Source organism: Molothrus aeneus, chromosome 4, assembly GCF_037042795.1.
Source record: "Molothrus aeneus isolate 106 chromosome 4, BPBGC_Maene_1.0, whole genome shotgun sequence".
NCBI classification, from domain to species: domain Eukaryota; kingdom Metazoa; phylum Chordata; class Aves; order Passeriformes; family Icteridae; genus Molothrus; species Molothrus aeneus.
In genome coordinates this window covers 54,801,090-55,027,866 of record NC_089649.1, presented here as the reverse complement: position 1 = coordinate 55,027,866, position 226,777 = coordinate 54,801,090, and the positions used below count along the sequence as shown (strand labels likewise).

General features: G+C 38.1%; 3 protein-coding genes across 4 annotated transcripts; 2 read left to right on the top strand and 1 right to left on the bottom strand.

The window, feature by feature from the left end:
* Positions 1 to 14,948: 14,948 nt before the first annotated feature.
* Positions 14,949 to 21,575, bottom strand: CCKAR (cholecystokinin A receptor). Its single transcript, XM_066549175.1, has 5 exons — positions 21,452 to 21,575; positions 20,457 to 20,708; positions 18,076 to 18,337; positions 16,373 to 16,500; positions 14,949 to 15,751 (listed from the first exon to the last, which is right to left on the bottom strand). The coding sequence occupies exons 1-5, from the start codon at positions 21,573 to 21,575 to the stop codon at positions 15,225 to 15,227; spliced, it is 1,293 nt and encodes a 430-aa protein (XP_066405272.1). The 3' UTR covers positions 14,949 to 15,224.
* A 17,530-nt stretch (positions 21,576 to 39,105) lies between these two features.
* TBC1D19 (TBC1 domain family member 19) lies at positions 39,106 to 88,070 on the top strand. The gene is made up of 21 exons (XM_066548525.1): positions 39,106 to 39,232; positions 49,126 to 49,198; positions 49,962 to 50,007; positions 51,742 to 51,817; positions 57,690 to 57,764; positions 58,741 to 58,804; positions 59,749 to 59,795; positions 61,335 to 61,445; positions 62,263 to 62,335; positions 63,160 to 63,198; positions 65,698 to 65,810; positions 69,470 to 69,544; positions 70,024 to 70,086; positions 77,579 to 77,663; positions 79,902 to 79,946; positions 81,133 to 81,165; positions 83,538 to 83,647; positions 84,862 to 84,953; positions 85,690 to 85,805; positions 86,634 to 86,704; positions 87,684 to 88,070. Exons 1-21 carry the CDS (start codon positions 39,134 to 39,136, stop codon positions 87,756 to 87,758), a joined length of 1,581 nt encoding a protein of 526 aa, XP_066404622.1. The 5' UTR covers positions 39,106 to 39,133; the 3' UTR covers positions 87,759 to 88,070.
* Positions 88,071 to 104,317: 16,247 nt separating this feature from the next.
* Positions 104,318 to 168,777, top strand: STIM2 (stromal interaction molecule 2). 2 transcript variants are annotated; one of them, XM_066548524.1, is made up of 13 exons: positions 104,395 to 104,495; positions 140,291 to 140,421; positions 150,695 to 150,809; positions 157,727 to 157,838; positions 158,496 to 158,611; positions 159,823 to 160,000; positions 160,899 to 161,076; positions 161,662 to 161,829; positions 162,024 to 162,124; positions 162,370 to 162,608; positions 166,054 to 166,255; positions 166,529 to 166,677; positions 167,068 to 167,213. In XM_066548524.1, the coding sequence occupies exons 2-13, from the start codon at positions 140,359 to 140,361 to the stop codon at positions 167,103 to 167,105; spliced, it is 1,659 nt and encodes a 552-aa protein (XP_066404621.1). In that variant the 5' UTR covers positions 104,395 to 104,495; positions 140,291 to 140,358; the 3' UTR covers positions 167,106 to 167,213. The 2 variants fall into 2 exon arrangements, with proteins under 2 accessions (XP_066404620.1, XP_066404621.1); XM_066548523.1 differs by lacking the exon at positions 166,529 to 166,677 and having other exon boundaries at positions 104,318 to 104,495; positions 167,068 to 168,777.
* The last annotated feature ends 58,000 nt before the right edge of the window (positions 168,778 to 226,777 follow it).

Below are 226,777 nucleotides of genomic sequence, written 5' to 3'. Positions count from 1 at the left end.
CTAGTAAAATCAGTGCCACTGTCCTCCTGAAATGTGCTTGTATTCTACCACAGGCCTTCACACTCGTTACTCTGTACTGCAGAACGTGTTCCTGTGACGTAGTCGCAGTGCTGGTTCCTAGCACTAGTGAATGCTGCCTCACCTCATCTCCATTTCAGTGACCAAGGGCAGGATTCATTGTGGCCTTATCTCTGTTTTAAACTGTTTACTGGCATTTACTTGCAAATCTGTTTACCTTTGTGTGTGCAAAATTTTGGGTTATTGTGTCGTGGCAGGAATCGTTTCACAGTGTTTTTGTTAGAAGCACATAAATATCTTACAGTACAGCTTAGTTCAAGAGCCACAGATTTTCATCACTAATTAGACTGAGAATTAAAATAAGCAAGATACATATATCAGATTTAGAGGGTATTCAAGAAACCATGATAGACACACAGCAGGCAAACCAGAACAAGCTTTTTAACCTTCGAAGACTATTTAAAATAGCTTTTCAGAACTTGACACGTGCTTTTATACTCATTATTTTAAATTTTTTTACATATAAATGCAATACTTTTTATATTCAGTTTCTTTACATGCGGTAATTTTGCCCAATAGATATAATGTCCCTTGACTTGTAAAGATTTATCCTAATATCTGCTGTTCTACGCACTACAGCCAAGTGGGTGAAAAAAGAGCCTATTCTGCTTACAGTACCATTTTAAACCACATTTTTTCATTTGGCTTGTGGCTCTCTTGTTGCCAGTAGTTATTCTGTAGTACAGAAATGGTCTTCCAGGTCCTTACTGTTGTTAATACGTCCAGTTGTTCAGATATATTATCTTCCTGAACTTTTTTTCTGTGGGGTGATAATTGTTACATATATTGGCCTTGTGAGCTGTTAACAATTTTCATGATATTAACAATATCTCAAGATTTTGATAAAACTACTTATAAAATGTTTCACTATGAAACTCTTATAACTGTTCAAGTCTAGCTGTTAAGTCTGCTGTTAATTCTATATACATAGAAATTGAGTCTGTGTTCAGAATGTTGTTATAGTTCCAACTATAGGAAGAAGAAGCAAAGTGAGTGCTCTAATTTAGCTATGCCTTTTCTTGTTTTCTGTTGCTTGGAACTGTGTTTCAGAATTCAACACTAGAGTAGTCTTTAATAATCTGCTGCTGATGTTTTTCCTAATTATTTGCCCCAAGGGCATCCCACAACTATGTTAATAATGGTATTCTGTACTTGTTTTCATTGCACAGACTTAAAAAATCAGAATGGTTACCTGAAAAGACATTAACTCAAGACATAAATTGATGAATTCCCCATACAGAAAATATTAATGCCTAGTGAATTAAATTATCTATTGGAAGTAAGCTACCCACTTGTGGATTAAATGACTCCATAGAGATGTCCATCTTGAAACTAAAATGCTCTTCAATTATTAACCATATTATTTACTTTCTTTCAAAAGCAGCTGTGTTTATGAGTACTGAACAAATGTGTATACTTTCCTGTGCCAGACTTTTGACTTTGTTTTCAAGCACTGTACTGTGGGATTGAGTGGCAGCTTTGTTAGAAAAAGAAGTATATTAGGGTTTCTACTTAACCCTTTTAGGACTGAACAATTTCTTCCCTTTAGAAGCTGTAAAATAAATGAGCTGTTCTAACTTCGTAAACATTCTGTCTGTGTTCAGCACTGCATTTGCCCCATCTGGAGGTGCTATGCTAATGTCATTTTTAAAAATCCTGTAGCATGTGTATACATTCAGTCTTAAAAGGGTTATTTTTACAAACTGTGCACCTGTAAAGTTTCTTAGCAATAAAGGTAGAAAAACGAGCAAGTTTTTACCATAATTTTGTAGAATTAATTGCTCAGTTCCATATTTCATCAAGAAAATCCCTGCAATATGGGCAGTTTTGAGGATTAAATAAAAGTGAAATGTAAACCACATAAAAGTGTTCTTGTCAAGTGTACTCTGTGTGTGTATGTGCATAAACTGTCGGGTTTCATTTCTTCTACAAGGCTAAAGATAAAATGCCATGTTACTGTTGCTGTGACAAACACAACTGAACATCTGTATGATGATACAAAAGTACTTATGGTTTGAACAGGTGTTGAAACTTGCCACATTTTGTTGTTGTTTTTTTTTTTAATGTTGACCAAGCAATATGGGTTTGGTTTTTGTTTGTTTCATTTGTTTTGGGTTTTTTTCCCCCCAAATGAACAGTGAGGCCATCTATGGAACCAGAACAGCACAAAAGAAGACCAGCCCTGGGAGTGAAAATCATCAGTACTTGTGAGGCTGTGCGCACTGGACTCCACTTAAATGGGATATGGAATGTCCACCCAAAAATCTAAATCGGTTTCATTTTTGCTTGTATTATTGCTGAAGTTAGATAAGAAACTGTTTTTTAATAATGTGTAAAAAAAAGTTTCACTTTTTTATATAATTTATTAAATAAGAAAAAATGAACTGTGTTTAATTGTTTAACTTTAGCAACTTCATTTTTGCAACTAGTGCACCTGACTCCTTTTAATCTTATTCTTAGTTGCAGAATGTCTGACATTTCGTTCAGTTGGTTGATAGCTAGAGCCAGAAATTCAGCAAATTAACTTATTTCTTGTTTGGACAGAATAGTAGTGCTGTCAGGCACAGCTAGAAATGATGCACTCTCAGTTTGCAAGCACAAGTGACACAGTCACTTCAAGAAAGTTTTTTAGATGGGAAGTGGACATGGCAGAGAGAGAATATAGAATAGCAGAAGCCTGCAAGTACTAACTAGTGTTGTTTTAAACTAATTGAAGAACTACAAGTTTACCTGTAAGAGTGAGAAGGGGTTAAAAGTGGTTCTTCAATAGGAGAGCCAAGAACAATGACAAAAACAAAAAAATCACTGGCTTTAAAGAAGGATTACAGATGCTTTTATTGAGACATCTGCAAGGTGTTTGCCATTAAGATGCATAAAATAGTCAGAGACTCAACAGTTGTAGACCTTCTGTTTTTTGAAACAGAGACATTATGGACATTATTCTCAAAATTATTTCCAAGACCCTTCAGTCTTTTTCTGAAATGGTAAGTTATTCTTCTGGAACAGAGTAGAAATTAGATCTGAGGTTTTTGCAAAGAGAATGGTCACTTGCTAAACTTTAATGTTGGTGTCATTGGGAGAAACTGCATGGGATGGTCTTAGATGAACAACTATGGATAGAAAAAAAATCTCTTCAGCCAAGCCTTGGCAATTAGCTAAATCAGTAATCTCAATAATAGATCCTAGTAGGATTCAGAGAAGATTAAAAGGAGAGTGGTGTGAGGGCTAGAGGAAATGATTCATTTAGTGTTCACAGGTAATATGTCCCATTTCAGAACATTCAGAGCTACTGAACTTGGTCGAGTCGTTGGCTTTTCATGGTGCACAGTTAAGATTGGAGTTGCATGCTCCTGAGCAGGGTGGAAAAAACTGAGTGTCTCTGTAAAGGGTATTTTTTTCTGATATCCAGTAGTACAAGCTGAGTGTTAGATCAAAAGCATGAGGAGTTACAGCCTATATTACTTAAAAATACTTCTGTTTTGAATGTAGACTTTAATGACCTATGCTAAAGTGAGAGAAGTTGAGAAGTCTTGATTCTTTGTGGGAGCAAACTTGCAAGTTAACTAGTGTCTGAGAAAGATCTGATTAAATCTTTTGAATTTGACATCTTTCAGGTTCTGCTACTTCGAGTATGGAAAGGGATGGTTAAAAGTTGGATATTGTCTGTTCTGTGTGCTCATGCCTTTGTATTCTAGTCTCAGTTCCCTTATTTTTCATGTGTACTTTTCCACATCCTTAATTATGTTTCAATTTTTCTCAGAATGCGTAAATCTTGCTGCATAATTTAGGAGAGGAGTTGGTTTTAAGTAAGGTGAACTCCAGCTTTTGAGACTACACACTGCCATCTCTTGCTGCTGTTTCTACTGCTGGACTGTGGTGTGTGGAGAAAGAAATGTTTGTTTTTTAAGCTGGTTGTAGATACGTGGAGAGGAAGGATCTACAGACCTGGCCCTAAAGATCTACAGGTTTTTAGTTGAGGGGGGCACAGTTTAGAACCATGTAAAGTTGTAAATTCTTTTAATTTAGAAACCCTTTACTTTTTATTTATCTTTTAATTGTATTTTCTGTCATGTTGCCCCCTCATCTATGTTCACTTAAACCTTCAGTCTTCTCTCTTCTTCTGTTCACTGGTAAAAGTTTATTTCCACTTCTGTGAATCCCAGTGGGTGTGTTCACAGGCAGCTGGGGCCCTGTGCTATTGCAGCTACTTCTGTGCCCAACCTCCATTTCATCTTTCTGCTTTAGCTTCTCCTGAGTGACTTGGCCTGGAAACCTTTGGCATTTACAACTAACAGCAGCTGCATTCATATGATCACTGCTATACCAGTACATGACAACATTTAAGTAAATTGCCACCTATTGGCCATCAAAATAAGGATTTTGATACAGAAGCTGCAGACCATATGATCAGAATCCTTCCAAGAGCTTCATAGTTCTGTTTGGAGAATAACCTCACCAGTTACATAAAACATAGAAGCACAGATCTATACATACTGTTTTCTGTCTTGAAATTACCAGTTTTAATAGCTAGCTGGTGACAAACAAAAGCTTAGTTCTTAAAATCTCCAAGGGAGTTTTGGAGACTTGTTTTTTGGTTTTTTTAATGAGACAGTTTGTTCTAGTGTTTCTTCTTGATTTTGATAATTCTAATAAAATTGTACATGATCTTTTAAAATCCAGCCAAGGTATCTGCTGTGAAATGGGATGTGATCCTGAGATCCACGTTGGTGGTGTCACTATGCATATAAAATGTGACAGCAGTGCCTTCCAACTTCAGTGGTCTCTGTCCAAGTATCTGTATGATACTTCTGTATGTGCAGCGTAATTGCAGAGTTTAGTTCAGGGCTAAATACTTCCTTATCTGCATAAGCTCGTCTTGTGCAACACCATGTAGATACACAACATACAAAAAACCAGACACAAAATAGTTGGTTTGTATCTTGTTAGCCCTATTTTACTTTGTTGCTGTTTGTTCTCTCTTAGGTGTGCTTCAAACTCCATTTTAGTTCTTTCACTGCCAACAGTTTTTCTTTGTGGAAATTGGGAAGGGCAGTGGAAGATTCATAGTGATTGAATTTACTGCCTTAAAAATGTGATTGGAACTTTTCCAAAAAGGTGAGCGAGTTAGATTTTAACACGAAGGAAATCATTAGGTTAGGAAGTAGCATGTCTGATTTTTAGTGTCCTCATCTTAGGCCTAAGGCAAAGTGTTTCTATGCTTTGCCTTTGAAAGAAAGAATTTTAAATTTCTTGCACTGTTTAGCGTAGTTCTGGGCAATTCCTTGTTTGCCAGAATGAGAAAAGCATTTCAGTGTACAGACAGAGCAACTGCAGAGTTGCATCTTGGTGTCAGTGCAGTTTCTAACACAGCACCTGCTGCTTTTAGGAGAGGAAGTGAGTGGTCCTGTTGTTCTTTACCCTGGTTCTGCTTTCTTAGGAGCTGCAGCCTGGTCATTTCCAGCATTGTGGTGAGCTGTGATTGCTGAGGTGGCACAGGCTGGCAGTCTGCAGGAATGCACAGCAGGATGCTTTATGAAACCATAAACAGAAAAGGTGTTAAATCTTGTATTGACCAAATAGCACAACATTCTCAGCAAAGGAGAGGTTTGGTTTAATTTTCTGCGTGAAAATGTCTTGTGGCTCTGCTGTGGAGATTACTCACCAGTTACTACAAATTTCAGAAGAGAAATCTGAGAAAATTAAACTTCTTGAAGGACCTGACATGTATTAATCTTTCTTTGGGGTTTTGTAGCTTCCTTTTGAGTCCTGCTGCTGCTCCATTCTGCTTTTTGTTAAAAAAGGGGGGAAATGGTAAAAAAAAAAAAAAAAAAAAGTCTGGTCAAGATAGTTATTTCGGATGCAAAGCTGGGATGCATCTTACTGAAATAATATTTCTCTAGGGATTTCCCTTGTTTTTTCAATAAAGAATAGTTCATAGATGTTGATAAAGCATCAGACCAGAGAGGATGTAAAGTCTGTCTTCCATCTTAACCATTTAGTGAGTCCATCTTGCCTGGAATGGAGCCAACTGAGGTTTAAATCCCTTTTCTGAGGCAGAAAAGACTAAAATCTGATTCTCACCTTAAATCAGAATTTCTGTCTTGGGTAATAAGAGCTTTCTTCCTGCCAAAAAAAAAAAAAATACTAACTCTGACTGGCTTATCTCTATCAAAAAATTTTCTATTGGGTAGTTTAATAGGAAAGCTCCTGAAGAACTCTCACTTCACCTAATTTCCCAGCTGAAGTTGAACTGTGAAGTTATTCAAGGAATGAATTACATTCCTGAGATGGAGAAATATGAATTATTTAGTGTGCACAAATGAAAAGTCATGTTAACAGAGGATGCTGAAGAACCATTACCTTTAGCACTTGCAAGTCCTCAATAAGGATCTGGACGTGGCAGACCTTAAGCAAAAATGCAAGGGTTAAGAGTGTATTTGTGACTAAGGGAAAATGGGGACTGATGAGCTTCAGGCTGTAGCTGCTGCCTGGAAAAGCCCTGCTCTGGGAACTGTGGCATGAGGAATATGCCAGTGGTGTGCTGGGTTTCTGCTTGGTAAGGCACCTCAGTCAGTCACCCTGGTCATGACCTGAGCTCTTGAATGGAGACATGCAGGAATCTCAGCTTGGAGGCAGAGCTAAAAGTTCATTAGAAAAGTGAAAGAACTGTTTCCTTGTAAATGATCCAAATGCTCCACTGCCTTGCTACAGCACTAAACCTATTCTGCTTGCTCAAAATGACATGAAAAATAATAATGAAAACGCCCGAACTTTGACTGATCCAATGGACTCTGTTTCTGTGGCCTTCCATCCCCACCCTCACCACAGATGGGTGTTTGGGGTCAAAATTAAGTCCTGATGGACACACTCAGAGTTGGATTCTGGGCAGATGTATTTGTGACTAGTGTGGAAAAACACTTGCAAACAAATGCACAATTTCTTCTTGGACACCCAGAGAAAAGGGCAGTTGTGTTTCATGGATGTAGTAGTTTACACTTGTGTTAGAATCTGCAAATGTAAGCCCAAGATTGTTTGCAGAGCTGCTTTTTGGGAACAAGCAGGGTTACATGGCACTGACCTAGTCTGAGTTTGAAGTAGAAGTAGCTAATAAATGTGTAAAAGGTTTCCAGATCATCATCAGTACCTCAGGTATCTGCACCTTTATTTACACCATTTCTTGCAAGATAGAGCTGTTCCTTTCTGAACATATCTGCTGCAGGTGTAAACTACCTCATCCACTCACCCACACCTAAAGACTTCAAATGTCTGCATTTTAGGCTAATTTCCTCTCCAACACAGATGCTATCTATGTACTCAGTGGCCTCCTGCTTCATCAGGTGCTAAAAATTTTAATCCCCTCTTGCCTTGCTGCCCAAACCTTCACCCTCCTTAATGATGCATAAGTATGTGTTGTCACTCCTTCCTTGAAATTTATTGCAGACAGAGAAATCTGGAAAATGTATTTGTCTCCCCTTATTTTCAGTGTCTCCCATGGACTGCTCCTACCAGGTAATTGGTCATCACATCTTACTTCACCCCACAGAAAGAGCTGAAGGGTCCAAATGCAAGAAACCAAAAAGTGCAAGATGGTCCAACAGTTGTGAATGGTAAGTTGTCAGGGCATACGTGGAAATCCTGACATATTAATAAAATTAACCTTTTAAATTTGATGAAGCTGAACACAATGCATCAGGAGAAGCAATCAAAAATTGCTTTAGTTTCCTGGATACGAAGAAACAGTAATTTTGTTGGTGATCTGTGTGTGAGATACTCCCCAAGGAAAAGGGGAATTGCTGGAATTAGAGCACAGTTATAAGAGGTGAAAGAGGAAGATTCATGTTAAAGCTGTGAAACAAAGTAGAAGGACATCCAGCCAGATGTGAAAATTTGCAGTATTAAAAATGGAAATTCAAAAAAAAAAGGTGGTGTAAATTTACTTGATGTTGTAAGTAAAAAGCAGGTGTTCCCAAGTGTCCCTCCTTCAAAGCCCTCCCGCCTGATACCCACGATAGCTGCTCACACAGGTGGGGAGACTCTCACAGACACAGCAAAGTGCTCAAAAGCACTTGCACAAATAACCTTCCTCCTGAGAGGACCAAGGACAAATGTAAGCAAATAACAATTCTTGGCACACAAGGAGAGCCTGAAGTTGCACAGATGGCTACATTTGAGCCCACAAGCACATGGAAATAATATCAAAGTCTTCAGTTTGTTTTATGTGTTAGTAGATTAGAAAACATTATTCAAACTACATTTGGAGGAAGCACAGGCACAACATGAATCAGTTATAAAGTTGCATTTTGGTAAGTTTATATTAATTTAGAAATGTTACTTTTGGTACAGTTAGGAGAATAATTGAACCCTCGAGGCACTGCAGCCTAAGCAGACACATGGGTTTGAAAATTATTATCTAGCAAAGCCAGGTGGTAGCACCGAGATGCACCACAGACTGCTGCTGTCAGTCCTCAAAATGAGGACACAGGAGGTCTGTGGTGAAAAAGAGCTTTAGAAAAGTGAGCTGGGGTGAGGCAGGAGAGGCAATACCTGCTGCTTTCCAGTGAAATGCTGGTTAGTTACTGGTAACTGTTAAATGCAAACACCACAGTTTGGGGAGGGGTTTGGTTGTGGGGTTTTTTTGTTTCTTTTTAAAATAATCCTTTGCTTCATTAGATAGTTGTTTCTCTACTTACTGCAACTGGTTTTTAGGGTTTGTGAAGCCTTTGTCGCTCCTACTCTGTCTGATGGAGTGTCATGTTCCTGGAGGCTGCCTCTCACCATGGCAGTGGCAGCAGAGGTGAGCTCTGTGTTGGCTGCTGGACAAGAAGTGGAGGAACAACTCCTGAATTAATTTCAGTGCCATACCTGTACTGTTCTTTTTCCTTTTTGCATGTGGCAGGACCATCTTTTGGGATGCCGACAGGAAAAACAACTCCAAAGACAGAGTGTCTTGGGTGACATTGCCATCCTCATATTCCTTTTCAGTAACAGCAAGCCAGCCTCAGCAACACTGCCAGATGTCCCCCCAGGGATATGGGCTGAGATTTGAGCCAGGTGAGAGCAGGAGCATCTCTGGTTGCTCCACACCTACCTTCCTGAGGATCCTGAGGATCTCAGGTGTTAGAAGGACCATAGCAGGTTTCTAGGAGTCAATGCAAAGTTCCCAGGTGGCTGCAAAGTTCTCTCTTGGGCATTGTTATCTGTTTAAAAAGTTTCCCCTCTGGTTTCACCTCTGTGTGTCATTCTTCACTTGGTCAGGGATGAGGCCTCTTAGCAGTTGCTAAATATTCTCAGAACAAGGCCCTGAGCCAACATCCATTCAATAATAATTAAAGAATTGTCTCTGACAGCAAGCAAAGTGCATGAGTAGCCTCCTTCCTGTGAATTTAGGTTCTGTACATGTGACTTTTCTTCATGCCTGTTTTGTAACTCTGGTGTTTGTTTGACTTTCACAGGATACATGCAGTGATTTTTGTCTACTATTTTAAATCAGACTTTGTATATAAGTTGCATTTCTTCATTGTATCAGGAAATATTTTTTAAATTTTTAATAACTGTCAAAATAGCAGGACATCAATTAACTCATGTTTACCCCATAGGGGATGATTCCTACTTGATGTTTACTACCAGCTGATGCTAATGAATATGCTTTGTTCTTGTCTCACTTTACAGTGGAACAACTGACATCTTGCTAGCTCAAAATCAGCTTTTTGGACACAACTGGGAGTGGAAGCCAAGAAAACTCTTCATGAAATAGTTATCTGTGAAGATGCAGACAAATAGCTCCTAGCAGGGATGAATTGCTATTAGGCAGCAAAACAGGAGTTTTACAATTCATGAAGATTTCCTTTACATTTTTTTTCTTTAGGAGGTACCCAAGGCAGCCTAGCAAGCATTACAGAAGGAAAAAAATAAAAATGGCTAATTCTAGAAGCTGAGGTTTTTATACACATTGAGAGAGAAATTCTGGCATGTTAAAGGCACACATTACTGTGCTGTACTGGGAGAAGAGCTGGGTGCATGCTAGATGGATTGTGCATAAAGGCTGAGGCTGTTTAATTGAAATTAATAATGCATATAGAAAAAATGACTGGAAAACAGTGGCCAGAGGGTGAGCAAACTGCTGACCTACATGCACATCTGAGTGAAGTGATATTTGGTTGGTCTATGTTATATTTAAAGTGAAGAACAAAACATTTTACAGACAAATAAAACCCAACCAAAAGTCCAAACCTTCATTTTATACTCTCTACCACTCTGTCTCTGATGCTGTAATAAAAAGGCTACAGCCTCTCCTCTCACATAATCCTTTACCAAATTCAAAACCATTAGGTTTTATCTCTATATACTTTCCTTTTGAGGATAAGCATCTTTTACCACCAGAAACCCTCAGTTTAGCTCAACATCCATTTCAGTATTGACTGATACTGAAGTTCTCTATTCCAGGTCAGAAGAGCACTGTGATGAGCCATGGTGGCTGTGCTGGGGTTGCATTGCCATGAGCCATGGTGGCTGTGCTGGGGTTGCATTGCCATGAGCCATGGTGGCTGTGCTGGGGTTGAGTTGTGATGAGCCATGGTGGCTGTGCTGGGGTTGAGTTGTGATGAGCCATGGTGGCTGTGCTGGGGTTCCATTTTCATGAGCCATGGTGGCTGTGCTGGGGTTGCATTGCCATGAGCCATGGTGGCTGTGCTGGGGTTCCATTTTCATGAGCCATGGTGGCTGTGCTGGGGTTCCATTTTCATGAGCCATGGTGGCTGTGCTGGGGTTGAGTTGTGATGAGCCATGGTGGCTCTGCTGGGGTCACTGTGATGAGCCATGGTGGCTGTGCTGGGGTTGAGTTGTGATGAGCCATGGTGGCTGTGCTGGGGTTCCATTTTCATGAGCCATGGTGGCTGTGCTGGGGTTGCATTGCCATGAGCCATGGTGGCTGTGCTGGGGTTCCATTTTCATGAGCCATGATGGCTGTGCTGGGGTTGAGTTGTGATGAGCCATGGTGGCTGTGCTGGGGTTGAGTTGTGATGAGCCATGGTAGCTGTGCTGGGGTTGAGTTGTGATGAGCCATGGTGGCTGTGCTGGGGTCACTGTGATGAGCCATGGTGGCTGTGCTGGGGTTGAGTTGTGATGAGCCATGGTGGCTGTGCTGGGGTTCCATTTTCATGAGCCATGGTGGCTGTGCTGGGGTTCCATTTTCATGAGCCATGGTGGCTGTGCTGGGGTTGCATTGCCATGAGCCATGGTGGCTGTGCTGGGGTTCCATTTTCATGAGCCATGGTGGCTGTGCTGGGGTTGCATTGCCATGAGCCATGGTGGCTGTGCTGGGGTTGCATTGCCATGAGCCATGGTGGCTGTGCTGGGGTTGCATTGCCATGAGCCATGGTGGCTGTGCTGGGGTTCCATTTTCATGAGCCATGGTGGCTGTGCTGGGGTTGCATTGCCATGAGCCATGGTGGCTGTGCTGGGGTTGTGCCATCCTTGAGCTCAGAGGCAGGAGGAACAGGAGGGGATGCAGGAGAAGGTGGGATCACAGACAGGCTGTCCATTTTGCCAAGAAGGGCTTGGTGGTATTGGAGAAGAGCCCATGACTTGTATAAGGGGTGTAAACATTTAGTGGCTGGAGTTCCAAATCCACACACAGCTTTCCATTAAGAGCATTAAGGTATTTTTTCTTGGCAATAGTGAAATACCTTTCCTTTGGCTCCTCACTAAGTCCTGTATTTAACAGTATTGTAAGGCATCAGTATTAAAGCATGCCCTAATAATAGAGGTTGCAAGTAACAGTGACAGAATTATCAAAGGAGGATCTGGGTGTAATTAATGCTCCACTTTTGTTTCTGAACTAGCACATCCTGCTGGTCAGAGAGCCGGTGTTCCAGAGCTGCTGTGTGAGCTCAGCCTTAGGAGTGTAGGGGGTTGCAGAGCTACTGTGTTGTGGGCAGGATGTATTGCTTGGAGAAATGTGCTCCAGGAGTCTGTCAGCCAGAGATGATAGGGGAAATGAAGATGAGAGTGCTTTCTGGGAAAGTAAATCTGGGAAGGGAAATAAACCTATCAAAGAGAAAAAAATCATCTAGCAATTGGTGGTGCAGGGAAAGTGACCTAGAGACTGAAAAGCATGCAGGAGAAAAATCAGATGGTGTCATGCAGCTGAAAGAGATAAGAGAAAGACAGACAGAGGGGGGGGAAAGCCCTGGGAGTTGGGAGAAAGGGAAAGAAGATAAAAACTTCCGAGATTTATGGACGTTATGCACCTGGAAATTCATTGGTTTGCCATTTGTCTGCTACATCTGGAAAACAGTTTGATTTTAGCAGGATACTGCTTGAAGTAGGATGGGATTTTTCTCCACAACCCCTGTAAACTACTGCTAAAATGAGAAGATTTCATAGGCTGTTTTTATTTTGGTATGCCATATTCATTACAGAAGATACCTTTTCAGTGACATCAGCATCTGAATTAAAGGTACTGGGAGAATGTAATGATCTGTTAACAATGAAAGGGAAACATTTGGACCCAGGAACGACTTCTGCAACACACAGATCAGGAAAAATGGCATTAAGATGCAGAAGGGCTGAAATTTCCTGTGCTAGGAGACCAGGGCAGAAAAATACAAAATGACTGGATTGCTATATTGCATTTTAAAAGCTAATTCCTAATTCTTGCTGGAATTTGGCACAAGGCTTGTGGCTTAGGGAGCTTGATCAAAAGAAATATTGTGTTGATATAACAAGAAAATAGGTGCAGAGGGGGCAATGGAGGGGGACGAGTGACGCACACACAGATGGGCCTTGGAGAAATGACACATTTCAGCCCTTCCCTGATTGTCTCCCAGCCACCACTCCATCAGGATCTTCCCCTGCCTTCCGCGTTTCATCACCTCCAAATTGTGCTCCCTGACAGTTACAAGAAGGGAATCAATCAGAAACTCTGCTCCTCTCAGCTGCAGCTACTGGAGGCCGTGGGGGGCTGAGATCTGATTAAGGCATTGTTGAAAATAGCTTTTGGCTTTCATCTGAAACCACCATCCTCAGACTCAATCAGTGAGAGCAGGTGAACTGTGCATGTCCTGTTATGTCACTCAGGTGACATAACAGCTACTGGAGAAGCTGCATTTACAAAAAGGAATTTGCTTTTGAAAGAGCACACAGAGCTGTGGTATGGGCTGTCCTGCAATACATCACATAGACAGCAACAGTCACATCCAGTATATTATTAACATGTGGAGGCTTTTCTTGCTTAAACAACAATTTTTAAACTATTGCCTATAATCGATGCAGGCTTTCAAATGGTATAAAATACTTCACAAGTATGTTTGCTGCTGTCACTGTTCCACATAAATTCCAAAGCAGCTAAGCTTGTTCCTTCAGTTTCAGCACACAGGACGGGTTTGTAGAGGGTCTCAACACGTATCTGTAAGTGAAGTAAGATTTTCATTTTATTGCTATGAATTAAATCCCATAATTTAATTTGTTGGGTATTTGAAAAGGTCAGATCGATGTCAGTGGTCTCAGCACTGTTCCAGGAGCAGTGCTACTTTATTAAGTAGGCAGGCAAAACGTTGTTTCTATGGATTGTGCCTAAATAGTGTTTAGAAATTTTTTCTTAATTTCCTGTCTGTGGACAAGCTGGATGGAAAAAAAAATAATAGCTGAAGTTGCATCCTAAGTTGTTAGGGTAAACCATTTCAGGCAATAACTGAGTGCAGAACATGGATCTGGGTCCTGGAACTCAGAGTATATTTCTAATTTAAAATCATTCTGTAAAGAGATCAGATTTTCCTGATTAAAAACCTTGAGAGGGCTTATATTTAATATCCACATCTACATTCCACTCTGTGCTCAAATTTAATCTCTGTCTAATAACAAGGGTTTATAATGATATTGATTCTGCTAGAAGATAGAAACATCTCCAACAGGATATTTTCACAAACCAAAATAAGTGATGTAACTTCTCCATCTGAGTTCCACAGAGCAAAGGACAGGACCTGAACACCCACACTCACCTGTGTGCTGCACAGGAAAGAGACTGGAATCTTGCTCAACAAAGCACCAATAATTACATCATTCAAAGCTGCTCTACTCCATGTTGAATCTGTTTATGTGTAGTTGGAGAAAAGAACTGCTCCAAAGTTTAGAAGAACTGTTTTCTGACCAAGCCTTTCAGCCTTTGCTCATTGTATCTGCCCTTTCTGCCATTCTGCACCCAGTGCCTTTATTTCCATGTTGGCAGTGCCAAGCCTGAAGTGGCTGTGAATGAATTTGTGAAATGTGACTGCTGTGGGCACCAGCCTGTGCCTCCAGTCCTGCCTCCTCTGTAAAACACCTCTTTGCTTTATCCCAAGCATTTATCCCTGTGCTTCCCACTGTGGAAATTTCCACACAGGCCTTTGTGGCTCATCTTAGACCCCATCACTTGCATATGTGGCTGCTTTCAGCACAGAAGAAAGCCATTTCTTTGTCCTTGTTCTATGGGGTTTATATAAGTGAAAAATACATTAAATTATGCTAATTTATGCTGTTGCCTGAGCAAAGAAAGCACTCCACCCACAAAGCCAAGGATATTTATTTTAAATTTATTTTTAAAAAAATTATTTTACTTAAAAGCATTAATTTCACATGGACAAGCCCATTCTCACCACCCCAGAATTCCTGTGAGAGTGGCACCAAAATGATCTCAACATGTATTAGCTCAGCTAAAATAATGTGAAAAGGTACTACAAATATAACAGAAAGATTTTTGCTTATGAGGCATAGCTAGTGAAGTGAAGACTGCATTACATATATTCACGTTTGAGGAGAATTTATTTGCATCTTGGAAATATCTTGAGATACTCAGAGCTGCATCTGAAAACTGAGCAAAGCTGTTGATGTAGAGGACACCAATTTTTGCAGTGGAATTTATTACAAATAGAGCAACTTCTAAGGCTTTTCATAAAGTCCTTTATCTTCAGAGCTCTCTTCCTCCTTTGTACTTTTGAAGGGAAAGTGATTTAACACTCATACAGTGATAGCATCAATTTCCCATAAAATTCTTGCTGTGTTTACTGCCAGCTGAAGCGTTTCATTAACTCAGGACTAAATGGCGTTCAGCCGATGCCACAGTCACATTCCAAGAGCAGACATTTCACCACTCCCTGCCTCCCTGGTGCAGCTCAGGGGGGTGCAGATGCAGCCATGTGTGTGTAGGAACATTTGGAGAGGGAAGCCCTCGTTGTTTTGCCCTCCTCCTCATCAGCAGCCTCTCCCCGTGTGGCGGGGGGCGTTTGCGGGGCGCAGCAGGTGAAGGTGGCCAGGAAGGCCATGCGGAAGCGCTTGTTCATGAAGCAGTAAATGATGGGGTTCACGCAGGCAGAGGTGTAGGACAGCAGGTGGATGAAGGAGATGGGAGCCCCCGAGAGACGTCGGTCGGCGGAAGCCGTGTCGAAGGCGCGCCAGGCGTTGACACTGAAGATTGGAGTCCAGCAAATGAAAAACAAAACCACTATCACCATCAGCATACGGATGACAAGTTTCTTGGCCATTAAGTTGGCAGAAGAGCTGTTGCTTCTCACTCTCTCTATTTTGTTGTGGCTCATAGTAGAGAGCTGTTGCAATGGCATTTTCCTTTTCCTTTTGGTTTTGTTGAGGTAACATCCATCTCCATCCTCATATTTGGCGCTGCAGGTACTTATTCTTCTTTCTGTACATATAAAGTGCTGTTTAAATAGTTGGCAAAATACCTCTGAACAGTCAGCCAAATAAAAAATAAAGAACGCAGGCTAAATCTAAATAAACAACATAATTCATAGCTGAGCAACTGTTGCAAAGAAAGCACTGGCCTGCTTCTGAGTCAGGCATGTTACCAGCTGCTCCAAATCCACTGTCTCCCAATATTCTCACATCTTACCTCTATACAAACTGATGCAAAAAGGTGTAAGAATGTTGCTTAGTCCAGTATGGACAGAAGATAGTTTTCAAGGTTATATGTTTCTACTTTAATTTGACAATTTTCATTGTGACATTTATTGACAAAAATGGTCCTCATCCATAGCCAGAAAAAACCCTTGGTATTTCTATAAAAACAAATTAGAAATTTAATGTATTCTGCCCAGAATCTTTGCAAACAAGCCATAGGTAAGGTTTATTTGCAAACAGCAGTGTAACTGTACTCAAGAAATGCAGCTGGCAAGTTCATGACATAACTGACCATAACAATGACTTTTGCAACTAGAAAGATTTCCTTTTACTGGCCTCAAAATGACTGCTCGTATCTTCAACTGTAACTTTAAAAAGCCCACCCCAAACCAAATTGTTTTGTTACCTCGTGAAGATTTTCTCTGGCTGGCATCAAATTTTATTCCTCTGTAGAGTTCCAAAGAAATTAGACCATATGCAATCATCATTATAATCCCAGGAATAAGAAAGAGTGTGAGGAGCAGGAAAGTGTACCTAAGGAATCAAAAGACACACTGAGAATAGGGAGTGGCAAAAAACCAGAAAAAGTCCTTTTTATACAACTGAGAATTGGGGAACACAGGATTTCAAGATTTTTTGAATTTTTTCATGTCAATTTTGACACCTCAGAAATTTGAAGCTTCCTACTTCTTCTCCTGCTTCCCTCAGAAAGGTACAGCAGGAAAAAGACTACAATGGCTGAAAACTGTCTTTCATCCCACCTATGCAGCCCAGAGGAGATGGGCACTCCCACAGCAGTTAAAGGGGGCAGAAGTTCTCTCTGCCCATGAGTGGGGCTCCCTGCTGTAACCAGATGAGCATCGGTTTTGGTCAATGTAAAATTGCCTTGCAGAAGCTAAATGAGCACCTGCTGATTCTTAAAGGGGTTCTTGGTACATTAAAAACATTTTAATGGTTGGACTCAATGATCTTAGAGGTCTTTTCCAATGCAAATTACTCTATTATTGTGCTTCAGAGAGAGCTGACTTCCAGAGGGCCTTGGCACATGTGGGCAGAAACAGAGCAGCCACAACCTGCGTCTTCATCCCAGGAGCCATGAAGAGCTCCTGAGGAGGGACTCCAGGACTGGCAATCTCTTTGGTAAAGGAAGCAGCTTTTATGTGGTTTCACATAGGCTACTCTCCTAGTCAGCTTCTCTGATGTGGTGACAAGCTGGGGAAATAATGATGTTTAAATGCATCCATGAGCCTGTGCCTCTCCTGATCCCTGTGGCTTTGGTGCAAACTCAGTAACACAGTTGGGAATCTGTAAGGAGACCACAGAGAAAAGAATTTTGTCCTGTACCCTTCCTCCTCATGCTGACAAATACCTGAGACTACTACTGAAAGCATGAACACAGTTACTCTCTTTGTGGATATACCATACCAAAATGGTGCAGACTTTAATCTTTTTCCCAGCTCCAGCTGACCTTCAATGTCAAAAAAAAAAATCTTACACTTTCTCAGTGCCAGTCAGTGTTTAGTCAACGTGCAAGGACATCATGTCTAGGTACTATTGCTGTTTGATAGTGCTGCTGTTTACCCTGCCTGGATGTGTAGGACTGGGAGATTGTCTCTCCCCACTTCTCTCTGCCCTTATTCTCCATAAGCAACCAAAAGGATTCTCAAATAAGACATTTGCAGCTTCATATTCTACTTCTCTGCTATGGAGAACTTTCAAACGAATTAACAGGCAAGGCAGAACACAGAGGGGTGTGTCTGCATTTCTCAAAAATTAATCAAGGATTTCTCTGAGAACGTTGAAGTTTATGTGTAAATGAGTGAAAGCAGTATTGCTACTACAAGTGACAGATGCTTTCTTTACAATGACAGCTGGGGCTTAGCAGACCATGGTGTGAGAATCATTGCCATGTTGGGCAGTCTTTCCTATGACAAGGAAAAAGTCATTCAAATGTCAGAATGTGAGCAGCTTAAAAATGTTGGGGTTTTCTTACATCTTAAATAAGAATGATAGAGTGTAAACCTTTGCTGAAGGTTAATACTTGATTTTCCATAGGCTTATTGCTACCAGCAGATAATTGCACATTTGCTACCAGCCAGTTGTTCTTACCAAGACTGCTGAATGACATCGTTTGGCCAGAGGAGCCGGCACATATTGGCTGTGGTGTTGTTGTACTTGGTGAAAGGTACCAGCTTGCTGTAGATTGGGTATGGTGACATGATAATAAAGGACACACACCAGGTCGCAGCAATCACTCTCAGGGCATGAGATTTTGTCTGCCAGACCCTGGACTGCAGTGGTTTGCAAATGGCACTGTATCTCTCCAAAGATATGGCAACCAGGTTGAAGGTAGAGACACTTACGGAGACACCTATGCATATAAAATAAAGAAAAAGGTTATCCTCTTGTTTTAAAGGTTACGTTATGTTCAAATGGTCCTGCTTGCTTGCTGTATGCATACAAAAAATTAAAAATATAGCAAACTATTTATAAGCAAAAGATTTATAAACACCAGTCTGATGAAGCCAGTGAAGAATGTGTGGGCAGTGGGTCTGGCTCTCCAGACTGCTCCAGACTTATAGTCCTGCTCTGTGCTTCTCTTGCTCCAAAAGTCCAAGAAAAAAATACACACTCTGTCAAATCATAAAATTCTGGTAACAGAGAAAGAAGACAATTTTATTCTTAATTATTCTCTTCACTACAGTGGTTTGTTCACTAATTGCACTGAAATTCAAACACAGCATTTGAAATCAGTTAATTACTCTCTTAACACAGACGTTCACAGTCCCTTTTTTATTGTTTTAATTTTTTTGAGTGTCCTGCTTGACTTGTGATCTGATTTTCTCATTCAAGAGAGTTAAATCTATTACAACTTTTTAATTAGATGCTAATGAAGTTACAAACAAGGAGAAATGAAGTCATGAAGCAGAATCTTTGTCCTACGAGTATCCTTAATTTCTTCTGTTCATATTTTATAAAATATATTGTTGTTGTCTGTGTTTCTGTCATTGAGGTGCCCAAGTTCACCATTGTAAAATTATCAATATTTTGTCTTAATTTGCCACAAATTTTTCTTTCGGTGAATGACCTTTTATTTGTCTTTGTGAATCTATGTCAGACTATAAAATGCCAATATTGTTACAGTTTATTTTACAGAAATCATCTGTAATTGAAAATTTGTCTTTCTATATCTTAAAATGAAAACCTGAGCATATTTGATGCAATGGTTGTCAGTGTCTGTTTGTCAAGTGATGCCTCTGTTACCTGGACATTTAGTGGGAAATCTTCTCTTTCTGACTCTTAAAACAGCTTCATAATAAGAAACTTTATGCTGGTCTATTCCACCAGCATATTTTTTAATAAAGTTTTGGGGTTTTTTTTAATAAAGTAATTTTTTAATAAAGTAATTTTTTAATTTTGGATTTTTTTAATAAAGTAATTTACACTGTGTGCAATAAGAGGAAGATGACAATGCTTCAGTAATGTTTTAGGGTATTTTTCCAGCAATTCATTGTAATTGTTTAAACATGGCCTTTAGTTTTATTGGTTTTATCTACAAAAAGATGTTGATTTCCCATTCGTACACTTTATGTTTGTACTTTCACATTACATCAAAGTTCTCAAGGGCATGGGTTGAAAGGGGACCTGAGGTTTCAGTGATCAACTAAGAGTCTCCCAAAGCAGCAAAAACTTTACATAATGCATAATGTTCTCCTTTTTTCCTTTCTCTTTTTCTTTTACTTTTTCTTTTTCTTTGGTTGGTTTTGTTTTGTTTTGTTTGTTTGGAGTTTTTTTGGTTAAGAAACAAGCAAATGCAGAGGGAATATTAAAGTGAGACAAAAAAATCACCTACACATACATAACTCAGACATTTTGAAACTCCTAGATCCTGGCTCCACAACCAAAATGAGTATGGCAGGGCACACAAAAGTGATGCTTATTAAAGTCAGCCTCTAAAATCTATATCTGTGTTTTATGGTCTTCTGGGGAGCTCTGATCACACCTGGTCTGTCCGCAAAGAGTACTTGCTCCAACCTACAGCTCTGCAAATGACACCTGCTTTGGCCTATTTCTCTTTTCTTTTTAATGTATCACTGCTGCCAAAAATCTGTGGGTAAAATCTGCCCTTACTGAGGGTGTACAAGCCTATCATTTCTGGTGGGTGACCTGGACACTGATAAGAATCTTGTCAGTGATGGCTAAGCAAGTGCATGTGCTGGGTTCCTCATTAAACTTTGATCATGCAACATCTTCACATCCAGCAAAACATTTCTGTATGTCATTAAAGTTAAGTGTGTGTGCCTCTGTGTTTTGCTGGATCAGACCAAGGACACCAAAACCCTGAAGATTTGCACCACAAAGTTGTTTCTTTGTAAAACTGGTAACTTGAATGGTGGATGGAAACAATCAGCCTCTTATAGATCTTTAAATACCTTCTCACCTGTCTCATTAGTCAGTCTTCAAAATAAGTACAAACTTCCCAGACTTACCCATGAAATAAGTGGCAGTTTTGCAAACAGCACTTCCAAAAATAAAATCTTTTAGCAGGTTGGGAATGAGGGTGAAAGGCATGCAGAAAAGGCAGAGCATCAGGTCGCTGACTGCTAGTGACAGCAGAAAGGTGTTGGTGACTGTTCTCATCCGCTTGTTTCTTATCAGCACCGTAATCACCAGAATGTTCCCCAAAATGCTGAGCAGAAATATCAAGCAATACAGCAGAATCCGTATTATCTGATGCAAATCTGAAAATTGTCACAAAAAAAGATCAGTTACACAGTATTCAACTCAGATTAATATTATATATTTCAACCTTTAATCAGAAAGTAAAAGCCTTTCTGTAGTCAGTTTTATGAAGGTTTATGCCTTTACACCAACACAAAATCAGTGAAACTGCTGAAATTCTTAAATGCATTCTGATCTACCTAAATTGCATGGCATTAATCTACAATATAAGCAATACAATGTACATTTGGAGAGTCCAATAAAACTTAAAGCATGTGCTTCTCATGCTGCTGACTGTGCACCACTTACTCACCATGAGAGATCCTATTTTATGCACAAGTAAGAAAAGATCAAGCAATCAAAAGACATTTTAATATATGGATTTTTTTTCAGCTTCAGAGTGCTATGATTTCATATTAAATCACTTTCATAGATGGTGTCAGATCTGATCACTCCATTGTTATTGAATTGAATAAAAATCATGCTACTCCAAGTTCTTAGCAGAGATGTTTGCATTTTGTGCTCCAAAGTGCTACTGTTTTAGTGTTCCATTATATCCAAATTTTTTCCTAGTTCAATTTTGAACTCGGAAAACCAGCACATACTAAATTTTTTGCTGCCTGTTTCTCATACTAACTTAAAAGCAAGCAGTTGATTTCCCACTCTCTCAAGAAAATGACTTGCATAGCTCTTTCTTTCTATAGTCTCTCTGCATCCAGCTAGAACTAAAACTGCCTGGAAAAAATCAATTTTCCATACATACCTTTAGAAGGATAAGGTCCATCATCCACACAGAAAAAAGTGTCATTTTCCAAGATGATATCGCAGAGGAAATCAGTAATGTTGGTACCATTCCCAAGGAAGCTACTGGCATCAACTATTTCCATTCTTCAGTATCCACAAGTTAGCTCTGATGGAGAAGGTGGGCTTGTGACTATCTGCCCATGCTTTCAGTAAACAAGTGGCTTCTGAATGAAGTCTTCAGAAGAAATGCAAGAGAGGCAGCTGTGCAAGGAAGCTGTTCTGACTCTCCAGCAGGAGCACCCAGCACACAGAGTCCTGTTCTGGCTGAACACGATTTATTCCAGAGGCACACACGGGAAAGCAAAGCGTGCGCACACACACACTCACACGTATGCACACACTCACACACTCACACACACACAGACACATCCCCCTGGGTACTTTTTAGATCCACCCTCTTCTGTTACTGCTCTACTGTTGGGATTATAAACAGGCTAGAAAAAGATTACAGCATTAACCCCTTGCAAGATTGCTTCTACTCGTGTCTCTGCGTTATTTCTCAGAGGCAGCCTCTTAGGTCACAGCCTATAAATGAGACCCAGTGAGTGAGGAGAGTGATAAATCTGACTCTCAACATTTAAAATGGTAAGAGTTGCTTAACAAAAGGGCAGAGAAGAGAAAAACATAGTGAAGATTTTGCATTCCTTACATGGAAATTATTCTTGTCTTCATATTTTTCAGAGTAAACTGAAGATAGGGTAGACTCAGAAAAATAAAAGCAGCTACATTTATCTCAATTGGCAAAGTGCTAGTTTCATGTGAAAGTGCTGTACGTGCCTGATCCAAACCCCAGCAAGTCAATAGAAAAACTCACCAATTTCACTTAGTAGATCAAATCTTATGAAAGTATATTAGAATTGTCAGTTAATATAAGCAGAAGTCTATACATTTCCTCTGTGCAAGAACTTATGACTTGACAAACTTGATAAACCTGATAAATCGTGCCACATTAGTTACACACCAGTGGAAAACAAAGATCTTTATGGCTTAGAAATTCTGCTTTTTTAATAAATATCATCCTCAGTGTTTTTTTCACTAAATCATGGGCTTTTACTTTCCAGTATATAGCTTGTTTATGGCCAGAAATGCAAATTAATATTAGAAATTAATCTCTACTATAACTGAATGAAAAACTAATTTCACATTTTAAATCCCTTTTACTTAAGAGCAGTAACAGATTCTTTATAACAAATCCTGACCCCTCAAAGCTGATGCACATGGACTGGAAAGCCTGGCTTTCTCTTCTGATCTTGCCAGTTTTGCTTTATAGTACAAATAATGGGAATAGGTATGTAGGAAACTAGATTGAAAAGTTAGATTGAAAGCTCTAACTTGTCAATTATCCTTTGTACCTCTGGGAGTCCTGGATGCAGCTGGCCATCGGTGGCCCACACCACAGCGTGGTCCCACTGACCACCTTGCTCTCAGGCTGTGAGAGCCTGGCCAGGGCTGTGATTAGCATTGGGAAGCTGGTGCAGGTCTCTCCTATCAGTCTCAAAGATATGTGACAGGGTGAAGGACCAGCTTCCACAGGACAGCAGGAGCCCCTCACTGAGCCCCAGCCCAAGGCATGGGCCCACTTCAGAGTCAAGACATGCTTGCTAAGCACATCAAGATGGGTGAAGCCAGGAGGCTTCACAGAGTCTGCAAAAAGGCAAACTGAACCAGGCTGCACTGGCCACAGCTCACCCTGTGTGCTGTGCAGGCAGCAAAGGGGCTGGATCACTGCGGTAGGAGACAGCAGGTGCAGCTTGAAGAGCTGAGGGATGAGCCATGACCAAGTCCAGAAGGTACTAATTTAAACCAAAAGCAAGAGCAGAATGTGTGAGGGAATGATAATCTGTGCAAATCCCAGCAACTGTGGAGTTTGTGTTTAAAACTAACTGGATCCCCTTGTTCACATTCTCAGGACTACCAATGTATAAGGTGCAGCTTTCCTCTACAAATTTGTCCAGAGATTTTTATCTGTTATTAGAGTCCTCATCAGTTTTCCTTTGAACACCAGGCTTCCAGACTGGCTCACAATTCCAAGGGTTTAGTTCCCCTGGAGTCCTTTTTAAACATTGGCATCACATTTACACAATTTTTTTCCCCTGGCAACAACGTAGTTCTAAACAATAGATTGCACATTATCGTTAATAATTTTACTATTTCCTTTAGAAGTTCTGGATGAATACCATCTGGTCCTGGGCTGAGCTCGATTCAGCATCTGCTAGTTAAATTGCCAGAGTAAATGAGGAAGAATTTGCTATGAACTCTTGACTTCATATTGGAATGAATTTCTGCATGAAACATATCGAGATCAAAGAGTTTTGTTTTTCTAAGCTTTTATTTTGCATAGATTTACTCAAATGTACAGCCAATAGTCCTCATGTTTGAACAGTTCGGAGTTGCCTTTATAATATCATTTCTCTCCACTACATTTAGCTAACTGCTTGACAGATCACTCTCCATGCAGATCAGTATCATCTCATTGTCTCCCTGCAAGTTTCAGGAGAGACAAAAAAGGAGGCTTTAACAAAATGCTTGCTCATTACAGATGTAATTTTATAATTTAGGAGAAACAAAAACCCGAGTGTCTGACCACTTGTACTTAATCATGCATTATTTGGGATGTTGAAAGTTTTAGGCAAGAATTTCTCCGGAGCTGGCTGTTTTATTAGCAACATTGATTTATTAATAAAATTGTTTTTCAATTAAGAAATAATTTAGGTATCTTAATATGACTGTGTTGATAGTTTGGACAAAAGTATACCAAAATATTTTTTCCTGTATTTGAAAGGAGCTTGCTAATCTGTGACAATAAAAGAATCTGCCTCTTTTAATTCTAGTCTTAATCCTTTTCTCCCCTGTAATGTCATATGCTGAACACACTGCCCTTGCAGCCAAAACAGCTGGTGTGCTCTGCCATTTCCTGCTATCTGTATGTATCTTTTCTCATCCAAAACCAAACCACATCAATTTACAGTTATCTCATTCTTTTTTCCTGAAGAATATTCTGTTCTATTCTTTCATTAATTTGATAAAGATCTTAAATAGAAAATTCACTTGTAAAATTGTGAATTTGGAAAAGCATATCTTATCTGGTGTCAAATTTACAAATAGGTTTTGGTTTATCTTAGGTTAGACCTTACCAGGACCTTGTCAGGTCTTTTTTGTCCTGACAAGTGAAATTAAATAAAAAAAGTAGAAAAAACATATATGAAAAGTCATGGTCTAGTTCTGTTCGGATCATACTGATCCAAACTAAATAATATAAGGATGAAATTTGCTTCTGAGCACCTTGTTGTACTATCAGTGATTTCTGAAAAACCATTCACCAGCCATAGATGGGATCAAAGGCAAACAAGGTGCTCCTGCTGCCCCTGCAGTGCTTCTGCAAAGGTCACATATTACATGGCATGTTGCTTAATTAATCTCTGGAAGACTCCACAGGTCTTCAATGATGAAATTCTTCTATTTAGGTCATGTTATTATCAAGACACATCTCAAGGTATCTTTTAAATTGTTTGGGGGTGACCACTTTTCATTGTTTTGAAGTGCAAAGTCATAGTGTTTGAACCTCCTGAAGATTTGCAGTACCATCTACCTGACCTGCCTGTGAGATGCAGTGCAGCTGGTCCTGATGCCTTCATGGGCATCCAGGCAGCCTGTCCCACCACCTTGCTCAGAAGAGAGGAAATGAGACCTCCCAGGTGATGGCTGTGAGTTCTGTACAGTGTTCAAGGCTCTCTGATGAATGGCATAAATAAAGCATATTGTCTCTGTAAATCCTCAGGTCCAGTTTCATAATAATGGTAAAGATTCTATGGGCTTCCAGGGTGCAAAAGGGATTTCTGCTCCAGAAATTTCTATGCAAGTTCTGTATACAATTTAGGGAAAGTGCTTCAAAGAAATATGTGTAAATCATTTGTCCAGTGTAACATAAGTTCTCATAACAATCCTTCTGATGCCCTGTGATATTACTGAAGTCTGGGATGAGTCATGGTCCACTCATTTTGCCCAAATGGTTCACCTTGCATGCTGCTACTCATGTTGGCACTTCTCAGACCATCACTGAGCTCAGCTGCATCTCCTCTCCCCTCACATCTGGCCCTCTAACTATTAAAAATTGAGGGCAGAATTTACATCAATGCTCTCTGAACAATTGAAGCTGATCCTTTTCCTTTTTGTGTCTTATCATAACAGATTCATAAGTGCTATGAAGAATGAATGCACACCCATGAAAGAGGAACATAGATATTTTTAAAAGGTGTTTGTTTCTTTTGCAGGCTACACATGATATTGTACAACCCTTTTTGTCCTTTCACCCTGTGAACGTTAATTTGCTAGGAAAACACAGTTCAGGATTTAAGCTAGACATGCAAGCAAATAGCCCTGCATACCCTTATGCTGTGGGTATATTATGTGCTAGAACTCCACACCAAGTAAACTGCATCAACCCATGGCCCAGGAGAACTCTTTTTCTGGGTTATATTAGCACCATCAAACGTTGGTACCATTAATGTTCTCCTTTGAGCAAACCTTCACATATTAGACCAACCTCAGTCAAAGTCAAAATCCATCACATATTCTAAGGTACTGGTCATCTAAGACTTTTCCAAGGTACAGTCATTACATGGTTTCTAAAAAACAGATAAAAGATCAGGGATTGCCACCAGAAACAACCCCAATAGGTTATACCATCAGCAACAAAATGGTACAACTGTTCTTGACAGTACTCAACTCCCTAACAAAGCTCAAAACAGCAACAGGCTGCTAAATAAAGCCCCACCTGTCACAACTGAGAACTGCAGTCTTTGATGTTAAGATTTCAGTTAGGCACATAACAAAGAGTCACAGCTATTTTACCACAAGAGATTTTCATTAGCATATCTCACAGAGGTATATTAATGAAATCAGTTATGTTAACTGCAGCTCCTACGAGTTTCAATTTAAAGATGAAAAAATAAAGCAAGTATTTGGCACAGGCCACTCCATGGGAGACTGGAAGAGTTGGGAAAAGCAAGGAAGTCTCTTCAGACTGCTGCTGTCTGACACTTTGCTCTCAAAAGAAGCCACTCTATCCTCATGACGTTAAGATCAAATTGATTTCCACATTTCCACAGAATTAGATAAAGAGATGTTAGTTTCACAACACCAACTAAGTAATTTAGAGAGTGGCTGTGCAATTAGCAGGGAGGAAATGGAGAAGGTCAGCTGATGTATTATTGGGTGAATTGGTACCAGCATGTCTGAAGCCAGGGCTTCAGTTTGTGTGTCTTACTATGTACAGAGAGAAATTACTTTGTGTTCCATAGCATTTCATCTAACATCAACATTTTTAGAGGAGTATCAGCGTCTGTTGATAATAAATTCCCTTGAGGTAATAATACTGAGTTTTGTTCACTGACATGTGAGTTCCCAAGAGTCATCTAATCCTTGTTTTAAGGGAGTCCAAGATATGGGAATCAAGAGAGGCATTGTCTCTATTAGACAAATACTGAAAATTACACTTACATAAAATGAATAAATTTAATCAGCAATAGTCACTCTTTAAAGTTTCAGTTTTTTACAGGAAACATAAACTTCCTATGAGCAGTCATCTGATTTGACATAAATTTGCACAAGTCTGTACAAGAAATAGAACATACAATTTATTATATTTTGATGAATTCTCTGTTATTCAGTACCAAAGAGGGTCACATAGCCTCAGATTTTAAAGAGTAACTAACTGGCTAAACCTCTTCTCAACAACTGATATCTGAGTATGAATTTTTGTCATTTGAAACAATTAAAACCATGAAGTGAGGGTAGAGAGCAAAAATTTTAGAAGATATTGCAAAATGTCTCTCCACTAGAAGAGCTATCTATCATTACTACTGGTACAACATAGACAGAAACAGTACTCCATAAAACCCTGTCAGCAGAGCCCACAAGGAAACAACACTCCTTGAAAGTATGTAACCAATAGAAAAGCAAAAGACTGTGGGATGTCTAGAATTCTGCTGGTTTCCCATTGTCATGATTTTGCATGGAAGGGTAGACAGCAAGATGACAGGTTGTCCCCTTTAAATTATGGGCTTATATAATGAAAGTAAGATTTTAAATTAGGCTCATGGCCTGTGTTCTGTTGTTCACAATTAAGTATTTTATTGTTTGACTCTTGTTCTCTTACTGTGATAATCTCCAGGCCAGTTTTTTCAGTTCAATGGAACTCTGCTAGCTGGTACTTTGGACTAATTATTGAATACAATAAGAGGAGGTACAGGGAGACCTTCAGGAGCAAAGACAATTTACCCCAGCTGAAGTTTTCTTCCAGGTCTTCATTTCTGGCATGTCTAGCTTTATTTGTAAATGACCTAAATGCTCTTTGCATTTTGGACTTCTTTGATTGGTATAATGCCATCCAATAACTGTATGTAGAAAGTTGTCAGTTATCATTTTCTGAGAAACTAGGGGAGGCAGATCAAGTCCATACTGACAAAAACTACTTTAATTTATTTCAATTGTTGTGCTAAGCAATCCTGGAAGTATTTGATAGCAATTTCAAAACACTATTAAAATACTGAAACACTGAAAATAATATTTTCCAGAGTTTCAGCACAGACGAGCTGTTAAATTATGGTATTGTTTGCCTTACTTGCCAGGCTTTTTTCTATATAATCCTTAAGAAAATATACTCTGAGGAACAATTGCTGTAGTTAATTTGGACTATTTGCTCATGTTTATATGGCATTACATAGTGCAGGGAGTTAATGTGACTGAAAGTATGTAAGTTTTAAATTAATTTTCATTGTTTAGTCTTTGCTTACATTACAAAACTGTTTTACATCTGCCAAGAAGTCTCAACTCTCAAAAGAAGGGAGAAACAAAACTCCAAAGACAAACTCAGCTCTGAATTCTCTACATTCACTTTTTGACAGAGTCAGATTCAGTCAGGCTGCTGTCGTGTGTCCAAATATCCAGGGTTTATAAATTAAGCATATCAGAAGTTGGATCTCTTGGATGTAATCCTTGTATATAGAGAAGTTATGTGTCACACTCTTGATTTTTTTTAATGAACATTTGAAAATTTGCAGTATATTAACTGCAATTAACTGGGTGATTTTTTTCTAATATTTTTGTGTGTGTGCCTGAAGTCATTATCTCATATTTGCAATTTCATGACATTCTGGTTTGGCCCTTTCCAGAACCAACTGCACTGGTGCTCTGTACAGAAAAAGGAGTGCAAAAGAATCACAGATCATACTCACATTCTGGCTACTGTGTCTCTTCTTGGATACCTTACCTCTTCATAATGCTCTCCTTTCATTCTAATGCATTCATTCTGCAATCCTACAATGTGGGAAAAATGAATAAATTGAAGTAAGAAAGGTATTTCTGATGAGATAATGACAAAAGATCAGTAACATTTTGTCTTTTGTTTTTACAAGCTTTGCTGAGTCAAGTTCCTGGAGCAAGTAAAAGGTTTTTAAAATATTCTAAGCAATATGCTAGTTAAATACTCCCAGTTTACACTGTCACCCACTCTGGTTTTAAACCCAGTGGTACTTAAAGCATAATCCTGATCAAACCATAATCTAACAGTGATTTTATCTCTTTAATTTCAATTTACATTTCTGTTAGAAAGTTAGAATTGTCAGCTGTGATTGTATACTTTGTAGAGACAGACCTCCCCAAAGTCTTCACTTAATCCTCAGTGACTGCTCATGGAAGTTATTAGGAGCCAAATAGGAATGCTCTGGCAAAAAAAAAAAAAAAAAATCATTATTTCATTAGCTGTTTAACTGAGCCATTTCATACCAGAATATCTTTTTCACAAGACCTTATAACGAGAAGGCTAAAAATTTAAAATTGGATTCTGGGAGAAATATTAAAATAAATTCTAAAAAATCAGATCATTATATAAATTGGTAAATAAGTTTTCATCTTCTGTTTCAAGAGGAGTAGATGGTAGGTCACATACAATATTATCCAACCTAAAATAATAGGAAACTTTTATTCCTGTAGTCTGAAGTGTTACTAAATAGTCAAGGCCTTACAAATTTAACACTGTTTGAGAAGAAACTGGCAGTACAAATTGATAGTTTTTGATGAAATCCGGCTTAATTATCAAGAAGGCAATACCTTTCATTTCCCTTAATAGTATAGGGGAATGAGAAAAAACCCCAGGATTCTTCCTTGCTTACACTTTTCCCATCACCCTGACATGGTGGCTTATTTAGTTAGTGACATGATAACAACTTCTTCTGCTCCTTCTTCAGTGCATCCTCATGAGTGGTTTTTTACTTATTGCTCATCCTATTTGTGCATAGTTTTCTTCTGCTTTAGGCCAACTTAACCAAAACTGAATTTCAACATGGCACCTTCAGTCTGGGGTGTTCATCCCTTAGACAACCCAACTGATCTGGGTTCACACCCTCAACTGGTGTTATTTCCAGTTCTAAGGAGGAAATAAATGGTTAAGTCTCAAAGACTTGTGCCTCTTGGATAAGATTATGAAAGCTAGTAGTATCTATTTTATATATTTGTCCCATCCATATTCTGGCTGCAAACCCCACAGATATATCCAGGAACAGAAAAACAGCCCTACATTTTAAAAGTAGCTTCCTTAAAAGAGTCAGTGTCATGAAGTTGTGTCAGAGGAGCTTTAAGTTGGATATCAGGAAGAGGTTCCTCACCCAGAGGGAGGCCGGGCACTGGAACAGGCTCCCCAGGGAAGTGGCAGAGCACCAGCCTGGCAGAGTTCAAGGAAGCGTTTGGACAATGTTCTCAGGCACAAGGTGTGACTGCTGGGGATTGTGCTGTGCAGGGTCTGGAGCTGGAGCTGATGATCCTGAGGTCCCTTCCAACTCAGGATATTCTATGATTCTGTGATGATCTCATGCTGTTATCTCCCTGCATGCCAATACATCTGTGGGGGCCGAGCTCACCTATTACACCTTCGATCTAAAATTTTATTATGCTGGTTTTGTTATTAGCCTAATTTTGCCAAAATGAGAAGCCCTTCTGCTGTTGAACAACTCCAATATGGAATTTTAATTCCATATTTTAGGTTGATGCTATACATTATCCAGCAGGAATCCACCCAGCTCTACTCTCTATGAGTGCAAGCCTGAATTCAGTTTCAGACAAAGACCAGGAAATACATGTCTTTATTTAAGCTCAGAGCACATTTTATCCCATCTACTCTGGAAAATGTGTCCTTTGCTTAACAGTGGGTAGGCATGTTGGGTACAGGGGTCCTTCCTATGAAGAACAAAAGTGATCAATGATAAATTGTATTGCTTATATGACTGCTTGCTCATATTAATGACTGATAGTCTCAGATAGGCTGTACAGTTTTTGGTTTGTAAGTTTCATACCTTGTCTCTTTACTTTTTTTTTTTTTTTGCAATAAATGAATTTTATTTCAACCCTTCCTGAGCCCTTTAGCACATTCACTTTTGTGAATGTTTTCTAATATTCCTTCCTGGTCTTTCTGGAAACATGCTGCAATATAGATTATAAGATTCAAGCCTGTATCCTGTAATTAACAAAATAATACAATTTTTTAGGTACTACCTCTGTCCTTTTTTTGATTTAGCAAATTTGTTGTGCATTTGAAAGATTTCTTTACAGACCTCTAAACAGTGATGCAAAACAGGAAACCTAACCGCAGTTTTATATTTAAAATTTTTGGTTTCAATGTGCAGAGCTTCATCTGAAATCAAATCATTTGGGTTTGTTTGCGCTCCCTAGAGCTGTGTATAATATTTTGGTGTCATTTTCCCTTTAAGCAGATCCCTATATTAATTTGTATGTTTTGGGTTAGTGAAAGCAGGGTAGTCTGCCACTCAACGGCTCTGAATCCAGCCTTCAGAGCTGTGCTTCACATATGTGTGCTATTCCATCCCACTGTTCAACTCTTTTTTGGGTGAATTTTTGAGCATGTTGTTATAATGAACTTATTTCCACAGTAAAAGTTTGATCATCTAGTTGTGCTTCATATATGCACAACAATTCCTGTAACAGGCAGTATTAGTGATCAATGTTTCAGATAATTTTCTGCAATAATGTATTCCTAAATACAAACAGAGAAACAGCAGAAACTTAGAAATTAGGGCTCAGTTTTACATTTTGACTTAATCTGCTTTGAACTAATACAGGACAACTGCAACTGTTTCACCATAGGATTCTTTAGGCCCCCACTATGGCCCGGGATGTGTCAGAGAAGATTCTTTTCCATAGTTGGTGATGATATTTAATCAGTGCCCGGTGCTCCCTTTCGGTGATACACGGCATTTATTTGTCCATGCAGGGAAAGGAAAGCAACATCACTGAAGAAAAAACTATGAGAAACTTAGGAAGGTTTGCCTGCTATCTTCTGCTCATTCAACATTTCCGTTTTGCTGCACTTCCAGCTGTCTTTTCAACAGAGCAGACATCAAGTTAAGGAAGTGGAAATCAAGGTAAAGGATACGTGAAAAATCCTTGTAATGGAAGTAAAAATCTCCCTGACCAAAACTAGATTGTTTTATTGAACAGTTACAGTAGCTGGTGAACCACAACCATTACAAAAACCCTTCAGGAGTTTCTAGTTCCTTTTGGTTTATTCTTCACTTGTGTTTTTCTATCTGAAAAATTATCAAACAAGGAAATGAAACAATGGAACAATCCTTCACATTTAAAAAAAAGAGAGAGAAAAGAGAAAGGATTGATCAACTTTGTCATCAAATCTTAATCAGAAGAATAAAACGCACTCAAGAAGAGATCCTTGTTCTGCCAGCTGAAGTTTATGATTACCTCTTAATGATTAAGGAGAAGGCAGCAATGATCTAGACACTACATAATGTATCCAAGGTGGTCTGCTGGCTGTTGAAGACTTGCACCAGGCACTGATTTGACTGTGTGGTAAATTGTATATATTCCAGGCAATGAACAGACGTATAACAGACTACCTTAAAACATTTATTACATTTTCCACAAAGAAGAAATTCCCCTACTGCAAAAAGTAGGATATAGCATCAACAAGCTATTTCAGTGGAGTAATGCTCACTATTGTGTAACAAATAAACAGATAATGAGAGGGTTTGATATTTTTCAAAAGTAGATATTAAAAGATCACCACGCATATGTTTTTAGATATTTTCATAGCATCATAGGAAGGTTTGGGTTGGAAGGAACCCTAGAGATCATCTAGTTTCAATCCCCCCCTCCAAGGGCAGGGATGCCACCCACTAGATCAGATTGTTCCTGTTTTCAAAAAGAGCATACTTCTTGTGAGAGACAGGACCCAAATCCTGCTTGTATTTACATCACATAGACTCACTGGAGTCAATGGGTTTAAAAAGAACATAGACCCTCACCCTAGCACACCCACACACCAGTAAACTCTGACATGGAGATGTTAACTAAGAATCCACTGAGACAGTTCCTTTTACTGCTTTTCTTCCTTATAGATCAACTGTTTATATTAAACCTTAAAAGCAATAGCTAAAGTAAGCTGCTATTTGTGACCTGAGAAAATGTTTGTTCATGAATGCTGAATCATGTCTTTTAAGAGGTTTGGCTAAGTACAATAGTTGTGTACTTTTTCCAACAGACTTGCTCTCAGGTGAATATGCAATTTAAAGAAACAAAATATACATGCCATGTGTGAAGTGCATAAACTACCCAGTGTATAAACTGTATTTGTGATTCAGTATGTGTTTCCCTTCAGTGTGTACCTACATGGACTCCATTTCTGCCTTAGGTCCAAGAAATCCTACATTGGCATAATTACATCTTCATGCATGGCAAGTGCACACATGGGATTTTACCAACCAGAAAATACAGAATATTACTGCTAAAACCCATGTCACTTGACTAATAATACAACACATCAAACATGGACTAAATCTAATGACACTAGAAAAACTAGGGACTGTGTGCATGTTAGTTTTGTTACATATCTGATAACTCACAGCTCCAGCTATTACTCAGAAATGCCTCAAAAAAGTACCACTAATAGATATTATCACCTGAAATGCATGGTCCTCTCTAGTGAGGCTTACACTATCTAAAGCCAAGGTTTGGTAGGAAATTACCTAAAATCAAGAACTGGAGTTAACATGAAACTCCTAAGACTAGACTGATAATCCTTGACATCACTGGTAGTCAAAGTCCAGCTCTCAAGTTCAGCCACATATTAGAGAAAAGATATTAATTCCCATGGACAGCATTCTGCAATAAGAGATGTTTTCTGCTCTGATAAGTGAAGATACACCATCTAAACTTCCTACATTCTTCAGATTGCATCAGTGGTATTGGGGCAAGAAAAAAAATCTCATTACTCCACAGGAACTGATTATTTTGAAGAAAATATTGAAACTTGTCAAAATACACACTGTCACTTTTTGGTAATTTGAATAAAGTTTGAAAGTCAGAAGGGTGAGTCACTGACAGATCTTTCTTCTTTTGTCATACATCTGTTATCAGCTCCAAACAATATATCATGATTCAGACTGCAGAGGGAAACCAGTGGATATTATGAAGAGGAGCTTGCAGGTTTGGTCCATAATGGAGATTAAAGTTTAATATACATTTGTCTAATATAAAGAGTGAGCACACTGAATAAAAGACTGAATATGATGTTCTCTGAAAGTACCTGCTTGGATTAGGAATCCATTGGAACTTGACACTTTAGTTCACAGGTGAAGTTCTGATAATGGCTTGAAATGGAGAACTGGGGTAATGGATTTTAAGCACTCATGAATTAAAATGGTTCCAAGAAAAGAAAGCAGAAATGAAATTTTGGACAGGAGTAGCTCTTTAGATGAAAAAAAAAAAAACACTAACCAAAAAACTACACAAAAAATCCACTTGTCATTTCTCACAGCAACAAAATGAAAGGTGAAGGTGGGATCAGGGCAGTGTGAGTGTTGTGAATGGCTTAGGCAGAGTGTCTTAGGAGCAGCTGACTGGAAGTGCTGGGATTTTGTTGACTGCTGGGATTTTGTGATTGGGACTGTTGGGATTTTATTGACCTTGCTGGGATTTTTTTGTTTTCCCTCACCCATTATCTGTCATACAACACCACTGCCTCCTTTGGTGATACCTGCAGACAGCCTAGGTCAATATTAGGTCAATTACCATATTACATGGAAAAAGCCAAGCTGGCTGACTGTAATTTTTACTTTCTGTTTCCAGATTCTCAGTGCTTTCCAGACCTGTTGTGGCAGATTAATAAAAGACACTTGGGATACCAGTATCAATACAGTTAAGTGAAGTAACTTGACACAAAACACAGTAAACTAAGGTATAATGCTGTAGAGCACTGCAGTGGAATGGAGAAGGAATACCAAGAGGAGACAATTGGTGTTCAAGGGTGTAAGACTGAGACACTGAGAAGGACAGACCAACAACCCAAAATAAAACATGATGACATCTACACCAGACCTCCTAATAAAACCAACAAGCTGCCTCTGGTATGTGGTACTGGACATCATAAAACCACTCTATGCTGACTGTACTGCAGTTGCTTATGTGCAATTTAAAAGTAAATCATTATGAAAAAGCTGTAATTGTCAAAAACTTATCACAGGAACCAGTTAAACCATTTGTGTGAAACCAGGGGATAGGCTAAAGCATAAGTTGGGATTTCTGCCAATGCCTGTTATTTAAGTGATATTTTCTAATAAATTTCTGTATTTCTCAAGCTGCTATGCAGTCCACTCCTTGTAAGGAAACAAAAAAGAAGCACACACTTAAGCATGAGATTTCTTAACTAGATATGGCAGGGATACACAAGAAGCTGTTAACAGCCCTTGGTAAGATTCTGTAGATTATCTCTTCATATCGCCCTACTTTTAAGCTTGGATTGGCATTTACAAGAAGTAAGTTTTCCTACCCATACTGGAGATGTAACTGACCAAAGGGAAATGCAATGGAGGGAAACCAGGCTGGAAACAGCCTAAAAAACCAAGGAATGAAGATCAACACATGTACATAGACAAAGGGTTATAAAGGGGAACCTTGGAGCAGAGGTAGTCAGGGGCAGGAAATTACTCCTCTGCAGCTGACCTTAGTTTTTTATCCCATTTTTTTTGACCTATAGGGATCAGGGTGGTTTTTGCAGACCTGCAAAGTCTTATGCATTGCACATGAAACTCACCTGTGATGTATGATTTGCCCACACTCCCCAGCAGCAGGGGAACACACACTTCCAATCACCAAGGTGCTCTGGCTTCTGTCCCACTCCGTGACCTGCCCTGGGGCCAAACGTGGTGTCTGCAGATCACATGGGAAGCAGCCAGAGACTGTGCTGTGCTACCAGCAGGAATTACCCAGCCCCTGAGTCCTCACCTATCAAACTGCCCTGACAAATAACACACTCACCAAACACAACATTTGCCTCCCATCCCTGTGGCAGTCCACAGGTTTGCTCACAAACTGGAAAGGAAAACGCTGCCAAGGACTGTACCAGGCAAGGAGGGAGGGCTCTCTCTCCCACTTGCAGCTGAAATGTGAAACTCTGGACTTCAGCTATTGACCTGCAGAGTTCATGGTCACACTGCAGGTTTCTGCATGTGCTTTCCTTAGCAGGTGGAGTTCCCACACAAACAAAGGATCCTCAATTAAAAAAACCAAAAAAAGCCCAAAAAAAACCCAAACAAACCAAAATGAGGCGAGGTACTCTCTGTATGGAACATTTTGCAGACTTTTTTCATGAACTAGCACAGAAAGTTATTACACTTTGTATGCTTGTTCAGTTGGGAATGTAGATAAAAATATCATTAACTCTCTCAATACATAGGGAAAAAAAATGTGTTCACTGTTGCCCCTAACATTATATATGCATGTAAAAAAAGAAGCAACAGAACACTTGATGTAAATCAGAATAGATATTCAAGGCACAGGTAGGCAACTGGGTTCATTTCTCTGTGCTCTCTATGAACTGAGAAGCAACCTCTCCTCAGTATTTTGATTAGCATAAGTGACTGTTTTAGGTTTCTCTACAATTCATTAAAGAACTCCATCTCTGACCTTCTGTTACTATTCTTTCCTTTTTAAACTTCATTTTATCCAGAAATGCTCACAAATAAATGAAAACTGCAGACAAATGAGTTCAGGTGCACTTTTTATACCTATTATATGCAGTAGTTTTTTCTATTGACGTAACTGATGACATCTATCATTTCCTCATATCTGTCATTCACAATAATGAAAAACTTACTCTTGATGTTTCAGCATCTTGAAACATTCTTTGTTTTACAGAGGTCATCCTCAGAGCTGAAAATGGGTTTTAAAGCTTTATAGGTCAACAATCAGCTTTTCCTCTATTAGCTTATTTCTTAATCCTTCTGGGACTTTAATAATGGGTATTTTGATGTAGTAAATTAGTTTCTTAAGTAAAAACTTGATGACACGTAGGAATAGATTTTCCCAGAGAGGCTAAATGGATGCAAGTCCCTCGCAGGTACATCAGGCTGGGATGAGCACACAGTGCCACACACCTGCCCAGTGAGGCTCCAGTGAGGGCTGTGCCGCTACCGAGCCTGAACGAGTGCCTCACCACGCCAAGCAGATGAGGAAAAATGCAACAAAACTTTGCATCAATACGGGCTGTTGTAAATGAGAAGCTTGACTAGGCCAATATTCAAGCAGTAATCAATTTATTAATTAATATGGTAAAGTATGAGCAATACAGCGCTGGGTACAGTGGGGGAAGTTTTCCCTCCAACTGCACACCGATAGTTGAGGCTTACAGGTGTTTATAGGGGTACTCATCGGCTTTCTCAGCAGTTTCTATTCCCAATTTTTACTCATCAGCAGTTTCTATTCCCAATTTTTACATCACAATTCTATACACTATTGTGATTTAGTTTTTCTCAGAAGGTATCCCAGAAAAGGAGTATCCCCAGATGGTGGGGGTCCAGCTTCTGAAAGAAGAAAGAAGTCTCCCAGCTGGTGAGGTCCAGATTCCAGATGTGGGTCCACCTTTTGATTGCAAGGACTGTAAATCTCATAACAGTGATGTCCAGCTTGCCCTGGTTGAAACTATTAATCCTTGAGTTGATGTTCATCTTCCTTTTTCAAGCCGCTTTTCACTGTTTGGCAAGGCGTGAGATAAGCATGTTTTCTTTTTATATATTCTAAAACTATAGTTTCAAAGATCCTTACTACAAGCAATATTCTAAAATTATACTTCAAAAGGTTATTATTGCAAAAATCTTTCAGGCTTAGCTACAAGCAGAAAGTTCCTGTCAAAAAGCAACATCCTGAAAGCTTTAATTCAAATGCTCTTAAATCAACTTAAGACTTATAAAGGTTAATTGCGAACAAAGGATAGGTTCAAAGGCCTTCTTCCATGCTTTACTTTCCTCAGTTATTATTAGAATTCATCTTTATAACTGTCCCATGGTCGGTTTCCACACATATTACAATCACAAATACACACGTTGCCTGTGTGTACCTGACACGAAACACAGCTTTGTATTTCACACGGGCTGGCTTGTATCCCTCGAGCAGCACACAGAAAGGTGTCCTGGGGCTGGACAAACCTGTCCATGAGAAGGCATCATCAGCCCAGGACCCCAGGCACCGCAGCAGCTGAACCGCTGCACTGGGACCAGGACCCGCCATCTCCTTCCCGTCTGTGAAAAACGCCAATCACTTGTTTTTAAAATTTTAAAAGTTTAATGATAATAAAATGGTTATAAAAATAGCAATATAATTAGAGTAATAATAATTTGGACAATTTGGATTAGGACAATATGAGACAAGAGAAACAAAGAGTTATGGATGTCCGGGTACCTTTTTCTGGGCAGCATAAGCCCGAAAAAGGACACCCCTCAACAGAGGATTAACCCTTAAAAGGAATAACCTGTTGCATATTCATACATCTCATACATGATGCATAAATTCCATTCAAATACAGGATTCTGTCAGGTCATTGTCAGCTTCTTCCTCTGAATCCTAACTGGCGTTATCATGGCTGAGCGAAGCGGGAAGAAGTGAATTTCGCCTGATAAGAGGGCAATAAATTCTCTTTCTCTGAAAGATTTAGGTGTCCTGTGGCTGCTATATTGCTGCGAGTCCTTTCTTTAAAAAAATATCTTACCTAGCATAGTTTCTATTTTAACATTTTGTTATAACCTAAAACTATATTTAACACACTACTTAAGAAAATTAATACAGCACAACTTTCTAACACATATTATATTCATTTAAATATTTGCGAAAAGCCAATCATAAAATATGCATTTTTTACACCTTCCTTCCTTCCTTCCTTCCTTCCTTCCTTCCTTCCTTCCTTCCTTCCTTCCTTCCTTCCTTCCTTCCTTCCTTCCTTCCTTCCTTCCTTCCTTCCTTCCTTCCTTCCCTCCCTTCCCTCCCCTCCCCTCCCCTCCCCTCCCCTTCCCCTCTTTCTCTCTCTTCTGTGCTTATATAGGAGGCCTGGACAATAAAATTTCCAGTAATTTTCTAATAAAACTTTGTGATTGTTTGCGGACCCTCTGACTTATGTCGTTCCTTTCGCACCTACGGCCCCTGGGCCTTTCCTTCCCGCTCAGGGCGGAACCTTTCCGTGCGGCGCCGCTTCCCGGCCGGGCGCAGCGGCAGGCGGGCGCCGCTGCCGCCGTTGCCCGGTAACGCGGCGGTGCGGCGGCGAAGGCGGCCCGGCCGCGCAGGGCCCGCCATGCTGGACCCGGACCGCGGGCTGTCCCTGACCATCGCCAGGGTCGTGCAGCGCCTGCAGGGCTCCAGCCTGCACTCCCAGCTGGAGCGACAGGCCCGGGTGAGCCCTGACCTGCCGCTGTGCCCTCATGCACGCCTCCCTTCCGCGCTGCCCCTCCCCGGCGCTTTGTTCCCGGCCGCCGCCCCCGGCCCGGGTGTTCTCCTCACGGGCAGGGAGTCCGGGCCCCTGGCGCCCCTCGTCCCTTCCCTCTTTTCCTTCTTATCCCGCTCCTCTCCCTCCTCGGCGGGGCCGGAGAGCGGCGTGTTTGGTTTCTAGAGCCGTGTTTGTTGTGTTTTCTCTTGGGACCCAAGGATTTCGCAGTGAATATGAAGACTATCCATCTGAAATCTCGCTGCTTCAAATATAGGTCCTGAAACGAATTGCTTTTTTAATCTTTAATTTGGAGAGCTTTAAAGTCCACCCACCCTCCCCCGCTCCCCTAGTGTCCCTGAGAAAATGAGGATTTGGTGAAAGGAAGTGAAAATAAATGAAAAAAAAATACGGATGGAAGTAAATTTTAGTAGCTGGGATAACAGTTGCCCTTTTTTATATTTAATAACTTATCTGCACTTGGAGACAGATTTTCATATTGCAGCTGAATTTAATTTAGGATGTTTCAGATTAAAGTTGCGTCAATTTTCATGATAATAATAACCTAGTCATGGTGCAACAAATATTGTGCATTACTGAAATATTTTGGATTGGGTTTTTTAAAATCTTGTGCTTTTGGTTTTGGGCTTTTTTTTCAAACACTGCTTAAAATTATACAGGTTGGGGATTTTTTTTTTGGGAGGTTTTTTGGGGTTTTTGTTTGTTTGTGGGGTTTTTTGTGTTGGGTTGGTTGGGTTGGGTTTTTTTTTTGTTTTTTTTAGGATATCATGTCCATTATTTGTCCATTAGTTTTGTTGCATTTTTAAATGAAACATGATTTTCCTCTTTGAATGTCCCTGAAGCTTTCTGTAGCAAGTGACATCACTGTCACACTGCCTGTCTTTTGTTTGTTTTGTATTTAAATGTACTGTTTTGGTCTCTAAGTGCTTTTATTAATATGTGTCTGCCTTGCTTCTGTTGACAGGTCTTTCTAAATATTTGAATAAGCCAATGTACATGACTTGAAGGGGGCTGGAATTATGAAGCAGTGTAGAGGCTGGGTTCTGCTAAATGTTGGGAAATTAAGTATCCTAAAAAACCTGACATGAGGAGTGCAGAGTCACATCTTGTCCTCAAAACGGGCGGTGAACAGGGCTCTGTTCTAACCACTCTCTTCCTGTTTCTAACAAACCTGAAAGCACTCCCTTCCACAGGGTTCTTTATCCCTGTCTCTGGCAGGGCCAGGTTTCACGGTCACTTGATTCTTTGCAGGGGTTTTTTGAGACAGGAGGCAGCTTGGTGTCCTCAGGACTTGGCTGGGTGTTTAGAAGGTGCTAAACTGGCTGGGTGGCTTGGTTTGGTGGAGCCATTTTGTGCAGAGAACGTGAGCACTGCCCTCCCAAGGGGGGGTTTGGAGTCTGATAGGGCAGTGAGGTGCCCAAATCCCTGCTGGATATGAGAATGTATCTGCTATGATGGCTTTCAGAGCACTGTTGTACAGATTTCTTGGAGAAGAAAGAGAAGTGTTTGTATAGGTCATGATCATTCTAGTCATATCCAGTGCTAAAGGGAAAGAGAAAAATACAGCAACAAATATTCAAGCTGATTCTTAGAGTTGTGTGTGAAGGGTTTATAATAGCAGGTTAAAGCAGAGCCGTAGTTTAGTGTAGTGATCTGAAACTTTATATGTACATCAACAATGGGATTTCTCAATCAAATGAATTATCTCTAGGAGATTGTAGTTTCAATTAGTAGGGCCAAATGTACACTGTGTTTGCCAGGAATCTGGGTGTTCTTGATAGAGCAGCCTTTCTTATTGACCTTGCAGGCATTTATGCTCTTCCATGTACAGAAGAGTTGCTTTGTTTGTAAAGCTTGGGCAGTCACGTTCGTGCTGCACCGTGCAAGGGCCCCTCAGTCAGAGGCTGGTCTCCTGTTCTGCCCTGGGCAGCTGTACAGAATTCTGGAAGTTTCTGCATTGTGCTTCACTCTGTATTAAGCTGATGCTTGATATTCCTCCCATTACACGGGGTATTGCTGGAGCTGCACTGTCAAATAGGAGGAAATCTCAGCTGCTGCTGTGCATCACTCCTGAAATCCAGTTTGTTGGTAGGATGTGATGGAGTTTTTTGTCTGCTGGTTAACAATGCTTGGTCTGCACAAGTTGTGATTTTGAAGGGTGGTCCCTTTTTTAGGGGATTTTAAACTATTTTGGGAGATGCATACTGTGTTTTAGGAAGTCTTTGGAATCAGTGCATCAAAGTGAAACTTGTTTTGGATATTTATACTGCAGCTGTACTTCACAAATATTCTTCATCTCTTAGTGTAGAAAATGATGATGATGATATTTGTTCCTCAAAAATACTTACTGTCTGAAAACACTACAGTCAAAATGGATCTTAAGGTCCATTATAATAATCCCTGAAATTTTGAGAGAACATGTAGTCTCACAAACAGGATTTTAGTTATTAGAAAAGCTATATTTTGTACATTTGTCTCTTATTTTCTAGGAAGGAGAGCACAGAATGAACAGTTTCATTGATGAGTTAATAGAATTTTGGGGAAAACACAGTATCCTGACATTATTTGTGAGTGGTGAGAGAGTAGCCCTGTGGTTATGAACTGATCAAACCAGTGCTTTGCTTGGCTGTCACTGGGAGCCTGAGCTGGTGTCAAGGGCTGTGATACACAATCTCTTTGAAATAACTTTGGCATGGGCATCAAATGATTTGCTGTCAGAGCCTGACTTCTGGGGATACCAAGATAATCACATTTTTATCCCAAGGATTAGAGTAGAGGTAGTGTCATGTAAGTGATGAATGAATAAATATATAAATGTTGATTTTTGTAGGTTGATTTTTGATATATTGATATATTACTGCAGTTAAGGAGAGAGATTAATGTGGGTAACAGTTCTAATGTACCTATCACTTTAGAATTTCTTCTGAGCATACTTTGTAGTGTGTTTGAAAGGAAAGAGTAGCAGTGACAAAGAGCCAAAATATTGGGTAGTAACTTTTCAACAGGTAGAATTGCTGCTGGTGTTAGTGGGGAGCAGAGGAGAAACCTCATTTTCTGGTCACAACTTCACTGTGCAAGTTTGTCATCAAATTTGCTTGTTTTTATCTTAATTTTTCTCTTCCCTTTCTGAATTGTAAATGTTTTTAATGTAGAGATTAGAGATGTTCAGAAAAACTAAAACATGGACATCTCAAGGACAAAATGCAGTTTTAAAATAAATTATTTTGTGAAATCTTGCTAAAATTCTGCTCTAGGGAAAATCTGTGTCAGTGAACAGACAATAAAAATGAAACTGTTCAGAGACATGAAAAAGTGCTACCTTTTTAGCACATTTTCATTTGCAGCCAATTCAGAAACTTCATTTTTCATGATCTTTGAAAACCTTTGAGTTGGGCTTTATTAATCAGTTGAGATTAATCAGTCTTAATTTTTGTCCCATGCAAACCTCTAATAGAAATCAGTCTAACTCAGAGTTGCCCAGAACCTCTAGTGACCAGGGCAAATTATGAAGTTTAAAAAATACCCAAAAAAACCAACCAACAGACAAAAGCTTCGGTAGTTTATTCCTAAAGAACTTTTCTAAAACAAGAGATGACAATAAAATGAAAGGTTCTAAATGAAAGATAAAGGTTCTAAATTATGTTTTAAATGGAACAAGAAAGACTCACAGTGCAAGGAGTCCCCCCCGCCATTTTCTGCATGAATGTTCTCAGATGTTTCTTGTAGGTATGGCTGGACTGGGACAACCTGAGGGGACTGATAACAAAGCATGATAAGGGCTGTTACAGTAGGCTAAAAGGGGTAATGTAAGTGTAAAAATCAGGCCTGATACCCATCCCACCCCACTGTAGCAATTCAGTTTGGGAGTGAGAATACATTGGTGGAGGTGCCTGAAGGTACGAAGAAGGTGGAGAGGAGATGTCCTGGTCAGAAACACTGTCCAGAGGAGAGGAGTCTGCCACTGTTCTTGGACCAGACCTGTGGTAGAACCAGAAGGCTTTAAAGACAGTTTGAACAGAGAGAGGTAAGGGTCTTTAGAAGATTTCAGCTGGGGCAAAGGAGGAGGAGACTTTATTTGGGAGTGCTAGGAACATTGGAGCTGGAGTAGTGCCTAACTCTGCTTCTAAAGAAAGTGGAGGTAAATAAGCTTAGAATAATTTATTATAATTTATGGTTTGCAAAATGTCCCAGCATATTGTTTTCATGATATTTTTTGCCAGTTAAAAAAAAAAAGAAATTGATACCAATCTCAACTTATATAAAAGATCAAATTCAGAAGGAGAATGTTTCTATGCAATGCAGCATTTATTTAATAAAAGTTAGCAAACAAATGTAGGCTCATGAGTCATCATGGAAAAGTAATGGTTCATTTTCATGCATTGTATTTAGCAAAGGATTTACTATGCTTGCTGATAGAGCTTGTGCCTTTGGTTTAAGTGGCTCAGCAGTAATATTTGCATTATAGTGAATTTTAAATTGAATGCAGTTGAGTATGTGTTGATCAGATGATGGAGTTCAGAAGCAATGCAAGCTTGACTGGCTGAGTAGTCCTTTTTTAGTAATGTGATTTCTGGATTTTGCCTTGTGTATGTATTTTATTTTCAGCACTAATTTTATATTCAAAACGTAGAAAATTTATTAAACATTAAAATTAAAATATATTATTAAAATATATCTGTATTTCTTGTACCACAGCATAACATTTGAAGCTGTTTACTTCCATATGAAGCTGATTGGAGCTCTCTGTATCTGCTAGGTTATTTTTACTTGTATAAGAAAGTTCACAAAATTTTTCCCTTATTATAGTTCGTGTAGAAATGTAGAAGGGTTGGAAAATTGTCATTATAATCAGGGTTTCACACTCACTAAAATTTGTTTAGTTAGGCTCAGAATGAGTCTTCTTTCTGTTACAGAAATGTATAACCAAAACTAATCTTTCCCTTAAAGTTGCAGGGGTTGAAGTTTTTAGTGAGTGTTTATGTTGAAATTGTGGTGGTTGTGCTTGAAGTGGATTTTACCAAGTCAGCTTGGTCCTTATAAAGTCCAGTTATGGTAGAATGAAGTACATAAGGAATGGTGGATATTTATTAGCTTTCATTGAATTTACTTCTTCTAAAGATGGGTTATATTTGGGGATTCTGTTTTATTGTAATTTGGGAAATAATAGCAATAAAACCGAAAAACATTGTGCACTTGTGCAGAAACATACTGAACAGTAATAAATGCTTTGAGAGAGTACATGTTTATCTAAACAAAAAGGCTTTGAACAGAAATTATGGTAGATAGCCTGTAAAAATATTAGGATTGTGTAAAGTTATTTGCAGACTGTTTGCAACAGGATAAAAATATGTGTTCACCTGATGCAATTCCACATTTCAGTATAGTTGGATCACTTCTCTGCAGTGTTTATTCTTGCTGAGAAAAGAAATAGTTTAACACAGGAGTTATGCTGGAACACTTTGTTCTGTCAAGCCTCCTCTTAGTAGTATGTTGCTGGTCCTCTAGTTATTTTCCTGTACTTCTTTGAGTGCTGTGATTGATGGATCATCTCTTGCATGATCAGTGCTGCTCCAGTCATGATCACTGAATGCCACTTTCAAATTTAGATGCTAATTTGTAAATAGGTTGAGCTCTGTGTTCAGTTCCTCTGTGACTCAATTTCCTATTTCCACCAATTTTATTATTTTACTGTTGTGCTATCCTTTTGCTTCCTTTCAGCCACAGCAGTGTTGAGTGTCTGGATTTTCTTCCATCTTGGCATCCAGGTACAGAGAGTACATTTAGGGTATCACTTCTGATGGTGACTGCACAGATCCCAGCAGGATACCTTGCCAAAATCAAAGATGCACACACAAGATTGTTAGTGGTACCTTAGGCACTGGCAAATTTCGCAAAATTTTAGAAGTCCCCCAAGTCTGGGTGTGTACAGCTGAAGAATTGGGGGTGCCAAGAAATGCTGTAATGATAGCTTGTTTTATGAAGGAATGTGGAAGGGACAGATGTGTCTTGATTCACAGGAGGCTGACCAAGACTGGAGAGGACCATAGACATCCCACACCTGGACCTCAGTGCCATATCAATAAGATTATGCACAATACTAGTTTTACAGGGAAAAGTTGATAGGCATTAACATTTATTAGCAATGATTTGTTATTTCTTGCTGAAATGTTTGACTTTCAGGACTCTATATTGCCCTGACTCAGTCTCTGAATATTTGGCTTTTTCCCTATTCTAGCTGTCGCCCTTTGCTTTCATGGATTGTTCCCCTATATTGCTCACTCTCTATTACCCTGCATGTTATAGTCTCCTTATAATAACAGATAGTATTTTTCTCATAGAAGTAAGATATCCTTTCATCAAGATGTGTGTGTTGAAATTGGTAGTTCTACCTGGGTGTTTGCTGTTTATTGATCATGCAGGGAATTAATTCAGTTCATGAGTACAAATCTCATCAATGTGGGTTTTTCTCCCAGTAAATCTTAGGCAGGCATTTTTAGCTATGTAAAGTTGTAGTAATGCTTTTTTATATAAATAAAATTTTGTCAACATATTTTTTTATTCTACAGGGAATAAAATCACAGGGAAAAAATGCAAATGAGACTTAGTGTGTTGCATCAAGCAGTTTAAAACAAACCAAGCCTACCTAAAATATAAATACCTAAATGTGTTTTCCAACATGGTCCAACACAGAAATAAGTGAGATCAGCTAATACAAAGGAAAAGCAAGATTATGTGGACACCTGGACTAGTAATTTTGGAATATCAGCTCTGCTAAGTCCCCTTGATTCCTCAATTTAATTCCCATAAACACCCATATGAATTCTAAAGAGGTACCATACAGCAACACAGTTCTGAAGAGAGTTCCTTTAACTTACCAAAATGAGTATTTTCCCTTGTTGTGTTACACAGAGCTGGAATATGGTCTGTGTTAGAGCTGGCTGCAGCTGCCAGCTGAACTGTTTGCCACATTCTCAAGTATCTAATTTCTGATTTGAAAACTGATCAGCAATCCTAAGTTTCTGTGGCTCTCTTGTTCTGCTTATCACTTAGGAATGTGTTGATTGTAGTACACAAGTAAACAAGAGGGAAAGTGTAAATGGGAGGAGGCTTTTGCAACTGAACTCTGAATTGGTAAAAGTGGAGACAAAAGTGCCCCCAAATTTTGGGGGTGGTGGGGGGGAATTTTCACATTTTTTATGTGAAAATTTGTCTCAGTACAGCTTTTTTCAGTGAAGAGAAGAAAAAGGACACAGGAAGGATGTGAAACATCTAAAAATAGATATTGTGATAAGTTAAAGATGAGCCTGAGAATATTGGCTGCATCAGGGCTAGGAATAATGAAATAATATCTGGCTGAATACATGGGCATGAAGAGGTGAAGGTAACCAGTGCAGGTTGATGCACTGATGTAATCCTTAGGAAAAATTTTCCCCCAGCATGCTGTCCTGTTTCCTTTTTGACTGCCTTTCTGCTGCATACAGGAGTCTCTGGATTTGATGTTCTGCAGCTGGGGAACAGGTTCTCTTGGGAACAGCAGTTTACAAGAAAGACCTCTGTTGTTCTTTTGGCCTGACAGGGAAAATGGGAAGTACTCTGTGGACTGAACTCCTTAATGCCTTCTAATGTGATATGCTGTATCAATTTCCAGAATTTCCAGGAATCTCCAAAAAAACCCCTGTTGTTGTCAATAGGAGTATCAGATACTCCTTAATAAGCCAAGAGCTCACAGGTGTGTGAAAAGCAGAGAATTAAAACACCGTTCTGATTACACTTACGTAATTTCTTGTACTGTTTCCAGTGTCAAGATAATTAATCCATTTTATAGCAGATTGTACAGGAGCTTTCTTTTCTTTGTGTGATTTATCATCTGTAATAAGTTCTATTTGTGAGGGGATTTTTTTGCATATCTAAAAAGTATGCCAGACCTGACACTCCATGGACCTTGAGATTAGAATTAGCCATATTTAATTCAAAGACAAAGCTGAACATTTACAAAAGGGTGCACAAAAACTTCTGAGGAACAGTATGGCAAAATCTGCCCTGCTTGATGTGTGTTACTTTTTAAAAAATTTCTTCAGTAAACACACAAAACCACTGCCTTGCAGCAGAGAAAACCTTCAGCCTGACAAATGTCCAAAAAGGACATAGGACTTCCCATCAAAGTAGCTTCAAAAGGAATTCTTCATGAAATCCTCCTTGAGGTTTTTGTTTAAAAGGATATTTTGTGAGCTGCCCAAGAACACGCATAAAAATCTTTGTTTCCCAGATATTAGTAACCATCCTTTGCTAGCTTTTACTGTTGTGCTGGATGGAATATGTGTTTGTCATTTGACATGAGTTATGCAACTCACCACACCTTCTGGTCTGTGCTTCTGATGACCTCTCTTTCTCAGAAGCATGCTGAGAAATAGTCTCTTTGCTATTGCACTTAATAAACTAAATATAAATGCCTCCCTTACCTGTAATGGCAAGGGGACTTGAAATGCTGATGCTGTTATTCTCTCCATTATTGTCCATTCCTCTTTTCATGTGGGGAAAATGGAAAGGTTTTCTTAAAATTCTGCATTGTGAATTCACCTAGACCAGCTTTTCCAGTGCAGAAACACCCTTTTCCATGTATAAACTGTAAGGCAAAGTACAAGATTTTGGAGTTTTAGTTGTGTGCTGTGGACTTAAAGCATGCCATGCTGTCAGCAGTGCTGTTAGGGCTGGAAGACTGCCCAAGTTGGTGAAAGATTATTTTTAATTAAATAAAAATTAAAATTCTATTGCAGCAGGAAAGCTTGCTGCAATAGAATTAGCAGTTGATATGCCTAGAGCACATTGCTGAGTAGCTTTTGGTAAGAGATGTCTCACATTTCTGTGTAGATGATATGGCCATATGCTTCTAACATATGCCTGGAGCTGTCATGGCTGTGGACACACAGATCTTCTGGTGTTATTTTCAAGTTAGCATGCAGCATTGCTTTTTTTTCTCTAAACCTTTAGCTTTATTATCTGATCTTAATCAGCTATTGCCATGTACCATGCATAGGAAAATATGTCGTAGAAGGCACTTCACAGAAACTTCTGAGTTTCTGCTTGTTGTCCTTTGGGACCTTTGTGATGTGTTGGTTTTCTCCTCTTGGTCTAGCTGCAGAAGAAGGAGATGCTGTAGCAGCTGGTCCTGCTGTTGCTGAAAGATGTGCAGCACCTTTCAGTCTTTGTGGTTGTGTCATGGTATGGTTGTAAAGCTGGTTAGTGTTGGTTAGTGCTGGTTTAATGCTGGTTAGTGCTGGTTGGTGCTGGTTGGTGTGTTGAGTGCCTCTTTCATTGCAAGAGGCCGTATATACCCAGCAGTCATATCTGCAGTGGGGAGTGTTCGGTGCACACTCAGTTTTTTGGTTTGAAAATGGCATTTCTTACCTGAAAGAGGTGAACTGTGGGAGGTTAAGTGAAAAATTATGGAATGTTTTCAGTTTTATTTCTTTCAGGTGAAATACAGGGATTGGCTTCTAGTTTTTTCCATGTGTGCCTTATGACCAATTCCTTAATGTGTATAGTCTAGCATTTGGGCTAAGTATGGGGGGTATTTGCTCAGATTATTAAACATGTATGTTTATATGTGTTCATTGCATATTCTACTCCTTTTTTCTCTCTTCTTCCCCACATAACACCTTTTAGCATTGATGAAAAAGGTGAAGACATTGAGTGAGAGAAAAGTTAACGGATATTTTTGACTACTATTGCTCAAGGAAGGAGTTTGCTTTGGGTGTGACCCTAAGCATGTTTGTTACTTACTTTATAACTTGAATAATGTAATTTTTCTTTAGTTCTTGATGCTTATTTATTTTTCATATTAGGTTAGCCTACACAAACCAGAAATTAAGCTGGAATCTCTAAAAGAGGATATTAAGGATTTTCTGAAGACATCAGGTTTGTAATACTTCATTGATATATTTGTGAATAGGATAGATGTATGTAGGAACATATGTGATATAAGTGATGAAAACAGTGCTTTGTGGAGCTTGGTGTCTTGTCACTGACAGTAGCCAGAAGCAGACATTAAATGATTCCAGATTATTAAATCAGATAAAGAAAATCTAAAAGGGAAAGTGCTGTTGGATTCCATCTGCATTTTGAAAAACGTACTATGCAAAGTGCTTTTATCATTTTATAAGATACTGGTGATTTTTTTTAAAGTTCTGAGTGAGTTGAGAGTTCAGTCACTTCTGAAAATGGAAATTAACTTCCATGGAGATACTCTTGAAAATTTTACCTTTAGTTAAATTTCCAAGTTGCATTGAAAGTTGTAGGCTGTGTTACTATAATGTGAGGATTTTATGATAAATGATCTCAGATTTATAATCATCAGGAACACTGTCTCTATTAATATTAATTGTTGGTTTTATAAAATGATGGCTTTAAGAAATAGAATGTAAGATTTTTAACCAAAACTATATTGTAATTATTTGAACAGCAGATGGAAGTAAAGGATATTAGGTCTCTATAGAGGTTTCAACTTGCAGTTTTCCTGTCTTAATTAGATTAAGGTTTCTTTGTCTCCTCTTGTCTCTCTGGTAGGTAGACATGAACTGAGACCAGACATAAAACTCCAGTGACTGCAAAGCAACCTCTGATTGAGGTTCCATTAGTATTAATTCCTAAAGTTGTCTTCTCGTTGTTTTTTTTTTAACAGGTTGGGAAAAGAAACTTCAGAATGCTGTTTATAGTGAACTCAATGTGTGAGTTTATTAAGTATTTTCACTTAATGAGTTCTGCTCACATGATTTACTTTTGATCCATTTGTTTATAGAGGTGTATGGTGTGTTACTGTAATCTGCAATATCTGTCATAGCAAGGGTACCTGCTTAGTTTCTGTTTTTAAAGTGCCATTATTTCTTTTTCATCCTAGTGAATATACTGCAACCAAGTGCATTTTAAAGAATAAATGAAATAAATATCATTACATTTTGTAGTTACTTTAGTATTTTCCTTTTGGCTTTACTTCCAAAGGTACCATGGGTCATAATATAATTATGTAAATGAGGTAGTTGCTGCAAATGAGTTGTAATTGAGGTATTGGTCACAGCATTGCACGTATTTTTTGTATTAATTATTTTTTAAAATCTTTAAGATACTGGATCTCTAGGTTTCTCAGGTCAGTGCTCATCATGCTTGGGATATGGTTATAAATGCAGTCAAATCAGCCAAGTTTCCTTTTTATTATTGTTCAGCAAACTTTGGGTTAGACTTCTGGGAAACATAATTTTTCTTTCCATTCTGGCACAATGGAAAGGTGAATTTCATAACAGATATAGCCATGAATGCAACTATAAAATAAGAAATGTGTATGCAAATCTGTTTGTGCTAATGTAAGTAAGCTTGTTAGAGTTACCAGTTTAGCCCAATGTATATTTAGTAGTATGAGGGACTTAATTCTGCTTCTGTCTGTTAGCAAGGATTCATCTTCATTGTATCTTTCCAGGGAAAAAATATTTACCTGTCTCTAGGGCTAATGCACGGAAATAAGCAGCAAAATAATGAAATTTGCCCTTGAAAATTGAAATTAACTGTGAACACCATGGTTTCATGAGCATTGTGGAAAAGCCAAGAAACAGCATTTCTGAAATCTGTTGATATTGATTCTATTTTACACATTGGAACAGAATAGTTCATAACAAATTTGCAGCCAGTACAGGAATGATCTTATCTGTTAAAAATGGGAAGAAATTTGGGGAGGATTTCCCAAAAACATATGATAGGAACTGACTGAATGCATTCAAACAAATGAAAATTCAGGCTTACTATTGGAGAAGCTATGTGAAAATTTTGTTTCCTGAAAGACATTTGAGACACTTAAAATTAAGCTGGATGTAATGTTTGACAAAAACTCATTGGAAATAACCTATGCTACTGAAAGATAAATTGGTGATTTGGTTTAGTTTTTAATTTTTATGAGTGGATATTCAGCTTTGCTTAAGTCAATACCTCACTTAAACTTCTAATTACTTTGGACATGTACATGTTCACTACTGATTTTTAAAGGGAGAACCTCAAAAAAAATATTGTCTCTTAAAAATTGTGATGACTTGGAGAGGGAAAGTTACATAAAAGATAAAGATGTCATAAAGATGACATTATGTGAAGAGAATTCACTTTTAAAATACCTGATTTGTTAATGTCATTATTTTACTTTATTTTGTAAGTATGTGAAATTATAAGGGAACATTATTTTTAATACAAGAAGAACTCATGTTGAAATATTACTAATTCTTGCATATTATTATCTTATTCGTATCCATAGAATGGATGAGGAAAAAATACTTAAAAATAATACTCAGTTTTGATCAACACACACTTGTGTTTTTGCTAGTGCTCTCTATATATAGAAGTTATATTTAGGTTTAGAAATATGGGATTAATTAAGCAAAATAAAACATCAGAATATTTAAAGTTAACCGTATGTTCTTCTTAAGGTTTCCTTCGCCCTGTCATCCTGCAGCACCACCTGAACATATTAAAGAACCTTTAGCCTATATGAGGAAAGCCCAGGTTGGTGGTTATAATTTTACCATTCATATCAGAGCTTTAATTAGACTATTTGATATTTACTCTGTAGAATGTTATTGTGTTTCTAGGTTTTATACCTTAGGAAAAGCATAGATTTGTAATTGCATCAAAGTTAATAGTAATATTGTATATGTGATATTTTACATAAATACAGAAAATGCTCAAGTAATTCTCCAGCCACGAAGGAAGTAGGATATAGTGGCAGATAGGTGAAAAATGTAGAACAGAGATGATGTGAATATGTCAAAGAAGAGAATTTGGTTCCATTGAGAAGGAAAAAAGGGGTAGCTATAGGTCATTTCCTTAGGGTTACAAAAACGTTTTTTTGAAGGGACACAAGCAGTTTCATGATGAAAGATAACAGGCTGCAGAGATAGTGAGATCTTCAGAAAGAAGGGATATATTTAGTACTTAAAAATGTGAAAGGAAGATGAAAAATATAGAGCTAAGGAGCTTAAGGCATATTGAAGGAGAATAAGAAAGACTGGACTGTAAAGATTAAACAAGGATTTTTGGTGTCAGGGAAAAATACTTTAGCTTGTTTATTTTTTTGCCAATACATACCATTTGAAATAAATAAAAAAAATCCACATCAAAATGTAAAAAAAAAAAAAAAAAACCAAAAAAACAACAAGTTTCAAGAATATGGTCTGACAAAAACATCTGAGGTAGGGATAAAGGTGTGTTTAACTCTGCTTCTGTGCCTAGAAATACATTGCAGTATTCTTTTACAAAATACTCAACATTGTGTTACCTTTACAATGTTGTTTATTCCCCTAAGTCTTATCTCTCTGTCTTGCATTTCAGTCTTTAGGATTTGGGGCTAAAGATTGCTTTAGTCAATTTTTCTTGTGTGGTGTGAAATGTAATGCCACAATTTGCAGCCTGAAAAAATCACTCTTACTAGTTTATTAATGCAAAAACCAGAGAGATATATCTATATGCATGTTTGTCTGAAGCAGTTTCATGGGTTATTACTTTACAAAAGTGTATGTAATACTTGCAGTGGTTTTAGCTGTATGTAGAAAGGCCTGTTATTCCAGTAGTTTAAAACTGAGCAGGAGAAGTCCTGTCTTTGCTGGTTTCAAAATTTGATTCCCTATTTCAAAGAGTATTAGTCATCCATGTCCTCCAGGTGGGTTAACCCTGGAAGGCAGCTCAGCCACTCACTCACTTTCCCCCAGAGAAGCAGGAGAGAATGAAAAGGGCAAAAGTGAGAAATGGTGTTACAAAGACAGATAAATTGGCAAAGCAAAAGCTACACGTGTCAACAAAGCAAAATAGGAATACATTCATTACTCTCCATCATCAGGCAACTTTTGTCCCAGCTTCTTTATTTGGAACATGATGTTGTATGGTCTGGAATATCCCATTGCACACTGGGATATCCCATTGATCATAGCTGTCCTAGCTCTGTCTCCTCCCAAATTCTTGTGCACTCCCAGCCTCCTTGCAATTGGGGAAGCATCAGAGAAGACCTTGAATTTCTCAGCAATAGCTAAAACATTTGTGTTTTATCAACACCCTTTTGGTCACAAATCCAAAAGAAAGCACCATACCAACTACTGTGAAGGAAGTTGACTCTATCCCAGCCAAACCAGTATATGCCCTTTCAAACCCTTTCTGGAAATACAGCTCTTTGATAAAGACTAGTGAACTCTTTTCATAGAGAAATACTGGTAAATTAGGGTAGTTGTGAAATAATAATAAACACACAGTTAGAGAACTAACATTATCTTTTCTAAAACCACTGAGATACGTGCAAGTGTTCAATTTTCAAGATGACATACATTTATCACTGTAGATAATGGGCCTGTAAGAAAACAAGCATCATCAGAGCAATTGAATCACAACTAGGTTTTGTTTTGTAACTCTTTTTGATTAAATAAACAATGTGAAAAGCTTACAAAGCCAGTATTTCAATGATTGTTTGTTTAAAATATTTGGAAATAGCTAAAATACAAGTGTACAGGTTGCTAATACCTTTTGGGAGAGAGATAAAAGTGAAAACAATTTACTTTTATAGGTATTGAAAATCTAATTAATGTTTTGACAGTAAAGACTTCGGGTTTTTTATTTGTAGGTAGATTGTTTTTATTTTTACTTTATTTTCATCTAGCATCACAGCAGTTGGAAAAAAATATTTTTGTGCTATCATCAAAATTTGTCCACATATAAAAATGTTGTTCATATTTGTCATATTCTATTTTTATTAGATACAGTCACCATTTAAGGTGCTGTTTCCTTTGTTATAAGTTTGTTGACAATTTATTTATCCTTTTCTATCTTAACAAATTTTGCTCTACTTCAGAATTCTGGAAATAAGGGTACTACTCCCAGTAAACCATCTCTGATAGTTACTGGAATGACTTTGAGTCAGTGATTAAAGCAATATTAATATTTTTTTCTAGAGTAGGTATTAAAATGTTCATAATTAACCATTTTTCTCCTCACATTGGTTCTGTTTTCTCATAGATGGCAGACTGAAGTTTTTAGATTGCTTTCTTTTCCTGCCCCAAAAGAAAACCAGGTTTCTAGAGAAGGATAGAGCATTAACAGCAATGAGTAGTAATGCTGTAAGTCATAGGATGATAGAATGGCTGGGATTGGAAGGGACCTTAAAGATCTGGTTTCAACCTTCCCTTGCAAGGATACTTCCCACGAGATCAGGTTGCTCAGAGCCCCATACAACCTGTCCTTGAACACTTTCAGGCATGGGGTATCCACAGCTTCTCTGGGCAACCTGTTCAATGTCTCACCACCCTCACAGTAAAGAATTTCTTCCTCCTATCTCATGTAAACCTACCCTTTCAGTTTAAATCCATTCCCCCTTGTCCTTTTGCTACATGCCCTTGTTAATAATCTTTCTCCCTCCCTTCAGGCATGGTCTTTAGGTGTTAGACACCATTCTGTGATGTTAGGAAATTGTTTCCAAGTTGCAGTGCTACCTTTCTCAGTTTCAGCTATTTTAATGCATAATTGCAACCATAGCAATCCTAATAGCGTGTTTTCTTAGTGTTGAATTTCTTTGTAAGACTAGAGGAATCATCTTGTTAAATGTATTGTTCCCATCAATAAAATTACTTTATGACCTCTCCCTCTGCCTTTTATTTCAGTCAAGAACAGTGCATTCTGTTTCTGCTCACTTCAGGTACCTGCTGTCCTGGAAAGAGGGCATGGTATCTTGCTTGGAAAGACTGCATAACCCTCACTTTGGTTTTTTCTTTTTTGCATTTATTTGAATATCTTTTACTGGGTCTTGAAAGATGAATTATGTCACAGTTTATGACTGAGTATAAGTGATTTATTACCAACATGTTGCATCCCCAGTGCAGTGAGTGGATTAATGTCTGGTGTGGCAGTTGTAAGTCACACCAAGTGTGTTGACCTCCATTGCTCTTTGGAATTAGATGGTTCTTGGTCTTGCAAAGCTTCCATCTGTCTCTTCTTCTTTTGTAGCTTTCATATCTTTAAGCATATCTCTGCTACTCCCCTCCCTATGCCCCTTCCACCTGTCCTCCCTTAATTTTGATGGTATCATGAAGTGATGGTGCCGGTGGTACCAAACCAAGTGGAGAAGTGGCCATGTTAGAAGGGAGAGTCACTGTGCAGAAAAAACTTGGATATGCTGGAAGAGTGGGCTAACAAGAGACTTATGATGTAAAAACACAAATGTAAAGTCTGGCATGTGGGAAAACATAATCCAGGAGTGCAGCACAGTCTTGGATCCACCTGGCTGGGGAGCAGCCTGAAGGAAATGAACCTGAAGGACCTGGTGGACAGCAAGCTGCATATGAGTGGACAGTGTGCTGGTGCATCAAGGAAAGGCAACACGATGCTGGGCTGCATCAATGTGGGCATCACCAGCAGGGTTAAAGAAGTCATTGTCCCACTCTACTTAACACTAGTCAGGTCACATCTGGAGTATTGTGTTCGGGTTCGGTCCCTCTGTACAATAAAGGATGTGGACAGACTGGAGAGGGTCCAGAGAACAAGCCACAGAGGTGTTCAAAGAACTGGGCAGCCTGACATGTGAAGAAAGGCTGAGAGAGCTGGGTTTGTTCAGCCTTGAGAACTGGAGGCTTAGGGGAGACCTCGTTCCAGTATATAAAGGGTGGCTACAGAGAAAATGGAGACTCTTTTTTACAAGAGTCACTTGTAAAAGGAGTCACTTTCTCATGGAAAAGATGAGAAGTAATAGGTACGAGTTACTCCTGGGGATATTCTAGTTGGACAGAAAAGGAAAATTTTTTGCATAGGGAACAATCAGCCATTGGAATAATTTCCTTAGAGAGACAACATTGGATGCTTAGGATTTGGCTGGACAGGAGGCCGGGCCATCCGATCTAGACCACACTTTTACCAAAAAAGACTTGAACTTTCTTTCTGCTACTACTAGCTCTGTATTCTCTATTTTCATTTTCTTATCCTATATGGCCTAGTAATCTTCATGCTCTCTCACTCCTTATTTCTCTAGCAACAAAACCTCACTTCTTAGCAAAATAGTAAATGCTCGATATTACTACTTTGTGAGAGATGAACCAGTTTGTGACATGGTATTGTGTAACTGCAGCATTTGAAAGGAATATAAATATGATAATACAGTTAAGAAAAAATATTTTACAGAGTATGATAAAAGAGTATATATTACAGAATATATAAAAGAATATATATTTTACAGAGTATGCACTTTGGAAAACATACATTCAAAACTCAGATCTGTTTTGCTTATACAAAAGAAGGTGAAGGGATGACTTGATTGTGAGGAAAAATTTCTGGTGAAAGATAGCGAGTTTTTGATGGAAAAAGGTAGGAGAGGATCTCATACCTTGTAAATGATCTTGTAAGTGAAAGCTGATATGAAACAACTATAGACAAGATTTTAATTTTTTTTTAGTTGCCCTTCCCTTAATTTACTTCCTGTCTAATAAACTGCAGCCTCTTTTGGACAGAACTTTGAGGAGCATGGTTAAACAGTAGCTAACTGTTGTAAAATTTGTGACTAGAGCAAATTACAAGCAATAAATGGAACTAAATGAAATTAAGAGGAGTCTTTGCATTCATGTGATTGAGGTCTGGCTTGTCATCCACAGAAAACTAAATTAAGTATAAAACCCACCAGTGGTGCTGTAATCATGGAAACAAAGTACCAAGTCCATTGACAAGGAAGTCATTACTAATTGGCATTAACTTCAGAGGAGTTAACCATGGAGTAGGCACTATTGAAGCCTAATGCAATTGTCAGAAGAATCTGGTTGCTTTTTAGGCTGTCCACTGGCCACTGAGGTATTGTCTACCTCTGTTTTCTCTGATTAGACAACTATTTCCTGAGCATTGTGCTAGAAGAACTATTTTTTTACAATCTAAAAGTTAGAAATCTGGCATTACAGAATACCAGATTTCTAACTTTCCTTAATTTCTGACAACATCTGAGATACTTTTTGTGGAGAAAGACTACCAGTCTCTTCAGGCCCCAAAGTGGAGAAGGTATTTGCTATGCACAGTTGATTGACCTCTAATAATTGTTTGAAAAATTTGTTAAATGTTGATCTATAAAGAAGATTGATCATTAAACATATATAAGAATCAGTAATTGTGAAATACATAATTTTTTAAAGATATGAAATATGAACAACTAAATTTTCTGGTTCTTTTATGTGTTGTAAAGAACTGATCTATGGTTTCCATGTAAAGAAGCATATAAATATTCCCTTCATATGTTTGCAGATGTCAGTCAGTGACTTGCTATCCTTTTATATATATCTGACTTTACAAAACTGCTTGTTATTGCATAGTAAATTCAATTTTCAGGAAAAAGAAATTCCTTATAATTTATCTTTTGTGTGTATTTTAGGGAAGCTGGGAGAAGCGAATTCTGAAAAGTCTGAACAGCATGTGCACAGAACTCAATATCCCACTAGCACAGAAGGTAATGTATTGTTAATTTTCTGTTTTCAAACTGACATCTCTGAAATTAAGCTTCGTCTTGCACAATTGTAATGTAATTTTCGTCTTAGACATGATTATCAAGAGCTGCAGGTTCAGTATCTAAATAATTGTAATGCACAATAATTTTCAGAGATGGTGGCAATGAATGTGTCAGCTCAGCTTGGGAGAAGATGAATGCTCTAGGTAGATTTTCCTCTTTGCTGTTGCAGTAGTTATCCTCTTGAGGGAGCAGCATGTTGGAAAGCTAATTACTGTGTACATTGTTCTTAACAGAGTATTTTGTGCAGGCTCATCTGTATAATTTGTGCAGCCTGTGTGTGACACCAATGTGCTTTGTGTGCACAGAAGGCTGTAGTTGAACTGGTACATGAGGAGAGAGAGATACTGGTACATTGCTGATTTTGTTTGTCATTTGTTCTGGTCTGGTGTTTGGTTTTTTGTTGTTGTTGTTGGTTTTTGTTTTGTTTTTTTTTAATTAATATAGAGGCTTTAATTTTAAAGATCATGGAATTAGGGAGTAACTTTAGCATGTTTTATTCATTCCCCTGTTTGACCTCTGTGATAGGTGGAGAACCTCTGTGCTTCATCATGAGCTGAGGGAGGCTGCTGTATTTGGTTTTCATGGCTGCCAGGGACAGGAATTTGATAGAGTCCAACACCTCTATGGAATGGGCAGTAAATCTTCAGTAACACAAAATTGAGTACTAAATATCCTAAATTCATTGCTAAGCACCTGAAACTATTTAATGGGCTTCTTTCCTTCCAGGAACTGAGCTTGGCCTTTCCCTTTGTAATGTACCTTTAGGCTAGGGATAATTTGTTAGCAAATAAGTTTGTATTGCTATTTTGTAAAATATTGTATTAATGTATAGTTGGAATGAATACATATTTGAAATAAGCACGTTTTTATTCATTCTGCTAAAAAAAAAGAAGATACACTTTTTTGTGTATTTCAGAGGCCTGCAAATGAACAAAAAGAATTGCTTAATAAATGGAATGAAATGGGAACTGATGAGCCAGGTAAGGTCAACTAAATTTACATGCATTAAATTTTTGTACATAGAAAGGAAGGATGCACATCTTACTTACTAGTCAAAGGTTAATCTAATCTCTTCAAGGAAAATTGATTTTGATCTTCCTTTCATTGGTAATGTGCCATTATGCCTAAATACGTATTTCCTTGTTATTTTGTTTCAAGTTACTGTACTAACATTGAATCATTACTGAGAGGTTATTGTGTCTTATTCCATATTCCAGTGCTTCAGAGATTTATTCAACTAGAAGACAGCTCCTCTTATTGTAAAGTCAGGCTAACAGAAAATGTTCAGAACTGTGGATAATTAAGCTCAGGTGTTTTCTTGACAAAAGAAAAAATAACTCTTTCACAGAATAATCAGTGATATTATACTTGGGGAAAGCAAGGCTAACTCTCATGCTAGTTCATAGCCAAGTTCCTTAAAAAGGATTTTGCAGAGGTGCTGGTTTGTATCACACTGCCACCTCTCTGATGGCAAACACTTTTCATGGATTTTTTAGTACTGCTCCCCAGTTTTCATTTAACAGCAGTGTGTGTAATTCAATAATCTAAGCTGTTAAAAAGCACCTTGCTTTTGAAGATCATATCTTTCCTAAGTCTAAGAGTGATTCAGTCTAAACACTTAGGAGGATTAAGTAAAAGGTTCCTGTGACTACTGTTCTCTTCACAGAATCATAGAATGGTTTGGTCTGGAAGGGACCTTGAAGAACACCCTTCTCTTCATTTAGCTGAGCTTTAAAAAAATAAGGCAATTATCACTAGCATAATCATGACAGAATATGTGGTAGTTGTTGCCACATATTTGTGAGGATGTTATTTTGATCTTTGCTCTAATCTGTTATTTAAATTGCTAGATTGTATTATAAATATGGCACATGTGTTTTTGATCTTACGGTTTTAACATAGTGTCATTGAAATCTTATTTCAGATCTAAGTCTTTTCCGGCCTGTTTATGCACCTAAAGATTTTCTTGAGGTAAGCCTCTATGAAACAATACTCAGCTATTGGCTTGTATCCATTATAGTCTTTTATATTAAGTGGGAAAAATAATTGCTAAGTGTATTTCATACTAGTTGTTATTTGTAGCAAGTGAAATTTGGCATGGTTTTTATGAATCCATGTTTGGTTTACAAAACAAAATACTATTGTCCTTTTTACTTTTTAACTGCAGTTTTAAATTGAACCTGTGATAAACTTCTCTAAAGCATAGTCTGGGCCCAACTTTTTTTCCTTGGAGAGCAGTTCTCAAGTGATTTTGTAAAGCATTTTACATTTTCAATTCCAATATATTAAGCTCATAAATCACAATATGTGAAGCTAATAGACTGTTTGATAGTAGGTTGCAGACTTGTATGCAGTTGTAATTGTAGGTCATGTAGGAAGGTTTTAAAAAATCAAACATGAAGCAGGACTATGTGGAATTTCAAGGCTTTTGTATGTAATCAAGCTGGACCATTAAAAGATTGGTGACTGTGGAATCTTTAAAGCCTTAAATGTCAGTATTATTCATCATTTTCTATGACTCAAGCAGAGAATATCATAGTAAAACAGTACTTACTACATATCACTCCTTTTGTTCAGTTAATCAAAATAATGTTGAAAATGTTTTATTTATTTTGCTTTCCATCATTGTACTAACAGCCATGGTGTGTTTTTAATCTGGGATCTGTAAATAAATCCATCTTTTTTTTAGCTTTATTCAGTGACCCTCGTGATCACTCTCTTTTTCTTTTATGCTGTTTTCTTTCCAGAGTTTGCTGTTTCTTTAAATTAACAAGTCTGACAGTGAGATTATATGGTATTAAAATAATTACAATAGTGAGAAGCACAGAGAGAATTTCATAGGAGCTGGAAATTCATGGTAGAAAGAATCTTTACAGTTCAACATGATATAAAACCTATACCTTGGATTAACAGTATGTAAGAGACTGTAAATTCCTTTATAGATCACAGGTACTTACCTTCATATGATTCCTTGTCCTTTAAATTACATTTGCTTTAGGTTTTCAATTCTGTAATTTCTTTTTCTTAAATGAAAGAAGATATTTTGATATATTGTTATTTAGTAAAGAATTATTTTAGTAGCAAGTTATGTAGCACATTTATTGGAAGCTCTGTAAGATTGCCTGTGTAAGAAGATGGATAAAAATTCTTTCAGAGAAAAGTAATGCTGAAGAATATCCTGGATACTGTAGCCATCACAAATATGTTGTTGGTATAGCTTAAATGAGGAAGTAAATTTTAGTCAAGACATTACTATGTAGCCAGCACTTAATTGTGTATATTAAATTTTTTCTGCTTTTTTATTGAGCTGACTTTTCAAAGTAGACTACGTTAGCTTCCTTAAAAATTTCAATACTTTTTGATTTTGAAAATGTTGAGGTATAATTTGATCATTTGTGTATATATAAGTTGTAGGAAATTATTTTATGCGGAATGTACTGTTTGTATTGCTGATGATGTTGGGAAGAGTTCTGAATGCAAGCAAGAAATGACAGAGCTACAATTTTTAAGGTGCTGATGAATCTTCGAAACCCAAATTATGAAAATGGGGAGCAGCCTAGTTTCAGAAATCATCTGGGACTAATTCAGGTTCCCTTAAAAGTTAAAGATATTCCAGAATTGGTAAGTATATTTTTTTCTTATAAGAGGTTTCTGTAAGAGTTTTTTTTCTTTCTAGCGAAAAAAAAAATCATTAATAAAAATGAATATTAGTATAATAAATTTTTCCTTTTGAAAGTGACAATCAATCTAAATATGTAGTTAAAATACAGAGCATAAAGTGGTTCTATGAAAAAATATTTTAAATGAAAAATAAAACATAACCAGTAAAACTTCTGCCAATAGAGAAGTTTTCATTTTATGCTACACAGGTTAATTTGTGCCAAAAATACACTTCTGTACATGTTATTCACTTAATAATTTTTCTTCTGTACAAAAAACTTCAGACTTGTAGCATGTCTCAATTCTGCAGATTCTGTACAGGATCAGTAGCCTGACAATGAGTTAGCTTCTGACTTTCTTCTCAATATAATTTTAAATCTCTTTATTGTCAGCTTGTAAATGAAAAGAAATGTTTGAGTGCTAGTGTATTATATGGGAGAGTTTTTCTCAATGCTTCACTGATGAGGGTCTTGCAGATTATATGCTAGTAGAAAAACCTTCCCCTGGGTTGGAAAAGAGATGGGAATTAGAGATCCTAAATCCAATCTTTCATTCACCACTTCACTACAACCAGGTGTAGCTCATACTTGACATGCAAACTGGGGCTTATATCTAAAACTAGAGTAAGATTGATGTGGGATTCTATTTCAAATGTATGCATTTAGAAGAAATTAATTTGGTTCAGAAAATATTCACATTAAGCCTTTCAAAAGAAATCTCAAATGATTTAGAGAATGAAACATATTCATTACTTTGTTATGGTTCTGTTCCTTTTCAGAAAGAAGACTTTAGTGAACTAGGCTTAAATATAGGACAGCTAGGTATTGATGATTCAGCACAAGTGCCTCCTGGTAAGCTAATGCCATGCTCCAGTCATTCAAACAGAACACTAAAGAGTAGAAGCCTTCAAAATTATAAAAAAAAAAATGTGTATTTTTCCCATAGTAAACTATAAATATTTGTTCTGTAACTATGATTGTAGGGATTTTCATAGTAAAATATAGCTAATAATAGAAAACATTGCATATGTGAAGAGTCAGATTTGGAGAAGTTTTAAAGTCATCACCTTAAGTAGACAATACCTTAATTTCAATATGTTTGAACACTTCAGGTTCTAGAGAACCACATTGCCTTTTTCCAGAAATACAGAAAATATCAGTAAATGTTAATCCAGCTAACAGATAGGTGTATTCATGTATGTATGTGTGTGTATATATATATATATATATATATATATATTATACATACAAACATATAAAATAACCATTCTTTAAATATTACCGGACATATCCATATATTAATATTCAGTAACTTAAATAGCATATAATCTCTGTTGGTTTTCCATGTATGAATCTGTTACTGTAGGAAGAGGTTTTAAAATGATATTTCTGCATAAAAATGGAAATCACTATAGTATCACAAGATTTTTCTTTTTAAATGGAAACTTGCCTAGTTGAAAATCATGTAGTATAGTGCTGCTTTGATATTTGTGTTTTTGAAACACAAAATTAGTTTTGAAAAAGAACTTTGACTCTGGTGCAGGTTAGCTTTTAGTAATGTTAGCAATAAATAGCAACTGAATGTAATGATGTGTGTTAAAAATATGAAATGCATTATCAGCTGGGGTGTCTTTCATTTTTTTTTTGCCATGCTTTTCTGTATTTTTATTTTTTAGAGTTCTTTGAAAATGAACATGTACGTGTTGGGCAGAAAGGTATGGATCTGTTTTCATCTGTAATAAACTCTGAGTAGTTAAGAATGCATTTAGTAAATTTGTATTTGGCTGTACCTTTTAGAATTTTTAGAACTTAGACTAGCACAAAGCATTATCAGTAATACCATTGTAATTTAGATAGACAATCACTTATATCACTAATACTGTTATCATTTAGACAGGGACAGGGATAGAAATGCAAACATTTGCAATCTACCAGTAGCTGTCAGATAAAAAGCTCCATAGGTGTTTCAATGAAAACAAAATAGGAAGCACATAGACATCTTTTTGGTGGCAACTTAACTTATTCCACTACTGAATTTCAGTTTAAAATCAAAATTCTGTGGAGTCCCTTCTCTGCACACAAAGATCTCAATATTGTAATATCTATGCCTTTGTGTCAGAATAGTCTTTTTAATAATCAGTTGCAATTGCAGAATATTGCAGTATTAGCAATTAGTATTAGTATTCCATATTAGCCACTGTGGAATATTCACTTACTTGTCTCTTTATACTGCTTTTTCTGAAAAGTTCCAGGATTGTTTTTGTAGGTTAAGAAATAACCTACAAAAGGAAGAGGAAGTTAAAAGAAATAATAATTTAATAGTTTAAGTTTGCTTATAGAAGAAGCATACAAGGAATGGTTGAAATAAACCAGTGTTTACTCATTACTCTTCTGATTCCTCAACATTAGCATCAAAGGAAAAAATTGGCAGGATACTGTCCCAAAAGTGCTTAATCGTAATTTTTTTGTTGCAGTAACAAAACAATGATCTTTCTCTCTTTCTTTCTTTCTTACTTCTTTTGTTGTAATCTTTCTGTCCTTACGCTGTCAATTTTCTAATCCAAGAGCAACTCATTAAAGTACTGTCCACCTCTCTGTTCTTTTCCCATTCTTCCAAATAAATGATATTTCCAGGACTTCTTGAGCCATTCATTCAACTCCACATTGTCATTCATATTTATCATGTGTGTATATATATATATTCATCATATTGTCTATACTGGGCTGCTCTGTTCTAGAGAATACCTTAGCTTTTCCTATATTCAAAGACCAACAATTTTGTAAATATGTAAGTGCCTTGACCAAAAACTGAAATTCCTTTTCATTCAGTGGAATTCCTGCTGCATGCTCTAACAGGTGTTACTTATGACTTTGTTTGCCACTGAGGTATTGATTTTGCTTTTATATTAGATGTATTGCCAAGTCTGAGGATTTTATTTTATGGTGTTTAGTAAAGCCCATCTTCTATATACCAAAACTACTTCTTAATATTTTCTATGTCAGTAAGAAAAATAAGGTAAATACTCATGGATGCCCAGATGAATCACTGTATTTCTGAAGTTCTGTGGGGAATGTAGGAATGGGGTTTTTTTGCCCTCTTCATGCAGGAACAAAGGATCACAGAAATATCTGTGTTAGAGCTCTGCAAGTTAAACAAATATTTGGCAAGCTGGTCTATTCAGTATTTAAGCAAAAAGGGAAGGAAAGAAAAATCAGTTAGATAGATATTTAATTCCAAACCTCATCCTTTTAAGTCATATCAGAGCAGATACTGTGAATATCAAATTCAATGAGATATAGAAAAGCAAACTGTTTCATAGATACTTCAGAAAAATTAGAGGAAGTGGATTTGGAAACTTCCGAGTAGCAGTCGGACACCTATGTAATGTCCAGATAATAACAGAAATTTCTCCCAACTCTCTCTTTTGTGAAAGACATTTTGGGTATCAGGGTACAGTTAATCACACACCCTTGGTGAGGAACACTTTTACTAGATTACAGTAGCTGAAGATGTGTGTCTTTCAAGTTTATAGATTGAAGTAGGGAACAAGGTAATCTGTTCTATAGTATATATGGTACTGTATTCAGCATGAGGCCCTTGTGACAGGGTAGCCTGAAGCTTCACAACTGTGACCCAAATAAGCAGACCTGTCAGCAGTAGAGTATTTGTTTTATGTCAATATGAAGGCAAACCAATATCTTTTTATGTCTTTATCCTCTAGAGTAAATACACCAATAATGAGAGAACATGACAGTACACTCTGGAATGGAAAATTCTGCCCCACAGTTATCTCTGAAGATACTCATATAGTGAACATGGAAAGAAGGAAGACACAAAAAAAGCCAGAATGAGTGGCAGTCTCCTGTTTGAACTGAGATACCACTCATAGTTAAACCAGGAGTATTTTGTGGCTATAAATGGCTGCTTGTTCTGCATGATGCCAGCTTAGTAGCTGCAACTAGCCTTGATATAGTCATGTGTACATACTAAGTGCTCTTTTATGACAAAATGTAGTATAGCCTTGTTCATTAATACCAATTGCCTTGTTTCCCAAGGAATTACTTAAAAATTGCAGTGTGGAAATGAGATCTTTTCAGTATTTGCCTATTAGCTAATGCTCGCAGCATGGTAAGCCAGTTTTTAAAGTTAAAATTAAGGTATTTGATAGAAGTCTTACACTACATCAACTCTTTACCTGCTTTGTTTCTTACAGTTTTAGCAGAGCAAGATAGTGCTGCAGCTCAGCAGTATGTTCGTCAGGGATGTCCAACAGCACTCCGAGCTGATCTGTGGGCTCTCATTCTTAACATTTCCAATCAGCCAGAGGTAAGTAGTGAAGGGAGAGTAAAATGTGAAGACTAAGTGAGAACACAAAAGTGCAAGCACATATTTTCTAGTGATGTTTTTTCCAAAATAGAAATGCTCTACTGAGTTGTCACAGAAACTGATAAACATTTTGTGATTTAAAAAGCTCTGTGCTCTGAAATCTTTGCCACTCTTCCTAATTTTTAATAGATATGTGAGCAAAATACTGTAGAACAAATTATTCAATTGATCTGACTGACTCCTGAGATTTTCCTATATGATGCTGATTTTTCTTAGAAGGGACAAGAAAAAATACCTGAGAAGACTGAACTGCTCATATCTTTGCTAAGTTTTATAAAAAGCTTTTTCATGGTTGTTTGACCCTGTCATCATATGCACTTACATATCTTATAAATTGCTTTATGTATTATGGCATATACTTTGCATAGGAACAATCAAAGACTTAGAGAGGAGATGGTGAGATGTGGGTTGTTTCTATGTTCCCTTGTACTGCAACAGTTTTTCATTGTACCTTATATTTGATGCAAGTCCTCAACAATGAAATTTTTGCAGTATCTGAAGCCATGCCATAGTTACTATATTTGATATACCTTAAAAAGTTAAATCCCTCTTTAAGGTCTTTGCATAATTGGGGAAACTTTGATGTGAGGCTTTTATATGTACGTAATAATTTACCTTGTTTGCACACTTAGCAATTTTTGCACACTTAGCAAATGATACTTGTCAGCTATAGATGAAAAAGAAAAATAAACTGTTTTAAACACATACATTATTCTGAGACTGAGTGCAGTAGAACTTTTCATTTAATCTGCCAGATCCAGAGCCTTGAGACTGAACTGAGTAGATTGTGTGCAAGGAATTAGTAGTGAGACAATACTTTGTGATGATGCTTAAGGAACTCTAGAAAGATGAGGGCAAGTGGCTAGAAAATGGTAATGATAACATTGAGACAAAGTGGTAAGGGCAGATAAAGTGATGCAGACTGTGAAATTAATCTACTCCTTTGAGATTGTTGAAATAAAGGATTGAAAAACAGTGAAATACAGTCCCCATAGAAAACAGAGGTTATCAAGTTGGGACAAGACACACTATGTTGAAGAAAATAATTTAAGCTGTGAGGTAAGTGCATGTAGATGTTTTTCTTCATGCAAAACTGAAACTGTTCTAATGTAACAGCTGTCATAATATTCTGTCTTCTTTTCCAAGACTATTTTTGCATAGCATTTTTTATTCTGAGTTCTAAGTTAAAGTTGTTTTATGACTTTGAGTACATGCATTTAAAATACAGATTTTCTGAATGACTCCTAGCAAGCTGCCCATGGATCAGGTAGAACAGCACGTGGATTACCACAGCTATGTTATAAGCTGAATAGCCATGGTTCAGTTTAAGCATTGCATTAACTAATGTTTCTTACACAGAAGCTGTGACTACTGCCAAAATGCTAACACCCTGAGATGTTCTTCTTGCATAGAATGAATACATGGCTTTCTTTTTTGTGAAGTATAGCAAAGCAGTTTCCATATACATGTGGCTGTTTTATGATCTGCTGAATTTCATATAGACTTTATGGATTTATCTAACACTTCTTTTCTCTACCTCTTGTGAATAGTTCCTCTGCTGGAGTTGAGTTGTCTGCAGACATTCCTTGCTGTAATATTTCTGATTTGCAATTTAGGTTCTATTACATTTATAGCTGTATGAATCTCTAAATCACATGAACTGTGAATTTCCTTTCTTTGATGTAAAACGTTATGAGGGTTTGGTATGGGCAGCACTGTGTGTGCTAGCATCCAATATTGTTGTTTGGACAATTTTATTCAGTAAAGCTCAGCCTCTGTATAAAGCTAATATACAGCCAAGCAAAGAATGATACTAACAATCTAGCATTGTAATAATAAAAATGATAAACTGTGAGCTCTGTATGCAGGATTATTTGGAAATGTATAAACACATTGCCTGACAATGAATTGTTTCTCAGTTTTCATTTGTAATGGTACACTTTAGAGGAACTGTGTTAAAAGAGCCTTTTTAGGGTTGCAAAGACAAACATTTGAAGGTGAACAGTGTCACAGTTAATATTGTCTGTGTAAACAGTCCAATTTGCTGTATATATATTTTAATCATATGATCTTGAATCAGAGAATCACCATTATTTCCTGTGGGATGTCTGTCTCATTGCATGAAATGGATGGCACACACTTACTGAGAATCTGTTTAATTTTTTTTCCTTCTATTCATAGTGTTACAGAATTGTTTAGTCTCTGCATGCTACTGAAACAGTGCTTAGGAAAGAAGTTTGTTCATTATCTGATAGGCTTTTTCTTCTCCCTCTTAGTTTTTTGAGTTAATAGGTGGAAAATCTTAATTCTGAAAATTCCAGCATGGAAAAATCAGTGCTTTACTTTGCTATAGGTATTACTGAATGTAGTTTCCAAAGTTTAAAAACTTAATAAATAGGTGAGGTAGTAAGTAAAAGTGTTTCGTAAAACCCATCTTGTATATACCAAAACTACTTCTTAATGTTTTCTATGTCAGCAAAAAAAATAAGGTAAATACTCATGGATGCCAAGATGAATCACAGTATTTCTGAAGTTCTGTGGGGAATGTAGGAATGTCATAATGGGACATTATGTATATCTGCCTTATCAGAAGGTTTTTGAGATTAGGATCACTAGCCAAAGGTCCCCACTGTACCATTCAAACAGCAGAAAACCCAGTTACAGCAACAGACTGTCATCATCTTTGGCTGCAGAAGGATGTACTTCACAAGCAGATTTCACAGATCTCTGGCAAAAGGAGAATAAGCTTTGGACCTTCTTCAAGTATTCACTGGGAGGGTCTTCCTTTAACTCTTCTGTCTGTTTTCTCTTTCTGTAATCTGATTAGGTATTTGTTTTGTCCTTGTTAGATGGAGAGGCAAGTGCAATCACATGGTAAGGTGACTAAAAATGGGTCATGACCTGCCAGCAGTTCATCTGTGAGAGTGTAGCTCTAGTGCCAGGGATTTCATGACAGGACACAAGGTGGACTGTGCTGGCACAAAGGTTGCTGAGTAATCCAAACCTTTATTTCAGAGAAGGTGAATGTCCAGATTCTGCTTAAAATAGCTTTGCTGGGTTCTGCTGAAAGGTACTGTTTTCTCTTGCCCATGAGCTCCTTTCAGAGTTTCCTTATGCTCAAGTGGATACAGTATGAATGTTTTGGGATATGGCTCTCTCTGTAAGGTCAAGAAGGCTGCTCACTGCAGTCCTGAAATGTACTTAATTTCAGTTTGGAAAGATAAGTATATTTGGAGGTATGGTATTTTTATACCACCTATAATTTTCAGAAAAGCTGCAGTCTATATGAAAATGCAACATATTTTTGAGAGAGAAAAAGTTTACAAATCAATGTAACATGAAAATTCAGCAGACAAAGAAGAAATGTTGAATCAGATTAAAATGGTAAGACTTTTGTTTTATAACTGAAAAAATTTTAAACAACATAAGAAATGTAACACATTTTTGGACACAAACCCTGATAGATGCTTCATAAATATGCAGTGCTTTTTTCAGTTGAACACATGCTTCTTTTTTTTTAAATTGCTGAAAATTAATTTTTTTACTTTAAATATAAATTCAGGTCATGTCTCAGATGATGATAATATTCTTAATTTTAGGACATCTTGTATTATGAACAGCTTAAGTCAAATGTGATTCAACACAACCTTTTAGTGGACAGCCTGATTTACAAAGTAAGTGATTCACTAAACAGTGAGTGATTTATGTGCTTATCACGCTTGTATCTTGCTGTTGGTTTTTTTAACAAAGAAAATACTAGATGGTTTGGTTTTGAGGAGTGTAAAAATCATTAATGTGAACTTATTATTGTGAATTTGTTCCTTGTGCCTGTGTTGTCTCTTGTGTAAGACATTTGAGTTGAACTGTTAAGTCATAAAGAAATGATATCTTCATTTGAATGAGTAACTGGGTTTGTGAGAAAGAACCAACAGGGTATGACTGCTTCCATTTCAAGTTTCAACTCTTAATATAGAATACTTAATCATCAAGTTAATACAGCATTTTTTAAATTTTAAAATGTGGAGTCTAAGCTTAGCTATAGTTCTTTGAATGAAAGTGAAACAGTGTCTTCTGTCACCATGTTAAGTTTAGCATCCATGGGAGTCTGAAGAGAGATCTTTTGGCTTCAAAGTCTTGTATTTTTTTATTACAGGATGTAAAGCTGACAGCAAGCAACGATGACTACTATTTTGTATTTGAGGATTATTTATATCAGGTATGTAACTATTTTTTGGTTAGAAAACCTAGGAGGTATATTTCTGTGGGATTGTATCATCCTTGGAGAGAGAACTGCCTTTGTAAGGCAGAGTACAGTGGGACAGATATATCTATTCACTGCATATACTTTCTCTTCTGCATAGCAATCTTGGACACTTAAACAGATTAAGCAGGGCAAGCTTCTACAACTCCTGCTATTAAGGACCATACACAATGTCCTTCCAGTGCACTAAGCTGGAAAATACAAAGTCAGCCATATTTTTCCCCTCTCCAGCTTTGCAGTAAATAACCCCCAATAATTAAAAGTTGTTGTGTACAGAAAAACTAAGTCATGAGAAGTATATTCAGGGTTCTATTTAAAATACCCCTTTACTTTACAGTGACCTATTGCAATAAGCATATTGACATATTTTAAAATTAAAGACATTGATTCTAAATAAGGCAGTGACAGGTATGGTTACTTCTAGGATTGCTCCCATTGCAAAACTGTTTCTAGGAATCAGGAATCCAGCTAATTTATAAAGAATTATGTTTGTTGGTGCCTATCAGATGCCCATAATTAGAAGGAGATTACGTCTATGAATTTCTTAATGGGTAGTTGATTGCAGTGTCAACGTAACTGTTATGCAGCAAACTTAACATTTCCACAGTGCTTTTGATTTCTTTAGTCATATCTGTTATGTTAGACTTGATTAATTTTTTTGTTTAGAGCTATGTGAAACTAGCTCTAATAATTTCTTCTTTGATGGGAATACATAAAACTGCTAGTAATTTAGCTAGGCAAGAAACTGTACTTAATGCTGCTTAATCCATATAGATATAAAAACATGCAGCACTGTTTAAGCATACTATTCAAGCATGTCTGCTTATAAATCAGAATTTAAACATTAATAGTTAAAACTATAACCTCATGAAATTATGACATTTTCATTTTTTAAAAATAGCACAATATTAAGATCTGTATCTGAATTTGTTTCAGAATTAAAATTTCGTCTCAACCCCCATCACCTACCCAGGTGCCTACTTCAGAATAGGTGTGAGGCCCTGAATTAAGAGAGTTGGCCAGATGACATAGAAGAAAATGACCTGCCCAGTGAGCCTCCCAGTTATGCTTCATCTGTAAGATGGATCACCACTGCTAACATCAAAAGAAAATCAGGGTGGTTGTAGTAGGTGCCTCCCTTCTGAGTGAGCAGAGGGCCCCAAATGTCAACCACACCCATCCCACAGGGAGGTCTGTTGCCTCCCTGGGGCTTGGGTACAGGATATTACTGAGAGACTCCCTGGGCTGATTCGGCCCTCTGATTATTACCCACTGCTGATACTCCAGGCTGGCAGTGATGAGATGGAAAACAGGAGTGTCAGGGCAATTAAAAGGGACCTTAGGGCACTAGGTCAAGTGGTTCATGGGGCAGGAGCACAGGTAGTGTTCTGCTCAGTCCCTTTGGTGGCAGAGAAAAATGATGAAATGAATAGGAGAGCCCACATTATCAACAAGTGGCTCAAGAGTTGGAGTCATCGGCAGAATTTTGGGTTCTTTGATCATGAGGCAACTTTTTTGGCACCTGGTCTGCTGGAACTGGATGGGCTCCATCTCTCTGTTAAGGGCAGAAGGATTTTAGCTCATGAACTGGTGGAACTCATTGAGAGTGCTTTCAGCTAGGTTTGAAGGGAAAAGGGGATGCAGCTGGGCTCCCTGGAAGCAGGCCCAAGGGTGGTAAGCCTGAGTTAGGGGTGAAATCAGTAGGCCAGCTGAGGTGCACGTACACTAATGCACACAGCTTGGGTAACAAATAGGAAGATCTAGAGGCCATGGTACAGCCGCAAAGCTATGATGTAGTCACCATCATGGAAATGTGGTGGGATGAGTCACATAACTGGAGCACTGCACTGGATGGCTACAAGCTCTTCAGAAGAGACAGGAAAGGGAGAAGAGGTGGAGAGGTGACCTTTTATATTAGGGAGGCTTTTGACACCATGGGTATTGAAACTAATGACGATGAAGTTGAGTCCCTGTGGGTGAGAATTAAGGGGAAGGCCAACAAGGCTGACATCCTACTGGGAGTCTGTTATCATTCACCCAACCAGGAAGAAGAGGTGGACAACTTATTCCATAAGCAGCAACTCTAAGGAGAATGTTTCAGGATCACCAGGCCTTGTTCTTGTAGGTGACTTTAACCTACCAGACATTTGCTGGGAACTTAATACAGCAGAAAAGAGGCAGTCCAGGAAGTTTTTTGAGTGTGTGGAGGACATTTATGGGACCAGATGGGACCTACCCCAGGGTAATGAGGGAGATGGCAGACAAGCTTGCAAAGCCACTCTCCATCATTTACCAACAGTCCTGGCAGATTGGTGAGGGTCCAAATGGCTGGAAGCTGGCTAATGTGACGCCCATTCACAAAAAGGGTGGGAAGGAGGATCCTGGTAATTATAGGCCAGTTAGCCTGACCTCTGTACCAGGTATGGTTATGGAACAGTTTATATTGAGTGTCATCATACAGCACTTAGAGGATGGCCAGGGTATCAGACCAAGCCAGCACAGGTTTACGAGGGGAAGGTCGTGTTTGACCAACCTGGTCTCCTTTTATGACCTGGTGACCTACGTGGTGGATGCAGGAAAGGCTGTGGGTGTTGTGTACCTGGACTTCAGCAAGGCCTTTGGCACTGTCTCCCACAACACACTCCTGGAAAAGCTGGCAGCCCGTGGCTTGGACAGGAGCACTCTTTGCTGGGTTAGGAACTGGCTGGATGGCTGGGCCCAGAGGGTGGTGGTGAACAGTGCTGCATCCAGCTGGGGCAAGTCACCAGTGGTGTCCCTCAGGGGTCTGTGCTGGAGCCAATTCTGTTCAATATTTTTATTGATGACATGGATGAGGGGATTGAGTCTTTCATCAGAAAATCTGCAGATAACTGGGAGTGTGTGTTGAAATGTTGGAGGGTAGGAGGGCTCTGCAGAGAGACATGGAACAGTTGGATGGATGAGCAGAGTCCAATAAGATGAAGTTTAATAAGTCCCAGTGCCGAGTCCTTCATTTTGGCCACAACAACCCCCTGCAGTGCTCTAGGCTGGATGGTGTGGCTGGACAGTGCCCAGGCAGAAAGGGACCTGGGGGTCCTGCTCGACAGCCAGCTGGACATGAGCCAGCAGTGAGCCCTGGTGGCCAAGAAGGCCAAGGGCATCCTGGCCTGGATCAGGAACAGTGTGACCAGCAGGAGCAGGGAGGTCATCCTTCCCCTGTACTCGGCACTGGTGAGGCCACACCTCGAGTGCTGTGTCCAGTTCTGGCCCCTCAGTTTGGGAAGGACGTTGGGACACTCGAGTCTGTCCAGAGGAGGAAACGAGGCTGGAGCGGGGCTGGGAACACAAACCCTGTGAGGAACGACTGAGGGAGCTGGGGGTGCTTAGCCTGGAGAAAAGGAGACTCAGGGGTGACCTTATCACTTGCTACAACTCCCTGAAAGGTGTTTGCAGTCAGGTGGAGTTGGTCTCTTTCTCCAGGCAGCACTGACAGAACCAGAGGACACAGTCTCAAGCTGTGCCAAGGGAAGTTTAGGTTGGATATTAGGAAAAAGTTTTTTACGAAAAGAGTTGTGGAGAGCTTTGTGGACAGTTGACTACCTGAGAAAGGTCACGTAGACATGATACCGCTGGTTAAGCTAGAAGGAGACAAGTCTAGGAGTCAGCAGTCAGTGTCCAATGATGGGCAAGGACATTGTGCCCTTGGTGCAACAACAGGATAGAGGAGAGGATCTTTTGCCAAAAATATGAGGATAGTTTCAGCAGAATAATCACAGGAATGTAGAAGTAGCAACAGAATAACCGTAAGAATACAGAAGTAGGCGTAGTTGGCCGATAAGTAACTAACCAATAATGAGCTCTTCTTTGCAATATGTATGGCCTTCATTAACACCAATATAAATATGTGTGACTCTCAATATAGTTCGAGACTTGCTGATCACTCATATTGAGTGCCGCATTTCTCCCGCCAATCCAACAAGAGTGATAAAGTATTGGAATGGTCTGCCTGGGGAGATGGTGGAGTCACCATCCCTGGATGTGTTTAAAAAAATACTGGATGTGGCACTCGGTGCCAGGGTCTAGTTGAGGTGTTAGGGCTGGATTGGACTTGATGATCTTGAAGGTCTTTTCCAACCTACTTATTCTGTGGTTTTGCGAAATTTGCAAATTGTCTGAATAATGTCAACTCAAACATTGATATTTGTTCACTAAATATTTACATGTAAGAATTTTTCTTGATTTAATGGTCAAAGATGATCTTCATTATTGTAATACTGTGTCTTCATCTTGGGATGTGAAAATCTGATTCCTATTTCTTTTTCATTCATTATGTAGACTACCATGGCATTAATTAGTCTTTAACTGTCTACTTGCAGTAGACAGGTTATAAACTATGAAGAAGTATGAACTAGTATATGATATAATCTTTTGTTTTAAGACCATCAGAAATAGATTTTGTTCATCATTCTCAATATATAACTCAGTTGAATGTTTTCCTTTCTTTATATCTCTACTGACTAAAAGAATAGCTGCAGAATGAAAAATCATTAAAAGGACTAAACTGTCTTTAGTAGTTTGAAGAAGACTCACCAAAAATTTCTGAAAAATTATGTGGCTAGTTTTACTGCAGGGCTTTGAAGCAGAAAATACCTCAAACTTCTAATTATTTGTTGCTTTAGTTTTGATTGCTATTTTGTAGTATTCCTCAGACGCTGTTCTAGAAAAAAGTTATCCATTTTCCTTGATAATTTCCTCTTCCAACCTAATTTGCAAATGCTTTACTGCCAAATTATTTTGTTCTATAGCCACTGGAAAAATTTTGTAGTATGAGTCACTGTGATATGGGATATTATTTATTGATTTAATATGATAAATGGAATTAAATATTGGCTAAGTAAGATAGATAATGAAAATGTTAGTTTAGACCAGATACATTAATTCTGGGTTTGCACTGGGTTTATGGCTTTTTTTCGTGACTAGTTACTGCCTCTTAAGTTTTCCAAGTCATTGAGCAGAGTGTGTCCTTTGTGTGTTGTGGAACAGATGAAATGTCCATCAATGAGAAAATCTGGGCTTAAAGTAATGATGAGGATATTTCGTTGCATTATTGGTACCTCTTCAGTAGCATACAACTGTTTTCAGGAAAAACACTGTGAAATGACATAATTTATTTCCTTTAATATCTTTGCTTTCTTTTTCCCAAAGTTTACTTATTTTTATTACTTCTTCATAACTATTGAAATAAAACACAGGTACTTTTAGTAAAGCAATTTCTTTTTAATAAAAGCTTTGACTTGGGATTTTTTTTCTTTCCCTCAATGATTTTAATTCAGTGGTTTTCTTTTCAGTTGGATTATAAATGTCCAATAATTTGGTTAATATTTCTGTACTTGAAAAGGGCCATTATTTTCTTTAGTACTATAATTTTGTTAATGAGGAAAATAACACATGGATTGGTAGATTTGTAAATTCTTTATTTCAAGCCAGAAATTCAATTTGAATAGTTTAGTCTTATATCCTGCAGAATGAATATGTGCAGAGAACCTTGCCCAGAGTTTTTTGGGTATAGTCATAACTTAGATTTGAGCTAGAGTCTATCACTTATAAAGATGCAGAGTCTTCATTTAAAGACTTCCAGATACTGGTACTGGACAATGTATTCCTAAAAAAGAGGCCCTCAAATAAAGGTTACATTCTTTCCCCTATGAGAAAACATAGTTTATGTCCTGTTCAGATTAGTTTCTCTTTTGTTCACCTCAGTTAACATACACATAGAATTACATTTGCCTGTGCATTGTTATTGTCAGTGATATTTTGGCAGCTATTAACATGATTGTGTATCGCAGAAAAATAATATTTAGCTTAAACTGTTTGAGATAAAGAAAGTATTATTCATTTTTAAAAGATGTTTATATTTGAGAAATAGTTTTGAGGTTCAAAAAAGAAAAAACTCTCAAAATATGACCTGCTTTCCATTAAAAAAAAATTAAAGCAATAATAGTCAGGTGTGTCATTTTGCTTGTTTCCTTTTGAGAAATGTTGATATGTGGAAGATATTTGCACCAATTAGTGGAAGGAAAAATCCATTCATTTTTATTCACAATAAATTATGTAGTGAAACATTTCCTCCTTTTACACCTTGACTACAGTTAAAATAAACTCTTAAAATCTTCAAGAGCAGAGTGTCCTGGGTTCAGCTAGGGTTATTTCTTCTCAGTAGCTGTTACAGTGCTGTGTTTTGGATTGGGAATGAGAATGGTGTTGATAACACACTGATATTTTGGGGTATTGCTAAGTTGTGTTTATTAGGACTTTTTCCTTGTGTCATGCTCTGCCAGTGAGGAGGTACACAAAAGAAACTGGGAGGGTGCATAGCCAGGACTGATGAAAGGGTATTCCACACCACAGAATGTCATGCCTTGTGTAGAAATTGGGGGGAGTTACCCATAATCGGGTGGCCAATCTGGGTTTGGGAAGGGTCTGGCATTAGTCTTTTATTATCATTATTATCATTTGCCATTATTCTCTTTCTAAACTGTTCTTTTCTCAGCCTACAAGTTTTACTTTGATTCTCTTTCCCATTCCAGCAGGGTGGAGAGGGAGAGGGAGGGAGTTGAGCGAGCATCTCAGTGATGCTTGGTTTCCAGCTGGGCTTAAACCCCAACAGAGAGGGATTCAGGTGTGCAAAAGTCAGCAGTGAGTTGAAGTCTGCCTTACGTCTGCCCTCTCGTGTACATTCTCCATAGTGCAGCCTTTCAGTGCATGAAGATTTTTAAGTACAATACTAATTACTACCATTTTTACAACTCCAGAGAGGATGAGATTCTTTATTGTGTTTTTTTCCTATGAATGCTTTTACTACTTAATTTTATACTCAGTTGCTGTGAATACAGTTTTTTTTCATTTATGTAAACAATAAAACACAAATATACTTTAGAGTATGCAATGTGCATTTCTGATCTTTAAGATACAAGGTGAGCATTATAATCTGTTTTTTGAAAGAGCTGAATTGCATGCAAACATTTTGTAAAGGTCCTGGGAATGAAAGCAAATGTAAGTTCTTCCAGAGCTGCACAAATTCAAGAGTGTAAATGATTAGTTTGCTTATTCACTTACTAGGACATCCCCAGGTCATAGTAACTGAGCTGAAAAACAGTCTAAAAGCTGTAAAAGCAGCCAGGTACACATCCAGTCACTAATGTTGTGACACAAGGGGACGAACACCTGCCGAGGGGGATGGAGGAGGGTGGAAGAACGTGGATATAACTGATAACAAATGAACGTGAATGTAAAATTATAGCAAGTTCAAAGTGAGCCTGGAAATTTGAGCAGGAAAACAAACTAAGGTGGTGAAGAGCTTTCAACCTTATTGGCTCTCTTAAATAGCATCTAATAGGTGCTAATTAAGACATTAAATTTGTTTGACATTGCTTTGATCTGGTTAATCAGCTGACTTTCTTTTCTGCAGGTGTTGCTGTGTTTTTCCCGAGATACATCTGTACTGGAGCACTTTACTTATAGTAGTGCCACCCCACCCAAATCATACATACAAGGTAAAAACAGTTGTTTTTAGAAAGATCATGTAGATTTTTGTTGGCTGATGCACTAATACGTATATGAATTTGCTTTGTGTTCATTACACCTAGTAGACTACCCTTTAAAGAATGTTAATAAAAATGTATCCAGCTGACTTCTGCATAGATTCTATTATGACAGTTTAGAAGCTGATGACAGATTGCAATGTTGTTCTTTTACTCCACTTTCCTGTATATAGTTCTGCAGTGTTTCACCAGGAGAAACGAAACACCATATGACAATATGGTAAAATCATGACAATGCCTGTCTTCATTAGAACTAGACATTTAAATAGACAATATTGTCCTCTGCAATTCCAATAAATTTAGCAACTGGAAGTTGTTATAGAATGTTGTCTTTGCAAAGCAGTGAGTTTTGCAAATATTTGTAGACAGGAACAGAACACGTTGCTGAAGAACTGTGGGCTCTGTTCAATAGTGTGGGAGAGTAGAGCTTTACCAAGCATACTTTGCACTGATTTTTAAAAAAGCATGACATCATCCAGAGTATTAGCTTATTTTTGGATGTTCTTTGGCTTGAGGTCTCATTTTTCTTAACACTCTTTAGATTTCTTATTTCAGTCCACTTGCCTTCTCTGTCAGCTTCCCATGCCATTCTTCTGGATGTTTCCATGCATCTTAGAACATCACCTGCCTTGATTTTACCTAGAGGTTCCTAATTTTGCCTTCCTTCTTGAGTCATTCAGTAAGCCAATCACTTTTTTTCCCATGCACCTTCATCTTCTACATTCCGTTGATTTCCCTGGTCCTGGTGCCTTTAGCCTGGTGTATGTAGCCAAATATGATCCCTAAGTACAATTTTTTGTGCAGGACCTCTGCTGAGAGTTTTCATCTTGCTGCCTCTTATGTCGCTATAAGTAATGTTTATTTTCTAATTTTTTAATTCCTTTTTTTTTTACTGCCTTCCACTGAATTACGGAGTTTTCTTTACCTACTCCCTGAAATAAGCAAAAGGCTCACCTGAGAGCAAAACAGCAGTGGGATCCCAGGTTTCACTTCAGACACAGAGCCATGGCAGCCCAGAAACACAGCAAAGGAGAACATCCTGCATATTCCTAGACAAATCCTGGGGAATGATGTTGCTGATACCTAAATCTGTGCAGTGCAAATCCTAAAGGCTTGTACGTCCTATTTTTAGCTGATTTTCCAAGAGATGTACTTTATGCTAAAAATACTCATCCTCCCAGATTATAATTCCTGGCTGCACAACAGGCAAACTGTTGAAAGGAAAAGAAGAAAATAATTTTTAGTTTAATGAAACAACTCATTTGTACAATTGGAGAATAGTGCATTTTGTTTCCATGGGGTCGTAGGCAAGAATTTTGCAGGTTATTTTTTATTTAATTTTAGTCAGTTTATACTATAGGAAAATATCAAGGTCCAGATTCCATTGAACCTGACAAAAGTTCCATGTGCTAAAGTCTATTGTGAAGAGTAAATAGAGTACACAGAATTTTCTATAAATTTTCATGTAATTAATTAAATTTTTAGTTGAATGTTCTCATTTTAGAACTAAAATAATTGCAAGTTTTAATTAGTTGCAATTATGTTTAATCACACTTCTATATTTCTAAATAAATTGTTAAATTTTATTAATGTATTTTGGATTATTGATTTCTATAGTTAAAATATGGTTTAATAATATGTGTTCATTTTGCAAGGAAGATAAAAAAGTTATATGATCAGTGATTTTCTTCACTTAATTCTTTTGTATCCAGCGGATTACTTAAATATTTGTTTGTTACATCAGAACATCCATCTTCCTCTGTTGCAGACCTAACAGTGCCTTGAATATTTTTTTATCTGTGGTTGTATCTGAAGGCCTTTCCTGTCCCTAGGTCAGTCTGCCCTTATTCCCTTCTAGAGCTTCACTATCTTCCAGGTCTGCAGCAAACACCTTTAGATCTCCTAAGACACACCCAGATAGAATCTCAATGGAACAGCATTGCTGAAATTTAACTTTTTTTTGTTGTTTGTCATCATTCTTTATTGGTGCTGCATTTCAGTTTTATATCCGAAATTGTACCTGTCCATTGCATTGCTTGCCACATTTTAGACAATGACAGATGGTCAATAATGTAATTAGTTACAATTTTTGTAATTGTAACTTAAAATTTACTTTTTAATTTAAATTGTTCAAATCTTTATACCTTTTTACAGCTTAATGACATTTTCTTTGTGTTTGATTGTTCACAGGAAAACTTGGAATGGAAGAATATGCTGTTTTCTATCCTCCAAATGGTATGAATTATACTATTGCCTCCTCTAGTGGTAGTTTGGAAAGATTTTTTTTTCTCAAATACATGGTATTTTCTTTTTCTATTACAAATTATATTTTGCTATTACTCTATGAAATTCATTAATTTAAAGGAGTAAGCTGGATGGAAGCTACTCCAAACCCCCATTCAGCCTGGTGTTAGTGATCACAAATGGAGTTTGTGTGTGGGAAGGAGAAGGAAAACAACTTGTGATACAGCAGCTTGTATTCAGTCTTGTATCAGCACTTAGAGGGTTTGAATGATAAATGCTGAAACTGGCTGACCTCCCAGCTTTTCAGTACTTAACAAACCACACCCTAAAGTCTTCTCCTTTCAAAATGTGTGTTGACACAACAGATCTATGTAATTTTAATATCATTGCTATTGTTATAACTTCAGTTATTAAAATTGTTTTTTTCAGCTCTTACCTTGACCACTTCAATCCCTTATTGAATCCTTCCCATCCATTTGTATTTCAAGCTCTTTCCTCTTGCTTTCAAGGCCTTATGTCACCAATCTTAAATCTGTGTCTCTGGCCTTGTCTTTTATGTCTTCTGTATGTCAGTGTAGTCCGTTGCAGTACTTACTTTTGTTTCACGTTTTTTCTGTGTTTGCCTCTGCAATTCCTGCAGAGCCATGAAGCATTGTTCTTACGATCTTTTGCCAAAGCAGCCACCTCTTAGCAGTGTTATATAAAATCTACTGAATGGGAGCTAAGATCAGCTGGGAAAGAGGAGCAAGCTGTCATGCTACAACTGCCAAGTACTGTGAATGTTCTATCTGAGTACTACATGAATTACTAGAGGTCTTGGCCTCCTTTTTTTCCTACTCCATTCTTGTCAGTGCATGACATTTATGGGTTGTCATTTATCTGAAATTAGGTTCTGATATCAGCAAAGCCTCTGTGTATCAACTTCATGGAAACTGAGCTTTACTTGACTGTCTAGGAACTGTAGCTTGTGTTTAAGCATATCATTGGTTGTACTGACATAGGTGATACTGTACGTAGGTATGTACAAGATGGAGATCTGTGCAGGTGCAATAATAAGGAAATACTTTATTCCTGATGTAGGCAGAATACAATTTGATAATGTGAGGGGGAATAATATTTATTGCATGCATAAAGAGGATTATTAAAGAACAAAAAAAGAAATATTTTTGTTTTGCAGGTGTAATTCCTTTCCATGGATTTTCTATGTATGGTAAGTGTGATTCTCATAAGCTAAAACCTCAGGATTGCTTTTCCTCATATTGAAGTTTAAAGCTGTATATACTTTTCTGCAACTTTTAAACTTGTGTATGTGCTTTTATGGTTTTTTGTGTATGAAGATTGCTGAATATATTTTTTTTAATTTTGAGGCTGTTTTATTTACTCATATTACAGCTTGCTGCCATGTGGGAATTCCTTCTTTGAGAGCTAATAGCTGAGCTAAGCTATACATCTTAATGTATATGAATAGAGGGATAAAGTTTACCAACAAAGTGCTCTTTCCTTGTGTTTCACTTCTGGATAAACCAAGTTACGCATGAAGAAAGTTCTTGAAAACATAAATAATGTGAAAGGCCTGTTGCTCTCTACATTTACCTACAAGAGGTGTTAAAAGAGCATTACGTAATAAAATACATGCTAATTTACTGCATAGAGAAAAGCACAAATATCAACAAGATTTTTAGAAAAAAAAAAGCAGAAAAATCTCCTGGGGTTACAGACATATTGCAGGTATTGCAAACATGAGATTAGATGTTTCGGCTTTTCAATTTTTTCTTTTGGTTTATCAAAGATGTTCGTAGCATCACAGAGCAAGCAGATTTTAAGATTATACTTAAAATGCTATGTTTTGCTAATAATGAAGTTTAGTGATCACACACAATCATTAAAATAATGGAATTGAAATATGAAATGTAAATTTGAACCTGAGTAGGGAATCCAGAGTCTTTGGAGTAATGAGCACTTAAGATACAAACTCTTCTTTAGGGACTCACTTAGAGATGTTCACTTGTTCTGTGTGAACTGCTTTTCAAAATGTTTGGATTTGACTCTGCCCTTGAGAACAGAGTCTCCCAAACGGAGGTGTGAGTTTTCCTCCCTCCCTCCTGTCCTCGCTCTTTACACAGGCTCAGAATATGCTGGCTCTGAGAAGGAGGAAGGGTGAAAAGCAAGGCAGCAGAAAGATGGTAATGCAGCTCAAGACTGTGGCTACAGTGGCTGGGACCAAGCAGAGCATCTGCTGTATTCCATGCTGTGCTGCTATGTGAGGAAGTGTCTGGGTCCTTAGGAAAATCCTATACCCTTTTTCCTGTTTGCATGCATTCACTGTCAGGGTGCCAGCTGTCAGAGGCTGTTCTGTTACCCTCCAGGGCTTTATGTGCACACTGACAAGTTTTCCACCTCCATCTTCAAGCATTAAAAACACGAGCATGGGGTAACACCCTTTGCTTTTCTGCCCCCTATGGAAATACATGTTTCTGTGAACATCTCACCCTACCTTAGCACCCCACCTCTCAGACACCATTTTTGTTATTAAGCCACATTCTCTAATGCTTAGATAAGAAAATAAATTCACACGTGCATATATCTGTACGTATATTAAGAAATGTACATATATCTCTGTGTGTATGTGTACATTCATATGCAGATAAATATATCCATATCCCTAGCTTATTGTAAATAAAATGGAAGGGAAGGTGAATGTAGAGATAGAAACTATGAGTGTGTTAAAATGTAAACTGTCAGCTAAAATGATTAAGCCTGTAAAGTGAAACAGTCAGCATGATGACTGGACAGATCAAAAGGCTGTTCACAAAAAAGTATGACAGCTGTCTGTGAAAATGCATTGAGTGTATGGACTGTCAGTCTCAAGGAATGATGGTTATGTTTGAGTACCACATACATGTAACAGATTTATCTATATGCTAGACTTTTATGAAACAAGCAAAGTTTCAGAGCTGCTGTTTTACAAATGTAATCAATTATTATTTTGAATCAGGTCTGCTAGAAGACTTCTAAACAGTAAACTACCAAATGTCCATGGTTTACACATCTTGTAAGAAATAAACATGTCTCTATGAGTTTGTCATACTTAGTGATGTTATTGTGGCAAGCAAAAGCTGTTCTTTTAATGTTTTCATTTTCACAATATCTGTCTTCAAGCAGTCTTACAAACTGGGCATCAGTTTGGAGCTGGTCACTGGCCCCATGGCACACTGAAAGTTAGAGACAGTTTAATCAAAAACTTGCACTGTTCACATTGCCCTACACCTTAGGGGTGCTCTCCTTACAGCATATTTCTTATGGTTCAGAGGTCAGCACAGTAGTAAGCAGGTTCTATTGGTTTAGCTTCTTGAAATATGTAGGAATAATATGTAGAATGTATCATACTCCCTTTTTTGACTTTTTATATTAAATGACAGACTGTGATGAAATACTTCTTTCTAAATGACTGGTTTAATACTGTTTTTGTAAATTGTGGTACTATAAATTACCTGGCTTTTCCTCATACTTCATGTGCTTAATCATTGAACTCTTTTAGCAGTTTACAGTGTTGAGTCAATTATAATTCTTTTATCCTTTCAGTTGCTCCACTTTGTTTTCTGTACCATGAACCTTCCAAATTGTATCAGATATTCCGTGAGATGTATGTGCGTTTTTTCTTCAGACTCCATTCCATCTCTTCTCATCCCTCTGTAAGTTCATTAGGAATTAAATCCACTCACTTGATATCTTGTTTGCTACAGAGCAATAATATATAGTAGCATGGTTTTCTATGTGATTGAAATGTATCCTTTTAAATATGCTAAAATATTTCAGGCAAGCTTGGAAAAATTATTAGGTAATTCCAGTCTGGATATTGTTGTTTTCTATGTCAGTGTTAGTCTTTGCTATCATGTACCTTATTAAAATAGTAAGTTCTCATTTTATGATGGTATGGGGTCTTTTATAAGAGTCAAGTTTTTTAATCCAATAGATTTCTCAGTTCAAAGAGTCACACAAATTCACCTTCATTAAAGATATGTAAATGGACTCCGAAATATTGTCTGGGGTAAAGGGACTAAAATATATGTATGGAGATATTGTTTCTGTTATACCAATTTAGTGTCTGTTTCTTTAACTGAAGAATCTTGGTATGACAGCATGTGCTTTTTAGTACTATGAGATGAGTTTAAATAATTTGTCTGTTTTTGACCAGGATCAGCTGTCTTGAATGTACAAGAGTTGTAAAAATTGGCTTGTCTTCTATTTGTCAAGAATAAAACAGAGTAGATATTTCTTTTTTCCTTCAAAAAGTGCTGAAGATTTACATTGCTTTTTGAAAATATTTCCTGGTTAAAAGAAAATCCTATCCTTGGTATACCATTTCAAGGCTATGTATTGTGCTTTCCATCTTTACTAGCAGAGAAAGGGGTCAAACAAGAATCTCTTCATTTCCATGGTAATTTTTGAAACAATTTTAAAAATGTGTTTCTGTTTAACTATTTTTGTAGTTATCCCTATTGCTGTTTGGTTTTACTTATTAGAGAGATACTTTTTCTCACATCCTTTATTTTTTAGTGCAACTGAGGTCTGTTTCACCAAAGTGGAAATATTTCAAGTAGGTTACATTATAATAACCCATTAAGTACTTCAACCCTGACATACAAATACCATCAGTAACTCAGACTTGCAAAGGATTATCAGAAGATACTATGTTGCTAATACATACCTGGAATTTCAGGAGCAAGGCTTTAGTGACTGAAGGTATTAGAATTGCTTGTGCCTTTCTCACCTGAGTTGAATACCGTATCATTAATAGTGTTTTTTTGCTTGAATTAAAAATTCATGCACACTTACATGCTGCTACTGTTTTCCCATATTTGACAGGATGAGTGTTAGTATTCATGATATGATCTTGTTTCTTTAGGGCATTGTATCATTGTGTTTGCTTTTTGAGACTCTTCTACAAACCCATCTGCCCCAGCTCTTCTATCACCTCCGAGAAATTGGAGCTCAGCCGTAAGTACTTCTTTCTGACTTGTTACAAATATTCTGAAAATGCTGTTCTGTAGTGTTTTAATTGAAGATCTATAGGAAATGACACAAAAGTATAGCCATCAGTGCTCCTTTTTTCCTTAAGAGTCAGATGGAGTGCTTTGTCTAACCTGCATATCTGTGCTTTGTGCATTTCTTCTGTATGCTCTGTGAAAGAGAGAGAATTGCTCTGTGAGAAATGCTCTATGCTGCATTATTCAGCTAAATTTCAGTAATTCATGTATCTGCTGGAACTAAGTGATGTATTTCCAAGGGGACAGAAGACACAGAGATGTGTTAGTTGCAGCAGAAGGTACTGGAAGAGGCAAGAGAGCAAGAGTCATTCAATAATGAATTCATGGCACCAGGCACAACAGAACCTGAAAGCCATTTTGTCTTAATTGGTATCCATCTTAATAGCATAATAGCACAAAGGATGAAACATCAAGGGTGGTAATAGCTGAAGATCACTCTAATGTGATTGTTTGATCAGAATGATTATGAGAATGATATTAGTACTTTATCAAATGAGATGCTAAATAATTTTATGATGACTGTTGCAAATTAAAATATTGATTATTACTGCAACAAGAGAAAATGCTTATTCTTCCTGGAAGAGAAGAGAAATGCAAAAAGATAATAAAATACTTTCAATTTATAGACAATCTGGTCATTATGGGAGGCAGAAACATAATAACCATTGTTTGTCACTTGTTTGCAGGCTACGAATTTCATTTAAATGGATGGTACGAGCATTTTCTGGTTATTTAGCTACAGACCAGCTCTTGCTTCTGTGGGACAGAATCCTGGGATACAATTCTCTAGAAATTCTTGCTGGTAATAGAATTATTTTTACAAAACATGTGAAGTCTGTGTGAATGTAAGGCAAATACTCATTAGCTTCAATGTATTTCTGATGAGAAGAAAATAGTTGCTCTTTGACAACCTGCAGACAGCAGGTTACGTACATGTCAAAGCATATATCATCTAGAAAAATGGAATTGAATGAGTACTGCATCTTTAATAAAAAATATTTCAGGTAATTTTTTTAATGGCAATACTCAAAAAATGCTAAGTGCCCTCTGAACAGAACACAGGATGTTCTCCCAGCTTCAGTGGTAGTGGTAAATTAATTGATCACCTTTCACAAAGTACAAGATTCATGTTATTTATGGCAACTACCTCATCAGTACTTAAAGCAATTGAGAATCCCCCTGATTTTGCTGGATTTCTTCCTTCGAAGTGGCATCTTTTAAGACACTTTAAAATTTTTTAGCTAAATAATGCCCTCATGTTTAGGAAGGTTTGAGATAGATGTTTTAAAGAAAATATGTATCTTCAGTTGAGTCACTTCTTAAATACAAAGTAGGTGAGAAGAGAAAATGTTTTGGTTTCATTTGTACATGTAAGACAGCTTGTCCCTTTTAATTAAAAGCTATTCATCTTAAACTCAGGCATTTTCACTCAGACTTTCCTGAAAGAATGTTGTGTTTTTCCTGTCTGTTTAAAAGAGTGGTCGAAGAAACTTAAATATCGCCACCTGTTGTATATTATTCTTCAGAATCAAAATAATTAAACTAAGTGAAAACTGGTATTTTATATCAAGATTAGTTCTAACCACTACTTATCAGATCAGAAACCTAAATATTGGACATTTTCTTTCAGTCCTGGCAGCTGCTGTGTTTGCTTTCCGAGCAGTCAACCTGATGGAGGTGACATCACTGGCTGCAGCTGAAGTAAGGATAAGTTTCACTTAGAGGAGATTGAAATAGTTTCTGATGCTTTGCCAGTAGGAGTAACCTAAGCTTCACATGGCACATGATGCATAGTGCAAATCTTTCTGCCTAAATTCTTACCTTAGATAAAAAATAAGGAAATTGTGAGCATGCAGTACATAATGCTGCTTTTCTGGAGTAAAAGGAAATAAAGCATATTTGCTATAAAAATGCAGTGTTACAAAATTATTTTTTACAGTTAATTTTTTTTTTAATATATAATCTGTGTTAGTGGGATATATTGTTTTTGAAATATTGCAGAGGTTTGTACCCTTTTCCTCAGTACATTTTAGTTGCTTCTGTTCTACAAATTACAAAAATTTTACAAGATTACTTTGTCAGTGTGAATCTGAAATTTCACTGTGTGTACTGCCATAGGAAATGAAGAAAATGAAGTTATTAACATGAAGATTATTACTATATATGGTAATTTTTTTCTTTTTTTTTTCAAAAATACAGTGATGGATATTTTTTCCAGATTTTGAGAGTTTGTGATCACTTTCTTTGGCTTTTTTTAAAACATACTTTCATGAGAAGACATTGATTATTTGAGGCATTACATTGGACTTAGTTCACAAGTACTAGCCAAGCCACAGGATAAGGATTCTTAATTCCCAATTATTTTTAGAAACAAGTTGAAATGTTAGACTCCTTATTCACCCATGATGCAATGTATATTTGAAGTAAGGCTAAAGGCTAAAATAAAATTACTTGGGTACTATACATTGGGTAAACCTGTTTTTTCTTTTAAATGTTAGAATGAAAAATTATGCCATACGGTACTAACATAAACCAGTATAATTTGTTTCTAGCCATGTCCACATCTGATTATTGGCAGTATTGTAGTCAGTATTTGAATATTTTCCTGACTTCTTAACTTGCTTTAAGGAAATTTAATTCAAATGTCAAATTTAACAAGCCTTTTTGATTTTCATCCTAGGCTGTACTTGCAGACCTTTCAACCCTGAAAGTTATGCCTCTTCTTCAAATCTTCTTGTTTGCTACTGTCACTTGATCTGTTTCAACAATAGTGGTACCACATCCCAGTCTTTCTGAAGAAGCTAAGCATCAACTATGCAATGTGTGCATAAAACCAAAATGAAACTCCATGTATAAAATCAATTTAGAAATAATTACCTTAATATTTTCTAACTGGAAAAAATAACTTTGCACATGATTGTGTGAAGTGCATGCTAATGAATTCCACTGTAAAAGCAATGGTTATTGTACATTGAGAATGACTATTTGTGCAAGTAAATAATATGAATCACTGTCTAAAATGCATGTACTACTAAATTGAATAAAGTAAATGTAATTAGTGATCTGAGTTTCGTGATGTTATTGTCAGAGTTGTAAAAGCTCTTATTCTTTTAATATGGAATTACTTTTTCAGGCTCACAGCTTAGAGGGTATCATCTCCAATACTGTCAGGTGAGAAAATAAAGACACTTCTACTTGCAAGATTATTTTTTCTTGTTTTCTGAGGAAAAGATGGGATCATACATCAGTTTTGCTATCCCTATCCTATTTATTCTTTTCACAGAAATTTTCTCTGTGTTCTTTCTCATGTTAACTGCTCCTGTTTATTCTTTTCATACACAGAGATGTAGTCACAGATTCCTCATTCATCTTTGGTTAGGTATAGAGCTATCTCAGGCATCTGCTGAACTCCTCCCCAGATCAAAGGCACAAAATGTGTTCCCTTGCAGAGAAGGCCTGAGCACAGCTTCCTTCAGAACTTGTTGGAGCCAGTCTTTGCATGAGACAAAATATTGCCCTGAGAACGATGCCAAGAGTCCTTTTGCTGTGCCCCACACCCTCTCTGGGAGGGCAGTGCTACGCCTTTGACAGTTTTCCAGCCTCTGTGATTCAACAGCTCAGGCTTCAGTGCAAGAGTCCTGCCCATACTGATGTGAGATGGATTGTCACTGCAGTCAGGCTGGCATCATCTGTTACCTCTCATACCTTTTTTGTGAGGTCTTCCTCCCAAAATTTGTTTGATTTATTTAATACCAAAGTTGGAATCAATAATCTGATTTGGTTGAGTGTATCTCAACACCTGAAAAAGGCTCTAAGCCAAAACATGATAATGGATTATATAGTTACTGCATTTGCAATAGGACTTTTTTTTTGTCTGGTTTATGAACGTGTACATGCTTATGTACATCTAGTTTCATTATCTGCCATACTGAATGTAAGTCAGTGAAACACGAATCCTTCATACCTTGCTCAAAATTTGACAGGTGATCTAAGCTGTAGTCTCAGGTAGAGGTATGAGCTCTTTGTGAATTTTCTTGTCTCTGTCATGATAAAGTAGTAGAAACTTACTGAACTAGTAAATTTATAAGGCTTTATAATTAAGTTGTGGACTTGGTGGAATCACTTCCTATATAAAGAATCAAACTGCTTAGCAGATATAATGTATGAGAATATTTGGGGAAATTTTGCTGTGGATAACAGAAAATTGATGTTTTCCTTAATATTTGCAGGAAGTTGTTTTAACTGTTTAACTAGAGGGTTTTCTGTGACACTTGGTTTTTAAAAAGAGGTGATAGCTTTTATCCTTTACAGCAAGCATTACCCTGTTTTATATATGGGAAATGAAGGCATAGAAAGATTAAGTGATTTGTTAAAGATACAGAGTAGATTCCTAAAGGAGGTGAGCAGTCTCTCCCCTCTTGAATTTCTGTTTGCATTTCTGGATACTCAGTTTGGGTATAAACCACAAGATCTTATTTCATCTTCAGATCTACATCTAAAAATGCAGCATTTTGCAGTTTCTAAAATCTGTAAATTGGGTAGAAGTTTAGAAATTATAATGTTACAAAGCAGTCACAAGGACTGTGGCTCAATAAGGTCATTTCAAGGTTACCGTGACGTTATAAAGAATTAAAAGTATTTACTAAATAGCAAGGGAGATTCCCTACAGGCCTGCTGACCCTCTAATTCCCTTTGCTTTGTGCTCATACACAGTGCAGAATCTGAACAGTGCCTTAGCTTTTTCCAGATTAGGATTTTTGAGCAGCATCTTCTCTTCTTTTTCATTTTCAATAAATTTGGAAATGCTATAAGTAGGCAGAGATAGAGACTGTTGGATTCTTGTTTGAACAAGCAGTTCTGTGACTAACAGAATATGGTCTCTTTTTATCTCCCATCTCCCTTGTATCCCCTCCATCTTCCCCACTGGGGCGCTTAAACTGTGCCTGACCTGCACCAGTCTCTCCTGATGCCTGGAGAGGAACCTTGTGCCCTGCAGTTCCTGAGGGTGCCCACACACCTTCTTGAATGCAGGAATACTGACCTTAAGTGCCTTAAAATGAGATTAGGATGAGATTAAAAACTGAGCTAGATCCTCACCTTAAGCTTCAACTATACTGTTAGATTTTTATATATATTTTAAAATCTATTTTAAAATGTTTTTACTGAAGTGGTGTTGTTTCCATGTTCCCCTCAGTTACTCATTTAGTTCCAGCAAAATACTCTCTTTCAGATTCTGGCTGATACTTGTATTTTTAATCTCCTTTGCTTAAATAATACTAATTTAATTTAACATTAAAATGACTGGTTTCTGTCTGGCTGCTAGACACTTCTGTTGTATACACAGGTAGTATAAATTATTGTAGTTTTAATTCTTTAACTGTCGAGATCAGTTCAAACATCTTGACATCTGAAGTCTGTCATTTGACTTCCAAATTTCTAAAACTCTTTTTTCATTTTTTTGCTGTTTTAAGTAATGGCCAGATGTGATTGTCGAATCATATCTAACTTGATAATTACATTGTTTTAAACAGGCTCAGCTTAATGTCCAATGGCTCGATTTAGTCAAATTGTTTTGGTCCGTTTCTCCCTATCTGAAATCAATATAAACAGACATTTCAGTACAAGAACCAGTTGTCTTCATATTTATAGATAATGATCAAATATTTTGCTGCTTACCTTAGGATTCTGGCTATGGTCTGTCAAGGGTTTCTTGTAATGTCAAATAGACTGTTGTAAAAAATGCAAAAGTAAATAGGCTTGTCTAAAAATGTACCCAAGTTATCATCCTTCAGTACTTCCAAAATATGTTGAAGCTCAAATCTTGATGGCTGGGTCATGGAACAACTGAATAACTAGAATGGTTTATAATTTTTAGTGGATTTTTTTGGTAATAGTAACAAATTTTATTATGAGAAATGATGAGACTATAAAGACTGTGAAACAGTTAGATGTCCCAGTGAAGGGAAAAGGCTGCAAGGAGTCTCCAGTTTAAGACACATTTCTACTTGTTGCTAGAAAACAGCAAAAAAAAAAAAAAAAAGCTGAAGCTTGCACCTGTTTTACTATCTTCTAATGAATTTTATAAAATGCTTCCAACAAGATGGAAGAAATTCCTTGAAACAGAATTGCTGTATAAAGATCAGTTTGGGCATAGCAATACAGTGAGCTGTTAATTAACAATAAAATAAGCATTTTATAAAAGATACTGAAATTGCAAAACTGAAGGGCTGTATCTTTAGTGAGGAAGGGGAAGAGCCTTTCAACATATTTAAACAAATCAGTAAAATATTCTGTCCAGTATTTTATGTGAGGAAATGAGGGAGGGAGGGGACGGATGCAGCTGGGGCAGTGGGAGCTGCTGGGCGCTTCCTTTTCCTCTTTCCCTCCAGGCTGTTTCTGTCCCTGCCTGGCAGCTTGCATGGGCTGGACCAGCAGCTTCCATCCCCACAGCCCACACAGAAAGGGCAATGAGCTGCAGCAGTATTTGTGCTGCCCAGCCAGCTCCTGCAGGTTTCCTGCAGCCCCAGGAAGCTCAGCTGCTGGGCAGGGAGTGCAGCAGAGCCAGGGTGAGGTGAGGGCACGGGGGCATTAGCCAGCCTTCCTGTTGGACTGGGCAGCACTGCAGGAGAAACAGCCCCTGGGAATAATTCCCCCAACAGCAGCCATAGGAATGATGGTGGATATCGTTCTTGTGGGGGCTTTCAGAAGTGCTGAAGGACAACTCCAGCACTTTATTCACAGCTTTAGGAATCAGTACAGAAGGCAGAAGATACCCTTCTGAAGGTTTCAGGCTTTTAGCACAAAGTCACAGGTGTAGTGAGGGGCTGCACATCTGTGATCTGAACCACTTATTGCAGCAAATAACCACAGAATAAACCAAAATCTCTAGAACCGAGGGATTATGTGCTGCTATTTGAAATCATGGAAAGATTTTTTTTTTCCTGTACACTTTGTATTCGGCTTTTTCAGTACCTTAACGAAATTGTTAATGCAGAGAAGATAATTTTAATCCAGCAGTTTGACAGTTGTGCTCTGCTTTAAAACAGTGTGAAAATGTCTCAGCTTAGTATTTTTTAAATTAGGCAATTAATAGTATACCTACCAAATTACGGCATTACTGGCCAATTATGCTTTGGAGAAGCATCTCAGGATACTTGTCTTTTCTGTGAAGGACACAGTGCAGCACAAGTCTCCACTTATTAAGGGGAAGAGAATGAGTGTGGTTAGGACAAGATGTTTGTCTTGGGTTAATCACCGTGCTTTGTAAGACTGCAATACATAAACAGTGGTACTGCCATCTGACTATGCTAAATACTAACCAGGGATCAGCCTTAACATTAATACAAAGGGAGAAATATTGCTTTTTTGGCAATTTTTTTGAGTCTTTGTTTAAGCCCAGGGAGGTTCACCTGATTCTGTGTCTTGTCAGACATTGGTGGTTACAGGAAGTGAACTTGAGGCTCTCTGAAGAAAGTGCCAGAGGGCCCTCTGTGTGCCCTGATTTCAAAATCAGCAGGTTGTAGATGTTGGACTACTGATGTGTGCAAACAATTATCTCTAGAGAATTGGCTTTATGGAGGACCACAGTGCTTTGCCAAATGACATTGTGTTTGGCTGAACAGTTTGAACAAATTGTTTCTTTTGGAATTATGACCAAAATAAATGGAATATTTAACAAAAGAGTTAAAGACACAATTTGTGCAAGACAAAACATGTGACCAATTTCTGTGCTTTGCTTTAAACAAAAAAAGTCTGTATCATGTTGCTAAGAGACAAGTTGGTATCTGATAGTCAATGGCAAAATATTATGTTTTATTCACATAATATGTTTTAGTGGGTATCTGATTGTTCATTTTATTCAAGAAGCATCTCTGAGTGTTACATTCTATGGGTTTGGTTTTTTTTTTTCTGAAAAGCCTATTTAGGATAGTTATACCCTAATAAGTCTAATTATAAATAGTAGATCAGCAGAAAATATAAAAAGTAATAATATTTAATTTTCTATGTGTTCAGTACTATTTCTTATCTAATTTTTTTGATAATAAGTCTAGTGTCACAACATTTCCCCTTTTCTCCCTTTTTTCCAAGTGCATCTGGGTTACAAAAACAAGCATTTCTTTGAAGCCCAATTGTAGATTGTTAATGTTAACATCAAGTTCTAACTATGGAAAACTGGCATAGTTACAGCTTATGAAGGAAGTTCCAGCACTCACATTACTGGTGAAGTTCTCTCCATCATTTCTGACCTTAAGACACAATTAGATGTCTCATTTTAGTTTGTGATATATTCTAACTGGACTCAGTTTCTGAAAGCATTTCAGCTAGACATGGGAAAGGGGTGTTAGGAGCATTAATGCCCCTCATTTCCATTAACACAGAGGCAGGAGAGCCCATCTGCCACCTCTGCCTCACCCAATGCACTTCCACTGTGGGGAAAGCAACCCTTGAAAGAAAGGGAAAAGGTGTTCAAATGCTGTAAACTGACCTCTGCATTACAAAAAGCAATCATTTGCTACTTGTATTTTTAACAAAGTAAACTTTCTTCTACTGACTTTATATTGCATCTTTATTCAACAATTTTTTTCTTATTTTAAAAGCTTGATAAGTTTTGTTAATCATACAAAAGATAAAATGTCTTTTTGAAGTGTTTGTATAAATTTTGAAATTCAGACTTGTACCACTAGATTTTTCTGTTCCAGAGCTTTATCTTCTTCTCTCTTCTCTTTTTGCAATCTTCAACAAATATCCTTACATAGTTTTGTCTAATCTGGATTTCCTGTCTATGGAAATTACAGTTTACAGCTTAGAGAAAAATAGGAACCTTTCTGATTAGGGTTGTTCTCTTCCCCTGAGAAATATGTTTCTATTGTGTTACAAAGAAATCCTGGAAAAACTTTAAATTTGGTATCAGTCCATTCCTGCATTAGGTGGTAATAGGGATATGGGGTAAGGATTATGGTGCAGAGTTGGTTTAGGGCAAGTATTATTTATGTAGGCAGCTAATCAATATTCAGTCTTGAAACCACACAGTTAAAAGGTGGAAATGGTAGATGTTTGGCTTTGCAGCAATCTAGGTTTATAAAGACTTAAAGAGAGGTTTGCAATCTTAGAAAGCCAAATATATCAAAGACCTTGCACCTGCCAGTGCAGTCCTCCAGAAACTGCAGGAAGTGATGCCCAGGGTGTTTTCTTGAACATCCCAGGTGACCATTCTAAATGCAGACACTGGAGAGCTCTGTGGACAAAGGGAGTGCTGCATTGCCTGCCAGGATTTCAGTTAGAAGGGAGTAGTGAAAGAAAAGCAGGGAAGTTGCAGGCACCATAGTAAGTGCAGATTTCCTCAGGCTGGATGATAACCTAACTGTTTCCTCAAAGTTGGAAAAAACCTGTGTAAGACCTTGGCCACCTTGGCTTTGGAAGAAATCAGACACAGGAGAGTTAGGCACTAACTTGCAAGCAAATAATGGAAAACATTGCCAGAAGTCTCATCCCTACTGCTAGACTTTGGAGGAGGGAAGGGCCAAGGTGGTAGATTGTACAAATAAACGTCTTTGTTTTGTACACACAAGATCTTTACACAGGATTCTAGAACATGAGACTAGGACAAAGTGAAAATACTGTTTCCAGAGAAAAGACAGAGAATTAGGGTTAGCATTAGGCTTAAGTTAACCTAGCAAGCTGGGCAAAGAAAAAGCCAAGTATCATCTTATGTGGTATCTACAATAGTAATTCATAATTCATAAAAAAAACAGCTGGACAGTTTTATCTAGTTTGTTAGATTTTCCTGGTCTCTGCAAAATGATGAAATTCTGTCCCTGAGGTTTGTAATTTTTTTCTTGTAAGTAAACTCTGGAGAGTTTCTTTGAATATAAAGAGCATGAGTCTCTCTGATGTGTAAGGTCCATCTTTGCCCATTCAGATAAGATTTTTTTGTTTTCAGTGAATAATTAATTTTGTGTTTGTATATTATTATATTTATTTGTATTTTCCTAGTTTAAAAGCTTGATCCGTAATTCTCAGTTATTCTGTGTTTTCAACACAAGGCTACTATTCTTCTTGCTAGGCAGTTCTGAACATTATTATAAAATCTCAGTTCAGTCTGTTTTATTTTATAAAGGAAAATATCACCTTCCTTTTTAGTACAAATACATGAAATGTAAAATATTTTAGAAGAAATAGTCCTTCATAGATAGAGATTTTTTGTTCACAAGTTCCAGACAGTTTAATAAAAAATATTCTGAGTTGAACTGGCTTTTTTAGTCCTCTTTTTGTAGAATTTACTGTAGATCTTCCAGAAAACTGGGCACAACCCAATGAAATGAGTATGTTCTTGATGCAAATATTAAGCCATCTTTTCAGTTTTCTATAGATGGAAGTTTTGTTCCTTCTTAGAAAACACCATGGTGAGATTTTTAAATGACAAGTGCAGGATAAATTACTCTCTCCTGACTTCAGTCCAGACATTTAAACAGAGATGGTTACTGATACTGCCCAGGAAATTGTTCCAATGCAAACAGGTCAGTGCTGTGCACTCTGCTTTTGGTGGGACCAGGCCATTCAAAGGCAGGGCTATTATGGAACAGAAATGTTCTTTCAAGACTCAGTGCTTTATTAAGATTTCAGTGAGGATTAACGCTAGGCATTTAAGCTTTTTATTTCCTCCATAATGTAATATATTTTGAATTTTCACTAGCCCACTTACTCACTGTGAGTTTTCAGGCTGTGAGATCAGTTAGATCTAAAAAGGGAAGTTTGTAGCATTTAAGAAGTACACCACTTGTTCTTTTCATCTTAAAACTCTCAGGACAAGGCAACCACTCTGCCTTAAGGACCAACACCCACTGCCATAGTTTGTGGTTTATTGCAGTCCCTCTCCAGTAACTCCCTATAGGTGTCACATCTGCCTCAAGCCTTTATAGCTCAGAAGCCATTAGCAACATACAAGGTGACCTGTAAGGTCCCTGCCAACCCAACCCATTCTTTGATTCTATGAACCTAATTTTTTGGATCTTGTACGTAACTGTTTCTTGAGCTTGTCTCTTTTTACAGATTACAGAGAGATCAAGATTGTGTAGAAGAGACCTCCTCTGAAGTGATACCAAAACTTTCAGTATTGAGTGATGACAGACACTAATTCCAGGGGAAGGGGAATACTGCTGGTGTTAGCACAGGTAATCCCAGTGGGAGCACACCTTAGGAACCAAATACTCTTCTGAGTCTCTCTTTAGTCATTTTAGTTCTGAAGACATTCTCTGAAATCACTGCAGCAGATGAAAGAAACATGAAAGCAGATGCTAAAACATGAGGAAAAGTTTACCCATTGCTATGGGAGGTGCATTCCAACTCCTTCATGCAGTGAGCAGTTTCTTCTATGGTTGCTTTCTAGTTATATCAGTAAGGCCTAAAAGGTATTTTGATTCCTGTGTCCCAAGAACAGGAAATAAAGAAAGGCATCAGGGGTGGTGTTCATTGGTCTTTTCCTAATGGATAAGAGACAGAAGATACTTTGTTTTTCCTGAAAGTTGATTTGCCTCTCCTTTCCATGTTTAAAAAGCTTCAGATCTTAGATGCTTATTTTAGTAAGAAATTAACAACCTGAAGTTCCCATTACTCTCCATTGATTCTAAAGGGGTTAAGAGTTGACTGTGTCTGATTTAGACTTTTAGTTGAGTCCTTCCCTGCATTTCCTATTAACTACTATGAACAGTTCCAAAAGAACTGCTGGAACTCATTAAGTAGAAGATAAAAAGTATGACCTGTCCTATACAAGTCATATCAGAAAGCTGAAAAACTTCTCTGAATACAGAACCTTTTTGTCCCGCCCTAACCAAAACTGTCACAATTTCATAATGGGCAGATTAAGGAATAAAAAAAAGTCCAGATCCAAGGAAGATCATGAAAACTTGTTTGACTCCAATGCTCAAGGAAGCTTAGCACATTGCACACAACCTGCAAAGCGAGCAGGAACAAAAATGAACTATGTGTACTCTTTCAGAAAATGTAAGCAATGGATGAAATTTTACTCTTTTTAAAATTTTATTTTAAATTCTTTGTGAGAAATACAGCTGTTTGTAGCAAGTGATAACACCAAATGCTCAAGGTTGTGTTCTGACAGTAGGAAGATAGTCTGTATCCAACGACCTTATAACAGAGGATGCAGTCTCCAATGCTTTCCCTATATTACCCAACTCAAAACATACAAAAATTGAGGCAAAGAAAAAAAAAATCTATTGTTTGATTTTTCTTAGCAGTGGTTTTCATGTGTCCTTCAACTTTCTGAGTAATTTGAGACCAGCTTTCTCTGGCTCTGCAGAATGATCTTATTTATTAGAGTCTGTGTCAATCACAGTAGCTGGCAGTGCAATGCCACAGATAGAGAGAACTCCTGTTTACAGGATGTGCAACTTGCCTGCAGAAATTCCAGGAAACAGCCTGCTTGCTGTGACCTCAGAGCAGCCATTTCAATTTACCACAAGCCATCTGACAATAGAATTGTATTTACACGATACACATGTTCACTAGGCTTTTTATTGCTCTCTGTTAGTCACAGATCATGAGAATATAATCTCCTACTCACTGAAGTTCTGACTTCTGATTGAGTGATTTCTCATTCCACTTTTCAATCAACAGCTTCTAAATGTATTAAAACCACACTTGAAGTAAAAGCTTTTGCTAATTTCTTCTTGCTTCTTCAGAAGGTCATAAATAGTCTTTGTTCTTATCCCAAATATTATCTTAAAGGGACAAATTATTTCCATTGGAAATAATTAATCTGACAGCATTTTCTGAGCATGGTCATTCAGGTAAAAAACAGCTCTATATATTATGAACTAAGCCTTTATTTAGACAAAAAAAAAAATTCTTCAAGTTACTACTCATTATTTTTAATGCAACAGTTACTTTATAGGCACTGAGAAAATGAAAACTGATCCCCAGAATGCCTCTACCAGCCTGAATAAGCAGACTCCATTCTGACAGTTCCTGTTACACGTGAGTAGGAACTATTTTCTCTGAGCAAAACCATACTCAAACATGTCCCAGGAGGCATTCTTCAATACTTGCTGCACTCACAAGAATGTGCTGAATGACTCTGTCCAAATGATATATTTTTTTAATTGTGATTTTTATTCTATTTTTTTTTTCACACAGTTGGTCAATAGGCTTGTTATAAAATAAAAAGTAGTCATGTGCAGTAGTGGCTCTCATCACCTCCTGATTGTGCTTTTCCTTGTTTCCTCTCTAACAGGAAGGGAGGGAATAAGAAGACACAAAGCACTGACTGTCTCTGCTTAGGTAATGGCCGATGTAGAGATTTGCTGAGATTCAGGAAAAGTGAAAGAAATATTATGTAGGTACTGGGATCTTTTATTTTTTTTATTTGGTGGTAAAATGCTCTGTTCTCCATTCCCTCTAAGATGGCCTTTTTTGGCCAGTCATGTCTATAGCTCTCACTTCTGTGTTGAAATTGGTTCAATTCTCACATTGCTTGAAGAGTGAAAAAGTCAGCAATTTATTTTTAATGTATGGATTTTTTGTGTTAATATTGCTGTTCATTAAACATCAGGAATGGTTACACTGATAATTTAAAGACAGTTTGAACTACACATGACCCCATTATGATTTTACTGTGAATGCAAAATTACCAGAATCAAGGTCTTGTTAAAATTTAATAAGATGCCTGGACTTTTACAGTCTGGCAATCAATTTTGGCAAAACCAGATGTATGTTCTGAGTAGATCAGATGATGAACTTTGTCATACCATGATCTCCAGGATTGTCCCTTGGTAGCTTTTAACATATTTCTGATCACTTAAATCTGTAAGGTAATTCATTTCCACAACCATTTTTGTGTTGCTCCAAATGGTCTTTAGCTGTCAAAATATGTATCAACCCATCATTGTGTTGTAATGTGACAAGCCAAAGTATTCAAGATAGCAAGATCCCTCCCTGCTCCTGCACCACCAGTAAGATTGTGTCCTGGCAACTGTTTGGCTCCTACTACAGATTCCAGAAATCCAAGTGCTGTCTGAAATATTTTATTCACTCGTTCTGCCATTGTTTTCCTTCAGACTCGGTATCTCCGGATGTGCCTCCAGATCTTGTGTAAACAGATTGAGTCTTTGTTTATTTTTGAAATAAACAGAATCCAACCACAGTCTGCCTAGCCAACATCTTCTAACTGGAATGGCATCTCTGTTCCCATAAAGAACTCAACAATTTGAAAAAAGGATAAGCAAATCTTCTATGCAAATACAAGAATCAGCTGCAATGAACACTTGCTGAACATTGTGTGTGTGTGTGTTCCAAGATTTCTTTTATATTTGTCTTTACTCCATAAGTGTTAAAGAAAAAAATCTTCTGCAATGCCTGTGACAATGCTGATTGAAAAAAAATTCTTGAACTAGAAACTTAATAAAAAAGTTCTTTGCAGATCTGCAGCTCTTGTTTTGCCCTTAATGACTGCTCCTTCCTTCTTATTGGAAGAGATTTTGTAATTTTTGCAGCATTTTAGCCTATTACCAGGTAATTTGCTCGTTTGAGGGATATCTAGACTCGTGGTCACTGATAAGATCCTAAGGGCTAATACTCCCATTAGATAAGGAAGATGTTTCACTAACCTCCATTCTCTGAGTTCAATTTTCTTATTGAACTGAGATAACATCTATGACCCATAGTTTCTTAGTCCATTAACAGCTGGAAATACAGGACCACTTAAAATACTTTGTATAGTTTCCTCTTGAACTAACACTAAGTTTCCCTCCCCACAACATAAACTTCAGTAATCCAGAAACAACTAAGAAGGGGTTCCTAAACTGATCCTCTCATCCTGACAAATATAAATCTTACAAAATTCCACCTTCATTTGATATTTTATCAGCACATGAAATCTGAGAACTAGAAAGTTTTATAATTTGGGTGCAGATATAAATAACTTCTCTAATCAAGAGAAGATATTTGAATTTGAATCTCAAGCCTATTAAAAATGAATGTTTCTTTTCACAGCACTAATAGAATCAAATGTTTCTTGGACAATTTACAAATAATCTGAATTATTTGTAAATGATATATTTATCTGAATTTGAACTTATTGCCAGTTTGTACTACATTGTTTTTTAATAAAAATAATATTGTATTAATTTCTGAGCCTTCTTTCCTATAAGGTGACCTTGTAGCATTTTTTCTAAGTTCGTGCTTTGTTTCTGTTTCCCCCACCAGGTTTCTTTCTCATCTGTTATTATTAGTCTGGCTCATTTTTCCTCATCAGTCTTCTCATCTACCCAGAACATTCACAGCTTTTAGTTTGGAGAGACTGCAAATGGCACTAAAGGGCAGGAAAAAATATTGTTTTTCCTTTATTCTATTGTTCAAACCTGCTTCAGGGTTATTGTAGGGCTGGCTGAATGTATATATTGGAAAGAACTATTGGCATTAAACAACTCTGAAGATTATTTCCTCTCCCTTTTTCTGTTCAGATAAATCAATGTGGTGATTAAGGCTAGGTGAATGATAAAATTGCTAACAGGAAAGGCAACTCAAAGCACTTAATACACACTAATAAAAGGGGGGAAAAAAGCTTTCTGCTCTGAAGATCAATGGAAGGATGCAGGACAGGACTCACATAAAAGCCTCTCTGGTTATCCATACAGCAAGGAACACTCAGAAAATTTGACCAAGACTGTAGGAGTTCATTAATACTCATCAGGATTCGTGACAGAAAGTAACATAAATGGCTGAACTCTTAAGGCTTCGAGACCAGTTTGCTCCCTGCAGAAAGATAAACGTAGGCACTTTTGGGAAATGCTGTTGCAACATTCTGTCAACAATGTGCATGTGCCAGTGCCAGACCTTGTTCGGGGAAGGTGTTTGTACTTCGGGCAGACTTGGAAACAAAGCAACTGTAACTTTTGTTCACGCTCTCAGGGTGTCCCACCCTCCGGAGCCCCATGTCCAGCATCCATGGCAGTTACACAGGAGACAAGTGGCACAAACTCTGAGGATCTCCTCATGTCTCGGTTCCTTTTGGCTGGCAACAGTGCAGAGATTTTGGATATGCCTATTTGTAGCCTTTAGCAGCTGATAGTGATCAGTGTCTCCATCCTGTCTCACCTAAGTCATCAGGATTTCTTCATTGCTCTTTTTCTCCAGAACAAGAGAAAAAGTGTCTTGCAAAACTGCACACAGGTGTGCTGGGTTGGGTAATTTGGATGCCAATAGCATAGTCTGTGGAGAGAACTCTTTTGCTGCTGTGTGCTTCATCCAGCAACCCCATGCCCAGAAATTACCATCCATTCTCCATTCACAACAAATTCCAGCCCTTCTATTACAACTGTCTACATCTCGAGGTAGAGAAAACATTCTAAATAGCAAGCATACCCCAAACCCACACAGCTCTGCTGATGGACGGGCCAGGACACTAGTGATAAAGAACTGTGAAAAGGCTGAGATGCTCAAAGCCCTCTTTTCCCTTGTTCTTTACTAGCAAGGTCAGCCCTTAGGGTTCACAGAGCCCTGTGCCTGGTTTGGCCAGGTTTGGAGAAGGAGACTTCTGCAAATTTAGCAATTACATGTTTGCAAGTCCTAAGGGCTGAACAGGAGCTGCTTGCAAAGGTGCTGAGGAAGGTGAGTAACTTCATTGCGCTGCCTCCTATCACCTTCTAAAGGCTGTGGCAATCACATGGGATTTCCAGTTTTTGGAAAAAAGCAAATGTCACGGTCCATCATCAAAGCAAGGTGCAGGAAACCGCAGAGCAGTCATCCTTACCAAGTATCTCTCTCAGAGGAGATAATGAAGGAAAAGTTTCTGGTAGCCATTTCTGGGATGACAAAGGAGATGAGTCACTTCTGAAAACCAGCACAGTTCCACCAACACAGCTGCCTTCGGTCATGAGAGAGATGGCTCTATGACTGAAGTGATAAGAGCAGCACATACTGATTTCAGCAAGGGTCTTTTGATGTGACATCCACAGCATTTTTGTAGTCCAGTAGGGACTGGGTAAGTAGATGAGGTGGATGGCAGTCTGAACCACTCTACTTAAAAAGTACTGGTGACCAGTCTGAAATGAAACTTGCATCTGGTTATGAGTGATGTTCCTCAGAGTTCAGTAAGGGAGTTAGACTAGAGGAACTCTAGAGGTCATACATTTTTCTCTGGTTCTGTGATGAAGCCTTGCAGGGCACTCCTTAGAATTTGGGTCCTCATATTGAAACCACAAATTATTTAGGTTTCTGTGGATTAACGGGTTAGGCTGCAGCCTTTCCTTGATTCTGAGCTCATGCAGCTGATTCAGCATGATATGAACTGGCACTGCATCATGAGGCATTTCCAGCTAAGAAACTTCGCACTGTGAGATCTGCTATGGTGTCCTGACCAGCAGTGACATCCCCTCGACTCCAGAACACAGACATTGCTTGCAAACAATCCATTCCATGCTTAATGACTTTGGGTCTTGTAGTTAAAAGCAGGAGATGAGAATGAACCAATACTGAAAGAGGACTTTTAGTAAGGATCATTTATTATTTTAGGCCCACATAGTTTTTATTGGAGCGTCCCCATCTCACAGCTATTCTGATGCAGAATAGGCTTTTCTTTACAGTACTTGTGCAATCTGGGTCTTTTGACTTCACTAACTCTCAGTTAAAACAGTTCACACTTGCCCAGGAAACTTGCCTCTTCCATGTGCCCTTTATGCATTCCTCTCTTTTTGTAATATAACATTAACTAATTAATTAAATTAACAGCTGGTTTCTTTGTTTCCATTTGGGAAATTTACTCTGCTCCAGCTCCCCTCCCTAAAGTTAAACAACACTGAACAAGCTTTCTTAAGATACAGGCTTTTCATTGTTCTCTTTGCACAAGATCTGGTCAGATACTGTTGGTCTTTAAAAACTGTTGTATTCACCAGCAGACATGCTAACGCTATGCACAGACTTCACAATTCAATCAGAGTTCATTAGCTTTAGACACATTTTCCAAATCTTTATATGCTATAGGATTACTTTTAAGTTTTGGTATTTTTTCCCCATAAAAACATATGTTTCAACTGGGATGGAGTTTGCATGCCAGCTATATTAGTAGAGAAATTGTTTTCTGCTGCATTTAATAGTACTGTAATGATTTCACAGTTAGCTTTCCAGATTTTGCTGACCCGCAGAAGCAGCTTGTACAACTCCATTTCGTGCTCCTGTCTCCTGCAGGGTCTACATAGCAGGCAAAGGCTTTTCTCAAGGCTCTTTCAAGCCCTCTTCTGTTATTTCTTAGGTAATTGCAATAGCTAATAGAAAATGTAATGTTTATATAGCTTTTAGCACCTGTGTGGCATTATTTTCTCTCGTACTGTGTATCTAAAATAGTAGATTGAATTTGGTCTTTAAAGGCTGTGTTATTCTCGTTAAATGGCTCTAAATGGAATGCTGTAAAGTACTGCAAGTTCGGACAGGACAAAGCACAGACTTTACTGCCATTCAGTGGCTTGATGGAAACATCATAAGCAAAAGTGGGGTTTTTTGGTAAAGATTTTAAGCACAATGAAATCACGGTTGAATCTTTGTGAAGACTTAGTTTTCCTGGCTTCAGTTGTGTGAGATCAGATTTGAAACTCTTCCTTTTCACGTTTTGTCGATGTTTGTTTTGAGAGCGCTGTAGTACACACCGAACCTGAACTTCAGACAGCTCTCCTCAGGTGTCTGCCCTGCCGGTGCGATAAGGGCAAGTTTAACGAAGTCCAAGGCTTTGCCCTGTAGCTGAAACACCTTATCTTCATTTTCTAAAACATCTTATTTTCACCTTGTGCCCTTCCTGGGTCCGGCCCAGCCGGTCTGGATCGGAGGGGTTCCGGGACACGCCTGGCGGCCCGGGGGACGGCTGCTCCCCGCTCCCCGCACCCCGACAGGAGTGCCCGGCCCCGGCGATGCAGGCGGCCCGAGCGCGTCCCGGCACCTGCGGCTGCCGCCGGTCCGGTCCGCTCCGGTCCTGTTCTGTTCTGCCCTGCCCGCTGCTGTCCCGTTCAGTTCAGTTCAGTCCAGTCCAGTCCAGACCGGTCCGGTCCGGTCCCGTCCCGTCCCGTCCCGTCCGGGCCGCGCTGTCCCGCGGGCAGCGGGACCGGGGCCGCGCGCCGCTGGCCGCCCCCTCCCTGGTGACGTCACCGCGCGGTGACGTGTCGCCCGGCGGCGCGGGGGCCGCCGGAAGCGGCGGGAGGCGGCGCGGAGCGGGTTGGTGCCGCCGGAGCGGCAGCGGCGCAGCGCGGAGCTCCAGCCCTGCGTTCCTTCCGTCCGTCCTTGTGTTCCTGCCTTCGCTCCGCGGCAGCGCCGGTACCGATGAGCGGGCTCCGAGCGCCCGGCGTGCGGCCGGTGCTGACCTGCCTGTTCCTGCTGGGGCTGCTCCTGCCCGCCGCCGCCGCGGGCGCGGGGTGCGAGCTGGAGGCTGCGGACGGCGGCGGCGGCCGGCGGGGAGGACGGGGCGGCGCGGCCGGCTCTGCGGCGGAGCCGGTGACAGGTAACGGCCCCCGCGCGTCCCGCCGGCGGGCGGCTCTCGGCGGACGGGTGGGACGCTGCTCTCCGGGGCGCCTCCGAGCCGCCTCCCGCCGCCGCGGGGCCGGGCGCGGTGCGGCTCTGCAGAGGGCGCCGGGCCGGTCTGCAGGGGGTCCGGCTGCGGCGGCGGCACTGCGGTACTGCCCGGCGCGGCCCTTCCCGGGAAGCAGCCCGCCGCAGGATGTGTGCAGGATCCTGTTGAATAGCGATATTGTTGGGATCCGGAGCCGCCGCTTCCGCGTCGGCTCCTGCGGTGCCGCCCGTGCCGGTGTCCGGGGCGCCGCCGGCCGCGGCCAGAGCGGCCGAGCGCGCCCGCCCCGGCGCCGCACCCGCGGGGCCGCCTCCGGCGGGCACGGCCCGGAGCCGGCAGGGGCGGCTGGCGGGTCCCGCTGTATCGCTGCACGGCTCCTGCAAGGCACAGTGTCCATCCCTGCCCCCAGGGGGGTTTAGTTCTCCGGGAAAGGGGAAGGCATTCCAGCCTTCGCTTAATTCTTTAAAGAAAAGTCACATTACCGTACTTAGGGCAATTGGGAATGCCTGCAATTAAAACAGCGCTTCTATCGAAACATTTCAAATAATCTAATTTCGGCAAGCTTTGATGGCTCTGAATTGCTTATACGCATTCGGAATCTGTCTTGTAATGAACAGGAGGAAGCTTTACTGCCTTTAGACAGTTCACTTAGCAAAATGGGGTCGGAAACACTTAGAAGTTTGTCCAGTCTCATAATGTGCTTTTCAAAAAGCTCCGTAATTGAAAGGAAGAACTTGGAAGGTGGACGAAACAAGAAAAACCCATATCCCTTCAGAATCAAAGTAATGTGCGTTTCTCAAAGAAAAACTTCTGATGTTGTTTGGAATAGTATTGACATCCTGAACTGTAGGTGTTGAACTTCAGCTGATGACACATACCTGGGTTTCTTCTCAGCCCAGCACCTTAAGGACATGAATTTTAATTAGAATTAGTGAAACTTCAGCAGTAGTCATGACATAACTCCAAGGTAGAGATGCAAGGCTACATGATCTAGCGGGGGATCAGTGATATTCCTGCAATGTGAATTGTCCAGTCTGTTGGCTTGCTGGATGAGCTAAAGGAAGCTGGAGCATCCGCAGTCTGTGGAGCAGCAGTTGTACCTCCCAAGGGTGTTGCGGAAATGCTGTATCAGAACAGCTCTCTCTGTTTTTTGATTGTGATTGATCTGGTTGTAGGTGGTGGTAAGCAGTTCTTACTATGAATACTGCTGATGCTGTCTACATTTTGTGCTCAGTCAATTTTGATGTGTCAGTCTGTATGGAAAAATCCAAATTTTTAAAATGTTTTATGGACTGTAAAGGTACTGAGATGCCCATCAGCTGTGTTCTCTTTCACTTAGTAGTGACTCTGGTGAAGAAGAAATATAATTATTTGAGAAATCTAACATGCTTTAAGTGGATTAATTGTGTTACATGACAGTATGGTCTGGAAAATACATATGTTTAAAAGCCATCTTACAAACAGTTGTAAATTTTAGGAGGTATCAGCATAGTTCTAGTTCATAGTTAAGTGTTCATCCACTTAATAAATACATGTTTCAATTTGTCATGGAGTTTGCCTAACTCCTAAGTAGTTTAAAGTTACTTTTTGCAAATCTGGAAGAACTCTTGAATGGTTGGAAAAAAACAGATGACTTTTTCAGGGGGTGATTTTAGTTATGTTATCTGTTATTTTCCTAAAAGGTGAGAGTTGGAAATGCACTGCTGAGTTAGGAGAGAATACCAACACTTGTCTGGAGAACAACAGAATAAACTCTTAATTCAGTAATTTTGACTGGTTTGAGAAGTACAATCCAGAAGATAAAAAGCTGATGCACATAAAATGCTGCGCTAGGAAGAGGCTATGGGATGCTTAGATAGAGATGTTTGGGAAACAGAGCTATAGAAAATAATTCAGGACTTCTAGTCACAAATTGGTCTGAATGAGAAACATGCAGCTGGCAAAAGTAGATGCCATCCTTGAATATGTTGATTGAGTTTAAAGTACAGAAGGTTTTTTTTTTCTTATTTTTTCTTTTTTTTTCTTTTTGACTGCACTTTTGTGTCTAGGTTTGAGTATTAAATCACATGGCTTGAGAGGTTCAGAACTTAAGAATTAATTTTTTTATTTTAATAAAGTATTGGATTATTTTGATGTGGTGGAAAAAGCTGTGGGGTGGGTATGTAAGAAATGGTTCATGGAAGCACTGCGAGTTTTTTAAAGCTTTTATTCTGTAGTCTTTTTTTTAATTTTCCTGTAGTTGAGGTGTAGGTTAAGAGGAAGTAAATTTTTGTGAGTATGATTTAGATTAAATATAGGCTGGAGAGTTTTTACCTATAACAGCCAAATTGTGTAGATTGTTAAACAGGTTCCCAGTATCAGAGGTTTTTATTGGCTTAGAGAAGAAGCTGGCAAAGATAATCTAGATATTTGACAGAAAAAGGATGTGTGATGAGTTTTAGGACTAGGGGAGAGCTTATGATTCTATTTTTGCCATATTTTATCAGATATTCAGGTATTTACTTAATTGACTATATAGATTATCATTACTGTTGTCTTTCCTGTGTGTATGTGCCTTTTTAACAGTATTTTTAAATGACAGCTGAATATGTAGTGTGACTTGACTGTGCCTGAAGGTATTTAGTCATGATTATGAAAATTGGACCAACAGAGATGTGTCTCCCTTGGAGGGAACACCATGAGGCTGTTTGCTATTCACTCCAGCTCTGCTTGTTCACTACTTAATTTGGTAGAAGGTTTTAAGGAACCTTCTGTTCTAAGCTTGAAGATAGCACTGAGTTTTCACATTTTTATATTCACCCAATTATAAATTGCTTTGTAATTCTGGATTATTTTCATGTTTAAATTTAATCCATGATCATGGGTTAGCTCGGCTGCCTTTGGGTGTGACAGAGATCCTCCACCTGTATTTGGCTAATAAATTTCTCTCTAATTATGTCTCACAATATTTGAGACCAGTTTTAACTACAGCACTGCACTGAAGAAATAATAGGCAACACAATGTAACCTTTTTAGTTCTTCAAAGATTTTTCTTTTAATTACATTTCTATTCTGGAACTTAGCCATCATATTAACACTCTGAGCTCTTCAAATTAATCAGGCTTTGGCATTTGAGAAGTGAAGGTTTCTGGAAAATGTATTTTTAGCTGCAGCTCTAGAGTTGGCTTAAGCTGTTCTAGTGTGGGTGGCTGTTTAAGTGGGGCTTTTTTCTCTGGATTGACCCCAGCTGGTCATGCAGGCAATATTGTTACCAGAAGAGAGCTAGTAGGAGCAGGCATGCTTATCCCACTGCTGGAAACCCACCAGGAGGGAAGGAGTTTTATGCTCCCTTTCTGCTCTGTACCACCTGACTGGCCCTGATGTTGTGATGAGCACTGTCTGTGGCTTTGGATTGCAGGAATGTGACAAGAACCACAGGCAACAGGTAAAACTATGAATTTTTATCAGACTGTTTCCTAACTTACTTTAAGCCTAGCACCAGTGCAAAGAAGAGGGAGGACCATAGTGTCAGGAGAGGGGAGCAAGGATGGTCTGCTTCCTGTGATGGCACCTAGTCTGAACAGAGCTGTTCATAGAGTTTTATCACTAAGGTGACTGTGAAACTGCATCACTGACCTTTTTGGGGCTTGAATAATGCATTTGGAATTTGGTGGTTGTGTGAGAGACTTCATTGTATGGTGAGCTAATACAAAGAGGATGGTGAATTTGGGAACATAGTGAAATGCTTTTGCATGACTAGTTTGGCATGCAATTGTCTTAAAAGTTTGAGAGCTATGAGATTTCCATTGCTTTCTTAGTAAACTGCTAGTAGATTTCTCTAGCTATGGAGCATTACAGGTTTGGAGTTTTTCGTTGTTTGTTTTTTTGCAATTTCATTTCTTCTGTTTGTCTCTAGAAAAGCTCCTTGTAATCTGGTTTTACTATTTCTGGTGGGAGGACTAATTTCAACTCCTGTCTCCTCTAAAGGGTGTTGACTTCAAGCTACTATTTACTTTTTGATAGCATCTCAATGCTGTCATTTGTCTTTGAAATAGAATGAGTTTCTCAGTTAAATTAAGTTTTTAATTTCTTAGCATATTTTTTATTTTTAGTGAGGAAGAATAGAAATTCAGGAGAGATGTGTGTTTCGATAGCTCAGTCAGCAGTTGCATTGTCGTAACTATGAGATACAGTTAAAAAAGCTGTGAGTGGCTGGATTTGTAGACAGTTTTGAAACAAATATTAAAAAACAATTAACCAGGAAAAACCCTGGCCTTTATGTAGCTTAGTGGCATTGGACTCCCACTCAGAGATAAGACAGCAAGCACTTGTAACTTCCTTTGCTCTTAGCTGAGTTTTTTTGCCTTACAGCCTTCCAGTGTTTTGATTGTAACTCTTTAGTGCTTCTGCCAGTGTGTTCTGCACCTTCTGTTGTCCTGTGAGGATTTTCCTTCACCTCTTCTGAGGATTCATTCCTAATGTTTTAATTTAGCCAGGTTATTTAGCTGTTTTTTGTTTTTTTCTTGTGTTAGAGTAGTAGTATGTAGCAGACCCTTTCTTAATACCCCCAGTGTTGCTCCCTGAGATGCTGGAGCTCTGTCATCTCTCCATCAGCAGGTTTTTGTGTTGCCCTTTCAGCTATAAGATTTCTGAAGACAGCTCTGCTTTTCTGAGGACCTCCTACCCGATTCTGCAAAGCTGGGCCCACGCAGCTTGGGCATGACTCATTTTCTTCTGCCTAACTCCAGGGATGCTGATCTGTCAGAGCTGCGTTGGGCTGCCATGTGTTTGTCAAAAGGGGACTGTGCCCAGTGACGGGAGCTGTTGATCTTGATAAGATTTCCTATAGTAATACTACAACTATGAAAATCACCTAAAAATACCGGGTTTTTTTAGCATTTGTATGAAGAAAGCAGTTTGATAGCCTTATAATTGATTTCTAGATAGTGTTCTCTAACTTGGACGTCTTTACGTCTTTTTCGTGTTTAGTGTTCATTCTCAATCAGTATTTAGGAAGAGGAACACATAGCAAAGAGCTGTGATGTGGGAAAGCTAAAAAAATTACTAGCATTCTTTTTTATTTTTAAAAAGATTTAATTAGTGCATGGTCAAAGACTCTTCAAAAATCAAAAGTTTATTATTTTATGTAAGTGCTGACTAATTTACTGCAGAAATCCTGATATATGAGAAGACTTCATTGGGATTAGTCTGTTACAACCTGTCTGTGAAACTGGCTTTTTGAAATACAGAAACTTGAGATATTTATCTTGACCACATAGGGAATGTGTAAAAAATTAATAACCACAATGTTTGTTGTTCTAAAATAAGCATATACACATTTTTAGAAACCAAGGTAAGTTTCAAGTTTTTACATAAATTAGTGTTATTCTGCCTTTGGTTACTACTAAGTATTGCCAGTTCCTATGGAAACTGCATATCTGAAAGAGGAGGGGTGAATAAAATTATAATGTGTTGTTATAATTTAGAATCAGCACAAACAGAATGTGATGATTGTCAGAAAATTTGCCCTTTTTCACTTGATTTCTCTGAGCAATTCAAACTTAACTGAAGAGAGTTTATTTATACCTTTCCTCCTCCTGCCCCTTTATTCTGGATCTTGCTCATTTTCCTTCAAATCTGAAAAATCCATGGCATTTTTCAAAGACCTGGTAGAGGCAGGCATCTTTAAATCTGTATAATGAGATGTAGAATTTTAACTAAAATTCATCTTGGAAATCGAAGATAATGTGCTTGTCAGTACAATTAAGAATTAAGAGCTCACAGCACTCAGAACTGTTGACTCATTTGTTTCAACATAATTCAAATTAAGAGGTAAGAGCCACTGACCTTTTTGATCTCATTCCTGTAGTGTCTAGCCAAGATTTTTAAGTATATCAGGAGATTTTCTCTCTATGCAGGCAGCGTTATGTTCCTGCAGGTGAATCTTCATGATGCCTAGATGTTGAGATGGGAAGGGAACCATCACTGAGTTACTGCAGCTTGTGTTGCAAACCACAATCAGCACCACAGAAACTTGTGTAAATTGGAATTGTTGTTGAGGCAACAATTGGAATTGTTGTTAGATTGTGTTAAGCTTAACTTCTGCAGTAGCTCAGAATTTATAGGAATGCAAAGATAGCTTTGATCCTTTTCCTCTAGGCAACAGTTTCTGTTTCCTACCTTTTCTTATGCATCATGAATCATTTAAAAACTGTCAGCAGCCCAGCCCTCTGGTACTGTCTCCAGCTAAAATTTTAATACCTGATTTATTTTTTGTATGTACTGTGTTTCTGTAGTTAATGTTCATTTGTAAGAAATTGTCAAAAGCTCAGCCTCTAGAACTGAGTAGTTTACTAAAAACAGTAGGTTACCTTAACCTATTTAAAGCTGTGTTTAAAAGCTTTGAATACTCTGTCAAACCTTCTGATAGAGCATTAATTTAAGCAAGGTTGTCTTGAATAAAAATTTGCTTAAGATGTTTTGGTTTTCTAGGCTCTGTGTACTTTCTCCTTAAAAGGGGAAACTTTGTGAAATTTGGTCTTAGTGCTCCTTCTCACTTTGTAGTTTAGAATAAAGGAAGGGGTTAATTGTATGTAATTATTAAACAAGTGTTACAGAGATAAAGGAACAGTTTTTCTCAGTTCCATCTAGTGGCTCTGTGAACTGAATTACTTAAATTCAGTTTCCTGCAAGTTAAATATGTTATTTAGAAAAGAAATTTTCACACAAATGTTATTTTATTTTTAATAGTAAATAACTCCTTGTGGCTCCCTTGGATATTTGTGAAGAATATCTCCTGAATGGTGTGTTTTTTTGTTTTTGTTTTTGTTTTTTTTTTTTTTTTAATTTGTTTTTGGTTTGTTTTGTTTTGTTTGTTTATTATATGTAGCCTTGACAAATGAGTGAATGGCTCAATAAGTGATTATTTTTAAGATATACTCAGTCTTCATACAGAAGTATGTTCAGTGAGCTTTGGTGGGGAAATATAAGCTTTGACTAATAACTTTGGTCAGTCTGAATTTTTTTTTGTCCGAGCCACAGGCTTTACTTGAAATGCATTCCTCCCTCCTGCCCTCACTAGATGCATTAAGTAGATGAGACTTCTGTTTTTGTGCTTAGATCTAAGGCATATAAAAAGAATATTTTCTCTGTAGTAGTCTGGAAATGACAAGCTTGATTAGTTTTTCCTCGTTTTGAAGTGTTACGCAGTATTTTCATTTGAAGAACAGCAAACAAGAAGTACTATACTGTTAACAAATAAAAAGCATATGCAAATCAGGTGTTCTGTGATGATTTTTAAGCAAATATGAAAGGTAGTTATTCTGAGTAGCAGACTCCCTTCTAGCACAGTTTTAATTCTAGATTGCTATATATAGAAGGTTGCAAGGTAACTTCTTGCTGTAACATTGTATGTCTATAGGAAAATACTGCTGGCTTCAGTTGTTTTCATTGCTTGAAGTATTAAAATTTGTTTTGAAGTGAAAATGAAATTGCTTTTTTTAGTGCCAAGTACTTTTTACTGTTTTGCTAAATATGAAATTTAGATTGTATAATATCATATAGTTCCAAAATTTATATTGTTAAGTGTCAGGAAGGAAAAATATATTTATATCCTTTCCTACTGGTGGATTTTAGTTGCATATGAAATGTATAGAGACAGTTCTGTTTTTCCCAGAGTGTATTTTTAGTTTTTATTTGAAAAGCTTAACTTTGCCAGTATTTTTATGGAACCTGTCTGCCTCAGTCTCTTGTTGATACCTGCTTCATGTTCCCTGAATATATTTACTGAAACTATCCTTGCTGTAGAAGGTATTCTAGTTACTTTGGAAGCAGCACACTAATATGTCAGTCTAAAATACAGATAAGAGCCACTGAAAAGGATTCCATTGACTTCAGTGTATGAGTCTGTATTCATTGGGATTGCATTCCAAGACTACATTTAAAGTAAAGAGATGTTTTGGTTTTGGTCCTGTGAAGCTCCACTGCCAATAACTGTTTTTACAGTGGCAGTGTTGCAGGCTGGAGCTCTGCAGCTTTAGGGGATGTTTGCCTTGTGACTGCTTTACCTTGGCCTTGAAATGGGCTGTTTCTGCAGGAGGGGCTGCTCCTCCTGTGTGCTTGCTGCTTTCTCTCCCTCCCTGCCAATTCTGGGTATTCTGACTGCTCACTTATTGTGTCTGGAGGTGTCTGCCTGGGGGAATTGATTGAGCTGAAAGCTGGGGGTTTTTCATCAGGATCAGGTCTTTGCTTCAGTTCAGTGCACAGCTGCACAACAGCGTCTTGTGAGGAGATGAAAGTGTTGGGGGAAATGATTATTAACCATTTTAGTGGAAGCCTGCACATGCCAAGTAAATAGCGCTTGAGAAAAGTGGGTAGGGGAGACTTAACTTACAAAAAGCAACATTTTACCCAGATGTTACCAACTCTGAATCTGAAAAGTGTCATTCAAAATTAATAAGGAAGTACTTTGGCTGTCCATAACACTTGGGAAGGCTTTTAGATTGGCAGTAGAGCTGTGATTTTAGTAGGGCTCCTTAAAGAGATTAGTTATTGTAGATAATAACTTTGCTTGCTGAAAAATGGATGGTTTGGAATGAAACTTTTGTTTTGGGAATTAATTTGTTTTGTGCCTATTGAGTTATTGTAAGAGAGTTTGTATCTCAAAATTAAAATTGCTTGCCAGGCATAATTATTTACTTCTATTAAGTGAAACTGATGAAATGAGATTTTATTAATACAGGATAATAAGAACATGTCCCATTCTGATTTGGCTGTAGATGATTGAAAGCTAAAAAACCCCACCTATCAGAACTCTAAATGCATCCAGCTGACTACTTTAAACACTTTTATGAAAGAATCCAAGTAAAACTAGTTTGTTTTGTTTATTAAGTAAACATCCTGAGAAACTATGCATCTGTAATGTGTTATTCTTTTGTCTCTGAAGCACTTGGAAGCTTGTTTTATGTTGCTTCCTGTCTGTTTATAGTATCCCGTGAACAGTAGTCAAGGCTCTATTTTCTCTTGATGTTGACAAGTGGTAAGAGTTCCTTATTCCAGCAGAGTGGGAGCTCTGTGTGCAGCCTGCTCTGTGATCAGGTTTCAGAAATCACTGTTTTCTTACAAAACAGCCATCAACAATCCCAGGTGCTGTGTTGTCCTACTGGAAAGGAAAAGGATGCATCTTCACAGTACTAGATGGTTACAAATGGAGCATCAGAAATGACTGGAAGTTTGGAGTGTAGTGAGGTGATGAACTGGGACTTAATCTAAGCTGCTGTTGCTTGCACATGTCTCTGAAAGTATTTCATGATGCTGTGTGACAGCATCATGGTAGTGTTGACAGGCAAAAGAGGGGTGCAGGGAGAGAAAAGAGGAGGGAGCTTACTTTAATGAGTGCTTTTGTGCTCTTAGAGTTGATTTAACTGATTAAATGGATCTCTGATTAGCTGTTATACTTGAGATTTTTGGGAGTAATTGTAGATTGTTCTTTGGAAAAAGCCTGGGTGTTGGTCAGTAAGAAATACTACGAATTATGAATACTGAGAAATAGAATACTAATAATTGTCTCTTGATATGTAAAACTAGAAAATATACAGAAACACGGAGAATATTCTGCGTTAGAAGGCATCTGGAGGTATCATAGAGTCCCTGCCCCTAAGTAAATGACCCATACTGTGACTAAACCCACATCCTTGGTGTTACTAGAGCCATGCTCTAACCAGCTGAGGTACGATACTTGAATCAAGCTTGCCAGTGCTTTTATATACATATTTTTGTGTAAGATAAGCTAGTAGGACTCCTTGGTATTAAAAGACCTGCTCTGTGGCCATTCTTCTTCAGAAGCTAAAGGCAGCTGCAGTTTAGGCCTTCAGCATGTCTTCTTCCTCATGCTGAGCAATTTAACTGTTGGGCCCATTTTTTGCTGGAATAATACACTGCAATTAGCTAAGCAAAGGTTGAATGAACACTGGGCTGGAAGCAAGGAAGGCCTGGAAGGTGGAGGGAGGGATGGAAAAGCACTGTGATGGCCAAATGGGTTTCAAGTCTTAGGAGGGAGGTAGCAAGTGTGTGGTGGGCCTTTTTTGAAATAATGAGTATTATAAAGCAGGTAACTAGAAGAAAACAAGTACTTATTTTCATGCTGTGAGACCTGGAGGCATTAATTGTAAAATCAGCAGAATGTTTGAAAATAGATAAATCTCTGCCCTGCTTCCCAGTTTCCAGGGTGAAATGGGAGAACATGTCTGCATGAACAGGTACAGTTGAGCTAGAAGTCTCATTACAGTGGACTATTTTAAAAAAGAAAAATGTGTTGTTTTGGGGAAAAATTGTTGTTGCTATCACTCTCTGTACTGCATCATTTGCTGCTAGATAGTCCTTGGCAAGATTGAGTTGGGTGGACACCTTGGAGTAAGAGTGGCTATTTCATATGTTTTTGCTAATCTTCTGTGAAATTGCAGGTATGATTGTGTTGTTTGAGACAAAACAATTTGACAGTATAGTTGCCATTTCTATTAGCATTTGATTTTTCTTTTGTGCAAATGTTTAAAGTGATTGCTCAAGAAGAAAGAATAAGGGTAGAGTACTTAAAGGAGAACGTTATAATGTTGCAGTAATCTGCATCATAATTTAGGTGGTTAGGTTTTGGGAGATGTAACTAATTTGGTGTTTTCAGTTTGAGGACTAACTAGCAAAATTTTTGCTGGCATTGACTTACTTTTAAAATTGATTTTATTGAACTGTGTTTCTGCTGTTGATTTGTATTGGTTTTCAGTCTCCTAACACTGAAATTTCTTTCCTGGCAGAAGTTAGCAAAATTACAATGACTTTTTTGGTTTTGATTTTCTTACTTAGTTCATACTTAGTTTTCTGTACTCAAAGGGTGTCAGCAGCACAGTAACATTCTTATAAAAGCCAAAGAACAAGACAGCATTTTCTTGTTGCCCAAATTATTGTTTTTATTATTTAAATATGAATGTAGTAGTTGATTGTTCATTTGAATAGATGTTCTTTATGCTTTAGTAGAAATGTCTTAAGAAGTGCTTCCTTAATTCTGATAATTTGTTGTTTGCTACTGTATTTTTAGGGCCTGTGAAGTGTTTGAGAAGACTTTAGGCAGAGAATAAGCATACCAACTGTATATACAGAGTTGTCAGAGTTCAGTAATAGTGTAACTGCTTAAAGACCAGATATTGTGGCTTGCTGTCTGTCTTTGGTCTTTTGCTTTCAGGTCTGACCGTGAGTGGAGATTTTTGGCAGCTGCAGGGTTTTAGGTGATAGTGACGATTTTGCAGGTTGGTCATCTAATTTTTGAAGATAATTAATCCAAATTGGTTCAGAAAATGGGCATTTGCTCTGTAGTTACTACCAGGCCATTCTTATTTGTAGGATACTGAGGGAACATAACTAACTTCTCAGACTTTGTAGCCTCTTGTATTTTTTTTATTCAGTCCACCACCTGCCCTGCCCCCAAAGGTTTATAAAGGTTCTTGGAAAGAGAAGAATTGTTTCACTGCTTCTTGTATGATTGTGGATACTTGAAGTGAAACTATCTGGCCTTGTGTTCTGCTCTGGAAACTGACTGTAGAAATGTCTCATGAATGTGTCTAGTTCAGTTTGCCTTCTTCAAAATTTTGTTGGTGTACACAACTAAAATGAAAGTGGAATTGAAACACTCTGCTAGTTACAAGGACTTGTTGCACATAGAAATTAAGGGAAATATGATGTTTAAAGGAGTGAAAATTGTGTTTGCTTTTCTAGGTCTGTGCTGTAGTTAGAATGATCATAAAGGACAAGCTTAATTCTTTTAAGTTAATTGGAAATATGTAGCAAGAGACTTGTAAGAAGCTGGAAAGGAGCTTGTATTTAACTATCAAGACAGACCTTAGCAAGTTTTGCATTCAGAATTTTGAGGAAGACTGACTTAAATATGAAATTCTTTGTTGCCTTTTGCACACAGATGAGAATTGGAAAAATCAGTGGTAAACTGCTATGGAAAACAACATCTTTTTATGTCCTAGGATCAGCTCAGAGGCTGCCATACTGATTGGGTGTTTCAAAGCTCCTTTTGTTTGGCTAGGTAGTGAATTTGACCTCAGCACCTGACCACAGAACAGTTTGTGTTGTGTGGAGCTAAAGCATATAAGGAATTTCCCTAAAGTATTCTGCTTAACCCCAGGCTGTTTGATACCTAATGGAGAGGATAGTTCCTGAGTCTTTTGTTAGTGTTAGTATGTGAGCTGGGTGTAAGTTAAGAGTAGTAAAGGGGGAATTACAATGTTCATGCTGGTGTCAAATACAGATGCCAACAGCAATAATGAAGTTCTTAGTGTATTGCAGTGCTAGGGCAAGGTAAATGCTGTTCTTATAGAGAGTTTTAAGTAGCCTGTAATATTTGCATAAATAATGAGCTGTTGTCTTTGACATGTTCACCTATTTTATGAAGTAGCCTCAACTGATAGTCTAGGATATTCTGAAACTTGCTACTTCTATTTCAGACTGCTGTTAAACAGAAAATACTTCGAAGTACAAGCTGAAGCTAGCTTGTTTGTTAAATTGGCAAAATCCCTTGATTTTAACAGATTGTACTTTTCTGTTAGCAACTGAAATGGTTATGAGGTTTAATTGTAATGAAAGTAACTTCAATATTTCATTCCTAACCTAGAAGATTTTAAAGACAATAGGTATACCTAAATATCTGAATATGGCTTAAATACTTCTATCAGAAATGATATTTTATTTTTGTTATTTTTATATTTGTGTTATCATCCAAAGGGTGGCTTTCAGGCATCCTCCAGTTTCTCTTGGTTGTTGTTCCTTTTAGAGGAAATAGGGAAATAATGATTTGCATTTGGCAGGGCAGGCAGAAAGCTTTGGTTTTGCAATGCTGGGTGAAGCCTTGTGGTGGTTACTGGTGGGGTGCAGGGTGCAGAGCAGAGGAAAGCAGCCAGACCAGTAGCAGCTGCTGCTTCTCACACTGAAAATATCCAGCAGTGAGCCTGCTTCCTTCTTGGCTTTTCTGAATGGCTGTTGCTCATGCCCAAGGTTATTGTTGTTATCCTGGGCTTTGAGAATGCAGCATCATTTGGGAGCTGGTGTTTCGTACCAGGCAAACTTCAAGATGTGGTTGGAAAATCATATTTGCGTGTCATTTGCTATGCAGTTTCCTGCTTCACCTAGTCGCATTATTGTAATTTGTCGTTTAACATCGTGGAGTTCGTAGGGCCCAGAGGTGTTGAAGTGCATACCCACAGTGTTACTGACCAGAAATTTTAGGCGTGGGGTTAATTCAGGTCTTTTGAGGTGTCAGCATTTGGGCTTCTTCTGTAATAGACTAAAATTGTTTTATTGTGATATAGGAAATGCTGTTTGGGCATATGGACCTTGCCACTAAGTCTGCTCACTGTGTCAGATTTCTGTTGAGTGTGAAGATGACCCTTAGTTCAGAAACAGGGGAAAAATATTGCACACTTGGCTTTATATGAGAACTGTTCTAAAAGCAGTGCTTTATTCTGTTTAAGGGTATATGTTTATATGTAAACTTAAACGTTTTTTGAGTCAGGGTTTTTTGCCATATTTCTTTAACGCCTTTAAGTTTTTTGAATGCTACCAAATGAATAATTATTTTGATATTTATGTTTGCAATGCTTACTAAGTGCACTTAAGTTTTTGTTTCCTCTGTTATTTAGTTTGAAAATGTTGCAGGATAAGGTTTCAGCCAATCAGTAATACTACCTAAGAAGCTATAGTTAATGTTACTCAAAGAAAGGGGAGTGATGTTAACACCTTCTCCTCATCTTTGATAGCCTTGTTAGCAATAACTTATTACTTTCAGGAGGTTTGAAATTTCCTAGTAGATGCTTTATTTCCCAGAGAACATCAATGCTTGAATTCACTTCAGCTTTTGAACTGTTTTACAAACTTCATCTGAGTTGCAATGCAATGGAATTTTTTAGGATGTAATGTTTCCTAAAATATTTGGTAAATTCTTTTTAAAATGTCTTATCTGTTGCATGTGTCTTGCCTTGCCTTCTTCACCCCAACATCAAATCCTCTACGTATTTTATATGTCCTGATTGCGTACCTCAAGCATCCATAACAGGCCTTCTCAATTACTTTGGTTTACCATTTATTTTTTGCTCCAAGCTAAGACTGGAAGAGGAATACTGAAAAGGTAAAGACAGCATTTCTCTAATGCTAAACTTTTGATGCAGGAGTTGTGTAGGTCTTGTAAAATGCTGGGTGCAAGAGTACATAACTGAAAATGCCATGAAGATTCCAGAAAGAATTTCACTGCTTTAGTAGATCTTTTTATGGGGGAGCATATAAGATGCACAGCTGGTTTTAGAACCTTCAGCCTATGTTCATAAAGAGTGTCAGAAGTAAGGAGTAGACTGCCATCAGCCAACATGGTTCTCTTAGTAGATAAGACTGAAGCAGAGCTTTGGAAAAAAGGAAGAACAATTCCACCTCTGCATTAATTGCATCAGGGAGCTTAAAGTTACACTTTGTACTTCCCAGCAGAATGTTGTGCTAAATTAGAAATGGTGATATGCTCGCCCACAATCGTTCAGCATCGTGCAGCTGTGATTGGTTTAGTCACAGCGCGGTGCTGGGCTGCCTACTCTGCCTTTGAAGCTACCACAGCCCTGGAGTTGCTCTGAGTGCCTTATTAGTGTTCATTTCTTTTTCCAGTCAGAAGGATGAGAGTTGTGGGCAGTGCCTTTTTTTCTGGTGGCATAGACTTGTCTTTGAAAGATATCAGAGAGACACAGAAAACCCAGAATCTTCAGGAATTTTTGGGAACATAATTTGCAGCTTGTTAGGAGGCTACAGTTGTCCCGTGTTTGAGGATCTTTTAGAAGTTGTTGGGAATATCTGACAGGATTCTCCTGAGTGGCTGCTCACTTTTTTGGACTAATGTTGGAATCTGCAGGAACTCTTGTCTGTTATCTCTGATTAATGCAAGTTGTAATAGATGAACATTTATTCCTAAGTTCTGCACTGTAATTCTGAGCACAGCAAATGTGTTTCATGTAATTAGGGCTTCTAGAAATCTTCCGGGCAGCTCTTTATATGCAAATCTTTTAATAACTAAATATTTTTAGAAGTAATGATTTTTCTAATATAGAATTACTTACTTTGTCATGTAATTTTTAAAATTTTTTGGTTTTGTGTGGGGAAGACTCTGGCTTTGGATGCCTATCTATCATTACCTTCATTTTTGGTCTTTTCCTCAGTTGAATGTCCAATGGAACTTGCTAAGCAATGGGTTAAAAAAATTCCAGAAGTAGATTTCTGTGCAGATTTTCCTTTTATATTGTTTATAAAGTAGTTTGGTTCCGATAGAGGATAAATGATGCGAGGGTGAGTACTTGAGAAATCTGTTCTTAATAAATATGATGCACAGCCATTTAGATTAGTTAAGGCTGTATTACTGTCTGAATTTATTTTAACTTTTTGTAATTTCTGCCCAATTATTGAATGCCTGTATCATTGAATATGTGCAAAAAGACTGTTTTATGCAATGTGACAGTGTTAATATCCCTGAACTGGGACCTTGCTTGTGTATAGTGATGCTAGTAAATAATTGAATGTTCCATAGATATGAAATATTCCATAATTAAAAGTATCATAGTCAGCTTTCAGCAAAAGTTATGTCAAAGTTTTAACTCTTCCATTCTCTCCATGCTCCTGCTTGCTGCAGTATGTGATGTCCCAGATAGCTGTCCCTGGTGCCCAACCAGATTGTAGAAAGAAGAGAGAGGGTGACTAAGGAGAGAGTGTGCCAGTCGGGCCTAATGAATGTTCAACAGGAGAGAGAGACTGACTGAACACGGGCAGAGCAAATAAGTAAAAGTTGCCAGTGGAGTAAGGGTGGGTTGGGAAAACTCTGTGACAGGACGGTAGCAAAGATTGTCCATGCTGTTCCATTGTAAAAAAAAAAAAAGAGTTATTTTTGCATGTTTTTAGGAAAGAAACCCCTGGCCATTAATGGCATACTATCCTAAAGACATAGAGGTGACAGATTGGTTTTGTGTAGGGTTGAGGGGATGCATACACAGTTCCCAGCAGTAAACAAGTCAGGAAGCTGTGAAATGTGGCTTTGGATTATTCCTTGTCTCCCATTCTTTTGGTGTATTTGTTCATGTAAGTAAATAATACTTTTTAGCTGTATAAATTTTGTAACTGTAGAAGAAACAATTACAAAGCAAAACAGACATGCTAAATTAAGAAACATCTTTAATTATGTTGTTTATTTTTATAGGAGAAATATGGTGATTTTGAAATTTTCCACTCTGAGGGTGCCTGACAGGTTACATTGTGTATTTTTTATTCCACTCATGGCATATTCTTGCATACTTTTGTTACGTGCCTGGAAGTTCTTAGCTAATTCACTGACAAAGCACCTTTGTGTTTGGAGTAGGTTTACTTTTTAAAAAAACCTGGTTTAGCAGAATTTGTTTTAGTGTACACATGAGAACAGATTGTCCAAAAGTCAGTAGTACTGAAAATATGCCGCAACAAATCCCAAAGGTTTTTCACTTTGTTGTACATGATTTAGCCTTACTTACAATTATTTGTTTTCTTCCAAAGACTTGGATAACAGACAAGGAGAATGCATATTCTTCATATTCTTCTTCTAATCATATTCTTCTCCTAACCCATTTTAAAGAAATTAATTAGTGGAATCAAATTTTGGATGTAACTGTAGATGTTCACAGACTATCAAAATACTGTATTCAGAACAAAGTGGTCTTGGGCACTATTTTTACTGCTTTCATAAAAGAATTAACTTGCATTTCTGCTGAGCATCTATCACTGTCATCTCTTATTCAGAAGCATATTGCTAAAATTTCACTTCCTGATAGGACAGAGAACTCAATTCCTGTGGGATAAACTCTAACTAAAACATTGGGTGTCTGCTTTTGTAAGCAAAAAGCCATGTTTATTATCCATGCTGGTGTAATGTAGAGCCACAGTGGCTCTTTAGGGAGTTGTATTTTTTCCAGAGACTGCTCTGTCAGACAAAAACTGATGCTATTCACAAATAGGATTTTTGGCATGTTATTGTGTGATTTCCCTCCTGCACTGGTCCATGAGTAACTGATTAAAATCTTGTTTAACAGCCTAGTCATTACCTTACATATTCAGAAAATAAATAGCTTATCTAATATCTTGAAATAACCATCTGCCTGGGGCTTGAGAAGGGTATTGCAAGAAGTCTAGTGCACAGCAATTTAATATAATTCTTCCTAACAAAAAACAATTACTAATTGCCTTGTGTCCTGAACTGTGAAGATATATTCCAGACTGCTTGATTTTTATCTTACCCAATATAAACATGGCTTTATGTTCCATCATGTAGATCTCATTTGGAAGAAACTTGGTGTTTTGGACATGATGATCAATAGAATTCATAATCGTAACTGTGTATTAAGGCATTTATGTAAAGACAGTTTGTATCTAGTTTGTATCTTTTTTTGGCTAGTAGCTTTTCAAAATACTGTCAATTGGAGAATAACTTTATTTTCTGTTGTATGCTTTTGATTTGTTTCCTTTCACTTTGTTATCCTTTGTATGCTTTTGGTTTGTTTTTCTTCACTTTGTTTTCTATCCTGTTCTTTTTTTTTGCTTATGAAGACTTCCCCTTTCTTTCTTTGAAATTATGCTGATTCTGTTTAGAGATGAGCAGAGCAGTATGCAGTACTCAAGCAAAGAGGGTTTAATTACCTCTGCTTTTCTCTGTTTAGCAACTTTTAATAGCTGCTTATTAAGCAAACAATTTAATGGAGTTAACACCAATTAGCAATCTTTTTGGTAAGAAGTTCTCAAAAACATTCCAATATGTTTAATTACCTCAGGTGACTTAGTGTGCCAGTCAGCAATGGTCAGCTGTTCTGCCTCTTCCCCTCCACATCTCCCTCTGCAGCTCAGACTTGAATTTCTCTGCAGATTGTCATAGATGGTGTTTTCTGCTAACATGTTTTCCTTTACCAACAGCAAAATTCAATAGGAAGGAAGAAGATTGTTATGCTCAGTGTCATTTCTGCAACTGAACTTGTAGCTCTCCAGCAGGAAAAAAGGAAGTCAGTGTTTGTTTCAGGCATAAAGTGGTTGTAAGCCTCTGAGTACAAAAGAAGTGCTTCATACATTGTGTTCAATATTTCTCTGATGCATTTGTATCCTGTCCCTGAAGATTGTCTTTTGTTTGGTTTTACATGTCTCTTCTGTTGAGTACAACAGCTTATGAAAAGGATTTTGTATGATCTACTGCTGTTGAATTTGTCTACAGGTAAAATACTAGCTTTAAGAAACAAAGTCAGTATTTTTCAGACAGAATTGAATGCAGCTGTTTTTCTCCTAGAACATATTTATGCAATATTATATTGATGAGGAAAGAGAAAAGCCAATGTGCTCCTGTAGGCTGAGTTAAGAAGGCCTGTTACAGGGAGGAGTAATTTTCCCATCTTTGGTAAACATGTGATGTTAAATAGCAAACAATTGGAGGACATTGTGTCAGGAATCTGTTGGCTCTGTGTGACCAAGCATTCCTGTGGATCCAAACAAGGCAAAATTTTCCTGATTTCTTCTAAAACATTTCACATATCAAATGATGAATGATATCACATTTTTTGGGGGGTAACTCTTATTAAGAAGAAACATTTTATTTATGTATTATGCATATTTATGCACAAACCTTCTTCGGTAATGTTGCTTAGATTCTAATGAATTACTGTATCTCCAGTTGAATATGTAATTATGGAGGTATTATTTCCTTTAGTTTCAACACATTTCTTGTCTCTCTATTGTCCCCTAACAGAAGGGAAAGTATTTTCCTGGCTGTGAACTGAGTGTGCAAAACCACAGGCTGGTGATTATGTTTTTGCAAATCCTGCTTGAGGCATGTGCAAGCTGAGTTAAATATTTGCACCCATACAGAAAAACTCAAAACTGACTTATGAAATCATCTTTCTGTTATCTTCCTGATTAGTCAATGAGGCACCAAAGGCTGCAGCTTCAGCTTGTGCTGCAGTTTGTTCTCCTGCTTTGTGCTTGTGCAAGCTGGGCAGGGGAGCTGTGGTCGGAGTTGGGACGATGCTCCTGAGAAGAGAGAGGTTTTCGAGTTACTTTGGACTCTCAGAGGTGGCAGGAAGACACAGTGCAGCAGGCATGGCTGTGTGTTTGACCTGATTTCCTTGTTTCTGCTTGAAGCCTCTCTGGGGTGTGGCTTCTATCAGCCACCTCTTCATGTGGGTGGGTAATTTGCTACACTGCAGAAACAGATTAAGCAGGCTCGTGTACAGTGTGCAGGCAGAGCAGCATGCAGATGGCACTCTTAGGTTTGGATCAAGATAATAGGGATCACTGGACTAATTCTAACTGGCATTTTTTGAAGGATAAATGTACCATGAAACTGTTGCCCAAGTCTGTTTTAAGTTGCCATCTGGTTTATTTTCAACAAGGTAGAAAACTGTTCTCAAAAGCTCCTCCTCTCTTCTGGATTCCTGGGCCACTGCAGGTGTTTTTCATATGTAGGTCAATGGGCCTGTGCCCAGGTATTGTTATATGAACTTGGCATATATTGATGTGGTTTATTATGTAGCAATACATATGGGAATATAAATAAAATATTGCAAGAACATATAAATCTTCAGATCCCATTTGTATCAAGATGTCTGTGTGAAAAATGGGGCTAAAATCCTACTTGTCTTCATTTTAATTTTCTGTAGTTGCTTGTGTTTTGTTTCCTCAAGTATCTTTTATTTATGAGCTCTTATTTGTGCTCATGTGTGTACTTTTTTTGTGCATATGTAGAAGTATACAATTCTAACAAATGCTGATCTAATTTGAAAAGTGCAAGTGGATGTTAAAACATATAAAATATCTCCTTTCATGAAAGTCCTTACCCTCTTGCTCTCTTTTTTGGAGCCATTTCAAATAGGTCTGCAGGTAGAAAGCCCTTTAAGGTAAGAAAAGCATGTGCTTGTGTTTATTAAAGGAGATTTTTTTTAAAGGTATATGAAGTTGCATATGCTAGAGAGTAGGCAGGAATTAGGAATTAGTTGTTACTTGTTTTTAGAATAAAAGGAATACTAGTTTTTAGAGTAAAAAGCTGTGAAAATTCATGTTATGGAGCTAGTTATTTCATTTGTCACCTCACTGGTCTGCATTTGTGGAATTGCCTATTCTTGTTTGGCCTGGAAGGGCACACATAAATGATGGCAAAAGGAATGATTAATTTACAGGCAATGCTTTAGTAACATCATAGGTTGCATTTTTAGTAAAGTAGATTTTTTATTGTCTCTGCATGTATTTGCAAAATTTTATTGCAATTTGAAAAATTGTACTTGAGTCTCAACTTTCTTTTTATTAAAGTTGTGGGGTTTTATGTTTTCACTTGTTTGATGGTTTCTGTAAATTTTTGGTTATCTGCACTTGGAGTAGTATATACTTAATTTTTGCCCCAGTCTAGTGCTCTTGCAGTTGTCTTTGGCTTTTAATAGTCGTGTAATATTTATTTCAATTGCCAAGCTAAAAGAATTTTATTAATCAGGTTTTACTACAACACATAAGCCTTTGTAAGGGACCAGTAAATCATTAACCATGTGGTCTTGTGTCAAACAAGGGAATTTAAAGAACACAAGTGTTTAAGTTTGTTCATTGTAACTTACTTGTTGTACCCCAAATGTAAGTTTGTTTTTGTTTTTCTCTTGAAATAATTATACTTCTTGGGGGAAAAAAAAAGAAGAACAAAGAAGCTGTTAGGACAGAGATTAAATTTTTCTGCCATAATTTATATTGTCTCCTGACTTGTATATTCTCAAAACCTTTAGATTTAAAAGCCCAATGAATCTTGCAATTGTTTACACCTGTACATTTAGTAAACTTAAGCAATGTTTGTTGCATTGATTTCTCTGTTTGTTACTTGAGACTGATTGAGTACTGTTACTTAAGTATGTTAATAGTTTTACTCTGCTTGCTAGGTAAGCTACTCCTGGCAAGTGTGAGAGACAAGGTTTTGATTGATTGATTGCATTCAAGCCTACCTTTAGGCAATGCCCCAGCTCTGTGTGCAGTTCCATGGAACAGCTGATGCTGTTCAGAAAAGGTTGGAATTCTTTTGGGCGTTCTGTGCAAATCCTGAATTTGCTTCAGGGTTTGCACCTTCTGTAAGATGTTGCTTAGGTAGCTACAAACAAATGAACTGTGAGCTCACTATTTTTCATATTAAGGTAGAACTTCTTTGAGTTTAAGAACTGAACTCTATTGGGATGGATTTGGGTTTTTCAGGGTGTTATTGGTTGCATAAATTCCGCATATTAATTTCACTTCATATATGGAATATTTTCTACAGCTTTCCAGCCAAAATATGGATAAAGTCAAAGGTTATCTAGGGTTGCAAATAATTTTTGCAATACACTGAATGTTTTTTGTAAGATGCTTTTGTTACACTGCTCTTAAATAGATCAATGAAATTGATGGTTTACTATATTGTCTCTTTTTCTACTATTTCCATACTCTTCTCTTTCCTTTCCCTCTGCTTTTGACTGAAACTTAGCTAACAGCATCTTGCATCTTGTTTTTGATCATGACTGCAGTTGTAGTGCAGTAACTTATGTAACACATCTTCATTAATTACTTTTTTGTCTTGTAAAAACATTTTGAAAAAAGCCTGTCTTCTATTCTCCTTCTGCACATGAAAATTCTTCACAAGATGTTTTAAAACTTGGTAAATGCCATAAAGCCATATAAAACTTGTTTGAGTGTATTAATCCCCAGAGAATCTCAGATGTCTCTATAAATCACTGAAAGGAAAGGTGAGGCTTCTTACCAAAACAATGTGGAATTTTACTGGAACTTTAGAAGACTAGCAGTGTCAGAGAGTTTCTTTGCTCTAGCTGTGGGACAAATGTGTAGACTTTTGTAATATATCTCACTTAAAAGTATGGGTTGCCATTTATTTGGGGCTACACATGGCCATGCAGGTAGATTTTTAGTTTTTTGCCTTTATAAGGTTGTGCATACTAAATGTCTCCTTGTGTAAAAAGTAGTTCTTTAAGAACTGCAAGATACAAAGCAATTTCATACAATGTAGTGTAGCTTTACAGAGATTCTCATTCTGGAATGAACATGCCTGTTCTTGTTGAGATGAATTCTTTCTTCTGGATGGTTATTGCCCTGTTTTTAAGCTCTGGGCTTCTACAGGCATACCAATTCTTGGCACCCTGTTCTCTTAGCATGCCTTAAGTTCCACTGAAACTCGTCTCTCTTCATTATATTCAATGTATTGGTTCTAACTGATGTGATGGTAAAAACATACAGATTTTGCCAAGGCATTGCTTAGGAGAAGTTTATTTGTATGCACGAATGAATACAGACATTCTTTACTATTGACACAAGATACATGTTGAAAGGAAGTAGAACTTGTGCACAGATAATCCGCTCTGGGATTTGATCAGGACTTTCCAAGGGTTTCTTCACCTTACCTTGTTTCTTGTTCTGTTCTAATTTACTTCATGCTTTGGGATGTAAATGTGCTAGGTCAGCAACTTCTTTAGTACAGAGTGCTTCCTAGGAGCATTCTAAGAAAATAGGGTGAGGATACAAGATTTCATAAATAAGGATGACATTTTTATTTTCATTTGCGAATTGGAGCCCTCAGTGTCAGGGGGTAGGAGAGGAAATGATGATGACACAATTGTTATTGTGGGATCTGCCTTTGCAAAGAGATGATAGATGCTGATTGAAAAGGGACCACTAAATGTCAAACTTGTGCTTTGACAAACTTGTGGAATGTCACCATTGCAGGAACACATAATTTGGCCAGCTCCTAAATGCTGAAGAGAAGTAAATTTATAGACTTGGTTTAAAAGAAAGATTTCAAATTGAATTTCTGACATGCCTGGATGGAAGATTTTTCCTTTAATGCCTTGGCACTTTCTCCTTTAAACAAATCTTAAGAATACCAAATTTAAATTTTAAAGAAGAAAATAAGGACAAATTGAGAACTTAATTGATGATTACTAAGCTAGTAGGAACCTGGGTCAGTAGCATAGTCTGGTGTAGGCTGTGTGTAATGTTATCATAGGTAAAGGAAGTGAGAAAACCTGCATCTGCTTACAATATGGAGAGTGTACTAAGCTCTCAATTTACAATGATACCACTTGAAGTAAACTATAAAAGCCTTGGTTTTCAAAGTTGAGCCCTCTTTTCATGAGAGCCTCATCTTTGTCATGTATGCAAGTACTGCTGTTCTTTTGTCTCCAGTGTGATTTCTCTAGAGAGAATTTTTGAATAGGAGTGAAATTTTTCTGAGCATATTCTCCTAGTTTCAAAAATGTTGATTCTTTTTTTTTTTTTGATAGTGTTACGTAAGTTTAAAAATATTTTAGAGGCAATGTTAGGGCCTTGGTTTGACATTGGTAGTAAAATTTTACTTGCATGAAGAGAACTTCAGCAAACATATTAAATGCCAGAAGAGGGTTTTTTATGTTTGTCTGTTTTCATAGTAAATAGAAGCTTTTCCAAGTGTTACCTTATATGTGTTAATTAAAATTTCAGTAAATAAATTAACTTAACGAAGGGAGAAGACTATTTTCTTTGTTGTTTAGTAGAGCAAGTAGATAATTTAGCATTTTGTTATGGGTAGTAAGGCATAAATATGCTCCAATTTTCTAGTATCAGCTGTATGTCAATTGTAATCACTATTTTTTGGAAATACAGAATATAAAAACACTGCCTGCCCCCAGCAGATGACTTGGCATAAAAATTACTTAAAATTTGTTACAGACAGAAAAAGATTTAAAGCAAAGATTTACATCCTACAAGTCACTGTATTGGTATAGAAAATATTAAAATATTTGTGCTGGTTGATAGATGTGGCTGACATGGAATAGTTGCTTTTTGGATGTCAGCTTTTAGGGTATTGCATTTAGGGCATGAGAACAGAGACAAAGCCTGGAGTATGTATGTTCCTTACATTTGATTAAATCAAAGTGAAATTACAAGGCAGAATAGTATTACCAAAAGTGTTTCTTAGAGATGTGACTGAACAATTTCAAATGTATTTTATTGCCTATGAAGGCCAAAGCCCAGCAATAGGACCCCTAACAAAACAAGACAGAAACCCCAACATATTTGAAAACAATTCTGATTTATTAAAATTGGTTTTTTTTCTATATGTTCTATTTGTATGTATTTCTGTGGGAAGCAGAATCACATTTCTTGTGAAATTAGCTTCCTGTGGTTTTTGAAAATGGAGTCTAATTGAATGTATTGAAGTAGAATTAATCTTTCATGGTTCTGGTTTATTTTTGTTTATGTTTAATGAAGGGCAAATGGCTTTGTAGCTTTAGGAAGTTGCTTCCTTTTTGATATTGAAAATGATGGACTGCCTGTATGTGTTGATACTTGATACATTAAGAGGAGGTAATGTAGTGGAAACACTTGTCTGCTGCAGTTTGACTCTGTGCCTGTTTTCCTACTGCTCTGGTGGGGAGACCAAATAGTACCTTCAGTAATGCAGTGCAAGAGATACAGCTCTGTGTGCAGTATGTGTCCAGGAGAGTTAAAAAAACCTGGAATATTATTTTTCATGCATTAGTATTTTCAAATATGATAGACACAAATCAGTGTTAGTGTTTGAATTCTTATATGATAAAACTATACACTTAATTTTGTGTTTAAATAAATAATATGTGTAAATATCATAAAGTGTGTGTAAGATATCTCAGAAGTAAAAGTGTCATCATCTAGGAAAAGCACACTGCCCTTCATTTCTTCTTGACTTTTCCCAGTGTGTGTCAGGAACATACAGTGGGGTTTAAATGAGGCCTGAAGAGTAGATTATATATCACCTAATGTCATTGGTTACCTTTAAGGATCGTATATGAATATTCTTTTGCAATTGGTTATAACTTCAGTTGTCACAGTCTTAAATTATAAAAAATCTTTGTACTTTGTTGCTCTTTCCTTTGAGCTTTCCTTAAGTATGTCTGTCTGTTTCTTCTCTTCAGAAAGCTGTCGTCTTATCTGCCAATAATAAAAATTTTTAAAAGTCCCTAAAGAGCAAAACAGTCCCAAACACAAACTCACATGGCTTTGTGTTGCCAAGTGTCATAGTTTGTCAGCTTTGGGACAGATTGTGTTATGCTGCTTTTTTTATAGTCTTGTGTTAATGCATGTTCTGGCCGCCAGGGTTTTGGAAAAGGGTCAAAAAAACTGGAGCTTAAATGAAGGCACAGCATAAATGAGAGCAGTGTTTGGGGCAGATGTGCACTTAGCAGGCACCTTGAGCTTGCTGGTGTGTGTTTGTAGAGATGATGTGGTGTCTGTCCAGGCTGTGGTGTCTGTTTGTGATGTGGACTGACTGCTGCCCAAGTGGGCTATGCCTGGAGATGGGACTTCTCTAGGCTCATGGGCAGGGCCTTGGAGAAAGGACATAGTGTTCATTTCCCGGCAGCGGGGTTTGAAACTGCTCTGGGAGATGTCGTGGCGAGATCTTTTTGAGTTTGCTGTTACTTCATCTCCTGCTGTAGTGTTGCAAAGTTCTGTTTTAGGTTTTGTAAGGCTACAAAATACACTCAAAAAAAACCTTGGAAAAACACTTGATACTTGTTAATTGCAACAAGTTGTCCAGGACACATCCTTGTCCTGCACCTCCTAGTAGTGAAAGCCGGGATCTAAACAGTGAGGTGGAGTTTTCCACTCCAGTAGTGTAGATGTTGTTCCATGCCGTGTTTTCAGTGCTCGGTCCCTGCCGTGCTGCGGGCGGATTCAGCTGGAGCGTGGGGTGTGTCAGCACTGGGGCTGTGCAGGGCATCTCTGCCTCCCGAGGCTCTCCTCCTCCTCCTCCTCCTCCTCCTCCTCCTCCTCCTCCCCTGCACCTTTGCTGTCAGAAGTGTTTGTGCAGGTGCACAGAGATCAGATTCAGACAGAATCAGTTTCCCGAACCTTCCTGCAGCAGGATTGTACAAATGTCCTTGTGCTGGTACCAGGAAGGAGATTGTAAAGGGACAGAAATGAACAGCAGGGGCAGGAACAATTAGAAATCCTTTTAGCATTAGTCTTTGGCTTATTCTGCCTTAGAGCATATGTGGAATTATTGTCTTGGCTCTTCCCTGCATCCCAAATATGCTCATGCTGTTGGGGAGCAGCTGACAGTGTTTGAAGCTGTACAAGGTGTGCTGTTTAAGCAAATGTAGAGTTTCCCTTGTTGTGTTGTTCTGTATGCAGTGACTAGAGGTGGAATAGTACTATTTTAAACTTTTGTGCAAATTATATCTAACTCATTTTGATAGCAAGAGCCACGTGTTTGTAGCATGGACTTTTTGTTAAACAATCAGTCTGAGCTAAATTTAACATGATAGAGCTTATTGTAGGTTTTGGAGTTGTTTAATTACTGAGTTTCCTCTTTTTCTACTCTGAGTGATTGCATTGCATGACTTTATACACAGAGTATATGCTCAGTGTGTACTCATTGTCTAAGAACTGCCTTCTATTTTATTCACCACTCTAACAGCTATGAAATACATACTGGAAAAGTACACCATTTCCTACTGTTTTTTTGGGCCCAGAAATACATTTGCCAGAATGGTATCAGCCAAGATGTATCTAAGATATGTGCAGCTCTGGTTTATTTTAACATCCTGATAATTGTATATCTTACTATCTGTGTTTAGTTTGAGCAAAAGCATAATGCTGATATGGTATCTCCCGAGATCAATGACTATTTAATTCTTTAATTTTTTTTTTTCTTCTTTATAGGATTGGGTTTTTTTCAAGGCTCTTTATATCTAATTTCCATCAAATAAGCCAAGGTGAACTGAGACACCATAAGTAGATTTGTCAGCCTGCTTTATCACTTGGTGAAATTCATCATGAGAAAAATATTTAGCAGCATATTAGTAGGAGCAAAACTGCCAGTTATGCAATCTGGAGTTGGAGTGCTAACAGCAGAGCAGTTCACGTAAGCTTCTGGAAGTAGGAGAGTCCTTAACCAGCCAACAATCTGTACTACTAAATTTTCACAAAAGCTAATAGGATTCTTTAAAGAAAATGATATTTGTACATACTTAAAATTACTGGTATGTTGAATGGAGCTAAAAGGAAGTGTCTCATTACAGTGTTATTAAATAAAGTGAATCTCTGCATTCAGTGCCTTTGTATTTCTGAAAGTATAAACATAGGCTGGCAAATTTAATACCCAAATCCTAACAGATTATATATATTAAAAAAAGAGTGCCCAGGTGCTTTATTTTAATCTTCCTTTATAGTAAATACTATGTTACATCTTTTCAATATAGGTTTCAGTTCTATAATTTTGATATGATCTCTTAAAGTATAAATACATCTTGACAACATGTTGTTACAGGAACTGTGAGGGAACTGATGATGCTACAGATGGTGCTCACAGAGGATTAAATTTGATTCCTTGGTTGGAACAGTTAATAATATGCGTACTAGATCAAATGGTGTAGAAGAGTGAAGTAATTCAGTAATGCCAGCAATGTCATGCTTACATGCCTGATTCATGGATATGGGATATGATTATGAATCACATGTGAAAACAAATATATCAGAGGAAACACTGACGTGATTAAAACTTTAAGTTTAAAGATGTACACCTATATATTTAATTTTATATGAAAATATTATTTTATATGAAAATAATTAATTTGATTTTAATAAACTCCTCTAATTTTAGAAAATTTCAATTTGTTTGTTGGAAAGTATCAGATGTTTTTTAAATTTTAAACCCACGTCTGTAAAACTTTCTAAGCCTTTTATTAAACTTAAAAAGAAAAATAAGGTGCTAAAATCCTTTTCTCCAGTGCTTCCCTCCCTTCACCTTTTCCCACTTGGAAGCTGTGAACTACCTTTCAGTATCAAAAAATCTGTGACTTCTTAATATCAACATATTATCATGGTTGCTATATTTTGCAGACACTGTCTTCCAAAAAGGAATTTAGTGGTTCATGCTCCTTCTAGGTCTTGAGCCATACTTGAATTGAAATGAATATGCTCAATAATGATTATAGGCTTTCACCAGGTATCTGGATACCAGGCTTCCAGGTTAATGTATTAATAAGGATGGAATTCTGAGCAAGAAAATGAATTTTTAGTAAGAAAATGGTTACCAGCATATTTGCTTTCGAAATCACATGGGCATGTTATCAGATATTTGAAGGTCACCTGTATATATCACTTTTCTCATTTCCTGACCAAATTAAGAAAGTGGCCTAAATGCTATGCTGCTGCTCCTTCTTAAGAGCTGACAAATTCTTGGGCAGATTAAAGTATATAAGCAGGGATATACTGCATCTTTTCCAGCTCCCTACTGTTAGAAAAGGGAGAAAGTTGTTAGAAGAGCAGTAAAGAACCAATCAGACCTAAAATACACGAAAACGTAGAAGTGTGATGTTATGTGCTTAGATGTGTATTATGCCTTGTCACCAAGTACACATGAATACAAATCTGTAACTTTTTTCATCAGATTGATGAACGTTCTATTGACAAATGAACTCAAAATTCACTAAATCCTTTTGCTCTAAACATGTTTCTTCTAAACACATAAGGAAAATAAGACTGTCCTTTTAAATTTTGTTTGAGTGAAGGATGTGTTTATTCCAGGTAAATTCACATCCTATTTAAAAGTCTGTAATTTTTTTTTTCTTGGAACAATTGTAATTTTATAGTGTTGATAATCACTATAATGTGCAGAGTACATCATACATTTCTGAAGATGCAGTAAACATTTACTACCAAATCATGAAAACTTTCATTTAATCTACTATAAGTATTTCCCTTCTTGGTCTTTTACTAATAAATATAAGTAAAGTGAAAGAGACTTTTCTGTTGCTGAGAGCAAGTATCAAACATGTGGCATCTTTTTTTACTCTGAATATCTGTCCATATGTGTTTGTAGGTTTGTATAGTAGGTATTACAGAAGTACAAGTAAAGTTAGAAGGAGGAAAAAACAGGATTTTAGGGGCTTGCGTAAGATGCATCTCCCAGTTTCCTCTCGTTCTGCTTTGTTAGGGTTGGCAGGAGTTCCTCTTCTAAATCAGTCTACTTTGACCATTGTATACAATAATTGTCGAACTTCCTCTTCCCTTCAAACTGTGGAATTGCTCAGGGAGGGTGTGGGAAGGAGATGGAAAAGCCATGAACTCATCTTCTTGATTTTTATTTAGTCAGACAGAGCAGCACTGTAATTTTAATTATTAATTTCCTATCAGTCTAAATGAAGTATTTATACTGATATTTTCATCTTGACAGAATGATCCTTGGCATGATTAACATATTCAACCCCCTTTTTGCAACTTCCTTTTTAAACAAGCATTGCTGATTTGGAATAGTTGCTTTTAATGCAATTATATTAAAGCAAAATTAATCTGCCATCAAATCTTATTCTCTAGGGAATTCCTGTCATATATTTTCCTTTGAGTTACTGTTTATCTGGGTATGAAGTTCTTAAACATTTTTCTGAGATAGTGTGTGATGTTTTGATGTCTTAATTTTCTGATCGCTCATTAAGTGCTTGCTGCTTCTTTTGAAGATTTTACCTTGGAAAGATTAGAAAAGCTTTAATAAACCTACCTTAACAATTTTGTTAATAATATTATTTGACTGAATTTCTACTTTAAATAAACTGATCTCACTCATATTCTTTTTTTTCCCAGTGTATAGAGAATGAAGTTCAGAATTAGACAGCTTTTTTGTGGGTGTGGAGAAAGCAGAGATGAGCTAGTGATGATTTAAGAAAAAAATCAAAGCCTTGCTTGCCTCATCAAGTTTCTATGCGGGGGAAAGAATCTAATTAATCTGTATATATGAAAAGATACTGAAATAGCAGCATAAATGGACACTTTTTAACAGTGACAAAATCAGATTTGAATCTCTCATGCAAAAATCGCTTGTTAGGTATTGAAACTGTAATGATTTATTTTAAGGCTGTTTGAAATGTCATTTTTTTTACTGAACGTGTTTAGTGGATTTTGTAACAATCATGGCAGTTTTCTTGCAGCTTATCTGCAAGTAATTTGGGGCTTTTGTTGATTTTTTTTTTCTGTTAACCTGCAGCGTTACCAGTCACTAAACATTACATGTGTATTCAGAAACAAGTGCTCCAGATACCAGACTTAGCAGTCAGGAGTTTAATATATGAATTTAATTACTGCTATGCATGAATTTATAGAAGTCAATTGAATTTCTCATACAGAGCAATGGAAAAGCCCAGTGTGAAACATTTTCAAAATCTTTGGGGACATCAGTGTTCCAAATTTCCTTTCCTGTTGAACCTCTTCCCCTTGCCCTGCTGTCATTAGTATTACTGCATTTTCCTCTTCAGGAAGCTCATTTAAATAACATACATCACTGTTGTGGTTAGAAGATAAGGTATTCTACACTTTTAGTCAAAATTTTATCTTTTTTTTTTTTTAATGTTTTTAGTGGAGAGATGTGCTGCAATGATGAACTTTTATTTAAATAATTAGAGTGAAAAATAATGTCACAAATTACTTTTGTCAAGTTAACTGTTAGATGCTGCTCAGCCTACTTGCCATATGGAGGAGTTTAATTATTAAGAGTAGGAGTGATTTGCTTTGGGAGCTTTTAATTGAAAGATTAAAAGAAGCTCACTCTGAGGCTGTCTCAAGCATTTGAAGATTTTAGTGACAGGATGTATTATGTAAGGATTTAACATAAAAACATGTTTGCCTTTACTGTGAATAAATTTATTTTGAACATCAGGTAAAATTCTTGAAAACACTTGCTTTTCAGTATTTTCATTAATCCTTGTTCTATCTGACACTCCAATTTGTACTCAGGTCTTCAAAAACGTTGTTCTTGTAAAGGTTTTTTGCCTTGAAAGGTGTCACTGAATTGATTAAGAAGCTGCAGTATATTAATGTACATGTAAAACAGAAATGTCAGGGAATAGGAATCCCAGTTAGGTGAATATTCATTTGGCAGGGGGTTGAACATATTGTGGACACCTCCTTTGTGTCTGGAAAATGCAAAGAAATCCATGTCTGTCATGGCATACTGAAGCACAGTTATTTTAAGATGAGAGTATGTACTTAGGAAGCTGATGCTTTATAGTGCTTGCCTTTTCTGTGAGGCTTCCCTTTATCCCATATGGCTTTTTAGGAATGAGGAATCAGAAACCTGGAACAGCATGGTACACTTCTGAATTCATCAGTAAAAGACAGGCTTGGGAACCCTGCGGGCTTCTGTAGGACTGCCATATGTTATGATAAAAAACAAGCTTTTCTTTCTTGGTGAGTGCTGAACATCCTCACAGAACAAAAACAATGTGTGGAAGTCAGGCTCTTGAAATAACTCCCAACTGCTACGTTGCTCTCAGTGAACTAATGGAAAAATTTATAGTCATTTAAATTTTAGATTTGGAAGTGTCTACCTGATTCCAGGTACCTGTGAAAAATCATGAAACTCCTGTGTGTCCCTGTATTCTTAAGAAGGCTTTTTCAGACACTGAAAAGTTCCAGACTGGAACTGTGAACACCTGGTTGGAGTCATTCTGTCAGCTTGGCACAGCCATAGCTGTTGTGCTCCAGTGTCTGTATGCAAAAGGAGGTGTGTGAGAGAACTGCAGGCTTATTCCCTCTGTTGGTCTGTCAGTCCCTTTTATTCTGAAGTCTGTAACATTTGCAGCTGTTTAGGGAGAAGCAAATGCATGGTGCATGAAAGGTATTAGGTGCTTATACTTTTTGCTTTGGAAAAAGGTATAAGCATATATACATATGCATATATATGTATAAGCATATATACATATATGCATCCTCTGATGGTGTAATCCTAAATAAATTTCAGGGCCTTTGTTAAGATGAGTGCTTGAAGGATAAGGGGATATTCAGTTTTCCTTACTGGCTTGTATTGACAATGGCACATTTTAAGTTTAACCTCTGTTATCTTTAGGAAATGGAATAAAGAGCTGTGAATCTAAAGTTGAGGGGAATTTCAAACTGAAATTCTTTTTGTAGTCTCACCTTATTTCAATCTCACTGAAGAAGATTAAAGTAGGGGGGAAGGAGGAGTAGGGTGAAAGGGTGTAAAGTGTTATTTTCCCTTTACTTATGAAGTTTTCTTTATCTTGGGTTGGATAACTCTGCTTGGTTCATTGTCAGACTGTGTCCTGTGGGAGTCTCCTGTGGACTGGTGAGGACCTCCCCCCTTGCCTTAGAGCTGGGAGGCACTGTCTCAAGGCAGGAGGAAGGTTGTTTCAAAATCCTCTGCCAAGTTTTGTGAGCCACGAGTCTGACATTTAGTAGTTCAGGAACAAATTCCTTCCTTATTATGACCAGTATTTCTGAAACTTCCTTGCTTCTGAGCAACATGGAAAACTGAGGTATAAAATAACTTGTGCCTGGAGTGATATCTGCTGTGCTTTTATGTCTCTTGCTCACCTTGTCTCTTTTGTTTCCTTTGCTAATTTTTCTGTGCTTTTCATTAAAGGAAAGCTCAAATTCCATGCTGTTGGTTCACTCCCTGAGTGAATTTATCATCTGTTCTTTCCTGGGATGATGATTTTGGATTAAGTGTATTTATGGCAACACACCAGACTAGGATGGAGAAATCGGTCTAGACGTTAAATCAGGCTTGTCCTTAAAGTCCAAGAGAAGGTTTGGAATCCCAGAACATCTTCAGTAGTGTCAATTCCAAGTGAAAAATTATCAGCTAGGCTTATGATTTGTTGTGGGGCTTCAGGGCTATATTTATGGTGTTTGCTGTGTCTTGAGACTTTGTCTCTTGGCTTTTGTCTTAAAAAAAGTTCCCAGACATCCAGTTAACTAACCATACTCCATCTAGTATTAATTTGAATTGGTTTTGCCATGCAATTGAGGCAACTACTGCATGGTAGAATATTCTGCAGAACTGCAGAAGATCAAATTTCCATCAGCTGTTTTTTGGATTTGGTAGGGCTCCCTAAGTATGCTTGTGAAATGCTTTTCAGTTATTCTTTAGGTTGTGGCTTTGTAGTTTGTTTTGAGATTGTTCTCTGAGGAAGGGGATGCCCAGTGTTGTCGGTCTGTCAGTCTAAAGGTTTAATTTTACCACATGAAAATAAGCTTGAAAATAAATCTGGATTCTCTTCAGAGTGGGTTAATTTTTATTAGAGTTGCTGTGTGGTCCTGCTCTTTTTCTCAGTCCCAAAAAGAGCAATTGGCACTCTATCGGCTCTTAAGAGAGAGATCAATTGTTCTTGGACCCAGCACATGGGACTTTTGAGGCACAAGCAGCCTGTTTACTTCTCTCAAGAAAAGCCATAGCTCTTTAAAGTGCCTTCATGCTTAAATAGCCTAAAAAGGCATATTTGAGATAAGTACCCTGATTAAGGGACCCATCAGCATCGGTTGTGAGAAAATATATTCTGAGAAGACATTTTTGATTTGAAAAACTGGGCTTTCAGCTGAATAAAATGAAAAAAAATAATCATGTGAATGGGTGCTTGCAAGCTGTGAACACATGTATCTGAAATTTGATTCCATGTTAGAATAGAATTAAGTACAGATTAAACAAGTTGGGTTTGTTTGAGGGATCTGTTTATGTTTCGACACCTATACTTTCTTCTAACTTAAGATGCAGTATAGAGATATATACAGATATCATATTGTAATACAGAGATTATTCTTCTGATATGATTGTATTTTAGTAAAACAATATTTTTTATTCATGGCCTTGAGAACTTAATAATTAGAACTTTGAGGTGATTTGTTGTTATTGCAAGGGTAACCTTTCTACATGGAGCACCCTGTAATTGCAGGAATAGGTCCTTTACCCCCTCAAATGATCGTAATTTTTTCATTGTAAGGCAAAAATCTAAAGGCTGAGTATTGTGCAAATTAAACCTTTTGTAATAAATAAAAAATGGACAAATAAAATAGATTTTTTTAAATTAACCCCTTCCCCTTCATTAAATATCAGTTGCATTCCAAAGCTGAAAATTATATTTTTTGTGGTGTGTCTGGTTTAATATTTAGTTGTTAATAATAATAATAATAATAATAATAATAATAATAATAATAATAATAATAATAATAATAATAATAATAATAATAAAAAAAAATATTTATGAATACTTAATAATTTAGTAGCTAATAAATGTAGAAATCTGTCTTTGTATTAGTGTTGCTTTTAGAAATACATGAAGTAGTTCTAAAAGCAACACCTCTGTTCTTGGACAGTGCCAGTGAAGTGTTCAGGTTTTTTCTGCTATGGTTTGTTTGTTTGTTTTTTTAGTTGATGCATGGGAACAGATAACAGATTTCCTTTAACTCCTGTGTAATAAAACTGAAGTATGAAGTAGGAATGCATTGACTCATGTCTAGCTGTGGAAACCAGTCCTGTTAATTATGTGTCTGAGATTCCAGCTATGTCATGGTTGTTATCTTTGCACTTCCTGCTTTGTAACCTTATACATTCCTTTATTTTGGTTTTTAATTATTTTAAAATTTGATTTAGACAGAAAAGCAGAATCATGCTAATCCAGCTGGTATGAAATCATAAACTAAAGAATTTATTTTTCTCTGAAGACATTTGATTCTTCCCTTTTTCTAGAAGTGCTTCCTTTACTTATATAAGTGAGCCTTTTAATAAATTGTGTAGCAACAAGAAAGCTTAATTCTTTGCTAGATTAGAAGAAGCAAAATTACTCACTCCCTCAATTTTTACTTGCATTGATATGATTTAAGTGTAGTGTAGCAATTTAGGAACTAGTCAGTGCAGTTTTATAGTGGCTAGTACAGTGGGAATTTGCTACCTTATTTAAGTTCAATTTTGAAAATACTATTTCTGTGTCCTTCTCCACCTTCTGTTCTTTGCTGGTGTTCAGTAGATCAGAATTAATGTAATAGCTGCTATTAGTTGATGCCAAGGTCTGTGTAAGGCTGCTGTGGTGATGGTTGATCATCATGTGTTGTAGAATTTTGGAGCATTTGGCATGTACTTTGTAGAAGGGAAAGAACACAGACTTAGCAGTTTGATGTGGTGCAAGCTGAACCATCAGATGTGTGCAAATCATGAGCCTTCAGTAATGAATGCAAATGAAAGTGTTCTATTTTTGACTTGGAATCCTGCTCTACAGTGACTGCAGTTTGTGATCAGAGTGTACAGGACTAATACATCGTGTACTACTATCAGCTGAATTTTCTTTGCAGTGTGCTTTCTGCTCTTGCAGTCCTTGAGTATTTTGTGTTCAGTAGTACCACCTATTTAGAATTTGATCTGCAATGTGATTACTATTCCTTTGTTACCTGTTCATGAAACTATGATTGTATGATATGACAATTCCTTTTCTTTTCCTCTACTGTTCTTTGCTTCGTTCAGACTTTCAGAAAGGAAAGGGGGAAATGTAGTAGCTTTATTTTCCACTGCACTGACATAAACTAAATGTGGATGATAAAAGAAAAAATGGAGATAGTAAGTTAGTGGGAAGGAAGAAATAAATGGAAGTCAAAACTATTCCAGTCTGGTTTTGGGACTCCTTCCTGAATAAAAAAAGAGTTGATTTGCATACACAAGCCTTTCACTTTTTTTTGTACAATTACTATTTTATGGTTAAATTTGATATCTGTGACCTGGTGATTATGTGCAGCGAAGTACATATGCACAATGCAGTATTCTAAACCCTTTCTTTTGCTTGGGAGCTTTATATTCTGAAGTGAAAGAAATGTTATTTACTCTTGTTCTGTTTTGATTTTTTTTTTTGTCCTCCTCACTTTAGATCCCTGCAGTTCACTGAGCCCCCCGTGCTTTACTGAGGAGGACCGGTTCAGCCTGGAAGCTCTCCGCATGATCCATAAGCAGATGGATGATGACAAAGATGGTGGAATCGAAGTAGATGAAAGTGATGAGGTAGGAGTAAAAAAAACTTCACTTTTGCATACATTAAGTCTTTTTTATCCTTCTGTTTTGTACAGCTGCTCTTTATCTTTCAGCACTTGAGTAGTTGTTGCTGTTCTTCTTAATTCAGCCCTTTCCTCAGACACATACGGAGGGAAAGTCTAATTTCTGTATTTGTCTGAAATGGGATATTACTGTCCATTGTTCTAGCCTAAAGGAAAGTTTCGTATGACTGTGTATAAAAGGTGCTACTTTTGTGATTGGTGTAAGAGGTGGGCAAAGGTGACTTACTTAGCTTGCAGTAAGACAGTGGTGTGATCCATTGCTTGGTGTTGCAGTTTCTTCACTCAGTTTTCTTGGTTGAGCCATCACTGGCTTATCTTATTTACCTTAGATCTGTTGCAGGCACTTCATGTTATAAAACAATACCTATTACAGAGCAGTCTAGAAGAAAGATTTCTGGTTTGGTTTACATTTTACAGACAAGTATTGAGGACATTGTCCTTACTAATGGTAAATTAAGTCCTACAACCTAAGGAAGTTTTTGTGACTGTGCTTGAATGAGTTTGGTAGGTAGGCTCCTGGTGGTCCTGGCAAAGGACTTGCCTTTGCATTTACTCAACTTTACCATTGGGATTCTCAGAATTACTGAGTAGGAATGGAAATGTGTGTGTAGTTTGTTGTGCTTGCTTATTTTGCTTTCTGGCCATTGTTAGGCACACGCTTGACAACCAAGGGGAGTGAAGATGTCCCCTAAAAATGAGGATATTGTCATGTGGTTCTGACACCCATTCTTACTGTAGATGAATGGGAGAAGAATCTAGCCCCGTTTTGTCATCCTTTTTTATAACCTCTAGGGGAAGATTGTTCTCCATGAATGAGTTAAGTTATGAATTATCATTGTAAAATTTATTGTGATGCTACTTACTTTTCTGTGTGCCTATGTGTAAACAGCATCAACAGGCCCCATCCAGCCTGACTCTGAACTCTTCCAGGGATGGGGTCATCCTCAACGTCTTCTGTGCAGCCTGTTCCAGTGCCTCTCTACCCTCTGAGTCAAGAATTTGTTCCTAACATGTAGCCTAAATCTCTCCTGTTTCAGTTAAAACCATTCACCCTTGTTCTGTTGCTATCTGCCTGGGTAAAAAGCTGCTCTCCCTCTATTTTATACTCCTCCTATATGTACTGAAGGTTGCAATAAGATCTTCCTGGAACCTTCTCCAGGCTGAACAGCCCAGCTCTCTTAGCCTGTCTTAAGATAGGTGCTCCAGTGCTCTGATCATCTTCGCTGCCCAGACTTGTTTCAGCAGGTCAGTGTCTTTCTTGTGCTGAGGCAGCACTCCAGGTGGGATCTCACAAGAGCAGAGGGGCAGAATCACTCCCTCAACCTGCTGGCCACTCCTCTTTTAATGTAGCTCAGGATGCAGCTGACTTTTTGGCCTGTGAGTGCACACTGTTGGCTCATGTTCAGCTTTTCATCCACCAGCACCCCCGAGTCTGTGGTAGGGTTGCTCTCAGTGACTTCTCGCAGTCTGTGCTCATGTCTTGCATTGCTCCAATGCCGGTGCAACACCTTGTCCTTGGACTTAATGAGATTCTCATGGGCCCACTTCTTAGGTTTGTCCAGATCCCTCTGGATGGCATCTCTTTCTTCTTCTAGTTCAACTGTGCTGTTCAGTTTCATGTCATCTGCAAACTTGAGATGCACTATGTTGTTGATGAAGGTATCAAAGAGCCCCTGTCCCTCACCGGCCTCCACCTGGACAGAGAATGATTGGCAGCTGTGTCCATTCAGGCAGTTCCTTATCCATCAAATGATCCATCCTTCTAATCTGTCTCTCTCCAGTCTGGGGATGATGAGGATGTTATGTGCCACTGTGTCAAAGGCCTTTCAGTGGTCTAGGTAGATGACATTTGTTTGGTCTGTCCCCATCAACCACTGCAGTCGCCCCACCATAAAAGGCCACCAGATCAGTCAGACACTGTTTGCCCTCAGTAAAGCCAAGCTGGATTGTCTCAGATCACTTCACTGTATGTGCTCTAACATTGCTTCTGTGAGGATCTGCTCCATGATCGTCCAAAACACAGAGATGTGAGGCTCAATGGTCTTTATTTTCTCAGGTCTGTGTTTCTCCTCTTTTTCAGTAGGAGTGATGTTTCCTTTTTCCTGATCACCAGGGACTTCACTTGACTGCCATGAGTTTTCAAAAATAATGCATATAGTCTGCCTTTGTTATTGCAGAATATTTGGGACAGGCACAGTTCAGTCTACGAACTGAAACATTAGTGATGGAGGGTGAGCTTCCTGAGGAACTTCCCACTATTTCGATTTCTCTTGACTCGTACTGCATTTTTTATACACTGATGCTGAGGAAGTTTCTGAAAGAAAATACTGGAACATTTATACATTGGAAACATTTTATTACTATTCAGAAGATTTCCTCTGGTTTCCAGTGGACCATCTTTCTATCTGACCTTAATTTCTTCCTGTTCCAGAGAAAACAAGAGAAACTATGCTAAAGACCTGTTTAAATGGCTGAAATGATAATAGTTGATGAGGCATGCTGTTCAGCTGGGGTAATTACAGATGGGTGAAACTATATGTTCAAACTACACATTGTGCATAAAATAAGATGACTTAATTGTAGTCCTTGTTTCTGCTAGTTCATTTTTAATTATTGAAGAAATATGTAATAACCCACTCTCTGCAAAGTAGCGCTTTTCTACATATAATTTCCACGCAAATCAGTGATGAACATGTATTTGCATAGAGTGCTTTCTTCTAAGACATTAAATGCAAACCTGAAATTAATGAGAGATGCAGTTTAATTGCAAGTTCAGCTAGTAACCTCTGTTTTTCTTGTAGTGCTTTTACTAAATCTTTACCATTATCTTAAAAGATCTACATTTACACAACATAGTTACATAGTAACCTGATTACAGTAGGTCTGAATATATACTAAATATGTCCTATTTATATTTCAGAGCAAGATTTTGTTTTGTTTTGTCACAGTGGGTAATGCTGCTTATTCTGATTAAGAATGAGGACTGATAATTAAAAAACCCACTTTATTACAAGTTAAGCTTACATGAAATAGAGGGATTTTACTTAACAGCAGGGAATGGATTTTCTGTTTTATGCTGCATGATTTTTACTTGCAAGACTCCTGAAGAGCAGCATATTGAGTATGTGGATTAGGTGTTCATTCTCTTTTTACTTGGCAGGAAGAATGTGACAAAGCAGAATAACTTTCTGCTGTTTTAGCAGCACTGCAGCAGTGTTGCAAGGATATATTTACACCAAGGAAGGAAGTTCTTGTAAATAAGTTATTTTGAGACAGGAAGGTTAAAAGAGCTAAAGATGTTGAACTATTTATTTTAACTGTTTTAATTTGCTAATCCCAACAGTTAGCTCCCAACAGTGATTCCAGACATTTCATCTGCATGCAGTTTATTTTTCGTAATGTTTTCATGCCCTGTTTTAGGTTGTAGCTTGTTTTTCCTCTGTAAAATGAAGGAAAAAATGAAACCATTCTGTAAAGAAGGAATTTTCTAGGGTATTAGAAAATTTGAACGAAGATATTTCGTATTTCCTCAAAAACTGTCTGATACTGGAAGACCCTTGGACATACTTTGTATGGACTGGAAAGAAACTTGTATTTGCCTTTGATAAAGTTGATGTGAGGAAACCTGATCTACATTTTTAGCATGGGATTTAATAGTCAGCAAAACATGAGGGATTTTGTTGAAGTCTTATTAGGAAGTTAGAGGGGCTCTAGTCTGAGCATGGAGTAGTTACTTATCACTGCAGTTACTTTTTCCTTATTATTTGGTGTGGTACAGCAGAGAAAAAGAAAAAGGAAGAACAAAAGCCCTCTATACTTATTATGAGGGCAGTCTAAAATGAATTTTCCTATCAGACTTTGCTGATATTATTACTTTATATGTCAAGGATTGTGATTGTTTAAGCTGGTTTCAGGAGGTAGGCTGTAAAGGGGTAACTGAAAGGGAGAACGTGGTGTTACTAACTGAGGTTTTAGTCATGTGTTGTGGGAGGCTATCTGCCTCAGGAAGCATCTGTTGCACCATGGGAACCTGTTTTGTTTTAATGATGAGACACAAGCAATAAAACACACTTATCATATGTTCACTATTTACATAGGTTTTTCCCGTTTCCTTCACTTCCCTAAGCAGGTCCTACATAAAGTAATTTCCTCAAGGAATCTCTCTGCAGTGTTGGAATAGGTTGATGTTTTTGAAGTATTAGTATCTTGCTGTGTGTCTGATGTCTCACCAAGCTAAAGGCACAAATGTACAGTTTTGCGTGGGATCTCTGGAAAGATCACTTCATATTTTACTTAATTTTTTTAAGGAGGTAACTGGAATTGTCACTTTATAAAAAATCTGCAAACTGAACAAACCCCATAGAAAATCACCAACACCCCGCCCCATGCTCTTCCCCCCAAAAAATAATAAAAAAAGACAAAAAGACACAGTAAGGAGAAGAGACTGCAGCATTGAAAGAATCAGAGAATAGCTTTTATCAGGATGGTCACAGATGTTGGAACCTCAGAGACGATATGCCAAAGTGACTGACTTAAAAATGTTGTCTGGAAGCAAGAAGCAATTAGAATCTAACTTTTGTGGCCTAAACCAGGGAAGAAGATTCTCTTCTATACAGTGATTAAAGCAGGAGAAGTAGCTACCGTGGTCTGTGATGATAATACTATTATAGCACTTTGGCTGCAGTAAGTTTGACAGGGATAGGCTTCATTTTGTTCTCTGGAAATATACTCGTAGCAAGATGTTAAAGGTCCTTTCAAATTCCCTTAGTATTTTGGTTTTGTCATTGTCATTTGTGTAATAAAAGTCCTTAAACTGGAGTTAATATTTCTGTAAGCAACTTAATATTTTGGTGTCAGCTGTTTAGATAAAATTCTGCATGTGGAAAAATATGTGCTGCAGTGGTTTAGAAATTGAGGACATTATAACTGTTTTTTCATGACACTGGGATGGCTCCTGAGTGCATTTACATCTCACTGTGCAAGACATTGTGTTATAAACATTGGTCTTTGGAACAAGGATTTTGAGCTTCCTAACCAGTGCAGCAAATCCTTGTCCCCAAAGCTACTGGGTTACTTTGAATTCCTTAATTTGTTGTGGCTCTTTTAGTAAAAGTCTTTTTCGAATTAATTTTTTTTCATTCAACTGCTAATGTATTTGTCCCCAGGCAGAGTGTGTTTTAGTCTCCTGAAGTTTTGTAAGCAGCTCTGAACGTGTCTAGACAATTTGTTTTTGCAGAGCAGGATAGGGAGCCAGGTCTTGTGTGAAAACATGGATGGTGTTAGTTGACAGCTGTGCCAGTGCAAAGAAGCCCTTTGGAGAGGCAGCACGTGTTCTCCTGGGTACAGTTGCATGGAAACCTTTCCAACATGGCTTGGAGCAGACCTGCCTCACGCCTTGCCTCCTTGGAAGTGCTGAAGCTAACATGAAGCTGTCTGCACCTCTTTATTTAGTCCTGCTACAATGAAGTGATCCCTTGGAAATTCTCTCTTGGCTTTGCAGAGTTTACTTTGCAGTAGATAGCTGCAGTTTTGTTTTCAGCTGAGTAACTTTTTTTGATAGAATGTGTAGGTTATTCAAGATATACTTGATAATACTTTCCTGGCTGTGTCCTATGTTGTTCTTGTCGTGTTTTATTGTTAATATTATGAAATATGTTTTATTTTACTTTATAGCATCTTTAGAAGCCATTTCTGTAGGGTAGGTAGTCATACCTGAATCATGGTATGTTGCCATTTAAAAGCACATCTGCCATCAAAATTTAGTCAGTATGTGTGACATGGCAATAGCTGCAACAAATCTTGTAGCAAATAGATGTGAGCAAATGCACTAAAAGGCTGAAGTTGGAACTTTTGCTGGTTTTCCCTTTGAAGGAGTAAACATGAAGGAAATAACACTGTTTGAGAAATAGTTGCTCAAGGGTGAGAGTAATACCTGGCCAGGAGATGTTACTAATTGTTCTTAAAATAAACTTGTCAGTTAGAGGGTCTATTTTAAGTTGATGAAACTGAAAATCATAAACTTGAGCATTCACCCAGAACAAAATATAAACATTGTGAGAGTGGTTCCTGCTGCTGTTAGTGAGTGTGGTTAATTTTACTTTTTCAGTGGCATTCTTGAAAGTATGCAGTTGCTTGTTTGTCCTGCAAGTGTGTCTTGCAGCATCAATATTTTAACTTATTTTTCTTATTTTTCCCCCTTTTTTCCTTTATTTTCTTTTTTTTTCTATTTTTTTTTCTTTTTAACAGCACGTGTGTGTGTGCTGTTATAGTACTTCTGGCATCAAAACTCTAGTTTCAAGTCTAAGTGTGGTGTTTTTTTAATTCTGTACTTGTTTTTGGAGTAACTGCTTTGACCAATGATTATTTTTGTTTCATACAGAGTTTTTAGGCAACTTATCTTCTGCTTTCTTGGTTTTCAACTTTGTAGTCTTAAAAGGACTTCTTCCTGAGTGATTATGTTGGCTAAGATAATACTTAGATGTGTTTTCCTTAGAGCTTATTCTTTTAACCTCCCTATTTAGAGTTATTTTTCTAACCTTTCCTTTGTATACTTAATGACCAGAGCAACAAAAGAGAGATTAGCTGCCATGACAAAGAATAGAAAAATCCTCTTTTTAACTAGAGTTGTTCTGTTTTTGTCTTTCTTCAATTTAGCTCCCAGTTCTTTTTCTTAAAGAAGCACTTCCATATTAGGACACTTTTGAAACAAAGATACCAAAGAAAGATGCTTGATGTTGTTGTGTACCTCTTCCTAAGTGAATGCACTTACTCTTTGGAAAACGGTGACCTCTTTCCAGATCCGTGCACTGTGACTTTAGTGTTGTGACCTTGTGGTGTCAGAGGACCTCTTTGAGGAAGTCATCGTGCTTTTTATTTAAGGATCTGGGAGCAGTACGGCTAGGACAGAACAGAAGAGGAGCTTTTCATTTGGAGGAAGTTCTCACTCAGAACTCAGTAGTACATCTCAGAGATGTGCTGTCTCTGCCTCTGAGCAGTAACTGTGCTGGTTACTGCCTGCAAGCTGCTCTCCAGTGTGTGTTGACGCTGCCTTGTAGCAGAGGGCGGTGGTTGAATCCTCCCGCGCCTGTCCCGGTGCCCGTCCCGCTCCGGGCCGTCCCGGGCAGCGGAGCCGCTCCCGAGCGCCTGCGGGCGGCGCCCTCTGCGGGCGGCGCGGCGGAACTGCAGGCGGAGGGAGCCGCGCTCGTCCCTGCGCCTGGTCCGGCGGGATGGGCAGAGCTGCCACACCCTGGAGCTTTTTGTTTCCACTTGGCCTCTTCCTTCTCTTCTTTACTTCTAACAGTTGAGCAGTACTGTTAACAGCTATCCAGATTTTTCTTGACAGCACCTGTAACTGAACAAAAGTTCTCATCCTTCGATATTTTACAACTTTCACTGACAACTATCAGTAAATAAAGGTAGCAAGTTTGTACAAACAAAAAGTGATCTGAGTTTTAGCTGAGAAGACTCAAAATTGGGCCAAGCCTGGATATACAATATATTCTGTCCCTCTTCAGCAACTTGATCACCTTACAACACTTGTTTTGAAAAAAAAATGTCCATGCCTGACATTGTAGTCCCCAAGGACAGTGCATCATCAGTCACTAGAAAGCTGAAGAGTGAGCACTAGCATTTACCTCAATCTCCATGTGAAAAGAGATAATCTTTACAGAAAAGGACATATAATACATGTTTTTGCTGTATTTTTAGTATGTTATTTGCAAGTTCCTGAAAGATATTCTGGGGATGTCAGTTGACAGCAGATACTTGCAGTCTGGAGGGAAAAGGTAAGGTGGGAAAGCATCAGTTCTTTCCTGCTGTTCCATCTGTAAGACTGTACTATAATCTGGAAAGCTTTAGGGACATTAGTGGATAAGAAAATTATTTTGTTTTCTTTTTGTTTAGCTCCTGCTCTTCAGTTTAGCCTTTAATAAACATGGAGTGGGAATGAACAAGACAATCCATCTTTCATTGCATGTTGCATGACAGTTGTAGAATTTGGCAGCTTCATGGTAGAATTGCCAATATGGGAAGTATTCAGAGTTCCCACTTGGATAATGGAATATGCAACAGATATTTTTACATTTCCATACAGTTACAGCATACAGTCCTGTGCTTATTAAACCTTTTTACTGTTGCTGATCCATGGTTTTTTCAGAAGATCTGTAATTGCCTTTGCCCCAACAGGCTGCTATTTTCAGTTCTCACATATTTCATAAGTTTCTCATATATTTCTCATGTATATGCACGTGTGTGCATATATATATTTATATATCTCAATTTATGCCATTCTTATACACATGGGGAAAAGGAGTTAAAAATGCTTATGCAGCTTGTATGGGCCAAATGGAACTATTCTAGGAATCAAAAGGCTTTACAAAATTAATGTCTGACAATCAGAAAAAGTTGTGAAGTAAAAGATAAAAGTGAGAGGATTTACATCCAATCAGTGTTTTGATACTATGGCTCTGTGGTTTGTTTAAGGAGAGCAAACTAGTATGTTGTCCCAAATCCATCAGTTTGGGGGAGAAACGTGAATCCATTCATAGTTTGAGATTCCCTCACATTCTAGTAAGAATAGTTTAGTTAGGGAGAATTTGCATATTTAGTTAGGGGGAATTGCGTATTTCTTTTCTTGCGTGATTCTGCTATTGTATACTCTTCCTTCTTGTTAAGAGTTAATATTATTATTTAATGTTTGCTACTTTTCAGTGTCTCCTGCAGTTTCTGAATGGTATACTCTGTAGATTTGTTGGAAATGGAGCCTTTGTTATAAATGGAGCCTTTGCGGGATACTCTGCACTTGAATTATTACCTGGACTGAATTTTAAGAATTGAGTTCTTTTGCAGTGCATCACTAGAGTGGCTTTCTTCCTCACCTCTCTTGAAGTGGTGATGACATATGATCAGCTGTATAAAAGGCTGTTTTTTGACTTAGCTGTCATAACTATCTGTCGCTGGTTTTGTTGGAGCAGCTTTATCCTTCATGAACTGAGGAAAGAAAGCCATCTACTGTGGAAGGTTACTTGGTTTTCTGGTACTGCTAGTACCAGATACTTGTTTTCTGATACTAATCCTAAGGTCTTCACCCACAGAGACTGTTCATACAATGCTTTCAGGGACTGATACTTATGAAAGGTTTCCACTATTAATGGGAGATCATTTGCCAACCAATATTCCAATTATTCTTTGGTCATTTGCCAGCCAGTATTCTAACAGGCCTCTATGAAGTAAAAAAATTGAATGTATTTTGCAGTTCTGTGGCTTTTCTTGGGTATGTATTTGGAGAACTGTTTGTAGTGACTTGTGGAATACTGGTACAAACACTGCCATCATAAAATTGTATCATAGAACAATGGAATGGTTTGGGTTGGAAGATGCCTTAAAGATCATTTGATTCCAACTTCCCTGTTGTAGGCAGGGACATCTTGCACTAGATCAGATTGCTCAGAGCCTGATCCAACCTGGCCTTGAATGCTGCCAGGGATAGGGCATTTACAGCTTCTCTGCACACCATGTGCCAGTGCCTCACCACCCACTCTGTATGTCATGATTGCATGATACTCCTTTTTATAAAGTTTGCTAAAAGGCTTCCTATTAATTACTGAGAATGAAGCAGCTTTATGTAATGCTTCTGTGCTTGGAGTGTAACCACTGAGGAATGATTAGCAAGCAGAAAATTGGCCCTCAGATGACTTCTGTTTTTTAATTTGATGAATAGAAGTCAAATTTTTGTTGTCTAATCAAAAGACTTTAATACTACTTGGTAAACAGCCTACTCTCATCCCTCAGGCAGTTGCATTTAACTGGTATGGCAGGATTCAGGCATTACTTATCCAAAAATGACTGGCACACTTTCAAATCTTACATGGCCTTGTTTTCAAGGAGGGGAAGTTGGTTAAATGTCATCAGAATAGAGAAGTGTACAGTGTGACTGTGTGGTGTGTTCTTGTAATCACTGTAAATCTGAGGCATACTAATGATTTTCAACTCAGTACAGTGGCAACTGCATTGTCAGTTTTCCTAGGATTTAATAATTGTGAAAGACAAATCTTGTAAGAGTGTTTACCTTACCTTCTGAGTCTTTGATGTAGAAAACTCAGATCAGTTCTCTGCTGCTTGCATGGGGAAGAGATGGAAAAGACTCTACCTCATTTTTATGTAGTTTCTCTTCAGAAATTGTCATTTAGGCATTTAAGATGATGTTTTTCCTTTTTCTTCAGTTTCTAAGGGAAGATATGCAATACAAGGATGCCTCAAATAAACATAGTCACCTGCACAGAGAAGACAAGCATATCACCATTGAGGATCTGTGGAAACGCTGGAAAACATCTGAAGGTAGGTAAAGAAGTGTAGCTGAAGATGACACAGTTATAATTCAACAATTTTTCCACCAACTATAGAGTAGTGAATGAATGGCCTCTTGAAGCATCTTCATCAATCTGTTTTGACACTGTTATTTATAGGCACACATAAATCTGACTAAAAACTCGTTTAATCCAGCCAGAGGTAATTTCCTCTTCATGTGCTTTGTGTATTGTAAACTAAGGTAGCTTACATGAGGTTCTAATTTGTCAAGGTGATGGTGCAAGTGCTGAATTCCAGATTAGCATGTTTTTAATTTAATAAACCCTAGGGGCTTCTCCCAAGCTATTTAAATTTTTTAAATATAGCACTAAGTGGAAAATTCAATGCACTTTCACTTTGATTTCAATTTTATTTGAGCTGCAAAGATCTACAATTCTTAGTCCAAGGAATTTTTGAAAAATCTCCTTTAACATGCGATACAGTAAAATGCATTGACAACCCGACACCACCAGCCATCCCTCACTTTGATTAAATGAAATAAGTTGGGCCAACTATTCCAAGTATCAAAGGACAGTATTTAATCAGTACAGTGTTCATTGCCAGATATGTCCCAGGATATAGTGATTAAAAAAGAGATCTGAAATGTTAGAATTGTTAGGAGAAAATACCTGACTTCCTCAGCCCTTTCCCCACCCCAGCCCTCATTCCAAAGGTGTTGTGCTGTTCTGGCTGTGGCAAGGCCAGGATTAGTTTTCAGCAGCATTCAGGAGGGGGCATGGCTGCAGCCAGGGTGTTATCCAATACATGCACTCCCCACGTCATTGCTGGGAGCCTGGAACAGGAGTGTGTCTCTCTGCTGGGGAGAAGAGATTCATTCTGGTGGAGAAACATGGGGAATGGACCCATCTGGTATTTGTTTATTGTCAGGGGCTTTCCATGTGAGTAGTTTAGTTTTCTTATACCTTTTGTTATTGTATTGTTGCTCTTATTGTTCATTTTCTTATCTCATTGCTGTTTCCAGTAAATTGTTCCTATCTCAACTTGTGATCTTTACCCTTTGTGCCTCCAATTGGAGGGGGAGGGGAAACTGCACACGTTTGTAAAAGGACTGCTAAGTTTGAGAATACCTAAACCACAACATGTTCTAATGGTAAGCATAGAGAGATCTAAAACTTAGTATGGGTCAAACAACTGAAAGTAAGAACAGGAGGGGAATGAATCCAGGAATATGGCATTGGTTCATTCTGCTAATGCAGGAAGTCACTTAAGAAGTGCACTCTGAGGTGATGCATGAAGTGTTTGGAATGTAGTAAATATCTGTTTTAACCAGTAACTTTTGGCCTTCTCTCTTCAAATATTGCTTAAATACTTATTCGCTGAAGATCCTGTTCCCTGAAAATATTGCAATTAAATTATCAGAAGAAATTAGCTCCTCAAAACTGTAGGTCTAAGTCATGAGTAGCTGTTCAAAAATTTAGGCTATAGTGATTCTAGAAGTATAGTTTGTCTGTTGTGTATACCTTTATTCCAGTTTTCTTGAATGTAGTAAGACTCAAAAGACTTGGAGAGGAATGTCTCATCTCATTGTGTCTGCTTGTAGTGGCTTTATTTGTGTATCCTGCTGAGAGAACTAAAATTGCACCAGAGGGAGACCTTTAGAATGAGACTCCTGAGCAGTGTTAACAGTGGTCTGCTGACTGTTAGAAAGCATGAAGCCCCTCAGAAAATGAACTACTTTAATTTGATTTTAGGTAACATGGAAAATGTTGCCATTCCTTTATATGTTTTAGGAATTTTTTCATTTCTTTTTTTTTATGTGCCACTAGTTTATAGCAATTCAACAGCATTAAACAAGAGGGGAAGGTAGTGCAAATGATAATATCAGTAATTTGAGACTTTTAAGCAATCTGCTGAGGTATCTGTGTGAGAATTGCCCACTCTATTGCTCCTAACAGTGTATACAGAAACATCTTCAGGATCTACTGCTGCGTAGTTTAGGCTGAGTAGAATTTGCCTATTCTTTGCCATAAAGCTTGTGGATGTTTGTCTTAAATATTTGTCAAATAACTCAAAGGTGTTCTTTGTTTAACATATTGGTGGTGCAAGACAGGTAAGATGTGAGGGAAGAAAGCAAAAAATGCCATTGGTGTTTGATGTCTCCTTTTAAGATTAAGGAAAGTAGAGGTTGCTTTTAAATAATTGATTGAAAAGGATTTTATACACTGAATGTAACACTGAGGATTGGCTGCATTCAAAGCTCTAAAAATTGCCTAATAAAAGAAGGGGCTTCAGAATACTGCTTTTTAGTATTTCTGGCACTGGGCAGGTTTTTGATGTCCCTGCCTGGTGCAGAATCCTTAAGGCATAGTCTAGGCTGGTGCAATTTAAAGGAAGTTCAAGGCTGTTACAGGTTTTACCTGCATGGCAGGAGTCATATCATGGCTTGAATCATAGCATCTAGCCTATTGTTGCTGTGTTGCCACTCAGTTTAAAGGACTCCTTTGGTACAAAACAAGACTATAATTTAATTTAGTTTAGTTAGAATGTGCTTTTTATGACCTTTGAATTTTTTAAAATCTAATTCTACAGACTGCTCTGTTTAGAGGAGTGACTATGAACTGTCATAGCTGTTTAAAATGTAGAAAACACTTCTCTCTGAAAGTCTTCTGACTTATGTTACTGTGTTACTGTTCTTCAATGTAGATGCCAGTATATATGCTTGTTGTATGGTACTCTTTGACTGTCTCCTCTTCTAAATGAGCAGTATTGTACATGCACTACAGAGTCTTTCAGCTATTCACTGGTAACAAACTTAATAGCTACTGTTAGGTTAATATCAAAGGTGTAGTGTCTTTTCTGCAAAGGCCTTGAAGAGGTGGTAGTTTTGAGTGTGGAAAAGGGACAGATGAACATTTGGTTTGATGTCTGAATAGCAGACAATTATCTGCACAATCTGCACAATAGCATCCAATTATCTGCACAATTATCTCTGGAGTTCTCTCACTCAGTGGTACCTGCCATCTCTCTTTGCCCCTGTAATGGGCTGTGCTTGTGTGAATTTGCTGTCTGAAGAGCAGGGTGTAGATATTTAGTCTCAATAGCAAGAGGGCTGTAAAATCAGTCCAGAGCCTTCACCAGAGCCTTCAGCTGGGTGGTTCTCTGACCTGTCTCAGAGAGTAGGGCTGGATGCTGCATCCTTAGTGATGCAGCATTGTCCCTTGGGACTTGGTTTTGTAGCCAAGTAAAAACTGTTCAAGTCAAACCTGAAGTTCATGAATGCTTGGCTATTGTCAGACTAATTTGAATCCTATCAAAACCTAGTTGTTACAAACAGCCTAAAAAAAAAAGGTTTTTTTAAACCATTATGGCATATTTGAGCTTTAATGTATAGTATCTCCTATAGACTGCCCTATAATACAACAAAACCTTCTTGCCTTCTATGTGTACTTTTTTTCCCCTTTAATTCTCTTTCCCTCTTTGTGGAAAACAGGAGGTGAACTAAAGTCTGGTACATTATTTATTAGGGTAAAAAGCTACAAAAATGGCTCTATATTTGCATGTGTGATCACCTGTTGTGTTCTGATGTTCTACTACACAAGTGTTCTTGCAGCAACTGAGACTAAACTGCATACCACAACCATGTTGTGGTTGCCTTGCTCTCTAATAATTTGCTGTCTCAGGTTTTAAATATCTAGAGGTTGGAAATGAGTGCAAGCAGGGCTTGGCTAAGGATGAGTTACCTAATGCTGCATGCTGCTGATGTTACTGCTGAATGAAGGTCCTAGAAACTAAGTTTTGAATCCTTTTGTGGGATATAAATTTAACATGATGATAAATGTAACACAAAAAACTGGTAAATAGCCTGATCTTCTAATTTCTGTGGGTTAACAATGAGAAACTTTCATACAGGCCCAGTTAAAGCTACTTTTGCTGTCTTCACCTTCAGATATGTTGGTAGAAGAGTTGAAAAGAAGTAGAAAAACCCCCCCAGAACTCAAACTTGTGGTCTGAACAAAATAGCTGATGGAGGGTTAGAGACTGAGTACTGCTCTGGGGTGCCTTCCAAACCTGCCTGCCCAAAGCATGTTGCTGGCATCTTCTCTCTGAAAGTATCTTTGTAAAAGGAGTTGTGAGAGAGAAGGATGTTATAATTACTCTGTAATGCTATATGCATTTAACTTACAGTAATTGTAGATTGCTACTCTGCTGTCTGAAGTACTGCTTTCTTTTTTGGTGATTAAACTGAGGAAAAATTACAACCTCAGCTAATTAGTGCGAGTTGGCACATTCTAATTGGCAGTGCTGATCAAGATGAGTTTCAGCTGTCTTGCTTGCCCTTCAGTACACCTGGTGCTGGTGTGTATCACACTTGCCTTGTGTCATGTTTCAGTGCTTCTTGTGGAGAGGGGCCAGTTTGCTTTTCAGTACTTTATGCTGTTGTAGAACAAACATATCTGTATGTCATGAAGTCTTATTGGAGACAAGTCAAGTAATACTCCTTACAAACATAGGGGTGTATGGAAGTTAACAACAAAAAGAAGCAGTCTGAATTTTTTCTCTGATTGATAGAATAGGAAAGTAAGAGCAGTGTAGTTTAGAGTCTGAGTCCACCTGCAAAATTTGGGGATATGGGGGCATTGGCACTAGACTTCTGTGAATGAAGAATTAATTTACATAATAAATCTAAATTTCTTGCAAAATACATATGTGAAAAGAGATTCAGATCTTAACATCTCAGAATAAGAGATGACAATATATATTCATAGCTTAAATGGTTGAGTGGTCAGTTAAAGGGACACAACATAAATAAAGAAGTAATTGATATTATTTTTAATAAATGAGTAACAGTATAAGAGTACAGAAAGTAAAAGCTTCAGTTGTATTTTAGGATAGACTGTAGTTGCTTCTTTTTGCAGTTTCTGTACTAATGGAGGTATCTGATACAGTGACAATAATGAATAATAAAGTGCTTTTTCCAGAGTATAACTGATTTGTTTGGGAAAATTTCATGGATAGTCTATGAAGAAAACATCACCAGTCTAAGCAGTGCAACAGATGTGATTTGCTCTATGGCAAACTATTTAAATGTGTAGCTAAATTCTTTCAGGATAATATGTTTAGTATTATCATTGGATTATAGAAACCTTTAAATCTATGTAAAATTTGGCAGAGTGTCTACAAATTCTTTCATCAGTAGAAGTGAAAAGTCTCAATGGTATTTTTAACCCTTGCCCATGACTTATAAACCCAGTGAATTGTGTGGCTTCTGCAATGGAGTGTTCTGTACTCTCAGTGAGTCTGTAGTGTGCAGTGGCTGTTCTAGGTATCTTTTGCTTCATGTCACAACAAAACAATGCTTTTACTTTGGATCAGTCTGTGAACATATTTCTAGAATGCAGTTAAGGTGATATCTTTCTGGATGATTTTACCACTCTTTGAGACTTGTAATGACCAGTCAAATTACTTTGAATGATTTGTAAATGGCATTGCTTATTATTCACATAATAGTTAAGAGTTTTTGCAATGGGAAAACTACCTGTTATAAATGGAGACCAGATATTTTGCATAAAATCTTAGAGTAATGTGGTAAATTGTAATATAACAAAACTGAGTCTGTGTCAAATCAATACCTGACTGTAGCTTACAAGGAGAGAAGGAAATGGGACAGCATACTGGGAAGGTTGTGTAGCCATTCATATGGATAGATAACAACAGGTTTGTACTGAGTTTGTTTCTTGAAGCTGTGAGTCTGTGAAATGTGTTCTGTCTCCACCTATCAGGAATGATAATAATCCTAAAATGTTTAGGCTTATTTTGCAGCTGTGCTGCAAAAGACACCTAGAGTCCTTATTTCAGTTACAGTGTGAACTGAAATATGAATTTGAACTTATAAAAATTTCCATTGCCTGCAGGTTTACCTGTCAAGCTTTCAGCAGCGCTTTCTAAAGGATTATTGTCAAAAGTCACCACTGAGAATGTATCCTATCATCTGTGCCTAGCACTGTCTATGGAAGTAGTGCTAGATAGAGAAATGTTCAAAAAACCCTCAATTTTTCATTTGAATACATGTCTGTCCAGAAAGAGACCATCCCTGTTTCTTTCATATGCAGACAGACTTTTGCAGACTATAAATGGAGTGAACAATTTCCCTTCAATTTTGTCAGTGTGAAGCTGCAAACTGCAGCAGCTGCTCTGTAAGGGACAGAAATGTGATTTTTTTTTTTGATAGTATCTGTGGGTAGTATTTTCTTAGCACATCTGTAACTATGAATGTTTATGCAGAGTATTGCTGTTATTAAGGAAAATTGTTAATTATTCTCTACATTTTAAATATTTTTTGTAAAGTATTTTTGCATGTTATTCCACTTTTCTTGGGCATGCTTGAGAGAGATTTAATAGTTTTCCTGTTAAATTTCTTCTTTCTTTTGGTGTTTTCTTTCAGTCTCCTCTCTCCTTCTCTTGTCAGCTCCCATTTTGTGGTTAGAAGGCATAAGCCTCTAAGAAAATTCTTGTCAAAACAAGTTCTTAAGGCATCATCCTGGGGAAGATCTTGGTGCATTGCCTCAAATGGTTACAGCACCAGCTGATGTGTGTTTAGCTCTGCAAGGGTAGCAAGGACAAAGGGGCTGGAATCAGTTTAAGGAGTTGAAAGTCACAAGATGCTGTCCTGATTGAAACTAAAGCGAAAGAGTCAATTGTTCTGTGAAAGTTTTAGTAAAGAAATACTTCTATTGGTTCCATGCTTGTTTATTTAGAGTTTGCCTAAGCTTTCACAGGGGTACGTGTAATGAAAAAGGCAAAATTCCAGAAACACCTTGGTAATGCTAATTTTTCTGGAATTATATTTGGTCAAACTCTCTTGGTTATTGTAATCTGCTTTTCTACTGCTTGTCTTCGAAGCTGTTGATTTTTACTAAAAAACCTAAGTAATTTAATTTTTCTTTCAGTTCATAACTGGACTCAAGAGGACACTCTTCAGTGGCTCTCAGATTTTGTTGAATTGCCCCAATATGAAAAGAATTTTAGAGACAGCAATGTCAATGGAACAACACTTCCCAGGTAAATATATCTTCTGGATTAGTTTCAAATAATTCCCCATAGGTTGCTACATTAGTTTAAATGGTAGGAACAACTATGTGAACCTAAAATCTAACAAGGTACAGTCAAATGCAAGAAAAGAGAAGTGTCCTTGCAGTTTTGAAGAGGTGGCTGCATTTTTTTTTCTGCCAGAATATTTCAAAATACAACTTTCCTAAAAGTTTTATTTCTTTCTGTGGGCCTTATCAAAGGTCACATCATTCTATGTCATAGCAAACTTGGTTTTGAACATCTTCTGATCTATTGTATAGGTATATTCTACTATGTAACTGTAAAATACCTTTCCTGGAGCATAAATACCACACCTGAGTATTGCATGTATTTAGGAGTTGGTATCACAAGTCTATAAATATACCTTTAACTATGCTAAACGGATTTATTTAATGATTTTTTTCCAGAGAGAAAAGAATAGTTAAATGATTTTATTTTCTTTTTTTTTTTGCCACATGCTGATATGCATTTCTATAGCATTACTGCTGTATTGTATTGTATTTCTCACTCTTAATTGCATAGCTGTAATCTGTATAACTGTGGGAAATGCTACTGAAATCTTTTTTGCATAGAGTGATTTTGAATATAGTTTATGGAATAGGTAACATTTTGTCTTGTTGTTAACAGGATAGCAGTGAATGAACATGCTTTCATGATCTCTCACTTGAAAATAATTGACCGGAGTCATAGACAGAAGCTTCAGCTTAAAGCCTTGGATGTTGTTTTATTTGGACCTCTCACTCGTTAGTAACTTTTTGGAGTTTTTTTCTTATCTCTTGATTGTAGGAATTCAACAGAGCATATTTTCCATGACACTTGATACTGTAGACAGGACAGCTTATCTATTTTGTGGATATGCTGATGGATTGCTTGGCATGCGTTGTGGAACTCTGCAATGAATTAAAAAAAGTTATTTAGGTGCTGTGAGCAGAACAAAGGTTCACTTCTGTGTGTAAGATCGTGTAGAAATTTTAGTATAACCCCACTTGACAGATGGATGTTGGCTTTTGTGTCACAAGAAGTGTCCTCTAAATATTTTTGACTGTTTAAATTACATTTATAGCTAAGGTTACATTCACTTCTCAATTAGCTTGGACAGTACAGCTGGGATGCTGAAATGAGAGGGGATGACCTTCCCTAAGAAGAAAAAATGAGATAGTCATGCAAATCCAACACCTGTGTCTTGTGCATACTTGAGTCAAAGTGCAGTTAAATTTAATGCAGGAGTTCCACATCTGACCCATTTTACCATATGCAGCCATGTCCATACCACATCACCAGTGCTCTGCATGCTTGCTCTGGTTACAGCTCTGCTCTGGTACTGTGCATGTCAGGTGCTCCTGAACTACTCAGGCCAGATCTGAGCTGGAATCACTTTGTGTTAGACCTTTAATGCTCACAGAAACTGTCTTTACAGAGGTGCAAGTGACTACAAAAGTTGTACTAACAAAGATGTATTATGTGAATCTTGATAATTTGACAATCCAACTTTTAAAAAGTGCTGCTGTTACCATTTTAAAATGTACTTGATTTTTCCTGAGTACATTTTTAACTCAGCATAGGGTATTTAAGAGGGTGCAGACTGGAAAGAATTTGCTCAAATCTAATTACACCTCCTACTGGCCTGATGCAGTGCAATTGTGGAACTCTATTTTAACTCTAAATAAAGGTACTGAGTATGTACTGTAAAGGGGTTTAATAAGCTTTTCTCAGTCTAATGAATGTTTTAGTATAGATGAAGTAAATTGTATTAGAGCAGACCTGCTTATGTTGTATGAAAATGCCGTGGAATACATTTGAAAGATAGTTGTTGGAGGTGGTTTGAGGTAAATGAGTTAGAATTCTGTTTAGCATTAGGTTCTGTCACCTTTTAGGCCGGGGAGGTGGGGGGGAAGGCCTTAATCTGTTGTCTGTATCAATGAACTAGTTAATGATGGTGTTGTTCTCTGCACAGGTCCCCCTCACAACTGGATGAAGGATTTTATATTAACAGTTTCTATAGTTATTGGTTTTGGAGGCTGCTGGTTTGCATATACACAGAACAGAACCTCAAGAGAACATATCACAAAAATGATGAAGGACTTAGAAAGTCTCCAAACAGCAGAGCAAAGTCTTCTTGACTTGCAGGAAAGGTATAAAACCTAAAAGAAAAAAAAAGTTGTCCTTTTGTTTTGAGGTTAAACACAAATGCAGATCCTTTACAGTCTTAAGTTTTTTGCATTACCTGCCTTTGGATTTTGTTCATCTTCCCTTTGCATGGAAATTGTGATTTCAGTGGTGCTGATTTCTTGGGTAGAGATTGCTCTGGATATTTTAGCAGGCAATACAAACTTGTGGATGAAGGTAGAGAATAGAGGCTGAGTTTTTCCTACAGATTTACATGTATGTATTGTTTTGTTTTCATATAATTACAGTTTCTCTTAAATAGTTACATACATGGAAATGAGAACACTTTTTCTCTTTTTAAGCTTTTAAGACTGAAACAGACCTGAGCTGATAGTTTCTATTGCATATATAGCAGTGTGAAAGCTGATAGTCTGTGATGCACCTGTAATGCAGTTGTCTATAGAGACTTGTATTTTGATACTACACTTTTAATGATAGTTCACTTGAAAGTTTGGGTATTTTGCCTGGCATGGATATCACGTTGTGTGATGTAATTGCTGCTGATTCATGAAGCTTGCAGAGTCTTTATTATCACAGAGTGGTTGAGGTTGGAAGAGACTTCTGGAGTTCATCTTGTCCAGCCCCTCCTGCTCAAGCAGGTCCATCTAGAACAGGTTGCCTAGGACCATGTGCAGGTGGCTTCTGAATATGTCCAAGGATGGAGACTCTACCACCTCTCTGGGCAACCTGTGCCAGTGTTCAGTCACTCTCATGGTGAAAGTGTTTCCTGATGTTCAGGTGGAACCTCATGTGCTTTGGTTTGTGCCCACTTCCCTGTTGCTGGATGCATTTTGTTATCCTGAGGACTACAACTTTTAACAAATATGCTGTGTATTTTCTCATATTTTTTGTTCAATTGTGAAGGCTTGAGAAGGCACAAGAAGAGAATAGAAACGTTGCTGTTGAAAAGCAAAATCTGGAGCGCAAAATGATGGATGAGATCAATGATGCAAAACGTGAAGCTCATCGCCTCAGGGAACTGAGAGAGGGAGCTGAATGTGAGCTCAGCAGGCTCAAATATGCAGAGGAAGAGTTAGTACAGGTATCTGCCAGCTATTAATAAGTTTAGTGTTGACTTTAAATTGGTCCTAGTTTTATTAGATCCTCAGTAGTGTTTAAAACAGCATTCCTGAAATGCTGGATTTGAATGGAAAAATTCTAAGAGTGCTTAATGATTGTCTGTCAGTCATGCCATTATCTAGTAAAATAATCCTGAAAATATTAGAAGCTGTAAACTTTGTATATTAGCTTATCATAATATTTTGGGATTCACTGAAAAAATATATATACAAAAGCTTTTTTTATCTTGTTATTAGAAGCGAGAGAGTAGCTTTGTTTCATCTGAGCGGCAATAAATTTGGATTTGTTGTACTAAAAAAATTATCGTCTTACAAAAATACTTAAACTTTGGATTAGGAACTATATAGCATTGGAAAAAATATGGAAGGTCATATGCTAGATTTCAGAGCTGCCAGATCTGCATACCTGACAACAGTTGGCACACACCAAAACTCTGTCAAGCTTTGCTATGTTGCTGTGGGCTATAAAGGTGCTTATAATTCACCTGTTAGTTCTAATGATACTTTTGGTGCTTTTGGTGACACTTTCATTTCTTCTTGATTGCTAGGTTCGTATGGCTTTAAAAAAGGCTGAGAAGGAGTTTGAGTTGAGAAGTAATTGGTCTGTTCCTGAAGCTTTGCAGAAGTGGCTTCAGTTAACACACGAAGTTGAAGTACAATATTACAATATCAAAAGACAGCATGCAGAAATGCAATTAGCAATTGCTAAAGATGAGGTAATAAAGTATTCTTCAGCTACTTAAAAATTTTTCTGATCTGTTGCTAGAGATACGAAATAGTAAACACAAAGTAGATAAGCATTTGTGCTTTTTCTCTGAATTGTTGTTTGCTAGGTGTCAATATTGCTAATGTTTTTCATCTGTTAAGTATATTACTAGTTTAATGCATTTCACTTTACTTTGCTTTTTAGGCAGAAAAGATAAAAAAGAAGAGAAGCACTGTATTTGGAACATTACATGTTGCACACAGCTCCTCCCTGGATGAAGTGGACCATAAAATTCTTGAAGCAAAGTAAGAGGGTTACTGGGACAGGATGGATATTCTTTTGTGATTGTTTGCTTCTGGAACAGAATTCCCAGAGAGTTATGGAATTGAGTGTCTTAGTGGTTTTGCGCTTTACAAAAGCAATTTAAAAAATACTAAAATGTGAATATTTCAGCAGCTGTAATGGATCTTCTGGTATGCTGGAATGAATCTGTTGCTTTGCTTTATCAATAAGAACAGTGTATATAATTTTAATATGTGCCTTTCTTCAGGAAAGCACTCTCTGAGTTGACGACGTGTTTGCGGGAGCGTCTTTATCGATGGCAGCAGATTGAGAAGATTTGTGGGTTTCAAATCGCACACAATTCTGGGCTACCAAGCTTGACCTCCTCTCTCTACTCTGATCACAGCTGGGTAGTTATGCCTCGAGTTTCCATTCCTCCCTACCCAATTGCAGGGGGAGTTGATGACTTAGATGAAGACACTCCTCCAATAGTTTCACAGTTTCATGGTAAGTGATAAGCTCAGTAAAAAGAAAGGGGAAAAGCTGTGGGACATGGGATTTTCAAGTCAGATGGGAGAAGAGTACTGAAATCAAACAGGATTAGATCAAAGTCAAAAAGACCAAAATTCTATGTAGCATTTCAGATACTAGCTCCAGTGGGACTTAAATGGCAAAGTGGGTTTTGCAGTGAAGATAACATGAAGAAAAAGCCTCTTATTTTGTTTCAGTGGGAGAGTGGGGCAAATTCAGCTAAGGTTTTGAAAGTGGTTGTCAACCTTGGAGTGCTACTTAAACAAAAGTTTGTAATGAATAATCCTGAGTTTGTTAGCTCAGATGGAAGGGATGAGGTTAGTCCAGGGTTCCTTGAACTATGAGAAAGATCACATCCTTTGGGAGGCCGCATGCTACATAGCCTTGTGCACATTCTTTAGTGGTTGGAACAAAATCTTGTTGTTGTTCAAGGGAAGCTTTCAGACAGAATGTTTGTGTTTGGATACAGTGGGTTGGTTGTTTGAGTGTCCATTGGAGAGGCAGAGTTCTGGAGGGAGAGAAGTCCAGCTTTGGTTAAACTATGATCAGAAGAAATACACTGGGGATTCAGACCACCCTTTGCATCATGAGTCATTGTGTCAGAACAAGAGCCTGCTTCATGGAGCTTGTGATTAACTGGACTCCAGAGGCAAATCGAAAAGATGAGCTCCCATGCAGTTATTCAAACAAGCTGTTTTAGGCTGAGGAATGAGTAAGAAGGAAAACTGTCATGTGGGTACATTTTTCTTCCAGGGCTGGGATTCTCAGAAGAAATTCAAACTGTATTTTAAAATAGCGTAAGGTCGCCACTTTGCTGGCTTCACTTAGTGTGCCTTGGGCACTTGTTTTTCTTCTTAATGTACCAACCTTTTTTTCTGCAGACCACATTGAAAAGTTCATTAATCCTCTTGCAACTTACTGCAAGTTCTGATCACTTTTAAGGAATGCTGTTTCTCTAGTTGTCTTCAGTGCAAATACTTTGATTTAAACCCTAACAACAAATTTATTGGAGACCCAATGAAATATGGATTCCTAGAGTTAAGCTTCCAATTCTGTATCGAGAAGCCTGTGATCTGATTTCAAAATGAAGAGCTCCATTTATTGTCATGATTTTCCAGATGGTCTAAAATGGCAACACTTGGATATGTGTAAAAAACTTCTGACTTGTGAGATTTTTTAGTCACTCTTCTCATTTAACTCTTGCTTAGAGGTGAAGCCAGAGAAGAAAGTGCAGTTGATTCAAAGGAACTACAATTAGAAAAGGACTGTACTGTTTGTAAGAGCATACTTAGCTGAAACTTTATTGTATGAGGAAAATATGCTAAATGATCTGTTGTTGAAACTAGTGTTGAGGATACTGTTAACATCAAATTATTGTAGTTAGTTCAGTAAATACCGAATTATTCCCATCCTTTAGACAAAAATAACAAATGCACACGAGGAAGGACAGAAGCATAATGGCTTGTCTTGGTCGTGAGGCTTCAGGCAAAATGCACTGTTGTAGGAGGTCCCTTAAGAATGGGGCTATTTCCATCACTGGATCTAAAGTGGACTGGGATGTTGCCTGGCTCCAGCATCCTTTGGACTCATAAGATTGACAAAATTTGAAGTCTGTTGGACTTCAGATTTTGTCAATCTTATGAGTCCAAAGGATGCTGGAGGCTTCTTTGTGTCCAGAGTCTTATGAGTCCAAAGGATGCTCTTAGGCTTCTTAGTGCCAGAGCAATTGTGTTGGTAGGTTTATATGGTGTCAAGTAATAGAGCTGTTTGATCGATCTCAAGTTGAAGAACAAAAATGGATTAAGAAATAGTGTCTGACACTGGAAAAAAGTCCTTACAGCTGGAAGGTGACAATGAAACTTCTATTTTTCCATTGACTCATTCGGATTCAGATGGTTCCTTGATTTAGTGAGCTTCATTTGCACTGGAAAATTCTATGTGTTCAATTGTCATAGCTGAATTCTTCATATTCCTGTGTATATACACCTACAATGGATCAAAATGCTTTTTACTTCTCTGAAAATTCACCAATGGTGCAATCTTGGTTTTTTTTTTGTTGTTGTTTTTTTTTGTTTGTTTTGTTTTTGTTTGTTTTTTTTTACCTGGACCTGTAGCAACATTTCCTAAAGAGATTATTATTCTCTTACCTCAGTTCACATTTGGTCTTTGAGGAATTTCTTTTGTAATGACACAAGATGATTTTTGAGCTCCCAACATGCTTTTAAGGTCAGTAGGGAATTCCTCAAAAGTGATATTAGAAGTTTGATTTACATGTCAACTCTCATGTTGAGAATTCCAAACCTTTCTTTCCTGCTCAGGAGTGGAAATAAATCTATGTGTTGGCAAAGGTGCAGTTACTTACTGTTTAGTGAAAGTTGTGATTTCCTGTACTAAAAGAGAGTGGACAACTTGTCCTTTTCTGAGATTCCAGGAAGGTAAACTGTAGCTTATATGATGATAAACTGGCATTGCAGAAAATAAAATGTATTTTGTCAGGCTAGACATCCATGTCTACAAAAATAATTGAAAGGATTTTTAGCGTGTTTTGGTTGTTAAACAATTTTGAACACCAGTAAGGGTCTGGTGGATCTTATATAAGCAGTGATGCATTCCATGAGACAGTTTGAGGAGGGGTGTGAAACATCCTGAGACTTGTAACAGCTAGCTTGAAAAGAGGTCTGTAGATTTTTCTCTGTACAAGTATTGCTGCCTAATAATCTTTTGAAGGAGGAATTGGATTAGGAACATTTGAGTTTATCACTTCCTGTTGGGTACTTTGCTGATGAAGTCTAGCATGGCTGTCTCCACCCATTCTTAGTATTTTTACTTCCAGAAATTCATAGTTAGCCTGGCAACAGACAATGTTATCTAAAAGAAAGTTCTTGATCTTAAAGTTAGGTTGAATTATGTATTTTCTGTCATGTTATGCAAATGAAATTGCTCTTCTCTATCTAGCCTATTTTTCAAGTAGTGTAGTGTATATCGGTTGGCTGTTTGGTTAGTCATACCTACGTTGCAAAACTTTTACATTTTCTTCTAAACTCCAAATCACCACACAAAATACAGGACATTGTGTAACATACTAATTTCAGCACTCCTGTTTTTAGTTTATGAAGGGTTGGGAGTTTCAGTAGAATCTTTTAGTTCTCAAGAGAGCACAGTGAGCCAGAGCTTTGGTGAACTTGGTCAGAGTAGTATTTGGCAGGCACAAAATCTCTGCAGTTGCATCTTGATTAGCTGCTTCATCTAACTGTAGAATGTATGTGTGTCAGTCTTTGTTCCTCTGGAACTGTCAAGGAACGTCAAAGTTGTTTAAAAGTCACTGTCACCGGAGCAGATACCTGCTACTTAGTCTTCAGAGTAGATACTGTTAACATCAATGTCACTTGGAGGGTTTTGGTTTGCTTTTTCTCTGCCTCAGGGTCCATTGTAAAAGCTCCCAGCACTCTGGCAAGAAGCAGTAGTTTGTGTAGATCAAGACGCAGTGTTGTGCCATCATCTCCACAGTCTCAGCACGCTCTGCACTCCCCTGACCCTGACATCCTCTCTGTGTCGAGCTGCCCAGCTCTCTATCGAACTGAAGAGGAGGAGGAAGCCATTTACTTCTCTGCTGATAAACAATGGTACGGAGATTAGCAAACAGCACTTGCAACTCTTGGTAGGATTATTGAGACTAACAGTTTAGAATTAGAGGTTAAACCAAGCCAAAAGTTAAAGTAATCTGTAGGATAATATAAATTAATATAGTCTACATGGAGCAGAGAGTTCTTGTCTGGTATGTGTATGTAAATAGCTAGCATGTCATGTACAGTTAAGTAATGTTACAATCCAGGGTGCACTGAACTAACCCTGATTCTCCATTACAATATGTTACTGGCTCTTACATCTGAAACTAGGATCAAAAGCAATGTCAGCTACTGGGCGAAGAGGAGATGGATGGTAACACAATTCTTACAGCATGTTGAGCGTGTACCTACTCTTGTTACATGGCCTCATAGGAAAAGGTTAAATTCCTTTTGGAAGGAGCAAATGAGCTTGTTGAAAGGTAGGGACACTTGTCCTGAAGAAACTTTTTTTATATGATAGGCTTAAATCTCCTTCTTTCATTTCATAACTTTTCCGACTTCACGTGCCAGAAAGATAGACTTTGTTCTTTGAAGTGAAATACAAATGACTATTTCTGGGCAGATGCTGCTGCCTACAAAAGCAAGATTGCACAAACTAATTCCCTTAAGTTTACATAATAAAATGATGTAATGCAAGTTGTAACTTAAAATGTTTAACTTAATTTTTTTTTTGGTTTAATTAACTACTAAGGAAAACTGTGGGTGGTGCTTTTAGACTAATGTTATTGATTCTAAATTAATTTCCTTTTTAACTCTATGAAGGAAATTGTAGTTTCATTATGTTTTCTCTTCTCTCTGCTCTGACTCAGGGAAGTACAGGAAACAGGTTCGGAATGTGACTCCTTAAATTCATCCATTGGAAGAAAACAGTCTCCTCCAGCAAGTCTTGAGATGTACCAGACAATTTCTCCTCAGAAAGTATCACCAGAAGAATTCTCACTTGAGGAATCATCTACAGGAGACTCCTCTTCTCTGACTGCAGATGTTTCTAGGGGCTCTCCTGACTGTGTAGGCATGGCAGAAACTAAGAGCATGATCTTTAGTCCTGCAAGCAAAGTTTATAATGGAATCCTGGAGAAGTCTTGCAGCATGAACCAGCTTTCAACTGGGATCCCAGTCCCAAAGCCTCGTCACACCTCGTGTTCCTCGACCGGCAGTGATAGCAAACCCAGCCATGAAGCTGCTTCTGTCCCCAGGATAAGCAGCATCCCACAGGACCTCTACCAGAATGGTGAAAAAAATAAAAAGCCATCAAAAATAAAAAACCTCTTTAAGAAGAAGTGTAAGTGAAGTGGGCAGAAGAAAACCTATAGTAATATTATAAGAACTCTTATTTTTTAAATCTTTAGGAATGTAATTCCTTTTGAGCATCCCAGAGTGGATGCCCTAATGGAATACTCTGTAGGTCACCTATATTTAATGACTGTACTGTCAACGGTTGTGCCAGCTGTCAATGAGAAATCATTAAAACGTTCAGACAGTTTACATTAATTTCTGGCTATTTATTTCTTTATTTTTTTAGGTTGTCTTTTTCAGCTTTTTTTTTTTTAATTTGATTTGTTGGGCTTTTTTAAGTTTATTCATAAACCATTTTTAAGCCACTTTGGACTCCTAAGCTTTAATGGACTAGTAAGCCTTCCTGGGCTTGCCAAAGTTTCTTGTTTACTGGAGCATCTTCCTATCTTTCCATAGAAATAGGACATTTATCTACTGGACTTAAAGAAAAATAAAAGAAGTAGAACTAAATGAATTGCACTACTGTTTTACAGACTGGAACAGTCTCTGCAAGTGAAACTGAAAGACTTGTATTTGACTGAGAAGATGAATCTTTTCACTTTTAGATCTTTTGGGGTTTTTAAGTAAAATTTAGCATTTCTAATTGACTTGATTTCTGGAAATGGAAATGTCATGCTTTTATTATGGGAAGCTTTGTTAGATGCATTTATTATTAGAATGGTTCAAGTCCTGCTGTAAAGATCATTTTTTTCCCAGGACTTTCACTGTGATTTTAATTCACTGCAGGCTGTATGAGAAACAAACAAAAAGAAAAAAAGAAAAGAAAAAAAAAAGAAAAAAGTAAATTACCAAGAGAACAGGCTCTTGATTCCTTATGCAAGATGGTTGTGAAACTTGACTGAAGACTGAAAAAATTCACCTCTCAAAATGAGGAGAGGGGGAATAGTAGCTTTTGTTTACAGATTGACAGACAATGGACACTTGGGTTGTGAAAGTTTGTACTGTGGTAAAGATAATAAATTGGAAACATTATTGTGCTTGGGAATGTTCCAATTCTAGCTGATGCTTGTTTCAGACATGTTTCAGAGGTCCTGTTAATTGGAAGCTGTTGTAGGCTACATTGCTTATGCTTACTGCTGTGTATAAGTTATTATATTTTTTGAATTAGCTATTATTGTCTTAATGTCCTCCTTTTGTAAGATTTCATACACTTTATTTTTGTATAGTTTGAAGATTTAGCTGTTCAGAGATGTCTGAAGTAAATGGTATAATTTTATAATGCATACTGTTATACTAACTCATAATTTTAGATATAAAGATAGATATAAAGGTGAGATGACATGCTTCAGATAAAAGAAATTTTTGTGAAGCTTTTTTAGGGAGAGGTGAAATTACTGTGAGATAACAAGGAAGCCTTCTTAGGGTAGCAGTAGCTAGGTGTTCAAAACCATATTTTTTTTTAAACAGTTGGAGACAAGAAATATATGGCTTAAGCAACAGTGCCTTTTATTCAGTTTAAAAATATTAATACTGAGCAGGAATTTCTTCTGAGGTACATTCCAAGGAAATATCTCCTGCTCTAGTCAACAGAAGCAATTTACCCAGTGATGACTAAACAGTCTCAGATCTTCCATAAGGGTGTTCTCATTGCCTCAGTAGCAGGTGCCACTGCCAGGGACTTGTGACTGGGGGCTCACTTCTTGCCAATATGTATGTGATGTACTGTGTGAAAGAATTATTTCACGGACTGCCTACATTTTTTTTTAGTAAGGAGCCTTCAAAGCCTGTAGCTAATTGAAATCAAATGATATGTGTCTTTTCTATCATTTTCTATTTAGGCTTCACTGTACATACCCAATGTGTTAGTTCACTCCCCAAGAAGTGGCAGTGTTTTTAACAGATTTACTGTGATTAGTGACATGGTTGAAAGAGAAGGGTTATAAAATGGGGTGGAGACCTTGCACATGCAAGTACTTTACATGTCCTGGTCCATTGGTTAATTCCTTAAGAGAACAGAAATAATCCAGAGTTTTGTTATCTAACAGAGACTGATCGTAGGCCGTCTATGCAGAAAATCATGGGACAAATCAATTATTTGATAAAGTTTGGCGAAGAAAAAATTAGTGGAATAGAAAATAATGAGAACATAATATTGTTCCATTAATCTCTGAATCATCAGATTGACCAGCCATAGCTTCAAAATAAAGCAATTGCAAGGTAGCAATGGTCTCTTTGAACAAAGATTCACTCTGTACATGGCAGACAACAAAAAGCAGTGATGAAAAAAGACTTGTGTGGAAGAACCACCTCAATGCTGAGCCTTCAAGAACTGTAGCTTAAAGCCTGATGAAGTACTTGAACATCTACAAAGGGAACAATTATGCAAGTAGGGAACTTCCTGTGCCTCCCAAACGACATGGAGAAGACTACTACCAGAAAAACCTTGGTGCACTTGAGAAGGCCATAGCAATAATTGAGTGTAAAATAAGATCTGGGGCTGGATAGTAGATCTTGGTGTGAGGTTTGAGTAACTCTGTCTCTATCATTACCAAAAAAGATGAAGTGGCATTTTGGTACTGGAGAGTAAACATTTACACATGGAGAAAAAGTTGGTACTGAGTAGTGGAAGGGCAGCACTTCTTAATTCTGATATCAAAATTGGGCAAACTCAAATACTGAGAAGCCAGAACAGACAAATTCAGTTTTCTGTAGTAAGTGAAATAGTGGAGGTATTGAGCTCTTTATTGGCTGAGAGTTAAAGTGCTAAGTATATTTTTAAAAAAACAATTTAACTGTTTTCTGGTAAAAATACTTCTTTGTACTGTGCAAACAAATCAGATAAGATTATCATAGTGGTAGATTTTGGATTCAAAATGGCAAACCTCTGGAGCACAGAGAACTCTCAACACTCAGTGTATCACCAGCTGTCCTGTAACTTTATAGCTGCTTCTTAATAAGTGTTAGAGAACAAAAAGCTTAAATTAATACAATCAGAAGTGGTGAGTATTATATGTTGGCGGACAAACAAATTCTACCTTAATTGAGTTTATTTTTTATTATTTTAATAGCCACTTGCATTTCTTGCCGTTTAAATTTGTCCACAATGTAAGTGGCCTCCATGGCTCCTCCTGCAGAAATCCCCATCTTTAAATGGTTCGAGTCATGTTGTTGAGGGATGCTGAGAGCACTGGCTCTGAGGAAGATCTTCACTGGCAGTCATCAAATCCAGTCTTAGCATTGAAGTACCTGGCACACATCTGTTATGAAATAACAGAAAACTGAATTTTGCTTATAACACATCCACATCTAAGAAGTGAGACAATGTGCCTCAGAAGGTTCTCTGTTCCATTTGCTACCAGTGTAACTTGAACTGGCTGGCAGTCAGTGAGTCCAGCCAGCATTCCAACCACTAGGATTCATAGGGCATACCAGTCACTTGAGACAGTCAGTTAGTGTCATTAGAGATTGGTTTGTGGGGTTTTGTTTTGTTTGTTTGTTTTGGGTGGTTTTTTTGCTTTTTTAGCTAAAATCCATGTTCTATTTTTAATTATTTCTGGTATTATTTCTGGTATTTCAGAAGATGAGGCTCTTTGCTATTTAAATGTTTTGTTAGAGTACTTTGTCAGGACAGCAGCTTCTTTGTGGAAATTGCCTAAAAGACTTCTCCCTGTTTAAGGTTGCTGTTTAAGTCACTTGTAAAATGAAGAAGTGTCAAATATAAGGTTCTATATAAAGAAGAAAAAAAAATCCCAGTTCTTCCAAAACTAAACAAATGTAAACCTTTCCACAATTCTTACTAAAGCTATATGACACTTGATTGGCATAAAAGCTTTGGAGAAGGCATTTTGGTTACCATGGGGAATCCTTTTTACCATCTCATAGTGGATTTAGAGATTAAACCAGCTGATTGCATTTGCATTTTTTGGTTTTTCATTTTAGTTGGTTCCCCTCCATCCCTCATCACCACAGGTCAGTGATGGAACTTAAAATTGTTAATTGGCAGTTCCAGGCATATGTCAACTTTTCTTCCCCCATTGGTACCTAGGTAGTGGATTACCTTCTACTTCCTGAAGGGCAGTTTGCTGAAAGAGGAAAAATTCTCAGTCGTCATCCAAGTAGTAATGTTATAGTAAGAATGTGGTTCCTTGTTTGGAAGCCTAGAAGACGATGAAGCTTGATGAATGAATACTTGATTTCTGTTTTCTTACAGTATTTATGGATGCCAGCTGGAGTTAGGCAGTAATTTGCAACTGATTAAAAGCCTAAAAAGATAAAGCTAATTAGAAATTAAAGCTTTCAAGATTTTGCCCTTTTCCTTCCCAATATATGGGAACATGGCTTGCACAGGAGGGAGATGAGCTGATTAGTATTTCTTGTATGACCAGCTTTTAGAGTTTCAGGATAGTTTCATTCAGTTTCCATGATAAATTGCTGGAGAGGGATTGCTACCTTACTTTCATAAGTATGCAATGAAATAGGTTTTTTTTCTATTCAATTACAAGCATATTTTTGAGCAGTGGAGAACGTAATTTTTTTTTTTTAAAGCCAAATACAGGAATTACTAATTCTTGGACCTCTTGTCTACTTGCTTATCTCCTTGTGCAATGTATTAAGTTGGATGAACACATTTTTCTAATCTGTTCCAGTTGCTCTTACTATAGGGGTGTGTTACTATGTCATGCTTGAATCACTGCTCCAAATTGCTTGTAGGCATTTTAACCTGGATGCTGCATCTTCAGTGATTCATGGTGAAGCCCACCATGCCTGGTTGAGTCTAAGTGCTGCTAACGTTTTCTGCTAGTGACACCGATGTTGGGATAACTAATAACCAAAAATTGCCTGCAGAGTTTGGCTGCCTGACAGTGTGTAGACGTTTAGGTGACCATTCTTTCATTAGCAGTTCAAATGTGTCATTCAGGTATTCAACAGATAGTTTTTGCTTCCAGACCAGTACAGATGGTGTTTTTCTGACTCTCCACTTAGTCTTCTGTTACATAAACAGAATGCACCAATTCATAAAAGTGGTAACAATATCAAATGTTAAACTATTATTCCTGGGTGCTTTTGCATCTGGCATTGCTGAAGCAGATGTCAGTACTTACCAATCTACTTCAGGCATTCAGAAATAAAGTAGATTTGTGTTATCTTTTGTTTTGTTTTCCAGCTTTAAATCTCAAATTTTCCAAATTCTGTGTGTGTGTTCTGTGTATTTAATGCTTTGCTGAAATGAACGTGGGAAGGTTGATTTCTGCTTAGATATTAAGGATTACACATTTGAGCTAGGTAAAAAGAAATGCCTCTTGTTCATTGGAGAGGGTGAAGGATGTTTGGTGGCATTTAATCTTCTAAGAAACACTCACAATTTAGATTGCTGGAGATAAGAGGTACATTCAGTCTCAACACTTTCAGATCAGTAACTTTTTATCCAACAAAAAAATCCCACTCTTTTCTTTACATGTACTCTCTAGGGTACATGTAAAGACAGGGTACCTTCTTATTTCTAATTTCTATTCTGTTTTTCACCCAGCATTAAATTTAGTAGTTACAGTACTAGCTGGGGTGATTGCCAGACCTCAGAGCAGTTTCAGAGAAGCTTTAGTAGCATGTCTTAATGTCAGTTTTGGTTTAATATGTGCTAAAGACATCTGAATCAAAACTTTGTCCTTCACATTCCTGTTATTTTAATTCAACTCAGTTCTTTGTGATCCCTGTCCTGTTAAAAAATAAACAGGTACTGGTAGTTGTTTATAGTTTAGAGTATTACAGGCCTTTTTGAGTTGGGAATTACTAATAGATAAATGATAAATAGTTGCCTTTTAAAGACTTTGTCACAATTGGATATTGTAAAAACACTGCTGTACTTCAGGTTAACGAGGTGGGGCATTGGCTGGTGTGATTTGTGTATGAGTGGTAAAGTTATCCTTTAATTATCCTTTGATTGTTTATTTGTGTCTTAAGTTAATGCTGCACAATTATTTTCAGACTTGAATTCATTTAAAATTAAGGTCAGTATGTCCAACCGTACAAAAGTCGGTCTTCAGTTGTCAGCCATCACTCCATTCTTACAGAAATTAATGACACTCTTAATTATTTGTACTAGCTTGTTAGCTTGTTGGGTGGTAATGAATTCTGGTAAGTCTTCAGGTGGAAGGCAGAGAACTTCTGAAGTGAACTAGGTAACCTGTGTTCATTATCAGCTTTCAAATCCATCTCCCAGTAAGATGGAGTCTCCCCAGGGGAATGTAGATGTACTTACTGCTCGGAACTTTGTAGTTAATTATATTTGGCTCTCTAATTCTAATAACTTGCATGTGTGCTATGCTTGCTTGCTTTTCAATAGCTGACAAAATCTATAGGAGATCTTGGGAGTTTGTCTTGAAAAATTGCTGTTAAAAAAAAAAGACTGACAAGAGAAATCTGTCAGGCTGTGAACTGAATAGAATGAACAAAGAGACCAGCTGTTGTCTAAAAGTATGGTTTAAATAATTCTTAATGAAATGAATTGGGTAGCACATTGTCTGTTTTCACACTGCTCTCCTCCAAGCAACAAATATAATTAGAATACCCTAGACTTCAGCAAGGCTGTTTGGGAGATGTCTTGCCCTGTTTTTATTTTTAATTTAAATAACGTTGAGTTGTAGTGAGTGTTCAGCATATTAATGCCTGACTTAAAAGATTAGCAGAATTTGAATGACTTGCATTGTTTTGTTTAATTACTGCTTTATAAAAATGTAGATACTTGCATAAAGCCCATTGGATCTGGATATGTTTTAATGACATAGAAGAGGACCAAGACAAGTAAATGTGTGCAAAATTTGAATTCTAAGATGTTTACTGTTCTGGGAAGAGATGTTCTCCATGCAGATTCTGCTCTTCCTCTGTTTGCTCTTGGCTTCTGTTTGTTTTCATTAGTTGAACTAAAACAAGAAAGAAAGCCCTCAGACTGACTAGTTTCTGTCTCTAATATATACACTGTACTTGCTTTTAACCTCACCTATTGCATGTTGTTAATGCTGTACACAAATGCATTTGGGGTATTTCTTTGGTGTTGTACAGCATGATGCATTTCATCCCCTTTCTAGTTTACCTCCCATTAGCTATATATTGCTTTACAACTGGAAAAAAACCCCTGAATTTGGGGGAATTTAGTCTGTTTGCATATAAAAATCTTTTTTTTTTCTTTTCTGTGAGTCTTATGAGAAATGTCCTGCTTGGAGAGTCTCAGACAGTATTTTCCTGTGTTTATTCATGTTACTTTGCTTTACTTTATAAGTGAAAATTGATTTTATTGATTTCTGATGTGTTGTTGCACTTAATGTTGAATAAATCTGACTTTCATTTTGAAAAGTGAAATTGTGTTAGTGAAAATGTTATGTAATTTTAATTGATCTTAGCCTGTTCCCTGACTATATAATTTTTGATTTTTAAAAAAATTATTTTATCTTGAGAGAAGTTTTCTTGGTTCTTCTTAGGGTTCTGGCCAGTGTTTCTTTTTTCATGCTGTTATTAAAGCTTGACAGCAATATTACTGTGAAGGGAAAGGTAGAGACCATTTTGTTTGGCAACTAGGGTGCTACAGTCAGGTTTGTAAAACCAGAGTCTTACTGCTTTGGCTTGAAAAATCCTTTTAAGTTGTTTAACATTTTGAAGATTTGGGATTTTGGGCTTGTGCTGTTTTGGTTTTTTTTCACTCCTTCTTTTCTTTTCTTTTCCCTTCTGAATAAGCTGAAAAGCTTTTCCAAGTGACTGCTGGAATAATATGTAGCCTTGTGATTTTGAGCATGAGGATTGGTTTGAGAGCCTATGGCTCTCTACCAGAAAAAAAAAAAAAACAACAAATAACCCTTGTTGTTGTTTAATATTCCTTTTAACTTGTAGCTCAGAGAAGGAAGAAGCTCAGGAAGAGCTTTTTCAAAGCAGCTTCTCTTGTAACTAAAAATGCCACTTCTGTGGAGGTGACAAGATTGTGGTGGGGTAAATCAGTGAGTGACAACACAGGTGAACCACATGATCAATATGAATCATGTTTAGAGAATTCAAATTAGTTTTTTTTCCAGAGAATTTAAATTAGGTTTTTTTTTCCAGATAAAAATGGATATTGATAATTGAGTCTGTATATAAATTATGTTCAACTGTAGTTATCTAATCCAGCCCACTTCAGAAGCAATAATTTAGTGAGTGTGTGCATGACTTGGTCACTGGTTTCACTTCAATTTGCCCTTGGTGTTCTTGATTCAACAGTGTTAACAATTTATCAATGGGGAAATCATGTAGGCTGGCAAAGCCTAAATCAGCATCTTCAGAGAGCTAAATTATTGGGAACCTGCTGTTAATTTCTCCTGCAAATGTTTACTGAGCTATTAAGCATAGCTTATAAGAAATGGCTTATGTTACTGCAAGACTTGGCACCCAAGCAGGTGGAACACACAGCAGTCTAATCCCAAAGGGCAGTACTGAGTTTTGGTTAATTAACAGCTTCAGCAAGCTGGAATGCAGTCAGTGAAGTTAGGGTTTGATTTTTTTTCTGATGAACTGCATTTGACTACTATTGAATCAAAGTCCATTGCCTTACATTGCCAAAACTCAGCTTTTAAACTCATAGTTTTTCCAATTTCACTGGTGATGGAATCACTTGTGAAATTCTATAGTATCCTGCTTGCCCTAAGTGAGGTGGAGGATGTGAAATAGGGTTGAAATGGGACAGGTCATCTCCTGTAGGGTCTTTTGGGCATTTAGCTGTTCCTAGGCTTAGAGTGTTCCTGGTTATTTTGGTTCTGGAACAGTTTCAGAAAGGTCTACCATATACTCCCTGTTACTTTGAGTTCCTTGTAAGGATGTGCTAAGTATCCACAAATATATCAATACAGTGGGAATTATTTATTTCTTCAATGAATTTATTTGTATTCAAAGAGAAGTTTAGCTGAATTTTCTGTCCACTTAATGCTGCAGTCAGTACTTGTCTGTTTCAATCCTTCCTCTTCCCCTTCTGTGTTTCAAAGAGGAAGTTAAATAGTTAAGTTCTAAAGGCCAGGTTTTGTCTGTATTCCAAGAGGTCTTATCTTTCAGCCTATGGCTAATCATATCCTGCAAGCAATTTCTGAACTTCATGCTGGATTTCCTGTTATTGTCTTTACTACTAAACTATTTACTCTCCAGTTTTTCTCATCAGTTTTATACAGAAGATGCTTAGCAATAGAGAAATATTCCAGAGATTGTCACAATTACAGCCTGGAGGTGCAGGCACACGAATAATTGTGTGGATGAAGATAGGGACAGGGGGTAGAGGCACAGGAGAAGGGATATACCATGAATTGTTTGTACTCTGGAATGCAGGAATCTGGAATCATGATTGAAGGTACAAGTTACGTCTGAGGGAAGCTCAAACACAGACTATGTAATTGATATTTGGGGTTTTTTTCCCCTTACTCCTGCTCTTAAGAAATACACCCTTTTTTAAGGTGTAGATATAATATCCTAAGGAGGATTGTCAATGGGTATACTGCTTTGTGTTAAAAAATGTCAGTTCTGCTTTCTGCTCAGTCTCTAGTGTGTGTAAATTTTTTGTAGCAATTTTCGATAAAATACTTTGAGAAAGATAAATAAAACATCAGAAATAACATCTGATATACCTCTGGAGATAGCATATCATCTACCAGGAAGACTGCAAGATAGATAACTACCCTAAATATCTACAACAAAAACTTCCAACAAACAAACAATCAAACCAACCAACCAACAGCCCCCACCTTCCAAATTCCCCCAAACCCCATCCATGTTGTGTTTAAAGTATTTTCTTTTTTCAGATTGCTGTCACCTAGTTGGAACATATAACAGCCTGGATAACTGCAGTTTACATTGTCAGAGATTTTGATTAATTTCAGAAGAGACATAAGAAACACACACAGGGTTTTGATAATGTTGGCAAAGTTAATGTATCTCCAGTGCCTAACAAGGAAAGGGCTTCTGAATGTGAACTTTTCCTAACAAGGTTCCTTTGAATAGTTCTTGCATTCATGCATCTAGACATTGCTTGGCTACAGGTGTGCTTTAAGTCTGTAGTTTCTGCTTTGATGTATGACTTCTGATTTGTAAACAGTAAAAATTCCAAAATTAATATGTAACTGTTAAAAAAAATCAATTTCAAAAACCTCAAGTTAGAAACTTCTCATGGAAAAGAATACATCCTTTAAAGACAAGTTTTCTAGTGTAGAAATGTACAATTGTACATTTCTACACTACATTGTCTAAATGTAACAATTGATTGTGTACTGGTGATCATGATTTCTTTCGGTCATCTGCTCAACCCATCAGTGGCAGCATTGCCTTCAACATGAAGTTTTGTTTTGTAGTGAATCTGACTTTTGTCTTGTGTAATGCAATGAAAAGTTTCTGCAGTGCCATCTATGCTCTTCAATGGCCTTGTGCAGCCTCCAGTGCCTAAAGCAGGTCTGGGACACCTCTGCTGCATTCTTGTTAGCAACGTATCTCCTCATCCTATGGGCAAATCTTAGGCTTTTAAATGTTTTTTCAAGGGTTTTTATTGGAGTTTTTTGCTTTGTTATTGTTATTATTTATTGGAGTTTTCTGCCTGGAATACTGCAGTCCAGGCAGGTGTGGCCAGAGCTACTGTGCATTGCTAGTGATCAATGGTGTGCCTGAGAGAGCTGCTGTAGCTACTCAGTACCACTGCTAATATTAGCCAGAGACAAATATACCAATTGAGGCTCTGCAGGAAGTGGAGAAAATTCTCTAATTTCTACCTAAAGCATGCCAATATAAATGAAGGAAAAGCCTTCAAGGAACTCTAATTACTGCAATCACGAATAGGGTTATTTTCTTGATAAAAAAATTAGTAATATTTTATTCTTCAATATCCCAAAGTAGTGTGAATGAAAGGAAACATGGTAGTTCTACTTGGAGTTCTGCAAACCCTTTGTGGCAGTGCTCGTGACATAGCAGCCAGGAATTAAGAATCTAAATTGAGTAATGTGTTTGTGTACTTGATAGGAACAGTGAAGGCACCTTGTTATATTTTTTAGTCTTTGTTTTCATTAAGGATGGGATGTGCATAAAAAAGTGTACAAGAACAATTAGATGATTAGTTTTGTTAATATCAACTAATTTATCCCATAGAATGCTCTAGATGTAGTTTGGATGTGAGGAAAGAGACTTGGCAGCCTCATGTAGGATTTGGTATTGAGCTGCTAATCAACAACTAATGTGCTAATGTGCACGTTGGGATTGGATGTGTACTACTGATAAGGACATTTATAGTGTGGCCAGTTGTGCAAGGTGGTCATCAGCTGCTGTGGTAATAATTTCTCTTGTAAAAGCTAACTTTGCTCTTTTTGAATCATCATACTGAGGGATGTAACATACTCTTCAGCATTAAAGAAACTAAAGAAAAACACAAATGAGGCTCCTCCACATTTCTGACCAGACTCCTGCTGTTCAGACCCTCATTAGTAACACTGCATGGTAATTATTTCAAAATTATTTAGAGATTCTGTATTTTAAAAATAAAGATCCTGCAGGAGTACTGTGAAAGGGAGCTCCACAAAAGCAGAAATGCCAGCTGGCATTTTCAGTTAAAGACTATAGACTTCCCCATGCCTTGTTCCTGAGTGTGTAGCAGAGAATACAATTCTGCTGCTCATGCTCACCATTTTATCTAGAGCTATTGAAATCAAGTGTGAGATCCCCAATAACACATATTCACTCCTTTCTCTAGATAGTCTTAAATATGCCCTTAACCAAAATAGTGAAGAATATTTGCCCCATGCTACTTATTTATATCTGTAGGTAAAGGTGGTGCCTCTTGGTTCAAACCAAACTATTCTGAGATTTATATGGAAATAATAATTCAGCCTTCCTTGGCACTAATTTGCTGGAACTATTTTGGATTTGTATCTACTGTAGTTAAGAATTCTCAGGTGTCCTATTTTCCAGGGCATCTCAGACAAACCTTTATCAAAGAGCTGTGATTGATTTTTTTGTTGCATTACAACCAAACACTAATTTTCTTCTTTTGTTCCAGAGGGACAAGGGGGTGTATATTATCCATGTCTTTAAAGATGCTCTCCAACTCCAAGCACTGTGTAAACTGGCATATGTTAGATTTCAAACATCAGTGGAGAAAGCAGCCCTGTAATTCACACATTTTGATTTGACAGTTAGGTCGCAAATATGCTAACATTCAACTTGTTGGTTATTATTGCTGCTCCTTTTCACAAGGGAAATTAGTATTCACATTAGAGGATGACTTCTCTGCAAAGAATTACATAAACTAGGCAGGTAGCTCCATTTCTTAGCTTTTTGTGAAAAAAGCCTTTTACTTTTTACTGTATTCCCTGTCTGGGGGAAGTCAAACATTCCTTTAAATGGAAAGGCTTGGAAATTAAACAAATAGTTCTCTCACTGTAGGTGCAGCCTGAGCTGTGCTGAAACATTGGCTGTTTCCTCTTTTTTCTTCAGAGTCTTGCAGTGGTGAATGACTGTTTTAGTGCTGTGTGCCCATGAAATAGCACATTCACAATTTTCCTACTGAAGATTTGGGGAAATATGAGTATCCTACTGGGATGCTTTTCTATATATAAGAAAAGAGGGGATTGCAGCAGTAAAGGACACCTGCTTTGATCAGTACTGTACTTTAGGGTGTGACTGGAGAAATGGAGAATTTGGGGGACAGAGAATAATAGAAATGGCAGGAATTCAAAGATCACATTGGTATTACTTTTCAGGAAAATACTCTTGGATTGTGGGTCTATAGTTGGAAGCCTCCTTGCTCCTTGAATTTTATAGCTTCTTGGTATGGACACTGGAAAGATTTATCAACATCTGTGGATTTCAGGGTGGTTTAAAATATTCTCCTATCAATTGGAAACACTTAAATAGTCCTCTGTCAACTTGCCAGCTTGATATTACAGCTCATGCAACTTAGCTAGGGGGTTTCTTCCAAATAATGTGTTCCAATTAGGTTATTACAAATGTTTCTGTTGCAGTTCTGCCCCCCATCTCTGGTAGTATGATATGGTCAGCTTCTTGCTAAGTCCTGCTGAAAGTGCAACTAAAACCTTAATTGTTGAATCTTTAGTTGCACTTTCTTTCCACAACACTGAAGAACTGGGTTGTAGAAATACTCAGAAGATGTCCGTTGTGTATGAAAACACAAGGTGCAGTCTCACTGTGGAAGAATATAATTTATTACAACTTATATTCTACACTATTGTAGGTCATTTACCTGTGTTTAGTGAAAATGAAGTGGTGTGGTGTTTTTCTCCATTTTTTTATTGATAACACAACAGTAATGTCTTGCTCTGAACAGGGAAGAAGTTTGCTTCATGAACCTTACACAACTTTTCACAGCCCTCTTCATCTGAAGTGGCTCTGGAAATACCTGAGAAAACTACAGGACTTTCAAAGCTACTTTTAATGAACTGGTAGGACTTTGTTCTTTCTCTTTCAGGAGACAGATAAAGCAGTCCCTGCTGTGGTTGCCCACTGCACCCCAGCTTAGTATTTGATCTGCCTAGGCTGCTGCTGGCTGTGCTTTGTGTGATTTGAGGGCTGTACCTGATAAGACTTAACCCTGAGCAGCTCAACCAGGTTCTATCTAGATGAAATAGCTACTGCCTAGCATGGCAATATTCACACTAGTGTGATAGGGGGAAAAAAAAAACCCCAAACCCCAAAAGCTTCCTTAAAAGAAAATTGACATTGTCTACTTCAAGCTCAACATAGCTAGTGTGTGTGGGATATATATATACACATACATATGTATATATGTAGAAATAAATAGATGGCTAAGTATTTATATAAATTTCCACTAATACCTTAGAGCAGTGAATCTTTCAAGTGAAAAATTCAGTTGTTTTGTCTATTGTCACTTTGAAGTGAGAGATTTGTTTTGTCTTCTGGCCCTTCAAAGGTGAGTATTGGCAAAGATGTGCCTTTAGATCTTTGCTCTAATGAATATAAATAGATAACATAATACATTTTGCTAAGCTTCAGAAGCTGAAATCTAGTTCTCATTGTCACTTATTTGTTTTGTGACTTTTAATTAGACAGTTCAATTGTTTGGTAAAATGCAATAGTGACTGGCTTCTTGCAAGGGGTTGAATGAAGGTTAAGCTTCTGTTAATTAAAAGTAGTATACCAGATTAAGGGATAGAACTTCTGAGAGCTAAGCATTTTTTTCTTGCAAAGAAAAGTGGTGATTTTCCAAAGCTGCATTAAACTCTCCTCTGTCGTTCAACGTACTCTAACCTATTCAAATTTTAGAGGGTGGGGGGCGTGGGGAGGAGTGAATGGAAAGTAAAATGAAAATCCAGCAAAGAGTATATTATAAAAAGCAGGTTTCACTTTCCTTCATCTTAAACAGGGACTTTCATAAAGTGACATGATGGGGGAATGGAAAAGATACAAAAGTATTGAGAATGTAAACCTAAGTGGTATGAAAATATCAAAAATACTTTTCAGTAGTGCTCTCAATGTATTTCACATCTGTATTCTAGATATTTGAAAACCCTGTATATGTTAATGGAGTGCACACAAATAAGAGAGAGGGGAATGTTCAAGCTTATCCCCTCATTTCTGCTCATTAGCTGACAACATTAACATTAGTATGCTGCTAGAGCATAGTCCCTGTTTCTGTAGTTTGTGTTTCCATTCTGGAAAAAGTCTTGAAGCTTGTCTTAATTGGAATCGAATGCTCTCACCGAGCCCTCCTAGTTTTTCAAAAGTGTTCTGAGCTCTTTCTGTGGGTGAGATGACTGCAGGTTTAACCTGCTGGTGAATTGCAGTTAGTATATGAGAATTATTCAGTCACCAGAACATGGGTCACAGAGTCTCAGAACCTTTAGGATCATGAGGAACCACTGGAGACTGTCTAATCTAACACCCCTGCTGAATGCAGCGTTACCTACAGCAGCTTGTTCAGGACTACATTCAGTTTGGTTTTGTGTATCTCCACAGATGGAGATTCCACTGTATTTTTTGTGCTGGAATTGCTCCAGTTCACCTCTGCTTTGTGTCTGTACTGGGGAGTGCAGGGCTGGTCCCAGCACCTATGTTGTGTATCACCACTGAAAGTATAATCTGTTCGATATCTTTATTAATGACATGGATGAGGGGACTGAGTCTTTCATTGTAAATTTGCAGATGGCACTGAGCTGGGAGCGTGTGTTGATCTATTGGAAGGTAGGAGGGCTCTGCAGAGAGACCTGGAATGGTTGGATGGATGGGCAGAGTCTATTAAGATGAAGTTTAATAAATCCAAGTGTCAAGTCCTGAATTTTGGCCACAACAACCCCCTGCAGTGCTCTAGGCTGGACAGTGCCCAGGCAGAAAGAGACCTGGGGGTCCTGCTTGACAGCCAGCTGAACATGAGCCAGCAGTGTGCCCTGGTGGCCAAGAAGGCCAAGGGCATCCTGGCCTGGATCAGGAACAGTGTGACCAGCAGGAGCAGGGAGGTCATCCTTCCCCTGCACTCGGCACTGGTGAGGCCACACCTCGAGTGCTGTGTCCAGTTCTGGCCCCTCAGTTTGGGAAGGACGTTGGGACACTCGAGTCTGTCCAGAGGAGGAAACGAGGCTGGAGAGGGGTTTGGAACACAAACCCTGTGAGGAACGACTGAGGGAGCTGGGGGTGCTTAGCCTGGAGAAAAGGAGACTCAGGGGTGACCTTATCATTCTACAACTCCCAGAAAGGTGTTTGCAGTCAGGTGGGGTTGGTCTCTTTCTCCAGGCAGCAGCTGACAGAATGAGAGGACACAGTCTCAAGCTGTGCCAAGGGAACATAGTTTGGATATTAGGAAAAAGGTTTTCATGGAAAGAGTGATCAAGTACTGGAATGGCCTGCCCAGGGAGGTGGTGGAGTCACATCCCTGGATGTGTTTAAAAAGAGACTGGATGTGGGACTCAGTGACCTGTTTTAGTTGAGGTGTTAGGGCATGGGTTGGACTTCATGATCTTGAAGGTCTCTTTCAACCTTGTGATTCTGCGATCTCCTTCTGCCTGCTGGCTTGGCTCTGCCTAGTGCTTCGGGATTGTTTCAAGGGTGCAGGGTGACTCAAGTTCACCAGGATCCCCCAGCCCTTCTCTCCAGACCTGCTTTCCTTCAATTTGCCCCAAACAGCCTGTGCTGGTGCATGGCCTTATTTCTCCCCAAATACATTACTTTAAATTTGAATTTTACTTTAAATTTACTTTAAATTAGATTTACTTTAAATTAAATTTGAATTTTAATTTAAATTTGCTTTAAAACCCTGAACTTCATGAGGTTTCTGTTTGCTTATTTCTCCTGACTGCTGTGGTCCCTTGGAATGGCAGCAAAGCAATATAGCCATCTGGTGTATCAGCCACTCCTCCCCAAAATTTATCATCTGCAACCTTGCTGTTGGCACCCTCCATTCCATCTTTCAGTTCATTAATGAAAATGTTAAACAGTACTGGCCCCAGTATCAACCTCAGGGATACATTAGTGATTGTCCTTCAGCCAGGCTTTGAACTGCTGATCACAGCAACCATCTGAGCCTGGCAGTTCAACCAGTTTTCAATCTACGTTATTGTCCACTTATCTACTCTCTATTTTGTCAGTGTATCTATAAGAAAGTTAGGTGAGACTGTCAAAAGCCTTGATGAAGCAAAGATAAACCACATCCACGACTCTCACCCACTGAGCTCATAGATTTGTTGTGGAAGGCTGTCAGGCTGTTCAGGTATGAGTATAAACTCTAATTTTATGCTGGCTCATCACCTTTTGAGTGCACTTGGAAGCAGGATTATTTGGTGCACCACCTTGCTAGGGTTTGAAGTGAGGCCAGTTGGCCTGTAGTTTCTCATATCAGCCTCCTTGTCCTTCTGGAAGGTGACACTTGCTGTCTTCCAGTCATCAGGAACCTTCTTCAGCCCCTATGACCTTTCAAAGATCATTGATCGTGGTCTCACAATGACATTGGCTGGCTCCCTCAGCACTTGTGGGTGCATCCATCCCTTCTCTACTGACAGCATTTCCCTGCTCCAGACATTTTCACTGATTTCAAGAACCTGAGATTTCTGAAAGGCAGATCTTGCTAGGAAGGACCACAGTGTGGGAGGCACTGAGTACCTCAGCCTTATCCGTGTTGACTGCTACTACAGAGCCCATTCAGCAGCACACTGTCCCTAATCTTCCTTAAGCTGCTGCTCTGCCTGTAGAAGCCTTTCATCTTACCTTTTGTGTCTCTCACTGATTCAGCTTTAGATGGGCTTTGATGTATCTAACTCCATTACTACTCACTTGGGCAGTGTCTGTGTTCTTCCTGGGTCACTTGTCCCTGCTGTCATCTCTTAGTTTTCCTTTTGATAGATGAGTTTTGTCAGGAACTTCCTGTTCATCTGTGCAGGAGTCCTTTCTGCACATTGGGAAAGACAAATCTTGAGACTGGAGGAGGTGACTCAAACAAAAATCCAACAGCTGCCCCCCTCTTTTCTCCAGAACTGTACTCCACATGGCTCCTCAAAGCAGGTCCCTGAGGAAACCAAAATTACTCTCCTGGAGTGCAGGGTCTTGCTATTTGCCCTGTCCCCTCCTTTCTGGATCCTGAACTCCACAATTCATGATTGCCTTCAGCCTTCACACTCCCTGTACTGCCTCTGGTTGGGATGGAGTTAATTTCTGTGCAGAAAATACCTGTTAAGTGCCATGTTTTGGACTGATGACCAAAGTGAATCACCAATATTTTCACTACTGCTGAACAGTGCTAACAATATTATAAAGGCCTTCTCTGTTTCTTACTCTGTTGCAGTGAGGAGGTTGGAGGTGGATGTGAGACTGACTCCAACTGACCAAAAGGAGATTCCATAAAATTGTTCTCAGCCATAAAACTGGGAATCAGTTTTCCAGGGCTTGCTGTTGCTCAGGGATTTAGTTGGGCATTAGTTGGCTGGTGCTGAACAATTGCTTTTGCAAACTTTTTGTTGTTCTCCCTTTCCTTTCCCCCTCCTACCTGAACCTGCAATTTTTCTCACTTTTGCTCCTCTTTTAATTCATTCCCTCAGCACTCTGCAGAAGGTACTGAGTGAGCAGCTGTATGGGGCTGAGGTGCTTGTGAGGTTTAAATCATAACAGCCCTGGCTAGTTGTTCTTTCTTTGCAAGGATGAAGTCCAGCAGAGCATCTGCCCTTTTTGGCTGGCTTTTGGGTGATCACTTGTGTCAGAAAGTCATCATTAATGCAACTTCTGGAACATCCTCAGTTACTTCAGTTACTTGTGCTCTGCTCTATTATCCCTCCCAGATACTGGGGTGGTCAAAGCCTGCATAAGCAGCAGGGCCAGTGCATGGGGGACTTCAACAATTGCCTGAAGAAGTCCACAAAAATCCAATACATATCTACCCCTTGCAGAAGCTGTGCGAGTTCCCCACCATGTTTCATGGTCCCAGTCAGATCACAGCCCTGCCAGCTGTGTGCAGGTCTCCAAGTCCTGGTGTCTGTCCACTGAGTGTTGGTGCGCTGGCGCTTCAGAGAGGCACTCTGGCTGCTTGTTGATAACATGACTGATGCCACAAAGACCTATCACACCACAGAACACACCAGTTATTGAACCTCAGAACATGTCCTTCAATGTGCTTCTGCTGTGATGGAGATGAGCTGAAAGGACGTAGCGGTGGACAATGAATGCTTGCTGCTCTTGGCTCCCAAGATCCACTCTGCCTGTTTACTCCTGGTTCCTAGAATAGAAAATGATTTGCTCCCCAGGGAGTCAGCAATGACTGGTGGAGTATTGAAAAATGTGCTAAAGGTTGAGAGAGGAAAAAATGTACTCTGACTTCTGGAGGGAAATGTCAAGTGAAAGAACTTGAGGCATAGGCTGTTTGGAAGAAATGTGATACTCAAAGGTCAAATGATTGGAAGTAGGTTGAGACTAGCAGATTTGAAAAGAAAGGTGAATGTATTCAAGGTTAGGAAGATAACAGAATATACAGAAATAATGGTAGGACTGGGAAATGCTAATAATACATAATCCTGCAAATGACAAGAAAAGAAAGAAAGGTCAGAAGAAACCAGTACTTTTAAAAAGTATCTATGCTTCATAAATCACATAAAAATCAACTGCTCTGTTCTGAGTAATCCTTGACTTTATTTTCTCTGTCCTGGGATGTATGTAGGTCGATGTGATCTGAAATGGAACCAGAATCATTTTGCTTTCAAGGGCTTGCTTCCCTATACTTTGCTTCAATGGCTTTCTTTCCCGCATCCCTTGGGTGTGATAATGGCATTCTGTGAATCATAATAGCAGTGCAGAGCTTAATTAATGTTTGCAAAACACTTAGATCCTCAGATGAAGTGTGCTATGCGCATTCGGTGCGGCATATTATTGCCAATAAGCAGAGGTTGTTTTTAATTCCAGCAACAACTAATTTTTGGTGCTTTTTTCTAGCACAGGAACAACACATGAGGATGGCCAGGAAGGGTCATGCCAAGGTTCAGTTATCTCACTATCTCAGCTTCAGCAGTAGCAGGTGTTTAAGGAACAGATCTGCACAAAAGACAGAGGCATTATCTGGCAAACTCTCCTGGCTTCTAGAAACAAATTTTTAAAGACTTTGTGATCTGAAGGTTACATCCAATACTTGCCCCTGGAGGGAATTCTTGTCCCTGCCTTTTCACCCAATGCTTGGTGAGCCGAGGGATTAACCTTGCGTACCCTCTATAGGGTGTTCTCCCCTGACTGAAAGAGAAAAAAAAAGAGGAAGAAAATAATATATTTAGTCTTTTTAGTTGCCAGCAAATCTCCATCCACCATGATGACACATGTATTTGAGTCACTAGAGTAAAAATTATGTGTTATTTGGTACTTTGACTGCTCGTGGAAGAGCTCAGCATACGTCCTTTCAGCCCCCAGAAAAGGATGAGTTATTGCTTTAAATTTATCAGAATCTTTAAAACCACAGATTCCTGTCTGAGGAGACATAAGTTCTTTGTTCTTGTGAGTTAGACAACTGGATGTAGAGGCATTAGTTCATACTAATGAGATGTTAAAATCCTGGCTTTTATATAAATTAAAGATCATCAGCTCTAAGTAAGGAATTACTTTGTCTTGCTATTGCCTCACTTTTCCCCTCCCACCTAAGAGACAGTGTTCATGTATCAACTGGCAGCAGTTTTTGGCCTCCAAAATAGAAATATTTAGAAATATAACATACATATCTATATACACACACGTGTACATATATATGAATGAACTGGGACAATTTTTATGTTCAGTGGGATTATAATTTTCTTAATTTTCTGATTTGCTCAAATAGACTAATTCTGGATTTAAAAACCTTGCTAAGGATATTCTCTTCCATTTATATGGGGAAACATATAACTTCTATGTGAAGATTTGGAAATATTTGGAGAAGTGTGTAATGAAAGGGCCAATAAAAATGTAAATTATCTCAGCTGTATTTATTATATATTTCACCTGGTTCTCTGGCAATGCTGCTGATTTTGATAGCAAGCAGCCAACAAAATATTTTGTAGCATGCCTTAAAAAAAAAAAAAGAATAAACCCATAATATTTGCATTTAATTATCTGCCAGAGAAAGTGTCTCTTCCATTTCAAATTAGTCAAGCAGACAGTATGTGTTCACCAAAATCTTTCTATCTTGGACATGAATTTTACTCTAGGTGGCAGAATTGCTCTACCTACAGCACACAAAGAAAAGATTAAGAAACAAAACATGGTTAATGATACAGATCTCCCTAGTGTGAATAATTCTTTTTTCCTAAATCAGCTGCCTTATTTTTCCAATAGTGTCAAATGTATCAGTAAGCAGGTAGAATTCATAAGCTGTGTTTTTTAAAGGAGAAAAAATAATAAAGAGTTTTCCTATAAAAAAAGTGCCTGGCTCAATTAGAAGCTGCAGAATTTTTTGTAAAGTATAATTGCTAGGAAGTGCTGATACTTGCAGCGACTTTGAGGTGATGTGTAGGAGCTGCTGAGTGTCTGGAGTTCCCTGGGAGGGGCTGAGGCTGGGGGAAGAGCTAATCTTTCCAACAGTGCTATGTCAAGTTCTTTGCCTATGAAGGGATTAAATTGTAACACAAAAAGCATGTTAAACAGGAGATGGGACACTTTAAACACCTTTGTGAGGAAGCTGTTCTCTCAGGCTGAATACATTTGTGTAAACCGCTCTGTGCACAAGTAAGAGCCTAGAAGGATTGAGCCCCTCTAATGGTTATCTAGATAAACACTTCAGCAAAAGCTCCACCCTCCTACATCCTCTAATCCTCTAAGTCCAAGATTTTTGAAACATTAGATATCATTTCTTTGTTTGGCCAGTGTAATGTGTTTAATCATAATTCCTTGTATCCTTCTGACACTGTTTCTGAACTTTAGATTATAGAAGGTAAAAAAGGGGGCAGTGAAAGCTTTCAGGAGGAGGGAGGTTTCAATTAGACTCATTAGGAGGTCAGATATTTCAAGTCTAGAAAATCTTTCTGGAGCTGTGGAGTGCGGTAGAGAATTCCAAGGAAGCTCATGTTCTTCCCTCCCCGGCTTTAGTGACCCTACTCTTCTGTTTAGTAGGTGTTTTCATTGCCCGCGTGGTTGGGCTCCCTCTCCACCCATGGTGAGTATGTTACTGCTACTCCTAAATGAAAACTATGTAGAAAAAAACCTTCTCAGTGCTTACCATTTGTTCTGGATTTTGTAGCAGGGTTGGTGTTGTGGCAGTTAAAACACTCTTTTGTAGTGCTACTCCCAAGACTGATGTTCCCCATCTTTGCAAGGTGGGGGTGTTAGCTGGACACATACATGTAAATATTGAAATATGAGGGAAAGAAAAAGTATCCTTTTTTTCAAAGTTATGCTGCATTTTACCAAAAGCTTTCTATATTTTTAGTGGTTTAAAAAGAGAGTAAGGCAATTACAGCATTGGCTTGCAAGCCTCTCCTTGAAGCTGGAGAAAGTGAATTTTTTTTCCTCCTTCTCATAGAAAATAGAATTGTTGACTACATGCTTGTCTATGGTTTGTGGACCACCTCGACTTTTTTTTCTTTTCTCTTATTGGCTTGTTGCAGTATAATCTGCTTTGTGTTTTGAGTTGAAAGCACCTTTTGCTCATGCTGACTACAACTTTCCTTCTTGAAGGATTCATTGAAATAAAATGGCACTGCTTTGTAAAAGCAGGGAATATAAGTCCTTTACAAGAGTGTGAATGCAGTCCTTGCCTGAGCACACCAGAAGCAAGAATAGAAGGTGAAAGGCTCCCATGGCTATTTATCCCTGGATATTTCTGAAGTGTACTTTTTTTACTTGATTTCACTTTAGTCAGCAGTTTGTTAGACTGGGTGTATGTAGAGGTATGTCAAAGTGATAGTGTGGGGAGCATGGGAACAATTTTTCTGTAAGATTATCTGGTCAAGGACCTTGTCTAACATGATAAAAAGGAGAAAAGAGAAGTAATAACTGAAACACAGAGACAGACCTGACAGACAAATATAATGAGACAAAAAGACAAGAAGCAAACAAAAATGAATGAATGTTCTGCTAACAAATGGGCACTTTAAAACTGATAAAGTTGTAAACCTGAGGGTCCAGGATGTTGCAGAGGGTTGTTGGTTCTGCCCACACTGCTGGGGAAATGTGCAGAGGAGGGGAGTCAAAGGGGAACCATGGATATGGACAGAAAGGGATTAAAAAAGTGTTGCTCACTTGTAAACCAAGCTGGTCAGTACTGACTGAACCCTACACTGATCACAGTCTGTGTGTCTGATCTGCTGATCAGATCCTGTCTTAAAGATTTGCTGTAGAATCCCTGCATGGGAGTGCTGCAAAGACCAGGTGCTAGCTGCTGTGGTGCTGTGTGAATGGATTTGGAGCAGCTGGAGCCATAGTGGGGGTGTGGGCTCCATTGGCCTGTGATGTCCCCCACTGGAGCCAGAGGTATCTGCGTGCCACCCTCGGCGTGTGCGGGGTGGCCTCGTCCCCACCAGCGTGGCAGGAGCTCAGTGGAGAGGGGTAGAGAATTCCAAGGAAGCTCATGTTCTTCCCTCCCCAGCTGTAGTGATCCTAAACAGTGCCCACAGCTGGTGGGGATGGCTCAGAGCCTGGGTGTCCCCCAGAGCAGCTGTGCCTGGGGGTGCTCATGGCAGAGCCCAGGCGGGACCTGCCACCCAGGAGGGGACCTGGAGGAGGGCAGGAGGGCCCGGGATGTGGGCAGGGATGCTGGGTGGGCAGAGGGGCTCTACTGGCACTTGGGGGATGCAGGAATGTGTGTGTGTGTGTGCTCTCACCTGTGACCTCCTGTCTGTACCACCTGAAGGGGAGGAGGGCACTTGGCTGTCTGGTTTGTGTTCTGGGAAGGTGATGAATGCAGCACCCTGTTTGTGGCAGCCTGTGTGGCCAGCCCTGTCAGCTCCTGGATGTGTGTGCAGCTTTACCAGTGGCTGAACCTGCAACTGGAAAAGAAGCAGCCACATCCCTTGGGCTGAGCATAGACAGGAGCTCCCATGCACTGGGCTGGGCCCTAGGGACCAGGACAGAGTCCTGGCCTGGAGATACTGGAGGTGGCTGTTGCTCCCAACACTCCTTAACAAAGCTTTTTTGGTAAAGGGAAAATTAGGAGAACCATCCCCATGAGGGGTTTCTTGTCTTTTTTTTTTTTTTACTGTGAGAAGCAAAAGTATGTATAAATAACTAAAAATTGTAATGTAAATGTTTCAGGAAAATATCAATACTTGAATTTATGAAAAAACTCATTCAGTTTGGCTCAAAGGCTTCTGAATATTTTTAAACAGGAATGAAAGAATGCTGTGCCTATTTCCGAGCTTCATCTTTATTTATGTATAAATCCTCAAAGCTTATAAGTTTAGCATTTCTATTGACTATAAAAGCAGCATTTTATTGACTAAAACTTGTATGAATTTACTCTCTTACTGCTTCTACAAAAATAAATCAACCCCATTACCAAATAAAATTGAAGACTGTCTTCAATTGCTCAATTTGTTTGTAGGAAATCTGTTGTGTTTACTTTTCAAAACTTCCCAAAATTTGTGATCTATATTTTGGGGAATATTTTGACTCTCGAGGGATTTTGGCACTCAGCATGCTAACTAGTGCTGCTGCAATGCAACCATTTGTCATTAGGGAATCTTGAAGGTCTTCAGCATTAATGCTGCTCTGCACTGCTTGATATGACAAGACTGGTGTTTCTACAGATTACTCATACCTTGTTGTCAATGGGAAAGGTCATAAAAAACTGGATTTTTCCTAGTCTAATCATATTTCTTAATTTTTAGTTTCTTAAACAAAATACTTTCTCCTTGCTATAGGAGAATTGAACTAATCCTCCTTAGATAGTAACTGCAATTCTTGTGCTGTTCTATTTTGGGAGAATAGGTTTATATTATCACCTCTCTATAAAACTGTTCAGAGGTCACCTTTTGTGACATCATTTTTCTTCTACTTGCTCTAGTCACCGTGAGGAGATTCTGTTCTCTGTGAAGCAGGAAGCTCTATGCTAATATTGTTTAATGTGCTTTCCACAGGGGTTTGCTATCAAGTAACATAAAGTGGTGTTCAGGAGGTGAGGGTTACTACCTTTGTAGGTGTTCCCTGTACAAGAGGAATGTCATACTCTTACATGTTTTTAGTGTTAATGAAGCTGTCTTACAAAAGGATTTTTACAATGTTTTATGAAGCTATTGTACAAAGGGTTTTTGACTGTGTTTTATGAAGCTATCATACAAAAGGTTTTTGACTTTGCATTTTCTCCCGGTGAAAGCACAAGTGAAACCTCAACACCCACCACTTTACCAAGTACTATGCACAATTTTATTCATGTGAGCTGCAAACAGTATTGGTGTCTATTCCACCCTTATTAACATAGCATTAGCTAAAAGTGTCTTAGCTTCTCTCTGAGATGTCAGTTTGTGCACTTTGACCTTTATATCAATGTTCCCCTCATTTCCTCCAGCAATATCATTTCAGTCTTTTACTACTCAAACAGTGATGGAATAGATTTGCCTGCCCTCTTGAAACCAATGTGCTGTGCTGGTGACTGCCCACCTCTGTGAGCTGCTGTGCTGCTGCAGAGCCCATCAGGGAAAAGCCTGTGCAGGGGTGTTGCCACAAGATAAGCTGGCTGCCTGGTGGGGCTGCTGTGGCTTCACTGAATAAACTTGGAGACAACTTAGTAGTAAATATTTGCTCGAGTATTTTGCCTTTTAATCAAAAGACAGAAGTCAGTTTTCAGAGTTGTTTTTAATATTATTCTCAATTTGGAGCTTTTCTCTGTGGAAAACACATTTTAGCAGAAGTGCAAGCCATTTTAGGGAATGGCTGTAACACTGTATGTGTATGACCTGCAGAGAAAAGAGAGGTGTGAGAAATCTGTGATTGCATAACAAAGCTATATGATGATTTATAGGTCTGATGATTTTCAACCTACAAAGAACCCTGACAGGCAGAAAAAATAATTTGAAGTTGAGTAGTTTTCAAAATATTATCTGAAGATGTGAAGTCTATGCTGCATCTCAAATCCTGTTATTGAAAGGGAATAATACAACATGGTAAATGCTGAAAAGGATGTGCTGACCGCTCCCTGCATTAATAGGGGTTGATCAGAATAAAGATAAATATTTTGGAATTAAAAGGTGTTTCAATGGGGTTTGATGCATGCTGGACATTGTTTAGGTATTAATTGTAATATTTCATGACCTTTGCAGTACCTAAAATGTGTCCCTACCTGAAGTTGCCCTATATCCTTGCCCTTAAAATGTGCTGTTTATGAGACATACCTCTCCTTACATTTTGAAGAAGGTGGGGTCCTGGTTTTTTTCCTGCAGCCACTGGCAATCTGACAAGTCTTTTCTACATTTGAGCACTCCTGAGATAGTTGTTCCACTGGCATTGCCTGTCCTTCTCCTAAACAGTGAAGAGGTTGCCTGGACCCTAATGCCTGATTGCTTCTGTATTTTTGGCCTGAAGTGTTTTTCACTCTCTGGAAGAAAAGGGAACAGCTTTTGTCATTACATGTATTTTAAGGGACAGTTTTGTTTCAAAGGGAAGTGCAAATAGGGTTTGTCAGGTTACAGGGATATACCTTAACAATTTACACCTTTTGTAGGGAAGGTATGCTGGGGAAACGAGCTTCCAGGGGCAAACAGTGAACAGAGTCTTAGGGGACAGCTGATTTATTCTGATCTTCATAAGAGGGAGACATGCCAAGGGATTTGTTTGGTAGTGCTAGCTCTGATTCCTTACCTGTTGAAAGAGGTCATCTAACTCAGCCTGGGCACAGTAAGGTGACAGGGTTTTGGAAGAGGAGGAATAGTCTTGGAGCTAAAAAAGATTCAACTTTTTTCTTCAAAATTGATGCAGATGCATCATTCATCTATTGCCAGCGATTGATTAATACTAGAATATTATAAATAATTAAAAATGGCAAAGTTGAGATTGGATAGGTGGCACAGGTTGGAAAGTGAAGGATGATGAAGGATTATTGTGTCAACAGTGGATTGGAGATCCTTGAACAAAACGGATCCATTTATAGGCTGGATTTTCAGGAGTTATGGAATTTTTGTTTCGTGGTGGGGACTTTTTTGGTATTTTTTTTTAAACCTAAGCAAAGATGCTACCTGAAAACTAAGCAGCTTTAAAATTTTACTTGTCACAAGACATTTTTCCTGACTGAGAGGAACATTTGTGTTTGCAGTCTTACTTAACAGAATTGTAATGATGCGTATTTAAAACCCAATTCAAAGGAAAACTACTTCTAAAAAATAAAATTATGGGATAGACAGAGAACGGGGAGAAACAGCAAATTGTATGGAGAAAAAAAGACTATTCAATTTAAAATTATGCTTAGTTTCATAAAACTCTTATCAGAGCAGACTGTCTGGCTGCAGGGAATAGTTTGCAGGGGTTTTTTTTGCAAACAGCACAAGAATGGGATTTTAAAGTTTGTTCAAAATGCTAAAACTCTCTCCATTTCATGCTGAAATAGGCTTTTAAGGGACTCTTGATGTACCTCAATAAAAATTTGCTTGTGTTTTAGTAGTTTTTTTGCTTTTCTAATGTCTGCTGAGTAATACATATGAATACCTGAAGTTCTACTTGAAGAGACCTATATTAGTTCTTGAATCAATGTGGAAAAAATACGCCAAACATTTCAGAATCTGATTAGAAAAATAATGTCCATGCACTTAATCTGAACAGATTCTTCAAATACAACATTTATTCATAATACTTGTAGTGGAAGGATTTTAGACAGTAAAAAACCTATCCTTCCTAATGTTGAGGATGGCTGAATTGTCTCAGGCTGCTCCCTTTCTGGCAATAAGGGTCTCCCTGTTTGCTGCAGATATAGACTTGCTATTTTGTTAATTTTTCTTTTGTAGGCTTCAGGGATTTTCTCCTTTTACATTATTTCCTGTGTGAAGGTTGATGGAATGGGGAAGGTAAAAGCAGGGGAGATGGGAAGTAGCCTGGTGTGAGCCCCCAAAGCAGCTTACCTGGCACAGCCACCTCTAGTTTCTCTGGATCTGTGTGTTCCAAATGAAGCTCCTGAAGCAGCACACGTGCTCAGTCACACAGAACAGCTTACACCCCCTCGGGGAGGTGAGTGTCTCTGGAGAGACTCTACAGGTCATATGTACGAGAAGAGAATATAACAGTTATCCAGAGCAGCTTCTGTGGTTGTAGCTTGGTATTGGATTTTCATTGTCACACTTTTTTTTTCCCCCCCAGATTTTTTTTCTTTCTTTCAAGAGTCAAATCCTATTAATTCTGAAAGTCATGTGGTGTTTTAGGCATCACCTTCACTCTCTTGTGTGCACATCTCTCTATGTGAGAATCTGCTCACACCCATTCTCATGATTTCTAGGTACTATCTTTGAAAATTTTGGGGACTACAAGCTTTTGTATTCACTGCCTTAATCCTAATATGTGCAATGTTATTTCTATAACTGGGAATGCTGCTTAGACTGAAGTTCTTTGTTTTTATCAGTTATGATAACCAAACTAAGAATAATAGGGAGAACAGAGTATGTGGGTAGGAAAGGGGTCTAACATATTCTTTAACCTCTGACAAACTGTGAAGACTCCCTTCTCCTGTGGAGAGTTTGGACACCACCAATTGTGGTGAGCTTGTATCCTAGTCATACCTATTCAGTATTGAAATATATTTTGAAGCAATTTTAGCCTACTTAATAAAGTACTGCCCTGTCACATTGTGTAAAGAGTATTAATATTGTGGTGGGTACAGGAAGGGAGCAAAAAAATTTTTTTTCTGATCTACACATTGAAATCTTCCTAAAATTTGTTGATGTGGTCTTTTGGATTTTTTTCCTTTTGCTTATTATTGGACATACATTTTTGTGAAATTAAGCTATATTGTCTAAATTGAAAATCCTATATTTTTTAAGTACTTGTGGGAAGGAACGGAATCAACTCCTGTGCTGTACCCAACCAGACTCTTGTGCACTCTGTTTATCCATGTGACACTTCAAAATTAGCTTGTTGAAAATCAGAGAGAATCAATAACTTTTGGTTTTGACTTAATTTAAGTCGTGTTTAGTCAGGTGACTCTGAATGGGGAACAAATTTTCCTGAAGGTTTTCCATAGCTTCTTTCTGAGGGGTAGACAGAGCAGTATTCTGCAGCCAGGGTTACTGTCAAATTGCCTTATTTCACTGTGTTAAAAAAACTCAGAGACTGTCATTGGAGCTACTTTTTATTTGGAAAAACTCTTTGGGGTTCTGGAGACCGTGCTTCATTATTGATTAAAAAAAAATTCACTCAGTATAGCAAATTAAAAAACACAACAGCTTATGCAAAGCATACTAAAGATGGCATTAAATCTGCCTGTAGCAATGCTCCCCAACATTGCTGGCCTGGGGGCAGTGATATTGAATGAGTCATGTGCTGCAGGTGCCATTGTACTTGGTGCTTCCCTTCAGCTGAAATTCAGGTTTTTAGTTTCCTCTGCCCGTGAGTGCTGCTGGGGGCACACAGTGCCAGGGATGCAGGGCTGGCCCATGGTGCAGCTCCCTGTGCTGCCTCTTACCTTTGTGCTACTCATTATGGACTTGTTCCCAGAGTTAGCCAAATTCCATGAAAAGTTTCATAAACTGGAAATTAAGCTGGCAGAGGAGTACATGGTGTGTGCAAGATCTTCGTGTGCTGATGTTGCTAATGTGTACAAGTGGGCGTGACCATGATTTCCCATGCAATTTTAATGTTTAATAACATCCCAGGAAACTAAGCATTCTCCTGTTCCCTGAAAATGCTGGGGTATAAAGTCCAATAGCATGTTAATCCATTCAAATTCTGAGCTGACATTTTTAAGATCCTAAATTCTGATTTAAATTCCATGTCTCTAAAATATTGCTAGATCAAAAAATAGAATTTTTTGCCTTTTTTTTCTCATATAGGTATTACACATTAACACTGCACACTAACTGTGAGTTATGTGATCAGTTCTAAATTGTTGGTTTTCATCCAACATTACACAATTACAGCTGAATTTCATAGCTCAGCTTTCATTTCTCATGAGTAGCTGAGGCAGGTTAATGTAATAACCTGTATCACCTTAACTGTCTCATCATCATTTTCTTTCATTTAATATTTACATAGACCAAAATATCCACTTTCTATCAGGTTCTTTGCTTATGAGAAACTCAAACTAACCAAGCACAACTCTTCATAGTCTGATGGAGAGAACAATGAGTGTTATTGCTACAACTAGAAAGGAATTTGACACTGATGCATGATCACAGAAATGTCTCTCTCACGAACTCGTTGGAAAGCTCATGTCACATTAATGTGTGCCGTCATTTATATGATGTATTGGGTAAACCTGGAGCTACTAACACTTTAACTTGTTTTACAGGCAAAACTCTGCTTCCCTGCAAAAATGTTGTGGAATTGGTCGTACTTGAAGCCAGATCAGATGTTGTGTCTAGTTTAGACTAAATGATGTTATATCTTGCAAACGTTAAGCTAATTAAACCCCAAATAGTGGAAAAGAAATTCCATGCCATTTTTATTATTTAGTCTTAAAGCCAGATTTCAAGGATGCCTCTGTGAGCTTTATTTAATTGTTAGAGAGTTGGTTGAGATAGGAGCAGGCTTAGGCATGAAAGTTCATCCCAGGTCTTGAAATTTTTAGACAGAGATTTAAATGTATATCTATCTCTATATTTTTAAAATTGCCAATTTGTATTGTCCTCAGTGCTGTATCTTATTTTCCAAATGACTGTAAAGTGAGAATTTTTTTTACATGCACTGAGGAAAAAATAGTTGTGCTTGAATTGTCTGTGTGGCAATTTATAAAAGTATGCAATTATTATTTTAAAGGCTTGTAAGTAGGGCTCAATCATGTTGGAGTGCAAACACAAAGCAATAATTAGTCCTCCTCTCAGAGATCCTGTATGTTAAAAAGACCTGATGGAGGTACAAGGAGAGGAAGCAGCATGGTGGTGGCAACTGCTCATGTTAATATGATTATTTAAATGATAGGATTTATTAAAGTTTTTCTGAATCAAAAGTCAAGAGAAGGCAGCAAATGTGTGTCAGGTCCTGCTCTTCTGCAGCCAGCTAGGAGAATTTAAATTCTGCTATGGTCATGAAGATGAACATTTGGATAAAACACTGAAGGGGAGAAATGTGATGAGGGGGGAACGAGGGTGTGCCCTGGTGCTGGGCTCTCTGTGTTTAGGGCAGTTATGTGTTCATACAGGAGTGCACTGGTTTTTTGCAGAGCTGCTTCCCCACCAAAAAAGACAGGGCTGGACACACCTGGGGAGTCTGAGCCCACCAGAGTGTGGCCACAAATCTGGCACAGTGAAACCTATCTGGGCACTGAAACCAGGAGGAAAGGTGGTGTGAGCCAGGACCTACAGGTGCTGTTGGAACAGTATCTTATCATTCTTTACAGTTTTTGGAGGCTCTCACAAACACATCTTGGGGCACTTAGATCCTGGCCAGCCACGTATCTTCACAGAACAGCCATCATCTTACTGAAGGCCAGCAGTAACCATTTCCCCTAACCTTGGAGTTTCACTGCTCTGCTTGGGAAAATAGGTTTGTATTTCACTTAAAAATGCACTGAATGCCTTCCTGTAAACCTACTACAGAAAGGACTATTCCTGCCTATATTTGGAGATGGCAATGCAGAGTAGAAAGTGTTGTTGCCCTGGAAAGGCCAAGATTTCAGTGTAAAAGCAAAACATTTTTGCCAATGAAACTGGTGTAAAACAGGCTTGGATTTCTAGATGTTTGCAAACCTAGGGCCTGCTGGCTGCCAATGCTTCACAGAGTGTTGCATGTTCTGATACATGGTTTGGCAAATGCATAAGCTTTTACTGTATACGAGGTCTAACTGGAAACCACTATCATTAGCATTGCAGGAGGGAATTATTTATATTACACATTAATTTATATGCTATGAATATTATGCAAGATAAAGCTGTATTATGCATATAAAAATTTCAATATATATGCACATGCATATGCTTGTCAGTGCAATGCTAATAATGATAGGCCAACTGGGACTGATCTGACAATCTTATGGTATTCTCAGGTATAACACTTTGTGTGTTCTGATAATGACATACAGACAGTAATGTCTGTATGTCTTTTGAGACTGCTTCCCAGGGCTCTATAAGAGAGTCTACAGATTCTGAACTTATACTGGCCTACTGCAGAAGATCATCATTAATTTTTAGGGAATAATTGAAATAAAGTTTGCAAAAATCTAGGCATACCTATGCTATTATGACTGTACAGCTGCAAAAAAAAAGCCCCTCATAAAATCAACTGGTAAAATTTTGAGCAATAGATAGGCATTCATAATTCTTTTGAATGCAGTGAGTTTTGAAAATAGTCTGCAGCACAATGCACTTGGTGACCTAATTTTCAGGACTGTTGAAGTTAAAGCTTCTCTTCTGTTATCAAGCAAGAAACTTCTATATCACTAAGATGCTTGCAGTTTCATGAAAAGGATCTTTGTGAGGAGAAAATGGTTAACTGATTTTCATGTGATCAACATGAAGCTGACCTGAAATCTTTGCTATAGCAGTTCCCATGGAGGTGATGAGCTGCTAGATAAGGAGTTTATACTGGTGTTATTTTTGCTCCTTCACTTGTGTATTATGTGTATGTGATATAAAAGGGACTTGAATGCTTTCTTTGTTTCTTTCTCTCTGCCTAGGGGAGCTTGCAAGCTTAATGTTTGGTGCATGCCAGAGAGTCTCTGGCTCTGATCACTCTCTCTTCTCAAGAATCTGAGTGATGTCTCCCAAAGACTGTGTGTAAGTTGATGTTGCTGCCTGAACAAAACCAGCTGAAGATTTTTTCCTTGTTGTTCATGAAAGGAAGGCCTATCTTTTTGCCTATACTTTTTGTTGAATTTGAGATTATCTCTGAAATGATCTTTATGTATCATGATTGAATAACCACATTTACAGCTTGGGGAATATGCAGAGGCAAATTCTTGTAAACAGTAGTCAGATAAAGAGAAAAGACATAGCCAGATGGGCTGTGATTTCTAACACTACAGTCAAGCACAATGAACATGCAGATCAAAAATAAGTATGGCTTGTAGCTGTTTATGGAAATACAGCTAGGAAGAAGCTGTGAGGAGCAAGGTTTAGAGATAAAAATATGTAGGAATCTAACACAAAATGTCTTGGGGACAACAGATATTCCTTGCTTCCAAAAAGGCTTTTCTTTTCTTCTAGTCAAATATTTTATGAGAAAAATCCCTCTCCTTGGAGCAGTCGTATGTTGCAATATGCCTCAGTGGAAGGAAGTCTAGGCAGGGTTCAGGCAACTCCTCTAGATGGAATTGAGGGGAGATCTTGTGTCTGATCAAGAAATCAGCAAAGGGAAATGATTTCTAGAGATATGAGCTTTCCTTTACCTCTAAGACAAAGAATGCCTATATTGTCTATTTTCTGAGAAAAATTAGTCTGGATGTGTTGTTAAACCAGATTTTGCTAATGTTCACTGATCTTATTGATCTTTTTAGATAGCCTCACATGCTGTACAGGGTCATGCTAGAAACAGACTTCAGCAAAAGCTAGAAGAGACCATCTGAAATGATGGAAGGAGAAGTTGTACCTGGTGACTCTCTACTTTATGGAAAAAACTTTCCTTTTAATAAAGTCCTGTCCTACATGAGTGCTGGCTGTAATAGCTGACTGTGTTAGTGTTTAATCAGCTGTCTCCATGGGATCTGTGAAGAGCAGAATGATGTTTTATAGATTTGTAGGGGGGGGATGTGTGTGTGTGGCGGGGGGAGTTACTATTTTTGAGCATCTCACTTTAGGTACTTGATCAGGACAATAGCAATTTATTCTCTATTTGGGCAGAGGTCTCGCAGGTTTCATCAAATTCTTGATTTCCATCAATGGAAGTGTTGGAATCAGTATTTTTCTGAGTCCTGACCTGAAAAGCTTTCATAATGTCAACAAAACTGGAGTGAGTGCCTTCTGTGTGTTTTTCTGTGCATGTAAAAATGTTAGATTTCAGAAGTTTTCAAACTGGTTGGTGCTGATATTGTAGTGTGTCTGGAAAACATTTAGGAAATAACTTTTCTTAATGACAAGACTGTCTGCAGCTGTGAGCTAGCATTGAGAAATTATCTCTGTCCTTGAGTTGCAAACTTTCCATCTATTTATTTTATTTGTTACTCGATGCTTCTACCTTAAAGTGGCTTTAGTATTTCTCCTACTGGATGTTTTGAAGGAGCACATGTATAATGACTTGAGCCTTTCAGATACACAGCAAAAAGGAATTGCAAAGGTTACTAGTTTTACTATTTGCTGGCAATCTGTATTCCTAAGGGTTAATACAAAAATAACTTTAGCTTAGCACAGTTGTCAGCCAATTTAAGGTGAAGATTTCAGAGATTAGTTCTGACAATCCTGTGGAACACACCATATGTCATCTTTTGAAAACTGAAGACAGTATTCCTTCTGGTCTTTGTTGAGAACTTAATGAGGTTAGAGAAATGTCCTCTGTCTTTTACAAGACACAGGAGCAGAAAGCCTTGATTTGAAAAATGCTGATCAACGATGTATCTTTTGTGAGAAAACAAATTGAATTATGCTGCTGTTTTTGTTTCTGTCATGTCTCTTAATAACAGTTTCATCACAAAGTGATTTAATTGTAATTGCTTGTAAGCCCCACAATTGGTGACAAGCCAGAGTGGAATCCTGTAGGGATGACTGATTGTTAGTTTTGAGTTTGCTTACTCCATTTTAGGACATCTAGCCCTGATGGGACAGCCCAATTGCTGTAATAAAGGGGCAGGAGCTCTCAGCTGCAGAGCTGCCCCTGGCTGGGGATCACTGGAGGAATGAAGCACAATGTTCCTCTGGCTGAAAGAAGTGACATGCCAGCATCCCTCAGGCCAATTACAGCGTGATGATGTTTTCATTGTTTCTCTGCTTTGGGTATAATGAATGCTGCTGCTATGACAGAAAAGTAGTTTCTTTATTATGAGAAAAGGGACTGGAAATAAATTGTGCATCCAGCTGCCTTGCTGGCTGTGTATTTTGCTGTCTGGGTCTCTTAAATGACAACTTGAAAGCAACCTGGTTGCTGCACTATGTGCTCTGATCATTTTGGATATGTGTATCTCCTTCACCTACCAAACAGCCAAAAATGCTTCTAAGTTTTAAATATTATAAAATCAGCCTTAGGGTTTGACTATTTTTCTTATGTTCTTAATATTCTGTCAACTAAATTGGACTAAAATACTTGTATTTTGTATCTATGTCTAGCAAGTTACAGTTGAGAAATACCTGTAGATATTTTCCTTGCTTTTTAAAGAAAGATCTCCTCTTTTTAAACAAAAAAAATCCACAATTTCTGCTGTTTATTCAATCTTTTCTTCTTTAAGCAAACTTAAATTTTGAAATATAGGATTTAGGGATGATGCAAGGTTTTTTTTAATTTAAAACTAAACCAGGAATATAAAGGAGAGCTCATAATTTATTTTTTCTTTCCCTGTTGAAAGTATTTCAAGCAACAGCAATGAGAAATATGTCATAAATGAAACCAACGTGATGTTAGACATAAAGTACTTTTCTGAGACTGTTGGATTTGGATCAAGAGATTGGATCTTCTTCTGACTTTGCTATTGATTTCCTAGGTGATGATGTTTAACTTCTCTGTATATTTATGCAGGAGCTCTTATCTCATAAGATTTTCTTATACTTTCCATCCACATTTTTTTATTAACTGACATGTGGAGGGAGGAGAAAAGTAAATAAGGTGCAAAGGGAGACACTGACTCCTTACTTATCCAAATGCTATCACACTATGAGAAAACTTGCTTTCTGGGAGAGTAATAACCTGCAGAATACAACACTGATAAATCTAAATGGATTGAAGCCTGTGTATATTTAAGAAGAACGATCGAAAGAGCCAAGTGGCACAAAGCAGAAGAGGGATGAGAAACAGCAGTAATAATGAAGGCAATTAGTTTACTTTCTCTGAGAGAACAAGATGCTTCTGCCAGCTAAACATCAAAATGCCTGGCAGCTGGGGAGGGGGCGTGAGGGGGCAGGAGCAGAGTGGTGAATTGGCATGGGTTATCCTTGTCTCTCTGTCACCAAGAGCTTCTGGGCCTGGAGCAAATGGGAGGAAGACACTCCCTCTGCAGAAGCAGGGCTGACCTGCCTTCCAGGACAGGGGGGACCTGTGCTGGTGAGCTGAAACTTGCTGCAGGTGGCTCTTCTCTGGGGGTTTTCCTTGAAATGCCTGCAGCCCAGATCTGGGGATGAATTAGTACTTTCCTAAAAGCCAGAATATCAGGATGCCTTTAAGTCTGATGAGATGACTTCTTGACAAGGTGAATGAGATGGGAGGGTTTGGTGAGCAGGGATGGATGTCTTCCAGAATATGAGATTTGAATGTCTGATTTCTACATTGAAAATGTAGCTCAGGGTGATGGCTCAGTCTGCCTGTGATGTGAAACACAAAGTAAGAAAACAGTGATGTGCCTGCTGAACTGAGAAAGATAGAAGGCTAGAAATGGTGCCCTGGGGCTGTTGGCCTGTAGGAGTGGATTACTAGCAGTTGAATATCAATGGAATTTAAATTCTATGATGAAACTGTCCTTGGAAAACTTTGTAGGAGATACATTTGGGTCTTAAAAGGCAACTAAACTAAGAAAAAGTCATTCTCTCATATTCTAGAATCTAGCCTGTGATGGAAACTCTTTTCATTGAGCAAAGCTAATATGAGCAGCTTTATTTTTTGGTGATTGTAAACTATGAGGACAAGATACATTTGGATTTTCTTTTTAACAAATATTATTTACCATATCTTTGCTATGTAATCACTCATAAATTCAGATGGAGTGCAAGGCCTTCCTAGCCTAGTTTTAGGAGTTTCAAGTAAATGAGGTGCATAAGACTTATGTCTGCTTAACAGAAATATTTTCTTATGGGGAATTATTATCCAAATTAAAAGTATTTCTATGTACATTTTGTACAGAAAAAGCAGGAACAGAGAAATGAGCCTTTGCTTTCACAGCATGTATATGATTTGCCAGGCATTGCATTCTTTCCCTGGGGAAAGGTAGGTCAGCTAAAGCATGCAGTGGGGATGCAAGGTGCTTTTTTATGGGGTTGCCTCTTTTTTCCCTCCTTTCTGTTACCTGAGATATTTTGTACACATATGTCATCATAGCTTTTGTTGACTGCTTTAGAATTAGCACTACTAAAATAAACTATTGGATTTAAAATTTCTATGTTGCTAGGATGAGTTCTCTGTTGTGGTAAAAAATTATAAGTTATTTTCACAGAAAAGACTAATGCATGAAAATACTTGTTACTGTGAGAGACGACAGTTCTATGGTATTATATTTCGAAAAGCTGCCAAAAAAATACTGTATGAATAACTAGCAATGCTCTGAAATGTCTAGTGCTGTGCCTGCAAATTGCTCCTTGGCATGAAATGTGTTTTGCAGCTGTTATAAAGGTACATCAAAGCCTGGGCTGGGGGAAAATTCAAACTGGCAGGCAAAGAAAAAAGTCCTGGGTGCAAATAGTTGATCTGCCGAGAGTGAGATGAAGCCAAATATTGTTTGTTCTGCATTGTCTGACAGAAGCATTGAGCAAAAAGTACACGCAGGCCAAATTCACTGCTTGCATAAACAAGCTGAATGTCACTGGAGTCAGCTGTTTGCACCAACAGTGAGTTTGCCTTCCAGGTTTTAAATGATTCCTACATTCTTTAATGTAGGAACATAAAACAATGCTCATTACAGGGTCTAAATTAACTAATTATGCAAGTTTCCTGTTTCTTGCTCCAGAGGTGGGAGGAGGGCTCCTTGTACTACTGAGGAACCTTCTGCACTGGTTTGTATCACTTGGATCGGGCACAGGGAGGTTCTCTGAAGCTGTGCAGGCAGAGATGGAGATAAAGGCTCAGGGTTTTTGCTCAAATGCAAAGAGATTCCCCTGGCAAGGCCCATGAGGGGGTCAAACTGGAGAACACAAATGAGCTGTGAGGCTGCAGCAGGGGAGGTCAGGAAATGTTTTTATTCCCTCTCTCTTGACTGGGTCAGACTTGGGGCCCTTGGATGTTGCTTCTCCTTACTTGTGCACATGCCACAGCCCTTAGCTCTGCACTGTCTGTTCAGATCAGTCCTAGAGATATTTAGAATGGACTGCTCTAAGGCCTGCCCTAATTCTGCTTTTCTTTAGCCCTGTTGGGTTGGTGGATGGGTAGTGCTGGGAGCCTACGTGGGGTCGCAGTGAGGGGCCAACCAGAATTTTTGTTGCTGCCGCCCATGTCAGCCTTCCTTCCCTCCCATGCTCTTGCCCTGTTATCCTCCAAACAGTGGAGGTAAAAATCCAGAGAAATCACTTCTAAGTAGCTAATACTCTGCAGGATGCATCCTGACACAAGGGACTCAATCCTCACCACGTGGAGAAATGTGATGGTAATTGAAATCCGGTTTATTTTTCAAATTCCTAAGTATTAATACTAACACATTAACTTAATTTATAAGCAAAGAGAATAGTTTTGCCTGATAACAATGGTGTAATATACCATCCACATCTGTTATGTGCTCCTCTGGGAGTTTCTCTCTATTTAACTCTCTCTGTAATGATCTTGCTTTCATTGTTGTTGGATTTTGTGTAATTACCCATCTTACAACAAGGGCAGAAATTAGTTTGGTTCATTTTTAATTTATTGTAATGGTTCTTTGAGTGACTTGATGTTCTTGAAGGACTGATTGTTTAAAATAAAATAATATCACAACACTTTCCTTCCCCTAAACAATGAAACTCTTTAGTGAGGACACCTTGCATTGAGAGCTTGTTTGTTTAATTTTCATCTGGCCACTTGCAGAAGAAGAATATAATTCTTGTTGCTTTTTGAAGGTCAGTTTTCCACAGAATTGTTAAAATGTATAAATTTCTGTGTTTTGCACAGGCACAGTGAAACATATTGCTTCAGAAAAATAACTTATAGTTCAAATGCTTTTGGATGACTCCACTTAATCATGGTCTTACCAGCTTCCTCATGGGGACTAGATGTAACTCATGAGCTGAATTGCCTTGCTTTGCTCTGTCTTCCATGTCATCATGGCCTGCAGGAGAGAAAACCAACAAGAATTAATATTGGAAATTCCTGTGATACTGGAACAACCTCTTTTTTTTTTCTTCATTAGTTTTACTCTGTTTCTTAACCTTTTATTGAATATTAGTGTACTCTGTGCTTTATAAAACATATGACAAAGATTATGCTATATGGCTCCTGTAAAATACCTGACTGAAAATGCAGGATGAATGAAGCTTGGTGAAAGATCATGAGCTTAGTCCCCCATATTAACATGTTTCACCAAGGTGAGATTTTAGGAAGTGTTTGAAGGAGAAGTAATCATTCAATAACTGTGGAGTGCTAATGAGGGGAACAGCAGTTTTTGCTTTGCCTAGCAAAAAAAAAAAAAAATTAAGCTCCTGAGTGAGAACTTGGCATTGAGGCAGAAATCATAATTTTATTTGAAAATGATTCTGTATATAGTTAATATGTTTGTTCTAAGGATTTAGCATCAGTAAAAGGCATAAATTATTTGGCAGATGAGGAGTGTTTACAGCATTAAATAGTGAAGATTAATGTGCCAAAGCTGATTCCCATGTCAATGCTGTCCTAGAAAACCCAAAACTTACATGTGGAACCTGGAATAGAACTTTGAGAAACAGGCAATTTTCCTTTGATTTGGGATGAATCCCCATCCAGAACCAGTGTGGAACATGCTCATGTCACTGCTATGAACTACTGATGCTTCCCTGAAGGAAGCTGTAGCTTTTTGTTCAGGAATGGCACAGAGACAAATATCTCAGCAATGCCTGAGTAAACAAGAGACTTAATAGATGGGAATGAAAAAGCTGGTTATATGAACTTCATATTTTGGCATAGTAGCTTCCTTTACTGTCATAGAATTTCTGTTTATGAGTATATTTTAGGCCTCAAATTTTTGTCTATAAATGAAGATAAAATTAATTCTATACATCACATGCAGGTACTCTGAGGAAAACAACTTTAAAGCCTGAAGTGATCCATTTATTAGTAAGTGTTTTGAGTTAGAAATGGCTCATGGTGAACGCAGTCACTAGGAAAAAAAGAAAGCCCTCCATTTACTAGTTTATTTCTGCACGATTTTTCTTTTGCACATAAATCACATGGAGGCAGATCTACTACTGATTTCTAAATGGCACTTTTTTATTTTTCCATGTGTATAGTCTTCCACGCTTACCAATAACTTCTTGAGTTTGAAGTGGTTTGGCTCAGGCCCTTTAATGTGATCTACTTTCATGCCAGTAGATATAAACCTATCTGGAATGGTGATACTTTGAAAACCCTGTTTTCTGTCAGTAGGTCACTTCTTGAGCTATATTTCTTGATTTTCAGACCACTGCAGTCAATATGTATTTATATAAAAATATATATATTTTTCTACAGGCTACCATTAAACCAGCTATATTTCCCAACTGTTTTTTACTGCAAAATGATATAATAAAGAGCTTTAAATTTCTGTTATTGGAGACAAAGGCAGAACTGTTGGGAAGAGGAGAGGAGGCAACCACAGAATTTCACATAGAAATCAATTTGATAAATAATGGAAAAGTCTGGGACTTTGAGCACTATATTTTCTGAACTGGATCTTTCTGGAGGTTGTTCATTTTACTGGGTTTTATTTTAAAAGTAATGCCATAAATTTTGGGAGAAAGTGGAGGCATAGCTTCCCGATTAATGTCATTTTGTAAGGAAGGGGCATTTTTTTAATATGTGTAGTTGGATTTTGCTAAAGCAATTCAATATAAATACCTTGTAGAGCTAGGTCTTAAAGTTTCATTTCCATCTGCATTGACTGCTTTAGTAGATCTTCGGATAAATGTCTAAAGAGCTTGGAAGGCAGAATAAGTATTTGATCCACCGAAATCTTCAGCCTTCTCCCAGAAAAAGATCAAGAGCAAATACTATTTTTACTGCTGCTTTCACATGTCTGAATATTACTGGAAAGACATTTATAATAATGCTCAAGGAGAATGGGTGTCGCATCTATTATGCAAGTATTATAATGTTGCTAAACCAGATAAAAATAATGTTCTCAATAGACACTACAAAATGAACTCCAATCTAATTGCTCTCAACACTATATTAAATCACTCCCATTTGCACCTCGCTAATGATTTCAGATGTTCAAACAAGCCATTTTTAAACTGATCAAAGTCTACTGCGGTTCTAACACTGATTCATTTCACCATCTAATCAGGTCTCCGACAAACTCCTGAGTACTCATTCCCTTGGAAGTAATTTGCAAGTGGTAATACTCAGGGTATTATGAATTGGTGCAACATACAACTGCTTGGTAAGGGATACAGCAAAAAGCCTGTGTTTAGTTTAGAAGAGCATAAAGGGTAAGCTCACTGGGCCAAACTCACTGGTCATGCTATAGCAATACAGCAGACTTTGCATGTACACTTGGATGTGGCTTTGCACCTCATTCTCAATGTTTTTTGTAGATATACAGCTGTTACAGCATCTCAGGATATGAATGCCTCTGGCATTCCTGTTTTTTAGTGATTGTCCCCACTGAGGCTTCTTCAGAGGAGGGTTGAGATGAGGCCAGCATTTCTCTTGCACTGTCCTGTGCATGGGTATGGCAGATCTATGGAGTTGTATGAAAGTCTAGCTTTACTGGGCAGGAAGCAGTTTCTGTGTTTGCATATTCCAGGCCTTCTAAGGCTATTGCTGCCAAATTCTTTTGGGCTTCCACCATTTCTTGTGCCAGAACCTCACAGCTCCCATGTATTTTTCCATATCCTGTATTTGCATAGAATTCTCTGGAAGTTGATTCTCACCCTGCCTGCAAGTTGTGCTCACACTGTGTTTTACAAAGTAGTGTCTTGGACAACAGTTTTAGATTTTGCAATGTGTTCCTAAAGGAATATTTATTTGTTCCCTCATCTAAATGAAATGGCCAATGATTGACATGACTCTTTTTTAATAGAAACAGGGCATTAATTTGTATTCAGTAAAAACCTGTTAAATTGACCACAGAGTTTACTATAATTGTAAAGCAGTTGGTAACTTTTAGGTTGTGCTATGTCATTTCATCTTCTCTTCTTGGTCTTTCACTTTTAATTTCCCTCCACAGAAGGCTGTTTAGCCATACATATTGAGGAATTTGCAGTATTAAGTTAGGCCATGTTGAACAGATTAGTAATTTTCCAAGAATTTGATACTACTGTTTTTCCAAGGAAGATTCAAGTACACTTTTATTGAAGGGTAGAAATAATTGCTTGTCATATCCATTTTGCTGGTTTTACTGACAATGCAATTTCCAGCATTTTAATCGGTCCGAAATAAAGATCTTCTTATTGTGCTTAGATTTCCTTTGTAAGTTTTTAGTAGAGACTTTACTGATGCTGAGCTGAGCCAAGCAAAGTGGTGTTTGCTAGCCTGCCACTTCTGCTTAGGAAATACTAATCAATTGGGCTGGAGCCACTTAGGATGCTTACGTGCAAAAATTATGGCTATTCTTCATCACTTGTTAATTAAACAGACAAAATTCTATCCATAGTTAAGGTCAGACATTCTGCTAGTTAATGACTTGTATGCATTGACTGAAACACTGCAGAATTTTTCCCTTAGTGATCTTTTTAAAATACTTAAAATTGAGATGAGATTGCTAACTAGATAATAATGGTCTTTGCACATCAAATTAAGTCCAAATATGCCACGTTGTTTGCTTTGATTTAGGAATGATTTAAAGTTCAAACTTCATAAAATAGCACACCTCAAATTTGAATAACTCAGAGAATTTTGCAGATACAAATGATTTGGATAGAAATAAACTTTTGCTAGGGAGGATTTAAAATAGGAAATGCATTTAAAAAGGAAACAGAGAAGTTAAAAATAACAGCAAATGGACCCTAATGCTGTTGTAATGGTTGACAAGGTACAGAAAATGAAGAATGTACTCTTATGAAGAGTACAGAAATTGCATGTAAAACCAGTGAAATGGTGAGGATTTTCATACCTGTAAGTAGGGCTATTGCCCACCTTCATCCTGGCTCCCATCTGCACATGAATTTGAGTCCCCTCCCCTTGTGGAAGAATCAGAGAGGGCACCACTCCTTGTCTACTTTGCCACTGGGTCTTGGACAGCTTGGGCAAGTTCCTGGTACTGGTAAGAATTTGCTAAAATTCCACTCAAACCAGATACAGGATTAGAGTGCAGCCTGCTCCAAGGGCCTGAGCCAGAGGAGGAAAACTTCGTTGGGGATGTGGATGGATCCTGATCATCAGCTATAGGGCAAACCTATGAGTTCCTATTTATGACCTGCTTAAATGGAAGTTTTAAGGCTTTAAGGCAGAGCAAAAAATGTGGAGCTGTCTGTATTTAAATTTGTCATCTGGAGAAAAATGTTTATTCTCTCCTTCAAGAGAAAAAAATTCTGGAGCTTTAATTTAGTCTTTTACCCTGCTGACAGTAGAGGGTGTCTGGAAGACTCCTAACATTTGAAAGTTGCACTTGCCTGGCACCTTTACTCCAATGCACTCAGCTGCACCAAAGAGCAGACCAGCCTGGATGTACATATTTTCCCTTGCATTGAAGCACTCTGAATAACTATATTTTTAAAAGGTAGGGTAATTTCATTAAAGAATTGTTAGTGCTCAAAACAGGTGAAAGATATTTTGAGGATCTTTCAACCTAGTACTTTGACATCAAGTTCCATCTTAGCTTTTGTACAAACACTTCCTACCTAAATGATGCTAAAGGAAAGCTGGTATTTAACAATAAATGTTATGAAAGGATATCTGTGTTATAAAATTGAGAAAAAAATAATAAGTACTAGATTTCCAACTTTACCCACAGAATTTTGGCAGATTTCACAGTCATTTTCCATAGCTGGAATACTTTATCAAAGAACAGAGACAAAAGATACATGCAAAAGAGTTGATATATAGTGCAGGCTTAAATAAGATTTAATTTTCAAATCTAGAAATGAAAGAACTACAGATTTGTTGTAATTGAACCGGTGATGTAACTGAAAATACAGCTACAAATTCACATGTATTTAAAATACTTTATTCCTGTTAGAAGCTTAGTGAAATATTGAAGCACTTGATGAACAACAGTAGGCTGTATTTTGGGTTTTTTAATGATTAATGCAGTGCCAGACTGATAAGTGATGTGATTGCTATCTTTCCTGTAGCCTGGCTTTTCTAGCCATAAAATCTCAAATACTGTGAACTATATTTACACTTAAAATGAAATAAATTTGACTCTTGGCAACAGAGGGACTGCACGGATGCAGAATAGTGTACTAGCAGTAGTTCCAGTCACAAAATGGTTTTATGGACAAGCTACTCTAAGCCTATTATGAGAAGAGCTACAGCAAGTTGTTATGGTAACTGGAGCTGTACAGTAACAGGGTAGGATTAAATACTTGATTTTTTCCCCCATGTGGACTTCTATGAAGCATTGTTTTCCACATTCAAGAAAGAAAAAAGCATTTCAGAGGAAAATTAATGAAAAATAGCTCAGTTGAATGTTTGGATAAATTGGCTGTGGTACTTTCATGAAATGCCTTTACCCTTCCAAATGACAGGTCTTGCCTCCTTTTGGGCAGAGATGAATATATTTACTCCACTGAATGTTTGCTCCAATGTTTGCTTTGATTGGATGCTTTTTAATAGTTTGCTGCTTTTTGCTGTTCCAGTTTTATTATTGTTGGTATGGTGATACTATTTCCATAGTTTTGCTTAGAGGGTGTTTGCATCATGAAATTTTGTGTCTGTGGGAAATCATGTTTATGTTGCCATCCTGCTGCAACAGGGGCCTGAAAACTGGAAGGACTCAGAAAAGTGGTGGGCAAGATGGATGGGGTTGTGGCTGTCCTTCTTCCAAAGCCTGTGGCAACCATGTGACACTTTGGTTATTTGGAATTCCCTTTGATAAAGACATATTTCTTTCATAGTTTAAAACTCACTTGAACCATGTTTAACAGGGATGTAAATGAATGTTTCTATGATAATTTTCAGTACAAGTAATTTGTTTGACTCCTGCTTTTGTATGTGTTTAAGACTGTTTGTTACTCTCATGCCTGTTGGATCTCTTTCATATGTATTTATGTACTATTTTTGAGGGAGATGCATTTTTTTCAGCAGTATATCACAGTGTTTGATAAGTTCCTAGTATGGTTTTATGAGAAATCTGGTTGCTTTTGTTTCATTAAGTATCTTTTCAAATTTGTTTTGCAGATTAAATATGTTGGCAAACCCTATAGCACTTTTATAAGAATTCTGACTTTAGCTATCTGAACTTCTTTTGAATTTAAAATGTTTACTAATATGTTGCTAGAAATGCTGAAGTTTTTAGAATTTAGGTTGCTAAACATGCTCCACAAATTGCCTTGAACCCACTGGTTACCAATCCAGTAGGATTAGAACTGATCTACTTTGTCATGAGTGTTTTTTTCCAAAGTACTTTACTCTTAACATTTGCAGTCTGCTTGAATTATAGAAGTGCTCAGAAATTAGAGCTAAACTTTACTGACCATCAGAGCAATCCTCTGGTTCTCCAGTTGTTCTCCTCTTTGCAGTTAAAGCCTAGAATTATACAAAACACTACAAATCAAAGGTTGAGTCAATGTCTTTCAGAACAAAGGGGGTCTCTGTTATGCTGATATTTCTTGTAATGAATTCCCCTCTTCAGATCCATAAATTTAAGTATGTGCCACTTAAAAATTTAGGATTGAACATTAGAGAACACAAAGCAGACATTGTATATAAAATATGCCAAGAAATAAAAAGGAATAACAGTGCAGATTGCAAGATATCATCCTGATAGAGAACGGTAAAATATGCATGGTTCAGGTGACAATAACACAAATAAAATGCAACATTTTACAGAAGTGAGCCACAGCTCCTGACACAGCTCTGGCACCATCACGCGACTGGTGATTATTCAAATGTCTCCATGATTAATTCAGTTTGTATTGATGCAAATAATCCTAGAGGAGACCTGGGAGAGCTAATGCATTTTGCTTCTGTGGCTTTCCATTGATAGCACAAAACAGCAAAGAGGAAAGTAATTTTCATGATATTAATAATGCGATTGCAGAATCAGGTCATTTAAAAGAATGGTGCTGACTCAGCTGTAGTAGTGCAGGGTTGAACATGGAGATTAATTCTTGAGTATGCTACATAAAAATCCACTGCTGGATATCTCATTGCATTAAAGCATATTTCCTCCTTTGTAGGAAATATTTAAAATGACAGCAGTTGATTTGATGCCTTCTTTCCTGCTGTTAGGAATTCTTTTATAACATCAGAGCTCTTTTTGTTGAAGTATTTACCTTTACACATTGAGAGGGGGCTTGCCTTTCTCCCTCCTCCTTTCCAGAAATGGAAATTGGTTCCTTCTTTTAGATAATTCCCTGAAGGTCAGTGAAAGTCTGAGGGGATCATAACTGCTGTGCATGAATAGCTGTCTCAGCCAATGAATCTTATTAAAATCAGTGATGAGGGGGAGCAAACAGTTCCTTTTTTGAAAGGACATCTTCATAGATGTCACTGGAGGCAGGCTCCTGGCTGACTCTTGCTAACTTAGGTAGTTCTAGTGGCAGACATCTGCGCTTTTATTTTGATTTTTTTTAATGACCAGGCCAATAAGCTCAGCAGATATGCTAAAAAGGTGATTCTTACACAAGTTCCTTAGAGAGAGGGAGAAAGACAAGAAAAAATACATAGCCATTGGTTTTTTTGAAGTGCAAGTTACAAATGCACCACATAAACTTTCCCTATACTTAAAAATGCAAAATGGAAAAGGTTTAAGTAAAAAATGCTTAAAACAAGGCTCTAGTTGTGGGTTTTTTCCTTTTGTTCTGTTTGTTTGCTTGGAGTTCTTGGGGGTAGGCTAAAAGGATTCAAGGAACAATTTCTATACATTTGCAATGTATTGTTTCCACATTAGTGATATTTTTCTTGCTTTTCTAGGGAGCAGGAAAAGCCTGTTTTTCTCTTATGGAACTACAAAATTAAAAACCAGCTGAAAGTTAAACATACATTTGTCTTCCTAATATTTCTAATATTGCATTTTTCTGATCCAAGCTAATTTATGTTTAAATAATATACTACTTCCAAAGTATATAAGAAAATAATATAACACAATCTAGAAAAAAAAATTCCTATGTAAATGGGGTCAGTTCAAAATTCTTGTAGTTTGAGCTTGCTGGTGACCAGGAAAGAAATGAGAGGGGAGCATTAGTGAAGAATTTTAGGAACATCATCAAGTAATTAGAGACATGAATATTTCTGAGATTCTGTAACAACACTGGAAGTGAGAGACTTATTTTTCTCCTTAGCATCTTGGGTGGTAAATAATTGGACTACTTGGGCCTCCCTGCTCTTGAAAGTAAAGCACATATTTTCTTGCTGAGAGTTGTTTCCACATTTTGTGCTTCAAAATAGGTCAGATATGTGCCATTGCCTCTGGGTGTGTATTGAGTCATATCACATAGCTACAGACCCACTGTCTTCCCTGAGAAAGTTGCAGCTTGGTGTCTGGGAATACAGGCTGGGGCTGAGGGAAGGACTGATTTTTACTGAGAGTGCAGCATGATAGTCCAGCTGCCACAAAGCCTTCTTCCATAAGTGTCATCTGAAGTTTCCTTCCAAATGCCAAGACACTTTTTGGGTAGGATTTGGATAAGGCATAGTGATAAAGCCTTTGATGCTGATCCAAATCATCTGACCCTTTTGTTACTCCTGCCAGGCTGGATTTGTACACTGGTGCATTGCCAGGCATGGCCCCAGCTGCCCTGCTGATGCCCAGCCCATGACAGCCCCAAATGCTCTCCATTCACCCTCCTTGGCCCCGCTTGCCCCTTGGCATTCTCCCTCTGGGTGCCGGTCTTATCCCCTCCTCTCTCTGTGCTGGAAGGGGTTAACACTGCTGTGTGCCTTGCTGACTGGCTCCTGCAGTCCAAAAACAGTGAAATGCAAGCCCCTGTAAAAGGCTTCTGCTCTCTTTTGCTGATGCCCAGACCATAATCATGGTCCTGCTGCCCTGAGGGCTGTCACGGGTCCCTGTGCAGCCAAGGGGAAAGGGAAAGCAAGAGCCTTGAGAAACTGCACTCCCTTGTCTTGTTTATGAAATGAGATTTACTCAAGAACTGATCATAAATTTATGAAAAACATAGCTGAATGTCAAAATACTACTGTGTCAGTCTGTACTAGGCTTCAGCTGAACTAAATTTGGGTTCTGTACTATTGAATGCTGAGATGTGTGAAATTTGGCTGAGGACAGGACAGTTGTCATCATATTTGTCTGTGCTGAAGGACTGAAAATTGGTATATTGCCTCCAAGTTTGCACAGGTGGGAGAATGATGTGGAAGAGTGAGTCATATCAATTTAAAATAGGAATGAAGGCTAAAAAGGATTGCTTTAGTGTTTGTTTTTACTCTTGGTGTGACTCCATTTTTAACCACTTTATTACTCTCTGTAGTTATTTTTTGCAAAGACATTTGCTAAGGATTAGTTTTTGTTTGGTTGCAAATACTATATGGCAGCTGGAAGCCTTTTTATGAGGCTTTCAAAAGCTGAGAAACTGGTTTTCAATGTGTGAAAAGTTCTTTGCTGGTACTCTAAACTGCCTTTCATTAGGATGTTGTATATTTAATGATTGCTAGCCCAATGGGGCATGCAGAATTTCCTGCTGTGGTCTTCTGTAAAATTTATTGAAGAAAGACATTGGAAAATGTTGCTGGTATGCAATGATGCATGGAAAACATTTGCAGTTGTGTAAAAGTAATGGAAATCCTCTGAAACAGTTGCTAGATTAAAACTAAGCCAAACCCTTGGTGATTCTAGCTGAGTTATCTGCACGCAGATATTGGCAGGTAGGGTAGGTGTTAGGTTTTTATCACTGCCTTTAAGCAGCCTTTGTACACTGGTGCTTTTAGATCCAGGATTAAAATACTTTTCTTTTGGAAGAGAAAAGTAAAATATTGTTTTCTCACTTGTTTACATGCATGTGCAAAATTACAGAACAGCAACTAGAAATTGGACCATACAACCTATGAATAGAATTCCATTTTTCAATGCTTAACATGAAATTTTGAGATGTGGCATCTATCATAAATCTTGTTGCAGATTCTCTCTGTTTCTAGCAGAATGTTAATTTGTCAGAGTGTGTTGTTGGGTGGGGTTTTTTTGGGTGTTTTTTGTTGTTGTTTTTTTTAGTTTGTTTTATTTGTTGCCATTTTGGAATAGCATGGCTCTCAGAATGCAGATGTCAAAACAACCAGTGAACTGGACGCATTGGATCAAAAAGGTCTGACTGAGGAAAATATGATGTAGCTCAGGCTAGAGTGGAGCTGACACAGTCCTGAACTAAAGCTACTTAAGTGGTTTTCTGAAGTCAAAATGTTCAGGGATAAAAAGGCAATTTTTAGACCAGTGACTGGAAAGAAAGTGACTGACACAAGAGCTGTAAAAAGTAGATCCTATGTTGGCCTAAGCATTAGGCAGTATTCAAGGGGTACTTTGCAGGCCAGACTCTGCTGCTCTTGCTCTAAGCTAAACACTAGATTGTATATTGAAAATACATTCCACATTCTAATTTCTAGCTGTTCAGTTTGTTAATGAAACTGTGGCTGTGGTTATTCTGCTGATGTGTTCACTTTAGATTTTAGTTGTAAATCCTGAAATTTTAAATATTTGGTGCAAGACAAACAATAGTATCAAGAGAAGCATGCTTCTGCTAACTGACCTTTCATATGGCTCCACCCTCTCAACAGGGTCAATCCTCTTCCAGACCTACTGAAAATTTGCCAGGAGTCATTACAAAGATCCATTGGGATGGTGTAGTTGACTTTGACATTATGCAACCTGTCAATACCTAGAAGGAGCTGAGCTAAGAAATGAGCAATTTAATGCATGGTGTAGTGCATTGTTCAGATGTGTAAGGTGATATGACTCCAATCAAAATGGCCTGGGGATGGGGGCCAAACCACAGCCATATGGAATGCTAACAAGATACATGCAAGAGTTTTAGTTTAGACCTGAGGTGTATGTTGAAGTCATTTCAGCTGCAGTACAGTATTCTCTGGGGGGAGGATGAATTCTCTGTGTGTGTTCTTGCATAAAATAGCATCTGAAAGAGCCTCTATCATTCTCTCTACTGTCCTGCCCAGCAGATAATGCAGCTTTGGAGTCTACAGCATTACAGCAGGTTTTAACATAAATCCCAGTGACTTAGGAAGTGTTATTCAGAACAGAGCCATGTTTCAATTAAGTAAATACATAAATTATTTATTGATAGTCTGTCAGTGGGCCACCAAGATGGACTGCAGGATATGTGCTCTTTGAGGGAGCTGGGCATGTACATGGTCACATAGAGACTAAGGCGTGATCTGGTAGATATTTATAATTACTTCAATATGGGGAGTTATGAAAATGAGAGAACCAAAATTCCTCAGAAGGTACAGATAATGTATCAGGAGGAAATCAGGATCATGATTTCCGCATGGGGACAGTCAAGTTAGCCAACCCATCTTCCCAGGAGTGCAGTGAGGCACCCAGCCAGGTGACTATCTTTGGGGTGTTTTCTACTGATGACCTGACTCAGTTCTGCTGATAATCCTGCTTGGAGGGTGAGAGTGGACTGGAAAGCTTCAGTGGTTTCTTGCAAGCAACCATTGATATTGTTCTCAGTTTTCTTGACCAAATTTGGCCACTTCAAAGGTTGAATGTGTTTAAAGGCCGGGTCCATTCAGCACTCCACCAAGCACAAGTTTCAGAAGAAAGCCTTCAGACACTGTCACTTTGGCTCTTCAGGCAATTAAAGTTTATTTCAGCAAAGATTTTAAAATAACCTTCTATAGGAGCCACAGTGGGAATTGCTGCTTCAAATGGAAAGTATACTTTTTTGACCTTGACTTCTCTAAAATAGGCACACAGCAGCATGTATATATTTATGCAGGGAAAAGCAATCTTACCAGATCCTACTTTGCATATGTAATTTGGTTACAGGGAAGAGAATGAGAGAACAAGCTGCTTGTGGCAAGTATAAATAAATTAATTCATTACTGCATAGCAGGTCTTGCTGTGACATTATTGGGTGTTTTCAAATCTTGTAGTGTGAAGTCTTATTGTCTTGGTTTGACCAGATGGACTAATGATCTTTTGGGTCCTGTTATCTGTAGTCTAATGACACTTTAAAATATTTGGATTCTGCTCTACACCAATTTTAAATACACCATTAAAAGACACACAAAAGAGTGCTGGTTATTTTCTTGGCATTTTTTTTTTGAGCATGCTTAGTACTGTATGAATGGGAAAAAAAAGTGGTTCTTGATAAGTCTTTCTGAAGGTGGTAATGATGTAAAAACTAAGCAGAGAGAAAAACCACTTGCCCTGGACGGCACAGTAAGTCAGGTGCTTTTTTTCTCTTCATTAATACTGATGATAAAATGGATGTGAAATAATGCTTACACTGATCTGGAACAGCTGTTGAAGATCTTTTAACAGAGCCCAAGTAGGAATAATGTCAAACCAAAATAGCTCTATATGTAATTAGGCACAAATTAATAAAACCACAAAAGGCAGAGGCATACTATGAACTCTGATTTAATCAGAGAAGAGAAGAGAAAACTAAGAAGAGTTAAAATATTCTTGATGTATATGTACATGCCTGGGAATTTAGATTCATCTCATCAGTGATGCATTAGTAAATGCTAAATATCTAAAGAGGCAAGATCGAAGTGATTTCTGTGAGGCAGGATGGGGAAAGCAGATGCTGCTGTTCTAATTATAAGGACATTTTGTCGCTGAGATTTGCCAGCTGGATGTATTTATTGATCCTCAATTGGTTTTGGGTTTATTTGTGATAGTGATGACTGAAGGACTGTCTTAATATTTTTTTATAATTATCCAGCTGAAAATGTTGTAACAGTTACAAATTTCCCGCACACAGTTGAATAAACACATCATGGTGTGACGGGAGAGCAGCTGGCTCACAGGTCAGGCACAAAGGGTTACAGTGAATGGGGTGACATCAGGCTGGTGACCTGTCACTAGTGGGGTTCCACAGGGCTCCATCCTTGGCCCTGTGCTCTTTAACATCTTCATAAATGACTTGGACATGGGAGTGAGCAAGTTTGCAGATGATGCAAAGCTGTGGGAGGAGCTGTTGACTCCCTCAGGGGGAGGGAGGCCTGCAGAGAGTCCTCAACAAATCAGAGAGCTGAGCAATCACCAACGATATGAACATCAACAAGGAAAAGTGCTGGATTCTTTACCTGGGCTGGGACAATGCTGGATGTAGGTTCAGACTGGGGAATGAGATGCTGGAAAGCAGTGCCACAAAAAGAGACTTGGGGGTCCTGATCCATGGCAAGTTGAACATGAGCCAGCAGTGCCCTGGCAGCCAGGAGGGCCAGCCCTGTCCTGGGGGGCATCAGGCACAGCATGGCCAGCTGGGCAAGGGAGGGGATTGTCCTGCTCTGCTCTGGGCTGGGGTGGCCTCACCTCCAGTCCTGTGTGTGCAGTTTTGGGCACTGCGAAATAAGAAAGATAGGAAGCTCTTAGAGAGTGTCCAAAGCAGAGCAACAAGATGGTGAAGAGCCTTGAGGGGAAGTGCTATGAGGAATGGCTGAGGTCACTTGGCTTGCTCAGCCTGGAAAAGAGGAAATTGAGGAGAGACCTCAGTGCAGTTACAACTTCCTCATGAGGGGAAGAGGAGGGGCAGGCACTGATCTCTGCTCTGTGGTCCCAGTGACAGGACCCAAGGGGATATTTAGGGCAGATATTAGGAAAGGTTCTTTGCTCAAAGAATGGTTGGACACTGGAACAGGCGCCCCAGGGAAGTGGTCACAGCACCAAGCCTGACAGAATTCAAGAAGTGTTTGGATGATGCTCTCAGGCACATGGCGTGACTCTTGGGGATGGTGCTGTGAAGGGTTGGGTGTTGCATTTAGGGATCCTTGTGGGTGCCTTCCAACTCAGCTTATTCTGTGATTCTGTGATTTCCTGCACTACAATTTATTGGCAGGAAAGCTCTGCAGAAGAAAATAGCTTATCACAACATATCACAAAAGACAGGTAGATCCCTATACATCAAGAGTAATATTTAAGCATTTAGGAAACAAGCTCTTTCATACCACTGCAGTGTTAATTAGTGAATGAAAAGCAGAGCTCATTTTGAGTGTACATGGTTTATAAGGGAGAAAGAAGTCTGTGGTTCAAGCAAGTGTCAGGTAGCTAAAAGCTCAGGTAATTTCAGTTTTTTTTCATGTAGTTCTTGACAGGTTTCTAAGTAAGTCCCAGCTCTTTATCTTTGTGATTAAAAATAAAAGGAACAATTCCTCTTTTCCTTCACTGTGCCACAGAGCACTGGCAATTTGCTCACTCCCAAGGAAAACATGAGCAGTTGGGATGATGTACAATGCTATATCTGTGTGTGGTCAAATAACTGCAGTTTTCAGCCATATCTGTTGCTGTAACTGCTTAGTTTGATGCGGCCAGCTGTAACTCCAGGGAGGGTATCAGGCCCTGGCACTCTCTTCCAAAGCCACAGAAGAGATCAATCCACTCCTTAAGGTTTGTTTTCCTAAGTCCAGACAGAGCCATTGGTCTCAACCTTTCTTGCTGAGTAAAGGACAGAAGGTCTGGGGCCTGGGTGTTCTCTGTGGGGCTGATGGCCCCCGGGCAGGTTGATGTTTCTGCAAGCATCCTGGTGGGAGCTGGTGCTGAGAGCTGGTCCCAGAGTGCTCCAGCCTCCCTGACAAGCTCTCCCTCCACTGTCACAGCTGTGCAGATTGGAAGGCTAGACAGCACTAGTTACATCAATCCAGGGTCTTACTGGATTAACTGCTACTAATACACATTCCCAGAGATGCAGAATTCACTTCACCCCCTAAAATTTGATGAAATTGGCTGGAGAGAGATAATGAAATGTTTTTACATGAAATAAAATCAGCCAGGATATTCTGCATGCTCAGCCCTTGGCACTGCTGTGTTAGGCGAGGATGTTGCCTTAAACGTGCACTAGGCGGCACTTTAGGACTGGTTAAAGGAAGCAGAAAACTTAGCAACACTAATTCCACATCATCATGAGCAGAGTAAACAGTCTGGTGCAAAACAAAATATAAAAAAAACATAAGCAATTAAATATGTATTTAGCAGCAAGTGTGATTCGATTTCTGTTTTTCCCGCAGCAACTGCACTTGCTGAAAGTGGACATGCAACTGAAAATTACATTCTTGTTCTAAACAGATTGTATCTCTGTCGTCTTGTTCTTCTAAATAAATGGACTTCGCTTTTCAGCATCTAGCCAAACACAGGATCAGGTACTATTTTTTTCGTTAATCAGCCTGTGTCTCTACAGCTATCTGTGATGGTAGGTTTGTAATTTTTTAATTTCTTCATAAGAACTGCTGAAATGTCTGTTCTCCAACATTCTATTTTATTTCCTTCAACTGGTTTTATCTGACTTAAGCCCATGCAGAACTGTAGTTCTGTTCCAGGACAGCCCTCTAGGGTGTCTCCTGAGCATGAGAAACTGGTTTTGCGGCCATTTTAATGTCCATTCCCCTGCCAGGGATGTGTGTTGCCAAAGTGTTTGAATTCTGTAATGATTTTATCTTGTTAAGCACATTAGAATGACATAAAAATCATAACTCCTGATTCTAACAGAATTTTCTCCTTCAGAATAGTTTAGGGAAGCTTAGAGGTAATCAGATTAATTTGATGGGTACAGATAAGGTAACGGAAGCACAGCTTTGTATAGATTACTTTCCACAAAATGACAGGCCATCCTTTTGCTGAGAATTTGATTTTGTAGTATCAATAAGATGTATAAACTGTGAAATGGTAGATAAGAGTGACCCACTCAGATCACAGCAACAAGAAAACATACAGTATGCAGCTGAAATGAATTAATGTCTTGCAAAAACAGTAGGTTTATACCGGTCAGCATATAAAATAGCCAGGCAATAAATGCAAACCTTTTTTAGAGTTTGTTGGCTGCATTGTCACTTTTTGCCTTTTTTCCTGCCTCTACTATGCATATAACTGCAGTTCATTGCTTCTGATACTGTTACTTTTGCCTATTTTAAGAAACTGGTAGAACTGCTCAGCATTAATGAATGCACAATTTTTTTTTCTTTTTTTGTCAGGAATTACTATTTTGTTGAAACTGAAACACTTTGTTGAAACAATGATTAAAAAACTTTCTGAGGAAGGTGCCTAAGTAGCAGGAATACTGACAAGTGCTAAAAATATGTTCATCCAAGACCAGCTGACAGCCAGGCACTGAAGATGAGTGTTGCTTTTAGTTTGGTACTTATGCTGTACAGAGGCCTCTATACGACCTCTATATAAAGGGTTATGTAGCTGCACCTACTCCAAGTGCCATCCCAATCTGTTATGTAAAATTATTCTAAGAAAAGTCTGAGAAAGTCAGAAAACTAATGCGAACAGAGAGCTCTGCAGGCACAACCCCAGGGCAGCTTTCGACTGTAGTATCTGCCTAGTCAGATGTTTGCTCCGAGCCAGCTCCAGCCTGGAGCTTTCAGACTTGTTATTGTGCAGCTATGCCTGCAAAAAATGCCTGCCCTGCTCCTGACATGGGCATGTGGGAACGGCACAGGCAAGGATGTGTGCTGATGGGGCTGCTGGGGTACACTGGGGCCACAGCTCCTGCTTCCTCTGAGCACACAGGGGACATGCCTCTGTCTTTACAGTAAACAAGAAGAATGTGTGACTGGAAATCAATAGGTTGAACTTAGCAGATGAGAAATGAGGTCTAATTGGTGATTAAACAACACAATGTTTGGAACAATTAGATGTCAATCCATTTACCTCTCTCCTTTCTGGAGAGAAAGCTAGGTTGAAGAGCTTGAATTTCATGGCTCTTGCTATGTCCTGAGATGAGATCCCTCACAACATTTGGGTCTCTGAGTATCTTGGACTTGGGAGAGAGACAGAAGCTGATCACATAGTTTGAGTAAGAAGGGATCCTGAAGGATGCCTGGTTGTCTGAAATTAATGTCTCACTCTTACAGGCTCCCTGACCTCTGCTGGGACTGCTTCCTAGCCAGGTGAGACTGCTCTTCTGAAATATTGTTCTGGGAACCTTTGAAAAAAGATGCAGATAGATGTTTCATAGGTGATGGTAAAAGTGGTATAAATTCACAAGGTTGCTGCCTCCTTGTCAGCTTTATAATCTGCTCCTTTTCTTTTTCTGTCCATGATGAATTATGTGTTAAATTCCAGTAGTATTGAATAGGTATGTCTTGTGCCAACAGATGAAGCTAAATGTTCTATTTCAAATATAGTTATTAGTATTGCTCTGGAAGTATTGGTCTTGGCAGACATTACCAATGGGTCTTGAGTAAATTTCCCCAGTAGGTGTTCCAGTCTGCACTGAGATGCTGTGATTATGCTGACAGCAACAATTCTGTAGTTAGCTTAAAGCTAGTTTTGATGTGTCTGTGTGAACAGGAGTGATGCAGGACATGGCTGTACATAGGTGCAGGTGTGTGTATGTATATCATATAACTGTACCATATGGTGTAAGATTCATGAACAGGTATTATATTTTCTACCTTTTTGATGTTGTTGGTACTTCTTATTTTGTCGTGTTCACTTTTGTTCTTAAAATTAACCTAGTTGATCCCACAGAATGGTTTGCTCTCCTATAAGGGAGTTCTGTTATCTCTGTTGTCATCCTGTACAATGTGCTTGGTGATAGAAAAGATTCCATGGTGAAGCAAACAATCTCTCATCTAGAAATACCTCCTTTCAGGTTTCAGCTTCTTTTTTCCTTGTTTTTCCCTTTTCTGTAAAATGTTAAAGAATGTAATGGTTATTTTCTGCTAAGAAGCTGAAGTGTGCCAGTTTTTGATTTATTTTAGTGCTTGATATTGTAAAGGCATAGTAAAGTCACATTAGTCCCATAGAATTTTGGTTTTTGTTGCCTAACCAAAATAGTCCACTAAATTAACCCATAGGGCATTAATTGGAGACTTAAATTCAAGTCCCTTCTTTGTTTAGTTCAGAGCAGGGGAGTGAACCTCTAGCTCTACTTTCCTTTGCAGGTGCCCAAGTCAACAGGATAGATTCTAGTGGTATCTTCTTTTTCTTTTTATTATTTTTTTTGCCCCCCTCCCCCCCCCCTTCTGATTCAAAACTGTAAACTAAAAAAAAATCTGATAAATAGAAATATCTGACAAACTGAACAGCCATTTCTTTTCATCACTGGTTCTAGAGAGTATGACAATATTTTTTCTGTTTTCCTAATCCTTTTGCTAGGAAATACAGTCTTGTTTGTAATCAGAGTGGAGAAAGGATGCAAAAATATGAAAATATTACAAAAATATCCCAGCACAGAAGACTTTCCTGGGGAGTTTTCTCATCTCTGCTCTTATATTAAGGACTTATAATTTTTTTTTTTTTTTTGGTGAAGTTTGAAATCCTCTGTGGAAAATTACTGTAAATCAGAGTAATTCTTCCTGGGAGTTCTACTGCCAGCAAGTATAGCTTTGAGTCCATAGCTAATTAAAATGTCTCTGCTTAGGCTTTTTAACTAGAAGAATCTCCTCCATCAGCAGTTCCCAGTGATTCCGGCGCAGTGCGGCATAAACGTGTTCCTACAGCACTCCAGGGCTTGTAGGTCATGATCCTTTTCTGGTATGGATATGAATGCATTCTTGTAATGTAGCTAAAACAGATGAGGGTTCCCATCAAGTGAACACAAGTCTATGTGTAACACAATGAAAGGTCCCTGCACTTTGGTTGTGTGTTTGGGAAGGTGACCAAACTGATCCCAGAACCACAGACTCTGGTAAAAGAGTCTGAGGCAGAAAGGAGTATCTGGAAGTTGTCTAGCCCCCTATTTCCAAAAAGGGGTCAGCTAGAGCAGATTGCTCACGGCTGTATTAAATCTGATCTTGAACATCTCCAAAGGCCAAGACTCCACAAGCCCTCTGGGAAACTTTCTTAATCTCCCTCACACTGAAAATATGGGGTTTCTTTCTGCTTCTTCATTTTTTTTAATGGTTAAACCAGACAATATATTTTAACTTATGGCTGGTACCACTGAGGAGAGTCTGTTTCCATCTTCTTTACTAACAGGATCAGATGTGAGCCTTCTTTTCTTCATGTTGAAGAGTCCTAGCTTTTCCTCATGTGACCCTTAATCATCCTCACAGCCTGTAAACAGACTTGTTCCACCTGTGTCCATGTCTCTCCTGCACTGGGGATTCCAGGACTGCACCCAGCACTCAGTGGTTTCACCAGTGCTGAGTGAAGAAGTCTCAGCCTTCGGCAATAGCCCCCCTAACACAAACCAGCAACTGCTGACTGCCTTTGCCACAAGGACACATTGCTGGTTAATTATCAAGTTGTTCATTCCCTCCTTTGCAGAGTCTCTGCAGAGCTTCTTCCAAGCTAGCTAGACCCCATGTTGTGCTGATGGATGGGATTATGCCTTCCTAGATACAGGGCTTCTGCTCTTCCCTCTTCATGACCTTTCTGTTGGCTCATTTGTCCAGACTGTTGTGGTGGCTCTGAAATGGCAACATCTGGTGTACCAGCCACTCCTCCTGTTCATGTGCACTCAGGCCCATGTTACAGGTAATTAATGAACATGTTAACCAACACTGGCTCCAGTATCAACCCCAGGGGGACATTGTTAGGGGTTGGTGTCACCTGGACCAGGGTGATCACCCTGGATAGATCACAGCCCTTTGATCCTGCCAGTTCAACCAGTTTTCAATTCACCTTGCTTACTATCCACTAATCTACCTCATATTTCATCAATATGTCTATGACAAATGTAATGGGATAAAGTGTCAAAATCCTTGCTAAAGTCAATATAAAAGTGTCATCATAAATGCATACTGACTATTCTCCTTTTCTTTTGTATTTTTGGAAAGTACTTCCAATTTTTTCTTCATTACTTTCTCAGAGTTTGAAGTGAGGCCTTTTACCTTGTCGATTCCCAGTCACATTCAGCTCCAGATGGGTTTTGTTGTATCTAACACCATCATTCCACACCTGGACTGTATCTCTGTATTCCTCCTAGGTCAAATGTCCCTTCTGCTACCTCTTATTAATTTTTTATAGTTGAGATTTTGAGGAGCTCTCTGCTACCTTTGTTTGACTTTCTGCACATTGGGGTGGACCATTCTTGAGTTTGGAGGGAAATGATCCTTGAAAAATGGTTGAAGTCTGCATGAGCACGAGAGCCTGTGTAGGTGAGGCTTATTACAGCTGTCTAAAGAAGGCCACAAAATCCAGTATTTCCTCGTATTACTGATTTTGTTTTGCCCAATGGTTCTGACTTACAAGCTGTCAGCTGGCTCATCACCCATCTGCTGTTTTCACATCAAGGGCAATTCTCCCTCATCACAATCCTGCCCATCCAAATGCTGGATGCATCTGGATCCACCATTCCTAATAAAGTTTCCTAATAAGTGTGTGTTCACTCATTGCAGCACTTGAGTGAGCTACCCCACATCTCTAACCAAAGGAGGTTGTAGCCCTGTAACAGACATCTAATTACTCCTGCCTGTTCCCCATGCTGCAAACTGCTGTACAGGCGCTTCAGGGAAGCACCATTTTACTGATTTCAGAGAAAAAATCTGCAATCTACTGTCCTGTTGGCGCTTCATTTGTTTGCATAGATTTGAGGCATCCTCTTCAGGTCAGATTAAGGTGTTTCCTGTCCACATCACATTGCATACTTGCCAAACCCACCC

Bases quoted from the DNA above. Each gene is read 5' to 3' on its own strand.
- CCKAR (XM_066549175.1), bottom strand. From the start codon at position 21,575: ATGGAAATAGTTGATGCCAGTAGCTTCCTTGGGAATGGTACCAACATT. The intron at 16,501-18,075 runs GTAAGAACAACT...TTGATTCCTTAG, and splicing joins GATGTCATTCAGCAGTCTTG to GTACACTTTCCTGCTCCTCA. The intron at 15,752-16,372 runs GTAACAAAACAA...TTATATGTACAG, and splicing joins CCAGAGAAAATCTTCACGAG to AAAGAAGAATAAGTACCTGC.
- TBC1D19 (XM_066548525.1), top strand. From the start codon at position 39,134: ATGCTGGACCCGGACCGCGGGCTGTCCCTGACCATCGCCAGGGTCGTG. The intron at 39,233-49,125 runs GTGAGCCCTGAC...TTTTCATATTAG, and splicing joins AGCTGGAGCGACAGGCCCGG to GTTAGCCTACACAAACCAGA. The intron at 57,765-58,740 runs GTAATGTATTGT...TGTGTATTTCAG, and splicing joins ATATCCCACTAGCACAGAAG to AGGCCTGCAAATGAACAAAA.
- STIM2 (XM_066548523.1), top strand. From the start codon at position 104,318: ATGAGCGGGCTCCGAGCGCCCGGCGTGCGGCCGGTGCTGACCTGCCTG. The intron at 158,612-159,822 runs GTTAGTAACTTT...TTCTCTGCACAG, and splicing joins TTTATTTGGACCTCTCACTC to GTCCCCCTCACAACTGGATG. The intron at 160,001-160,898 runs GTATAAAACCTA...TCAATTGTGAAG, and splicing joins CTTCTTGACTTGCAGGAAAG to GCTTGAGAAGGCACAAGAAG.